At 45.9% G+C, this 286917-nt stretch overlaps 7 protein-coding genes across 11 annotated transcripts; 5 read left to right on the top strand and 2 right to left on the bottom strand.

The window, feature by feature from the left end:
- Positions 1-21917: 21917 nt before the first annotated feature.
- On the top strand, positions 21918-62228 carry LOC115080481 (gamma-aminobutyric acid type B receptor subunit 1-like). The gene is made up of 6 exons (XM_029584680.1): positions 21918-22946; positions 47985-48128; positions 51645-51735; positions 55269-55472; positions 55867-56055; positions 61946-62228. The coding sequence occupies exons 3-6, from the start codon at positions 51651-51653 to the stop codon at positions 61969-61971; spliced, it is 504 nt and encodes a 167-aa protein (XP_029440540.1). The 5' UTR covers positions 21918-22946; positions 47985-48128; positions 51645-51650; the 3' UTR covers positions 61972-62228.
- An 18943-nt stretch (positions 62229-81171) lies between these two features.
- On the top strand, positions 81172-140878 carry GABBR1 (gamma-aminobutyric acid type B receptor subunit 1). Its single transcript, XM_029584604.1, is given in 19 exon segments — positions 81172-81620; positions 90298-90432; positions 92864-93034; positions 96803-96904; positions 97309-97374; positions 98720-98911; positions 100407-100649; positions 101349-101412; positions 102467-102544; positions 117971-118121; positions 123500-123632; positions 125297-125413; positions 128633-128740; positions 129861-129954; positions 130252-130379; positions 132947-133075; positions 136234-136377; positions 139184-139252; positions 139254-140878. Coding segments are annotated over 19 exon segments (2895 nt in total). The 5' UTR covers positions 81172-81260; the 3' UTR covers positions 139665-140878.
- Positions 140879-152632: 11754 nt separating this feature from the next.
- Positions 152633-166312, bottom strand: RNF225 (ring finger protein 225). Its single transcript, XM_029584672.1, has 4 exons — positions 166067-166312; positions 158291-158543; positions 157745-157799; positions 152633-155532 (listed from the first exon to the last, which is right to left on the bottom strand). Exon 4 carries the CDS (start codon positions 155429-155431, stop codon positions 154703-154705), a length of 729 nt encoding a protein of 242 aa, XP_029440532.1. The 5' UTR covers positions 155432-155532; positions 157745-157799; positions 158291-158543; positions 166067-166312; the 3' UTR covers positions 152633-154702.
- Positions 166313-172027: 5715 nt separating this feature from the next.
- On the bottom strand, positions 172028-206988 carry CCDC105 (coiled-coil domain containing 105). Of its 2 annotated transcripts, none has more exons than XM_029584644.1 (8): positions 206885-206988; positions 204613-205215; positions 195127-195231; positions 194851-195046; positions 184559-184725; positions 182651-182746; positions 172999-173112; positions 172028-172350 (listed from the first exon to the last, which is right to left on the bottom strand). In XM_029584644.1, exons 2-8 carry the CDS (start codon positions 205165-205167, stop codon positions 172150-172152), a joined length of 1434 nt encoding a protein of 477 aa, XP_029440504.1. In that variant the 5' UTR covers positions 205168-205215; positions 206885-206988; the 3' UTR covers positions 172028-172149. The 2 variants fall into 2 exon arrangements, with proteins under 2 accessions (XP_029440504.1, XP_029440503.1); XM_029584643.1 differs by having other exon boundaries at positions 204613-205171.
- A 3100-nt stretch (positions 206989-210088) lies between these two features.
- On the top strand, positions 210089-245848 carry STXBP2 (syntaxin binding protein 2). Of its 2 annotated transcripts, XM_029584619.1 has the most exons (19): positions 210089-210206; positions 217803-217852; positions 221984-222065; positions 224478-224554; positions 225843-225921; positions 226551-226654; positions 228603-228751; positions 229200-229284; positions 230891-231021; positions 231231-231338; positions 231627-231684; positions 233304-233369; positions 234393-234473; positions 236316-236454; positions 240430-240536; positions 241364-241462; positions 242688-242773; positions 243582-243739; positions 244608-245848. In XM_029584619.1, the coding sequence occupies exons 1-19, from the start codon at positions 210170-210172 to the stop codon at positions 244688-244690; spliced, it is 1779 nt and encodes a 592-aa protein (XP_029440479.1). In that variant the 5' UTR covers positions 210089-210169; the 3' UTR covers positions 244691-245848. The 2 variants fall into 2 exon arrangements, 1 of the variants encoding a protein (XP_029440479.1); XR_003853563.1 differs by lacking the exon at positions 244608-245848 and having other exon boundaries at positions 241369-241462; positions 243582-243637.
- Positions 245849-246962: 1114 nt separating this feature from the next.
- LOC115080454 (zinc finger protein OZF-like) lies at positions 246963-260564 on the top strand. Of its 2 annotated transcripts, none has more exons than XM_029584629.1 (7): positions 246963-248917; positions 249244-249370; positions 251205-251319; positions 253011-253112; positions 254257-254385; positions 257270-257377; positions 258007-260564. In XM_029584629.1, the coding sequence occupies exons 3-7, from the start codon at positions 251316-251318 to the stop codon at positions 259296-259298; spliced, it is 1635 nt and encodes a 544-aa protein (XP_029440489.1). In that variant the 5' UTR covers positions 246963-248917; positions 249244-249370; positions 251205-251315; the 3' UTR covers positions 259299-260564. The 2 variants fall into 2 exon arrangements, with proteins under 2 accessions (XP_029440489.1, XP_029440490.1); XM_029584630.1 differs by having other exon boundaries at positions 246965-248917; positions 257270-257350.
- Positions 260565-262090: 1526 nt separating this feature from the next.
- Positions 262091-279095, top strand: LOC115080905 (zinc finger protein 141-like). Of its 2 annotated transcripts, none has more exons than XM_029585367.1 (6): positions 262091-262446; positions 264118-264244; positions 267254-267367; positions 270471-270572; positions 274280-274408; positions 275839-279095. In XM_029585367.1, the coding sequence occupies exons 1-6, from the start codon at positions 262423-262425 to the stop codon at positions 276999-277001; spliced, it is 1659 nt and encodes a 552-aa protein (XP_029441227.1). In that variant the 5' UTR covers positions 262091-262422; the 3' UTR covers positions 277002-279095. The 2 variants fall into 2 exon arrangements, with proteins under 2 accessions (XP_029441227.1, XP_029441228.1); XM_029585368.1 differs by having other exon boundaries at positions 262092-262446; positions 275842-279095.
- The last annotated feature ends 7822 nt before the right edge of the window (positions 279096-286917 follow it).

Raw genomic sequence — 286917 nt, 5'->3', positions numbered from 1 at the left:
GCTGGTGCACTCTTGCCTCTGAGCAGGCCCCGGGCCCTGGTAGACCGCACCGACGGTGCTGGCGTCTGATGCGCGTGCGCACGCTCCTCTCTAATTAAAGGGCTGCCGGCAGGAAAGCCCTAATGACAGCACGGCTCGGCTCTGACTCCATGTCTCGGGGGAACAGGTCATCCTGCAGCTTCTCTTGGGTGTGAGTTGTTTTTTTTTTTTTGATTTATAATTTTTATTGATGATCTCAGCTCATAAACCACACACAAACTGTGACTCCATATGCAAATGGACCACCAAGACAGTTATGTTACATTTATCCCCCAAGAAATCCCCCTCCCTCCCCTTCAGGCAGTGCATAAAACAAATGCAAAACGATGAATGTCAATAGCATTCCAAGAATCAGACTTATATTTGTGCATCTTGGGTGTGTGAGTGCTAGGGTGTCCCCATCCACCAGATCCCAGTGGCTATGTATCCCAGGTCCGTCTCCAACCAATATAGGAGTCCCAAATCCGGTGGTATTTCTCCATTCTGTGGTGTTTGACCGCTGTGAGGTGGTACATGGTGCAAAGGTGATCCAACCTGTACAACACGGATGCAAACGGCGGTCCCGTTTTATCCTTCCATGTCCTTGCTATCTCCAATCTTGTAGCTATGCAGGCTTGGACACAAAACTCCGATGCAAAGGAGAAATCGGCATCCAAGGGAGAGTTCAACAAGGCACCAGCCATAGAAAGACACACTGAAGTTGCCAGTACTGTTGCAAGCCATTGCTCCAGCCGCTTCCACAACGGTCGAATACAAGCACCCTCCCACCACATATGGAGGAAAGACCCTCGGACGTTACACCCCCTCCAGCAGAGCCCCTCATAATTAGGTATCATTTTTCTCAAGCGATCTGGTGTTAAATACCAGCGGTACAACATTTTATACCCATTTTCTATCACAAGTGAGGACACAGATGCTTTGCTGATATTGAGATAGATCTGTTCCCAATCACATTCTACTGCCTGCTCGCCTAAGTCGCTGTGCCAGGCCCTGATATGGAAGGGGCCAGCCGCCATTTTGATGTTTAAGATTTTATATATTTTAGAAAGCATGCCTTTATACTTATGTGGTTCAGAGCAGTATCCCTCAAAAAGCGTCTTCCCCACCCGCAAATCCGTAGACACAGCATGGGCTTGGCAAAAGTGGGAAATCTGCTTATAAGAGAGGAACTCCGTAGCAGGGAGATGAGATCTCTCCCTGAGTTGAGTAAAGGAGAGAAAATCAGCGTCCCCCCAGAGGTGCTCCAGACGTGAGAGGCCCCTCAGTTTCCAAGCCGTAAAGGCTAACTCAGGTAAACCAGACGGGAATAAGGTGTTATGATAAAGGCTAGTAAGGTAGTGGTAGGACTTGGCGCCCACAACTTTAGATTTCCATTTCTTCCATAAGGTCAACGTATGCCTGGTGGTGGGCAACATATCCAGACATGCCCTCCACGTGTTAGTAGGCTGCCATGGTAGAGCGGCAAGACTCATTCTCCCCAGCCTCTGCTGCTCAATCAAGGCCCAGTGTCTAGGATCCGTACTATCATGCCACGCCACTATTGGTCTCAGTTGCCCTGCGATGTAATAGTGAAGTATGTTGGGTACAGCTAATCCCCCCTCCAACTTAAATTGATACATCACACTTCTGCTTACTCTAGGAGGACGTCTATGCCATATAAACCCAAAGAACCGACGTTGCCAATACTTTATAGCCGCTTCAGGTATGGGTATGGGAAGGGATTGAAACAAGTATAAAAGTTTGGGTAAGGTGTGCATCTTGATGGTGGATATTCTGCCCAGCCACGAGAGCGGCAACCGGTGCCATATATCCAAGTCGAAGAAAATCTTTTTGAGGAGAGGAGGGTAATTAAAAGTGTACAAATCCTTGGGATGCGATGTTAAATGCACTCCCAGATATTTAAGTGTTTGATTAGCCCATCGGAAGGGATGTAAAGGTTGCAAAATCTGCACCGTCTCCTGAGTGCATGAAACATTCAATATTTCTGACTTATCCCAGTTTACTTTGTATCCCGAGGCCTCACTAAACAACTTAATTTCCCGTTCTATCATCAGTAATGAGGTATGGGGGTCTCGAATTGTAAATATAATATCGTCTGCAAATAGGCAGAGTTTATAGTGATGCCCATCCACCTCGAAGCCCCTAATATCAACATTGTTCCGAATCCGAATCGCCAACGGTTCTAGAAAGATGGCAAATAGCAGGGGAGATAGGGGGCAACCCTGCCTCGTCCCCCTTTCCACTTCAAAGCTATCGGAATACCCGCCATTTATCTTGAGGCACGCCCTAGGATGTTCATACAACTTTTGTATCCACCCACAGAAAGAAGGGCCAAACCCCATTTGCCGCAAGACCCCAAATAGAAAGGGCCAGTGCACCATATCGAATGCCTTTTCCGCATCCATCGAGAGAAATAGAGAATCGTCCCTTCGCGCATGGGCCAACCATAATAAATTAACCAATTTGCGGATGTTGTCTCCAGCCATCCTTCCAGGCATAAAGCCCGCTTGATCCTGATGAATAATAGTAAGAATAAATTTGTTCAATCGTCCCGCTAGGATCCTCGCTAGTAGTTTAAGATCCAAATTAATTAGAGAAATTGGGCGGTAAGAGCCGCAATTCGTAGGATCCCTCCCCGGTTTAGGTAACACCGTAATACCCGCTAGATTCCCTTGGGCCCCTATGGACTCCTCTCCCCGTAGGGAATTATAGACTTTTTGTAGATGAGCCACGAGATAAGGGCCAAATCGTTTGTAGAACTTGGCTGTCAGGCCATCCGGACCAGGAGATTTCCCGGATTTCATGGATTTAATACCTTCCAATATCTCTACTGGGGTGATCTCGGCTTCTAGCTCCCTTTGAGCCTCACCAGATAGGCAGGGCAAAGGCATACCCACTAGATATTCCTCTACGTGTGCCTGGTCTATATCTATATTGGCTCTGTAAAGATTTGCATAAAACTCCAGAAAGCGTTTACGAATAGCAGTGTTAGTGGTCAGTATGGTATCATTAGCGGTCTTAATCTTAGCAATATTGTTCTGATATTGTAGCTTCTTTAACTTATTGGCCAAGTATTTCCCCGCTTTATTACCACCCTCGAAATAGTCTTGCTTCGTTAAGAGCATATGGTGATTTATTTTATGTGACTCCAATCTCAACAGATCTTCCCGTGCCTTATTAAGTCTTGTTAAGGCGTTCCCCGCTCCCGTGTTCTGATGTTGTCGGGTCAACAGCGTTATAGTATCTCTCAGCTCTTGAGCCGCCTTAGTGTCCCTTTTCTTAACGTATGCCCCTCGGGCAATCAGTAAACCCCGGAGATAGGCCTTGAATGCTTCCCAAACCACTGGCGGTGAAACCTCCCCGGTGTCATTGAGCTCGAAAAAAGACTTAATCTGTGGAATAAGAGTCTTATTATAATCCTCATCTCCCAGCAAGGTTTCATTTAGGCGCCAGAATTTGATACCGGCATCGTACCCAATAAGCTCAACCTCCATACATACGGCAGCATGATCCGACCACACGACCGGAGAGATCTCAGCTTTTTTTATATGATTAAAAAGTCCCTTATCTGATAGGAAATAGTCAATTCTGCTGTATAATGCATGAGATGGGGAATAGAAGGTGTATGAGCGTGTTCTGGGGTTGAATGTGCGCCATACATCCAATAATGACCAATTCTCCATCAATTCGTTTAAACGTGCTCTATGGAATCCAGGAGTTGAAACATAACCCCGCGAGGCATCCAGAGACGGATGCCTGACCAAGTTAAAATCACCTCCTACCAGAATGGAGCCCTGGGCATGGGTATGGAGCAGGGTATTCAACTGTTCAAAAAAAATGCCCTGGTCTCTGTTAGGAGCATAGATATTAATTAAAGTGTATAAAACTCCATTAACAGCAAGGGTAAGAATAAGGTATCTCCCCAGTGGATCGCGCACACAGCTCCTAAACTCGAATACTAAAGAGCGTGCCAGCAAGATACCCACCCCTGTATATTTGGAGCTACGCATACAAGCAGCATAATATTGGTAGGGATAATTAGTGGACGACATTAGGGATTCATGTCTGGCCTTCAAGTGGGTCTCTTGTATAAAGGCAATATCAGCCCGTAAGTAGCCCAGTTCCTTATACAAATGTCGTCGCTTCTGTGGGGAGTTCAGTCCCTTCACATTAAGGGAAACAATGCGAATAGACGCCATGAGAGCAGCGGAATTGAGCTGCCAGCGGTCGAACATAGGGCAAATTCACTAAACTGAACCCACATCCCCACCCTACCATAGGACTCCCGTAGCAAACATTCACGCACCCTCACACATTGAGTATTGAAGCCAAACATTAAGTTTCCAATTACTGCCTTCTCCCCGAAACTTCCCCCCCCCCGCACCCCCCACCCTCCCTCCTCCCTCCCAAACCCCTGCTCAGATCTGCGTATACCTCCAGGCAGATCCATCAGCTAAGGAGGAATATAATAACTATCAACGCTCCCCCACCTTCCCCAGCAAATAGAAAAACACAGAGAACCAACCCTCTATAAATATAGAACAACGTTATAACTTAAGAACAAAGAAACCTGGCCAACCTGAATACAAACTGCAATGGCATTGCATCCCTATACCCGTATAGTGGCATAGAAATGGTTTGAGAAAACTATGACAGTCCACCAGTGACCCTCTTTAGGTTGTCTCTCTCGCCGTCTTGGCAGTGTCTGAATTCCTTTTGAGCCTGCTGTTCCTGGAGGTAGCTCTCTGCCATCGAGGTAGTTGCTCTTTGATCAGGGGCGGGCGTTTTTTCTGCTCCAGTCGTGCTACAGGACGATATCCCTTCTCCTTGAGCACGCTCGCCGCTTCCTCCACTGTGCGAAGTTGAGTGGATGTTCCTTCCCACGTGTAGATGAGGCCAAAAGGGTGCAACCAACGGTATTTTACATTCTTCTCTCGAAGAAACTGCGTGACGTCCCGAAATTCAAATCTACTTTGCAGAGTTGCTTGGGAGAGATCAGCATAGATAGATATATCTTGGGCTTCCCACGTCCACTGGTTTTGCCGTCTCGCTGCCGCTGCTATGCGCTCCTTCTGGGTATAGTTGTGGAAACAGACAATTACATCTCTAGGTAGATTTGCGCGTGCTGCCCGCAGTGCCCGGTGAGCCCGATCTATTTTAATGTCTGCCGGCAGAACGGGAGGGTCGCCGCCCCCAAGGGATAATAAATGCGCGCAAAAGCGGGCCACAAGAGTCTCACAGTCAGCGTTTTCCGCGTTCTCCATGAAGCCTCTAAAACGCAGATTCCCTCTCCTCGCACGATTCTCGAGGTCGGCCATCTTGGCCCGCATGGCAGCGTTTTCTTCCTGCAATTCACCATAAACCTCTTGCAATTGTGCGGTAAGGGCAGACTGGCCATCCATTTTGCCATCTAATTCATCCACTCTCCTCCCCACCGAGTGCAGCTCCTCTCTGAAGTCCTCCATCATCTCGTGAATCTCCTTTTTGTAAGTTTTTAAGTCTTGGCGTAAGCTACAAAACCAAGATCGAAATTCAGATCTCGAGGGCGTCCCCTCCTCAGCCACACGAAATTCATCATCCGACTCCTGCTGCACTGCCATCGATGCTGTGGCTTCTAGCTCCCGGGGTTCAGCCTCGGGGTCTCCCCCTTTTTGATAGGAAAAGCACTGAAAGTCCACAGTTCTTCGTTTCGCTGCCATGCCGTATTGTTCTCACAGGCACACGCTACTAAAAAATATTTTTAGACGTCGGTTAGCTCCACTTTAAAAGCGATCTTTACGGGTTGGTGTCGGGAGCTCGAGGGTTATGCAGCCATCTATGTGGCTGACGTCACTTCCTCCTCCGGGTGTGAGTTGTTTTGTTTGGCCTTGCCTTGCTCCTCTGTGCCTGACCCGGTGTGCCTGGACTCCACCTCGGCCTGCTATCTGCTTCGTCCTTGGCCAGGTCCCTGCCAGCCTCCAGGACCCCAAGGGCTCCACCTGCAGGGGGTCAGTACAGGTGAAGGCTCTGACTCGCCTTGTCTGAGGCGCAGTCTGGGGAATGGTCCCCGCCTGGACATGAAACCAGACGGGACAAATCACTGCCACGATTCGATGGTTATGTTATTTGGAATCCGCTTAAAGCAGGTCCTGGAAATAAATAAATTCCAGAGACTGCCTTGGGCTCCCGTCCCCTGTTTATGACAAAAGGTTAATGATTAGCCCCCAGCTGTCTCTGTACAGGCCCATTTCACCATCAACTTGACCCATTTTAAGAACCCAGCAAACACATTTAGGAAGGCAGGCCCTTATGCAATAGGAAGACCTCTCAATCATTTCATGTACCCAAGCAGGGGTTACATCTTTCTTCTCCGTATTTTTCTGTCTTTCTTTCCTAGCATTTTCAACCCTCCATGGTCGTCCCCCCCTTCATTCCCCCAATCTCTGCATTCAGCACTTTCCGCCACCGTGTCGTGCGTTTTGCTCCGGTATCCGGCTGTCCTGCAGTCCCGAGTCGCAGCAGAGGATGACCACATATAACACCGGGAAGGGGAACCCCTGAAATGACAGATTCAGGGATTATTTCCAGTTAGCACAGGGGTCTCCAGGAGTGAAATCCAGTCGGCCGAATGGAGACAGAGTTGACTAGAGGGCCAGGTTTTCTGTCTCGCTCTTGTTTTCATCAGTGTAGCTTGAACAGAAGAGCTGCAGAGAGAGAGAGAGAGAGCGAGAGCGAGAATGACTAAAGGGTAACCTGAACTCCTGCTGCGAACAGGCTGTACAGTGCATGCAGCTTACTGCAGCAGCACCTGCTGAAGACAGAGGCTGATCAAAGGACCCCTGAGGAAGAGGACATCTTTGCCCTGCACGCTTCCTGCGCACCCGCTCTCAAAGTCCTGCTGTCCATCTGAAACCCTGCGGCACATTTCCTGCGCCCAGGTGCCCACGTTCCCTTGCCCGCCCTTGCTTTGCCTGGCCTGGCCGTGACACTGCTGCATGCTTCCTGCATCAAAAGCCCAGGGGCTAGGCTTGCTCGCCGCCCTGCTGTGCATTTGTAACACTGCTGCCCACACTTCTTCCAGAAGAGCAAGATCTAAGCACTTTCGCTGTCCTGCTGTCTGTCCGTAGCAGTGCTACGCAAGGACCGATGAAGCATTTGAAATGGCATTTCACTTTGTGTCGTTTCTGCAATGAAATATATATATATATATATATATATATATAAATAAGACTTTTTTGTTTCATTTTGAGTTTTTTTCATTTTAGCACACACTAGCATCGTTTAGCATGTTGAATGGTTTTCACACTTGAGTGGAGGAGTAGCCTAGGGGTCAGAGCCAGGGAAACCAGGGTTCAAATCCAACTGCTGCTTCTTGTGACCTTGGGCAAATGACTTTACCCTCCATTGTCTCCGGTGCAAACCTCCAAGCCCTCTAGGGACATGGAAATGGCTACAGTACCTGAATGAAGTGCCAAGAAGCAGAATATAAACAAAGAAATGATGTAGGGTTTGGGCTGAATTTGAAAAGGGTGCTTGTGTTGGTGCCGTTCCTTCTCTGTCTGCAGGAAGTCTCTTGTTTGTGTTGTCTGTGGGCCCGAATATCGAAATCTGTGCCCAGGAGTTTCAGTTTGTGCTCTTAATTCTATCTATATTGAATGGAAAAGACGTTTATGGAGTCCTAAAAAGAGAGGGCACCTTCCAGGCAGGGTGCATTGTACTTAAGGCCATCACACAGAGATGTCTGCCTATCCCCAGGGGCATTGGCATGGGTGGGCCTGTAGCGCCTCGCTTTGGTCTCGTAACCCTACCACATTGAGTCAGCCTCTAAAAGGTGCAGGAGTTGGGGAGGTCTGGAGGCACTGGGCTACCTTCCAGTCGGCGATCCCCTGTGCCTCTAAGGAGGCCGACGTGAATGGGAAACACCACTGCCCTTGGAGGTAGCCCTGTAATCATTTCAGGCTATCAGAGTCGTCGTTTACTTTAGGCAGAGAAGTATTTAACACCCTCTCCTCCTGGCCCGGGCTGGGTGCAAGCCTGTTTACATAATTGCTTCTCAGCAAACTGAGAGGCCCATGCAAGAGAAGAGCGCAGGTGCCAAAAAGGGGTGTCCGTTTGCCGAACGTGTGCGCAACCACAAGCCCTGTCCGTCCGGTCGGAACGGCACACAAGAAAAGGCTGTGCTAGGGAGAAATGTGCGACTGCAGCACGCGACTTGATTGCATCTGGCGTACAGGCCTCAAAACGGTGCGCTCATTACAGCTTCAGCTTCGTTGTTGAAAATGAATTTTGAGGCTACCAATTAAAATCCTGCCCTTTTCCTCAGGCTGTTCATGCCCTTCACTTATTCAACTGCTTACAAGGAAACCAAGTGGAGAAAAGTTATATCTGCGCTGTCAAACAGATACTTCAACTTGACCGAGGAACCGGAGAAGCGGCAAGTATGCTGTTACGGAGGGCGACGCGTTTTTCGCACCTCGGAGGAACAATTTTTTTCTCTCTCTTTCTCATGCGCCCTTCACGGCGAGTAAAACTTTACTCCACCTCCGGAGCTGGATTTAATTTTCCGGCATAAAAAAAGTGCGTTGGGTGCGCACGTGTGTTGTGCGCTATCGGGTAGGCGCGTTTTTTGGGATGCACTGATCTCCTTGCGCACCTTATGGCCTTGGCCTGTGAGAGATTAACACTCGTGTAACTTTAGTTGCCTTAACCAAATGCCTTTCAGCTTTTTTTCAGTCACAGTCCGGTGACTTTGGGATCTTACCATCCTTTGTTTTTAAAGAGATGTTTCACTATAAATGAAAGGCAGGAGGCCCAGGGGGCTGTGGCCTGCAAATCCCCCTACCTGAGTCCTTCCCGGTAAAGAGGTCTGACAGCCTCCTGGGCTGGCGGCTCCTGTTCCAGAGCTGCATCGTCCTCTCTTGTGCTGGGAGGGGGGATTCAGATACGAAGTGCTGCCAGAATTTAAAAGGGTTTCATAGTCACTACTGAGGAGAAGTACATAATGCGTCCATGACCCCTTATGCAATAAGGGCATTATGGCGTCCAAACGCATGGAGCTAATAGCGCTCGTCATACATAACTGTCACGTTGATGAGGCTATTAGCTAGTACCCCCCTTATGTAAAAAAAAATAAACGTGCGCACAGTTTTACCCTCAAAAATTAACCCCAGCCCCGGAGCTGGCGTTAAGTCTTCAGGAGCCCCAAAGGTTTACAGTGAAGCAGCAAATACCGCTTTATTGCAGCGATGTTAAGTCGGAGGAACCACAGAAAGCAGCAACGTAAAAAAAATTGCAACTAAAAAAAAATGTCTTGCTGGGGGTCAGGTCGGGAAAACCGGACGCTCAGTTCTACGAGCGTCCAGTTTTCCCTCACCTGTGCCTAGCGACTTCGCAAGCTGCCGTGGACGTGCTAGGGCTGCACAAATTACACACTACGCGTCCTTTTTAGTGCCGTGGCTCATTTGCCTATTGCATCGGGTGCCCAGGAGAGGGGATTGGGTGTCCAGTTTGGATGCACATTTTTAGCATGTCAGTATTGCATTGGCCTGGTGTAACAGATGAGGGCAGGGAGGAGTGAAAGGGCCTGGCCACAGTGCCCAGCCCTGCCCCCCTCCCAAAAAAATATTCAATGCTGGTCTCTTGCCTGGTCTAACCTGCTTTGGAAACCTTCTAATAATGGAGATTCCATCGCCTCCCTGGAGAAATTGCTCGGTGCTTGAACACTCGCAAAGAAAGTTCTTCATGTTGCCTAACCTATATCTTGTAGAAACCCCTCTGGTTCCCCACTAGCTAAACTGACCTTAGCTTAAGCCCTGGTTTAGAACGTGAGGTAGGAGATAGGAGTTCGCAGACCGTCCCTTGCAGAGGCGCCTGCTGTGAGGATGCCTGCATTGGTCAGCAGCTTGCAGAAAAGCAAGCGGAGCCTAAGGAGTGGTGTATAATTTTGAAGTCGAGTTTTGAGAAGCAGGAAAGGGTGGCAGTCATCCCAACTTAGGCCCCATAGCCTGATTCAATGGAAGAGACTTAGCCCTGGCCTGTACCAGAGCCGTAGCTAGCCTATGGCTGATATACAACAGCACCCTACTCTCCCCCTGCTAATCCATGACAGTCTCAGGGCATCTAAAAATCAAACGTTCCCAGGTATGGAAAGCCGGGGATTTTTTAAATCCTTATTAGTTTTAATTATTGGGTACTATTTGATGTATCTGCTGTTTGAAATATTTTATTGGCAGTTGGAAATATTTTATGAGTTTTTAATTGTTGGATATTTTATTCGTTAGCTGTTTTGAAATATTTATTCTTTGTAGCAGTATGGTTTACGATTATGAGTGATGATTTAAAGTTCTTGATTTTATTGCTTGATATTTTATGAGGAGTGGTCCGGTTTCTGTTTTTCCATCGTTCCATTGCATACAGAGACTGGTATATTGTGGTTTTCAGTTCAGCTTTTGTCTGCATGTTTCTATTTCTATATTATGATCTCTTTATTCTGTTGCTGAGGGGTCTCTCTGTGTTCTGCTTGTATGACTAAAGTGAGATATTCTGTTAGTGTGACATTCTCCGTCAGGATCTATAGCAGCCTGGCTTTTTCTGTGTTCCTAATAGGAGGTGTACTGGTGTTCTAGGGCCTGGTGTAATATTTGCAGTGTTACCTTTTCACAGGTAGGATTGTTACTGTTTGAGTACTGGCAGTCAGTGCTGTTTTGGTTTGGGAATTTACTATATTGTAATTATAATTCAGTTTCCTTCTGGCTTATTCAGGGCGAAGCCCACACCCAGCACGCCAGAAGCCTCATACCATATGGGTTCCAAATGTCTTTTGTTTACTTTTTCGGAGGTTTTTCTGATTGGCGCCACAGCAGCGCATGTAAATATAATATACAATGTCGTAAGAGATATTTTTGGTCTCCGAAGACTGTACTGTGAATGTTCCTTTTCATAGAAAATCCTCTTATAAATTTAGAATCTTAACTTGGATGTGGGGAGGGTGCAGGAGCAAAGTCTGTAGGCGTGCAAGTACCCCTGGTGCCCCCCCCGGATTTTCACCGACAAACTTTGCAGGCAGTTTCCCAGCCTCCTCCTCCTCCATGATGTGCATTGAATAGGTCTGGGGATACTGAATCCTCTGATCTATCCATAACTTACAGATGCAAATATTGCCCACGCTCGTCGCTTCAGCATTAGAAAACAAACTCATTTAAATATTTGGTGCATGGATGTATAAACATTTTTGCTTGCGAACCTTTTTGTAGCTGTATGCACGTCATTTTGTACCCTGCCTAGAGCTATAGATAGGGCGGGTCATACGTTTTTATAAATAAATAATGCTCCTGGCGCCGGGATCCCCATATTGGTTGCGATTGAGCTGGAAGCCCAAAGGAACAGGAGGAAACTGTTGGATCAAAGTAAATATTAACCCCCTCACCCCCCCCCCCCCCCCCCCCGTGTGCCGTAGGTTGTCTTCAGGGTGAAGGATGCACTTTTTCACTTGGCCATAGGTGCCAAACGGCCTGGCTCTGGCCAGGTCTAGAAGGGAAGGCTTTTGGTGAGAGTGGAAGAGATTTCCTTTGTGGAACCTGATCCTGCCCAGGGGGACTTTCACCCCTGCCTGTGGCAGGGCAGGCATTATCTGGTACTGGAGCACTGGCAGCCCAGGCAATCGCCTAGAGGGACAAAAACTATTAGTCCTTCACCTACCACCCCATCTGTTCCCTGGCCCTTCCCTATCCATGAGGCAGATTTGTATTCTGAAATGCCAAGGCTGTCTGTTGGGGGGGGGGGGGTCCTGATTGCAGTCCAGAAGGGCAGCAAGTTGCCATCTGTCTCTGGGCATGGGGACTTTAAGCCAGTGCATGATCACAGCTGCTGTGGCAGCCTCTCCTCCTCTGCAGCATGAGTATCTTTTCCAATGAGGAAGGACGTATCGGTGGAGGAAGAGGGGCTACTTCAGGGACATTGACTCATACTCTGCTGCTGTTCCCTGATAGCCGTCGGGCATCAGCGCTACCCCATGCAGCTCTGGCATTGACTCTAAATAGCAATGATGCGAGTAGGTGGAGAGAGGTGAGAAGGGATTTGAAGCACTGTCTGGAAGACACATTGAAAGAGGTATAACCACAGGAAAAAGGAGATGATAATGCCAGCGTGAAGATCCTTGGTGTGAGGCCTGGAATATTGTATTTGGTTCTGGAGGCCTCATCTCAAAAAGGATGAGGGCAAGAATGGAAGTGGTCCAGAGAAACGCGACCAAAATGGTGTGGGGTCTCTATGGAAAGTCTTATGAGACTGAAAGAGCTTAATATGTAGATCCTGGAAGAGAGAAGAGACAGGGGAGATCTGGTTCAGACCTTCAAAAACCTGAAAGGAATTGATGATACTTAAAAATCAAATCTTTTCCAATGGAAAGGAAGTTGTAAAACCTGTATTTGGTGCTGCCTCTCCTACTCTCCAAGGGAGGAAACTCAGGAACAATGTCAGGAAATCTTTCTTCATGGAAAGGGTGATGGATGCATGAAATGCTCTCCTGGAAGAGATGGTGAAGACGAGAATGGTAACGGAATTCAAAAGAGCATGGGACAAACACAGAGGATCCCTGCTGGCTAGAGAAGGGAAATGAAGAAATAGGATAACTTTTCTATCACACCTAAAGTTTACATTTCTGCTTGGGGGTATCCTGCACAGAACGGCAGTGGCTATTACCCTTAACAGAAGGCTTGGGGGGTATCCTGCACGGAGTGGCAGTGGCTATTACCCTTAACAGAAGGCTTTGGGGTATCCTGCACGGAGCGGCAGTTGCTATTACCCTTAACAGAAGGCTTGGGGGTATCCTGCACGGAGCGGCAGTTGCTATTGCCCTTAACAGAAGGCTTGGGGGGTATCCCGCATGGAGCTGCAGTGGCTATTACGCTTAACAGAAGGCTTGGGGGTATCCTGCACGGAGCAGCAGTGGCTATTACCCTTAACAGAAGGCTTGGGGGTATCCTGCACGGAGCGGCAGTGGCTATTACCCTTAACAGAAGGCTTGGGGGTATCCTGCACGGAGCGGCAGTGGCTATTACCCTTAACAGAAGGCTTGGGGGTATCCTGCACGGAGCGGCAGTGGCTATTACCCTTAACAGAAGGCTTGGGGGTATCCTGCACGGAGCGGCAGTGGCTATTACCCTTAACAGAAGGCTTGGGGGTATCCTGCACGGAGCGGCAGTGGCTATTACCCTTAACAGAAGGCTTGGGGGTATCCTGCATGGAGCGGCAGTTGCTATTACCCTTAACAGAAGGCTTGGGGGGTATCCCGCATGGAGCGGCAGTGCTTATTACCCTTAACAGAAGGCTTGGGGGTATCCTGCACGGAGCGGCAGTGGCTATTACCCTTAACAGAAGGCTTGGGGGTATCCTGCACGGAGCGGCAGTTACTATTGCCCTTAACAGAAGGCTTGGGGGTATCCTGCATGGAGCGGCAGTGGCTATTACCCTTAACAGAAGGCTTGGAATAGCCTGCACGGAATGGCAGTGGTTACTACCCTTAAAAATTAAAAAATAAAGGTTTGCTGGACAGGCTGGCTAGACCATTTTGGTCTTTATCTGCCAACATTCACTATGTTACTATGTAAGGAATACTGGAGGGGGAGAGAGTGGGAGGGGGAGAGGCAGCACCAAATATAGGTCAGGCCATAACAGCAAAAGAAAAAGCACATGCCAGCCTTGAATTTAAGCAGATAGGGGAGCAATTATCAAAATGACTCTCATTGCTGCAAAGTCCACGGTTACTTCCTCCCCACAGATTTTGCACCCGTTCCCAAAAAGAAAGCAGGCTCCTGTTTTCCCTTTGAAGAGAGCCGAAGGAAAACGTAACCACCAGATTTGCACCTCCCTTTTCCATCCCGGGGGTCACGTTTCTAGCTGAAAATGCACAGCTCTGCTCACTGTTGCCGCCCTCGCTTTAATCGCACCTCCCGGAATATGTGAGCGGGTGAGAGGGTGCACGTTGGGGGCCAATGCAAAACCGCGCGCAGCGGCTAGCACACGGTGTGCGCCGCGCATCCCTAGCCCCCAATGCAATGAAGGGGATTAGCGTGTCCAAATCGCCGCCTCGCTGATTGCGCCGATCCCGGGGAAATTCCATGCAGATGAGGCTATTCGCTAATCCCTGCAACGCAAAAAAAACTTCCTGCAGGGCCAGTTATGCCGTACTCGATGGCGCCTTGGGGAAAAAAAAGAAAAATCCCGCTTTCTGCGATTCCTCCGAATAGAATCATAGCGAACGTAAGTAGGAGGGACCAAAGAAAGCAGTTTTGAAAAAAAACCGTTCCCTAGTTCCTCTTTCCTTGCGCGACCCCTAATTTTAAATATTGCATCGTGCGCCCAGGAGAGGAGGAGCAGCGCGCGTTAGGAAAACGGGCACTCAACACTGTACCCGTGTACACAATATGGAAAATAACAAGAATTTGACACTAGGGTCCAGCTCCTCCCTATACAGAAGAAAGGAACCCACCTCCTCAGATCATTAATTTGAATGAGTGTGGCTTTTTGTATGGGAATACGTATTTATGGGGTGTGACTGTACACGGTGAGGCATAATTTACCACACCCCTTTGGTTTTATTGAATACCCTTTGGTGCTAGGGTCCGATAATTATGCCTCACCGCGCGTGCGTGTGTGTGTGTGTATACAATGTGTGTGTTGGGTAGCAAACATGCATGTATAGGCTTGTGAGCTCATATGTTAATGTATGAGTTGGCATGTATGTTAATATGCCTAAGGATGTATGAGAGTATGTGTGTCTGTAGCTTTTTGTGTACATGTATCACTTTGTATCTACTTGTCTTTCTGTCCCATCCTCTGTTTATATGGCCATTTGCTTTTCTCATTCATAGTCTGTCCATTTCTCTCAATCTCATCCTGTGTTCTTGACAGTGTGCTAATATCTCATTTTATTCCTGCCTTCTCCTTGTCATGCCTCTCTCCTTTTCTCGTCTGTTGATCTTGTGGTCCCTATGTCTGTCTTTGATTCTCCCTGCTCTCTATGGCTGCCCATACTATTTCTCACTATTTACTGTATATTGTTTCTCTGTGGCAGTCTCTGTATGTTCTTTCTGCTTGCCTCTCTCTGTCTGTCTCTCATAGCCTTGGTATGTCTCTTTGTGTCTGTCTCTCTCTGTCTGCTTGGCTCTTTCTAGCTCCATCTTTCTGTGATACTAGCTGGTACAGCACAGTGTATGCAGATGGCAAGCTATAATTAATAACTACCATTATTAATGTATCTGTTTCTCTCTTGTTGTATCTGTCTTTAAGTTAGTCTGTCTCTCTGTGTTGCTTTTTATATCTCATTCTGTGTTTCTGTCTTTCACTACCTCCATTTATCTGCTCTATCCATCCATGGCTCGGATTAATTTCGTGTCACGCAAAGATTGATGAAGAAACAAAAATATTACAGTTCCATCTATGAGCCTTAGAAACCACTGCCTGCTGCCCCAGGAACCTTACAAATCAACTCCAAGACGGCGATTGTTCCTTACAAATCAATTCTAAGCAAGCGACTCTTCTATACAAATCACACTCAAGACAACAATCCCAAGCTCATGCACTTCCATAAAAACACACATATATACAAACTAATGTGATCAGTCAACTGCAAACCAGCAACTTCCCCCTACCCATCAGATCTAATCCAGAAGCTCTACCACTAGTCATCAGTTCCATAGAAACATAGAAATGATGGCAGAAGAAGACCAAATGGCCCATCCAGTCTGCCCAGCAAGCTTTTGCACTTTTTTTTTCTCTCACATACTTATCTGTTTCTCTTGGCTCTTAGTAACCTTTTTTATTCTATTTCCCTTCCACCCCCGCCATTAATGTAGAGAGCAGTGTTGGAACTGCATCTAAGTGAAATAGCTTAATTAATTAGGGGTATTAATCACCGCAATAAGCAAGCTACACCCATGATTATCTGTTTATCAAGACTATGTAATTCAGTCCTTGTTGGTTGTTGCCTGAATATAGATCCACCTTTCTTCATTCCCCCCCTGCCGTTGAAGCAGAGAGCCATGCTGGATATGCGTGAAGTGTCAAACTTTCTCCTCTGCCGTTGAAGCAGAGAGCTATGCTGGCAGCTCTTCTCCAGAAACAAAGTCAACAACTCCATGCTAACTTCTCAGCTCCAAACTAACTCTTCCTTTATCCATTAACTCCAAGAGTTCAGATCCCATGATGCTTCTTGGGCAAGTTGCCTCAGATACTAACTTACATTGTAAGCCCTCTGGGGAAGGGAGCTATATACTGTTGCTAATGTTAACTAGCCTTGAGCTCAGATTTGGAAAGGTCAACATCTCTACTCTTTCCATTTTACTTAAAACTAACAACTTCACCTTTAGCCATCGACTCCGTGTTATTGGAGGACCAGTAACCGAAGGTCATTCCCTCTACCAGGCAGCAGGTGGTTGGCTTTCACTGGCTGTGTCACCTGCCCCCCAAGGGTTAACTAGATAGGAAGTAACTTGTGCTAGGGAGTTTGCTGCTCTTCCTCCCTCCTACTGTGTACGATTATTCCCGTTCAAACCCTCATGAAAAGAACTAAATAACCCTGAATATAATGTTTGTTGTTGTTCTATTTCAGTTTCTCAAGAAAAGTATCCTTGCATGCTGCCACTGAAGAGTGCTGAGTTCTTTCTACTTCGTGGTAATTGTTCAGCCTGGAGGTCTTGAAGAGTCTCCACTGCACACACCTAGAAGATAAGAGCAGGTCTGTGACCAGAGGGGATACAGGAACGATATTGCTAGTTACCACGCAGAATGTTACAAAAGTGACTGCATGGCTCTGGGAGAGAGGAGCACAGGTGTCCCTTCTCCCCCAGCCTCCCAGGCAGGGACGCTCGCATTCTGGATGGGGTCGGCAAGAGCGCGTTGGCTTCCTGGACCATGGGATGATGTTTCAAAGACTGTGGAGCAGAGGTGGGATTCACCTGTCTTCCAACACTGACTGGCAAACGTACTGAAGAAGACTAGGATGACTGGGGATGGGTGAACAAAAGCCCTAAGGTAAGTAAAATGTATAGAAATGGGGGGAGAAAAGGGCAATAGCTGGAAAGCTCTGTCCACCAATGCTCAGAGTATGAGAAATGCAGTCGCAGAAGAAGCTGATTTAGATGTCGTGGCTTTCACAGAGACCTGGGTACATGGAAAACCATAACTGGGATATAGTTATACCGGGCTGCAAGCTATTCAGGAAGGAAGGGAGGAGGCCTGGCACTATATTTTAAAAAATAATATTAAAGCAACAGAACTGCAGGGCACCGTGAGTTAATCTGGAAAGAGGGAATGGAACAGCTATTTATACCTGCTGTAATGTACAGACCTCCATCTCAGACAGAAGAAATGGCTCGAGATTTAGTGGAGGATGGTCCCTAAATTCCTATGACATGGGAGGTGCTATTACTAAGGGAATTCAATCTGCCAGATGTTGATTGGGACATCCTGGCTACAGTATCATCCAGAAGCAGGGTGATTCTGGATCCTTGGCAAAGAGAATTGTTCGGTTGACTGTAACAGCACGGTAAGGGGCGATACTGGACCTGGTGCTTCCCAACTGGCACAGTATCTCTGATGATGGAGTTGGGTGATCTTTCGAGATCTAGTAATCACCATCTCTGAGAGAGTGATGGGAATTGTAAAGTTAAATTAGTTGGGTGGCTGGGCAGACTGGATAGGCCATAGGGTCTTTTTCTGCCATCATGTTTCTCTGTTTCTAATCAAAGGAACCTGTATGCCTATGCGCTGCAGTATTTCTGCAGGAGAGTAAAGATTTTTATTTCCTCCTACCCAGTGTCAGTGTCGAGGATAAAAATAAAACCGAGTTTCTTGCTCTTCAGTGTCTGTGTGTGAATAAAGGAGACTTGCATTTCCTACTTTTCAGTGTCAAGTGTGTGAGTATAGGAGATCTGCATTGCATTTGCATAAAGGAGACTATTTCCTGTGCTACAATGCCAATGCCGGAGAGTAAAGGAGATCTGCCCTGCCTGCTGTTCAGTGTCCGTGTGAATAACGGAGACCTGAGTTCCCAGCTGGGTGAACAAAGGACACCTGCATTCCCCGAGTCCATGTTATGTAGTGCATATCTGCATCTTGTTTGTGAATAAACGAGACCTGCTGCAAAAGGCAGTGTACAGTGTGCCAGCCAAGCTCAGGCCTGAACAGCTGCGCCTCCAGGAGCTCTTCCTCCAGCTGCTAAGGGAATGCTCAAACCCCCAAACCATTACAAACATTTCTCTCTCGCTCTCTTTCTCTGTACTGGGATCTACCATTATCCTCCCTGAGCCCATTAAGGCCATTATCAAGCATCCAAACCCATAACCACAGAAGGAAAGCGCTTTGACTGGCTCAACCGCGTGTCACTCATGAGGAGTAGCCAATTGACTGCGACCTAGACATCCTGAGGGTGTAACCTGGACACCCAGAGCACAGCCTTCGTTTCCATGGGAACAGAGTGCTCCCTGCCTCCTCCTTGGCCTGCTGGCTTTCAAGAAGCCTTCATGTATTCTTTTTATGTATTGATTTGATGTCAGTGGCTGAAAAGTGAGAAGTTAACGGCTTTTTAACTGCCCAGTGCTCAGATGATAATTTGTCCGGCTCTTTAGCTAATGGAGATTCAATGTCTCCTGGGCAGGAGCAGCAAGGCCAGACTCCAGGAATCTGAGGGAGCTGCCTCAGTCCTTCCTCCTCTCACTGCAGTGAAGTCTCACTCATTCCTCACATCACAGACCTGAGATGCTGCAATGGACACTCACTCAGTCTTCCCTTCACTCACTGCAGTAGGATCACTGGATGGCTTCCTGTTATCAGGGACAGGCTGAACCAGCCCTGGTTTTACCCCATTGCATCTATGCACTTGTAGTTCCTATGTTATTAAGAAGGAGCCCAAATCAAGGCTGTCTCAACCTCTTTCTTAGGATATGGAACTGTCAGGCAACTCCTGTCACTCAGCATCAGGTCTTAGTCCTAGTTTATGGTCTACTGATGGGGTGGAGAGCAAGAGGAAAATTTAGCACCAGGCAAGTGAGAAATAGAGAGCTACCTGCTCAGAGATGGGAGTCAGAGACACAGAACCAAAGAGAGGTAAACAGAGCGATAGAAAGGGAGGGAGGTATGGACGGGCATGGAAAACCAATGGCAGAAGGAGACAGTGCCAAAGAAATACACAGATATGTGCATACAGAAAGACAGAGGCCTGTAAATGTATAGACATGTATGTATGGAACGACAAAGGGGCAGATTCAATAAAGTCTGGCCAGCCTAGTGCACGGGTTTACATGCGGTTGGACGCGCTAGACTAACACCCAATGCAATAAAGATATTAGCGCGTCCAAACCAATGCAGAGCTGATAGAGTCCATGACATGTAAATTCCATGTAGATGAGGCTATTAACTATTACCCCTCCCCCCCAACGCAGAGAATCGCTGGGCGCTCAACGCGCACTCCTTGACGCAGCACAATTTAACTCCATCCCCCAGAGATGGCGTAAAGTCAAGCCACGCGTCGAGGGCTCATGAGAAATTAAAAAAAAAATACGCTCCTCCGTGGCTCCTAATTCTTATGGCTGCGCACAATTTTAAAGGCCCATAGCAAGGAGCGTTTGGTGATGGGCATCGTCGGGAATCTCAGGAAAAGAACAAAGACATTGTCCCGAAGGAGCGGGATAAAAACGGACGCTCGTGTTGAGCGCCCGATGTATTTCAGCGCTAGGGTTCGCCCACTGCGCCCCTAGCGCGGCCTTTTTTACGCATTTAAACACTGCAGCGGGCGCCCAGGGGATGTGGCTGTGTGCGTGTCAGGGCAGCGGGGGCGCCTTCTTGCATTTGTCCCAGAGAGGAGGGGGTGCATCTGCGCAGCAATCCCCCCCCCCCTCAGAGCGACCGAAAATTTAGCTTCCGCGATGACATAAGTGCTCATGGCGGATTACAGAAATCCGTTTGGAGTCAAATAACATTGTGACGGTAAAAATGCACAAAGACTGGTACATTCTCAAGTCGAGGTCCGCCCAGCTGCAGTCACAGGACACAAGGAAGCATTTACGGGGTTTTTTTTTTTTGCTGCATTTCCAGGGCGGCCTGCTGAGGGTCCCAGGACAAACATGTTGGCTCTAGAAAGGGTCCCAGGGTCCCTATGACAGAAGGGGAGCTGCCCACATGGTCACTAGCAAAGGCACTGGGAGCCTCCCTGCATGGAGTCCTGGGGCGTGTATTTGCCCTTCTCCGTTCCCTCCCTCCCTTCCTTGTCCTCACAAGCAGCCCTTTGCAGGTTTCAGAATAATCCTCTCCCTGGCACAACAGGGCATTTACAGCAAGAGCCAGAGGCACACGCGGGGAGGGAGTGGCAGGGGGGAGCAAGAAGCCGATGAACTAGACAAGCTAAGGCAGGTGAGCTGGGATGTGTCCATAGCAAACAGCTGCTCACAGTTTTTTCTTTTCTTTTTATCCTGTGCTGCTGTCCCTTGTGCTGTTCGAAGGCTAATAGGATAAATGCCGGAAAGCCCCTCTCTCCTGGTTAAATCAGACTCTCTCTCTCTTCCTCCTCGTCTGCTAGCTCTCCTCACCAGTCCCTATTTTCTCCATTGCTGGCTTGATTCTTTCTGCCTTCGAGAAGCAGGGGATGGGGAGAGGCTGCGAGCTAGCGCTGAAACAGGGGGCATGGAAGAGGCAAAGATGGAGAGAGAGAGAGAGGGGATGGACAAGCAAGGAAGGAGAGAGAGCGACCGACTGACAAGAAAGTAAGGCAAGCAAATGGCAGAGGCAGGGAGAGAGAGAGGGAACAGAAAATGGGGACAGTCAGCGAGGGAGTGAGCGAGAGAGGGATGGGTAGAGATAGACCAGAGAGAGCGAGAGAGGAGGAGCAACCAGAGAGGGGACACCAGCAAGCCCTGGGAGAGTAGGAGGGGTCTGCTACTGCTATAGCTGCTGCTGCTGAGGGCGTGTGTGTGTGTGTGTGTTGGATGCTTTTTGCTACTCTGCTGATAGGTTTTTTTTTTCTTTCTGAATTAGGACTGAGCATCTGTGCTTCCTACACCCAAACCATCCTTCTGCTGCATGCATAAAAGCAGGGCTGGGGGTGCGCAGCGGAAGAGGAAAGCAAATTGTGTCCCCGAGTCCTGTCGGCGGGGGCCTGAGCAAGCACTCTGCAGAGAAAAGCAGCAGCAGCAGCAGCCACGGCGAATTCCATCCTGATCCCGGAAGAGAAAGCAGCTTTTGTATGGGAGAAGCAGGAGTCAGGGATCTTTACTCTGCAGCCTCAGCATCTTCTCACTATCACACAGCATCATCTTATCCAAGGACTTCTGCTTGTCGTACAGCACAAGCCATCCTATGACTTCTCTCTAGGATATAACACCATCTCTGGCACACAGCAGCATCTAGTCCAGGACTTCTCTCTGGGATATAGCACAGTTCATTACTCACAGGGACCCCCTAACAAAGTGAATATCAAAATGCACGTAGGGGAATTTGTGTTCCTAATCTGCCTGCTTTTATAGGCAGCTTTGGATTGTCCATTGTGTGCTTGCTTTTAAATGGACATTACCTAACTAAGAAGATATGTTTTTCTGGCATCTTGCATGCATGCTCCTTTTTGTGTTCATTATATAACACAGTTCACCCCCCGGACGTTTGTCTGACTTACAGCACTAACCGTTCTAGGATTCCTCTTTGGGATACAGCACCATTCCTCCCAGGACTTCTTTCCGGAATAAAGCACAGTCCATTGTAGGACTTCTTTTTCATGGACAGGACTTCTGTCTGACGTGTAGCTCAGGCCATCCTAAGACTTCTCTTTGAGATATAGCACAGTCCATTCTAGGACCTTTTTTTTTTTTTTTTTTTTTAGGATAGAGCACAGTCCATCCCAGGACTATCTTCTGATGTGCAGCACAAATCAGGAGGCCTTTGCTTTGGGATGCCGCACAGTCCATCTATATCAAGACGTCTTATTCTAGACCCAAGCATTTCTCCATCTTTCTAAAATACAGCGCCCTCCCATCTATCCCGGGACCACCGTCTGCAAATCAGAAGGCACCTTCTGTCCTAGGCCCGCGCTGCAGAATAGAGAGTCTCCCTCTATCCATCCCAAGGCCTTTCTACAGAATACAGCACCTAGCATCCATCCCAGGGCCCCACTCTGGAATATAGAGCGATCTGTCCATCCCAGGACCTCTTTCTGCAGGAAACAATACCAGCTTTCTAGCTCAGGGATTCTTTCTGGGATATAGACACATCTATCCACCCCAGGACCTCTCTCCGAAATAGAGATAATTCTGTCTACTCCAGGACGTTTCTCTGTAATACAGAAACAATCTAGCCATCTAACGTCCTCTTTGCAGAATACAGAAATACCAAGGGCTCTCTCTGGAACCCAGAAATATATGTATCCATCCCAGAGTTTCTCTGTGCAGGGGCACAGCATTATCTAGCTGTTTCAGAGCCTCTCACCAGCATAAACCCCACTTGTCCATGTCAAGGTTTCTGTCAGACATTCAGCATAATCTGTTCATGCCAGGGCTTCTCTGAGCACAGCACCCTGTCTCTGTATCTTAGGAGCCCTCTCTGTGTTCCAGGAGCACTTACCTTGTGAAACAGAGTACAGCTCTCCATCACAGGATTCAGGCACCATCTGTCCAATGCAGGACCTCGCCTCTCCGTGGAGCACAGCTCTTTTTACCTAACCCAGGGTCCTCTGTCCAGGATACAGCATCGTCCATCCATCCATCCATCCATCTCAGGCTCTCCGTCGTGAACACTGTAGGACAGGATTGGGCACAGGAAGCAGTTTCACCTGCCACAGACGTGTGCTGCTGGGATAATGAGAGCTACCTTCGTTCTGGCGGTGGTTGTTCAGTAGTGTCTCTCTCCGATGGCCCTCCTTCGTGACTCTTCAGAGCACCCGTAAAAAGGTAAGAGCCATTGCAGAATTTTCCTCTCATAGGATTTTCAACATGCAATGCCTGGGGGGGAGGGTATATGGATGCCAGCTTCATTCATATTATGGAAAATGTAGAATGGCTGAGAGAGTCTGATGGTTAGAGTGAACGAGGAAGGAAAGATGAACTGTGCCCTGAGGTCAGTGTTGGATCCTGCACAGCTAAGCCTTGAGTCCGTGCTGGTATTTGAGGGTCAGAGTGGAAAGGAGGGCTCGGAGATGACTGCCAGCTGTTGAGAGACCCAGGAAATGAGAGAAGAGTATGAGAGCTGTGCTTTAGGACCATGTCTGGATTCTGAGGGGCAGGACATGAGAGCAGAAGGGATGGAATAGCTGTGCTCTGGGATCCTTGCTGGGTATTGAGGGTCAGGAAAGGCTGTAGAACTGTGCTTGGGTGGTGAAGGTCAGGGTGGGAGCAGATACGCTGGGGGGGGGGGGGGGAGCGGTCAAGGTTTGATAGAAGTGATGGGAGAGCTGCGTTTGGGGATTAGTATTGGGTGCTGAGGTAAGACTTTGAGAGGAGGTGCTGAGGGGTGGTACGGGAAATGATGGATGAGCTAGTTTTGCTGTGGGCTCAGGGTATGCACGGAGGGACAGGAAGGCCGATATCCGAGGGTAGGAGTGGGTACTAAGGATCATGGTGTTAGAGACTAAGGATGGGGAACGCTGTCGTCTGGGGCTGTGAGGGGGCGGGATGGGCGAGCTTGTGCATTGGTTGCCAGCATTGAATCTGATGGGGAGGTGTAGGAAAGCTGAGTTTGGGGGGTTTATGATGGCTGTTAAGGAAGGATGGGGCAGCTGTGCTGTTCAGTCAGTGCTATGACCTGGGGGGGGTCAAGATATGACAGAAGGGATGGGACAGGAGCTTAGAGAGGAAGATGGGAGAGCTTTCATCCTGAATGTGTGCAGGGTGTTGGGTGGTTGTAATGCGAGAAGAGAAAAGCAATTCAGCCAGCTTCCTCCCCTCCCCCCCCCAGGTGAGGGTGGGGAGGACGCTCTACCTTCTGGCCTGGCTCAATACTGATGTCCATTGTGTCAGCCACGGTCATTCCTGCTATACCCGCCTCCCTCTCGACCAGGGCCTGGAGCGCTTTTCCTTCTCCTAGGGATGGGCCCGGCTTTGTATGTCTAGGGAAGCAGAATCCCCTTGATGCAAACCCTGCCTCATTTTGCTCCCAGGGCCATCCCTAGGAGGGGCACGTTGGGGGCTGCCCACTACCGCCGGAGCCCTGGCCCTGACTTTCTCAGGAGTGCTAGTGGGCTCCTGGCTGCAGCAGTCACAGAGTGACCTTGTTCTCTAACATATGCAAGAGGAAAATGCAGCAGGAATCTGAAATAGGAATCTTGATTTAGTCTCTAGGGCTTCTCAGCTTGTTCTAGCTTGAGTCAAGGAGTGAGACTGCATCTTCCCCTGTCAAAGGATCAGTAGGAACAGTAATTGCACAGAAAGCAGCTAGCGGAGCTGCAGCGAGCCTATGGTCCGTGTGGTCATGGCCACAGGCACCATTGCCCCAAGGGGGCATAATGCTGGGCCACCCATAGGCCCAGAAACTGTCAGGATGAGGGGAAAGGAGGGGGAGGGGGAGAGGAGGCCCCGGGCATCATCAGGCTGCTGCCGTGATCCCACGGGGCTAAAACCGAAATGCTCCTGCCACCGCCGCCCTCTCCTTATCCAGCTCATGTGGGGCTGCAGAATGCAAGTCAACGGCTGGGGCTGGCCCCCTCGGCAGGGCCCAGCACACGCTTAGACGAGGGGAAGCCCCTGCCGTTCCCTCCCGCCCAGGAACACATCCAAGATGCACCTCGCGGTTCAAGATGCTGCTCTGCTGGCAGCTTGGGCCGGGCCCTGGGAGAGCAAGGAGGGGAACGGTACCCAGGACGTGTGGTGGAGCCGAGGCTGGGGGTTTGGAAGGGTTAGAGCCTCGGGGGGGACGGGGACAGGCAGCACCTTGCAGTCTTTGGGGGGGAGGTGGAAATGCATTGCTGTTTCTCTTTCTCCAGTGTTGCGGTGCCCGCAGAGTCCGACTTCTTGGGGTTTCCGGTTCCGCGTTTGTCTGCCTGTTTCTGTCTCTACCTGGTGGTCCCTTGGTCTATGTTTGGTGAGGGTTTGCCTGTGCTGTGTGTCCGACCGAGCTGCGGGGTTCTGTGGCGGTCTAGCTTGCTCGGCTTTTCCAGTTGGAGGTGTGGTGATGTCTGGGGCCCAACGCACTATTTGTAGTGCTGCCTTTTTCTGGTTTGGATGGTTGCGGTTTGAGTCCTGGGAGTCGGTGCTGCTTTGCGTGGCAAATTGGCTCTTCATAAGTTTGGAATAGGTTTCCTGCAGGGGTTTGAGTTCTTTTCCAAAGTGTGCCTGGGGTGTGTTGCTGTCACCAGAGTGACCGCAGAGTTTGTATAGTTTGTGCATTGTGCTTCTCCTGTGAAGGTATCGTTGTGTATTTCTGCTGTGCTGCATGTTTTATAGCTCAATAAAAAAAAAGTTCTAACAATTCCTAGTTGGGTGGTGCATCTGAATCCCATGGTGCTAGAAATGACTATTTCTGCTATGCAAAGTCAGTGACGTCACCAAGCTCTAGATGGGACAGAGCTATCTTTTTCATTTAGGCTGGGGAATGGCTGCCTATGCCCTTGAGTAAGGCCAGGCTGCCCCGCCCCAGTGTGAAGACGGCGGGCGCAGGACGCCTGCGGCTCCACCTCCTCTCGCGGGCCACCACCGTGCAGGCCTCTTGGTGTCTCCGCTCTATTTATTTATCCCATTATAAATGTATATGTGTTGGGTACAAGGTGAAGGGTGCACTTTCTCCCTGGTGTGAAGACGGCGCAGGACGCCTGCGGCTCCACCTCCTCTCACGGGCCACCACCGTGCAGGCCTCTTGGTGTCTCCGCTCTATTTCTTTATCCCATTATAAATGTATATGTGTTGGGTACAAGGTGAAGGGTGCACTTTCTCCCTTGGCCATAGGTACCAAATTGCCTGGCTCTGGCAACGAACACGTAGTGTTGAGGATGGGCGTGGTCCCCCTCGTACCCGAGCCCCCTTTTAACAGAACAGGGGCCACTAAGTGCTCTTCCGGTAGATTTACGGCTGTTGCAGAGGCTCCCGCGGCAGACCAGGAAGTACCGGGCTCCCTCTGCTGTTCAAGATCTTGGAGGGAGCCTCTTCGTTCTCCCACCCGATTCACCCTGCTTGAATCATCCCGGGCGGGGCACCACCCTAGGGTCGGCCTTGCATATAAGGTTACGTTTTGCAGAGGCTTCATTAGGACCTGCGCAGGTCAAACCGGGGACAGTGCAGGTAGCCTGGCTGAATTTGCTGAAGTGGATTTTCAGTCGGCCGTGCACACTTTCACAGTGGGTATACTTTTCCGGGGAGGTTTACCTTGGATGGGGAGCAAATGATATGTGCACCCTGCCGGGGGCAACTTCCAAACCGTTCACCCTGGGACAAAGGCCGCACGCGCTTTTCACTTTTCCGTGCAAAGGTTTGAAAAACGCACGCAACTTTTTTTTTTTTTTTTTCTTTCTTTCTTTCTCTTCCACCTGCCTGCACTCCTGGGCACGCCTGCTCGCCAAGGGGCTCGCGGTACACCCGGCGCAGAACACCCATGCAAACTCGAGGAGAGGGGGCAGTCTTTGGACCGCTGACTTTCAACAGCACTTGCCAGTCGTTCTGGAAATTGATTTCTGAATGTTTTAAAAACGTGCGCACATAGTCAGTCCACCTACTTTCCGCTCCCATTAATGATTTCTTAAAATATGCATGTAGCTTTCATCCTTCCGAGCGGCTGATCTTCAAACATGAAGAGTAGTCTGTGTTGAAAGTCCAGGTTGCTTCGTATGTGGATAGTGTGTTAGGGACATGGCTTATTGAAATTGTGCCTTTGTCTTTTGGGATGAGCTAGCCTGTAATAAAGATATTGTGTGTGTTTGTGTGTGACAGAAATACCCCAGGGCTCTCCTTCCACATGCTGGTAGACTTTTTTCATTGTTATTATTATGTTCTAGCCAAGCGATATGAAAGCCCAGTTAGAGGTCACTTCTTCAGTACAGGAATGAGGTGCTTGGAGCCTTGTCACAGTTCTGTGTGCATATAACATGCAGACAGGGCAGCTAAAAATGAGACGTCAGCTTGGGTGGATCGCTTCTGAAATACCTTTGAACAGAGAAGGACAATACATAGGGCTCGTACTTCAAGCCAAGCCAAGCCATCGCGCCGAAGACCCGGGAAAAGGCTAAGGAGTAGGGTGGGGAGTGACGTTTTGCCAAAGTATTCAATGGGGGGGGGGGGGTGTGTAAGCCTCTCGCTGATTATGCTTGGCTAAACTTGCCGTAGATAAAGTAGCACAAGGAAGAGAGCTTTCACAGGATCAACCCCGTCGCTCTGGGGAATGTATTACCCCTGGGTATTAGACTTTCACTCGATCTCCTCACCTTCAGGAAGAAGCTAAAAACTTGGTTGTTCATTGAAGCATTCAACTCTTAACTCCAGTGTTCACCAGTTAGAACCCACTTGAGCCTCCTGGATCCCCTCACATCCCCTCCCAGCAATGTCCTCATCATCCCAACTCTGGTCTTTCTCCATGTTACTTAAGCAAAATCCTACAGTACACCCCTTCCCTCAATTTCCTCTGCTCTGACTTGCAACCCCAGCTATGACTTGCATCCCCTTGCAGCAATGTCAACCTACCACTAGAACCGCCTCTCTGACATATAAGCCCCCACGTTTCATACAGACTCTATCTACCCCTCAGTAGTGTGTTAATTTAGTGTATTGCTCATCACGCCAAATGGAGAACTGTGTTTGTCTAAATTATGATTAGCTAGGATACTGTTTCTGATTGAATTAATTGTTGCCCAGTATACTGGTTGTAACTCATTTTGTGCAATTTTCCTATTTTTGATGTAAAATTTGCTGTCTATTGTCATGGTTTTAATGCCCTTTGAGCATTTTTCCTGCTGGAAGAGCATGTAATAAATAAACAGTGATGATGATGGCTGGCTGACAACTTTCAAGTAATTATAAAACAGAATTTTTGACAAGCATTTGATATTCTGCCTTTTCTCAAAGGTAGCCCCAAGGCTGATTATATAAAATAATAAGGTATTGAATACATAAGTAATTGAGGCATATAGATATAACACACTGGACTGCAAATAAATAGATAAGTAGGGTATATTAGGTAGGAATAAGGAAGTGGGTGAAATGGGTATAAATTGCATACATGTATTTAAGAAGTAATTTAAGCATGAGTGGTGTGATAGGTCTTAAGAACCAGTTGGAAAGAAGTAGCCTTGTGAAATTCGCAGTCGGGGAAACCTCCAGTGGCCAGGTGCTCAAGGATGAGTCTCTGCTGTTGAGGTTATGGGAAGCATGGTTAAAGAGCCAAGCTTTTTTCCAGAAGGTGAAGCCAGCATGTTTCCAGGCACAACATTAGAAGAGAGCCTGTTTCATACTTTAGGGCCAGAGCAGCTGAATGTGCAAAGTCTCATGCTGAAGCCAGTGGACAGAAGAAGATTAGGATCTCTCGAGGGGATAGAAGATCCCTTGGGGGGGGGGGGGGGGTTGTAGGAAATCAGAAATTGGGAGAGAGCATCAGGGGCCAGTAGAATCCATGTATCTGAAGACGCAGCAAAGTGCTTTAAAATTTATCCTGCTCTCAACTAGGAACCAGTGTAGCTGACTCACAACTGGTATAGTATGGTGATGGATTTGGCTCCTACCAAAAGTCTAGCCTTGGCATGTTTTGTAAAAGTTGGACTGTACCAACTACTACAATATTCCGTTATGGCTATTTATTGAGTTTTGACATTAATTAGATCTATAATCTATTTTTCTATTTTTTCTTTAAATCCATTGATTAAAAAATATTGGTAAGGAGAAGGTGGAATGTTTCATAAAATTTCTTGAAAACTACTGATTTTTTAATCATGAACTCTCCACCTCCATCCTTGTAATTTTTGTGCTATTTTTTTAGTGCGCATATGTGAATTAAAATGTTTTTCATTGCCGATTATTATAGCTATCAATGTCCATGTTCTCAATATTAAACCGGTTTATTTAAACTCAATGTCAATGTTTGAAACTTAGAATGAAACGAAAGCGACTTATCTTAGATGGGTGTCGTCTTCCACCCGTACTTGTACTCCCCGACAAGGCCTTGTTTCAGACCCGGCAGGGTCTTTCTTCAGGAGATGTATGTGCCTGCTGGATGGTCGGTAGCTATTTTAAACGCTGCAAATCCGGTCAACTTCTTAAATCATATTTATATTGGACAACGTGCTATATTTTTCCTTCAAGATGGTCTTCCAATCAATTTCTTGGAGATAATGGCAAGACGTGAGTGTTTCTCTATCTTTATGAGCCGTAGTTTTTTGTGCTTCTCAAACGCTCGCGATAGAGAAACACTCACGGCTTGCCATTGTCTCCAAGAAATTGATTGGAAGACCATCTTGAAGGAAAAATATAGCACGTTGTCCAATATAAATATGATTTAAGAAGTTGACCGGATTTGCGGCGTTTAAAATACCTACTGACCATCCAGCAGGCACATACATCTCCTGAAGAAAGACCCTGCCGGGTCTGAAACCAAGGCCTTGTCGGGGAGTACAAGTACGGGTGGAAGACGACACCCGTCTAAGATAAGTCGCTTTCGTTTCATTCTAAGTTTCAAACATTGACATTGAGTTTAAATAAACCGGTTTAATATTGAGAACATGGACATTAATAGCTATAATAATCGGCAATGAAAAACATTTTAATTCACATATGCGCACTAAAAACAAATAGCACAAAAATTACAAGGATGGAGGTGGAGAGTTCATGATTAAAAAATCAGATACATTACATTATAGTAGTTTTCAAGAAATTTTATGAAACATTCCACCTTCTCCTTAACAATATTTTTTAATCAATGGATTTAAAGAAAAAAATAGATTATAGATCTAATTAATGTCAAAACTCAATAAATAGCCATAACGGAATATTGTAGTAGTTGGTACAGTTAATTGATTGTATATTCCAAAATCTTGAGTCTGAAGGTGCAAGGTATTTAGTTTTGTAAAAGTTGGAGGCATTTGAGATTGGATTGTACAATGTCAAGGAGTTGATGCAGTTGGTGATCAGTGAGTGTATGACAGTAGCTAAGTTGCATTTCTTGAATTGGTTACACAGTCAACGAATCTGGCTTAAGTGGATAAAGGAGCTTACTTGCAGAGAATTTAGGTTGTAAGGGGATTCCTGACAAGGAGGGTAAAATTAATAGAGAATGTTTTTGTTGGCTTAAGCAGAGAAGTTAGGACTTGGCAGGATTTCGTTTGAGTTTGTGTTTCTTAAGCCATCAGACCACTGCTGAGAGAGAGTCATTGATATTAGCCATGGCTGCAGTTTGGTCGGTCCCTAGTTTGATGCAAAGCTGGATGTCAGCAGCAAATAGGTGAGATTCGATGTTGAAAGACTGGATGAGGTTGCGCTCAATTGAACTAAATTCAGGCCATAGAAAAAGGCTTGTCTGAAAAGAATTAGCTGACTTTCACAAATGAAAATATGCACATCTGGGAGTCAGTGCAAGGGTATTTGGCACCCTAATTGAGCCCTCAGCCTTGCACCACCCTCTTCACTCAAGATTTTGATAAACTCAGGAAGCATGATGACCCCCATCATTTTCCCTCCCACCAAACTCCTTCATGCACGACTTTGGGATCAATTGTTAAAACGTACCTTTCTGAGTCCCTGTCTGCCATTCAACAGTGAGTAATTCTCTGGGATACAAATCCAATAGGGGTAACTTGCTATGGAGGAAGCCACCTGTGTATTTGAATTTAATAAATATTCTTTGGACAGAAGTACCAGTTCTTGTGCTCTTGTTAATATGCAGACCTCAGAGTGTCTGTCCCTTCTTCTTGCCTCTTAACCCCCCACTAGAGACCTTCAATCCACCCAAAAGGAATTCTATCCTCCGCCACTCCCAACTTTTGTGAAACCGACCTGCACAAGACTATAGGCTTTCAACTGCCGTGCACCCAAAATCTGGAATGAGGTTCCTCTACCCCTTCCCCTTGAAACATTTTATGGAAAAAGCAAAGGCAAGGTTGTTCCACCAGGCCTTCCCCCAGTCTGTTCATTAGTAAAGAACTATCATCCGCTATGTCTGGAAATGTATGCACATGGCCCTACAGCAAATATTTCTGAGTAGTTGGTACAGTTAATTGATTGTATATTCCAAAATCTTGAGTCTGAAGGTGCAAGGTATTTAGTTTTGTAAAAGTTGGAGGCATTTGAGATTGGATTGTACAATGCCAAGGAGTTGATGCAGTTGGTGATCAGTGAGTGTATGACAGTAGCTAAGTTGCATTTCTTGAATTGGTTACCCAGTCAACGAATCTGGCTTAAGTGGATAAAGGAGCTTACTTGCAGAGAATTTAGGTTGTAAGGGGATTCCTGACAAGGAGGGTAAAATTAATAGAGAATGTTTTTGTTGGCTTAAGCAGAGAAGTTAGGACTTGGCAGGATTTAGTTTGAGTTTGTGTTTCTTAAGCCATCAGACCACTGCTGAGAGAGATCCCAGTCCGTTCATTAGTAAAGAACTATCATCCGCTATGTCTGGAAATGTATGCACATGGCCCTACAGCAAATATTTCTGATACTGTACCTGTTAATCTACTATAATTTGATTGTAATCCACTTTGAGGCCATTCTCGGAAAAAAGGCAGAATATCAAATGTCTGTAAATAAATCAATTATTCTTTAATATTAAACTTTGTTCAGAAATGTCACAGTATCTGATGAATGTGTCATCTCTGATTTTTGGGGGTAGGCTGCAAAAAAAAATAAATATCAAGAAATATGTACATTTATAAATCAAAAGAAATCCATATTACATTGGCTGAAGTAATCTCTGAAATGACTGGCTGGGCTGAATGCAGATCTTTCCTCTTACTACTCACTATCCAAAACAAATTCAGATTCTGTTGTAGGCTCGGTAACAGTAAAACAAACTCCTTTCTTTACCAGGCATTTTGTGAAATAGAACAAGATCTTGCCAAAAAACGCTCTCAGAAACTATATGGCAAACTTGCCTTATCAAAATAGCACTAACTCCAAGAACTGAAACAGCAACAATTCTAGCTTTGAAAAGGCAACACTATAGATATATCAGGCCCCGGAACTTAATACTTCTACATCTTAGGGATGTGCATTCATTTGAAATGAATGGACAACACATAATGAATGATCCATATTCATTTCATTTGTGGCTCCCTCAAACAGTGGAGGGATTCCATGAATTAAACGAATAATCTTTGTCCTATTTGTTTGTTTCCCATTCATTTCAATGGCCCATTGAAATCTATGGCTGAATGCTGACTCTGAAGTTGAGGTAGAGGGCGGACCCTGACAAAGAATGCTAGGGTCATCAGTCACACTCTGTACCTGCTGTGCCTGTTCTTCCTCACCATCATCACTAGTTTCCTCGGTCCCCTCCATTGCTAAAAGGGAGGCTGGGGTCCCTCAGTATTGGTCTTCTAAGATGTTCTCAGTTTTCAAGCAGGCATGGTGCTATCCGGTGTACAAACCGTGCAGCTGCATGGGGTGGTACATCTGGAGAGGGTGGTGGAAGAGAAGGAGAAATCTGTCAGGGTTACCAGCAGATCTCATCCCGCTGGCAGCCAAAAAAAAAAAAAGAGAGAGAGAGAGGCCTCAGTAGGGCCCATCCCACAGGGAGCTGAAAAACAAAAGAGAGGGAAAGAGCCAGAAGACTGCCAGCAAAGCCCATCCTGCCAGTGGCCAAAGAAAGGTGAGTGAGAGGTGTATGTGTGTGTGAGAGACAGGAAGTGAGATAATGAGCATGTGTGTGTGTGATAATCATGTGTGTGTGAGCGGAAGCCCGGTGCTACCAGTTGTGCAAACCATGCACTTGCATGGGGGTGGCAGTCCCAGGTGTGGCAGAAGAGAGAGAGAGAGACCTGGCAGAGCCCCAGAAGATCCCATTCCACCGGCAGCCAAAGAAAAGAAAGAGGCCATGTGAGCTGCTAGCAGAGCCCATCTTGTGGCTGAAGAAAAAAGAGAGCAGCTTCCAGCAAGCGATATGCTGGAAGAGTAGGCTTTCAGTGTAAGCTCTGGGCCATGATCTGGGCCGAGAAACTTACTGACTGAAAGTACAGGCAGGGTGGCCACCATTAGTTAAACATGTGGCATGACCCAGGAGCGGGCAGGTGGAGGGAGAGGCCAGAATCAGCCCTGTGATGAGATAGGGGGGGGGGAGGGGTTTGGTAAGGAGGCTGCAGGCTCATCCCAGCAGGGCCAAGCAGTGATAAAGCCACTCCTGCACCGCCATTTAACCAGATATACTCTTTTAAATATAGCTGGTTAAGGCTAAATTTACCCAGCCTTCTGTGGCTGGATAACTTTACTTCTGACTATCTTAGCTGGATAAATTGAATTGGGTATATTCAATGGAACATTTTATCCCACTGAATATCCCAAATAAGTTCTCCTGCTAACTTTAGCCGGATTGAAGGGGGTGCTAGGAAGCACTGAATACCGGCTGCCAGGCAGAGAAAAATCCGTAGAAGCAGAGCAGCAGCTTACCAGTCAAATATGCCACCACCCCGAAAACTTACCCACCAATGGGTTAGTTTGTTTATTGGCATGACCATTCTCTTACCTTATCTTAATTACGCTAATATGCTAATGGACTGTATTCTTGTAAGCTGAGCCTTGGAACACGAATGGCATGCAGGTCTTGACCCCAAGTCTGGTCAGCTCGGTTTTATTGTACCATTATTGTCTTCCTGCCTTTTCATTGCCATCTGCTGCGCCGTCCTCACAGACACTCCCCAAAGCACTCTGACAGGATAGGGTATCCATTCTCCAGGTTTTTGAATATTGGCCACCTATATACTATATATATATATATATATATATATATATATATATATATATATATATACATACACACACACACACACACTCACACAGATAGATAGATTCAAATGCATACTGACTGTTTCTCAGTCTGGGTATGAGATGCTTCTTATAGTAGCATGGATGAGTGTCTCTCCGTGTCAGTGTATGCAAAACATCCACCAGGTTTGAAAGACTTGGGTATCATGTTTGTATGTAGAGGAGAGATGCTCAGCCTAAAGCAGGCCGTAATGCTCTTCAGACGGAGATATTTTGAGCCTATGGCTTCTGCAGTCCATCACTGAGGTATTCTGGAAGTTTGGTTTCCTGGCAACGTAGAAAAGGGCTGTTAGCATCGGTTATCACTGGAATAAGTCCATATGCTTCACACAGATCTGGACATGAAAGGGAAAGGAAAGGGAGAGAGATGTTTTGGTCCTTTTCTGCTGTCACATTTCTATGTTAAGCTGTGAGTTGAAAAAGAGACACAAATACTTGGGAAGTGGCAAAAATCTGAGAATGAGAAAGGGATGGGCAGCAATAGAGAAGGCGATACTAAAATTCAATCCCAGAGACATAAAGAAGTAGAAAACATGTGCTTTTTAACATAAGAACATAAGAAAACACCATACTGGGTCAGAGCAAGGGTCCATCAAGCCCAGCATCCTGTTTCCAACAGTGACCAATCCAGGCCATAAGTACCTGGCAGGATCCCAAGAGGTAGAGAGATTCCAAGTTGCTTATCCCAGGGATAAGCAGGGGATTTCTGCAACTCTCCCTTAATAATTGTTAATGGACTTTTCCTCCAGGAAACTGTCCAAACTCTTTCTAAATGCAGCTACACTAACAGCTTTCACCACATCCTCTGGCAACAAACTCCAGAGCTTAATTATGCATAGAATAAAAAAATATTTTCTCTTATTAGTTTTAAATGTATTACCTAGTAACGCTATTGTGTGTCCCCTGGTCTTTGTACTTTTCAAAAGAGTAAACAACTGATTAATATTTACTCCTTCCCTTCCACTCATGATTTTATAGACCTCTGTCATATCTCCCCTCAGCCGTCTCTTCTCCAAGCTGAAGAGGCCTAACCTCTTTAGCCTTTCCTCATAGGGGAGCTGCTCCATCCCCTTTATCATTTTGGTCGCCCTTCTCTGTAACTTTCCTAATTCTGCTATGTCTTTTTTGAGATGTGGTGTGCAGATATGATATTCTCTGTTTTATTCTCCAGTCCTTTCCTGATAATCCCTAGCAGTCTATTTGCTTTCTTGGCTGCTGCTGCACATTGAGCAGAAAATTTCAATGTATTAGCAACGAGGATGCCTACATCCTTTTCCTGAATGGTGACTAGGCTTGCCAACTGGCTCCAGATTTTCAGGGCAGGTTGATCCACTCCTGGATTTTTCCCATTGCAGGCTGGGAATTATTGCTCTGACTCTTCCCTATTGCAGTCCCTTAGAATAGCAAGAGTACAAGTCCCTGCATGCAGTGGGGTAAAACCAGGACTGGATCAGCCTGTCCTGAAAATCTGGAACCAGTTGAAAATCCTAATAGTGACTCCTAATTTATTTATTTTAAACATTTTTATATACCGGTATTAGTTGTGGACATCATACCGGTTTACATAGAACGAATCAAGTTTGGAAATTACATTATAACAGGTAAAGGCAAACTGGGAGAGAGGGGTAACCAGAGGCAGCTAAGAAGAAAAGATTAACAGAAGATTAACTAAACAACTGGGTCCTCAATGTGAGGAACGCTGAAGCACCATGTGGTGATGCATAATTTGACATGTTTGTGGGCCGTCTATTCTGGGTAAGCTTGTTTAAATAAGAAAGTTTTTAATTTCTTTTTGAATTTGATCGCACATGGTTCCAAGCGTAGGATGGGCGGCAGGGTGTTCCAGAGAGAGGGACCTGCGATCGAGAGGGCATGGTCGCGTGCAGAGGAGAGATGGGCTATTTGAAGTGAGGGCACGAGGAGGGTGCCTTTGTTGGTAGTTCTAGTAGGTCGAGTGGACTGGGGAGCAGTGAAGGGAAGGTCTAACCATTTGGAGTTGTGGGTGTGAATGGTTTTATGTATTATGGTTAGGGTTTTGTAGTGTATGCGGGAGGGTATGGGGAGCCAGTGAAGGTCTCTGAGGATGGGAGTAATATGTTCATGTTTACGGGAATTTGCAATGAGTCTTGCTGTGGCATTTTGCAACATTTGTAGTGGTTTAATAGTGGAGTGTGGTAGCCCTAGGAGGAGAGCATTACAGTAGTCCAATTTGGACGAAATGGTGGCCTGGATCCTAATGTGGAACCTTGCATTTTGTAGGTATAATTTGGTTGCTCTTCCCTTAGTGCATCACTTTTCACTTCTCCACATTAAATTTCACTTCTCATTTGCATGCCCAGTCTCCCAGTTTTGCTATGTGCTCTTGCAATTTCTCACAATCCTCTTGTGATTTAACAACTTTGAATAATTTTGTCTCATTGGCAAATTTGATCACCTCACTCGTTGTTTCTATTTCAAGGTTGTTTCTAAATATATGTAACCCTTTTTCGAATTTGATGGTAGTCCAGCTGACTCTCTCACAGGCTTTTTACGTCAAATGTACCTGAAAAAGTTTTTGAGTTTTTGCTTCCACAGCAAGCTTCTTTTCAAATTCTCTCTTTGCCTTCCTTATCAGTGCTTTGCATCTCGCTTGTCAGTGCTCATGCTGTTTCCTGTTTTCTTCATTTGGATCCCGTTTCCATTTTTTGAAAGATGTTCTCTTAGATATAGCCTCTCTCATCTCACCTTTTAACTATGCTGGTAGTCACTTAGCCTTCCTTCTTTTCTAATGTATGGAATACGTCTGGTCTGGGCTTCCAAGATGGTATTTTTAAACAACGTCCATGCCTGATGTAAACTCAACATTTTGCAGCTGCTCCTTTCAGTTTTTTCCTAACTATTTTCCTCATTTTATCATAGTCACACATATTTATAAATGAACTGGAAATGGGAACAACCAGTGAGGTGATCAAATTTGCCGATGACACAATATTACTCAAAGTTGTTAAATCACAAGAGGATTGTGAGAAATTGCAAAAACTCCTGCAAGACTGGAACACTGAGCATGCACGATGCTCTTTCAAGTTGCCCTGATGTCCTGCAACCTTTAGTGCCTTTCCTTCTAGAATGTACTTGTATTGCTGTAACTCAGAATTTTTTCTCATTGAATGGGGAAATATATAAGCAAATAAAAAGCACGGTGATGGGGGGCCCGCAACATCGTCTGGCTTTACGTATCAAATTCTGATTTTTGGCCCCTCATTAAGATATGGTCGTGATACATTGATGACACCCCCCTTATGGTTTGGGAAGGTTCTGAAATCCAAATCTATATGTTTTTAGATTGGCTGAATTCTCAAAACCCTCACCTCCAGTTTTCTGCGACTGTTCACCTATCTGAAATCTCCTTTTTGGACGTCAGAGTATGGACTGCTAGCAACCATGTTTTTACCACAATTTTTAGGAAACCCAGTGATAAGAACTTGTTACTGTCCTATAGCAGTTGCCTTCCATGTCACTTGCGAGATAACATTCCAATAGGCAAATTTTTTCTAAAACTGTGAAGGATTTCAAAGGGGAATGGGATAAACACTGTGGATCCCTAAAGGCTAGAGGATGGGAATAAATAAAAAAAAAAGCTTGGGGGTAACCTGCACGGAGCAGCAGTTACTGCCCTTAACAGAAACGTGGGGGTAACCTGCATGGAGTGGCAGTTACTACCCTTAACAGAAACGTGGGGGTAACCTGCATGGAGTGGCAGTTACTACCCTTAACAGAAACGTGGGGGTAACCTGCAGGGAGCGGCAGTTACTGCCCTTAACAGAAACGTGGGGGTAACCTGCAGGGAGCGGCAGTTACTGCCCTTAACAGAAACGTGGGGGTAACCTGCATGGAGTGGCAGTTACGACCCTTAACAGAAACGTGGGGGTAACCTGCATGGAGTGGCAGTTACTACCCTTAACAGAAACATGGGGGTAACCTGCACGGAGTGGCAGTTACTACCCTTAACAGAAACATGGGGGTAACCTGCACGGAGCTGCAGTTACTACCCTTAACAGAAACGTGGGGGTAACCTGCACGGAGCGGCAGTTACTGCCCTTAACAGAAACGTGGGGGTAACCTGCACGGAGCGGCAGTTACTGCCCTTAACAGAAACGTGGGGGTAACCTGCACGGAGCGGCAGTTACTGCCCTTAACAGAAACGTGGGGGTAACCTGCAGGGAGCGGCAGTTACTGCCCTTAACAGAAACGTGGGGGTAACTTGCACGGAGTGGCAGTTACTACCCTTAACAGAAACATGGGGGTAACCTGCACGGAGCGGCAGTTACTGCCCTTAACAGAAACGTGGGGGTAACCTGCACGGAGCGGCAGTTACTACCCTTAACAGAAACATGGGGGTAACCTGCACGGAGCTGCAGTTACTACCCTTAACAGAAACGTGGGGGTAACCTGCACGGAGCTGCAGTTACTACCCTTAACAGAAACATGGGGGTAACCTGCACAGAGCGGCAGTTACTACCCTTAACAGAAACGTGGGGGTAACCTGCACGGAGCGGCAGTTACTACCCTTAACAGAAACGTGGGGGTAACCTGCACGGAGCTGCAGTTACTACCCTTAACAGAAACGTGGGGGTAACCTGCACGGAGCTGCAGTTACTACCCTTAACAGAAACGTGGGGGTAACCTGCATGGAGTGGCAGTTACTACCCTTAACAGAAACGTGGGGGTAACCTGCATGGAGTGGCAGTTACTACCCTTAACAGAAACGTAGGGGTAACCTGCAGGGAGCGGCAGTTACTGCCCTTAACAGAAACGTGGGGGTAACCTGCAGGGAGCGGCAGTTACTGCCCTTAACAGAAACGTGGGGGTAACCTGCATGGAGTGGCAGTTACGACCCTTAACAGAAACGTGGGGGTAACCTGCACGGAGTGGCAGTTACTACCCTTAACAGAAACGTGGGGGTAACCTGCACGGAGTGGCAGTTACTACCCTTAACAGAAACATGGGGGTAACCTGCACGGAGCTGCAGTTACTACCCTTAACAGAAACGTGGGGGTAACCTGCACGGAGCTGCAGTTACTACCCTTAACAGAAACGTGGGGGTAACCTGCACGGAGCTGCAGTTACTACCCTTAACAGAAACGTGGGGGTAACCTGCAGGGAGCGGCAGTTACTGCCCTTAACAGAAACGTGGGGGTAACCTGCACGGAGCGGCAGTTACTGCCCTTAACAGAAACGTGGGGGTAACCTGCAGGGAGCGGCAGTTACTGCCCTTAACAGAAACGTGGGGGTAACTTGCACGGAGTGGCAGTTACTACCCTTAACAGAAACATGGGGGTAACCTGCACGGAGCGGCAGTTACTGCCCTTAACAGAAACGTGGGGGTAACCTGCACGGAGCGGCAGTTACTACCCTTAACAGAAACATGGGGGTAACCTGCACGGAGCTGCAGTTACTACCCTTAACAGAAACGTGGGGGTAACCTGCACGGAGCTGCAGTTACTACCCTTAACAGAAACATGGGGGTAACCTGCACAGAGCGGCAGTTACTACCCTTAACAGAAACGTGGGGGTAACCTGCACGGAGCTGCAGTTACTACCCTTAACAGAAACATGGGGGTAACCTGCACAGAGCGGCAGTTACTACCCTTAACAGAAACGTGGGGGTAACCTGCACAGAGCGGCAGTTACTACCCTTAACAGAAACGTGGGGGTAACCTGCATGGAGCAGCAGTTACTACCTTGGGAAGCTTGCTGGGCAGACTAGATGGACCATTTTGGTCCTTTTCTGCCGTAATTACTGTTACAATGTTCGTTTGCACCACTTGTGTACCACCTTCATTTTTTCATTATCATTGTGTGCCAAACCCCCCCCCCCCATGGAGGTGATTTCTGTCACCTCCTGGTACAACATGAACAAAGATGGCATTTTCAGGAGTAGCAGCCTCAGTGGTGCTGTGGTGACGGGTAGTTCTCTGTGAGATAGAAAATTGAAAAGCTGTGCCCTCATCCTCCTCCTGACATGCCTTGTTGGTTTTCCTGACCACTTTCTCTGTCATGTGTGGGAAATTCTCCACCTTGTTACCAAAGCTTGGCATTTGGGGGCTTTTCTGTAGTGGTCCTGTGTACCTCCAAGGTGATATTGGAGGTGATGTCCTTGGCCATGCTGACCGTCTATGTGGTGGGTGTCCACAGTTGTTCCAGCAGTGGAGAGGGATACCCTGTTTTGTTGATAGAGTGAGTCCTAGCAGCAGTATTAGAGATGCTAGGACCTTAGACCTCAGAGGGTATTGGTGGATTTTGGGGGTGGAGGGCTTTGCAGCTGCTGGAGTGATGAGGGAGGCTCAGAAGTGGCAGACTTGGTACCTTCCTTTGCCTTGAAGCACAACCGGTGGGCATACCTACTTCCCAACACAGGAAGCACCTCACCTCCTCTGGACTATAACATACCATAGGGTGAATTTTAAAAGAGTTGATCACATTAAAAGACCCATATATGCAAGTATATGGGCCGAGCATGAGCAACTCCTATTTTAAAACCGGCAAATTATACGCGTGAGCACGCAAGAGAACATGCAATAAAAAGGGGTAGATTAGGGGCGGGGCAGGGCAGAGCCGACATTTACGTGTGTAAATCCCGATTTTAAAACTGGTGAATGCAGCGCGCGTTGGGCTGCTACCTAAGAACATAAGAAACATAAGAACATAAGAACCTGCCATGCTGGGTCAGACCAAGGGTCCATCAAGCCCAGCATCCTGTTTCCAACAGTGGCCAATCCAGGCCATAAGAACCTGGCAAGTATATTTACTTCTGCTCTTGTTCACAGGTAAGTCTGAAAAACACTCATAGCTAAAAACTGACTGGGTGGGGGGAGTGTGCAGGCCGAAGAACCGGAGATAGACTGGGCAAACTGGTGGACTAAGTGTTCAAACTGGTTATTTCTGTCATGCACGCATGTTTTAAAATTGGCTCACTCGTGCGTGTTAAAGCCAAGAAGTCCTAAGGAAAGATACGTGAAGAACATTTCCTCGCGTAACAGCTTCAAATTAGGAGCATACATCCACGCGTTAAGTGTATTTTAAATCATACGTGTACACGTGTGCTCGTAGGCCCCCTCATGGGGCCCTTCATCTCTTCCCCTGCCTGAGGCAGCTTCGAGGCCAGGGCATGGCATCTAGTCCTGTCCTGACACTTCAGGGGTATCACGGCGCTGGGGGGTTGCACATACTCCCCATCAGCACTGCCTCGGATACAGCACTGGAGAGCATCACCCTAGTTCTGGGGATCTCTATAAGCTCTGTTGGCACAATGACCCCCTCCACCTCCATGCCATGCACTATTGCCATGTGCATGGCGGCCAGCATCTGGAGGAGGAAGTCTGTTGGCCTCCACTATGGCAGCTGGACCCACCACTTGGGCCAGTGCTTTTACAAGGGCCTCATAATGTGCACCCCCCAAATATGCACCTAGCTTCATGTTTCCGGGTTAGCCTGTGGAAGGGGGTGAGGGATGTACCTCATATGGGAAAGAGCCATAATGCTTACACCTGGCTTGTTCTGCCCTTCCTTCCTCCCAGCAGAGCAACCAGTGCATAGGATCTTGGGGGCACTGGTTTGCTTGCTACAGAGGTGGATGCAATGATGGGAGGAATTGGGAACCTGATCTCTTCCTGCTCTGAGGTATAACAGCAGTAATATAACTGCGTCTCTCACTGGCTGGTGGTACAGCCACCTCTGACGTGGAAGGAGGGGGGGGTCTTGCTGGCCAGAGTGGCTGCTTCAGCTGAGACAGGATTGGTGGTCATGGTGGCCAGCAGCCACTGAAGATTCCCTCAAAAGGGAGGGGGGTGACAGTGCTGGGGTATGGGTTGCATGCCCAGCAGTGGCAGGATGGATTTTATTTTGAGTGGGGTGCGGAAGTAGGAGGTGCCAGGAGAAAAGCTTCAGCTGCTTCGTTTCTGCATCTTTTTGGGTACCAGCCAGAAGAGGACAGATGTTCCATTTTGGCATAGACTTTCAGTTGCCACTTTTTCTCTCCCCGCCTGCTTTCCTGAAGCCTGCTTGAGGCTGCTTGTTTCCCATTGCCCAGCCTGTCCTTTCTTTGGAAATAAAGACAGTGGTGAGTGGGAGGAAAGCAACCCCTTTATAAAATAAAAGGAGCCCTCATTCCCCTTTCAAGTGTTGAAAAATGGAGCAATTCTTCCTCCCAGGGCTCCAGAAGCCTGAGTATCCATGCAAAGACAATGAAAGGTCAGCGCTTACTGTTCTCTCTTGTTTTAAATTCAAATATAATCAAAACTAGTAAAGGTTTGGGGCAGGGTAGAATAAAATTACTAGATTAAACAAAACAGTAGAGAGAGAGCTCCCTCCCTTACAGCTCTTGTGAGAGGCTGCAGAGAAGTGCACTAATACAGGTAATCTATATAGTAAATAAACAAGAAACACAGAAACAGAAACTAGACTGCTATACAATTGCACATAGGCACACTCTTCTGAACAGCCAGGGCATTATCTGCCTAAAGCCTATGCTGGAATGTATCTATTTGATTTTATATTCTGCTTTTCAGGCACTTCAAAGTGGATTACATTCAGGTTACTGTAGGGATTTCCCTGTTCCCAGTGGGCTCCCAAACTGAGGTCTAGATTTACTAAGCCACAATAAGAGGTGAATTTTTAAAAGAGACGTGTGCGCCAAAATCAGTAGAGGGATGTACATCTAGCACATGTGCAACCCTATTTTATAAAGCAGGGGGATGCGGGCATATGTGCCGACGTGCGCACATCTCGCATCAGAGGGAAAAAGGGGCATGGTGTGGGGGGGCCATGGGCATTCTGGGGTACGGCCAGGAGATGTGTATGCAAGTACCTACCTGCTTGGGCATGCGTCCAGGTCCAGTGCCATGTAAGCTTACTTCTGCTATGGAGGAGGTGTGAATAAAACAAAAAATAAACAAATAAAATACAGGCATCCTTGAGGGGTTTAATGGATCTGGGGTAACTGGGGGCAGTGCAGGCTTAAAGAACCAGGGGAGGGTTGAAGAGCTAGCTGTAGACTGGGCAAACTGGTGGACAAACTGATGAAATTGGTCATGGCATGGAAGCGCACCTGTTAGAAAATGACCCCACTTGTGCAGCTCAGACTCAACTTTGCCTGGCTGTGCACATCCACTTGAAAAATCAAGCCAACACAAACGCATGCCAGGGCTATTTTATAACATACGCACGCATGTTATAAAATTGCCGCATCTCTGGGCATGCACCAACGCACACGTGCATATGTGCGCCTGTTTGAAAGTTACCATCCCTGGCGATAATGAGCGATAAACAGTGTTTAATGTGTTTTAAGTGCTGTTTATCATGCGATATTGCCATATCATGCGTTCTTTTTTTAAAAGCCGCCCCCTATGTAAATTACCTGCTTTGCATGTGTAACACCCGTGTGCTACAGAAACTGTGCATGGGTTGTATTAAGGTGATGATTTTAGGTTTGAGTTATTGGAATTGAGAAGGTTCCCGTGACTAAAGGTCATCTTTTGGTCAGAGGGTGTTACACACTCTTTGACAGGCAGCCAGTTACACAGCCTCTTTGGGCTTGGTTTAAGAGAAGGTTATGAAAACCCTGCCTTTCATTGATCTGGAGCTTCTTCTCCAGAATCACAGAGCTAGAAGGAAGATGCAGTTGTGACCCTCTCACAGGGTTGCAAGTGTAGCAAGCTACTAGAATCCTGTCCCCACGAATGTATCATGTGTTGGAGCCTTACAATGTGGGCTGAGCTTCGTCTGGATTTGAGTGATGTGTTTTGGACCTGCCCAAAAAGGGGGTTTCAACCCTGCAGAGACTGCAGCCAAGGTGAAGGAATATAAAAATATGTCAAAACCCCTGTGGGCTCTCCAGTGAATGGCAAATGTTCTTCAAGAACCAGCATCCAGCACTCAGTGTTAACAAGTTGGATAAAAGGTCTGTACCATTTAGCCTGCCCAGAGAACAGCACTTCATAGCCAGCAGAGGAGGAAGACAAAGGAATGCTGGGAGACCATTTAAGATAGAAAAGGCACACGTTGGCTGGCTCTGTCTGTGTGTGAGGGTAGGGACAGCCAGGAGTTGCAGCCAGGAAAAGAGGAGTGTATCTGGCAGCCCTGCAATCAGTTCTTCTAATGAAGAGCTAATTATCAAGAGGGAGAGACAGAAGTCTGCACTCCAAGGAAGTAGTGGGACTAACAGCTGTTCTTGCCTCATAGCCAAGCCACGTGGACAATCCCAACAAGGGTCAGAGGAGCCAGGAAGCTGGGACCCCGAGAGACTTCTTTTCCGGAGATATCCAGGCCCAGGAGCTTCATAACTGGATCATCCTTCTAAACTTTGCAAAGAGAATATTTTAACAGAGGAGGTAGAAAATGTCTTTCCTTTTCATGTTTGTCTCAGATGCAGTATCTCCCCTTGATTGCTTCAGCCTTTCAGATGAAGTTGAACATAAACCCTTGCTAGCGGATACAGCCCCACCTAGATAGGCAGATGCAGCCCCACCTAGATAGGATTTTAGACAGTGCTGGGGAGGAGCCGGCTGTCATGGTACATGTGCGCACCAACGACATAGGAAAATGTGGGAGGGAGGTTCTGGAAGCCAAATTTAGGCTCTTAGGTAGGAAGCTGAAATCCAGAACCTCCAGGGTAGCATTCTCTGAAATGCTCCCTGTTCCACGCGCAGGTCACCAGAGGCAGGCAGAGCTCCGGAGTCTCAATGCGTGGGTGAGACGATGGTGCAAGGAAGAGAGATTCAGTTTTGTTAGGAACTGGGGAACCTTTTGGGGAAGGGGGAGTCTCTTCTGAAGGGATGGGCTCCAAGTTAACCAAGGTGGAACCAGACTGCTGGCGCTAACTTTTAAAAAGGAGATAGAGCAGCTTTTAAATGAGAACAAATGGGAAATCCGACAGTCACTCGGCAGCGCATGGTTTGGAGAGAGGTATCTTTAAAGGATACTAATGATGCATTAGAATTAGGGCATCCCAATTATAAGAAAAGTAGACCAAGTGCCTGTAACTAAAAACTCAGCTGAGCTAAAAAAATTTCTAACTTATCCCTATCAATTAAAAAGCAGAATGAAAATACAAACAAAAAAAAAACAACAGTCCTTTGATGTCTCCGCCATGTTCCTACAGATAGCGGCCTGCTGCACCGTGGTAACATGGGCCTGCCTATCACAGACCAGGAGCAACACCCCTGGGGAAGCCATGGAACCAGCAGTATCATTCCTCGCAGATGCAGCTTCCGATTTGGTGCACACCGCAGCTAGAGGTGTGTCATCAGCTGTGGCAGCCAGGTGGCAACTCTGGCTCCGAAGCTGGTCGGCCGACGCATCTTCCAAAACGAGACTCACAAGGATGCCCTTCAAGGGATCCCTCCTGTTCGGCAGCGAACTAGAGAAACTGGCTGACAAATGGGGCGAGTCCCCACTGCCGCGGCTACCAGAGGACAGGAATAAGAGAAACCAGCGACCCTTCCCCCGATCCTCCAAATTGTTTTGAAAGATACCACATTGGTTGTGCAGTACTCAGGATCCGGAGCGCCACATTGGGAAACCTTCATCGACTTATTTGCAAGTTTTACATTGTAATATTTGCGCTGTGTGCTCGGTGGATTGGGTATGCTTCATAATTCACACACAATATTTCGATGAGGATATAGAATTCATATATGCAAATACCCCTGATGCAGCCCCACTGAAAGAGGGCGAAACTCGGCTGGAGTCGGGCTCATTTGCACATATTTGGTTCTACACAATAAATTTTTACAGATTGGACATCTGGCTGCTTATTGTGTATTTCTGCTCTCACGGCTTTATTAAGCAGCCTTCCTTGCTGTTTTGTCAGTTCCTATTAGGCGCAATCATTCACAAGATACAACTACACAGGGGACCAGTACTTCTTGTGGCCCTGGACTGGCCAAGAAGACCGTGGTATGCAGAGATGCGAAGACTACTGACAGGGAATCTCCTGTCACTTCCTCCGCACAGAGACCTGCTCCAAGAAGGGCCGATCCTCCACGAGGATCCAGCTCGATTCTCTATTACAGTCTGGCCATTGAGAGGGCTTGCCTGAGAAAGAGCAGATACTCGGGGGCTGTAATCGACACCCTACTCCGAGCACGCAAGTTCTCCACATCTCTAACATACATAAGGATTTGGAAAATATTCGAAGCCTGGTGCAAGGACTACGACATCATACTACGTTCAGTCAAAATTCCTATGATTTTGGAATTCCTACAGAATGGCCTACAGAAGGGATTGTCCCTCAACTCCATCAAGGTACAGGTGGCTGCATTGTCATGCTACGGAACCAAGAGCGAGAGCAACAGCATAGCCTCTCACCCGGACGTTTCACGCTTCCTGAGAGGAAGTCAAGCACATCCACCCACCCCTAAAGTGGCCGGTACCTCTTTGGAACCTCAACCTGGTCCTAGATTTCTTAGCAGGAGGCCCCTCCGCGGCCTGTCTCTCCGACTACTAACTTTGAAGACAGCATTCCTGCTGGCAGTTTGTTCAGCCCGTTATATCTTGGAGCTACAAGCACTGTCCTGCCGTGAGCCATTCCTCAGGCTCACCCCGGGAACCATCCAACTACGCACGGTCCCCTCGTTCCTCCCTAAAGTGGTGTCTCACTTCCATATCAACCAAACCATCTTGCTGCCATCGCCGGATGAGCATAAGAATGTGGAAGAGGCTCGAAGTCTACGCCACCTCAACATCGGCAGACTCCTATCCAGATACCTGGAAATGTCAGAACCCGTACGAAAAACGGACCACCTATTTGTCCTTCACAGCAGGAAGAGGCAAGGGGAAGCGGCCTCGCGGGCAACCATAGCCCGCTGGAACAAAGAAGTCATCAAGGCAGCCTACATTGAAGCAGGCAAGGTGCCGCCTCTACAAGTCAAGGCCCATTCTACTAGAGTTATACACAATATACCCGTATTTCCTCATTAAATCATCTAAATACTTTTATTACTAAATATTGTAATAAAGTATTTAGATGATTTAATAAGGAAATACGGGTATATTGTGTATAATTCTATGATATAGGATACCTGTAGTGAACCCATTGAAGGGAGATATATGTTTGACCATTCTACTAGAGCCCAGGCAGTGTCCTGGGCAGAAACCAAGATGCTGTCACCCGCCGAGATCTGCAGGGCGGCGACATGGTCCTCCATCTACACCTTCTCCAGGTTCTACCACCTGGATGTTCAGGCTCGGGAGGACACGGCTTTTGCAAGGGCAGTACTAAGTGGGTCACGGGCAGCCTCCCACCCAGTTCGGGAGTAGCTTTTATACATCCCATTGGTTCTGAGTCCATCTGCTACACCCTAGGAAATGGAGAAATTACTTACCTGATAATTTCGTTTTCCTTAGAGTAGACAGATGGACTCAGCATCCTACCCACAGCTGCCGTTACTCATGGAATTCTCGGGGGACATCCCCGGGAGCGAGTGATTCAAGGGTGAGCATGCTTTCCTTCATCTAGGACATCCATCCTGCCGGGTGTCGACGTTTCCCGGTTAAGGGCACTGGCGGTCTCCAGCTATAGCCAATTCAACCAGTTCAAGTTAATCAAGTTATAAAGTTAATCAATTTATTCAAGTTATTCAAATTAATCAGTCACACATATATCCACAATGCTTTTCGAGGAGAATACTGAAGAGCTGCACTTCCTGCAGGGGTATATGTACTAGGGCTGACGTCAGATTGAAATCTGATCCATCTCCAACTGCTATCAGGAGTACACTATACCCATTGGTCCTGAGTCTATCTGTGTACACTAAGGAAAACGAAATTATCAGGTACGTAATTTCTGCAATTTTGTGGCGCGTCTTTGGTGAGACTAATCCCTTGAGCCCTGAAGGAAAAAAAATCTTTCCTGCCCTTTGAAAGAAGGCAGCCCGAGTTGAGTTCTGGAAATGTGGACACTCGCTCAGGAATGGGCACACTGGGCCTGGAGAAAATCTAGTTGATTGGCTTTGGCGTGGGAACGCCATGTACACTCTAGGCTTTGTTAACCTGTGCTGGTGCTTTTTTCTCTTGCAGGATCACGTGAGCCCTCTGTCAGCTCCCGATTGGTTCTGCTGGGTAATGTCACCTGGGAGATACTGACTGGCCAAAGAAGTGGACATTGTTCCCGGGCTGCTCCATCAGTGGCACTTTCTTTCCTTCTTCCCACCGGTTACGAAGGTGAATATCTAAGGGAGGGTTGCGGTGTGTGCATGTAACTTGTGAGTTGCAGTGCATTTGGATTTGCCTCTGTGGGGATTCGGTGGCCTGACTGTCTGGCTGCAGTAGATGGTAAGTTCTATGGATCAGGGACTCTCTCTTTGCACTGACCTTGTAGCATTATGTAAATGCTTAGTTCTAGCTGTAGGAGTGTGTGGGTGAGAGTTGTATATGTGGCTGATGTCTGGGGATTTTTGTCTGGGTCAGCCGGGCAAGTTGGGTGGTGTTTGCTACACTGGAGGCTCGGTAGATGAAATAAGAGTATGTGGGTTTCTGGACTGCATGTATGGGGTGGGGTGGGGGGCATGTGAGTACCTCTGTACATGGGAGGGAGTTGTGCTTGTGTGGCTGGGTCTGAGCTTGTGATGAGGATTGTTGTGTGTGTGGGATCAGATTTGGAGCTCTGTATGCATCTCTCTGTGGGGGTCATTTCCTAAGTCACGGTAATTTCTCCAGAGGGGAAAATACCGCGGGGCTTCACTAAACTGCAGTCTTCGGTACCGCAGTGGAGTAAAAGACCACCAGGGAAAATGCCATAGCTTTGCTGCTCTCCCCCCCCCCCCCCCCCCCAAAACAAAATACGCACTGGCGGTCCCTTCACCTGGGGCTGCCATCATGTTAGAGGGGCCCGAGCAGCCTGCCCCAAAGGGTCTCAAAAGCTGGGGGTCTTGTGAACCGCCCCCTCCCCTAGGCTCTGGGCCAGCACCATTTTGTTCAGACAGCGTCGTCCTGGAGCCTAGGGAGGGGGCTTGTTTGTGAGGCAGGGGGAGGCTTTGGAGGCCAGTGGGGTTGGGAAGGGGGGGAGGGGCTGTTGCTATGCAGCTTGGATTTTATTTATTTATATTTTTGTATTTTGGGGTCACCTTTAGAGTCGACGGGGGGGGGGGGGGTGTTCACAAGACCCCCCCCCCTGGGGTTATGGAATACTTTGGAGGTGTGGAGCTCCTTTTGAGTTGCTCAGGCCCAATTCGTGTTTTGTGTTGGAGCTTTTATGGGTGTGATCATGTTAGTAACTATGTGTGTGTGATGTCATTTATTTACGGTGAGATTTGTGTTTCTGGCGTGTGTGCCTCTGTGTGCGTGATCATGTTAGTGATTGTGTGTGCTGTAGTTTGTGTATGTATGTACACCTCTGCATTTTCGGTGAGATTTGTGTTTGTGGCGAGTGTACCCCTGTGTGTGTGATCATGTTAGTGATTGTGTGTGATGTAGTTTGTGTATGTATGTACACCTCTGCGTTTATGGTGAGATTTGTGTTTGTGGCGAGTGTACCTCTGTGTGTGTGATCATGTTAGTGATTGTGTGTGATGTAGTTTGTGTATGTACACCTCTGCATTTTCGGTGAGATTTGTGTTTGTGGCGAGTGTACCCCTGTGTGTGTGATCATGTTAGTGATTGTGTGTGATGTAGTTTGTGTATGTACACCTCTGCGTTTATGGTGAGATTTGTGTTTGTGGCGAGTGTACCCCTGTGTGCGTGATCATGTTAGTGATTGTGTGTGCTGTAGTTTGTGTATGTATGTACACCTCTGCATTTTCGGTGAGATTTGTGTTTGTGGCGAGTGTACCTCTGTGTGTGTGATCATGTTAGTGATTGTGTGTGATGTAGTTTGTGTATGTACACCTCTGCGTTTATGGTGAGATTTGTGTTTCTGGCGTGTGTGCGATCATGTTAGTGATTGTGTGTGATGTTTGTGTATGTATGTACACCTCTGCATTTTCGGTGAGATTTGTGTTTGTGGCATGTGTACCTCTGTGTATGTGATCATGTTAGTGATTGTGTGTGATGTAGTTTGTGTATGTATGTACACCTCTGCGTTTTCGGTGATATTTGTGTTAGTGGTGAGTGTACTTCTGTGTAAGTTGTATGTGTGTGCTTTTCTAATATAGAGAAGGACAGAAGATTATCAGACTTTCACTTGGAGCCCGGTTTCCCAACCAAGCATTCAGTAGGGCTTCCTGGTTTGATATCCAACATCCAGCATGTACCATTTATAATTGTATGAAGGCCACTTGGTGGAAACAAAATGGACAAAACTGTTTAAACAGTTCAGAAGAAAGCATGCACTGGATGGATAACCAGCCCTGGCTCAGCTTTTTCCTACTGAATTGTAGCCATATGCTTATCCCTTGTGTGGATTTTGGAGGGTATCAGCCGGTCAGTGCCATGGTTCAGCAGAATTATACCCAGGACAGGCCCTCTGTACTTCAACAGGGTGCTCTTTTAGTATGTCCTACTTGTCTTTACTCCAAATCATCCCTCCCTAGTAAAGGAAGAGGATTACTCTGTGATTTTCCCTTGAGTCCCACTGACTCACAAGGTGCGGCCTGTAAGATCTCTATCCAGTGAAAGACTGAGTCTAATGCCTTGTGGAAGTATGCTGCCATCATGTGGCCATTGTATGAACTGCACTTTTCAGCTTCCTGGTCTGATTTCTGTTTATTCAACTGGATCCTCTGCAGGCTGTGATAATTTTTATTGAGTACAAACAATGATACAGCCCTGTTATTGTCCCACAACTCCTGGTGATACAGACCTAGGTCTGCAGCATCCTACAGTCTCCCACTGAGCATGTTACTGCCATATCACATTCCTAGTGATATATAGGAACATATAAATGATGGCAGAAAAGGACCAAACGGTCCATCCAGTCTGCCCAGCAAGCTTATGGTAGCATCTGCCATGCCATACAGGTCTCCCCCATACTTAGTTTCCCAAACCCTCAAAGTCAGGGCCCTTATTGCTTGCTGTCTGAGTCCAATTCCCCGTTACCTCTTGCCGTTGAAGCAGAGAGCAATGCTGGAGTTGCATCAAAGGTTTCAGGCTTATTGGTTAAGGGTAGTGACAGCTGCATCAGTGAGTTACCCCCTCTAGCCTTTAGTTATCCCCTTTTCCTCCTGCTGAGCCTGTTAGTTTCTTCGAGGTACTACAGGCTTCTACTGAGTCAAATCACTCCTGGATTAAGTAGCATGCTGCCATGTTAGTCCACTCAATGCAGGAAATAAAGGTGAATATATAAGAGCAGACAAAAGAAATGATATAAGGTGATACCTTTTTACTGAACTAACTTAATCCAGTCAAGCTATGTTTTACGTTAGTCCGATTAAAAAAAAAAAGTATCAGCTTATGTATTTTTTGTTAACTTAAATTTCTGTACGTCCCTCCTGGAAGTACTGACCTGTATCTGCAGGGCTCCACAGTCTCCGCTGAACTTCTATAACTGTTGTGGCAGGGTCCCAGAGTCTCCTGCTGAGGGCGACACTGGCACATCACTTCTAGTGCTCGAGTCCTGTAACTACAGGGTCCGACAGATTCCCATGCATTGTCTGTCACTGTCACATCACCGCTAGTCCTACAGCTGCAGAGACCCCCAGTCTGAGGCTGATCCTTTGTCACTTTAACATCACTGCTGCTGATATAGACCTGTATTGCTGAGACCAGAAACTCGTGACTGATTAATGTCTCTTTATTCCTCAGAGAGCCATGTCTTGGTGGATGAAAGCTGTACCCATCCTCTGCCTTTTCACTCAGACTCAATGTGGCACCATCAAACAGAACAGCACCACAGGTACAGGGGTGGATTGCAGGAAAATATTAGCCCGGGGAGTTTGTTTGGTTTTTTTTTTTTTTCAAAACCAGCCCATGGGGTATCTGACTCCCTTGTGTTCCCTGCGGCGCGCGTTTCAACAGTTCCCAAAAGCATGCCACACTGACCCTTCGGAGGTATATCACGTGACCTGGTGCCTGGCAGAGCTCAGCCAAACAATCTCCAACATAAGGTTCATGTTTTTCTAAATAACTAAGTAGCAGAGCCTGCCCCAGACCAGGAGTGCACAAACACAGCTGCAGGCCCCCTTCCTTCCAAGCAATCAGCTGCTACCCTTCCTCCCCCCGTTTGGTTGCATCTCTCATATTATATATACAGTGTGTATATGTATATATATATATATATATCTCCATATCTACCAAAGCAAATCCCATCGAAGGGGAGAAGAGCACTAATGGTAAATGTGTATGCAAACGTTTTTGAAAGAACCTTTATTACTTTTTGGATTAATTAAAAGCAACAGACATGAGACAGTACATACCATAATAATTTAATGTACACACACGTGTACGACAAGACTTGCGCAGCTATAAACAGAGGATCAAGAGTAACTTGTAAGTAGACACACACTTTTTTTCTAGTCACTAAAGAACCTTTAAATAAGTGAACCAGCTCAATTCATCAGATACAATGTGTTACCAGAGATTAGGAACTTAAACAATTACAAAGGGATACAATGTTACTATTTGCAAGAACAAATGTTGCTATTTGAAAGAATGACACAATTGTTACTATTTGCAAAATGAAAAGAACAAATGTTGCTATTTGAAAGAATGACACAATTGTTTCAGCACTGGCAACAATATCTACAAGTGCCTAGACCAGACAAAACACCCAACTGGTTAAACATCCAGGCCAAGGTGCTCAATCACTCAATTACCTGAAGTGCACAAAAACAAACATTTCACAAAACATATCCCCATTAACAACAAACTAAATGTTCTATATGCAAGCTTCAAAGTATTAGGTTACAGCATTCGGTAAGAGCTGCATACATTGCTCAGAAATGAGTTTTTAAAGCTTAAAACTAGCAAAGCAGCTCATGCACTGACATTGCCAAACTCATATGGCTCTGCCTGACACGGGCCAAACAAAACTTGTTTTTTTTAAAACATAATAATAATAGACTTCAAAGACAGCGCCACCAAATGTTGGAGTTTAAGATCCAGGGTCAGCTGGATCTTATGGGGCCGCTGTGAGCAACCCCAGTCATGTGACTGGCCGGCCCGGCCCACCGGGGCCATGCTCGAAGCCCCGATAGGCTAATCCACCCCATACGCATACCCATATTACAAAAGGACCTTGCAGTCACAAAACACAAAGAAGGGAAGCACTGGCATCCAGATGTACACATTGCGGTATACTCGGCACGTACTAACATCCTCCTCCATATAGACCCATGAGTGCATATACATTTGCATACCCTGGTATACATAAGCACACCCAGTACTGGCCACAACAGCAAGAGATTCCTCCATAGGTAGGCACTCCTGCTCGGACAGATGCACACATGCATCTGTATAGGGATTATGTTTGCACTTTTTTGAAGGAAGAAACTATTGGGGAAATACAGCAAAAGGATTTAAAAAAGCTGGAAGTTAATTAAGCCAGCATGTTTTGGTTCCTTTTCTAACCCCAAACTGGGGCACATAAAATATATGAGGTCTGATGCTAGGTTTTTGTGGTCCTGGCACAATTTCTCTGTGTTAAAAAAAAATGCAATGGATCAAGTAGATGCTGGACTGGACCTAGCTCAGAGACTAAGGGCAATAATCTTACTGCTTGATAGAGGAAATACAAACACAGCCCTTTCCTCTCTGTGCCCATTAAGACTGCACACAAATCTTCAGTCTTTTCTTCCTCACCTTGCATTAGCAGACCCCAGCCTCGAATCTATCACCCTGGGGGTTTCTTAATCAGGGTTTATAGTTAAAATAAATACATTCTAACATATTTATTCTTCTGTGGTACCAGCAGTCAATTCACAATAAAAATCCCACAAAGACGAGTCACAGGATTCCACAGCAGCAACAAAATAAACAGACTTTACTCTTCGTTAGTTTTGTAGCCAGAACTGATTTTTTGGTTGGGCTCAAGGTTAACATGGGTGGGCACGAGGCATAAGGCCCAATATCAGACTGCAATGTAAATATAGGCTCCTGTTCAAAAAGGTGCATGGTGTTAACGCACCAAAATGCACTGACTTAGTGCGTAGAACCCACTGAAAACCATTGGGCCTGCACTAATAGTGTTTTGGCATGTTAACTCTTAATGCGCCTTCTTGAGTACAGGAGCCACTACTGCCTTGGAATACAATACAGCCTCCTATTGGAAAGTGCAGATTGGAAAACAGAAAAATCTGGACTGCTGCAGACCCCCCTACACAGGAACCTGCTAGCAGATTACCTAACCTTGGGGGGTCACACTTGCAAAACGCAGATAAGGCTTACCAAATACAGTATAGGAGACCAAAATTAGAAAAAGAAAAAGTGCAGACAAAAGCTTAACTGGAAACCGCAAAAAGCCAGAGTCTGCCTGCAGTGCAAACCATTTCCTCCTGTGACCATGCACAATACAAAGGTATCCGAGCTGCCCATTTTCTAACAACTGACAGAGAAAGTGAAACGCTGCCCACAGATGAATGAGCAGGAAAACGGTACTGGGAGAACACAGCTTTCACTTTTCTCACCTGAAGCAGAGCTAAGGCAGGCTACAGGAATGTGAGCACAATCAAAAGCCTAATCAGTAAAACCAACTTTATTCCAAAAGGGCAGCCATCCTTTAATACAAAACCAGGAGACAGAGCAGTTACAGCAACAAATTCTGTTGCATCCTGCCCCCAGGGCCATAACTAAGGCCCGGCATCAGAACCTGGCAATTGTCCGGGCTCTTGACCTTTTTTAAGCTGTAATCGTATTCTGCTGTGATCACAGTATCACTCCTGCCCCTTTCGTCCTGCCAGACTCCCAAGAAAGTGGTGAGTGGGGGTGGGGGAGGCCCCTGGTCCCAGCTCATATTTTGGGGTCAGAGGGGCCCAACGAGGCCCTGGAGGTGCTTGGCTCACTTTTTTTTTTTTTTAGGCTTGATCTCCTGGGTGGAGGTGGAATAAAACTTAACTTACATTTTGGGAGCAGGTTTTCCTTGATGGTGCGGTGCCAGCATGGTCCCAGTCCTGGGGTTCCAGGTCTGCGATCCTGCCGGCAGAGCATCCTAGGCTCTCGTTAGTCCCCAGAAATGGGAGTTAACTTTATTCCATCTCTCACTTTGGAGTCTGAGTACACCTCCCTGCATTGGGAGCTGATGCCTTAATTAACACCAGACTTACATGGAGGTGGGCTAATTTCTACTCACACTCATGAGCACAAGTTTTGTGCACTAAAATCCTCTTTAAATCATGAGTGAAGTTATGCCTAAGAAAACGTTTGCCCAAACGCACGTGAAACTGTGCGTTCCGCCTGGCGCAGCTTATTACATCGGACCCTCTCTCTCTCTAGGATGCAGAATTATCCACCCTCCTCGGGAAGGAGGTATCCGATATCGGGGTCTCACCCCAGAGCAGGTCCGGGATGTGGAATTCCTGCCCCTCGATTATGAGATTGAGTACGTGTGCCGTGGCGACCGGGAGATCGTAGGCCCCAAAGTGAGGAAGTGTCTCGCTAATGGCACCTGGACAGAGCCTCACCTCCCCAGCCGCTGTTGTGAGTACTCGTGCTTGTACGCGTCCATGGCAGATGTGAGGTATAGAGAGAGAAAGGGCCTCACCCCGAAGATGCACACACACACAGTCAGTGAAAGAGCCAGGGCTAAATGTGAGGAACAAGGAGATAGTGTTTCACCCTGAAGTCAGATGCAGAGTCACGGACGGAGCTGGTGATTAGAACTGAAGCAGGGAGGGGAGGGGGAGAAAATAGAATGACGTCACCCAAAGCCTCACGAAAAGCTTCAGGAACAGAGCTGGCAATCAGAGCTCAAGCACAGGGGACGTAGAATGGATGCAGGTTTTATATGCGGTGACTGTTCACTTCTCGCCCAACCTCCTGGGGCGAGAGGGATCCCTTATCGCTTGCAGATTGTCTGCTCTTTCTCCCTCAGTGCGCACCTGTTCCCGCATGTACCTGAAACTGGAGAATGGCCACGCACAGCCACACGAGATGGGCCGTGGGCCGGTGGAAGGCACCTGGATCGAGTTCCGCTGTGATCCCGGCTTCCGGCTGGTAGGAAGCAGCCGCAGCTTCTGCACCAAGGTCGGCAAGTGGGATTTCCCCAAGCCCACCTGTGAAGGTGAGCGGGCATGAGAGGCTTCATTGGAAGTCAGATGGGTTGGGGAGGAATGGAATGATTTCCAGCTGAAGCTGGTAAAGATACCTTGATTGCTGCCAGAAGGCTAGAAAGCCTGCAGGATTATACTCAGCTGAAGACCACTTGGGTTGCTCATATCATCAAGACATTGCTAGAATGGAGTGTTTTCATGCCCTCACCGTCCCACCTATCAGCGCACGCCCAATCTCATAAGAACATAAGAACTTGCCATGCTGGGTCAGACCAAGGGTCCATCAAGCCCAGCATCCTGTTTCCAACAGTGGCCAATCCAGGCCATAAGAACCTGGCAAGTATCCAAACACTAAGAAGATCCCATGCTGCTGATGCTATTAATAGCAGTGGCCATTCCCTAAGTAAACTTGATTAATAGCCATTAATGGACTTCTCCTCCAAGAACTTATCCAAACCTTTTTTGAACCCAGCTACACTAACTGCACTAACCACATCCTCTGGCAACAAATTCCAGAGCTTTATTGTGCGTTGAGTGAAAAAGAATTTTCTCCAATTAGTCTTAAATGTGCTACTTGCTAACTTCATGTAATGCCCCCTAGTCCTTCTATTATTCAAAAGTGTAAATAACCAATTCACATCTACTCGTTCAAGATCTCTCATGATCTTAAAGACCTCTATCATATCCCCCCTCAGCCGTCTCTTCTCCAAGCTGAACAGCCCTAACCTCTTCAGCTTTTGCCAACATTCTGTTTGCTTTTTTGACTGCTGCAGGAATTATTAGGAAGGGAATGGTTAATAAAACAGAAAATGTCATAATGCCTCTGTATCGCTCCATGGTGAGACCACACCTTGAATACTGTGTACAATTCTGGTCGCCGCATCTCAAAAAAGATATAGTTGCACTGGAGAAGGTACAGAGAAGGGCAACCAAAATGATAAAGGGGATGGAACAGCTCCCCTATGAGGAAAGGCTAAAGAGGTTAGGGCTGTTCAGCTTGGAGAAGAGACGGCTGAGGGGGGATATGATAGAGGTCTTTAAGATCATGAGAGGTCTTGAACGAGTAGATGTGACTCGGTTATTTACACTTTTGAATAATAGAAGGACTAGGGGGCATTACATGAAGTTAGCAAGTAGCACATTTAAGACTAATCGGAGAAAATTCTTTTTCACTCAACGCACAATAAAGCTCTGGAATTTGTTGCCAGAGGATGTGGTTAGTGCAGTTAGTGTAGCTAGGTTCAAAAAAGGTTTGGATAAGTTCTTGGAGGAGAAGTCCATTAACTGCTATTAATCAAGTTTACTTAGGGAATAGCCACTGCTATTAATTGCATTGGTAGCATGGGATCTTCTTAGTGTTTGGGTACTTGCCAGGTTCTTGTGGCCTGGATTGGCCACTGTTGGAAACAGGATGCTGGGCTTGATGGACCCTTGGTCTGACCCAGCATGGCAGGTTCTTATGTTCTTAAGGGTTCTGCTAAAGGTTCCTGGACAGTAATTTTTCTGGCCAGACTTTCAGCGGTCAGCGATGAATTTCAGCGCTTACTGGCTAAACATTGCCTCTGAGCCCTCTCCATGGCACCTCCTGGGTAACAACTTTACCTGCCTAAAATTCAGCCATTGACTTGAGGGGAAACAGTCAATGCTGCATTTTGTCTGGCTAAGTCCAAAACTTAGCCGAACACTTTGAATATTAACTTATTGAAACCAATATTCAGTAGGCCATTTAGTGGGCAAGATATCCAGCTAAGATTAGCCAGGTAACTTGTTCCATATATTCAGCAGAATAGACGTCACGCAGAGTCCCCTGTGGTGGTTGTGTGACACTCACCTCCATCAGAAGGGACAGAAAAAAAGTACACCTCTCCCGGGGAAAATGACTGTGTCACCCCTGCCCCCTAGGGTCCTGGAGGAGTCGTCCTCTCCCTCCCACCCCCATCAGTAAAAGAACCAGGCCCTAGAAAAACCAATCTTTTATGGCCCCATCAGTTTTAAGTGGCCACCTGATGATGGGGTTACATATTAGCTAGTTTTTTAGCTTTGAACTAGCCACCTTTCATACTGAAGCGTCCCATCCTGGGATTACTGGATCCCAGGTGATGCTGCACTATGACATAAGCACTTTTTGTAAACTGAAGATCCCGTCATGTGTCCGTTCTGTTTCCAGCTGCTGGAACACTTCTTCCTGCCCACAATCCAGGATTTCCCTGCTTCTAGATAACACTGTAGAGCCGGCAGATTGAATTCCCTTAGTAATAGCACCTCCCATGTCATAGGAATTTAGGGACCATCCTCCACTAAATCTCGAGCCATTTCTTCTGTCTGAGATGGAGGTCTGTACATTACAGCAGGTATAAATAGCTGTTCCATTCCCTCTTTCCAGATTAACTCACGGTGCCCTGCAGTTCTGTTGCTTTAACATTATTTTGTATATATATAGCACCTATCCAATATGGACGACTCTAAAACGGTGTAGATAAGACAGGCTTCAGATGTTATAGCTCTCTTTGGCCTATTCCATCATACGGCGGATTTTCTGAGTGATCGTTATTTAAATGTTATTATTTTGAATCTTTTATCTTGTCCTATAGTGACTTGTGTGGTACACTGTGTTGTGCTGATCTTATATGCTAGTTCTCTGGTATACAAGTAATAACTGGAATAAAACTCCTCCTTCCTTTCTTCCTACCCTGTCCTTCTGTCATAGACCAGTTCCATTACTTCTTTTCGATGTTGTTAGTGCTTCAGTTTTGATTTTCAGTCTTATGGATGCCTTGCAGGATGTGCTATTGACCTGCTATTTTTATGTAATTTCTGAGGGACTTTTTAAATTGCTTTTATTACTTTCTGTTCTTCATGCCACCCAACTCCACCCAATATTTGTGGATCTCTGCTTGGACCATGTTTAGTTTTCTTCTTTTATGAAAATTAAATAAATAGAAAAAAAGTCACATAAGCTCACCACAGGATCATGAGAGCCCCAGAGGATCAGAAATAAGTACTGTAGGGTCACTGGGGATTTATATGCACAGACCTACCAAACCTCTACCAGAAACTCAAATGAATATTCCATTGTTATGGGGAGAGAATAGAGAAATAGTTAATGTGGGTTTGTAGCTCCCCCATGTGGGAGTCAAGAATGGTGTGTTCTCAGAGGATATAAACCTTCACCACCATCTTAGGCTGTGGAATCTTAAATTGACTTTTCTAGGGGCAGCTTAAGAAAACATTTTTGTGAAGAAAATGTTTTGAATTGTTTCCGAATGTTTTTTCCTGTGTTTTGAGCTGAAACCACTATGCTTTTGTGAAGTGAGACATTCATCTAAGATGGCCGCCATTCCTGACGCGGGGACATAACGAAAAAGTAAAGTGTGCAAAAGTAGCATGAGCAATGTCTTATTGCGTGTGCACAAGTGTCATCAGAGATCATCATTATTTGCTGACCAATCTAATGCAATAGTGAAAGAATCTATGTCAGCAAGTACACCACATTGATGACGTTTGCCTTGATGGGTGTGAAAAGCATTTATTTATGTATTTGTTTTTGACTTTTATATACCGACATTCCTGTAAGGACTACAAATCACATCGGTTTACAATGAACCATAACATCGCATTTGAGCATTACATGGAACAGAGTGAGAGACAGGTGAATACTGATATAACCGGGACTATGAACTTGCCCGTTGAGAAACATAACATTACTCTAAATAGAACATAAATAAATAAATAAATACTTCAAAAACGGAACATGATAAATACTTAATAAGCCCAAATAACATATTTCAAATCCAGGATATAAGAATCAATTCAAGTGGAAAGATGGTGAAGTAGAAGTTTCATAAGTTAACAAGGAGGAGTAAGGCGCGGCACAGACGGAGTGAGAGGAAGATGTGCCTGAGATATGCAAAGCCCTATTTCTTTGAAAAGGGAAATTTTCTCTTAAACCGAATTTTCATTTGTCAGAGAACTCAGAGAAGAGAGTGCTTGAGATTGGGACTGCAATGTATCGAGACTGAGATTTAAAGCAGTTAAGGCTGATCCTGGATGGGTTGGAGCCATTGGGTACTGTGCCATGAAGGCCTCATCACCACCATGTGTGTAGCTAGGTGAGAACCTGCTGCAGGTATAGGAATAACTTTGCCTGGAGTTAGTGACTGTGTCTGTGTATGAAGCTCATGTGGACTCTAGGGAGGGAATGAGTGATCTGCATGGACCATCTGAAAAGGTTAAAGCCTTGGGAAGGGCTGTGAGAGACCTGACTTTGGAAGATCAACGGGCTATAGATTGTGCCCTGAGTGCAGAATGACAATGTCAGGGTCAGCAAATATAGCACATGATTGTACCTGATCCATGTTTGTCCATTATTGATCCATGGGCAGCAGAAATAGAGAGATGTGAAGATGATGTTAATCTTTAGAGCAATAACATACAAGTATATATGCTGCAAGGCAAGAACAAGTGGTGGCTGAAGTAATCAGACCTATGAAGGAAGCATTCCCAGATGTGTTTTCTGGATGTCCGGTGGGGGAAACAATGGATTCAGGCTTTATGGTTACAGATGTGGATGACTAAGGTGGTGCCTATGATCGATCAGGACTATCCCACTTGGATGGGACAACTAAAACGTGGTTATGATCAGGGTATCCTGATAATGCAGTGGGTGTGTGATACCTGTAAAGATTATATTGACCCAATCCCAGTTGATAAAACTTGCCATGCTTATGGACAGCAGTATTTTCCAGGCTTATGTCATCCAGAGACGGCTGGACATGACATTGCTAAAATATTCTTGTATGTTCCTGGGGAAATTCCAGAAGCAGATGCTATGATGCAGTCTCATCATGCTCCTAGCTGTATCATAGACCAAATACTCTATGTCATGTCTTTGCAAACCTATCCACCTCCTTATTGGAAGTTATCTCCCACATAAGAAACCTCCTGTTGAGACCATCCTCCCTGAAGAATCTGTGTTAGAATAAAGTTGCTAATCTGTTCTACCAGATTTATTAACTTGGAAGGCAAGAAGCTGTTATGGGTTCAGACCATGCACACTGGTATCCTGCCCAAGGGCTCTGACCTGGGGGGGGGGGGGGGGGGGGCTAATCTCATAGAAACACACACAATTACTGGGATTATACCTGGGGGCTTGAACCCAGGAGCTAATTCCCACCGCAAAGAGCCACACACAATAAGAGGATAGAACAAATAAAATCAGATCATATAGAAGAAGTAATGGTAGATAATAACAATCACTACATAGATATAAAAAGCTTACATTTCCAAAGGATCAGCTGTACCATCATGTCCAGGGCTTGCTCTCTCCCCTCTCTTTCTCGCTGTCTCTCCTTATACACTACAAACGCTTGTGAAAGCAACGGCGTTCCCTCCCTCCGAGTTCTTATCAGATTTCAGACACAGCCTTGCGGCCTTCATGCTCTCTCTCAGGCTTTAGTATCAGTTAATTGCTAGTTTTCTCATCATAGACTTAGTGGAATGACTAAACAGACTTACCTGTTTGTAAACATTTCACAGTGCAAGACAGTAAACAGGAGTTCACTCAGAGCTTGGCCTGTGGCCTTCAATCTAGTCTGTGTCTGGGTGAAAACTCTGAATCCATACAGCCTAACCTCTCTCTCTCTCTCTCTCTCTCTCTCTATATATATATATCCTCAGCAAAAGTAACAAAAAATCACTCCAGCAGAAGCTGCCCATGCCAATTGGAGATCTGATAGAACTGTGTTTTTCCCCTCTGCACAATCTATTATTGAAGAGACAATTTTATTTTTCCCTTTGGACTTCTTGCTCTTTACCTACCTCTAAGGACTGGATTTCCTTGAAACCTTATCATGCTTGTCTTGTTTTTGTATAGCCTTGTTGTTTTTTTCTGTTTTCTTGTAGGTCCTTTTAGAGGAGACATGTTTTGATCAGACCAGATATCATCATTGGGTTAAGACTAGAGAGTTAGATTTGGACTGATTCATCTGAATTGAGAAGCCCTGAATAGTTAAATGGGTCAAAAAAGCTGCAGGTCACCATGATGCATTCTTCCATAATCCTAAATTTTTGATTTGTTCTTTTTACACTGTTATTTAGCTTGTTTAATTTTAGTTTTCGTCACTGATCACTAGAAACCTTACAGATCGCATGTTTAGACTGTGATTTCATTATGGGAATGTGATGATAGGAGCTCAATTATTATTGAGAAATTGTCTGTTAAGAAAACGAAACCCCTCTTTGCTATAAAAATGAATAAAATATTGGAAAAAATGATTTCAGTATAACAACTGTTCTGGATTATATTGTCTTATCATTAACATCATTTCTATTCCAGGTGTATGGAGAACCGGCTGCAACTACTGTAGTTTGATAAATGTGTTATTCTTTTCAGCTAGTGACAACTATAGAGTTTTAAAAGCATTGACTTTGAGTGTCCTGTGAAAGTACGTGGAGGTTGAAGAGAGCAGTTGGGTGTTTTCTAGTTCTAAGAAGTGGAACCATAAATAGAGGCTGGATGTCACTAATGAAGGAGAGGAAAATTTAGTGGTGCTGTTTGTAGGGGCACATCCCTGAAAAATGTTGACCTCAATATGTGTTGTTGACGAGGTACAATGATGGGTTATGGAGTGTATTAGGTGTTCATGGGAAAAGACATGTAGAGTTAGATAGGAGTATAAACTTTCTTTTGGAAGTTTGTTGTTGCTGGCCAGAGTAGGAAGTTTACTATGATTTAATGTTATTTGTTTGCAGATTCTTTTGGGTGGAATGCTTTCGGAGAGAGTCTTAAAGAATAATGCTGTGGTTTTCATCCAGTGCCGAACACTTTTTCTGTTCCCTATAGAATGGAATGGACTCAATGTCTGAATGTCTAAAGTTTGGGGTATGGTTATTGAGTTTGCAGTGTGCATGCATCCACCATCTAATTGGTTTTATTTCAGAAGCTATGCAAGAGTTCCACCTCAGAAGCTGTGCAAGGGCTTATTAATAATGGTGTACTGGTGGTTGAGAATTTTCTGGAACATTCCACCTGGGCCCGGTGGCAGGAGTGACAGAAGTGTTCCTCTGCTTCAGGCATCATTTGTTTGGTGTCCCACTTGGGGAGTGGATGACACAGAAGAGGAGATTTTGAGTTTTGCAGTTTGTACCAGGTCGATGCAAGCCAATGATGGTAATTCCTCACTGACAGGCTAATTTTAAAATGAGCGCGTATGATTTAAAGTACGCCTACCGCACGTAAGTATGCTCCTAATTTTAAGAGATTACTTGAGCAAACCTACTTCGTGTATCTCCCAGAGGACCTTGCCAGCTTTAATGCACATAGGTAAGTGGATTTTTCAAAAACTGCTCATGCGAGGGACATTCCCCATTTTTCTAATTAGTCCACCAGTTTGCCCAGTCGATCTCAAGGTCATCCAGACCCCTCTGGTTCTTCATTCTGCAGGGCCTCTCAGTTGACCCGGACCCCCTCACCCTGTCGTGTGAGCCCTCAAAATGTGAGATCTGCAGACTTGCTCCTCCATCAGGAGCAGCAGTAAAGTTACGCTGATAAGAAGCTGCCACGTGCTGCGGCCTACGGTTTTAAAATATGGAGCTAAGCGCGTAACAGTTGGCCCCGCCTTGGAGCACCCATGCCCCGCCCCCTTATCTTTTGTTGAGCACGCGCATACACACTCGTAAATCACAGCTTTTAAAATCCTCGTTCCTCACATGCAGCCCACATACACGCGTATGTGGCCATTTTATCATAAGCAACGCTTTTAAAATCGACCCCTGAGTATAAGAAAGGAGGTTTGCACAAATATTTGGCAAATCTCAATTGAAATGGAGTTTAATGTTTCAGATGTTTCCAGGCAAATGGTGGTGTGGGATTTCTTTATTTCAACTTGGTTTTTTCTCAAGGTGGCATAAAAAGCCTGTAAATCAGAGTGCCCATACCCCAGGTTAGAGCTTGGTGATTAAATAATAGAAATGGATTGTCCTTTTGCATTCCTTGTATGTCTGAACTTTGTGTATTGTGATATTTTGTGCGCATTGTATGGTAAAGTTGGGACTTTGTCCCAAAGTTAAAATCTGGGGCAGAATGTGGAGATCCTACCAGATCCCAAAAGGAATATTCCATTATTATGGGGAGAGAGCAGAGAAGTAATTAATATGCTTTGTAGCTCCCCCATGGAGGAATCTAGAATGGTTTGTTCTCAGAGGATATAAAGCCCTGCCACCATCTTAGGGTGTGGGATCTTAAGTTGACCTTTCCAGGGGCAGTAGGTCCATGGCTGTTCCCTGGGTTCTGTTTATTATTAAAGCCTATGGGGTCTGTAGGAGGGCCGCCTGGGTTCAGAGAGGAGACCTGAGAGCCTTTGCTCAGTTGGAGACCATGTTTTGGAACTCTCTTTGTCTCTTGATTTCCTTTCTTGGATCTTTTGTTTGCCACCCTAGTGGGCTCAGGGCATGTAAACTTAAAGGAATGGCGTTTCTCACCCAGAGAGCATGAGCTGACTGTGAGCAGTTCTGGTGAAGGAGAAGGCTGTAGGGCCTATCCTTAGGTTCACCACTTTCTATTGGCAGTGACAGGAAGAGAGGAGCAAACCAGGCACCTATCAGGTGTCATTCAAGTAGGATGTAGGAGAAGAAAAGAGAAGAGCTACAAGAGAGAGAGAGGAGAAATTGGGACTTTTCTGTATGGACTAGGACTATTTATTTATTTATAGCTTTTCTATAGTGACGTTCGTTTGCACATCACTTCGGTTTACAATGAAACGAGCAGCAAAACATAGAATCAGCATAAGATAAAAAGTGACTAGACTGACTATCCCCTATCAATTGGGAGGGAACTTATAAATTGCCCTAAAAATTGATTGGAAAGAAAGAGAAATTGGACTTATTAATTGGAATTTAAAAGACCTGACAATATAAACTACTTGAAAGGAAAAAGATCACACATTTATTCAAGAACTACATTTGTAACAACATGGTTTGAAAGCTGCAAAGAACTTTCATCAAGTTCACCGTTCATCAGTAAAAGTTATGTTGGAAACCACCCAATGCTTCTAGTGTGATTATTGCTGCTGTGATTGTTAGTGCTGTTTACAAATTAACATTAAATTGGGAATTGACTTGGAACAATGCACAGGGCCTAGAAGATGCATTCTTCCACCCGCTCAGGGAATCCTAGACACTCAGATGCATTGACAGCTTGGGAAGATTTAACATTTAGATCCTGTGTTTGAGGTGTGGTTCTGGAGCCTTTAGTGGGCACTATCAGCCCAGGAGTTATACATCTAAGGGGCATGATATGGTGTGAGCTACAATGGAGGTCACTCATGACTGCAGTAGGTGATGGAAGGCCTTAAAGAAGCGACAGTGGTTCACTAGAGCCTCAAAATATAGGTCACAGAAGTTTCTAAAAGCCATAGGGGATCACAGAGAGGAAAGGTGCATCCCCAAGAGGATTCACAGAGGTTGTCCAGACTTAATTACAGGGACCTGAAGTCATATGGTTCCAACGACATGGCATGGTGGAGTATGGCGAGAGGGAGGAAGCATATGTGAATGTGTGTGCATGTGCTTGTGTCTGTGAGCACGGCTCTGGGTGTATATGTGTGTGTGTGAGGTATTAGTATTTGTTGGTGTATCCAAGTGTGTGACTGTGGGGTATGGGTATGTGTGTGTGTCTATGAGTTTGGGAATGTACGACGGGGTGGGGAGGTCGGATACGGAGAGACGGGTGTGTTCTTTTTACACACCCGTGCACTCTCTCTCAGCTTGTAAAAGGGTTTGTCCCAAGAGATCAACAAAGGATGCCAGAAAGTGTGAGGCAAGGTTAAATGAACCAGATACTTGTGACTTGGCTTGGCCACTGTTGGAGACAGGATGCTGACCTTGGGCAAATCACTTTCCCCTTCGCTGCCTCAGGTACAAAACAGACTGTGAGCCTTTTGGGGGACAGGGAACTACTACAGTACCTGAATGTAATCCGCTCTGAAGTGAAGAGGCAGCCCATGTTATAATCCTAGGTTTCTGTGCTCTGTATTGTCATCCAGTGGGATCTTAATAACAGTTTAATGAAACTGCACTGTACAGAAAGGCCTTGCTCCAAGTTTTTGTAATGTTGTCTATTTCCACCCCCCCCCCCCCCCCCCCACTATCTAACAAGCGCAGGCTGCATCGGTCTGAGTTGGGCGGCTGGGTTGTTGGGAGTCTCTCTTGCCACAGAAGGAATAGGGTCCTTCTGGAAAGGTAAGTGGTGGGTGAGAGGGATCTTGGGTAGGCCCAGAGGGTTGGAGGTCAGTATCATTTTTATGGGGAAGGGGAGATCCCCCCCCTCTGCTAAATCAACCTCTACATTCTGGGATGGTTGGCGCTGGGGAGGGATTTTGGAGCAGCAGACCTGCTACAAAGTTCACATCTGATCTGAGGCACGAGTTAACGTTTTGGCTTTATTGCGCTCAGGGGCAATAGCAGGTAGAGATCAACATGCTGCGCTCTTTACCACGAGCCCACTGACCACCTCACTTGCATGTGAAGCTTCCTCGTTTACGGGCAGATGTTCATTTCAGCATGCACAGGTTAATGTATTGGAGTGCCCTCATAATGTGCCCCCGTTTCTGGTGGGTGCAAACGAGCCTTAACGTATTCTGGCCAGGTCTCTGAGTCACGTCAGTCTCTTCCTTTCTCTTTACAAGGTTCAAGTCATGTCCTTGTGCCGTGATAGTTTGTACGTATGTTACCCAAGGGAATGCATAGAGAGGCAAAAGGACAGATGAGAAATAGGAAACCCAGTTCCCAGATCCTAGGCCTGTTGAGTATATTCTCTGCTCGGTTTCTTTCTAGCCTGCTGGCAGGAGACAGCATCGCTTGCTGCTGTAACTGCACTTTCTCCCCATTTTCTCTGTCTGCTTTGGGAAATGTACATCTCTTCTATGTTTCTATGTTGTGCATATCTTTTCCAGTCTGTATCTCCTAACAGAAGGTGTAATATTTGCCCTGCTGGGAATTAGTGCTCTTTCGACATGGCAGGTTTGCTAGATAGGTGCCCAGAGCTTTGTTGGGTGTTCGACCTTAATGTGACTATTCTGTGCTGTGTAAAATCTCTTTCTCACCCCCACCCCCTTTAACACCTGCTAAGCATTGATGCACATCCCAGAATTTTGTTCCAGACTCCCCCCCCCCTCCAAAAAAAACAAACAAAAACCCTCAAATTTACTGATGAAACGTATACACAGGAAGTAGTAAAGAAATCAAAGACAGAAAAACAATTCATATAATAGCACAGGCAGCAATAATACAGGTACAGTTCCTTAAGCTGGATTCTCTTGGTATTCCAGAAAAGCTTCTGCCCTTTTCAACTTTATGGAATATTAGAAGAACCTTTGCTTATCCCCAAACTTGCTCACAGGTGTCAGGCTTGATCAGATAACTCCTCTCCCTAATGCCTAAGGTTTGGAGCTTGTGGGGTAAACCCTTCACGCAAAGCTCCACCAGCCTCTTCCCGGCTCATGGAGTCACTTGAATCCCTTTGAACCCACCCTGTAGGGGATGACCCCGTCACTCCGATGTTCACCCCCTCGCCAGAATGTTCATCATTCCCTTTAAGGGGGGAATAAGCCTAAGCACCTCAGTGCCGGAACGGTCCATTGTCTGCTCATGTTGAGGACATTTCTGTGGCCTCGTTCTGCTTGCAGAACTGGAGGAGAAGGGGTTTCGGTTGGGGTTCTCCCATGCTGTATTGTTTTGAGTTAATAATAGACCCCAGACTTTACTCCCATGAATGAGTCTACGAATACATTTTAAGAGCAGTTTTGCTGGAGGATTGAAACTGTCCAGTGGTTTCTTTATTGCATAGAACAAGCTTTTTCTTGTAGTCTGTTTATAATTGGCTTAAAGCTTCCATTTGTAATTAGTGGTAGGCCAGAGTCTGCATAGTCTCTGGTGTGCTCAACGTTTTGTTTATTTAAGCATAAATTTGAATTTCTGTTGTCGATTTTTTTTTTTTTGGCATTTTCTGAAAAACCATAAGTTTTGTCTTTTTCACGGTCTGCCTCTGTTTCTATCCTTCTCTTTCTGTCGGCTGTTGGTCTGTGTGTGTGTCTTTCTGTCTCTCTGTATATGTGTGTACGCCTCTCTCTTTCTCTATTGGAGTCAACGTCTCTTTGTGTGCTCTTTTTAATGGAACAAATCAACTAACATTTCTCTTTCTCTCTCTCTCTCTCTCTCTCCCCCAAAGTGAAGCGCTTGGATCCCTCCCGTAAGTTTATGACTCACATTCTCATTCTTGACTTGCGCTCGTAGCAATGCTGAATGAAACGGAGAAGGTTTTCCCTGTAAATGCGTGTGGGGACTGGAGATACTCGGGGTCAGGCCTGCTGCTGCAATGGGCAGAGGACCAATTGAGGCAATGTTCAATGCCAGGTGTGGTGCGGGAGCCATGGTAAGGAGACACGTATAGCAGTCAGCACCAGGTGTGAGGGAAGAGCAGGGAGTGGAGGGGACTGAGGCTGCCGTCAGTATCAGGTGCACTAAAATTCTTTATAGGCCAACACAGAAAATTCACTCTAGGCGGAGCCCCTGATTCCCTTTGGCAGATCTTTCATGATTCTGCGGCAAAAACTGGTGAATTCTGCGGCAACTATGTGGCAAATTTGTATACATTCACAATTTAAATAATGTCTGTCGTCTTTTTACTTTATAAAAAGAAAGTCGTGTTGTGACATTTCTGTATCCTTGTAACTTTTTTGGTTCTTTAGAGCTAAGGAGATGTTAGTGATTGGGGCAGGGGAAGAAGGAGAGGAAGGGATCTGGGAACAGGAAGAGAGAACATCTCCGAGAGAGAAAGGGGAACTTGGAGGAGGAAAATGAAGATGGAAGCTCAGGCATGAGGGTTAGAGGAGAGACGAGGGAGGATGGGGGATTCAGGCTGAATTAGGGAAGGGAAGATCAGGAATGGGGGTAGTGGGAAGAAAGGGACTATTGGGGATGGGGCTGGAGAAGGAAGGGAGTCACAGTCCCTGCAATCATACTCCCATCCCCCAATCCTCTCATTCCACTGGTACCCACAGGGATCTCATTCACACTCCGTCCTTCCCAATCCCCTTACTTTACCTTCTTCACTTCCCTCCCACTGTCCCCTCATTCTCCCTTGCCTGATCCCCTTTCTCGCCCTGGCTCACTCATCCTCCTTTTCTCCCTGTCCCCTCACTCACCATCCTTTGCTTCCCGCTCTCCTACGATGCTCTTATTCACCCTCCAATGCATCCTGACCCCCCATGATCTTCTCATTCACCCTCTTTATCCAGAAATAGGAGGACAATGGCCGTATCCTCCACTGCCGGCTCTGAGTCATGTTTTGAACCACATGGTGCTGCAAACAAGGCTGCCGTCCTCTTCTCTATTTCTGGATAAAGAGTGAGTGAGGGGATGGGGGAGACAGAAGGGAAGCAATGCGCCGTCCCACTTCCACCAATATGTTTCTCTTGGGGGTGGGAGGGGGCCAGAAAAGGAACAATGTGCTGCTCCACTACCACCAAAGCATTTTTCTTCGCCCTTCAGTCTCCTTGTGATGGTTGTCATCTGTGAGTTGCCCCAGGATTAAGAGGTCTAGCATCAGATTGTTGACGGTAGGAAGTCTTCCGCCTATGCTAGCCACCTTCCCTTCCGAGTTGAGATCTCCAGTGCTGGTGGCCAGCAAGGCATGAGAATCGGGGAAAGCTCCCAGTGCAGACAAAGAAACAAGAAGCCTGGAATGGAGTGAAGGGCTGGCTGGAGGAGAAGTCCATAAACTGTTATTAACCAGGTAGACACGGGGAAAGCCAGCACTTATCTCTGGGTGTTAGCAGCATGGGGTCTATCTACTGTTGACATTTTCTATTTTGTTGCAAATGAATGCACATTCCTGATTAATAATGCAGAAGAAATAAACCTTTCCGGTGGCAAGGAACTTGTAGAACTAGGGGTCATAATATGAAGCTCCAAGGAGCTAGACTTAGGAGCAACTTCAGGAAATATTTTTCATGGAAAGGGTGGTGGATGCATGGAATGCCCTCACACAAGAGGTGGTGAAGACAAGAACAGTCATGGAATTCAAGAAGTGAGTGGGATAAGCACAGAGGGTCCCTAGTGGCTGGAGGATGGAAATGAAGAGCCAAGTTAACCTGTGGCAACATTTGGTGACACATTTCTTCACGGAGATAGCCTGAACAGAGTGGGCAGTTACAAACAGCCAGAGGAACATTCAAGGGATCCATTTGGGCATACCTTACGGTTAACATGTGGTTTAGCTATCTGGCTGTTACATTCAACAAAGTTTGATGAAGTTTCACGTATGACAGCAGTAGGGCAGGAGCAGTCCATTCTTGTTTTTTCAGCTAGCGTAGGCCCTCTGTGCACTGCAACAAAAAAATTAATAAACAAAGTTGAGAGAGGGAGGTCTGGCCATCGCCTGCTTTTACAGCTAGGATGGCATCTCATTACCATTAGACTAACCTGCACAAAGCAGCAAATACAACCCTTAAAACTTTATTAGGTAGATTAGATGGACTATTTTGGTCTTTATCTGCCATCATGTATTTGGAAGTCAATATTCAAAGCCATTTATCTGGCTAACTCACACGTTATCCAGCTAAATGGTAACTTTTTTGAAAATGTGGCCACTTATCCAGCTAACTTATATTTGGATGAGTCCATTATCTGGCTACAATTTAGCTGGATAAATAAGAAGCATTCCGGGGTTACCCTAAGTTACCCGGCTAACTTAGCTGATTTTCAAGTATAACCAGCTAAGGCCTAGGGGCACTAAGCATGATGTTTTTTTGTTGGAGGGTTCCCATTATCATGGTAGAAAGGGGGTGTCACCACAATAGTGGGCCCTCCCCCGAAAAAAAATTGCATCAGTATGGCACGTTGTATTGTCTTGCAGCAAAACAACGTGGCTAGTGGCCCTGTAGGGGGTGCGATGGTGGCCCCAACCTCAAGGGACCGCCATCACCTTAAAGGCCCAACCACAGAAAACATGCCCCAAAATAGAAGTTGAGCGAGGATCATGGCTGACCCTGGCTCAACTCAGGGCTGCCACTAAAGGCAGCTCCGACTTCCAAGAGTAAAAAAAGAAAAAAAAATGCATGCATGGTGACAGTCCTCCCCACCCCCATCCTCAATAAAAATAAATAAATAAATAGTCTCCCTCACCCCCCTTTCCAAAGTCCTCATGCCTGACACTACCCCCTTTCCCAATAGTTAACCAAACTCATTGGGGTATAGTTCTCCCACCTTCCCCAAATATTTGGAAAATACATTGGTAGTTAGTGGGGGGGCCCCCCCATCCCCCCTTCTGCACCCTCAAACCTCCAAAAATTGAAGACAATCCCACGATGGAGCCCCAGGTGCCATGTTTCAAAATGGTGCCAATCTGGCCTTGCCCCTGTCACATGATAGGGGCAAGGTCTGAAGACTGGACCTAGGCCACGGGGATTTACCCTATCAGAAGCAGTGCTGGAAGCATAAGTTGCCCACTGTTTACGTTTCCAGTTGGAGTGCCGAGAGTGGGTAAGGTATGATTTAGGGATGGTTGGGGAGTAGCCTAGGACTTAAACTACGGGTGAGTGGGTGAGCATGGGGGAGTGCGATTTGATTTTTTTATTTTAAAATTGGGAAAGGGGTTTGGGGGTTTGCAACATGATAAACAACTTTTGAAGGGTTTGGAGGGAGGTTGATGCATGGCTGGACAGGGTCTTATCTCTAATTTGGAGAGGGGGAGAGAGAATCAAGCCACAGCCTCATTTACATATTTCTTTTTTAAATTTTACATACTGCTACTTAACCGGATATCTTTGAAGATATCCGGTTAAGTAGCTAGTTATCTGGTTACACAAGGCCAGGTGGATAACTTAAAAAAATCTAACCGACTATATTGAAACTTGTAACAAGATAACTTTAGACTAGTATATTCAGTGGGTCAAGTTATCCAGCTAACTTTAGCAGGATATCTTGTCTGATCACTGGCTTACTGAATATAGACCTCTATGTTGCTATGTTGCCTCCAGTCCTAGGAAAGGATTTAACTCCTCTTCCCTTGGATCTCGGTACTCCTTTTTTCTTGAGTTCATTCACACTGTGTGGAAACATCAAACTGTTCTCTGAAACTGTATCCCTTCCATTAGAACACCAACTGCAAAATGTAAAATGAAAGAGACCTAGGTGTCATAGTGGATAACACACTGAAATCATCGGTTCAATGTGCGGCAGTCAAAAAAGCAAACAGAATGCTGGGAATTATTAGGGAATGGTGAATAAAACGGAAAATGTCATAATGCCTCTGTATCGCTCCATGGTGAGACCGCACCTTGAATATTGTATATATTTCTGGTTGCCGCATCTCAAAAAAGATATATAATTACGATGGAGAAGGTACAGAGAAGGGCTACCAAAATGATAAAGGGAATGGAACAGCTCCACTATGAGGAAAGACTAAAGAAGTTAGGACTTTTCAGCTTGGAGAAGAGACGGCTGAGGGGGGATATGATAGAGGTGTTTAAGGTCATGAGAGGTCTAGAACGGGTAGATGTGAATCGGTTATTTACTCTTTCGGATAATAGAAAGACTAGGGGGCACTCCATGAAGTTAGCATGTGGCACATTTAAAACTAATCAGAGAAAGTTCTTTTTCACTCAACGCACAATTAAACTCTGGAATTTGTTGCCAGAGGATGTGGTTAGTGCAGTTAGTATAGCTGTGTTTAAAAAAGGATTGGATAAGTTCTTGGACGAGAAGTCCATTACCTGCTATTAAGTTGACATATAATAACCACCACCACTATTATTAGCAACGGTAACATGGAATAGACTTAGTTTTTGGGTACTTGCCAGGTTCTTATTGCCTGGATTGGCCACTGTTGGAAACAGGATGCTGGGCTTGATGGACCCTTGGTCTGACCCAGTATGGCATAGTCTTATGTAGAATGACATGATTTAGAGGTTATTTATTACTATTCATCTATGAACTGTTAGACGACCAATCAAATACATGGATCCCAGTATCCATATTACAAAGCACTCTTACGACTAGGGGATGGTTGAGCGCTCTCACTGCTTGCTGCTATAGAACTCTCTCACCATTCTTTGGCTGTAATACAAAGCAAATTACTTCAGTGCAATGAACAGCAATACCTAATAGAAAAAAAATCTCTTCCTTGCAAAGGGAAAGGGATGAAACTATCACATTAACACGCTAAGGTATAATACTTTTCTTCTGTAGTGAAAAGAATAAAACCTCCACATACTGTAGATAATCTTAAGTAATATTTATTTTCTGCAATAGTCAAAGAATAAAACCTTCACTTAAATCCATCAGGTTTCACAGTTCTGGCCACAAACAGGAAACAAACTCATAAGTACATTTGTCCAACTCAGCTGCTTGATAATTAGGGGGAATATAAAATTAATACTTTTAATATGACAATTTGTATTTCTCATCCACTTTGATGCTAACAAAATATCATAAACGGAAATTACTTTTAGGTGTTACTAGAGAGCTATCCAACATTGCACATTTAGTCATCGCCAAGTCCTGTTAATACTGCAATGCATTCTTTTCATTTTTCTAAGTGAGATTATTTCCAACAAGCATGCTTCTTTTTCACACTTGTGTGAGGGAAGGGGACAGAAGGAGCTTGCAAGTTTAGCCAAAGGACCATGGGATCATGCCAACCAAACCCACCCCAAACCATTCCTACGAAAATATTACCGGTACCATCATCATCATCATTTATTTATGACATGCTTTTTCACCAAAAGAGTTCAAAGTGAGTTACAATCAGTTAAGCAATAATCAGATACATTGAATCAACAAGGCTAGAATCACTACAGAACTAAACAAACCTTAAAGGGTGGAAAAAAAAAAAAGCAATATGTATTCCCTCGTTGCTCTATCAAAATCACACTGTCAAAACTCAAGCTAAACATGACCATCCTACTTAGTCTCGTTAGTGTGCAGATACTTCTTGTTACGAGCGTCTATAATAGCATAATTGTTGGTCATGTGTGAGAAAATTGTTTTATGTATGAAGTTTTTATAAATGCAGATAAAAATAATCTTATTGGGACCACTTAACTCTTGTCTCTTATGAAACTCTGCATATGTTTTTATTTATTTATTTTATTTAACAGTTTTTTATACCGACCTTCATAGTAAATTACCATATCGGATCGGTTTACAATTTAACAAAGGGAAAAACTAGAGTAACAAATTCACGTAAACGAAAGATAACAGTAAGTAGGAATAAGTCAAAGTTACAATCAACAGGGGGAGAGAACTTGGAAGCTTGCAATCAGCTGGAAAGAAGAAAGGCCGGTAAGAGGAATTTTACCATAGAGTGTACAAGTTAAAAACTTAAGGACAGTGCTTTAACCTGAATGTCTCAGAGTCCATTTATTTTTTCTTTTGAGAAGCGGAGTGCCAGACCGGGTAGGAATGAAGGCCAACTAGTGATTGTCTGGTGGTTCGGGGAAGGCTTGTTGAAAGAGCCAGGTTTTAAGTCTTTTTCTGAAAGATAAAAGGCATGGCTCCAGTCTGAGGTTTGATGGGATACTGTTCCAGATCGATGGGCCTGCTATCGAAAAGGCTCTGTCTTTGGTCATAGCGAGGCGTGTGGCTTTAGTGGGGGGAACATTAAGAGTGCCTTTGTAAATGTCTCTAGTTGGTCTGATAGAAGATGTTTATGTTGACGTGTCTTCCCATTGAAACATTAAAATCCTGGTGAAGTCCCTGGTATAATCCCGACACCGTAACAGTGTTTCGAAGGCTGCACCTGCATCAAGGGCATTAAAATGAGACAAGGAAAGAAAAAGCTTCCAGAACTAGCGTGCTGACAGTATATACTGAAATGGGTTATATAGTGATTAAATAGCTTACATATACATCATGAAGTGAACACATTAAAAAAACCAACTTCTAAATAGCTAATTCAGCCAAGTGCGGCAGCGTCCTCTCCCTTGTGGTAACTGTTAGGTGCAATGCCAAAGAGACCCCCACCATTTTCTACATGGACTCAATTGGCAGGAAAATGTTATCAGGTCAAAAAAAGATACATTTTGGAAAAGACTATTACAGGGTATGCCAATCTCTACCCTCATTTAATCCATTAGATGTTGTATTCGGTATAAGAATCCATTGTTGCTCTCAGCGATTAAGAATGGATGGTATGTCACCTCCTCACGGATGACATATTCTCGCCTATGCTTTAGAAGTAACACCCCTGACCATTTTAGTAGCCCCCTCTGCACCAACTCCATCCTGTTCCTATCCTTCTGAAGGTGCGATCTCAGGATTGTACACAGTGAGGTCTCACCAGGGACCTATACAGGGGCAATGTCACCTCCCTTTTTCTGCTGACCGTTCCTCTCCCTATGTATCCATCTTTGTTAGCATTTTTCTGGCTTTTGCTGTTGTCTTATTTACCTGTTTGGCCACTTTAAGAGCATCAGATATGATCACCTCCAGATCCTGCTTTTGTTTCATTCACAGACAATTTTTTTACCCCTGGACTGTACCACTCCCTTTGTTTGTTTGTTTTTTCAGCTCAAATACATGACTGCATTTTTTAGGATTCAGTTTTAGCTGCCAGACATTAGACAATTCCTGAAGCTTTAATAGAACCCCCTCCTGTTGTTTTTCATGCCTTCCTGATTGTCTACCCTGTTGTAGATTTTGCTGCTATCTTCAAAAAGAAACCTTTCCTGATAGTCGTCCTGAAATATCCCTTATGAAAACGTTGAAAAGAACGAGTCCAAAGGCTGTTGTCGGGGAGATCTGGGCTTGGCAATCAGGGCCGCCCTGGAGGGGAAGGCATATGTCTGGAGAAGCAAGGCCGAGGCACATTGGTAGAGCCCATTGAGCCAGGGATGATACTTGGAGCAGGAGCACTAGGAATGGACACAAAGCAGGACACTGGAAACCGGGCTGTAAGGCAGGAAATCAGAGGCCAGATGGGTAGTGCGTCCGCATGGGCAGATGCCAAGAGGGCTGTTGAACCAGCACCGTGTGCTTCTAGGTATGACTTTTATAAGGATGTCAGTTTAGGGGACACCCAATGCTGGTCCAGTCGGGATACTACAGAGGCACAGCTAACATTCCTTGGAATACAAGGTAAAAATGCTCGGGCTCCCGGGAAAGCCAACAGCCTCTGTAGCCCTGTGGCAAGTTCATAATCTGCAAGTCCCAGGGCCTTTGTTTCAAACGTGGTCAGCCCTGATACTACTCCCCTCCGATGGGTGGCTTCTGGACACTCCCCAAAGACCTCTGGGATCCCAGACCTAACAGTCTTGAGCAGACATGGGCATTGCAAGTGCAAAGAGAGGAACTCAGGTTAACGTGGCAACCGCCATGGGTGTTACCTATTCAAGAACAGGGACTAGAACGATATTGTTAGCTGGCACTGATGTCACTGGAGATGAAGAAACAGAACACAGACTTCACCAGTACAAAAGCAGGCACCGGAGCTGTGGTGACAACTGGTGCTGATTTTACCCACGCACAGACAAGGACAGGAACTGAAGAAACAGATATTAAGGAGTCCATTGGTGCAAAGGCAGGCATTGGAGCTGTACCGACAGCTGGTGCCAGCCATGGAAATTCCCCATAGGGTCCTGTTTATTGCCTCCCCTGAAACCTGCCCTTCCAGCCTCAGCTCCAGCATAGCGTACCCTCACTTCTCTGGGAGGGGCTGCCACCCCCAGGCCGATCCCCTCCCTCAAGCCTCAGCACAGCCTGCATCCCCTCCGCCCCCCCCCCCCCTCCACACACACATACCAGCCCGAGCACCAGCCACTCTAGCCTCCAGAGATCCGACTGAGGACTTAGGATCTCTTTGCACAAGAGCACATATACAATCTCTCACCAACTGGTAGATAATCAAACATGTGGCACTCAGTGCAAAAAACTGGATAGCTCTACATTCACTGCTGGACTACTGTCTGCATCTTAATTTTGTTCATTTATTAGCGATTTAACATTTTTAATCTATTGGTTTGTTTTATATTTGTCTGCCAGAGATCCTCCAGAGACTACAGTTAATCTACTTATAACTACCTAGTTACACATCTTATTAATCCTTGTTTTGAACTAATTGCCTGTTATTATATCAAATAAATAAGTTTGTCATGGACCAGAGGATGGACTCACAGTGGCTGACAGTCAGGACCAAGGCACCAGAACAGAATCAGGAGGCAGAAGTGTGGTTAGACAGGCAGGTTGAAGAAGGCCAAGATCAGGGCAGGTGAAGTTCAATCACAATCAAGAGGCAAGCAGCAGATTGGGGTAGGTAGAGTGCGTACAAAGTCAAAGGCAAACAATGGTCAGGGCAAGCAGCAACAAGGCAAAATCAGGAATCAAGCCGGATCACAGGAGACAGGCAGCAAAAGAACAGCAATGTACAGGAATGCACAGAACAAAAACCTGTTGCTCAGGCATCAGCTCCAAGGACCGAGCTTCCTTTTGTAAGAGAGTAGTGATGATGTCATCAGGGTATGCCCACAAGGAAATCCTGTGTCCTGGGCCTATAAAAGTACTGAGTTGATGAGGATCCTAGACAGATCTGCAGGATACATCAGAGGATCAGGACGCTGGGGACCTTGCTATACTCAGGACCGTGAAATATGAGATGCTGACTGCTGTCAGCATCCCACAGTCTGCAGCATGTTGTACTGTTGTTGAAAATGTATAGGAAGTGGTGATTTGGCATATGCCTTCTGATCCTCTGCTGCTGGAAAGATTGGGGGATGTGGAAGCTGGGCTGTGGGAGTTGAAGTCTAGATGGCTTGCACTGTCCTCTAGAGTCCTCTGCTGGGGCTGCTAGGAGAAGTTTGCAGATGAGACTTCTGGTCCTCTGCTGCTAGAAAGAGTATAAGCGCTGTGAAAGCTCAAATCTAGATAACTCACAGTGTCCTCTGCTGGCACTGCTGGAAGAAGTATGTAAACAAGCTTTCCAGTTCTCTGCTGCTAGAAATAGTATGGGGGCTGTGGAAACTGGAGCCTAGACAGCCCATACTGTCCTTTAGAGCCCTCTGCTGGGGCTGCTGAGTGAAGAATGCAGATAAGCCTTCTGGTCCTCTGCTGCAGACAGACACCAGTTCCTCCTAAGTGCACTCTATCTATCTATCTATACTGTATATACATATCCAAAAGGAAAGGTATGATAGGGGAGATAAGACAGAAACATTTAAATACCTCAGTGGTATTATTGCACATGAGGTGGATCTATAGTTTCCTCTAGGAGTGATCGCCCATACATTTCATAGGGTTGCTCACAGGTTTTACATGGTCACTCACATTCTTATTTTTTTGTGCTATATACAGGAATACTAAGCTAATGCTGGTGCTCAAAAGTTGTTGGTTTAAAAAAAAATTGTTGCTTGAATGAAAACAAAATGTGCACACACCTAATCACTCCTTGGAGGGAACATTGGGTGGGTCTCTTTAAATGGAAAGTAGTCTCTGGAACAAGGGGTCATGGGATGAGGGTGAAAGGGGATAGATTCAGGAGTAATCTTAGGAAATATTTCTTTACAGAGAGGGTGGTGGATGCATGGAACAGCCTCCCAGTGAAGCTGGTGGAGACCAGGGCGGTATCTGAAATCAAGAAAGCACGGGACAAGCACAGGGGATCTCTGAGGGAGTGGTGGGGATTGTAAAGCTAAGTAGTTGTGTGGATGGCCCTTCGGTCTTTTTCTGCCATCATATTTCTATGTTTCTAAAGTGGGCCTGAGAGGGAGAGAATAGTGGGTGGTAGGGTTTATAAGGGGTGAAGGAACTGCTAAGGTAGGTTGGAGTCAGGTCTTTAACAGATGTGTAGGTTAGGGTCAAGATCTTGAATTCGGTGCAGTAGAGAGGGTTGGCAGCCAGTGTAAGTTTTTCAAGACTTGGGGTTATTCAGTCAAATCTTTGTACCCTTGTTTCCATGCGAGCTGCAGTATTGTGCATAAACTGTAGCCAATGATTTAGGGTCTTGGGATTCCCATGTATAGGGAAATATAGTAGCCCAGGCAAGAGAGAATGGTTGCCTGGACAGTAGTTATGATAGCAGTGTCATCCTGTAGTAGGCAAGGTTGCAGAGGTGGAAGAAAGCTGGGGACCTGTGCATTGGTGAGCCTTTGGGAATCTCGTATGAAGCCCAGACTCTGAATTTATGAGCTAAGGATAAGAGTTCTTCCCCCAAGAGTCACTTTCAAGAGAGCGACTGGGATCGTTTTTTCCTATCTAAAGCGTCTCTTCTTTTGGGGATTTAGACCTGGCTTTGATGAATCCAGCTGGCAATTTTCTCCAAGGATCTATTGAGGTGTGATAAATCTGATCCTGATTTGTGCTGCTTGGAGTTAGGAGTTGGATGTCATCGGCATAGGATGTGGCACTCCCTGATAAAGTCACTCAGGAGGACTAGGTGGGTGAGAGGATGGAGCCTTGAAGTACTCCACAGGAAAGTGAATGAGGCTGGGGAGGGGGGGGAAGCTGCTCCCATGGAAACATTCTGAGTAAGGTCTTGGAGAACCAGGCAAATTCTGGGTCTATCAGTCGTATATCCTGCAGTCAGTGGAGGAGGAGATTGTGGTCTACCATGTTGAATACTGCAGAAAGGTCCAAGAGGATGAGGAAGGCCAAATTTCATCCACCAGGCTTAATAGTGTGCCTTCTGTGCTCTAGTATGGTCTGCAAGGGATCCTAGGGCATTTGTGGTGTGCCAATGATCGGAAAGTTGCTAGATCTTACTTGGTCCTTAGATAATGACCATAGTGGCAATTTCCAATGCTCGCTCTTCTCTGTGGAATGCTGTACTGGCCTAGAAAGACTTCCTTCCCTTCTCTGGGTGCAAAGAAAGCGTCACAGCAGGGAGAATGCTCTTTCAGTGGGAATGCAGTAGATGCCACAGTGAGTCTCCTCTTTGTTCTTCCTGAGCTCTCTTCTTTCTCTCTGCTCGTCATTCCCCTCTGTCTGTCTCTCTTTCTACTAGCATCGATCACTCACTCCTCTTGCCCTCCTTTGTGCCTCTTCCTCTCTCAGATTCCTCTTTCCTTAAGTCCTTTGATGAGCTCTCCCTCCATTTTGTCTTTTCCTTCTCTCTCTTTTTCCTCTTCCTCTTTTCTGTTTTCCTCCCCACTCTTTTCTCTCCCTCTCCCCTCATGACTGTCTTCCTTCTTTTTTTTCCTCCGCTCTCTCTCCTCCTCTCCTCTGTCCCTTCCACATTCTCTTCTTCCCTTTTCATTGCCTCTCTCGCCTTCTATTTGGTCTCATGTACTTGCTTGGCTCCTTTCGGTCTCCCTCTCGCCCTCAGTCTACCCATCGTACTGAACGTGATGCCTTCTGCATGACCCTGTCTTTATTTCAGGCTGGCCAGCCAATATGGGGGCCCCCTTCTGAGCCTCCTGCAACTTGAAATTTTCGAGGGGGGACTCCCCCCCCCCCCCCCCCTAGCCAGCCCTGATTTTGGAAGGGCCCAGCCTAGGGTCAGCTGGACAATTCAATCCTCCCCTTCTGTCATTCCATTCCCTTCTTCCTCTCCCTCTCCTGCATCCTCCTCCTGCCCTCCCCGTGATTCCATCCTTTCCAACTCCTTTACTCTCCCTCCTCATCCCTCTTTCTCTATCCTTCCTCTTCTCTCCTTCACTCCTTTTCCTCTCTCCCTTCCATTCTCTCCTATTTACCTCCCTTCCACCCCTCCAGGCCTTTCTTGTTTGCTCCTGCCTCTTCACTTTTTTTCTCCCTGCCCTCTCTTTTCTTACATTTTCTCTCTTTTTCTCTTGGTCTCATTGCCTCCATTTCTTCCTTTTCCTTCTCTCTCTTCATCGTTTACTATCTCTGCCTCCCCTATTGCTCCCTTTATCTCTTTAACAATATCTCTCCCCCTCCCTCTGTTGCTCCCTTTCTCTCTCTCTCCTTTGCTTCCTTCCCTTGATGAGATGATTGTGTTGTGAAATGTCAGCTCTCCGCAGGGTAGCGGATGCTGCCTGCCATCCCTCCTACTTCCTCCCTCCTCCCCTCCATCCATTTCCCCAATTCATTTCTGATTCTCTTTGCAAAGCCTTTATCACAGCAGCTTGCGTGACATCAGCTTCCATCCAGCCCTCTCCCCCCTCCCTCCCCCCCCCCCCCCCGTCTCCCTCTCCCTCCTCCTCTCCGCATCTCCTCTCCACTGCAGTGAAAAACCACAAAAGATGGAGCTGATGCCTGCCTCTTCTCCATGGTGTGCTACCAGCTGTCCCCCTCTCTGCCTTTCTCCCTGCCCACCATGGGTCTAGGATGCCTTCCTGCCCTGTCCCCATCTCCATCGCCACCGGGGCCCCTCAGCCACAGCAGCAGCGGTGACAGCATGCCTGCCTCGGCCCGGGCTTTCACCCTCTTTCTGCTTCTCCTCACTGTCTCCCTTTCTCCTGGCACAGGGAAGAAGGCGCTTCACATTGGGGCCCTCTTCCCCATGAGCGGGGGCTGGCCTGGGGGTCAGGCCTGCCACCCCTCCGTGAAGATGGCCCTGGAGGACGTGAATGAACGCAGAGACATCCTTCCAGAGTATGAGCTCAACCTAATCCATCACGACAGCAAGGTAAGTGGCCCTGTGTGTGCGTGTGTGTCTGTATATGCATATGTTTGTGTGTATATCACCAGTGTGTGTGTTTGGCACTGTGCATCTCTGTGTATACGTCTGTATGCATGTATTGCTGTGCACCTGTATTTGCATCTGTGTGTCTATATATGTGTGTTATCTGTAAATCCCACAGTGTGACTATCTGTATGTGTCTATGGACCAGACAAGTAAAAGGATTTTCCCCTTTTTTTTTTTTTTTTGTCTATTGGAAAAGTACTTAGTACATCTGGTCCTTTGTGTCATTGTGTATCTGTTTGTATCGCTATATCTGTGCGCGTGTCTGCCTATCTATGTGTGGGGCACTGGGGCATCTGAGTGTTTGTCTTTGGGTGTCTGTGTACACCGGAATATATTTTCTGAGCTGCACATGCATTTGGGGTCCCATAGCCAGCGCGCACACCTAGGGATAACGGCACACGCTTGCCAACACAACTGCGACATAAAAGGACATACCCTTTCACAATCACATGGTGGCACAAACATGCACCCTGGTATCAGTGTGGCTCTCCCGATAAAGGGGACACAAACACATGCACACGCACACTGCAACTCAATGCCGTGCATGCAGACCAGCATACATAGGCACACACTTTTACACAATTACAGTGGATTTCTGACATGCACATACGCACACACACACACTGACTCATGTGTGACACAGAGACACACACATAAAGGCAGTGACACAGACACTCAATTTGTTACATGCTTGCACTGTTAAACAACAAACTGGCAAAGATCAGGATAGTATCCATGCTATGAAGCATATATTGCCATGTACACATACCACTAATTGCACACAATGTGACTATGTACTTAATGTGAAAAACATATACACAAAGTGATACACACGCATAATGAAAGAAATAGCCTGGCATTTGGATGTACATAGACACTGGTGCACAATGTGAAATATCATTCATACTGTGACCTATGCACAAACTATGTAACAGATATGTAATGTGAAATACAGTGTCACACACTGGCTAACATTCTGACGCATGTACACTCTTTAAAAGACAACACAGAGTTGCACACATATGGCATACGTATTGGAAAGAAAATGTTCACTCTGATACCCATTAGGGCAGATATACACTCTGTAAAACTCCCATTATAGCACGCACATACAAAGAAACACATACACTGTAAGATCTGTAGAGGCTGTGGTATATAGTTTCGCTTACTGGCACACATTATGGCAGACGTAAATACTGTGAAAATCTCACACTGTGATAGATTGTAGCATATTGTATTCACTAGAAACACATACACTCTACTGACATGTGGCAGGCAGCATCTGTGTTACAGTGTACTTTTAAACATACTCATGCACTATCAAAGAATTTGACATGTCTGTCCTGTGACACACACATTGTCACATATTTAAACACACTTGTACATATAGTGATGCACATTGTCCCACGTTTGTGTGCACTCACCCACTCTTCTGCACATTCACAATGTAAATCACATACATTGTCGCATCCCAACACACACACACACTGAAATGCTGTGGCCTTTGTGCATGCCGTGAAACACACCATGTTACACTGTGAAAACCATAAACTCACTCACGTACATGCACTATGACAGGTACATACTAGGATACATTTGTTGTAACACACACATACAGTCGGGTACAATGTGAAGGCATACATATCACACATGCACACATACACAGCGGCCGGTGCCCAGTATGAAATGCCACCCGTCTAATGTCACTGCATCACATGTGTGCATTCTGAACAGGACCTATCACACACCATGTCGCTGTACCACATATAGTCACTGTGAAACCTGCCCATTGTCGCACACCTTCACATGTTGTGAGAACTGTGACAGGTACACCTTGGGATAAACTGTCACCCACAGCATAACTGTTTTACACGTATACGCACTGTGAGCTATATTGGTAACCGTACACATTGATGCGCACACACACAAGTATCACTTTGTCATACATGCACACATCATGAAACACAAGATTGTATATTCTAAGAGGATAAAGGGGGCTGTATATTTTATGGATAGGACAAAAGGAGCTCTGAGAGTATACAGGCTACTGCATATATTATAAATATAGTATATGTGAAGTTATGTGTAAATGTTATAGATCACACATTGGGCTGTTTGTCTTTTAAATAAGGCACTGTGTGTTTATATTTTACTTGAGATAAGGGCACTCTGGGAATATATGATCTATTGGATGCTATTATTGCACACATTGTATATAGGCACTATGTATACCTATTATATAGCGGACGCAGGACCCATTCTGGGTGTTAGGCATGCATAGCAGGGTGTGAGAAGTCTGGTGGTCAGCTCACTATTGAAGACTGAAAATTCCAAGTTGGCAAGTGACTTGCCGGTGCCAAGATGGCATGAACAAAACTAAGAGGGACGGGGCAGTGGCATTCAAGGGGCGCGTTTTTTGCTTCCCTCCCTCTGCTTGTGTACGGGCCTTCCACTTGGCTCCAAGAGAAACGGCAAGTGGAGGAAGTGCAAGACAGAACAAAGACTAAACAGATCAGAGGCAAGGAGCAGGAAGAGAGAGCGACAAATAGAAGGCTGGAGGGAGGAGAGAGAGCGAGAGCACGGTAGCTGCAAAGAGGGGAAAGAGAGGGAGAGAGCTAGAGGTAGGTGAAAGAAGGCGAGAAGGATACAGAGCAAAGGTAGAAGAGAGCCCTAGGGAAGGCCATTTACCTGGGGAAAAGAGCTCGCAGCCTGCGTGCAGATAAAAGTAGACGCCTTTTTTTTCCAATGCCCTTAGCTGTTTACCCGCGCAGAGAGAGGCTCTGGGGGAGGCAACACCAGGAAGCGTTTTGCATTTCCCCCAAATTACTCGCATTATTTGTTGCCAGAAAAAGCCGGTGCAAGTCACTGTAGGTATGTTTTCCCTCGGGCAGCTTTCGAAGGTCAAGCATGCGAGTATTTTCCCTTTGAGAGCCGGTGCAGAATCCATGGGGGAAAAAGGGACTCTCGGGGCTCCTGCCTGCACCGTTTGCAAACGTGTCCCCACAGTGTGGCCTGCAAATTACAGAAACCCAGAGAACCCCGGCAGGATCCGGGAATTGTCCTTCTTGTGCTTTCTGTACTTTGCAAAAAAAAAAAAAAAGAGAAGGTCCTTGCACCCCTTTACAGCGCCTCAATGATGCAGAGGAAGTATCCTCCTGCCGGATGCCCCTTCATCCTGGCCTCCCCCCTCTGCCACCCACTTCAGCAATTCCCCAAATTGCATTGTGATACTTTGGGCCTTTGAAGAATCGATTTTGTGTGAACACAGGTAGTCTTACCTGCACGCAAGCTTCGTGCTAGGCAGGTAGATGGCGACAAAGAACTGGAGAATCCATTCCAGTATGACCAGCCAGGCTCCTTCTATATTGGGTCATTTTATTTTAGTCTATTATGGTTTTTCAGCTTTAAGCACTTCATGATAACTTTTCACTAAGGCAGCTAACTACAGAATTATGTGCGTCTACCTAAGCCCACAGAAAATAAGGCAATTTTCCCAAAATGCAAGGTAACTGTGTGCGGCGAGTTAGAAAACTGCGTCGTTTTGTGGGTAAATGTATGTGGAAACCGAGGTGGTAAAGTTAGGCGTATTCATGGCAGGCCATCTACATGCGTTACCTTTTGAAGACGTGCATCTACGGGGCGGTTTTCCAAGCTGTGCACCCGTGATGCCCAATTTGTCCCAGAGACAGCGCAAGTAGCCACAGAAGCCTGCACCTGCTTTTTCCGAGGGGAATTTTGTTTTCCCTGCCGTGGAAAACAGTGGGCAGAGTTTTGAAAATGCAAAAGCCCGGCGCGCGGCGCTGTTTCCTCCGACCCTCTGCACAGTACGGGTAAAACTGCAGGCGCTCTCCCACAACACGCGTGCTTTTACGCTCGGGAAGGGCTAGGAAGTTAAAAAAAAAAAAAAAAGCTCTTTCACCCGGGGAACTCGGTTCTGCCAATTGCTACCCATACACGTCCACAAAGCGTCTCTTTTTTTTAAGCATACTTTCAGGCGATTGGAAAGCCACTTCTCTGCCTGTGGCTGATGCTCATGGGTTAACCTTTGCTTTTACCCATGCAAAAGGTAACTAAGAGCCTGCTCTCCTTGTGCATTTTTGCCCATTTTATGTGGATCTGATGTAAAAAAAACCAAAACAACCGGGTTTTTTTTTTTTATGTAAAAAAACCAAAACAATTTTATGTGGATCTGATGTAAAAAAACCAAAATAACCGGGTTGATGTGATGCCTATCATGAAACTCGGTATAACAAAAACAATAAATAAATAAATAAACAAAACAAAAAAACCTGTGTATAAATTATCAGGCCAATAAAGTTTCCAGATCCTGAGGGAGGGCGTGCAAAGTAGCGATGAAGAAGAGAGCGCGCAAATAGTGGAGGAGTGTTTTGGATGCAGCGCGCGCCCCTGCGAGGAGGACACCCCGGAGCTCGAGGGAGAGGAGAAGGAAGGGGGAAAGCAAGAACGCAGGGTATTACGTGGCGTTCTCTGAGAGACGTGCGTGTGCCAGAATTCACTGGCTGGAGGCCAGCCCCTGCATTGCTAACCTTACCTTTTTCATGCTCGCAGAGGGCGCAAAGGTGCCCACCTGGCCATCGGTAGCACTATCACGTGCTCCAGAAAACTGGGGTAAGTTCAGCTGCTGTAAACTTGAAATGGGTGGTGCAGCTGGACCTGACATTTCATGCCAGAATGGGCAGTGGAGGCTTGAACAGTAACAGACTTCAAGAAAGCATGGGACAGGCACAGAGGATCCTTACGTGCAAAATAGTGAAGCAACTAGCAGAGGAAATGACCCTGTGACACTGCAGGCCATGCGGCAACCTGACTTAGTATTAATAGGGCTGCAGCTCCAGAGTATAAGGATGAAATGGAAAAGGACAGTAGCCAGATTGGTCTAGCAGGCTACAAATTAAGGGGTTGGCTGAATCTAGCTTGCAGTTTGCCTGCAGCCGGGTCTGGCTGGCTGGCTGTGAGGAACTAGTAATTATGAACTGGACTTAGACTGTGTAGAATCAACAATAACAAACCCTAGCCTTTGTATTACATACTGTATATTGGGTGCTGTATGCATGTGTATTATACTTTGGGTATTGGGTGCTGTGTTGGGGTATTATGCATAGGCTACTAGATGCAATGAGCCCAATATTCAGGCTAGGCCGAATGCCTCAATTTATGTACTTAATTCAGGAAAATGTAGAATTCTAAAGTTTAGGCTCAAAAGTACAAATCAACATTTTATAGGACACTAACATTAGGCCGTTTTGCTGAAAATGGACATCTAATGCTGCCAGCGGCCTGGGATCCGCAAAGAAAAAAGTATATACAGAATGCATGAAGGAGGTACCCCTGCCCTCCCCCCCACCCATCATCTCCCTTCCCACCTGGCAGAGCCCCCATGCTGGGGAGGTTTGCCATCCCTCCCCTCCAGCACCCCACCTGCCTTCCACATGGCAAAAAGTATGTGCTGAGGGGATCTGAAGGTTCCCAGGTACCTTCCCTGCCTCTGGCACTTTCAAAATGTAAGCAGGGGGAGCTGCCAGCCTCTTTCCTCATTCCCTTTACCTTCCCAAAACTAAGCCAGGAGGAGGAGACAACCTTACCCCCTCCCAGCCAGGCTGAATACTAAATACTGGAGTTAATATTCAGTTATTTCCTGTACTTAGAGGTGAATTTTAAGAGCCCGACGCGCGCATCACTCGGGGGATGTGCGAATATGCTGGGCCAGATTTTAAAAGCCGCCCGGATATGCGAGTGAACACCACTGGGCGCACATCTTGGAACTGCTGAAAAAAGGAGTGGTGTGTGGGCGGGGTCTGGGCGGGACCTGAGCATCCCAGGATTTTAACTTGAAATTTGCTCGTCAATACTTGCGCATGCCGGGATCCCCTGCCGCGTAACGCTACTTCTGCTATGGATGATGTATAAGTGATAAAACAAAAGAAATCTAGGCAGATCAGCGGGGTTTGAAGGAAGAATCCCCAGCTCCACTGGTAGAGAGAAAGCAAAACTCACTACCATTGATGATGCTTCCAATTACGGGATAAACATCTCATCAAAGCATGCCAGGAAAGTAAAGCCCCTAGCTGCCATTACTGACAGTTTCATGAAGCAATTGATCCTAGAACTGACAAACGGGATCGCCTATGTTAGATCTAGTCGCCCAGTTCTATACTGAAAGTTTATAGGCAAGAGAGGGCCGTAAGGTCATTAGGGAAACGTCTACTTGACATTGCCTCTGTCCACCAGGTAAGACTGGTCGATTCAAGGGAGAAGATGCTATCAGTAGCAGGTGAAATTGCTGGAATGGTCTCCTTGAACCTCTTCACAAGGAAGTTTGCTTTTAGACATTCGAAAAGAAATTGATGGCACACCTATCGGAGAAGGCCTTTCCCATCTGATTCCTAATGGTGACTCAATGAATAGAGTTTGGTGAATTTCAGGCACTGTCAGAAGTCTGTGATTGTTTGGTTTTGTGCATTTTTATGAGTGTTTTATTGTAAGTCACATTGAATTTTATGATAATGTTGCATATACATGTTTTAAATAAATAATATACCTGCAGATTTTAGCCCTCCGCAGACTGACAATTAGCCTCTGCTTTGTGAATATTTTCCTTCTTTTTGTGCAGTAATATAAATAAAATATATATTAAAAAATGACCCTCCTTATTATTAGTTTTTGCCTGTATTGCAAGTTTCTTCTGGAATTCTCTCTTTGCCTGTTTAAATTGTTAATGCTTATGTTTTTTCCTATTCTCCTCATTTGTATCTGCCTTGTATTTTTATTTTTAAAAAGAAGCCATTTTTTTTTTTTTAAATAGCCTTTGTCACGTCACCATTAGCCACACTGGCTGTCATTTGTTCTTCCTTAGATCTTTTCTAATGCATGGACTATATTTCATCTGGGCTTCCAAGATGGCAATACTTAAACAAGTCTCCCTGTTTGCAAACTTTTAACCCTCATAACCACTCTATTTGTTTGTTTATTTATTTATTCATTCATTCATTTTACGATAGTTTTCCCTTTTAACGTTAAATGCTGCACACTGAGATGAGACCAAATTGTATGGAACTGCAGTAGGACTTTGCTAGTCTGGGCAACTAAATAACAGATGAAATCTAATGTGGACCAGTACAAAGCGATGCAAATAGAGAAAACCAATCCCAACTCTGGGCACACAATGCTCCTCTTACTGATACTCCTTCTGACCTTGGGTAAATTATTTCACCCTCCATTGCCTTAGGTACAATCCTCTGAACAGTAAGCCTCCTTGGGCTTGGATTTGGGGGGGGGGGGAAAGAGTAATTAAATCTAAAATTCAAATCTAAAAAAAAATTCCTATTCGCTGCGTGCAATGAATAAATGAACACTAAATCCCAGGAGCTGTCAAGGCTCCTGCATATTTGTTTTAATGTAGCGCACACCTTTTCATTGGGGCAATAGTTGGCTTTCACAGATATAATAGCAGTCTTGCAATCTAAGGGCCTCATTTGCCAAAGCTGTGTTTGGATGTTTCAAAGTGGCACCGGCTATAGTGGCTTGCCTTTGTCCCATCACGTGACAAAACGTGGCATGAATATGGAAATGGCCGCCACTGGGTCCAGAGCTGAGGGGGTGCTCCGGGCCTTCACTAGACCACCAGGGCTTGTTTGATAAGTCCCGAGGGGACAGAAGGGTGGGCTAGGGTGGGAGGTGAGGCGGCCAGTTGCCAGAAAAGGGCAACTGGCCGCCTCACCAGTTTTGTTAGAAAGAGGAGGGGGTTGAGCAGGGGGGAGGGCTTGCATTAAAATATGTATTTTGTTTGATACTTCAGTCACCTCCAGGGGCAGTGGGAGATGGGACATGGTCTCTAGAGACCCCCCCCCCAGGGTCTTTGACATACTTGGAGTGGGTTTAAAGCATGGCATCCTCACAGCCTCAGGGCAGCCCTTGCACGTTGGTTTCGTGGGCAGCAAAGCCGCAGTGTTTTTCCCAGTGGTATTTTACTGCCGGGGGCAAATACTGCAGAATATACAAAGCTGCAGTACTGCAGTTCGGTAAATCCCACTATATTTTCCCCTCTTGGAAAACGACTGCAGCTTAGTAAGCGAGGCCTCAAGTTTATAGCGGAGGTAATGGAGAACGACTTGGATTGCCCAAGGTCAGAAAGACCATCAGCAGGATTTCAACTCTGGCTGCCCTGGTTCTCAGGATGCGGCACTAACCACTTGGCAGGAGACGAGGCCATGTTCTCCTCCCCACTTAGCTTCAGGAAGGGAAGGGAGGAGGAGTGCCAGGGTTGGGGGGGGGGAGTGGTCAAGAGTGGAGATGGTGAGAGGGGCTGATGGATGCCCCGGCACCCAATCTTTTTCAGCATAGGTGGCCAGATTTAGGGCTCCATTGGCATTGCCTAGATTTGTCCATGCGGTATGAAAACTCTGTGCTAGACGTCTAACTTCCTCACTCCGATCTGTCCCCACCCTGGTTATACCACTTCTCAGTGTCTAAATGTAGGCACTGAAGCCAGATTAGGCACCTAGATGTTTTGAATATCGGGCTGATTGCTTTGTCCGGCGTGTGTTGCATCTGTGATCTTAACGTTGTTTTCCCCCTCCTCCTCCTGCTCTCGTTACAGTGTGACCCAGGGCAGGCTACAAAATACCTGTATGAACTCCTCTACAATGACCCCATCAAGATCATTCTGCTGCCGGGCTGTAGCAGCGTCTCCACCCTGGTGGCTGAAGCTGCCCGCATGTGGCACCTCATCGTGGTAAGACCTAAGGGCCTTGAGCAGAGTCCCCATCCCCATGCCAGGCTGCGATACGTTTAGTGGACATCAGATGTCCTCTGAAGAATAGTCTCGAATGCTCGCATGTAACATCGTCTTTGGTATAATTTGGGGAGGGGGGGGGGGGGTTTGGAGGTTGTTTGTTTTTTTAACTTGGCAGTTTTCTCCTGCAAAAATTTTGGGCCTCCAGCTCAGTTGGAACTAGGTAGGGGAGAGTGCACCAAAAATGTTGTTTCGTTTCCTTTTTTTTATTTCATGTGATTTTATAATTTATGTTTTGTTTCTGTTTTCCGTGTCCACTGTTCACGGACGAACTGCACGTAAATGGCATCAGTGCAAGCTAGTCACAGGGCTGGTGGAAGGGTATTAGGCACCCTAGATGATCTTACAGCCTTGCACTGTCCCCCTCACCCTTCCACACAAACACAATTGCAAATTATGCATTTATAACAGCAGAGTTTACATGAGAAAGGAACCCAGCAAAAACGACACTTAGAAACCCATATGGGAGTAGGCCTAGCTTGTAATACTAATTCCATTTACTCGTGGCCCTAAGCCAAGCCTGATGTGGCTTTCAGCCTCTGGAATCACCATTGCTTCAGTCTTTGTGAGGTTCTGTGGGATTATTCGGGAAATGGATCCACTCCTTTGGTTGTCCTACGATGCCGTTTCCTGTGACTGCGAGTTTCTGGGGCATTCTGAGTGAACTCTTCGCCTCAGTCTGCGTGTGACGACGCTTTCTGTAAGCGGAAAGCGGGGAGGAGCTGGAGTCCCTTGTCGGACTTGGCAGGGGTGCCGTTTCTTTACTCTTTGTGACATCATTTACTGTGCTCCATGGAAATGAACCCAGCAGTTTAGCTGGGTTCATTTAGGGTAAAGTTAGCTGAATAAGTCTGCTGGCTAGACAGTAACTGAAACTGGAGCCCTGGGAGTCTGGGCGATTCTAATAACAGCTCCATCACTTCTCTCCAAGTATTTTGTCATTGCTATGGTTAGGGGGATTGAGGCTACCGCGTATGCAATTTCCTCTTTCTCTCCGGTATAGTTATTTGGTTTGCTGTATTTGCTGCCGCTCTAATTCGACCCCCCACCCATCTCTTTATAGATGCGAGAATTCCTCGTTGGTTCCTCCTGCCACAGCCCCTCTGCGAAACCCAGCCGGGTTGAGGGACTGTATATTCTTCTACAGTTATCTGCTGTGCCTTTCCCGAAAGGACACAATGAGTTTGACATTAGTGAACAGTCAGAATTGACGCCACACGTTCTACCTTTATTGTCTGCAATTTTAGAAACCTCGATATATACATATATCGGGGTGCGTGGGTAAAAAGGGACAGGCCAGGTGTATTCTGGGGAGGGAGGCCAACATTTAAGCGCCTAAGTTGCTATTTTATAAGCAAGTTACACATGTAGATGTGGCACCTACTGAATATCAGGAGGCAGTGATCGTAAACATCTTATAAGGGGAAAAATGACTGGGTGGGGAGGTCAGAGTGAAATGGGGGGACTTCAGGCTGCAGATGGACTGGGCAAACTGGCAGAGTAATTAGTGAAACTGGTAATTTCAGTGCCATGCGCATGTTAGAAAATCCCCGAACCTCCACATATAAAAGCCAATGCATGGGAGGTAAATGCGTGTAAATTACTCCTGTAAAATCTACTTGGGTATCCCTTTAATATTGGAAGGAAAGGGACGCATGTATATCATTGCCGCACACTTATCCAGCTGAGTAATACCTTTGCTGCTACTTGGAGGGCAAGTTACGACTTATCTGACTAAGGAACAGCAAGGCGCTAGCTCCCCTCTCCCCTCTCCGAGTTGAAAGTGTCCCCCCTTACAGTGGTGTATAAATAGCATGTCCCATTGGGTCTATAAGAGTCTCTCTCTCCTGCAGTTATGACCTGTTAAAAACTAATAATGTGCCATGCATTGTGATATTTATCTATGCGGCAACTGTACAATTTAGCATTTTGATGAATTCAGGCCTAAGTCAGAGAGCCGGATAAGTCTCCAAGCCCTACTTTGCGCACACCCGTATACATGTGAACATGTACCCACGTGAGCAGCCTCTTAGATTATATATCCTAAGCCCATCCTTCCCAGGGGGAAGGGTAGAACAAGGAGGGAGGAACCCAAAATGCAAATAAAAACCCTTCTGGAGGCTATACCAGGCCAAGATATACTAAAATCCTGGCAGGGCCTGGGTTACAGAAGTAAGAATTCTTTCTAAAGGGTTCTGGCCCCCAGGCCCCCTCAGACTGGTCTGGCTGGGCCACTAAATAGCCTGATAGTTTAATACATTTGTGACTAGCATTTGAGAGGTCTGCTGCTTTCATTGGGTCAGGGTCGGTGCAAAACGAGCCCTTCGGTCTTTGAGTGATGCGCCGTTCTCTCTGACTTTTTCTCTTCCAGCTTTCTTATGGCTCCAGCTCTCCTGCCCTCTCCAACCGCCAGCGGTTTCCCACCTTTTTCAGGACCCACCCATCTGCTACCCTACACAACCCCACACGGGTGCAGCTTTTCAAGAAGTGGGGATGGACCAAAATTGCCACCATCCAGCAGACCACTGAGGTCTTCACCTCGGTAAGTGGAACTTCCCCGACATCCTGTCGTTAGCAGCTATCGTGCTTTTGTTTATGCCTCTTCTCATCTGCATTGGTGCTTGTGATGCCTCAGGTACAAACTTAGGACCCATTTTACTAAGCATTTCTCCCATAGATGCAAAAGGGGAGAAAATCTTTAGGAAGTAAGCACCTTAGATTGTAAGACCTCAGGGAAAGGGAACGACCCCATTTGTAAATTGCCTTGAGTTTGCATTTGGAAAGACGAGTTATTAAAAATCTAAAATCCAAATCTGATGTAATTCACTATGACATCATCTGACCAAATGCAATGGGGCACATTATTATGGATGAAAAATCAAGTCAAGGTGACAAGCTGGTGGAAAAAAATAATGTTGGAGACAACTATGGCAAAGTTTCTCAGCTGCTCTGGAGGAAAGTTCCAACCCTTTCTGAAAATAGAATTAAGCTGTATTTCAAGATCAGAGGATGACATTTACGAGGAAAACACCCTGAACAGAGGAGAAAAGGGAATGTGGAACCTGAAGGGTCTGGAGGCCAAAATTAGAGCCAATACAAAAGTAGGAATGAAGTCATAATAATATAATAGTGAGGGTACAAAACATCTCCCCATACCAAGGCCCTCTGGGTCAGTACTGAGGCCCCATTCTGTTTACGTAGATTCACAGTAACAGGATGAGGAACCTCTAGAAACTTTACAGATTTAGTATCTTCTGAAGCATGAACTGAACTGCAGCTTGAGAAAGGAGAATTCCTCTTTCTTCTAAACTACCCAGGAATTCCCCCCCCCCCGTTTTATATTTCCTCCCAACTTACTTAGCCAAAGATTGCAGCGGCAGTCCTGTGCCAGGGACCATGCCCCAGGACTCCTTCAAGAACCCTTTAGTCATGAGCCTCTAAATCTGGCCACTAGACGTTGCCATTGGGTGATCACTGGGACTCCTTTCCCCCAGGGGCTGTGAGCACGATCTCGCCTCCATTCCTAAGCCTGGGCAGTGGAAGACTGGACCTGGAAATCAAACTCAGATTGGATAGTGGAAAACTGTCTGGGTGGAGGAGATCCAGCCCTCATGATGGGTTGACGTTAACAAAAGCGTTCCATAGTTATTATGTAGTACTAGAGAATGATCACTGAATGGCATTTGAGGGGGGTGAGTCATGATGTAAACTGTTTAAGGTGCTTTTTGGGGAAAGAGCATGTGTTAACAGTTTGAGACTTTCTTATTGGTGGATTCTCTAGAGCGGGCAGTATAAAGGGGAAAGGTTTGTTGGGCTTTTGCCCCCTCTTCAGTATAGGGATTAAGAGTGTGGAATGGTGATGTCCTCCTTCCTGAGGATGTACCCTAAAAAGTGCAGAAGGGAAATCATACTGCTGTATTTGTCTCAAGAAGTCCTTACTAGTGCTTTGTCCAGGGCAAACCCGCCTGGAAGGATGGTAATGGTGAGATTAGTCTGAAGAGATCCAGGATTGTTGTGGGGTGTGTACAGTGATGGTGCAGTGTATTGTCATGGAATTTGGTGCTGATGTATTTGGATGAGAGCTTTGGTATGGGCATGCCTGAAGAACAAAAAACAGCCAGCCCTCCCCTACGGCTGAGGGAGAGAAAAGGCAGCCAAGAGAATAGCATGGTGTCCTTTCTGGTCAGCAGGAATGGTATATATTCACTGTTACGAAGCCCATGATGTTTCTGACTTGTTCAGCATTAAAATGTGTACAACGTCTCATCCATGTACAAGGTTCTTGATGCTGGCTGGTTACAGCAGACAATAAAGTTGTGGCTTGAGTTTGAAAGTTGATACTAGGTGCACCTTGCAGGTTACCCCCATGATAACCTTGTCTTCATTTCTGTCCTCTTAGCTTTTAGGAATCCTTAATGTTTATCCCATGCCTCTTTGAATTCTTTCACTGTTTTTGTCTTCACCACCTCCTCCGGAAGGACATTCCAGGCCTCCACCCCCCTCTCCATTGAGAAATATTTCCTGATGTTGGTTGAGTCCTCCCCCCTGGAGTTTCATTTCATGAGCTCCTAGTTTTACTGTTTCCTTTCCAACGGAAAAAGTTCAAAATTTGTGCATCATTAAAACCTTTCAGGTATCTAAAGGTCTTATCACTTCTCCCCTGCACCTCCTCTCCTTCAGGGTCTACATATTTAGATCCTTCACCTCTCCTCATAAGTCTTCCGATGGAGAACCCACACCATTTTTGTCACCCTTCTCTGGACCGCCTCCATCCTGTCTCTATCCTTTTTGTGATACGGGCTCCAGAACTGAACTCAGTACTCCAGGAGAGGCCTCACCAAGGACCTGTACAAGGGGTTCACCACCTCCTTTTTCTTACTGGTTCTTCCTCTCTCTTTGCAACCCAGCATTCTTCTGGCTTTAGCTATCACCTTGTCAAATTGCTTCACTGACTTCAGATCAACAGACACTATTATTCCAAGGTCCCTCTTTTGGTCCGTGCACATCAGCCCTTCACTCCCCATCACATACATCTCTTTTGGATGACCATACCCCAGATGCATGACTCTGCACTTCTTGGCATTAAATCCCAGTTGCCAAATCTTCAACCAATCTCCAGCATTCTTAAATCACTTTTCATTCTCTACTCTTTCAGGCATGTCCACACTGTTGCAGATCTTGGTATCATCCACAAATAAACTTTACACCTTCTATCCCTTCCGCAATGTTGCTCACAAAGATATTGATCAGAACTGGTCCCAACACCGATCCCTGTGGCACTCCACTTAACACCGTTCTTTCTTCAGAGTAGGTCCCATTTACCATTACTCGCTGTCTCCTGTCAGTCAATCAGTTTGCAATCCACACCACTACCTTGGCATCCACTCCCAAGCTTCTCATTTTGTTCACGAATCTCCTATGTGGGACTGTATCAGAAGCTTTACTAAAATCCAAGTAAATCACATTGAGCACTCTTCCTGATCCAATTCTCTAGTCGCCCAATCAAAAAGGTCTATCAGATTTGTCTGACAGGACCTTCCCCTGGTCAATCCATGCTGCCTCAGGTCCAGCAACCCACCAGATTTTAGATAGTTCACTATCTTTTACTTCAGCAGAGTCTCCATTACTTTTCCCACCACCGAGGTGAGGCTAACCAGCTTGTAGTTTCCAGTCTCCTCCCTGCTCCTGCTCTTGTGAAGCTCTTCTCCATTTACTGTGTTGGTACTTCCATTTACATGGAGATGGTCTACAGGCAAGGCAAGAGAGATATGATATAGATATTTAAATACCTGAAAGATATTAATGCACAAGAGCCAAGTATTTTCAGTGGAAAGAAAACTGTAGAACTAAGGGTAATAATATGAAGCTCTTAGGGGGGTAGATTCAGCAACAATGTCAGAAAATATTTTTCATGGAGAGGGGGATAGATGCCTAGAATGCCTTCTCAGAGGAGATGATGAAGATACAAGCAGTAACAGACTTCAAGAAAGCAAGCGATAAGCAAGCAGGATTCCTAGTGTCAAGAGAATGATAATGAAGCACAAGGGTAACCTGCACCGAGCAGCAGGTACCACCCTGAAAAACACACAGCAGGAATGGATGTTGGGTTCCATGTGGGAATTTGGCCTACTCTGGTTAGATGTGCATACAATCACAACTGGCAAACTGGAGGGACCATTTTGGTCTTTATCTGCCATCTTTTACTATGCTATTATGGCCGCCTCTCCCTTATTCTGTGCTCCTGCAGACCTGTGATGGCCCATAACCTCTTTTCTCTTTCTCTTACCTTGCACTTTCTGTCCTCCTACAGACGCTGGATGATTTAGAAGAACGCGTGAAAGAGGCTGGCATAGAAATCACTTTTCGACAGAGCTTCTTTTCCGACCCTGCAGTGCCAGTGAAGAATCTAAAGGTAGATGTTTCCCCCTCGTTCCCCTTCCCTCCTTCCTCTCTTCTCTGTACTTCTAGCTTTCTTTTTCTATTTATTTCAGTCTGGTCCATCTCCTTCCTCTATTCCTTTTTTCCCCTCCCTGAACTTTCTCGTCTGCCTCTCTTTCATGTTTATCCTATGTCACGACAATTGTGGAGCCTCCTTTCTCCTAAATCTGATCTCGTTCCCTTTCTTCCCTCAGTGCACCATCTACCCATACCTTTGCCCCTTATTTTTTTTTTCCTTTCCTCCTCTGGCTCAATTTCTCTTCCTCCCTTGGGATTTCTTTATCTAGGCTGGTGTCCAACTTTGTTCTCATTTGATGAAGCTTGATAGCAAAATTGTTCCTTTTCCTCTTTAAATGTCTTGTCATTTTTAACTTCCAGCGCCAGGATGCTCGCATCATCGTAGGCCTGTTCTATGAGACTGAGGCACGGAAAGTCTTCTGTGAGGTCTGAAATTTTTTCACCTGCTTAAACTTATGCTAGAGAGAACTGCAGTGAGAGTGGTCATTAAGTGTGAGTGCAGGGTACATTACGGGGGAGTCATCCGTTGGTGCAGAGTTTGCCACAGGGGGAGTTATCATTCAATGTTAACGTAGGGTGTGCTGCAGGGGAAGCCATCAGTTAGTGTTAGTGCAGGGTATAACACAGGGAGTGTCGTCATTCAATGCTAGTGCAGGCACACTACAGAGAGCACCATCAGTCAGTGTCCGTGTAGCGTACTCTGCAGGGGAAGTCATCATTCAATGTCAGTACAGGATGTACTAAAGGGGAAGTGTTTATTCAGGGGGCAATTTTCATACTACCCACATAGCTGCAAAGTAAGGATGTGTTTTCGTTTGAAATGAATGGGTATAATGCAATGAATGAGATCATTTTTGTTTCATTTGTGGCCCCCCCAAAACAAATAGAGGGTATTCACAAATGCAAACAAAAATTTTACTCTCATTTGTTTGTTTCCCACTCAAGTGTATGGCCTATTGAAAAGTGCTGCTGTGAGACTGGTAACTATAGCAACCAACTAATGCCTGTGCTAGATAGCAGCCAGGCTGGAGCCAAGGCAGGAGAAGGAGACAGAATGGAGGACCAATCATGGTGAAGCATTTTATTTTTAACTAGCCTATAGCTGGCATCTGGATCAAGCAACACTGATGTCATCCCATTGAAAGATCTGAGCATAAGCTTGGCTTTTCAGACACTCTTTTAGTCAACGAAAAGGTTCTTGAAAAGGAGAGAGGAATTTTGGCATTGGCAAAGAGCTTTTTGTTATCTTTACTGCTGCAGTCACAGTGCATTGCTCTCACTAAGAGTAAGAGACAGATGTGCTGCTGCATTTTATCTGTTCACTGGATCAGGGCAAAGGGCAGTGCCAGTGAAAAAAAAAACAGCAGAGATAGTGATTTGTGCACTCCTTGATTGGCAGAGAAAGAATAGAAGCATTGCCTTGGCATTATTTTTTCTGTCACAGTTTTTTTGTGTATGCAGAAGGAGTTAATCTTCAGTGCACACACATACATTCTGTGTGTGTGTGTGTGTGAGTGTGTGAGAGAGAGAGAGAGAGAAAGACAGAGACATTTTTGCACACACTATGAGGTATGGCCCTAGTCACTAACCAGACACTGAATTTATTCCACTAGCAAGCGTGTTAGTAGAGGGGGACTTGCTACAGAAGGAGGCACCAACCAGTGTAAGGATAGGATTCGTTTCAGGGGGGGGGCGTCATGCTGAATACAGGACAAGGTTGAGGCATCATGTGCTGTTGTGGCACTGGATAGGTCTCATCTCTTGCTTGCAGGTGTACAAGGAGAAGCTCTTTGGGAAGAAGTATGTCTGGTTTCTGATTGGCTGGTATGCCGATAACTGGTTCAAGACGAAGGACCCAGCAATCAACTGCACCATGGAGGAGATGACAGAGGCCGTGGAAGGGCACGTGACCACCGAGATAGTCATGCTAAACCCTGAGAACACCAGGGGTATCTCTAACTTGGTGAGTGGCAGGGGCTCGGGCTACATGGGGATGTCTAGCTTGCTGGAAGTCCTGGACTTCGGTTACAGAGGCGAGAGACAGGGGGGATCTCTGACGCATTTACTTGTGCGTCACATTTGTTACTCGTCTTTCCAAATTAAAAAAAGCTGCCCATGATAAGGTACAAAAAAGCATAACCATGGTTACAGATAAATACGTGGCACTTATTTGCAAATAAAAAACCTATTTGCAAATAAGTGCTGGTCATACAGACGGCCATTTATTGCAAATACAAATGCAATCAAAATACAAATCTGAAATTTGAATATGTGAAAGGCGTGGGACTCAGGCTACAGAGGGGAACTCTAATTTGGTGAGAGAGTAAGGCTTTCTGCATAGGGGGAGCTGTGACATGGTGAGAGACACATGACGTAAGGTATTTATTTATTTTTAATTTTTAGATATACTGCCTGTAAAAAAAAAAAAATAATAATGTTATAGAATCAGTTTACAAATAATAAAACATGCATCAAATTAGGATAACACCACATTAAAACAATCAGATCATTGGCACTGATATACAAAAAAAGTACAAAAATAGCTAGAGACAATGGTATTTCATCTAGCTAGCAAGAAGAAAAGGCTCCAGCCAGCCCTTATTGACAAATAACAGAGCTGACCAAACCCCCAGGATTTAGTAGCCTTTCTAAATTTTTGGTACCCTGCCTCTGCACGGACCTTGTTCCCTGCAAGATTCACTGCTGCTTTAAAATTCTCTCGGCCCTTGAGGTCTGTCAGCCAGATTGGTAAGGCTGGATGAATCTCGTGAAAGACTTTGTCATGTCCAAGGTCCTGACCTCTGGAATTTGCTGCCCCGTGGGTTAGAGGAGGAAATTCTTTCGGAAAATTTCGGAAAATGGTGAACAGTTTTCTGTTTGTTTGCAAGCTTTTTCTGACACCTAAATGAGGTGGAAGAGGATAGTGGGTTTTTAAAACATTTTTTCATTTTTATTTGAAGCAAAACATGTTTTTAACTTATTTTACCCCGAAAATACACAATTATATAGGACCAACAACCTAATCAAAAAAAGGGAATAAGTATCAGATTTATAAGTGCTCTCAAACCGTAATCCACAGCCTCGTGCCCGCAATGGGCTTCAACCAATATCATTCGTTTGAGCACATAATTCACCTCATCCACTTTTTCCCAATTGCTTGAAAACTACTCTCAACTTTATCTTAGACATGTACGTTTACCCAAATAGCTTAAAACTAGCTTTAATTATGTCTTATTTAACAAAAAGCCTAAGACTACAAATATTCCCAAACTCTCATTTATTTTCTATATCCGTTTTTTTTTTTTTGCCTTATCCCCTCTGTCTCATGCCTTCCGCTTCCTCCTCTGCCTATCTGTCCCTATTTCCCAGCATTCTCTGTCACCTTCTCTCCGTCGCGCCTTTTCTCGCTCTCGGACACAGCCCTCGCGCTCACCCCCTTTTTCTCGTCTCTTTTTCAGACCTCACAGGAGTTCATTGAAAAGCTGCAGAAGAGGCTTGGGAAGAACCCCGAGGAGACAGGTGGCTTCCAAGAGGCGCCCTTGGCATATGATGCCATCTGGGCACTGGCTTTGGCACTGAATAAGACAGCGTATGAGCTATCGAAGAAAGGACTTCGCCTCGAGGACTTCAATTACAATAACATGAACATCACCGAAGAGATCTACCGAGCCATGAACTCCTCATCTTTTGATGGCGTCTCAGTAGGTTTCTAACACCCCCCAAGGAAATTCCTTTCCCAGTGTCCACATTTATTTCTCTAAAAAGGCTTATAGTGAAATATTCGTTACCCATAAGTGCTCATTCTCCTTCCCTGGTTTCTCAGCCCTTCCACCCCCTGTACATTTAGGGTTTGTTTTGCTCACTCCTTGACAAGAATGAACCTTACTCCTAAGCCAGTGTATGCGGCGTATGCTCTCAGTTTCTGAAATATACTGTTAACGCTTGCCTCGCTACATGCGCTGGGCCAATAAAAGCTTCCTTCGGGCTGTAAGGCACATGGGATCTCACCCATTACCGCTTTCAGTTGCTCTGGTTGCTCCAAAACCTCTCTTCTGGGTCATCTTAGCTGTTCTGATTTTTTTCTTCTGGTGCTTCTGGACTGTTCCTTCCTCTTTCTTCGGGTTCTCCTTGAGGGTTCCTGCACCTCTCCAAAACTCATCTTTCTGTCTGTGTTTCTCTTTCTGTATTAGTCCTTAATTATTTTAAAAGGTTATCATTTCATCACATTTTCTTGGTCTCCAGTGCGTCCTTTCCCTTTCTCCAGAAGGGTTAGGTTTTGTACGTACGATGCCAGGAAAGAACCTCCCTCTTAAGCTAGGGGTATGTTGTTGGATATGATCTTAATCGCTCAGACGTACTGCTAATGCCCTTCTTAATGCTTGCATTGTACCTCCTATTAGGGTCATGTGGTGTTTGATGCCAGTGGGTCGCGAATGGCTTGGACACTCATTGAACAGCTGCAAGGTGAGTGAGCTGCTGATATGCCAGAAAGAAAACGTGAACAACAGGAAAGACAAATATAGGCATATGAATAACATTATATTCTCATATTTTGGTACTTAAATAAGCCACAAGAATGGGGACACTATAGATATAATTCATAGGGATAGTGATAGTAGTGATATGTAAGAATGTCACTATTTCATTATAAAAAATTCCATCATGTATGTGATTTACTTAGGCTTGGTATATCATTTAGATATTTGTTACTGTTATGATTAATGGGCACTGATTGGTATATTATCATTGTCATTATTTAGATATTTCTTGAAACCACTATTAATGTGCATAACTGGTATATTGTCATTGCTTAAGATTGACAATGTTATGGTATGAATGTGGAGGGAATGGTTTTATGGTTTGTATTTCTTAAGAAGTAATAATAATAAATAAATGTAAAGGTATATGATGAGAATTATTTGACTCTCATTTACTGTATTTTTGAGAGTCGTATGTAATTTCACCTGAATTAGTTTGCCCATTCTGGGATCCCACCATGACTGGAGATTCTGGTAGTGGCCGGTCTTACTGTGGCCACTGAGGATTCTGGGATTGCAGTCTTTTACCCTGCTGTTATGGATTTGAGATTGCAGTATCTTGCTGTGCATTCTGGGATCCCACCATGACTGGAGATTCTGGTAGTGGCCGGTCTTACTGTGGCCACTGAGGATTCTGGGATTGCAGTCTTTTACCCTGCTGTTATGGATTTGAGATTGCAGTATCTTGCTGTGCATTCTGGGATCCCACCATGACTGGAGATTCTGGTAGTGGCCGGTCTTACTGTGACCACTGAGGATTCTGGGATTGCAGTCTTTTACCCTGCTGTTATGGATTTGAGATTGCAGTATCTTGCTGTGCATTCTGGGATCCCACCATGACTGGAGATTCTGGTAGTGGCTGGTCTTTCTGTGGCCACCGAGGATTCTGGGATTGCACAGCCTTACTGCTGAGGATACTGGGGTTGTTTCCTTTATGCTTGGATTATACCCACTTACCCCTCATGCTGTTCTCTTCACAGGAGGCAGTTATAAGAAGATTGGTTATTATGACAGCACAAAGGACAATCTCTCCTGGTATAATGCTGACAAGTGGATTGGTGCGTGACGGTAACATTTTGCCTGTTTGTCTTTCATTCTGTTTTATTAAATCCTAGCCACAATACTAATTCTGTAAATGGGGCACATTTATAGGGAAGTTGTTTTGTGCTGGGTGTAAACCCCTGACGGGGTACATAAAATGATGGATAGGGTTTCCCTGTTGGATACGGGTGGTCCTTTCCAAATTTGCTTGGTGGGTTCTTTAAAATGGCCATGCGGATGGTGAAGTGGAGCAGTATAATGACAGCACTCTCTTCTAAGGGCCTGGACAGCACCCCTCCATGAACTCTGACCCCATGCCTCACCCCAGTGCTGGCTCAATAAAGATGAGTGCCACCAGGTTTCAAACATCCAAACAGTTAACTTTATTTTTCTGGATGCCTTGGCCAGCAATTATTTACATGGCTGTGAAGCAGGTTACATAGTTAATAACTGAACAAATTCAGAAGTTCTTGGGCTTCCACAGTCAGAACTATCCAATGAAATAAAATTCTGGGAACATAATGCTTGCGTTCCTTTATCTTCATCTCCTGTATCCACATAAGTACGTTTACTGTAGACCAAAATCTGGATTCTCAACTCCTCTTAAATGGCCCTCAAACCCCAGTCCTGGTTAATCCTTTGTCAGTTTACCCCTATCAAAATTCACATCCAAAAGGGACGAATTGCAGCGTAAGCTTACAAGATTTCCTGCCTCATCTGCTGGTCATAGTCCTTCACTCCGGATCCTGCACCACGTTTCTGTCCGGGCAGGTTACCAGACCCCTGCACTCTGGGCCACACCTCCTCATGGTCAACTCCTGAACCCCTGGCCTACTTTCTCTGAGGGAGGAATGACCTCTTATTCTTTTCAGCCCTTGGTTAGAGCCATGGGAGGAAGAAGAACCCCTCTCCATGCCACCTTCCGGCCACAGGCCTATCCTCCTGAGAGAAAGAGCCTCCTACAGGCCTCATGCCCACTCGGGAGGGTCCCTATTTACCTGCCCTTCTCCGGTAAGGGCAAAAATCTGCCAAAAGTTCTCATTTTTGTAACTCCTGCTACATCTTGATCACCCAATCAGAAAACAACAAATCTATAAAGGACCATACTACACACTATTTCCCCAACATCACATTAAAAGACCTTGCCTACTCTTATAAAATGCCAACTAGTGGTCTTTTAGTGGTACCAGTACAACAGATCTATAAAATATTTTTCAAACATGGTTAACATGGACACAAGTGGGTCTCCCCCCCCCAGCCAGAGCCTTTTGTACAGCTACTAACGTGTGCCCTATTTGGGGGTACACTTCAGTTGCATTTGCTGAGCAATTTAAAATCTGTTAGGTGTACATGGCAGCCATTTTAAACCAGCAACAATCCCTGGTCGTGCATCAGATGAGCAGGGTAAACCCCCCCTGTGACTCCACTGACATTAATGGAGTCAGGAGCACAGATTTCCAGCAGGTCGACCTTCCCACCGCCATCTAAACATGGCAGCACATCTGTTTTCACGTGCTTGAACAATGGCCATGTATGTAATCTGTATTTTCAGGCACGTCCCCTTCAAATAAGGGATTCTGATTAACGTGTTTTCTATCTGACTGTTTTTCCTGCCGACCTATTTATCTATCATCTTACCTATCTATCTTCAGCGAGGTTTCTATTCAGCAGGCTGGTCAGCAGACAAGTTACCAGGTTTCTCACTGAATAATTTGTTTCCTGGATAGCTTTTAAACCTTACTTGCTAGAATATAACCGTAAGGTTTAAAGTTATCTGGGCACAGATACCTGGATACCTTAACTCTTAACTGGCTATATCAGCTAAGAACCAACCCCCCCCCCCCCCCCCCCCCCCCAAATAAAAACAAAAACCCTTTTGGAGCAGCAAGCCCAATCATAATAACATATAAACACAAGAAATGTCATCCTAAGTCAGACCAAGGATCCATCAAGCCCAGCATCCTGTTTCCAACAGAGGCCAATCCAGGCTACAAGTACCTGCAGAATCCCAAATAGTAGATCCGTCTTTACATCCATGGATAATTTTGTAGAAACCCAGTTATGTTAACTGCCCTTTACCATGTCCTCTAGCGATGAATTCCAGAGTTTAATTGTGCACTGAGTGAAAACATAGTTTCTTCAGTTTGTTTTAAATGTGCTACTTAATATCTTCATGGTGTGCCCCCTAGTCTTTTTGTTTTGAAAGAATAAATAACCAATTTGCATTTACCCATTCCACGCCATTCATGATTTTATAGACCTCAATCATAATAATTATAATAATAATACATTTCTTACTCGCACACTCTTTACATGAAAACATTCATAATTAAAACAAACAACAAAACATCACAAAAACATAATCATACATTGTGTATCAGTTCAAATAAGCCTGTCGCTGCTAACTTGTTGCCTTGAATGCCTGCTAAGTTTTCACATTTCTTGAACAACTTATGGCATTCTAGGGTCCTTGGTTGTACAGGGAGTAAATTCCATAAGGTAGGGCCTGCAACTGAGAGAGCCCTTTCCGGGGGCCTCATTGAGGTGAATCTTTGAAGATACCTCTTGTGTTTTTGCACATCGATGCATGTATCAAAGTAGCACTATAGAAGTGATCACTAGTAGTAGTAGTAGTTGCAGTAGTATGGATTTTGACATATGACCATTCCCATAAGATGTCTATATACATTTTTAAAAATGATTAGCCAGAAGTTGGAAATGCAGTATCAGCCCAAATTAATTTTATTGTGCATAATGGAGGCTTGGGACTATTTTAGACATTGACCTGATAGTTAGCAGTGGAAAATGTGGTTAATTCAAGCTGCAGACATATTAGCAACAAAAGCAAAATCTATTTTTTCAGACACCCAACCACACAGCTCTTTGAAAGTCTGAGCCACAGAACGATTGGAGGAGTGAGGAAAAGGGAAAACCCAGATGGTTCCCCAGGAAGAAACCGAAGGCGCAAGCTTGCATTGAGCCCAGCATTCTGTCTTTGACAGTGGCCAGTCCGGGTAGCGAGCAAGTACCCGGCAGATCCCAAAGAATCGATCCATTCCTTGTTTCTCACTCCCAGGAATAAGCAGTGACTTTCCCAAGTCTACCTGGCTAGTTATTATTTATAGACCTACTCTAGGAACTTTCCTAATACCTTCAGCTATGCTGGATGCCTTGACCACATCAACCAGCAACTGCTGATTAGTTTCACGGAGTGTCTCAGAGTCCTTGCAAAGGTAAATAATGTTTCCCTATTTACCTGCTCCAGCTCTCTCATCTCTTCCCCAAGCTAAAGAGCCTTTCCTCATAACGGAGCTGTTCCATGCCTCTCATGCCCTAGCAAGCAATGGGCTTCTCCATCTTTTCTCCTAGAAAGCCGAGGGGGTTTTCTACCCTAGCCCCAGGAGATCTTTCATCTCATCCCCAAAACAAGAGAGGACTTTTCTAGCTTAGGTTTCAAGAAGAGTGCTTTTCATCTCGTGTCCCAGGAAAGAAGAGGTTTTTTCCATTTCATGTCTTAGGAAGGAAGGGAGCTTTCCTCTCCTATGTCCCAGGAAGGAGATACTTTTCCATCTTGCATCTAGGATTGCACGAGCTTTTCTAATTGTGATTTATTGTGTTTCTTTATTTATGTATGTAAACCCCTGCGATGCTTGAACCCCAATAACCATTCCAGAGGCCATATCTCAAATCTTTGTTTCAGAGGGATATGTAGCTATACCATAAGATTTACTTTCCAGAGTTTCCTCACGTTGCTCTGTACTTTTCCCATAGTTGGGTCTCTCGCACACAGCACTGATAAGCTCAGCATTGGAGAATATTAGTCACTATTCAATAAGACACATGAGAGTTATTTGGTGGTTTCCAACATTTCTCTTTTACTGATAAGGTGCAATGATGAGTTAAAGTCTTTACAGCCGGGGTACTTCAGTTTCAAGTTGATATGAGTACTTTTAGTAAGTTTGTGACTTCCTACGATCTTGCTTATGTTCAGATATTCTTCCAATTTAAGTAAGTCTTTTAGCTGCTTGATTCCCCCCCCCCCTCCCTTTGAAATATAGGGTAAGTGTGGTGCTTCCCTCCCAATATAGATGAAGGATCAAAGTTGTATTTTTGAAGAGTTAACGTCTTTTATCTCCTACTTCCTCTTGTAGTAGCAAAGGTGATAGCTTTTTTTCACCTCTTTCTCCCATGAATGGGCCACGGATGTGCTCCATCTCCTTCTCTCCCCTTTCTCCTTCTTCCTTTCAAAGACAGGATGGCTGAAGTCCCCACTCCTTGACCTCCGGTCCCTCTTGCAAGAAGGGAACTTCTTCCTTTAGTTAGAAGAGAAAACTCAAAACATCTTAGTTGAATCCAAAAGGATTTGGCTCTCAAATAAGTTAAAGGTGGCATGAGAGGGTGGAAAGAAACTCCCATCCAAAATAAAAGTCTCCATGCAGCTTACGGTTAAGAGTTGGAAAAATGAGAGCACAGCTTAGGACAGGTTGCCTCCCTGAAAGCAAAAAGGATCCACAAGGATAAAATGGTGATCTCTCTAGAAAACAAACTGGAGACTACAGTTACCAGCTACCACATGGGGAAGCTGCAAACCCAACAAACCACCAATCTGTATACCCCCAACCACATGGTATAATCCTTACCTAGTATCCTATAGGGGATTAACAGGATGCCTACATATAAAATTCTTAACCATAGCATACTTAAATCTGGTAGACTCGGTGTGAAGGCTAAACCAAGCTCAAATTCAGGAATTTCATATTCAGAGGCAGAAAGAGATTTGACCCAAGGTCGCCTACAGAAAGCCAGTTTTAAATTCAGGTCTCGGCACTTCTTCTGAACCCCAGATTAACATAGGATTATACATGTCTGTCCCAATCAGATCCTATGCAGTCTTTTACGCCTGGACCTGAAAGGATTAATATCGAGGTTCTTGCCTTAGGGGTATCGTTTTTCTCCAAGCTAATGACCTTTTGGTCCTGGTAGGGTGGCATCATCTCTGTTACTGCTGTCACCACCCTGTTATGCCTTCAAGACCGGAATGTCAGCATGGCATCTTTTATATGCATTAATATGCATGAGAGCTCTTCCTACCCCTTGCTGGGCGTTACTAAGCAACAGATCAGCAGGCATTGCAGGAAGCCTTCCAGTTTATTGTCACTGTGAGGGAGGTGGACGAATGCGGTGCCTGGAGAAATGGGTAATGTACTGCTGTGAGGACAGTTCTGGAAGCAAAAGTCAGCAATTTGAATCTCAAGCACATAGTGATCATACACAATGGGGGGAAAAATTGATGCTACAGCCCTCGCTGCTGCTGCTGCTGCTTTCCCCAGAAGCTGAGCAGGAAGGAGTGCTCAGGATTCCAACTTTTCATTCGGTGCACAGAGCCCCAGTCCTGCAACGTCCGTTCCTTGCAGCTTTCCTAAGTGCTGAGCTGGACAGAGTACTCCTGCTTACCATCCAACCAGTGCACAAAACCACAGTCCTAAAGACTTCATTGCAGCTTTCCCAGGAGCGTTGCTGGAGGGATGACTCATGATTGAATTCTAATCTAATGTACAAAATCACAGAACCTTATCACTCACTGCAGCTTTCCCAGGAGCTGCATCCAGTAGCCTGCAGGATTCTCTATAGTGAAAACAATAGTCAGAGGCAACTGAAACAAGCTGCAAGAAGGCTATAAACACGAGAAAAGCAGCGTTTATCATGTGATAAATGCTTTTTATCACCCAAGATTATCACCCAATATTGCAGCAATATTGCATGATATTGTGTGTTCTTAACCAAAAAATGCCCTATTGAAATTAGCTGCTTTGCATGCATAAAATTTACTAATATCAATCACATCAAATAACCCACACTTGAAAACTTTTTACTATTTTTTAATTTTTCTTCCTTTTCATAAATCCTAAAAAGGTTTTTTTGTATTATTAACTGTATTCATCACACTTGCATATCTTACTGAGATATCTAAAAAATATTTAAAAGGTGTAAAGTGATGCTTCCTAAAACTTCAGGGGCACCATCCAGTGTACCTTACTTCATTTTTTTGTTTAATCATAAGCACCACCGTCCACCTTATACTCCTTTAATTATTTTCTCAAAAAAACATTTTTTTATTCATTCTATTATTTTGTGTATATTCCAAAAAACATCTTCAGGTGTAAGAGTGACAAAACAGTCTCAAACGGAGAAACACAGGTCGCCCACCCGTCATTCAAAAACTGAGCATAATCTCAAATAACCCTTATCTTCAATTTAAAACCTCAGGCTTCAGTGTAATCCTTAGTGGCATTTGCCCCAACAAGGCCAGGTTTAGAATTGCCAACATTTATTCACTTTTACTAATGCATGCAAAGCAGCTAATGCATAGATAATCTTATGCAAATACAATAACGTGACTTGCCCCCCCCCCCCCCCCCCCAAAAAAAGGAAGCCATGTTATTGTAACACAAACTTGAGAGTTGTAGATAAAACATCCTGGGGGCATCAGGACACTCACACACATCCCTAAGTTGGATGCTCCTTAAAGGGCCACATGACCCAAAAATACCCTCCATTCCACTGTTCCAAAATCCCCTGGGGTCTGAGCAGACCCCCGTCCACCCACCACCGCTGCCTGTCGAGGCGGCCCAGCAGGCCCAAAAGTTAAAAAAATTAATAAAATAAATAAATAATTTAATGTCGTGTGGCAATGCCCCACCCCCTTTTCAAATCCTTCCCCTTTTGTTCAACCTTTGTTGACCCAACCAAAGACCCCACGCTGTATCCAACCCCCTCTTAAGTAGCAGGCCTCCCCAATATAATCCCTGGTAGTGTAGGGGGGCCCTTGAACCCCCTACACCTGGACCCCCACGTATCTAAGAAATGAATCTGTGGTGATGCAGTTGTGGCCCAGAGTGCCCTCCTAGCTCTGAGCCAGTCGACGTCATTTTCCAAAATGGCACTGTCCGGCCTTTACCCCTGATGATTTCTTAGGTAAGAGATGGGGTCTGGGGGGCCCTTTAGACCACCAGGGTCTATTTTCTATGTAAGTGTGTGTGTGGGGGGGGGGGTGTCCTAGACTACCAGGGATTGTGATTTATGTTCTGGGGGTTGGATACAGGGAGAGGTGGTTTGGGAAGGGGTGGGGCTTTGCCGCGTGATATTAAATTCATTTGTTTTAAACCTTTGGACCTGCTGGGGGAAAGGGGGGGGGGAGGGTTCTACTCAGACCCCTGATGGGGGTTTTCACTGGTTGGGAGGTGGCTTTCCAGGTTATGTGGCTCTTTAAGAAGATGGCGGCCCCTGGCAAAGTGTTAGTGAGCCTTTCCCCTCAATACGTTTTTTATCGTGGGATTTTTCCCCAATAACATTGTAGGGGGAAGCTGCCACAGTATTTTCCCAGGGAAGGACATAATACTTCTCTCCCGAAGTTTGTCCCTGAGGCAGTGAAGTGACTTACTCAAGGCCACAAGGCAGTGGGATTTGAATCCTTCCCTCCACTCCATTAATCATCTATCACCACAAAGGCCTCCAGAAGGTTCTGTCAAAAGTAATCAAATCAGGGTGCAGGTGCAATCTTCTGTATAATCATCTGTCTTGCTTCCTCCCCCTAGATTTAAGGTTCCCGTGGTAGAAGCATAATTGTTGTGGATTTTATGATCCATAATCCCATTGAGACAGGTTTCTGTTTTATTTTTTTTCATGGCTGAAACAAGGGCTGTCAGAATTTTATGTAGTGCTTGTTTTTATGAATTCATTTTGATGATTCACTGTTAATACTGCCAAAAAATACAAAAATATAAAATAGGCTTTTTGAGAGGCAGATGATTGTACCTATGATTGATAGAGAGTGGCCTGTGATACAGCTTTTTCTCTGCTGACCTTTCCCCTCCCTATGCATCTTCCTGGCTTTTGCCATCACTTTATCCACCTGTTTAGCCACCTTAAGATCATCAGATACAATCACCCCAGAAGAATTTTACCTCCAGTACTGTATCTTTCCCTTGGGTTTTTACTCTGCATTTTAGCTGCCAGATCCTAGACCATTCCTTGAGCTTCATCAGATCTTCCTCGTGTTTTCCACACCTTCCTGGCTGTCTGCCCTGTTGCAGATTTGTGTATCATCAACCAAAAGATAAACCTTTCCTGACAATTTCTAACCCAGTCACTCTAGGCCCCATTTATTTATAAGTCGCCTATGAGGAACTGTGTCAAAGGCCTTACTGAGACTCCCTTGATCCAACTCTTTGGTCACATAATCAAAGGAACTGACAAGATCTACCTCTGTAGACCAGCCTAATTCCCCAGAATCATATGGAACTCAACAGTTTCTTTTGCAGATTCAGAATCCCTAACTGAAGGCTGTGGGCATCTCTGCTTGTTCATCTGGGTGAGCCTTCTCTCCTGGTTCCCCACCTGGCTCTCTTTCTGTTTCTGTCTCTGTCTCTGGCTCTCTTTCTCCCATATGAGACATGCTGATTGCCTGCAGTAGCTCTATAATTAGCCTCAGCAGTGTCTCCCAGTTACTACCACACCTTTCTGTGGCTACTACTTTCATCGTAATTGATTCTCTGCCAGGAATTTCCAAACTACATTTCCCAGCAGCCCCATGCTTCCTGTTTCATCTAGCTTTACAATCCCCTAGCCAACATGTATTCACTTTTTATTTCTGCCTTAAGGCAATGTTCCCCCTGAAATTTCCTGTAGAGTTCACTCTGTCTTTTGGAAAATCTAACTGTGCTGTCTGTTCAGGCTACTTCTGCCCATATGAAACTCTTATTTCATCATAACATTCTATAGAATTATGTATGTTCTTGGTATTCTCTATTCTGCATATTCTGTAAGATTCAGTGCAGTCTATAGGATTCTGTATAGTTTGCAGGATTTCATATTTTTATATCTGAGGATCATCACACAGTGATGGGACAGCTCCTTTTATGTGAGTTCACTTCTGTCTACATCCTCTCTCTCTTCTTCTGTCCTTCTTTACGTTTCATGCCACATTCAACCTCCTTGCCCTGTTGAGTTCCCATGGAAACCATAGCTTCCTCCCGGATGGACACTTTTTCAGCTCTCCTGCATGCACAATTCATAGATTTTCCAGTCACCATAGCAATGACCTCTCTTACATCCTCAAGCTTGATGCAGGCTGATCTCCATAGCAACGGACCAAGACCAGTGAGAAGCATAAAGACTTGTGGAATCCACATTCAATACAAACACATGCAAAGATGCTTACATATAAAGAGACAGAATTTTACATTACAGGGACACCCATACACATGCATACAAAAACACATACATATAGCCACATTCATGCATCAATACATATAAACACACAAGAGAATAGCACACATACAAAAACACATACATATAGCCACATTCATGCATCAATACATATAAACACACAAGAGATCAGCACACATACAAAAACACATACATATAGCCACATTCATGCATCAATACATATAAACACACGAGATCAGCACACATACAAAAACACATAAAGATAGCCACATTCATGCATCAATACATATAAACACACGAGATCAGCATACATATATACCAGGATATATGCATGAACATATATATACACACACACACACACATATACACACAGAGTTCCTTATAGGGAACACATCCGAACCCAGATATCTAATAACACCGAGAGAGGATCTGAAGATAACTCATATTGAAGATCTGAAAGAAAAATATGGATTGATACTCAAGATCTCAGAGCCTGGTTGAACATTGAAGAAGAACGTGGACTGATACTGAAGACCTCTCAAAGAATTTGGGTTGGTACTGAGAATTGCCTCAAAAAGTATGGTGAGACATAGAAGAAGAATGTGGATTGGTAGAGGATGTCCTCAAAGAGTTTGGTGTAACACTGAAGAAAAGTGTAAGATCGCAAACTGTCTGGCAGAATGCTGAGCCATGATGTGAATTGATACCTTAGAATTCCTCTAATTTTGGTGGAACATTATATATGAATATGAATACCTCACACCCATATTTTGTTTTATTTTGTTTCTCAATTCATGAAAAATAGAGATGAGTGAATCACGCTTAAAAAAAAAAAAAAAAAAAAAAAAAGTCATCCTGATAAACTTCTTCCAAATTAAAAGCTATAGCACAGTCTAAAGTGGATCCAAGGAGATCTGCTGTCATGGATGTTGTTGGCTGGGCTGATCCCCTTTCAATTTTCCCCAGATCCATGGGGAAAAAATCTGCTGGGTTTTCCCAAGGGAAAATATTTGGAAATTTTGGGAAGATTTTCCCAAGGGAAATATTTGAATAGTCCACTGAACTAAAACCAGGTGCAGGTTCACCTTATTTGAGTTTGTTTGCAAATTCCTAACCGACTTGACTCTGCTTTCTCTCTTTGTAACATTGGGGGCAATCCCATTATCTCATGGTGCCTCAGTTCTAATCTCCAGCTCTGTCACTGGCTATCTGTGTGTGATTGCAGGGTAAGTCACTTTATTTTTCTCTGTGTCAATTCTAACCCTGTTGGTCTTCCCCTTTGCTGTGCATAAGCCCAGCCCTCTCAGTATCATTTGCCACCTCAACCTCCTCACTGGAGGCTAAGATGATACTGACTAGAGGCTCCAGTTTTTTTCAGCTACTAGGTGTTCAATAGCCTGTGATTCAGGGAATCCAGGACATGATTCTTCTGAATCAGTTTTTGCAAATACTGCCTCAATTACCTGAGAAGCAGTAATAATGGAGGAACACAGTTCTAGTTTTGCGTGCAGCACTTCTGCCCCTGCCTTTTTCTGTGATATAATTCATTGAAGGCTAAAGTAAACACCAGATGAGACAAATAGTAAGAACCATAAAGGAAGGGAAATTGAAGAAAATGTTCAAGAGGGAATGAAACCACTAAAGATAACTGGTTAAAGTCTGTATAACGCATCAGATTGCCAGAGCAAGACCAAGAATCAGCAAGTACTGTAAGGGAAGGGAATTTGGAAAGAACATTTTAGACCACCAAAACAGAAAAGGATCTATCTAAAGTTAGCAAGAGTGGCTTGGAGCAGCAGCAGAGGTGCTGACTATTGAAATCAGAATTTGTAGGTTCAGAGCAATGCAGCAAGAAATGTGGCAGTAAGGCCTCAAGATATACAATGAGGGCTGAGGCAGGAAGAAAGAGTGGCATCAAAAACCCAAGGCACCAAAAGAACAACTAAAAGTAGCAAGAGTGTCTTAGAACAGCAGCGGTGCTGGTGATTAAAATCAAAAACAGTAGGTACAGAGCAACACAGGAAAAAGAGTGACACTGCTAAACAAGCAGATTTAGAATGTATACTGTCTGGCTATGCCTATATAGTGTTCTACAGTTGAACAGTACACGATCCATATTCAGACATAGTCTGGCTGGCAAAATTAGCCAGATAAACTTATTCAGATAACTTTGGAGATATATTCAATAGTGAAAGAAGTAGGGGGGAAGAACAAGGCTGGGATCCAAGCATCAAACACAGAAACATCAAAACCCCCTAGGTGTAGCATCAGGGGCATGAATGGCAGCAAGGCAGAGTAGCAACAAGAACCCTAAGATGTAATATCCTGGTCAAGGCAACTAGGCCCAGTGGCACCCATGCTGTAGCATCAGGGGTAGGGGGTGTCAGCAAAGGAGTTGGGAGGGGAGGGGTAGGACCTAGGATGGTGTTGGGGGAGTGGAAGAAAGGACCTACTTTTCACATGGGATTAAATAATTACAATATAAATGGAACCAAGAAAAGCTAAATATCGTTTTGTTTTGCGCTTTTCATTTGCAAAGCAATACAATACTCAAATCTTTGCAGATTTATACCTCAAACACACCACCAGAAAAATCTCCCTCTTTGGGATAGGAAGTACAGAGGAACAGGGGAAGGTAGGTGATTATGCCAGGGAAGGGTGGAAGGAGGGAGGAAATGGAATGTGATGATGGCATGGGAGGGGTGAAGGGAAGGTAATGATGTGCATATACTGAATCCCCTACTTTGAATGTCACCACGTGCTACAGCTGCTGGGCCTCCCTGGCTGCAGAGCCTCTGATACCTATGACATATGGAAGACTGGTGGTATGTGCTGCTATCAGGACACAGATGGACCTGGCTATTTATTTATTTGGATAGTTTTATATACCGTTGTTTGGTGCTGGCCTTCACAGCGGTTTACAGGTATAACAACAATACATATAAAGGTTTACATGTGTAACGATAGAACATATAGAAGATTACAATCTGTGGTCAATACAGAGGTTTAAAGCTAAAAGACCTTGGGAGCTTACAAGCTGTGGAAGTAACAATAAAACAGACAATAAATAATAATACAAAGGTGATATAAATTATTATGCAGTGACTAGAAGATAGGACCGGTGTGAATGTGTCAGAGAAGGTAAAGTGAGAGGGAAATTAAGGGGAGACTAGAATAATCTGTTTTCCTGTTTAATAAGGGGAAAAGAGAATCAGATCTTCAAGAAACGACAGTCAGCTGACGGTGGCTCTACTGCCTAAGAAACTGACAGGCTTGCTGAAGAAGTAGAGTATAGCTATGTGTGCAGTTGAATGTTTCTGCCTCAAGACGTCTTCCTTCCCAATAAGCAAATCTCCACTGACCTTGTGATAGTGGAAGTGCTCTGTATAAAGTTTGCTCCTGCATCTGCCTCTTTGTTGGCTGTCGTCATTTATAACTACCTTCCCATATACATTTTGCTGCATACTGTAGCCATCAGCAGTTGGCTACCTGCCCCACACCTCAGGATCGTATTGGCTGCACCTTTAACTGGATGGACTTTATTGTGCTTTGTTATATTGATCTATGGACATGTTCCATGATCTGGTCATGGGGCCGGTGCTCTATTGGATAGGGTTGCCACCTCCACTTAATGTACTCTGTTCTTTGTGTTCACCTTTGTGCTTAAGGATAAGATAACATGCTTGCTATGTAACCTTTGTTCTGTTGGTCTATTGTGGTTGACTTTTTCTATGTGTAACTCCCTTTTCAAGGATCTCCCAGAATGCAGGGGCACAACACTTCCCAGGGCCACTGCCTCTCCCGATCTCCTTTTTCGGTATCTAGCACAGTCCAAACTCTGTAGTAGGCCCACTGGGGTGCTGGGGTTCTTCTGGAAAGGAGGAGGAAAAGCTTTCAGGGCCTTAGGCTCATGGGGGTATGGACCCTTGCATAGTCTCTCTAGTTCTCTTAATTGCTCTTACAAGGGTATTGCCTTCTTGATATTGTGACTGGTACTTCAGTAGACTTGAAAGAAGCAGGCTGGACACGTGGAATGGTGTTCAAATGATAAATCTTTTCTGCAACTCAGGAAAAACATGATCAAAGTCCAAATAACAAAAATATATTCAAACTCTCCTCCTTCTGTCTCATGCTACTCCAATGGCTCTCCTTTCCAGGGCCCGCCAACCTTAGCAGAGAAGGGGGCAAGCTCCTGTGGGCCAGGCTCAGCAATCAGCCTCCACTTCCTCCAGCTCACGATCGTGCTGTAACATCTCCTCCTCTGCCTTGTCCTGCTCTCTCCCGGCTGGCCTCTGCTGTCTTGTGGCAGCTAGGAGAGCTGCAGGGAAGATGGCAGACAATACCTTCTGAAAATCCAAATAACCTATGTCAACTGGCTTACTTTTATCTATATGTTTATCTACATCTTCAAAAATCTCTAAAAGATTAGTAAGATAAGACTTCCCTTTGCTAAAACCATATTGACTCTTGCCCATTAAGCCAGGTCTATCAATATGGCCAGTGATTTTATTTCTAAGACTAGCTTCTACCATTTTGTCCAGCACCAACATCAGGCTCACTGCTCTATCATTCCCTGGATCACCTTTGGAGCCCTTTTTTAAAATTGTTACAATCGCTACACTCCAGTCTTAAGCTATTGTGACTGTTTTAAATGATAGATTACAGATTACTAGCAACACATTTGCAAATTCATGTTTGAATTCTTTTAGGACCCTGAGGTGAATGCCATCCAGTCCTGGTGATTTATTGCTCTTTAGTTTGTCAATTTGATATAATTACATCTTCCATTATCACATATTTGTTTGAGTTGCTCAGAATCATCACCATTAAAGAATGTTTCAGGTATTGGTATGTTCACAACATCCTTTTCAGTAAGGACAAAGGCAGTTTTTCTGCTGTTTCCTTGTTCTCTCTGAGCGCCCCTTTTATCTCTCAGTCATCTAATGGCCCAACTGACTCCCTTACAGGCTTTTTCTTTCAAATGTACTTAAAAAAAAAGGTTTTATTATTATTTTTTCCCTCCATGGCAAACTTCTCAAATTCTCTCTTGGCCTGTCTTACCCTTGTTTTACATCTATCTTCCATTGACTTTTGTTAATGCATGGAATACATTTTATCTGGGCTTCCAAACTGGTATTTTTAAACAATGTCCATGCCTCATGCAAACTTTTAACTTTTGCAACTATTCATTTTATCTTTTTTCTAACTAATTTCCTCATTCTTTTATAGCATCCCTATTTAGAATTACATGCTGCTGCTGTAGTAATTATGTCAGTTACACTCATAGATTAACTTGCTTAAAGTTACACCTCCTCTTTGGAAAGTAACGTTTGCAGGTTAATTTATGCACATAGGGCCTGAATTACTAAGGTTTTTCTCCCATTCTGTGTCTATGGGAAAAATGCTTAGTAAATGAGGCCCATAATTTTTAAATCAAAATCATATGCACGAGTTCCAATTCTACCCCTCCAAATGCAGATTTGTGTACAAGTACAGGGGTAATAGTGTTATGCATATATATTTATGTGCATAAAGCTCAGATCTATTATGTAAGAGCCATCTACTTTTTTTAAAACCAGGTTTAATGGGCCCAATATTCAAAGTTATCCAGATATTACTTATGGCTATGTTGCTGAATATAACCGGATAAGTTTGAGATATCCGGCTAGGTTATGTCTGGATAACTTTAGACCTGCTATTGAGCAGATCTCGTTTATTTGGTTAACTTATCCGGATAAAGCTGAATTTAGGCACTTATCCAGTCAAGATAACTGGATAAGTAGTGCCCCCCCCCCCCCCCCCCCGATCCATCCATTGACTATCCAGTTATCTACTTAGCGGAGTAATTGACTTATCCGGCTAAGTGGCATCCACTGAACATAGCTGACCAAAGCCTACTTATCCAGCTAAGTAGCATTTCAATATTGGGCCCAATATGCATAAATTACATGGCAAATCATACCTAACAAGTGCAGGCACATGGGAATCTGGGCATTGCTTCAGCCATTGGCTTCCATGGCTTGTGGCCTGTAATCTCTCCTTGTACTCTTTTTTATTTTTTTTTCTGTTCACTGCAAGGGTTGCCCTTAGTAGCGAGGCGTGAGGGCTTTCTCCTATCCTGCATACTACTTTCCTCTTCAGTCTGTCTCCCTGTAGAAATGTGTTGCTGCCTCCATCAATTTCTTCATTCCTTTATTTTGTCTTCCTGCCTACAGGTGGGGCACCTCCGGCTGACCACACCAAAGTGATCATCACCTTCCGCTACCTGTCGCAGAAGCTCTTCATCTCCGTGTCTGTGCTTTCTGGACTGGGGATCCTGCTGGGGATCATCTGCCTGTCCTTCAACATCTATAACAGCCATGTGAGGTAAGAGGACCCAGTGCTCTCCCTTTCTTAACACTTCCTCACCCATCCTGTAAGCAAAAGAGGTGCACAGCCCCCAGAGAAGGGAGAGGGAGACCACTGGCTCTGACCAGTTCCATCTTCTCTTTCTGCAATAGCAATAGAAATGTTCTAAACTCCCTGCAGTGCTTCCTTACCCGCCATGCATCCAGTACACATCCCTTGCCCCTCACACTCATGCTCTCGCCAAAAGACAAGCACTCTGAGGGCCATAGTCAGTAAGACAGCCAGCAGACAAGTTATACAGCTAAAGATAGCCAAGTAACTTGTGTTTGCATATTCAGCAGGATAAACGTTCCACGGAATAGCTAAGTTATCTGGCTACCTTTTAAATCTAACCGGTTGTATTTTAATCTAGCCAGTTAAATTGAAAGTTATCCATCCACGTGTGGCCGGATATCTTGCCACTTAACTGGATATAGTCAAAGCATTTCCAGTTACGTGAAAAAAAAAAAAAAGCGTTAAGTCCTGCAGCCCGTTTCCCCCAAATGGCCCTGATGAACCAAGACCACCCACCTTCCAAACGCTCTTGAATGAGTGTGAAAAAAGATGTGGTGATCTGGCAGCTCCATTCCACCCGCATTCCTCCAGAAAAGCCCCAAAGTGCCCTTCTCTCTCCCCCTTACCCCTCCTCCCTACCCAGTACCTCTTGAAATGAAGGCCTTCTGCCTGGACTGACTTCTCTAGTGCACTCCTGGCTAGAGTGGAGCGGATTTTCATACCGGCCTACATATATAGAATCCTATTCCCAGAGTGCCCTCCTGGACGTCCCTTCCATGCATCGTGCCTGTTTAACAGAGACCAGGGCAAGAGCTTTTTCTGTCGCAGCCCCAAGCGTCTGGGATACGCTCCCAGCCCATTGTACCAAGTTGTTTCCCGAGATCTTGAGAACTGTCTTATTTTCGCAAGCTTTTATTGGTGTCAGTGTGGGCGTGAGCTCGTGGAGATATTAGCATTTGAACCAAGATCCTTCGTGTTAACTCTCCTAGGGTAAATGAGGTGGCTCTCTACTGGCCGCCTTTGTTTGTATTGTAAAGTTGAGCCATGCATTCATTGTTTCCCTCGGCTTCTCTTTGGCTTATTGCTGTGATTTTCTGAGCGTTTTTATTGTTCACCACCTCGAGCCTTGGATTTGAGCTGATTGCAGATGTTCTCAGTTTGTTTCCAGCATTGTTAGAAGCAGCTGGGATCGCGATCCCGGCAGAGGGCCTTTGTTTCTAGAGGTAATGGATGGGTGGAAGGGGAAGGGATGGGGCGGGGTTTGGGAGAGAGAGAGAGAGCACGTTGGGGCTTTTTGGGAGGAACCGGAGAGGGGTTGAGGAAGGGGGAGGGTGGCTGACCTACCAACCCACCACATCATTTTCACGCTCATTTAGAAGAGTTTGGGAGGGTGGGGAAGCTCAGCCTGACAGAGCCATTTCTTAAAAATCAGGCCACAGGCCCAAACTCAACTATTGCTTCACGGACAGTGCCACTTCCCCAAAAATGTTTTGGATAGATCTGCTTAAGTGGCACGTTATGTGGCCACACAAGGCTGGATAACCTTACACCTGCTCTGAAGCACATCTAAGGTTATCTGGCTAACTTAGCCGCATACATTTCAAAATTGAGTTAGCCGGCTGAGTTAACCACACATTTTTTTTTTTATCTGGCTAGATTTTAGCAGGATAATGTCTTGTCTGGCGAAACTCTAGTCAGATAGGTGCTCAAATATTCAAAAAGTGGCCATTTAGCCAGACAATTTGTGAGCTATCTGGCTAGGCTTTGAATATGATCCCTTTATTATCATTTCTCATCCACTGTGCAGCCAGCAGACATGTTATGCACTTGTCATTCTCTGTCCAACAAGGACCCCAACCTGTACCTAAGGCACACAGTCTTTATGTGACACCTCTACAAAATGCACACTCCCACCCGTCCTGGGCTCATCACACACACCCTGCACCTCACATCCATCCTTTACTTAATACACATGCTTAAAAATGATACGTGCACAAATGCACTTTACCCGTGCAAGTGGGCTTTCTAAAATTGCTGCACCATCTGCCATTGAATTGTCCATAGGATATCCAAATGTAAGTGCACTTTACGCAGGTAAATGGCTTTTGAAATGACTACAGTGGTCGTTACATTTATACATAGAATTCATTTTGAAAATTCCCCACATTGTGTAGCCCGCACCTGTCCTGTACCTAACACAGACACGCACCTATTCTGTACTCAGCACACAAACCCCGCCCCTCTCCTCACCCTGTTCTATCGTCAAACAAATAAGAAAACACCTTCAGAGTAAAAATAGAAAGAAAGCTTCCCTCAGGATGAGAAAATCGTAGGACCCCTGAGGCACTGCAGTTTTGCATATCTGAAAAATCTGGCAGTACCCAGATAAGATGCAACTGCTTTCCACTTGTGCAGGCCCATTTTCGGCCTACTTATTCTGTCCCCACTATACATCATGCTGTGTAACTGTACAAAGAGCTAAACTCTCATTCAGACTTATACACACAGGCAGGCCACTTCTTAAACTCCATAAATGCGCGCAATCTATGTACAATTAGACGTTTGGCACTTGCCGGAGGATGAAATGGAACAAGAGTAACTGGAACAACACCTCCTAACTATGTCGCAGACGTAATATGACCTTCTGAATCAGTGTGAAAAGGCGGTGCTGGCTGGCGTGCATAAGCCACATTTCTGGACTGGTCTGACCGGATGAAGAGGCGAGCCCTTTCTTCACTTCCGGCAGTCTCTCTCCTTATCTCCAAGCAGTCAGAACCCAGCCCTGTGTTTCCCCCTGCAGCTGCTCTGAATTCTGACGTCAAGCCATAGTTTAATAAAGTCAGTGCATAACATGAGGGGGAAGCTAGTCCCGACTGGTTCACAATTCCCTGTTGTCCATCTTGGGGACAGGAGGGGAAAGGTAAGTTTTCTGCACCAAATCTATTAATCTCGGTGGTAATACCGCTCTCTTGTGGTAGGCTGCAAGGAGCCATCCTCTTGCCCTCCTTATTCAACATTTATATGGCCCCCATGGCCAACGTTATCAGAGACGATCATATCACATACCACCCCTGTGCTATTACTACTACAACTTAACATTTCTAGAGCGCTATTCTGATGACATCTAGCTTTTGTAAGCATAGGTGGGTCAGTCTGGCAGGTTATGCATTCCTGGTATAAGCCAGGTCTGTCTGGCATGCTGTCTGCAAGTGATGGATTAGGAGTGGCTGATCAACAAGACCCAGTATATGCCATTATGTCTGTGCAAGCTGAACCTTGGAGGATTAATTAGGATGCATAAAATGTACTGTGTTTTATGCTTTGATTATAAATAAACATTTTCCACAAAGACAGCCTCCTCATTCTTTGTGGGGCAGATGGAACAAAACCCATGCTAAAATCAGAGTTAGATTTTAGCCCGGGTTTTCTATTATGTGCATGCTAAAATGAGTGCTAAACAGTGTTTTTTTACTCCATGGCCATGTTACCTGTCATCAGTATAAAACCTGCACAAAAAAATAAATAAAAACAAGTCTGCTCCTGCCCCTACCTTAAAACCCCCCAAACCAAAACAAACTTATCAAGGGCCCCAGCCAAACTCCCAACCTTTCACCATCAAGGATCCAGTTGGGGTGCCTGGGTCCAGTGGGACCCCTCCCAACCCTTTCATCTTAAAGAAATTGAATCAGCCTAAGAAAATTCCTCACCCACTCTTTGGACTCCTTTGGTACCCGTCGGAATCCTCCGAAAGCCTCCCTCCCCCCCCCCCCCCCCCGAAGGCCCTGTCTCCTCTGGCAGGCTGTTCCTGCAACTAAAAGCCGATTGGTCCCTCCACTATGAAATTTCATTGAAAGGACCAATCAGAATTCTGAAAAACAGCCTTCTGTAAAGGGGATTGGTCATGTCACAGTGGAGGGACCAATTGGCAGACAGTGAAGGCGTGAATAAATAGAAACATAGAAGTGACGGCAGAAGAAGACCAACGGCCCATCCAGTCTGCCCAGCAAGCTGCGCAGTTTATCCATTTTTTTCCCCCTTTTTTCTCCCTCCCACCCGTCTCTATTGGCTTCCAGCACCCTCCGGCCCCAATTCCCTTCCACCCTTCCACCCCTCCACCAATGCAGAGAGCAACGCCATCCTAGTGAACATCCATCTCAAGTGGGGGTCAGTGCTGCGGGAAGTTTGGCAGGCGTTAAATTTCCTGTGGCAAAAGGAGTCATGCTCTGCAGTCTCCGCCTCCTTGCGTTGCAGGGTCTTAGCTAATTAGGCGATTATTACCCTGCAGTTTGCATGCACTCATGCTAAGCTTGCTGCAGGGTTTTTTTCGGCACTGAAGCCCTTCTTTCTTACCTGGCCAAGGTTAGCACTGAAAAACCTCTGCTGAAACCCGCGGCAGGCTCCAGTGTAAGCAGTTATTGGGGGGGGGGGGGGGGGGTGAATTTGGGGCTGGGCTGGGGACCTGCTGACGGTGCCCATGTTGTTGGCATTTCCCTCTCCTCTCCTCACTGCTCAGATTCTCCTATTAGAGCTATGTCCAACCTTTCTGGTAGGAGGGTATAGCAAATTAGTACAATTCTGGGTGTACAAGCTCCAATTTCTTATCCTACCATAATTTTTGAAATCTTTTCTTTTTCATGATACTCTGTTGGTTCACAGCAGGAAACTTGGAAACATTTTGCTCTCCTATTGCTTGTCAAACCTGTTTGGGTTGCTGGCAGGATTGCTCTTTACCTTTTGGTGGAATATTGTATGTCTCGTACACACATATAATAAAGGAAATTGCTGAAGAAAACTAAATTATGCATTTGAATTGTCTAAAATGTGATGTCCTGTGCAGAGATACAGTGGGCCCAAAAGTGAAAGCTGCCCGTTGGTGCAACTTAAGCCGGATATGACTGATCTGGCTAAGTTACAAGGGATATTCGGTGGCACAGCTATGCCGCTGAATATCTGTGTTCAAGTTACTACTTAGCTGGATACGTTATGGCTGGCGAAGCTAAACCTGCTCGTTGGCAGGTCTAACTTACCCACATAACTTATCTGGCTAAGGCTAAATATTGCTACATAGCCAGATAAGTTATCCAGATCCATCCACTATCCTGCTGGCTAAGAGATAGCCAGATAAGTCATTTATCCAGCTATCAAGCGCTGAACGGGCTGTCCATATTGGGCTCATTGATAGTTTCTGAGGTTTAAAATCAAGATGGGCGGGGTTTTTTTTTTTTTCATTTACTTTTTCTTTTACACGCATGGAGTTGTCAGCCTCGCTACGATTGTATCTCAAGTATGTTGGCATTGTTGTCTTTTTTTTTTTTACACATAAACGCCTTGCCCTTTTCCAGGTACATTCAGAATTCTCAGCCTTATCTGAATAATATGACAGCGGTTGGCTGCATCTTGGCACTGGCTGCGGTTTTCCCGCTGGGCCTCGACGGGTACCACATCAGTATGTGGTATTTCCCATTCGTGTGTCAGGTAGGAGGCAAGAATGGGGGCGCAAAGGAATATTTACCGGAAAGTTATGGGGTAGGAGAAGTGAAGAGGGGCAGATAAGGGAGGGAAAGGGACAAAGACAGACCGGAGGCCTGAAGAGAGAAAGACAGACTCCGAGTTGGGGATATGAAAGAGGAGGAGAGGAAGCAGAAGGGAAGGCAAATGTGGTTTTTGTGTTACATCTATTGTGGCTGTGGACTGCGTATATTGGGGGGCTGCTCCTTCTCATCTCTGAATGTGGGTTACGAGTATGTGCGTGTGCCTAAGCGTAGAGCTGGCTGGGTTCTGGATACATCGAGCGTGACCCTCATTATTGGGCTCGAGTCTGCCTGCTGGGAGTGTGTGTGAGAGACCATAAATGCCATACGGGATCCATCGAGCTCAGCTGGAGGACAGTGGCCAATGCAGCTTGCATGAGAGTTCCCACCGACCACCAATGAGGAGTTTTAGAGGTGCAGAAGGGCTCAGGGCCGGGGGGCCGGATGCACCTCCCCCCCCCCAATCACCGGGCTTTTTTAGTTGGTTGGGGAGTGGGGGAGGGGCCGGGGGAACACGAGACCCCAGGAATATGTTTGTCTCTGGAGGGGGGGAGGAGGTGACTCGGTTTTGGGAGGGGGTGTTGGAAGGGGTTTTTTTTGTGACTCTTAGGGAAAGCATTAGGGAAGGGCAGGGTGTCCTATATTTGAACACTTTCTTTGTTTTCCACCACCTCTACAGGTAATGGGGGGGGGGGAGGGAGGGTGGGGGTCGCCAGTGACCCATAGGGCCGTTTCCTGGCTTTTCAGGAGGTGTAGATATGTTTGGCCCTTTAACTTACATTGCGGAGGTATTAGGAGGTGGGATGGGTTCTCTACATCTCCTGAGACTCGATAAAATAACGGGCCAGACTTTTTTCCTAAGTCAGCCGTGTTCTTTTATTTCCATTGAATTGCCTATGCATAAGCTGCTTTGCTTGCATTAGGCAATTTTATGCATGTAAATGCATGCAAAGCAGCTTATTTCCATAGGGGGAGGAATACTTTGAAGATATCACATGTTAAACGCTATTTACCGCGCAATATCGCCTTATAGCGGCTTAGAAAATGTAGGCCAAAAAGACAGCCAACCCAGGAAAGTCTAGGCAAGCCCTGATTTTTATGCAGGCTAGCAATGCTTAACCTCCCTTGGTTTGTAATCCTACATTTAAATTCAAGAAAGGGAACTTTCTTTCTTTTTTCCTTTCAAAAGCATAGATTAGTCAAATGATGAACTACAGTAAAAGGGAAGGTTTTTACAGCGTGCCTCCCTCTGTAGTAGCCCATCGTTCAACATCTCACACTGCTAGAGGCACTCTCCAGGGGATAAGCGCTGCCCACGTGTGTGTGCTCTGAGTCCTCTTAATAAGCTTGGATCTGCCTGCTCTGGGGGTGAGGGTATGTGTACATCTGGGTGCATGTCTGACTGTGCTCTGAATGCACTGAGGGCCGCCCTCTCCTTGCGCTGGGAGTGGCTGGGGGTGAGGGTATGTGTACGTCTGGGTGCATGTCTGACTGTGCTCTGAATGCACTGAGGGCCGCCCTCTCCTTGTGCTGCCTGCTCTGGGGGTGGCTGGGGGCGTATCTGGATCTGTGTGTGCATATCTGACTGTGCTCTTTCCATCCTTCCAGGCTCGGCTCTGGCTGCTCGGACTTGGCTTCAGTCTGGCCTATGGCAGCATGTTCACCAAGATCTGGTGGGTGCACACGGTCTTCACCAAAAAAGAAGATAAGAAGGAACGGAGAAAAGTAAGAGCCACAGACGCGCACACAGACAGATAAGATACAGACACCAAAACTATGGCCAGACGTGCCGAAGGAGGTACATACAGAACGACTGACGGAAAGGCCATACATTAAAACTGGGCACTCAAAATCAGCCCACAGTTTCTTAAAGCAGACATTAAAAGGAATTTTAACTCCAGATGAAATGAGCTAATGGTATGCTAATGCACTGGAAGTTAAAAAAAAAAATGCATTGACTTGAAAACATGCACACAAACATGAGTTAAAATGTGGACTCATCCTTGTGCATAGGCTGAACTCACACTTAAACTTGAGGGAAAGGCGCATGATTGCAGGAGCTCCAATTGCCTTCTTCCCTTTGCCTAGTTCTAGTTCAGAATTCGGCCACCCATGTCGTGACAGGTAGCAGTATCCGAGAACGTCGCCCCTGGTTTACTCTTGCTGCATTGGCTCCCGATTCAGTGATGCACTAATTACAAGCTTGCCGTGCTGATCCATTAATGACTTTTTGATCTCACTTCTCCATCTATTAATATTGCTGTCCATTTATATACACCTTCAAGGGCACTGAGGTCAGCAAATTGTGGCCTGCTGGAAGTACCTCACCAAGACTGGCCCATTCAGTAGAGACTCGTGATCAGGCCTGATCCTATTTTTTGAAATTCTCTTCCCAAGCACTTGTGGCGCATTACTGATCTTCAAGAGGTCCACATTCAGTCACTGTCCGGAGAGCAAAGGTATCCAGATAAACTTATCTGGCAGACTTTGGATGCGTGTTCAATAGTGCAGCTGCACTATCGAATATAGACGGCTATCTTAAAGTTAGCCGGCTAACTCAGCTCCTCTCAGTCACGCCCCCAGAATGGCCCTAACTTGTCCTGCTATATTCTAGCCTCCTAACTTATTATCCGGCTAGAGAAGGGCCCAAAGCTCCATTTAGCTGGATAATTTCTGAGTTAGCCAGCTAAATGCTTTTGAATATGGACCTCCAGGTTTTTAAAAAAAAAAGCCTTGAGGCCATTCCTTTCCAAGAAGATGCATATAGTTTTTCTCTAATGCCCCGAAGCTTTCCAGTGCTGAAGTTCTGTTCGTTTAATGGGCTTTTCTCCTTGGTCTTATCTGTCGTATTTGAGTGACATTATGAAAACAGTAAATATTGATGTGATGCATTTTATTTGAGTTTGTGTATGTTAATCTGTCCCCTGCCTCGAACCTTTGAAGGGTGCAGGGTAGCATTTTGTAAAATAGTCATGGATTCTCAAACACGGAGCTTGCATTAAAGGCAATGAAATGTTGGCTTCTTGGGGTTTCCATCCCTTTCTCAGTCCTAGCTTGGTCCCCTCCTAAAACAACATGGAAGGTGAATGATATTGGTTGGGGGGACAGTAGGCCCGGGTGACTTATTCTGATTTCCCAGTCAGTAGCCTGCAGTGAGAAAGATAATACTGATGATGTTGAGATCAACCCTTCGGAAGAGCAGGCAGCATGGGTAGAGAGCGTGAGCGATGCCCCTGGCATTTTTCCCTGGGGCCCACCCTCTCTCCCATGCCAGCATTGGCACCCAAAGATGTAGAGAAGGGAACACAGAAGAAATCCCTGATCTGGAGGCACGTTAAAGAGAAGGAAGACCCGCGTTTTGCTCAGAAAGGGCATCGGTTGAAGGAAGTAATCGGGGCCGCTGACAAACGCCTGCAGAAGCAGCACCCACTAGCATTGGCATTGGGGGAGGGTGACGCCACTAGCCTCAGGACCCCTTCTGACAGTCCCAAGTGAAAGCCAGAGGAAAAAGGGGGGGGGGATGCTTTGTTCTCCAAACTGATCTCATGGCCTCTTCCAGCAATCAGGTGGGAGGCCAGCAGTCCCCCCCAGCCCTGTGTCCAAAGCGGAAATCCATGACAGAGGAAACAGCGTGGTGTTCCATAGGCTCTGTCTCGGGGGAAGAGGCAGGTAGCCTCCAAAGTGGAAGCAAGGCGCATCGGAGAAAGGATTGCCCCTGCAGGAGCGGAGAATTTGGACTCCAGGACTAGATTGAGTCGGAAGGTCATCCCCCCCACCCTGTACAATCAGTGCTCTAGTCACAAGCAGGCACAGCTGGCTAAGGCAGAGGGGAGCAGCATGAATTTCACCAGCCACATCTGGACACGTTTACCTCCCCCGATGGCACCCTGCTGGGAGCTGGCTGAGGCAAGGATGGAGCAGATGGGCTTTGCTGCATAGCCCCCACATCTCGTGCAATATTCTAGCAGGCCATAAGAAGGATGTTGAAGGGTTGGAGAGGCAGGTTTCTTAGTGACAGACAGCAGTACAAATAGGGTAAAAACATTAGCAGATGGGAGCTTTTTAGGGTATCCGTTGTTTTGCACGCTTGCTGCATCTAGCAGGAAAGGATGCCTTGTGGCTGGGCCCAAGGACCACAGGAAGCAACGCCTGAAGGCCCTGATAGAGAGGAGCAGGAAACTGAAGGCGGGTCAGCTTCTCCGTGAGAAGTAGGAAAAATTCGGGATGCCTCCCAAGATTTTGGCACCTGCTGGGATTCCACCTCTGTGGTGCTGCAGAGGTCAGTGGAGCAGCAGACACCCCTTCCTGATCTGTCTCAGGAAAGAGAGATGGCTGTGGATCACCCCCCCCCCCCCCGGGGGCATCATGATTGGGGTAGTGATGAGGCAGCTGGTACAAATCCTGCAGCTCTTACAGGGTGCCCCGGAGGATCCGAGTTCCAGAAGCGCCCTCTGGAGCAAATATTAATAACAATCATTTCTATTATAAATTTGACTTTGGGGTACTGGCACAGACAGGGGTTGCTGCGACAGTGTTGGGGTACAAACACAGGCGCTGTGACAGTGTCGGGAGGCAGGTGCAGGCACAGCTGGGAGCGTCCGTGTTAAGGTATCGACGCAGGCATTGGGTCACTATGGGGGGGGGGCACAAGGCAAACCTTATTTATAGTACATTTTTACCATCTAATACATCGCAAGAGTACCTTACTGAAAGAAATATAAGGCGGTTCCCCAAACAAAATAACCCCAAATCAAATAAACCGTAAAATAGAATGAGACGATTCCTAATCGAAACTCAATAAAATAAAAAGGATGGCAAATCTACTGAACTTTTGCCACTAGTTTGGGGAGAGGGGAGAAAGGAAGATCTAGGAGACCTAAAACGTGAAGAAAAAGATCCCTCAGATATCCCTTTGAACTTTCTTCTCTCTCTCTCTCTCCTCAGACTCTGGAGCCCTGGAAGCTGTACGCCACAGTTGGTCTCCTGCTTGGGCTGGACATCATTACCCTGGCCATCTGGCAAATAGTGGATCCACTGCACAGGTCGATTGAGGTTAGATGACCGCAGAAAAAGGCCAGTCTGCCTAGTTAGTCCTGTCCACGCTGTAGAAGCTGGACTGCCTGGGGGATGTCCCGACTTAGCCAAATACACGAGTCTTAGCTCATTGGATTTCTACTGATCTGGGTAGATGCGCCTTCAAAATTCCACACTCAGTCCAGCTCTCTGCCTTCCGCCCCCTGCCCCTATTTATATCTCACTACCAAACATTTTGATAATCGAGAACAGCCACCAAAGCTAGTAAGATCGCTGCTTGCATAGCTGATCTCTTTGCTCCATGTGGACAGGGGAGAGTTTCCAACCACCAACCCCCTGTTGGCACTGACCCAGTTGTTTTCTGGGGAGTCATAGCCGGCTGGTACCTACCCAGCTAATCCAGGGGCTTGCACTAAGTTGGGTTTCGTTTAGTCCTTCTCACTTTTCCCCCTTGCCTGTGGCGTTCAGAAAGCATGGATGTTTCCAAAGCTGCAACCTATTCCTCTCATCCGACAGGCAGGGTAACGACCAATCAGCCCAGCTGGTCTGCACAATTCCCACTCCGGTGCAATGACCCAGACCCACTCGGCAGAAATGAGACGTCAAACAAGCCCCCGCCGTTCTGTATAACCTTTAGTGTGCCGAATTAGCTACGCCTTATTGACATCTGGCAGCGTAGTAGCACACACAGCAATAGAAGTGGACGCTGCCGGCAGGGCTGCACTAACAGGGGGCACTGCTGTGAGGAAGGTCCCACAGGGGCTTGCACTTCCAGCCGCTACTCTTGTATCCGTTTGAAGCCAATTTTCGAAAGGAAGCTTCCTGGAGCGGTTCCCTTTGGAAGTCTGGGGCTGGCCCACGCAGTCCTGGAATTCTGACCCTTTTGTAGGGCAGGTCCAAAGCAGGCATGAGGATTTCAAAACGAAATTCCCACGCAGGCTTTCCCTTTCCCTCCCCCTAAGTCTGCACTAGCTGGATGTAATCCGCTCTCAAGTTGGCCGAAAGGCGAAATGTAACTCCCAGATGCGGCCTCAGCTGTTTGCTGCCAGGCTTTCATGCCTTCCTTTTGGAAATGACCCAGCCCCACGATGCATCGCTGTTTGCCTGAAGTTTTCCGTTTCTTTCCTTTTCATTTCAGGAGTTCACCAAAGAGGAGCCCAAGGGAGACCTGGATGTTTTAATCCTGCCCCAGCTGGAGCACTGCAGCTCCAGCAAAATGAACACTTGGCTGGGTAAGAAGGGGAGAGGGCAGGGACCGAGCGAGATGGAATGGGGGGAGGTTGAGAGACAGAAGGATTAGAGGGCGAGGGCAGGAGGTGAAGAGAGAGGGATGGGGAGATGAAAAGAGATGACATATGGAGAGAGAGAGAGAGAGTTAGCAGCGAGTCAAACTATTTCAATTACCCACTGCCATACTCCAGCCACTTTTGTACCCTCTCCTCCCACGATTAGTGAGATGTTTCAGCGTCTGCCAGTGCCTCACAGAGATGATCCCTCACATGCACTCCTTCTTCTCCCTCTGCCGGCAGGCATTGTCTATGGATACAAGGGGCTGCTCCTGCTGCTTGGCATATTCCTTGCATATGAGACCAAGAGCGTCTCCACGGAGAAAATCAATGACCACCGCGCCGTGGGCATGGCAATCTATAACGTGGCCGTAAGTATCACGACGGGAGGCATACATGGAGAAAGAGAAAACTGGATGGATGGAGTGTACAGATGGGGGAAAAGTAGATGACTGGATATATAGAGGCCAATATTAAAAAAACAAAGTAGAACGGACAACTTAGCCAGCTCTATTTAGCTGTATAAGATATCCTGGGTATTCAGCAGGTTAAACTGAATATCCCCAATTAGTAACTCGGTTACCTTTAATGGGGCAACTTTAAATCTACCCAGCTATCTTTTGAACATCCCCGATTAGGTGTAAAGTCCTCCAGTATCATGGAGCTGAATAACTGTAGCTTAACCGGCTATATTACAAAAATAGATGTAGCCAGTGACGCGGCACTGCTCTGTTCCAAAAGAAAAAAAAATTGAAAAGAAGCTGGCAGGCCTAGCGGCCCAGTCACTGCCCCCCTCCCGATCTGTAAACCAGGCCTCCCCCACCTCCTCACACCTGTCCAAGGGGTCTGGGCCGGCCTCTCTCCTCTGCCGCACCGCCAGCATCCTGGCAGCCCTTTCCGATGGCAGGCATTCGCCGGGATCACCCTGTGCTGCTGAAGCAATGCCCGCTGCTTGGCCATGGGGACAGGGAGAATTGCTTTTAATGAATAATGTGAGGTTGTTGCTCTGTTACCTTCTGTACGTGTTACTGTCGGCATGAAATTCCGAACGTTCGCTGTAATCCGCCCGGAAGGGCGGAACAGAAATCATTTTAAAAAGAAATAAGCAGAGGAGGGTGCCGCCTTTCAAAATGACATGGAACTGGAGCCTGGGGAGAGGGAGGTTACCCCCATACCCCCTTCTAGTTTTGCAGCCAAAGTCTTGTCCGAGGGGTTTGGTGGGTGGGTGGGGGAAGCTTGGTCCAGCAGGGCCTAAGGTTTAGAGATTGGCAGGGGGGCAGTAATTGGGCCGCTAGGCCAGCCAGCTTCTCTCTTTTTTAATTATTATTATTATTATTAGCTGAGCACTGTCACCCAACCAGCTATATCCTGTCGAATATAGCCAGGCCAGAAAACTTTAGACCTGCTTCTGGGCAAGTTTAGAGTTGGCCAAATGACTCCCAGTATTGGAGGGAGCTGGATAAGTTATTTGGTGAATTCACCCCCACCTCGGAACGCCTCCAGTTCACCCCTGAATTATTCTGCTGTATTCTTCCTTCATAATTCATCCATCCACAAGTTGCTGGGTACATACCAGGCATATTCAAAACTCGCCATTTATTCAGCTAAATGTCTTTGAATGTTGGCCTCATAGGGTGGAAGAAAGGCAGAAGGCAGCAGCCCTGCATAGGTCTAGTAACGCTTTACAAATGATAACTAGTAGTGTTAGGACCACTGGGAAGATGAGCAAGCGTGAGGATGAATAGCTGAACAGGAGAGATGGATGAGTGCACGGGTGTGTAACTGTGCCACTACAACAGCTACTAATCAAATGAAACATCTTTTCATGTAACCCTCCAAATTCAATAGAAGTTCAGCTTAATTAACTCTCAGCTCTTCTACCTCAAATTCATTAGAGATTCGGTCCTAATCTATCACCATATGCAGTTTTACTATTCAAAGAAAGTTCAGTCATCATTTACAGTGCCAAATGGCATTGAATACAATATCCTGATTGATCATTCCACTTGTCTGTCTCAAATAGACACCAGGGTATTGTCTGAAATGCACTTACTTTCTTCTTTGCCTAATATTTCGGCTGTTCTTCTGTGTGTGTGTGTGTATAGATATATATCGAGTCCATATTCAGCTGCAATCCGACTGAGCAAGTTAGCCTGATAACTTAGCCAGGATATTCAGTGGCACAGTCACCCTGCTTGACTATACCTGGCCATCTAAAAATTAACCGGATATACATACAGATGGAAGGATTTTATATATATATATATATATATATATATATATATATATATATAATATTGTCACAGTCTAGCCAGCTGGAGGGCTGCAGGGCAGGACTGTAGGTGGTGGTCTGCCTAACCAGCCCCCTCTTCTGCAGGTTGAGCCCTTGGTTAAGGACTCCCTACACAAAAGTAGGTTTGGTCAATCTTTCATGAAAGGATTATTTGAGGTTTAGAACCCAACTCCATCCTCTCTAGGGCCTGTTCTATCTATTTTTCCATGTTCTCGCTCAAAATGTATTTGAAAAAGTCTAATTGGCAACTAAAATATTTTTTGCCCTTAGCACTCTTCATTTTTCATTTAAGGCAAGCTAGGGACTCTCCACTTGTGAGGGCTCTCACATCCTGTTTATCCTTGGAGAAAGTGTGTGTTACTTACCTATAGCAGGGGTTCTCAGAGGACAGCAGGATGGGTGCAAGTTTTCACAGGACCAAGCCACTTCCTCTAGCAGTTAACTTCTTATTAGCTCAATTAAGGGCCTGAAGGGCTCAACTGCTGGGCAGTGACCAGGGCTCTGTCTGATGAGCTCACCCAGCTGTGAGGACCTGCATCTTGCTGTCAATAGAGAACACCTGCGACAGGTAAGTAACTTAATGCTCTCTTGGGCTGGACCACGTGTGACGAAGAAGACAGCCTCTCCCTTTCTCTCTGTTTCCAGGTGCTCTGTCTGATCACGGCTCCCGTCACCATGATACTGAACAGCCAGCAGGATGCGGCCTTTGCCTTTGCTGCCCTTGCAGTGGTTTTCTCCGCCTACATCACTCTGGTGGTGCTCTTCGTTCCTAAGGTACATGTGAGCAGAATGTGCTTCCCAATAGTGAAACAAGAAGCAGGGACAATGACCCAAGCTTATACTGGCTCTTTGAAAGGAATCTCGCAGCTTTCAGACTGGACCATTGGGGAGTCAATATCCTGCTCTCTCCAAGCTACATCTTCACTATGGCAGGAGACAATCGTTGAAGAGATTGGAGAGGCCTGTAGGAGGGAGATTGTATTGCTAGCTTTTTGAACCACAAGGGAGGTGGGGAAAGGAAGGAGATCCAGACATGGATAAAGCTGTAGGGACAGAGGGGAAGGCACGAGAGATGCATACATGTGAAGGCGGAAAAGGAGAGAAGAGAGAGAGAGAACCTGCTCTAAGATCGAGATGCATTTTTTCCTGTACTAGTGTCTCACATATCCTATCTAGTGAGTGCCAGAGTTATTGCTTTGCTTGTGGTTGCTCATCTGTGTGATAATGCTGCTCTGTTGTGGCCACTGCATAGGTTGCAACCCCCTGGAAACTCTTGGCATGGACAATGCATTTCAATTAGTTGTTTCTGTGTTGAAATGATATCCTGCATGGTGATAGGGAGAGGGGAGGTCCTGGGGGAAGGAGGTTTGTTCGTTTGCAAAAGAAACTTTTAGGCAGTGTTTATAGTATGTGTACCATGAAATGCCCCGATCATGGCAGGCTGTGTCTTTGAGTCCAATCAGGATGCAGAGAAGGGGGTGGGAGTCTTTGAGACTCTAGAGATGAAGGGAGCCCCGAGGTCTGTGGTGAGACGGAAAGAGTCCGAGGCCATGCAGGAAGAAGGAGGCGGGATTGGGATCTGCAAGTGAAGGGAAGAAAACTGGCGGTGGCAGGAAGCTGGTGCTCCAAGAGGAGCGTGGAATCAGATCTGCCGGGAAGGATTAAGTCTGAGAGAGGGAGAGGAAAGATTTACTGAAGGGGGCTGACAAAGCCTGAGGAGTGTTGATGGGGCAGTGTGGAGAACAACTGAGATTTGATGAGAGGAGGCAGTGAGTGAAGGGAGACAGGAAAGAGGATTGATCCGGAAGGGAAGATGGGTTGAAAAGAAGACCAAGTATTGAGCATACAATATTCACGCATCTACCTACAAATGCACAAAGAATGCCTTTGTAAATTTCGTGTCCCCTATGTGGTATTCTTTTCCAATCTTGTTTATGCTGTGTCAGCCACCGAGAATGGTATAATGCTGTAAGGGATTTTCTCCATTGACAAGCAGGAAAGTCCGCCTCCCATGGGGCTGATGTTACTGACAGCACTAAGACACGGACAGTGCCCTAGCTACTGCTAGAAAGACCTAAGCTACTTTTTTTTTTTTTAAGTTAGCATCAGGGGCGGATTCCGGGTAAAGATGGGCCCGGGGATTTTCCGCCCAGGCCGGCCCAGGAGATACCCCATTGTCTGCTGAGCGCAGTTCTGTCGCGGCCGCGCTCGGCAGACCACGTGACCAGAGCGACCGACCTGCCGGGGGATGCCCGATCCCCCGATAGGCCAATCCGCCCCTGGTTAGCATTTCATTTTTTAAATCAAATATCAACATACTTGAAAAAGGAAAGCGACGTGCACGTAGCACCGTCCAGGACAATGGCATTAACGTGTAAAGCGTGCACTTGGGTAGCCACCACAAACGTGGACCTTTCTGCACATGTGCGACTGGGACCACGCGAGGTCCCGGCAGTTTCTTCTTCCCCACAGAACAAGTCCCCCAGTGTTCTTCACGTGTGTACGTTTGGTTTTCCTTTAGTCACTGAGAACCCAAGTTTATCCGCCTCGTTCTTACTCTCATGGGTCTCCTGCTTATACTTTCTTCAGTTTCGGGGATAATGTAGTGCTTTTCAAAATCTCGCTGTTTAACCTGGCAGACACTGTTTCCTCACTATTGGGTTCATTTTCAAAGGAGCTATGCGTGTAAAATTAGTGTATACACGCGCGTAAGTAACTTGTATTTGCGTACTTGCTATTTTATGTACAGATTATAAGAGATGTACACAAATACATTTAAGGAAACTTATTTGCACAATTTTACCTTGGCATGTAAATTAGGATATTACAGGAACAAGTTATAGTTTTTTCATGCGTAAAATATACACACATATATTTATAAAATAGCCAGAGAAAGTATGTGCATTTGATGCATTGCAAATATTCACGCGTATACTGGGGGGGGCGAATATATGCATATTTTATAATCTGGGTGGACCAGACATGCAGATTATTAAATACTATACACGTGTATATAGGGGCCATCTTTGAATGTTAGTCTTAGAGGCTACCAAGAAAGCTATGGGGGTTCAAACATACATAGTAACCTAATAAATCATGGCAGATAAAGACCCAAATGGTCCATCCAGTCTGTCTAGCAATTTGTTAAAGGTAATAACAATCACTCTATGCAGGTTACCCCCATGTCTTCTGTTAAGGGTAGTAACTGCCACTCCGTCTGTCACTGACCATCAAAATGAATATATTCGTTGCCTGGGAATTAACTATGGAAGATAATTTCCAGTGTAACCTTACAACGTCCTGTTGATATGTGCCTTTATGAAACCTAGAATGGACTGTATATATACAACAGTGTTTAACAGAGCTCTCTCTGTGCCATCTGGCTCCCCTTTCTCTGGACAGACCAATCCGATCCTGTTTTTATTCCACTGCATGCTCAGACTTTGGGGAACTCAATAGGAAAACCAAAGCTACAAGTCTCAGAACGCAATGGGATAAAGCCAGAATGGGATCAACCTATCTCAAAAAAATGAAGCCAGTTGGCAACCCTAGCCACAGAGCCCTCCCCAGCATTGTTTTCAACCGAGGCGGACTGAGTGAGTGGTTTGACTCCCAGTGCTTCAATGGACTTTTAGTTTTCTGCTTTTCTTTGAGCAAGCAGAGATCCAAGTCCCCGGCTCAGTCTGTTCCTTGTGTTATGGAGCTATCAATGACCTTACTCCAGATAATTAGGGATAATCTGAACCAGCCCCGGTTTTCTCCCCCCCCCTTGCACCTATGAACTTGTAGTTTCTAATTTCAGGGTAGTGATAGTTGTAAGCACTGGAAGACATGGGGTGTTCCTTCTTCCGGTCATACGTGTATGAGTTTGTATCTTAGTTGCAGGCTGTGACTGTGGGATGAAGTCATCTAATTTTGCAGCCTTGTTACAGATGCGGCGGCTGATCACCCGTGGGGAGTGGCAGTCGGAGCAGCAGGATACCATGAAGACGGGCTCTTCCACCAACAACAACGAGGAGGAGAAATCCCGTCTGCTGGAGAAGGAGAACCGGGAGCTTGAAAAAATCATATCTGAGGTGAGTTCAGAAGGAGAGAGCTGAAGAAGGAAGAAGGGGAAGCGAGTTAGCAGTGGGGAGGGGAATACCGAGAGCATGGAGTGAACATAAGGAAGAGAAGGAAAAGGTTAGGAGGCGGGAAGGGAATGTGGGAGACGAGAAGGTCTCTGGCTAAAGGAATATGCGATCATTTTTAAATTGCGGAATGGCTTATCACGGTGTGTGACGTATTAGTGCGTCACACATCCAAACCGGGAGATAAGCGCACAACTCAGACCAATATATGGAAAGCGTTTTGTTTTGTTTGTTTTTTTAAAGCCGCCAGAGTATGCAATGTGCGCGTATAAACATAAGCGCACGCCAGGGTCCCCTACCTCGTAACTTAGCTACTGCTATGGGTGGCATGTAAGTCCTAAGAGAAAATGAAATAGGCTAGTCAGCGGGCTATAACAGGTTGGGGGGTCAGATGCTTGTGCGAAATGGGAACAAACTGGAGAAACTGGTGATGGGGTCGGCGCCCCTCTCTTTTAAAATCCCCCAACTTCCATGGTGAAAGCGAGTTTAGTGCGCACATATTATGCAGCCTTCTGCGGCCGGAGAAGCGGCCATTTAACCAGCTATCTTGAAAGATACACGGTGAAATGGCAATCTTGTACCCGTCTCCCCCCCCCCCAAAAAAAAAAAATCACTGCGAGCTCCCAGCCCGATTCCCAGCTCCCTGTCTCAAATGTTACCAACTCCGTGCTGGCCCAGAACTTCTCCCACAAAGCCCATTGCAACAAATCATGGCAACGGGCCGCCAGCCTTCTGCCCTGGGAAAGAAATTGAACCAAATAGGGCAAAAATCCTCCCCCTGCCACCATTCCCCGCCTCCCCCCCACTCAGTACCCTCCGATAGGCCCAGGATTGCAGTCTGGGGCAGTGATCTATTTTTTTTTGGGGGGTACAGGATTGCCACTTAACTGGTTATCTTTTGAACATATCCAATTAAGGGGCTGGTTATCCGGCTACCTTTAGCTGCATAACCTTAGACCTAGCCAGCCATATTCAAAAGTTGGCCAGTTCGATTGAAAGTTATGCAGATTCAGTGGGACATTTATCCGGGACAAGTTAATCCGGCGACCTTTAGCTGGATAAATTGTCCACTCAGCATCTTGCTGAATATCCCAGAGTAAAGCTAGCTGGATAACTGTAGACCTAAGTGGCTCTCTTTGAATATCCACCTGCTAGGTGTAACGTTCTCCAGGCACATGTACTTGGATAACTGTAACTTGAGTGGTGACAGTCCATGCTAGCTTTAAAAAGAAATGCTAAGTGGGCCTTGCAGCTTAATTCCCACCCCTCCAAGCCCTTCAAGACTTTAATGTTGATGGCCTAAAGGCCCGAAAAGCCTCCCTCTTCCCTCTGCTCTCCCCCCCCCCCCCCCCCCCAAAAAAAAATAAATCTATAAATGGCATCACAATCCATGAATCCCACCTCACATCTTCCCAATCTTCGAATCCCCCCGCCTCTCTTCCCCTCCCCAATCCTCCCCACCTCATGAACTCTTTCCTCCCCAATCCCTGAGTGACACTTAGCCGCGGGCCCCTCCCTTTCTCCTTCTGTCTCGGTGGTGGCCCCCGTGCAGCTGCTGGAGCCGCAGGGCATACTGTTCTGTAGAAAATGTACGGTGCACCATGCAGTTCAAACTGCTGTGTGCGGACAGGAAAGGCAACCTCTGAAGTAAGGCGTGGCCTAGAGAAGTGCCAGGGCCGCCTGCTGTCCTTCCCTTTTTGGTCTTGGCTAGGAATGGTTCACGGTAGCTGGGAAGACCACCTGGAGCTGAGAGAAAGAGAGGTACTGACACTGGGGCAAGCAATTTTCAAGGGATAATTAGCTTCCCCCTGCACCTCTGTGTCAACACCTATGCCGTAAGCATATACTCCTGCTCTGCCAGCTCCCGCTGCTGTGAACGATACTTGCGCTTGGTGAGCTGGTGGCACAACGCTAAGGCAACCTCTTGAGCAGTAGTGCCTATGGCAGTTTCCATGTTGGCCATCGAGTCGCTACAGCTCTGGATTTTTAGTTGTTTGATTACTTAAAGTGGTAGAGGGTAGGATTGTTAACTAGTGTCAGCGAGGATGATTCAGCTGAATGCAAACACGTAAATCTGGAAGCTTAACTCCATATTTGACTCTCACAAAACTGCTCTCCTTCACCTCCTGAGCTGCTGCTCAGCCTTGCATGCTCAACCTGATCCCGTGGGGTGATAGAGAGATTCCCCATTACAGAGGCGACGTTGCCGCGTCTCACCCATAGGCGCCAACTCTGTGATGCTTGGGTACTCCCAATATCAGACTGCATCACCATTTCAAGCTTTTCTCTCCTTTTAGCTACTATGGATCCAGGAAATTTAAAGGGGTGATGCAGGAAACATCCGATTTATTGGGGCTGATTAGTCTCCCAAAGCACCCATGGAGCTGGTGCCTCTGGTCTTAATAGCTCCTCCCTAGCCAATGCCTTATGGTCTGCCTTATTGCTCCGGAGGTTGGTGAAGGTTTGCTGTGGCAAGGGGAGAAATTCTGATGGGAATGAAATTCTGTCTTGATCTTATTCTATCTAGTGTTTTATGGTTTTCCCTTTGCTTTCTCATTCTTCTTTCCTCATTTCATGCTTTTCTCTGATTCTTGGTTTCTCTTTCTCTTCCTTTTCTCTCTTCCTCTTCTTACCTTCCCTGTCTTTATTTTCTGCCTTTTCTCCTTCCCTGTCTTCTTTATCTCTTGTTGTTTTCTTTTTCTTCTCCTTACCTTTTCCCTTCTTCCTCTTCCCTTTCTATCCTCTCTACCAGAAAGAGGAGCGGGTCTCCGAGCTCCGCCAACAGCTCTATGGCCGGCAGCAGCTGCGCTCCAGGCGGAGGTCCTCCAACCTGGCCCGAGAGAACTGTGCAGACAACCATTTCAACAATTCCTCAGGAGCAGTGCCCACCCTCTACCAGCCCAGCCTGGTGCGCTGTCTTGTCTCTGAGCAGGGCGAGAAGCTGGGCCGTGGAAACTGTGATGGCAGCAGAGTGCACCTCCTCTACAAATAATGGGGAGCTCTGGGACCAGATGTGGAGGGGGGAGAGGGTTCTACTACAACCCGTGAGAAGAGAGGAGCGAAGCATGAGGCACCTGAGTTGCAGACATTACAAAGGCAGCAGGATCCACTCCCTGTACAAACAGCAATCCATACCAGCACCAGATGGTTTTCCTCCTGGGACACAAGACCTCTTCCTCATACACAAGCTCTTGTCTGCATTCATGAGGGTTTGGTTAAAGAGTGGAGAGTAAACGGTGGGTGGCATAGTTCAGTGGGTCTTTTCTAGTTGCTGTAGCTTTGTAAATATTGATATAGATGATTCTTTGGCCATGTATCAGTATGTCTCTGCCTCTGGATATCCAGAGGAGGAAGTCAACAGTGTTCTAAGTCCCTGCTCAATAACTAATGTATTCTCCTGTGTCACATTTCGGCATGCGATACTCTGGCCTATCACAACCTTGCTCTTAATCTTGGCTGCACCTGTACAATATCTATCACCATACCCCTTATCTTCGCCACTTAGTGCTGAGAGCCCACCTGCCCTTCCACTCCTGTCCTGAAAGACATCTTCACTACCACCCCACTTTAGCTCAGGACTGAGCTTCTCCTGGATGTGCCTCAATCCTCCCCCTCTCCTTAGTGCTGGGGGTGTCCCCTGGTCACACCCCTCTCTGCTTTCTCAGTGGAAGGCAGCTCATGCACAAGAGATCAAGATTTGAGATTCGGCGGGCATGGATAGAGGAAGAACCGTTAGGGAGTATTTCTTCACAGAAAAGGGACCAGTCTCCCAGTGGAGACCACAGAGACAAAACCAATAACAGAATTCAAGAAAACCTAGACTAAGGAAGCGCAAAGGATCCTTATTGCAAGAAAGAGAGCAGCAAACTAGAAAGACGAGATGGTTCTTATCTGCCATCACGTTCTCTATGTACACCCCTCCACTCCTTAATGCTGAGAAACTCCTCTAGGCACACCCCTCTTCTCCTTCACGTCTTTTCTCCGTGATGGGGCATTTGAAAAGAGCCTGCTGCCTTCGGGCTAGGCCTACCAGCTGCCGCCAGCTTGTCAGAGACACAGACTGGATCACACTTGTGTTCTCACTACGTTGCGTTCTGTTCTGATATTTACTGCTCTGAAACCTTTGTGTGATGCCTCTGATAACTGCTGTCCTGTACTTTATTCCTTAGCCCACAGGATGCTGCGTCATTAGCAGCTTCCCGCAATAACGTGTGACAATCTCAAGTGTTCTTCTCAAAGGAGTGAGTGGTAGGGGAAGGGAAAGCTTTTTACATTGTTGGATATGCAAGGATGGTGGAACCTATTGATCTGACATTATCTGATTTTGCTACTAAACCTGTTTGATATGATAAATTAGTGGTATGTGTGTATATATATCTATATATATAGATATATATTACTGTCATAGGAGTGAGGCTGTGTCTGCAAATGCTGATTGGCTGATGGAATAAACCAATTAGAAAAGAGTACTGCGGCATTGCCCATGATTCATTAATTGCCTGCCTGCTTATTTCAATGATGTTTCAAAGGCACCGGAGGAGATACATACATTTACTCTGATATATAACGCTCTTCCATGGTCGCTCACTACCAGCCATACCCAGCACACACATAAGATTCACAGTGAGAGATGAGCTAGAAGGAGCTGAGAATGCTGGAGAAGAGCACGCAGGGACTGACAATACCAGAGGAGACTCCAGCAGAGCTTGAAAACGCCAGAAGATCTGAATTTCCACCAAAAGTGGCCTGTCTCTCAGCAGCTTAGAAAATGCAGTCCAGTGCATTACACTTAGTGATCTGGAAGTAAGATGCCAATTTCTGTAGAAGCTGAATGGCTGCTGCTGTGAATTCAGTGAAGGACCTCCGGACAGGACCATCCTTAGGGGGTGCGCAAACTGCAACAATCACCACTTAGGCTGGCCAGAAGAAACCGTACTTCAGCCTTCAGGAAAACAAAACATTGGCTGGTGCTGAAGAGGAAGCGGCAGGAGCCGCGTGTCTGCTGCTGGCACCAAGGAAGCAAAATGCATCTTCAATGTGCATAGGGCAGTCATGCATGGCAGTCGGAAATGGTGAACCTGTGGAAGAGGGGGGGGCAGGCCAAGTGGTGTCATTGAAGGCCCAAGAAGCACCAAGTAGTCGCTGCATAACAAGTGCCTGGGGTTAGAGATGAACTGGGCTCAGGGGGAGAGTGCTGGCTTGGGGGAGGGCTAGCTGGGTCTTGCAGGGGAGGGAAGGAGGAACGAACTAGCTGGGCCCTTGGGGAGAATTCTGGCTGTGGGGGACAGAAGGGAGTGAGAGGATCATTTCAGCACTAAACAGTGCTCTTGGCAGCCACTGGGAGTCAGGAGAGGAATGGGTTTCCCTCAATCGATGTTGTCCCTCTCCCCTTGATTATATGGTTACATAGAAGTGATGGCAAAAAAGGAGCAAATGGTCCATCCAGTCTGCCCAACAAGCTTATGGTAGTATCTGCTGCACCGTGCAGGTCACCCCCATACTTAGTTTCTCAGACCGTAAAAGTCAAAGCCCTTGTTGGTTGCTTTCTGAATCCATCTCCCCATTATCTCTTGCCTTTGAAGCAGAGAGCAATGTTGGAGTTGCATCAAAAGTATCAGGCTTAGGGTAGTGACAGCTACATCAGCGAGTTACCCCCATGCTTAGTTGTTTCCCCAGACCGTAAAAGCTGGGGTCCTTGTTGGTTGCTGTCTGAATCCAATTCCCCTTTTCCTCTTTTCCCCCTGCCATTGAAACAGAGAGCAATAATGGAGTTGCATCAACAATAGGAAGGCTTATTGGTTAAGGGTAGTGACCGCCGCACCATCAAGTTACCCCCATGCACTCTTTTCTTCATTTCCATCCTCTAAGCCTTTAGGGATTCTCAGTGTTTATCCCATGCCCCTTTGAAATCTTTCACCGTTGTTGCCTTCACCACCTCCTCCGGAAGGACATTCCTGGCATCCACCACCCTCTCCGTGAAGAAATATTTCCTGACGTTGGTTCTGAGTCGCCCACCCTGGAGTTTCGTTTTGTGACCCCTGGTTCTACTGATTTCTTTCCAACGAAAAAGGTTTGTTGTTTGTGCATCATTAAGACCTTTCAAGTATCTGAAGGTCTGTATCATATCTCCCTTGCATCTCCTCTCTTCCAGGGTATACATATTTAGGTCCTTCAGGCTCTCCTCATAAGTCATTTGATGGAGCCACTCATATGGCAAAAGTAAGTTCCAATAGTGGAAATAAGCTCCTGTGACTACTGCTCTACGGATAGTAGTGGCACAGACAGCATGGTGTCTTGGGCAGGTATCCATCTTGCCTGACTGTTTAATGACCCTGGAAAGTACTGGCCAGGGCCTGGAGTCATAGTTACACAGAGGCTGATATGTGAGGGGGAAAAAACTCTGAGATATTTAAGTTAGGTACCTAAGCTGGTGTCTATTTTCAACCGAAAGAAGCCTAAGAGGTCCATAGTCAGTGTCCAGTTTGGCACTGAGCTGGACAAATTCCAGGATCTGAAAATCCTGCTACTTGGACTGCCCCTGACATAGCCAGATAATTTGCTTGTCGACTAAAATCTTATCTGGCTATGTTAGGAATGGTCCGGGGACATTCTGGGGTAGAGCGGTGTTATGCAGCTAATTTTCAATGTTATCTGGCTAACATAGGACTGCCATTGGATAACTTTAGGACTGCCGTTAAGCAGATAAACTTATCTGGCTATCTTTAAGGTAGCTGCATATATTCAGTGGTGTGCTTGTATTACTGAATTAGCTGGATAAGTTTATTCAGCTAACTTTGCCTGCTGCCCAGTGGCTGAAAATGAACCTCTAAGTTTTAGCTGAAAATTCACCAGAATTAAGGACCTCAAAGCTTTGGATCCAAAGTTGAGGGCTGCTAAATTTCTTTAAAAAAAAAATGTTCCCTGCCATAACTCTGCCCCATAGCCTTCTACTTTTTAAGTCCTGAAATTCAGGAGCCTAGCTTCCAAAATTAGGCACTTAATCCTAGGAAAATTGGCTGCCCAGGACAATAAACATTGGCATAAAAAAAGGAGCTGGTTCACCTGTAAATTACTGGAACAAAAATAAGCACACGATCAGGCATAAATAGATAAGAATGCACCCAAGTTTTATTAGCAGAGCTTTCCTGACAATAAACAGAATAGAACCATTTTCCACTTGAATTATTCCAGTCAAGCAAGTAACGCTAGTACTATCACTGAACACAGCGGAAGCTGCACTTGTTCTCTCTCCCTGAATAAAAGCTCCACAGTAGAAGAGTTATTCTGTGAGTTTAATAAATTGTTTATTCTTCCTCTTCCTTTATAGGTGTGAAAATGATCCCCTTGTTTGATGGCTTGTTAGAAGAGGCTTTATATCATTACTCTCTCCAGCTGTTGCCCATTCATTTTTCCTTCTTTCCTAGACAACATTTGAGAACAATGCCATTCTAAGCTTAAGGTGAATAAACACAGGAAACCCAAAGCAGAAGCCTAATCGCAAACGCTTGGATTCCTGTTGGCCCAAATTAATCTCCAGGCTAACTAGGTATAATTGTAATGCATGAATGGGCCCAACCCATAGTGGAAACTCTCCACCTCCCAGGCTCTGTAACCAAGTTCAAACAAATTACAGGCTGTGTGACCCCCACCCTTTCTAATAACTCCACCAGCTATCACATAAAATAGGAATTCACCCAAACTTTATTAAGAAAGCTCACCACCTAAAGTTGCTGATTAGTTATTTAACCCCCATCTAAAATTGATATCACCTGAAGTTTAGCTGCTTCAGAAATATAGTCAAATCAAAGTCTTTAACAGGGTATGCCTCTGTACTGCCAGGACCCTCTGTGGTGGCGTGTGCTCCCAGCATGCCCTGCTGTCCATTGCAATCTTCTTGGTTTAAACTTCTGGGTTGTTGGTTTTGCATGCAGGCATTATAGGCAGAGCTTAACTTGTCATCATTGGTATCTGGCTCATAAGTGGTTGATGTCTGGTGCTAGGCCTCTTTCATTGGTTAACCAATTCATAAACATCTGATTAATTGGCCTTCCATATATCTCACTGAGTGTGGCAGAGCCTTCTGATGCTCTGCAATGTTAGCAAGTTATCAACTGGCTAAAGTTAATTTCAAATCTGATTGGATGGGCAAGGCTGTCAGTGTCAGACCTTATTTTGGCAATCATGGCCTGTTTAACATAAATCCACAGTGTTATATCTGCAATTACTTGTGTGGACATCTTCCTGTGCTATGCTGAATTCTGAAGCAGGTCTCAAGTCCTTGTTCGTTTCATACATGCAAGTTGCACCTCACTATAACATTTTTTTGTGTGACATCTGGAGCAGTTAAACTCAGATCTATCTTACTGTCCAATTCCATCCCTCCCTTTCAATTTCTTGCCTTTGCTTCTAACTTCTGAGCTAGGAAATGCCTTTGTGTGTATGCTCCTATCCTACAGGATACATCTGTAAGGGCAGACGTTCATTGCCTGTCTCTATGAAATGGATTCAGTCTTTAAGCCTAGAAAGGCAAAATAGAAACAAAAAGTATATAGCTTGCAAAGGGTCCCTAATAGGTCTTCCTTTACACATCCAGTCTGCTCAGTTATCCTGTCCAGTCGCCAGCCACCTGCAATGTTTCTCTTATTCCAAGCTGGCTTTTGGCTTCCTTTATCTCAGTTAGAAGAGCATACAATATTGCCCCTAAGCAGATCATTTTCAAAAGGATGTCTGTACATAAATCTTTGTTTTATATACATAAATGGCCTTTTAAAAATTATCTGGTGTGCTGTGCATGTACAAATAGGTGCAAAAGTGATTTTGCATGTACTTTTATGTGCGCTACATAAAGCATACCTGGGAACTCTCCAGATATTGCCCAGAGATTCGGGAAATTTGCATCAATTGCCGGTCTCCAGGGAAACCCTAAAAGCTCTGGGCCTTTTTATTTACTTATTCAATAATATTCCGCATGCATGCAACAAAGTTCTGGACAAATTCCCAACTTACACAAATAAAAAATGAAAACCTTTAAAAGCCATTCAAAACAGAACACTATTTCGGAGTTTGTACCCTGGGCTGGATACCTTGCTTTTATCACTCAGAAATCTCAGCGTGGGCAAGCCACCAGGTTTCGGGCTACTCCTGGCGTCATTCAGTGATTGGTATGAGCACTGATTAAATGATTTATGCGTCACCATCCCTAGCCAGGAGGAGAAAAGCTAAGGATGGTGGAAAAAAAAAATACGGGGCAGCCAGTTTGGTAAAGGAACTGCCCTTAGAAATAATCCTAACCAGGAGCAAAAAAAAGAAACCTGAAAAGTGAGATGCTGGACAAACAAGTTTATTAAGCATGAGAGGCATTTTCTATAAAACGCTTCAGAAACTTTTCAGGGAGAATGGCAGGCACATGGCAAAATAAGAATAATTTCCTTTGAAGGGAAAAGAAATGTATGATCATGGAGTTTTCTGTTGTTTTCACTGTATGAGCGGAGTTACTCTATCACCTGTGGTCTAAGAGCTGTGTTAATATTTATGTCATTTTACCTACAACTTTTAATGAAAATAATTCTAAAAGCAATTCTAGTTTGATCTGCATCAGGTCTCTGTACTTCCTCTGTTAATATCTCCCATGCCTTACCAGAGTGCCAGTGTTAAGAAATGTCTGTCAATCAGAGAGCTGAGGTGTGTCAGGTCTCTGTTCTGTTTGCTGAAGTCCTCTGTACCGTATACAGTATGAGTTCTGACATGCTTCTCCATTTGTCGGTGAGCTGAGGGGAGAGAGGCGGGAGAAGCAAGTGGCTGTACTGTTTCTTAAGGTCCCTTTGGCCTTCTCTGGTATCAGTGTTAGGGAATGTCTCTTGGTCTCTCGGCGAGCTGAGGTGAGCCAGGTCTCCTGTGCCTCATGCACTATCAATATTAGAACATGTCTATCAGTCAGCTGAGATATTAAAGCGGCCTAGATAGGTGCCATATCTTAGCTTGTCGCATTGTTACAGGTATCAGTACCATGGGTACTGCAAATAGCAAGAGGTCTTTCACAACTTATCTCAAAACTGCCACTCCTGCACGCAGTCTTCAAGCAAGGTGAAGTGCCTCGTCTGCCTTCCCTGAATAAGCTGCTAAATTCAGTTTTCTGGGCATTTCCCTCTTTCCACTCCTAAAACATCTTCTCCCTGGAATGTTTTTAGTGGGCAGAAGATTGTAAAAAAATCTGGGGTTACATTATGGGAGCAACACAGATTACCCGAAAGCCAGGTGGTGGTGAGTCCTGGCCGCAGCAAAGGGTTAGGAGGGTCCCAAAATACTGTAGTCGATCCAAGCTGCTGCCTCATTAGATGGTACAATGATACCACCCTGAACTGCCGTTTCCTTCCAGCTCTCTGGAGCAATCACCCCCTGCCCCCTCCACTCCTTGTCTACTCTGCCCCTGTGCCCTGTACGACCTCTCCTCGGAGATCAACAGCACTTTCCCCCCGTGCCCTCCACGTTCTCTCCGCATGCCCTCCCTTACCTCACTTCCCGTTCCGCAGAGATGTGATGCACTGGTTTCCTTGTGGTGGTGGTGGCTACAAGTGGTAGAAGAGCCACAAACTCCACAGTGCATCGGGAATAAAGTTCAAAGAGCCAGGAGAAGGGACCATGCTCCCTTCCGTCCCCGATAATGCGCCAGTTGGTTGGGCTTACTAACGGACTCCTTTCTAGCAACGCTTCTGGGTAGGGGTGCTTTTCCCATTTTGTTTCACTGGGGGAGGGGGGAAGAATTACGTTTATTTTGGCTTGGTTTGAGGGCATTTCAAAATAGCACACATTGAAACCAAACCCATCCACCTGCTTTAAAAGCAATCCCCTTCCCCTTCAGGCTTCTGCCTCCATCCCCTCCCCCATGGGGTGCCTATGGACTCCTCCTTAACTTACCATCAAGCCAGAACCCCTCCTTCCATGGATCTCCTAGACATTAAAAAAAAAACCCCAGCCATTATTTTTTTAACTGGGCCTCCCCCAGGGGTTTCTCCCAACCCTTATGGACCAGCATGAACTCCCGACATGATATTGGAGTCCTCCACCCCCCCCCGGGGGCAGAGTGATCCCCCAGTCACTCCCAGGACCATCCTTGCGGGAGGTGAAGAGGGGCTACTGCCCTGGGCTCCACGTTGCCATGGTAGCCCCATCCCCAACACTATCATTTCAGTATTTCCGGACCCTGCTTTAGTTGATTCACCCTGGGCCTTGCACCCTCCTAAGGTCAGCTGTGATGGCACCGGCAGGCCGAAGCCTGCAACATTTCAAAATGGGTGCTGGCCTCTTGGTCATCTGGTGGCAAGTTTCTGGTCCACCCGCCCCCATTATATGAATGAGAGCCTGCGGAGCAGCACCGACTGGTTATTGTTCCTGCCATCAGGATGAGAGGGATCCCAACATATGGTTATTTATAAAGATAGTCGATGGGATCTAAGGGGATCCGTAGGGGATGAGAGAAAGCGGAAGGGACTGATTTCAAAATGGCATCTTTTTTTTTTTTAAACATAGAAACATGACAGAAGAAAAAGACCATAGGGCCTATCTGGACTGGCCATACACCCAATTAATGTCAACGACATCTCCCATTTCATTGCAGACAGCACATCCCTCCTTTTCCCCGTCTCTATCAAAGGCACACAACTCTGCTCCAACCCCTGTGACTCCAGTGAGATGTGGTTTGCTGAGCTTTACTAAAGAATTCTACATTGAAAGAATGTGCTAATGGCGTAGCGGTCTGTCTCCAGACACCCCATCCCCTTGCCACTTGACCCAGGTGGACTCTGACATACCGATCCAGTTCTGAGTTTGCCCGATGCAACTATGAACTTTGTAGCTCCTGCCTTTCTTGGAGAAAGTTGAACGACATCCAGAGGTGCAATGAGGCAAAACCAGAAATAGATCCCTCTAGTAGTGTTGCCCTCTCACCCCCCAGGTCAGCTAAACAGTCCTGGTTTTGCCCCATTGCATGCATGCTTTTCCGCAACTCCATGAATGCATGAGAGCACAAGCAGGACTGGATCAGGGGCTGAGGTGCAACGCTCCACCCTGGTTATAAAGTATTAACCAAGGAATTAGCTGTCAGGCTAAGGGAAAGGAGCGATCCTCTTTACTTGTTCATTAAAGCCTACTCCTTTAAGTTAGGGTTAAGAGCATAAGAAGTACAAGCTTTTTCATTTGTTGCACGCACACTCTGGAATGCCTTACCAGCTATGATACAAGCTGAGCATGATTTAAAGCTTTTTAGAAAGAATTTAAAAATAATGTTTTTCAGAGAAGCTTTTATGCAGTGGATGTAGTTTATGGATATAATTACTTTTATGCTTGACTGGATGCTCAGGTACTGTTTATCCTTTACCCAGTTACCAATCTACAACAGGACATTGCTTCTTATCCCATCACTTTTCAATTTCCTGAGGAGTCTCTCATGAGGGACTTTGCAAATGCCTTCTGAAAATTCAGATACACTATATCGACTGTTTCAACCTTGTCCACTTGCTTATTAACACCTTAAAAAAAATAAACAGATTTATAAGGCAATACTTCCCTTACATAAGAAATACCATACTGGGTCAGATGAAGGGTCCATCAAGCCCAGTATCCTGTTTCCAACAGTGGCCAGTCCATGTCACAAGTACCCGGCAAGTACCTAAACATTAGATAAATCACAAGCTACTATTGCTTATTAATTACCGTAATAGCAGTTTATGCATTTTTCCTCTAGGTACTTATCCAAACCTTTTTTAAACCCAGTAACACTAACTGCTCTAACCACATCCTCTGGCAATGAATTCCAGAGCTTAACTATGCGCTGAGTGAAAAAGAAATTTCTTCAATTTCTTTTAAATGAGCTACTTGCTAACTTCATGGAGTGCCCCCTGGTCCTTCTATTATCTGAGAGAGTAAATAACTGATTTATATTAACTTGTTCAAGTCCTTTCATGATTTTGTAGACTTCTATCATATTCCCCCTCAGCCGTCTTTTCTCCAAATTGAACAGCCCTAACCTCTTTAGCCTTTCTCATAGGGCAGCCATTCCATGTCCCTTTTCTAACTCCATACTGGCTCTTCCACATTAGTCTGTGTCTATCCAGGTGGCCAGTAATTTTGTTTGCCAGGCACCAATATCAAGCTCACCATTCTGTAGTATCCCAGATTATCCCTGAAGCCCTTTGTAAAAATGGTTGTTGAAAAAGAATAAAAATAATATATCCAAAGTTACACACACAAATACCGTTGTTAAGCTGGATGCTTAACAAGGCAGTGGTTCTTTAAATAGGAAGGGAATTCCATTGAATTTGAATGCAACCGCTATTTTGAAGATACGCGTCCATCTTAACAAAGGTATTTGTGCGTGTATGACTTCGTATATATTCTTTTTTATGATGGTGGTTTGATTATGTATTAATTTTGTGTTTATGGATGATAATATAGAACCCCTGAAGAAGGCTGTGCCGAAACATGGACCATGTTTGGTCTTTTCAATATTTGTTTGAAGATCGGACATTAAGTTAAGTATATGGTGGTTAGCTTTGTGATAACTAATCTGGTGCCTTGGGTTGTTAGGAATTAGTATTTTTTAGTGAATGTGATATAGTTTTCTGTTTTGGTTTTTTTTTTTGGTTTTTTTTAATAAAGTGGTATAAAAAATATTTTTTTGAAAATATATTTATAGATGAGGTTTGCGGTAGATGATTTAAACTAATGGTGTATAATTCTGGTACTGCTTGAGGTCCATTGTGGGCGGGAGATAGTGGATTAAATCTATCACACCTTTTTTTTTTTTTTTTAATACTGCTCTCCTCTTACATAAAAACTTTTCTTGTGGAGTTTGGACATTATTTTGGAGAATATTGTTTAATTTATAGATTTTTTTTTTATCTTATGTATTTTCCCTCTGGTTTTTTTTTTTGTGTGGTTTATGCTACTTCTGCCTTAACCATAACCTCTCTATCAGAATATTCTGACTTTCCTGTTATGCTAGTATCCTTTGATACCTCACTCTGAACTGTGCACTCCTGAGTGACTGTTGGCTTTCCCCCGTGATCTAGTTTTTAAAAGCTGTTCTAGCTCCTTTTCCACCCTGGTCAAGGTGGGGAGCCGGTCATTTCAGAATAGGCTCTTACTTACCCAAAATGTTGCCCAGTTTCTAACAAATCTAAAGCCCTCTTCGATGCACCATCACTTCATCCACTCATTGAGACTCTGGCGTTCTGTCTGCCTCTGGGATCCTGCACTGGGAACTGGGAGCATGTCTGAGAAATGCTACCTTGGAGGTTCTGGATTTCAGTTTTCTTCCTAAAAGACTACATTTGGTTTCCAGCATCGCCCTCCTGCATCTTCCTGTTATTGGTGCTCACATGTACCGTGACATCCGGCTCCTCCCCAGCACTGTCTAGGTGATGCAGTAGGTCCACCACCTTTTCTCCAGGTTAACAAGCAATCCTCATGCCTCTCAGCCACCTACATTCCTAATGATTGAATCAGCAATTACAATGGCTATCCTAATCCTTCTTTCCTAGACCTATGCCCTTGGATACACATCCTCGGTGTGAGAGAATACTGCATCACCTAGAGGGCAGGTTCTAGTTACAGGATCATTTCCTACCATACCAGATGATCTTGATCCTCCAAGGCAGCATAAGGGCTGCCAGACTAGAAGTGGGACTATTCTACTATGATCTTTATGGTCTCAGCAACTTCAGGTCTGCCACTCTAGCTTCCAACAATTAGACTCATTCTCTAATATTCAGGAGCTCTTTGTACTGGGTTCAGCTGATAGTGCCACATATATGATACTCTATCTGCTATCTGCCTGTTAATACTATTGAGTTTATTTATGGTTGCCATGCTTAATCTAATGTAAAGTCCCTTAACTTTATTTGGTGTATTTTATGTTAGTTTGCCAATGGCCAGCAGTTAATCTAATTATAAGGACAGGGTTACTGCCTTATTTTATCTAAATACATGATTGACTCTTGTAAAAAAAAAATGTCCTTCTTGTTCTTTTAATTGGGATAACAGTCTATAAATCAGAGAGTGCGCTATGGGTGGGTGGGAACTGGGAAGGGAGGATGGGAAAAAGAGCCAATAATCTATTTTTTAGATTCTAAAGGCTACACAGGTCCAGGAATAATTTACTTTTAAATTCAAAAGCAATACTCACCGATCCTCTTCACTCACCAACAGGCAGCTTCTGCTCTTAGTACACCCTCAGGATTGAGGATAACAAGCTCTTGCCTTGTAATATAGCTGTACTTATAAGGTAAATTTCATCTGTCAAACTCCTTTGATGGTTCACACTGCAATTAATTTGCCAGAGTGACCCTATCAGCTAAGCTCCCTTTCTGACAATACTTTAGTTAACCCCTAATCAATCAATACCACAATTCTCTCACACCTTCTCAAGCAAAATATCCTTTCTTTTACGGCAACTCAGACCCAGGAATAATCTCTTTTTAAACTTTAAAGACTATAACCCAAAGAAATAACCAATTTACTGCACAATCTCTTCCCTTCCAAGCTTTAGGTCACAGAAAATGTCCCAGGAAATCAATACCCACAGAGCCTGTTCACTAACCACAGCAGGACAGCTTCTGCTCTCAGTATTCCCTCAGGATTGCTACCTTTTTAGCCCCTTCTATGCTGAATGCATATCTGGGAATTCTAGAAGATGTGTCAATGTTTTCAAGCAGAATTGAATTGGAAAATCTGCTTACTACTTCTGTTACTACTAATCATTTATATAGTGCTACAAGAGACATAGAAGTGCTAGTCCCTACTCAATGAAGCTTACAATCTAGTCAAAACCCATAGCTGACATAATAGAAACTTTATAGAACATGACTAAAATTAAGAGGATCATAATTAGGAAGAACTAAGTTGTAAAAGCAGCTTCAAAACTATAAAAAGGTGGAGAGGCAGAGGCCATAAATATAGGAAAGTTTGCTGGAAACCAAGTTGGCGTCCCACATGGAATATGAGAGAGGGAGGAAGGACGGGGCTAGAGATAAGGTTGGAGAGGTTATGAGTTGCTATATTCTTGACTGAATGTTGTCTCGAAGGGCGAGCATTAGGACTGATCATCCCTGCTGACAGGAGGAGGAAGAGTTCTGACAAAGAGTGACGATGGCTGGCTTCGAGCAGTGGACAAGGCAGAAGAGAAGATGACAGTGGAAAGGGAGAATAGTTGTTGGGTTTTTTTTTTTAACTTTAATTTATATTTCAGTTTATAACAAAAACTTGTAACAAAGAAAAACATAGTACCAAAAATCTGCACCATAATTTGAAGAAATACAAGAGGAAAAAAGTAATAATCACCGATGATACTATAAACCAGACCACAGAGCCCAAGGAAGAACAAAGTAACTATCAGTAGATCAACCTTTCGGCCAAACTCCACTGGACATAAAGCACTAAGTAATCTTTATTTTCCCCAACCAAAAAAATGTTTAACTACTCTGGGTCAAGCAAAATATATTCCAAATTTTCATATTTCAGAAGATACTGACATGGATGCTGAAGGAAAACAACTGGTACCTATGGCTAAAGTATCTTGTCTTAGAGCTAAGAAGAGTTTCCGCCATTCGTGAGTGGACTCGGGGGGGGTTTTACATGTGTAAATGCACTTTACCCGTGCAAGTGGGCTTTTGAAAATTGCTGCACTATCTGCCATTGAATTGTCCATAGGATGTTTGCGTGCAAGTGCACTTTATACACGTAATTGGCTTTTTAAAAGTGCTAGGCTAGACTGTTACATTTACCCATGTAACTGCTTTTAAAATTACCCTTTTAATGTTTGTTCTGGATTGAGATCCAAGTCCTAGGAAGGTGAGAGAAAGCTTAGACAGCAGCTTTGAGGTTCACTATCAAAGGCTTCAGAAGTTAACATGGCAAATTGTTAAAGAGAGGTCATGGTGGAGAGAGAGCTGTAAAACATTTGTTGCATTTATCACTGGAAGAAAATCCAAGACAGTTCAGAGGTTTTCACAAACAGATCTGTTCCTTCATATCATTTAATTATATGCCCAGCATTCCTTGCTCCCAACAGAGAAGACCGTCTCTATCCCAAAGGTCTCTGCATCCAGAATGAAGGGACAACTCTAGTTTAGCATTGGCAACTTTGCCTGTTGGAAGGACAAATGTTATTCCCTCAATCTGCCCGTAGAATTGTCAGCTTGACCAGGATTTGCCAGGAATGAAATCAGAGGTTTCCTTGCATGGTTATTGGTTGACGAGGAATGAAATCAGAGCAGGATCAGACTTGTACGTTACGGGGCCCCAGACTCGCTGGACCAGAAGATAGGATAGTATAGGGCGACGGCAGTGGCTGCCCAACCAGCAGCGCTTCAGTGCTTTAAAGTGAGATGGGACAACTGCGGCCCGGCACAGACTATACCATGGCAGCGGAGGGGCAGCATGGATACAGTGTCAGAGAGTCTACGCTCCTGGCCGCCACAGCCACGCGTCCTGAGGCTCCGTGGCAGTGCTGTGTGTTGCCACAGAGTCGGTCCCAGGTTTGATTCCCAGATCAGATTTTCCGCATTCTGACTCTGCTGGGAAGTCAGCACTCACAGCCCCTGGGCGTGGGGAGTAGGGACAGGGTGACACTGAACATTATACTCCACACCATAGAGATACCATCGTGGTCACCAAGAAAGGAGCCACATGAGACCGGGTTTCTGGAATGTTCCTGGGAAGTGAATACTTTTGCTCTCCTTTGGCTAGGATTGCCACCTCACGCCAGGTGAATTAAACAGGCTGAGCCGGTCCTGCTTTTGCTCCATTGTATTGTTTGTAGGTCTAACTTTCTTAGGAAAATCGGAAATACAAACCATCATGCTGTGGTGCCAACTTGATGCTCTTCTGCTTACTGTGGGATTGAAACCTGAATATGGGGGAGGGGAAAAGAGGAAGATGACCCTATAAATGGGCAGGACTGGGGGTGGTAAGCGGAAGTAGGAGATGAACCTGGAAATAGGAGATGGGTGGGCAAGGGGAAAAAAAAGTCTTTCATGATGGGGCCTTGGATATCCCATCTTAAGTTTCGAAAGCTGACAGCATTTCATTCTTGTACAGTATTCCCTGGCACATATTCCCTACGTATGGCTTGCCCGTGGTGGACAGTGCAGTCCCCCAGTCCCATCATGTCATTGCCCCTGGCAGAGTCCCTTTCACCAGTTTCTGGGGGTGCTGGCATAGGTCTGTCTCTGCACTGTACCCATTGGTGCCTCTCCTGTTCATCCCAATCCTTTGCTCACATCGGCCTCAGAGTGGTGGCGTTCTTCTCTCCCTGAATCATGCTGCTATTTCCGGGGTAGAAGGTTTGCGAGCTGGCTTTCGGAAACAGGAAGAAGATATACACCCCAGACATGACCAGGCCCAGTGTAAGAATGACTGCAATGGTCACTGCGATGTAAAACAGCCAGGTGCCCCGGACACAGCCCAGGGGGGCCCGACTGCGGGGGGCAGGTCGCCCCACATCCAGGCTCAGGCTCACTGAGCTGACCTGCAGAGGCTTGGGTAGGTGGTGCCGTACCGGCGTGGCCTTGTCCTTCACGTAGAGCAGTCCCTTTTTGCGGCTAAAGCGGACGGAGCCTAGTGCCAACCCCCCGGGCAGCTGATTAAGGATGTCCATGTCGGTGTCCAGTGCCGGAAGCCCCTTTCTAGTGGGCAGGTGTGTGGCATTGCGGCAGATGGGGCATGTGACAGAGTTGATCTCCTCAGAGGAGACGTTAATGCGGGCCAAGCACTCCAGGCAGAACGTGTGCCCGCAGCGCAGCACCTTTGGCATCTTGAAGACATTGTCATACTGCGTGAAGCAAATGATGCATTCGGTGCCATCGCTGGCATCGTCGTCTGCCGTAAAACCACCGTCGCTGTTGCTCGTGGCACCTTCTTCCTTCCCGATGGCCCTTCCAGCACTGCAGCTCCCGGCCTCCTCTTCAGCTGTGGCACCATTTCCGCCATCTTCCCGCTCAGCCATGGCACCTCCACCAGCGCTGCTGCCCGAGGGGCCCCCCTCTCTGCCTCGGCTTCTTATCTGTGGCCCGAGGGAGCCAGGAAATGTGCGTCCATGCTCAGCAGCTGTGCAGGAAGAGGAAGCAAAGAGAAGGGGCAGTTAGCAGAGTTGGAGGGGAAAAGCTGTTGCAAAACCAGAGACAATACGAGAGAGAGAGGAATTATTGAACAATCGTTGCACACGTACTGAGAAAGCACTACATTATGAGGGGAAAAAAGCCATGCACGGGCACTATAAAAGGCACCAGGTTTCCCCGTTTAGATCTGGGTGGGAATCTTCGTCTTTCTACGTGAGAAATCCCATTCCTGCAGGGCATGTCTGTGCCGACATGACGCACCAGGGTGCTCGGGCAACTTACCTGCCCGTGAGCTTCAGAATGTTACAGAACGAGGCGAAGCAAGGGGTCCCGGCCCCGAGCGCTAGGGCTGCTACAGAGAAATAACTCCAGTGCCAGAATGGAAGCAGAATATCCATCGCAATAATACAAAAAGACCACAGGAAAAAGAGAATTCAGGCTCTGGACCCCCGCCCAACCCCTTGTGGGCTTAGCTATTTTCTCCATTTTAATCAGTGGCGGCCACAAGAACCTTTTGGAAATCAGGGCTGGATTTAAACTGGGGGCGCCCAGAAGCAATGGGAAGGATGGGCTGAGCCCCCCCCCAGAAGCCACTGGAGGTATAGAAGCGGGGAAACCTCCCTGAGCAGATCGTCCATGAGCTACAGCCCTGGTACCATAGCAGAAACTCTAGAAAGAAAAATTCAGTGTGGGGCCCTGTGAACCCCCGCAGCAGCCGTGCCCCCTCCTCCGACCCACAGGCCCAAAGCTGGATTTTCTTACCAGAGTTGCTGCTGCTGGGCCAGGGCCTACAACAAATGGCATGGCCGCATGGTGCTGCTCTGCCACCAGAGGGAGTTGCCTAAAGCTGGACCTGATCAGAACCTTATTTGTCAGTGATGGCGGTATCCTTTCAAGGTCAGAGGAGAGAAATTCTGGGACTTATTCTGTTGCCTGCATCCCCTAAATACCATGTCTCTCTCGTCTTCTTCCTCACTCCCCATCTTCCACCACTTTTTCACCCTCATTGCCCCATTATTCCTCCCAGCCCCTTGATCCCTCTGATTCTCGCCCTCCTCCCACCCTTCCAGCGAGGCTGCTAGCCCTCTCGTTTCCTCTTCCTTCTTTCCTCCTTTTCTTTGTAGCTCTCTGTCTTTCACCCCACCCAATCCCTATGTCTCCCCCTTTCATCTCTCTCTTACCTCCCCGTAGTTTGTCTCTCTCTTCCTAGCCCACCTCCATGGCTTGTTAGCAGTATTAAGTAGACCATGGGGACCTTGAGCAACCCCTGACCACCGCCGCCTTCTGAAAGCACAGAGGAGGAGGGGTGACTGACTGCGGGAGCAGAGAGTGCAGCTTTCTCACGCAGGGAGATTCACTCGAAAGAGGCCCCGAATATTCTGTAATAGCTCTCACTAGGGCGAAGCAATCTGAACGAAACGAGGTGCAATGTGCTCCTCAATCTACGGAGCTTTGAACAAGCCGGGATGCCCCTGCATCGGAGCGATGAGGTAGGTGCCAGATAGCCGTCGTGACGTTTAACCTCCGTTTGCGAGATGGAGCAAAGTGTTGCACATCGGCAAAGAGCATAGCAGAAATTGAGTCCTTTTTCGGCTACAGGGTAATTTCAAAGGGGTTTTGGCCCCCACAGTCGCCGGATCTGACACCACCAGACTTCTTCCTGTGGGGTGTGCTTAAAGGAAAAGTCTTATCGGAACAAGCCTTGCACTGTGGAAGATTTGAAGGAAAACATCCAACGTGAAACTGCTGCTGTTCACCCCGATATGCTCGCAGACACGTTCAGGAACATGGAGCGCCGCGTCGAAATGTGTCTGGCGGAAAACGGCGCTCACTTCCAGCATTGCATGTAATGCAAAAGATCAAACATATGTCAAGGTATGTAGCGTACTTTTTTTTAGTTCAGATTGCTTCATCCTAACAGAAGTTACAACAGAATATTTGGGGCCTCTTTCGAATGAATCTCCCTGTATCTTTCTACTTGACTGTGCTCCTGTTGCTCCAGGATTGTAGCCTGATGTCCTGTGGCGGGGAGGGCAGGCAGCCTAGGCATCTTCTGGGGAGATCTGGGAAACTTGCATTGGCTGGGAGAAGCTTTGCATCCCTATGGCAGTCCACTGAACCACCCAGTGTCCCATTATCTACAGGAGATGTACGTAGACGTCCCTATTACCATGTAGCATTGTAAATAACTGAAGACGTACCATTGATCTGTGATGACAGGGAGTGCTAGAAACAGTCAGCCGTCCGCACAGCGCCCTGCAGAAACACACAGTAGCACAGTGACCCAGTTGGGGAAACAGACTGAATCATACACACAGCTTCACAGTGACAGAAACCAATGGAAATGCACACAAACACATACCCCTGCCGTTAATGCAGAGTACTGGGAAAAAAAAAAAAAAAGCCAGTCCCACTCACACACAGCCTATGCTAGAAATGTCCAATGTCCCAAAACACACAGAGCACTGTCATGAAACAGCCACACACACCGCCCCTCGATAATCCACAATGCTGGAAAAGCCAGAGTCAGACAAATGCAGCTTCGCAGGGACGTGTACTGCGGCAGTAGCCACCATCGCATGCTCGCATATGAAGAGTGCTGTCAACTGGCTGGAGCAAAAGGTGGAACGGCAGTCCTACCCTTATAAGCTCTGGAAGCCACTGGAGCCACACACACAGGTCTCCAGTAACCCTCAGTACCAGTAACGGCGGGACGCACACGCCAACAGACACACACTCAAGCTCACCTCTTCAGTGAGAAACAGGAGCTGGAAGGAGTCCGGTTGCACCCATGCCTGAATCTTGCTTGCCACATGCTGGAGTCACACACAGAGTTCCTCCACAGTGCCCGGGCTCTGGGAGCAGGAGCCTTTGCCGTGACACTGCACGCCCTTAGCGCTGGGACCTTCCGCTGCGACTGAGGTGTTTCCAGGAACACCCTCGTCCATTTCTCATTTGAGCAGGCTAAGCTGCAACCTCTACCATCCAGCAGACCTGAACCTGTGTAAATGCAGCAAAGTAAACACAAGATAAAAGGGGAGAGAGACAAGAGAGGTGTGCCCACAACCGGACGTAACATACAAACTTTCTCCATCACTGTGTGTGTTAAGCAAACTAAGGACTGAAGGGAGGAATGACAAGCAAGAGGCAAAAAGAGAGTGGAAAATGCCATTTGGTTGCCTAAAGACAGTGGATCCTGCCTGACTCTTTCATCCCCTGAAAAACTGACTCTCATTGACCCTATGACTCCCTGAGACTGACTCTCCACTGAAAACCTTAATTCCCACTGGTTTTGTCACTCCTTGAGCAGGGCTGGATTTAATACTAGGGCAACCCATAGGCAGCATGTGGGAAGGTCCCCTCCAATAAATTATTGGAGGGGGAAGGGAAGAGGGTCCTCTCCCCGCACCCAGCTCCTCCCCTCGCCTGCTCTCTGGGTCCCACGCTACCATTTTGAAAAATCACTGAAGAACATTCAGTGCAAGGGCCCAGTGCTCCCAGGCTCTGTGGGGGCCCCACTTCTTTCTCCTGCATGGGGCTTCCTGTTGCTACGGAAACCCGTAGACGTGTGAGCCTTGATCCATCTCCTGCAGGATTTGGCTGCATGACCTGATGTAAGCCCCCGGTTCTGACGCTCGCCTAGGTCCTGAAGGGTGCGCTTCTTCTCAATGTACAAGCTCTGCAGACCTTAGTCACCAAACGTAGGCTTCTGAAGATGGAGCACTTCCCCCTCAAGCTGCTCTAGCCCAGCATCATGCCTCTAGCATACTCCTGATGGAGGATCTTGAGACGAACCTTCCCCACATGCCATCACTGACTCAGTGAGGAGAAGTCTACCTCATAGCCATGCCAGACATCCCAAAAGTCCCAAACCAATGTCACAAAGCCGAGGTCCTCCAGTAAGGAGTTTGTAAAGTGCCAATAGGCTGCTCAGGGCTCTGCTTACTCTAGCCCTACCATCACAGTCACCAGATTGTAATTCTGATGGCACTGGACTGGGCTCATGACATTAGGTGGCTAGATATATAGAGCTGGTCAATTCGAGATTAGGACATCACACCCTCTCTTACCCTGACAAAGCTGGAGGTGTAGGATGTCTCAGGATGGTGTTCCTGCCAGATGTCAACCAGGGAGAAATGGAGACCAACTCCTTCAGGGCAGCCGATGAGCCCTGGTGTGTGGCTCCTGGTTGTTTCTGTTCAGGGCCTTGAGGGTGCAGTTAAAAATCATCCCCAAGTGCCATATCCTCGTTGACCTTCAAGCTATCAAGATAACTTGACATCCGGCTGAAGAATTGCTGCCTACTGGGCCCTGCACTTGGAGTGTACGCATTAAGGAAATTGATTCATAATTGAGCTGAACCTTGATGTGCAGCGGTCTTCCTGGCATGGTGGCCTTTGCAGAGAGCACCTCAAGCTGAAAAGTCTCTGCAAACAGTGTCACCACCCCACAAGGTATAGCAGTGAGATGGCTGAAAAAGATACTGCCCCGCCACTCCAGCAGCCAGTTAAGCCTCATCTGCAGGAGTGGTGGGGGTCTCTTGGAGAAAGCTCACAGCGTACTTCTCTCCTTACGGGAAGTTGGAGCCCAACTCTACGGCTGTTGACATTGAGTGTGCCTATGCTAAAAACCATCCTCATTTGATGTTCGCGAATCCTTACTTGAGGAGTCTGAGACTGTTATAAAACTTACAGAGCTGGATGTGTTTGGCCGTTCTCAGGCCCGGCGCAACAGGGTGTGCAATACCGTACATTTTCATAGGGGGGGAAGGCACTTGACCAGCTGGCTGGTGACCTGGTGGAACGCTGCAAGTGGCCGGGAGCTGAAGCAGTCGCCAACTGTGCATGTAGGCAGCAATGTGCGCTACAAAATTGATTCAGAGCCTCGGTGGGGGTGGGGGGAACACGTGCCGTGCTGGTATAATGAGTGTCTAAAAAAACCCGTGCTTATCGGAGCAGCAGCCGGGCTGGCAGAAGATGAATCTGCGGCGGGGCTTAGCAAGAGAAGGCACTGAGAGGAATGGAGATGCCAGACCCACAGGGCCGGACGACTATTTTGTTTATTGAAACTTCAGCTCCCTCCTGCTGCTCTGGGCCGGCAGTCGGCCCACCTGACCCCACTGACCTCACAGGCAGCCAATGGCTGGAACTGGCAGGGGCTGCACCAGCAGGGGAGGGCGGAGGCCAGACAGAAACAGCTAAATGGGGGGGGGGGGGGGGGTAAGCTGGAGTAGAGGTGGGGGAGGAAGAGTGAGCTGTTTGAACCTGGGGAGAAGAAATGTTGGGCGGAGGGGGGAGGGCTGTGGGGTGTCTCGAGCAGGACTGGATTTAAAATTATGGTGCCCAGAGGTGGAGACCCAGGGCTGGTGGGAGATTTTGGCCCCAGAAATCAGAGCAGCAGCAGGGGGGCGACCCAGTTGCTGGGCGCCTTCCGAGTTTGGTGCCCAAGTCGGATGTAATTTTATAGTCCTCCTGGGGGAATTCTGCAGCTTTGAGTAGTAATTCAACTAATATAATGCAAACAAATGATTTACTACTCAGTGATTGTATTGGGCTTGTGCACTGAATGTGCTGGAGGCTGGCTGTTAGGCTGTGTAATTTGTGGGGAACTAATCTGCGCCTGGTGATGGTCTCTCTGTGCTCTGCAGTGGGATGGAGGGAGCTGATGCGTTCTGCTAGTGAGTTAGGGATCTGTGCATTGTGTGTTCCCAGCAGGAGGTGGATTTTTTTTTTGCAGAGCTCGGTGTAATCTTTCCAATCCTGCCCCTTTCATAGGTAGAGGTGTTGCTGGGTGAATCCCACAAGTTTCTATTGCTATGGTATATTTCAAAAAATCAATGTACCTGGTACTGGAGGGAGTTTGAAGACACCAGAATTTGAAATTTTTTTTTTTTTTTTTGGTGTGTGGCGAGGTGTACAGGGAAATATCCAGCACTGTCCCCCTTGCCTTTCTATTGTATATTTGGTTATTGGAGAAATGCTTAAACTTAAGAATTAGAAAACCGAATCGGGCAGGGGCAGCACAATCATTGTTTGCACAAGGCAGCAAAATGCCTAGCACCGGCCCTGGCCATTCTGGGCAGTTTGGCCTGATGGTTCAGAAAATGGCCCAGACCAACTCTGCATCTGGCCACTTCTCCAGCGCCCATCGCGCCTTCCTTCTATAATGCAGGGTGATCTCCTGCTTAGGGATGACAGAGCCTCAGAGTCTGCAGGCTCTGCACTACCTACAGACTCGCCATCTGACTTCTCGCCATCCCTTACTTCCCCACTGCTGAGGATTTCAAAGCTCTCCCCTGATCAGGGAGAGACTTCCTCCTCAGCTTCATCCTAATCGGCTCCTCACTGCCCTGAGATGGTATTTCCAGTTGTGAGGGACCTGTGGTTTCCTCGGAAACTGAAGGCACTTGGCATGGCGCCTCTGGAGCTGAGAAGGCGGCTTCCAGCAACATGACAGGCCCCCTCTCCAGGTGCTCCTCTGGAAGGGTTCTGGTCACCATTGCTGGGACCTCAGGAGGTTGACTGGTGAGGGGATCAGCAGCTTCTAAAGATATACTGCAGGTTTCCTGCATTCCAGATATCCCCATGAAGCCAGTCTCCATGGTCAAGTTAGGGGTCATTGAGAGTCTGGAAACCCCTTCCTCCTTAGCCATTTTCTCTGGTCCACTTCTCCTGAGGCCAAATCTACCCCACTGAATATTTCAACCCTGGCATCTATGACTAGGGTCAGGTTCCCTACCCTAGCCAGGTAGTAACCCTGAAGGACTCTCCCTCTCCTCTTCAGCCACCTGAGGATCTGCGGACTGACTGGTGGTATTTGGAGAGAGGGGCAAGAGGTTTCCTCAGTGGTTCTACCAGGAGGAGGATTTTTTGCTCCCCTCAGCCATGTTGATGGAGGAAGGGATCTCTCCAAAGGAGATCTGCTCGGGTACTTGGCTTGCTCTACCCATGAGAGCTGATGTTCTGGGGATCGGACCTCTGGTGGTTTAACTGCTTGGGGGTCTGATATTTCAGGCCCCTGATCCAAGCCCTTGCTGGTAATTGGGCCTAGATCTTCTGAATCTGATCCCGAGTCCCCTATTTTATAAAGGACTAGCATCCTCCGGAATTTAGGAGCAGGCTTTTCCTCCCCTGTATGTTTGCCCTACCCCTCGCTCCTTTCCCTCTTCCCATGTTTTATTTCTCCCTCCCCCTCAGTAGATGTATTATCCATTGGGAGTGAGGTAGAGAGAGGACCGGAAAGGGCAGATGTATCCATGGGTGTTGGCTGCAGTGTGGGTGGTGTCAGGGGAGTTGGGTGTTCATTAATTTCCTGCTCCCTTTTCTCCTCAGCCACAGCTGAGTTTATAGATGCTGTCCCTGCCCCTCTCTGCTGAAATTGGAGAGGCAGTTGAGGCCTCTGCTAATGATGGCTGCCACATTCTCATTAGTGGAAATCCTTTGCAAGGTGAAATTTGCAGGGGTAGTTGCCTCAGCTGTACTGGGATGAGGGATAGTTCATTTTGGGGTGGTGTGTAATGAAACTCACCCTCCCTGTCACTATGGCATGCCCTGTTAGTTTTCTTTGTGGCTTTCTTTAGCATGCCAGAGGAAGTTGCCACTTTAATGTCCGTTTTGGCAGCAGGGGTTCTTGCCATGACGGTCCTGGTCTTGGAGTTCCCCCTCTTACTGAGGGCTGATGTTCCTTGGCACTGACAGTTGTGATGGGGGGGTGGGTGTCTGCAATGGTGACGGTGGAGGGGGTTGCTCTGGTGTATTAACAGGGTGGATCCTAGCAGCAGTGGTAGAGATACTATGACCTTGGCCACCAGTTATACAGGTGGATTTGGGGGTAAAGGACTTTCCAGCTGCTGAGGTGTTGGTAGCAGCTGCAGATGAGGAGGCTGTAGAGGGAGGGGGACTCGAGGGTGGCAGAGTTGTTGGATTTCTTTGCCTTGGGGCATACCTTGTGCATATAGTCCTGTTCTTGCACCCCAGGGGTGCAAGACCTCCCCCAGGATGTGCAGGTGATACATTTGATAGCACCACCATAGTTCTGGGGATCTCCAGATGCTCAATCAACCCCCTCCACCACTATGCCATTTACAGTGGCCACGTGAGTGGTGGCCAGCATATGGAGGCAAACATACTATTTTTCCATCTATCCTGCTGGCTGCCACAATGGCTGCAGGACCCACAACATCGGCCAGTGCCATAACGTGACCCTCGATGGTTGCCCCTCCCGTCGCTGGGCACCTGACCCCATGCCTCTGGGTTAGCCCGTGAAAGGGGTAGGTGACATATCTTACTGGCTGCTGGGCTCACCCTCCATTCCCCCTGGCAGAGCCACCAGCTGCTGCACCGCCACCTAGGCTCTAATTTGTGGATGTTTTACTGCAGCAGAGGTGGATAAGGATGAAAGGGGAGAAACTGGAGCTATAATCTGCCCCCGTGGTTGACAGTGCTGGGGCAGGAGCAATGTGCCCAGCAGCAGAGGTGACTTTATTAACCCCTGCTGAGGTAGAAACTGCACTTTGAGGACGTGCAGTGGTAGGCAATGGGGAGGGAGGGGGGGGGGGGGGGATAGCTGCAGTTTTATAAATTCCAGCCAGAAAGTCACAGATATTTTGTTTTGGTGTTGACTTCCAGCTGGCACCTTTCTCGTCGTCGCCCCAGCTTCACTGGAGCCTGTTTGAGTGTGCTTCTTCCCCATTGCCCTGCCTGATGTTTATTTCTTTAAAATGCAGGCACTGGGGAGTGGGATTAAAGCAACCCCTTATAAAATAAAAAGAAGGATGCTGGATGTTTGTTTTTGGTTTTTTTTTTGACAGTGTAAACTAAAAAGTGATTTAAAAAAAATATATAGTATTTTGAGCAAGCAATACATATCTGTGAAAACCTAGCAAAAAATTAACTTGTGCTCCAACAATTAAACAAGGAGTGCACAGGGGGAGTGAATGTTAAATAAATAAATAAATAAATAAATAAATAAATAAATAAATAAAAAAAAATTGGAATTGAAACTCACTTAAAAAAATATGCTTGGTTCCTTGGCACTACCAGGAGGGCTACTGCAGCAGGTATCTGATTAGCTCAGCCGGGCTTCACAGCTTGTGGCCCAGCTGAGTTAACCCCACCCAGAGCACCAGGAGCTGAAGTATCCAAGCAAAGAACATAAATGGTAAGAGCTTGCTGCTTTTTTACATATTAAAAGCTAAAATAAAATGTAAAATCTTTAATTGGGGGGGGGGAAGAGTTAAAATTAAATAACTAAATCAAGCCAAACAGTTGAAGTAGGAAGCTGAAGGAGAGAACACAAGAGAATTTAAAACTGCAAAGCAAATAAGGAAAGGTACCCTGAACAACCCTGCCTAGAGCCAAAACCCTCAAAACTGTCCCTGCCTAAATAAAACTCACCCTGAAACTAAAACAAGTTGAGTGTGTGTGTGTGTGTGTGTGTGTAATTAGAAATAAAAATGTCTGTGAGAACGTGAATGAGGGAAGGGGAGAGAGGCTGAACTCAGTATGCAAGGGAAAGCAGAGGAGCTGACGTCCCCTCAAACAAAAGTTTAAACAAAGCAAATAAAAAATAAGTGGTTCCACAACACAAACTTGACTAAAATGTCAGCATTAGAAGGCTAAGAAAACACGGGAAAATAAAGGTTTTTGAACCTGTGCAGCAGGAGCACAGGGTGCATGCAGCCTCCCTCCAGCTGGTAAAGGCAGCACTGGATCAACCTGGCCTGAAAATCTGGAGCCAATTGGCAACCCTAGCCACCAACCCGTCCAAACACACATGCAAACAAATTGAAGCGATCCCCAATTAACACACAAAGGCTGACCTTCTCTCTCCAACACAAAGCCTCCCCCAAACACATCAAATCAAAGAGAAGGAGTCTTACACACACACAGTGCTGAATGGAGAGAGCTGCAGGTGCATGGAAGTACAGAGGGGTGGGAATCTCTCCCCCCCCCATTTCCCAGTCAGTCAAGGAGGCTTCTTAGTTTGCTAAAATTGTATCCTAAATTCTGCTCCGCTCTTTGTGTCAGTGGCCCATTTACGTCGCCTGCTTCTTTTCCCAGAGCCAGCCTCGCTCGCTCGGGCACTTTTTCATCTCTCGGATCAAGGCTGGAATCCGGCACCACGAGGCTTGGTTTTCCACGACTTCTGGGATTTTTCCCTTATAATTTGTAGCCCAGTGATTGCGAGGACAGAACCTTGCCATCATGGACCCTAAATCCAGCCACTAGATGTCACTGTTGCATAGGGACTGTGACTCCCTGTCCTCCCCCCCACTCTCACTCTCATCTCCATCCTCCTTTTCACCCTCCTCCATCCCCTCCCCAAAGGCTGTAAATGCTACCTCTGCAGCATCCACTTCCACCTGGAGAGAAGACCTAACCCACCAATGAGCCCATGTCCTTCGACTGGCAATGAATAGTACTGCCACCGAGCCACCGGGCCAGTCAGAAACTGGTTTTAAGCAAAACAGACAGCAAAAAAAAATGGGTTTTTTTTTTTTTTTTTTTTACGGCATTTCTTACCTGCTCATTCCTCTCTGTTCGGCTTTGTTTTTACATTTTCTCCTTGTACTTAATCGCCTTCCCTCTCACTTGTCTCCTGGAGTTAGTAGTTTCCTGCTTCTCTCGTCTTTCTCCCTTCTCTTTCACAGAGCTATTTTGCTTTTATTTATCTTGGCTTGGACTTCCCCATTCCCAACTTGCCTCACTACAGTGCTGACTCGTGGATCCCGGTTGCGCACGAGCTGGCTCCAGCCGGTGACTGGAATCTCAGCCGACCTGTCAAACCAGCCTCGACTCCTTGCCATGTGATGTGAAGCAGGTGCCGCAGCCTGGGGAAGCACCCACACCCCCGGGCGCCTTCCAGCCCCCAAAGAGAAGGGAAAGAAGAATCTCACTGGGCTGGAAAAGTCACTTGCCAAGCCAGGATCCTTGACTTGCTTGTGGTTCCAGGGCCCCCTGCCAGGGACAAAAGACAAGAGAGGGAAAGTGGAAGGCAGTGGAGAGATGCCCAGTAAAGTGTTGGTTCATTGATACGCTGCCTCTTTTCAGTTGAAAGAAGGATGTTGAATAACGTCAAGTGCGCCCTTCTGAAAAAAACAAACAAACCTTCTATTTGAGTGCAGATACCTGCATAGAAAAAGTGAAGCTTCCTCCAGTATTGTAGAATGTGAGAGAATATTATTTATATATATATATATATATATATATATATATATTTGTTACTCAACTTTCCAGTACAGTTTGGGGCATGGTACAAAGGAACGTACGCATGCATTTAAAAACAAAATACATAAAAGCACAAGGTAAGTAAATAACATAATTTGACTCAGATATAAAACGACAGAGCTGGATGCTGGAGGTCCACTAGGAGTTGCTAATGAGGTGGGTGAAAGCCTCATTAAACAAATGAGTCCTCACTAGCTTCTGGAAGGCTGTAGTATCTTTTAGTCAATCGTACATCATCGAATGGTAACGAGTTCCAACGTGTAGGGCCAAAAACGGAGACACAGCTTTTTCGGGTCTCGGAGAGTCTTGTGTCTGGAGAAGGGATGGCCAGTAGGAATTGAGAGGAGGAATAGGGGGGGTACGAATTGGTGTATGAATATGTAATATTGCACTAATTCACAGGGAAGAAACATTTTTAGGAAGCTGAGAATGAATACAGCTGTCTTACATTGAATCCGCCATTGTACTGGCAACCAATCGAGTGATTTAAGTAGTGACGTAATGTGTTCTCTAAGGCGAGTTCCAGTCAGAAGACGTGCAACAGAATTTTGTAATAGTTCTAATGAGCATAGGGTATTACGAGGCAAACCAGAGAATAGGGAGTTACAATATTAAAGCTTGTAATGCAGTACAAAAGTTGGATAGAAAGAGCAAAGGTTTCAGATGTCATAATAGTTATAATTTCAAAACAGTTTTAATATAAGGGACCATGGATAGTCGTGAATCAAAGATGACACCTAGATCTCTAACAGGGGATTTTCAACTCCAGTCCTAGAAGGCTGCTAACAGTCAGGCTAACCAAGTCATGCAAATTAACCTTGGGCAAGTCACTTTATCCTCCGTTGCCTCGGGTACAAATTTAAATTGTAAGCCCCTCTGGGGACAGGGAAACACCTACAGTATCTGAATGTAATCCACTTTGAAGTGCCTGAAAAAGCAGAATATAAATCAAATAAATATATAACCTAATTCTGATGTATACAATACATTGCAGATTGCCTGAAAATGAGGCTTGTTTGCAGCCCTAACCGAAAACCCATGCTTTTGGACACTTTCTGGAAGCAAGGGACTACCTTGCAAAACAAGGCCTGACTCCCAGCTAAGGATGTCAATCAGATCCTTGTCATCTAGAGAGCCTGTCAGTCCTGCTTTTATAACCAACACCAACAACCCTTATCCACACACACATTACTCCTGTCAAATTATCATGACTATAAAGTTATCCGAACCTCATCAGTGAGACTTGTAGTTTCCTGTTGTTTTTAGAGAAACTGATCCTACAATCGCAGGCCTGGCTCAGCCTACTTCCTATGTCTCTTTGTCAACATTTACCCAGGTTACCCTCCCACATTAGTGGGAACTTCCAGTCAGGGTTCTGCTCCAAGAGATGGCCATAGTGCATATGCACTACCCTCTACAGAATGACTGGGCCTTAGGGTGGCCACCGCCACATCCTTAGGATACAGGACATCCCCTTGGTAAAAGCTGTACCAAATGTTACCTTCTTTCAATGGGAAGCATACACATCGAGTCCCTCTGACTACTCCTCCTTCTCAGTCTATGCCCTCTGCACAGTAACAGATAAAGATGAAAAAGGTCCATCCAGTCTACTCAATTGTTTCTTCCTTGATGGCCTACTGCTCCTCTGTCCATAGTACAGCAACCCTAGAAACTGAGATGAACCTAAAGGGGAGGAGGGGGAGATGGAGAGGAACTTCCATTATAAGTTGCTTAGAGTATTTTTGAAAATAAGCTAATAAATTAAAATTAATTAATTAATTAACCTGGACCTAGGGTAACAGAGGGGATGAAGTGGAAGATGAAGTATAAAAGGGAAAAGAGGAGTGAAATAGAGAGAAATTCAAGGTTAGGGGGAGAGGAAGAAGAGGAGATAGAAAGTTACTTGTGAATGTGTTAAGGAGACAGAGAAGTACCTTGGGGCAGAGAAGAGACAGGAGGAGAGAGATCTGAATGTGAGGCGGAAGAGATGGAAAAGAATGAGGGATGTGAGGTCCCGATAGGTAGTCCTCTCCAAAGCACACAGGAGCTTCTGTGTGCTTTGGAGACTAGCTGGTCAGTCTTCCCAGCTACTTGGCCTGCACTTCCTGCTGGCAGCCATCTTGTTTCCTGTCTGAATTATATATAATTTCCAGGCTTCCAGTCAGTAGGTTGCCAGAGTTTGGATGTCATTTTCTGGCCTGCTGGTGGGAGTCCTGCATCCATATTTTGTCTTGCAGTGTTGACTTTGGTATATTCTCTGCTGATTTGTCTCATTTGGTCTTCCTGTTTTGGTTTGCATTCTGCTTTGTCCTGGTTCAGGGCCTTCTGGCCACCAGCATCTGAGGATTCAACCTGAAGGGAAAGTGTCCATTACAGGCAGAAGATGCTCTGCCACTGTTCTAGGTTAAGACCATTTGACTTACCTTGTCAGTGTACCGGCCACTCTGGCCCACATCCCCAGCAGACTACATAGTCTCAAGGGGTAGATAGAGAGGAGCCTGGGGAGGAAAGAGGAATCTGGACAGAGCAGAAGAGGGAGAAAGATCAGAAGGGAAGATGAGACAGAGTGGGGAAGGAGTTGGGGGTTGATAATGAACCACACCATCTGCATCTCTTCTTAAAATCTTAGATCTGCTCATGTGTGCATGTATAGAATTCAATCAATTTTTCCCCTGTATATAACCCAGGGTCGATGCAAGAGTATTAGGTTCCCTAAGTGAACCTTCAGCTTTGCACCTTCTCACTGCCCCTGGCCCGCCTCATACACCCAAGTGGCACAGTAACTTATGCACCAAGAGTACAGTAAAGCTTTTGTTCTCTGTCTCCATCTGCTGGCTAGGGAGAAAAACCCATTCATCTGGACAGATCTGGGTTAGAATGAGGAAAACGTCATAACTCTTGAAAGTTAGTCAGAGAGAGGGAAATTATCAAAGCCATTTTTCTAAATATATTTAATTGCATAGTTGTTTTTTTTCTCTATCCATATGTGTACTATTAAAACATTTTTTACTGCTGCTAATCTCAACTATTTTGCCCTCCCTCACCCACCTCAGAGATGGGTGAGGGAGGGCAAAATACATATACAGCTTTCCTAAGGGAAGAAGATCTTCAATCACATTAAGTTGTTACAAAGTGTTTGTCAATTTCCAAATTAATTGTTCTAAAATCTAAGAAATTAACATAAAATGACAATTATACAGTGTAATAAGTGTGGTGATTTAGTCCTAAGACAGACCATCTGGATGCTCAGAGCTTGCTCAAGCTGTTTGAGGCTCTCTATAATGGAAAAGGTGTTGACTCAACTTAAAGCAGAACTAGCTACAATTATGGGGGCAAAAAGAGGACCACAGAGAAGAATATCTGGTGAAATTGAAAGAGATGAGGAAAGAAAGATAGCTTGGGGATAACTGCATGGAGCGGCAGCTTTTCCACTGACTGGAGGCTGGAATAGGACAAAGGCCTTAAAGGCCTCCATTTCTTCCAGATGGCTTATCAGTCTGGATAATCTGTACTGTGGTTTCTTATCTTTGGCAGTTTCTTAAGTATTTAACCGTGCATTAAGTTTATAAACATTATGTTTAATCTATCTTTATTTTATTCGTATTAGTTTGAGCTCACTTAATTTTACCATGATTTATTAATTTAATTTTATTATATGCTTAATCTAATTATCACCAGATACACTTGATTTTATGTATTTTGTGTATTTTTGTATTTAATTTCAAAAAGGATATATATATATATATATATATATATATATATATATATGTGTGTGTGTGTGTATACATTGCTTTGATTACTTTGTATGAAACAGTGATAAATCAAAATAAATAATATAACTTGGAAGAAAGGAGGGCTAGGGGAGATATGAAACAGATTTTTAAATACTTGAAGGATGAGTTGAGAGATTGTGTGTGTGTGTGTATGAGATGAGTTGAGAGATTGTGTGTGTGTGTGTGAATGAGATGAGTTGAGAGATTGTGTGTGTGAATGAGATGAGCTGAGAGATTGTGTGTATGAGATGAGAGATATTGTGTGTGTGTATGAGATGAGAGATTGTGTGTGGGAGTGAGGACCTGAATGTTTGCAGAGACAGCATGTGAGAGCCTCTGTGTGTGGGAGAGAGACAGCATGTGACAGTGAGAGCCTGTGCTTGAGCAAGACAGCATGTGGGAGTGAGAGAGCGCCTGTGTGTGTGAGTCAGACAGCATGTGCCAGTGAGAGACTGTGTGTGTGTGTATGTGAGAATGAGAACCTGACTGTGTGTTTGAGGGAAGAAGATAGACGGCAGTTGGCACGCTTCTATATATGGCAGTGCCCAAGGTTCTTTGCTCTCTGACTCCACCTGCTGGTAGGAATACACAACCTACTTCTCTGGACTGATCTGGGTTTGTTCAGGAACTAGGGGTCATGATATGAAACTCCAAGGAGGTAGTCTCGGGAAACAATGTCAGGAAACAGTTCTTATTGCAAAGGGTGGTGGATGCATGGAGCGCCCTCCTGGAAGAGGTGGTGAAGATGAAGCCAGTCATGGAATTCAAAAGGGCGTGGGTTAAACATAGAGGACTACACGGCATGGTGGGGGGGGGAGGGGTAGCCTGTATGGCGCAGCAGTTACTACCTCAAAATGAATAATACAATTAAAATAAAAATGCTTGCTGGGCAGACTGGATGGCCCACTGAGTCTTTTTCTGCTGTCATTTACTATGTTGAAAACTGCTCATTCTCTATGCGTTTTTCAGTGCCTTTGGGTATTTTTACCTACATGCTGTGGAGGCGTTCCTGCGGATGGGATTAGGTTGGGGGGGGCGACGTGTAATTTTGGGTTTGCCTAGAAAAACTAGCTGCAGAAAACCCCCAAATCTCTGCAGGCAATATTTTTCAGGGGGGGGGGGGGGGGGATGATGATTAAACACATAGCTCTCTGTGTAACCCAGCAGGTAAAAAGTATCCCCAGAGCTTGCACGAGTGCTGGCACTTTGAATATTATCTCCAAAGGTAGCAAGTTAGTCCCTGAAAAAAAAAAAAAGTATCACCTCCAACTTGATTTTTTTTTTACCTTTGTTTCTAAAACACAAAAATAAAATGCAGGAAACTAGCAGTTCGCAGAGACAGTGGAGCAAATTCAGAACGGACTCAGCTTGTAGTTAGCAATTCCACTGTTGAATTCCCTTCTCCACTCCTTCCTTTTTCTGACCCTCTGCTCTGCTCCTCCTTTTGCAGATCCCTTCTGAAAGAAGTCTTGGACTAACAGCAGTTTGGTTGCAATACTTTATTTCTGGATAAGAATTACATTGAATGGTTTATTGATACAGACACAAAGGATGTTGGTATCAATATTATCATTACTTGTTTTCAAGAGTGCTTTGGGCTGCAGGCTAATCGCAGATGAGTTGCTTGCCTTGCTCAATGGACCAGCAGTGATTCGCCCGCCTGCGCCGCAGATAAATCACGGCGTTGTCCACATTGTAGCTCGTGCGCTTGTCCCGAATGTTGTCCTCTATCTGCAGGCGGGTGGTATGGAGGCGGTCCATGTCATTGCTCATGTTCTTCATGGCATTTTGCACCAGGTTGGTTCCCTAAACAGAAAGGGGGGTGAGAGAGGGGGGTTGGAGTATCCCTAGAACATGGAGTGACGACATCACTGAGGCTTAGTGTGCTAGGACCGCAGCAGGAGGCATCTCCAAAGGAAGAGAGGTAGATGAAGAGAGAGTTCCTAAAGCTGCCGTTGCTGTATCACGAGGCATCTCCAAAATGCACACAGCAGGTGTGACATAGGAGCATGACCGAGAAAACTACATCAATCCCTCTATGATGGGGTTTCCCAACCCGCTCATGGAGGCACACCTAGCCCAGTCAGGGTTTCAGGATGTCCATAATGAATATGCATCCAGTGGAGACCCAGGGTATGCAAATCTTTCTCATGCATATTCATTAAGGTAATCCTGAAAACCCAACTGGCTAGGTGTGCCTTCAGGAGAGGGCTGCTCTATGAGTGAGAATATCACCATCGTCTGTACGTTAAATGAAAGCACAAAGTAGCTCTTCAAGCATAGAGAGAGAAAGAGAAAAAAGGTGAAAAAGGCAGAGAGACACCCCCCCGCCCCCCAATCAATCTTCAGTAATCAGGAGTGATTGCTCAGATGCCCTCAAGTTCTGTAGTCCCTCTGTTATGATGTCAGATTCTCTGCTGATGTCCAAGTTGTGTGAAGGGGCTCCTCTCTTACCTTTACGAGATTAGTAGCCTCGGGTAAGCGGGTGCCAGCATGGCGCTGATGTATACGAATTATTGGGCGGTCCAGGTGCTCTCGAGCCTCAAGGTCTCCACTGTAAACAGGACCCTGGAACACAGAGCAGAATCAAAATCTCATTTCTCGAGTGGAGGCCAAACTGGTGTCAAAATTCAAGAAAGCCTGGGTTAACCCATATAGGATCCTTAGTTGTGGGAAAGTAAATGGACAACAGAAGACCAAGTAAAGTACGTGGTATTGCAATAGGAAGGCGAAATGGGCAGGTTGGCTGGGTCTTGCAGTTTTTAATTGCTGTCAGATTTTATGATGTAAACCCATGCATCATCTCATCTGCCATCATTCTCTGACAATCCTTTTCCTGACTTCATACACCCACAGCTCCGATTTAAGGGTTAAGGATTCCATAGGTTTGTATAACTGCGGAGAGCTCATTGCTTTATCAGTGACTGTAATGCTCATGCATCTCCTGCAGCATTGCCAAACTGATGTGCCATAATTCTTTGCACCTGCCACCCAGCCAGAACTACCAGTAGGGAGAAAAATTAGGGTTGGCTAAAGCTTCCACCGTGGCAAACTCTTCATTTCTATCCTCTTGGCCTGCAGGATCTCCTGCAGCCAGCAAGGGAAGTCAGCAAAAAACACTTATCTGCTGCTGGCAACCAAAATGATAATGGGGGGATGGAACGGCTCCCCTATGAGGAAAGGCTAAAGAGGTTAGGGCTGTTCAGCTTGGAGAAGAGACGGCTGAGAGGAGATATGATAAAGGTATGCAAAATCATGAAAAGGGCTTGAACAGACAAATGTGAATCGGTTATTTACTCTTTCAGATAATAAAAGGACTAGAAGGTATTCCATGAAGTTAGCAAGTAGCATATTTAAAACAAATCAGATAACATAATTTTTCACTCAACACACAATTAAGCTCTGGGATTCACTGCCAGAGGATGTGGTTAAGGCAGTTAGTATAGCTGGATTTAAAAAAGGTTTGGATAAGTTCCTGGAGAAGTCCATAAACTGCTATTAATCAATAACCATTGATTGTTACCAGCATTAGTACCTTGGGGTATTCGATGGGGGGTGAAATGCTGATGTGCACAGAGCAGGAGAGGGACCTTGGGGTGATAGTGTCTAACGATCTGAAGTCGGCAAAACAATGTGACAAGGCGATAGCTAAAGCTAGAAGAATGCTGGGCTGCATAGAGAGAGGAATATCAAGTAAGAAAAGGGAAGTGATTATCCCCTTGTACAGGGCCTTGGTGAGGCCTCACCTGGAGTACTGTGCTCAGTTCTGGAGACTGTATCTCCGAAGGGACAGAGAGAGGATGGAGGTGGTCCAGAGAAGGGCGACCAAAAAGGTGGATGGTCTTCATTGAATGACTTATGAGGAGAGATTGAAGAACCTAAATATGTACACCCTGGAGGAAAGGAGGAGCAGAGGTGATATGATACAAATTTTCAGATACTTGAAAGGTTTTAATGATCCACAGTCAACGACAAATCTTTTCCGTTGGGGAAAAAATCATCAGAACCAGGGGTCACGATTTAAAACCTCAGGGAGGAAGACTCAGAACCAATGTCAGGAAGTATTTCTTCATGGAGAGGGTGGTGGATGCTTGGAACGCCATTCCGGAGGAAGTGGTGAAGACCAAAACTGTGAAGGATTTCAAAGGGGCGTGGGATAAACACTATGGATCCATAAAGTCTTGAGGATGTGAATGAAGAGAAGAGGCATGGGGGGTGGCTTGCGGGAATGTCGGCTACTACCTGGAGATTAATATCCTTATTCAATAAACATACACATGGTTAATGCGACTCCAACATTGCTCTTTGCTTCAACGGCAAGAGGAAATGTGGGAAAAAGGATTTGCATTCACAAATAAGCATGGGAGTAGCTTGCTTGTTGCAGCGGTTACTGCCCCAAATCAAATAAGCCTGATACTTCACTTTCAATGCATACCCAGCGTAGCTCTCTGCTTCAATGGCAGGGGGGAATGAAGATAAGAGGATTTAGTCAGACAACAACCAACAAGGACTGAATTGCATAGTCTGGGTAAACAAATAAGCGTGGGAGTAGCTTGCTTGTTGCGGTGGTTACTACCCCTAACCAATTAAGCCTGATACTTCACTTTGAATACATATACAGCGCAGCTCACTGCTTCAACTGTGGGGGGTGAAGAAAGGAGGATTTATATTCAGACAACAACCAACAAGGACTAAATTGCACAAGCTGGGTAAACAAATAAGCGTGGGAGTAGCTTGCTTATTGTGGCGGTTACTACCCCTAACCAATTAGGCTTGATAATTCACTTTGATGCAGCTCAGGCACTGCTCTCTACATCAATGGAGGGGGTGGAAGGAAATTAGAACCAAAAAGTTATCAATAAGGGCCCTGACCTCAGCGGTCAGAGTAACAGATAAGTATGAGAAAAATAAGTGTGAAAGTTTGCTGGGCAGACTGGATGGGCCATTTGGTCGTCTTCTGCCGTCATTTCTATATTTCTATGTTTGGGTACTAGCAGGTACTTGTAACTTAGATTGGCCACTGTTGGAAACGGGATGCTGGGCTTGATGGACCCTTGGTCTGACCCAGTATGGCAGGTTCTTATGTTCTATATTCTTAGGCATTCAGAGTTGCATGGGGTCCCATAGACTTGTGAGATGCCCCGGCTCCATGTGGTTCTGTCTGCAGAGAGAAGCCAACAGAGGAGGTAATGTTTTTTGGCAGAGGGAGCCTATTCTGAAAGGATAGGCTCCACCTCAACCAAAGTGAAAGGTGGTTTTTGGCACTAAGATTTAAAAAGGAGCAAGAATCTTTTAAACTAGAACATGGGGAAAGCAGACAGTCACTCAGCATTGCATGGTTCACAGGGAGCTATCTTCAAAGCATACTAACAAAACTGGGAAATGTAGAACATCCCAACAGAGAGGCTTCAATAAAGGTAAATGTAGCCCAAGTGCTTTTAAGTGAAGAGTAAATTGAGTTAAGAGATTCCAAATTATTCCAGTCAATTGCTAGTAAGATTGTAAATACAAAGAAAAAAACATTTAAAATTCCAGAAGTCTGAAAAATACCATGGAGTTAGAATGTATCTTCGTGCTGAAAAAAATCTTTATTTGTAGTCTCACAGATGTAGCACAGTATATTTCAAAAACTTCTTATGAGTTACACAGTCCCCCTACAAATAAAGATTTTTTTTTCCAACATGAGATAAGGACATTGAGATTTTCTGCCCTCCCATATTTTGAGTTTTGAAAACACACAACTGGACATCTTTTTTTTTTTCTTTTTTTTTCTTTAAATTTTTACTGAAGGTTTTACAACTCAAATAGGCTAAATGTGCCGAGATGGAATTTCCTGCTCTTCCCAGCTCCTCATTTTTTCTGCGCATTCTAAGTAGTAATGCCGCCGGTTCCTGGAAGGAGAAGTTAAGACACAGCCGTGCCAGAGTCTCCTTAAAGGCCAAGAAACGGTTCTTAAACCTGGTATTAAAAAAAGGGCTTTTTTGAGATTTGTATTTGTGGAAAGGTCTATACAAGCATGGTATTGTGCGTTCGATATTCGCTGAGAGTGTCGCTGGTATTCAATTGATAAATAACTTTTGAAATCTAAATTGGAGCGGGTCCGGAGCTTCTTAAAAGCAGCAAGCAGGTCGGCAATTGAGCCAAGTGCCGACAAAATCCCTTGAACTCCGCTTACAGCCAACAGAGTTTGTTTAAATATTTCACCCTATATTTTGGATGGTGGCATTTCAGTCCTGCATGTGCTAGAGCCTATTCGTGAGCCTAAGGGACAACCTGCAAATCGAATCCACAAAGAAAAGGTCCCCCCTGCCTTCAATCTACTGTTTAGTGCAAGAGGTTGAAAGGAATGGTAACAGATGGCTTGGGTGAGTTAGTGCAAATCCCCCTGCTGAAGCTACCTCTGAGGTCGGTGTAAAAAGACCGACCCCCATTGTTTTTCCAGGACACCTTTCCAATCCCATTTGTCGTCTACACTGTATCAATCAGGGTTTCTGAAACTATTGTACACATAGTTTCTTTGGGATACATTCCAAAGCTGTTACTGTATACATTGTATCCATTTCGTGATGGTTGGGGTCAGCAGGGCCAGAAATGCAACAATTACATGAATGATTAGGAGGGGCTCCCTCTTTGTAAGAGACACTGTTGAGCAGGAAGTTTTATTTTGGGCTAGTATGCAGAAGGCCTGGTAGAAGGTTGGATGGTGGATCTTTTCAGTTGAGTGCATGGAAGCTTCTGGAGGTTGGGCTGGAGATTTTGAAGGCTTATGGCTATTGCTTTGCGACTGTATCGCAGAACGCTTGTTGGTACACATACATAAAAAATCTTGTGATAAACTGTAAAGAATAACATGTTAAAATGTAAAACATAACGTGAAGAGATGTAATAAAAGTATTTAGTATTGTTTAGAGAGATTAAATTCCCTTTGTTTTTTTCGTTTTGGTTGGCAACTATTTGGGAATTACCTGCGTTGTCTCTCTCCTCATCCACTGTGCATTCAAGATCCTTTCCCCATGCCTTTCATGCTGCAGTAACCCATCTGTGGAGCCACTCATAATCTTGTAAGCTCGAGAAATGAGCCCTTTACGAGGCAGGCACTTTTCAAAAACACAGAAGCCCTTTTTTACCCACTCGGCGGTGAATATAATTGCAAATCTGCAAACCAGTCCCCTTCGGGTTAATTCGTATTTAGGTTTTAATTCGGGGAATGTTACCCATCCCCGTACACCTAGCAGGTGACTAAATCAAGTAATCTTTCCTTTCCCCTGTTTTAAACCTTATGTCTTCCGTACCTCTAGCAAAGTCCTTGCTCTACCTCATTGTTGTTAATGGGGAAAATTAGAACAGGGATGGCCGGAAAATATGAAACTTAGCACTCACCCTACCAAAATCCCATTCAAATTCTGTGTCACAAACTCTCTCTGCTATCAGGCACGTTGTGAAACAGATCAAAACCCTGCAGGAATTTTGGTGATGCAGGATAGCAGGGACATTGTGTGAGGGTGAGAAGCTCCAGCGGGATCTGTACAGCTTTTTTTTTTTTTTCTTTAAATCATTTTTTGCTATGAATTTATGAGCACTACACTACTGTGTTTTTTTGCGGACTTACTACCGGGGAATGCTGACAAAACTGCCATGGGGGAGCACATGAGAAAAGCAGAGGTATTGAAGCCAAGATGGCACGTGTGGCCTAAACACGGTTACTGGACATTCAAGATCTGATAAACGAAATCTCCAAAAAATGTCTCAGCAGTGTTAGAAGACCGACTGAGCAAATTCATCTTCAACGAATGAAATCTGAGATGAATTTGAACACCACATTGCTAAACTTACTGATTTGGGATCAGACCATATTTCTCTTCCGGCTGCATCTTACAAAAGGAAAATGCTGCTTTGATGGAACGAATTGAAGACCAAGAAAACTCTGGCAGGAGAAATAATCTGCAGATCATCGGCTTAATTGGATCAGTCTCCGATCAAGAGCTTATACGATTTAGAAGTGTGACTGCCTGTGCCTGAGACGTTAGACCTACCCTTGGAAACTGAACCCATAGCAGTTGGAGCAGGCTCACTGGATGAGTGAGACAATGTAGCTATGCCGAGGCCTGTGATCATGAAACATTTGAACTATGCGAAGAGAAAAAGGGGAAGCTTGACACAACGGCACTAAAATCTTGTTATTTAATGACTAAAGCATCTGAAAGTCACAAAGCTTTCACTCTTATCTGTTTGGAGCTGCATCATAAAGGGTTACAATTTGCTCTGTTGTTATGAGTTATTTGCGATAGTAAAGATTTTTATTCTTACAATAAAAGGAGCAGATTGATACCTTTTATGGACAGAGTGCACAGCGGATTTGAACTGTGGTCTAATTCTTTTCACTGTGTTGCCTTGAATTTTGCAGCAATGGCTGCTCTATTTTACATTACTTGGGCTGTATGCTATAGTAATTTTTTGGAACTAGAGACCTTTCAGCAGTGATAATTAAGTGGGGGGTTTTTTTTAATGTTTTATTATATTTTTCTTTTGCATAACTCTCTGGGCAAAGTGCTGGTATAAAAGTGGATCCCATGTTTATTGACTGTTGAACTTAGAACTGTTGTTATAGCTGGAACATAAAAGTTTCACTACCAAACTTTTGATTTGGCACATATGGCTGTTAACCATTGTTTATATTTTCTTGAATCTCTCAAGCTCACTTAACATATTGATTTCAGGATTTCAAGGTTAAAATCAACATGAATGGGACTTTTTATTTGATTTCACTTGGTTTACTGTCTGGCTTGAGATGCCTGGATTCTTGATGGCCATGTGTCTTCAGACTTAAGAAGAAGCAGAGTTTTTGAATATGCCGTTTTATGGCGTGCTGGGTTTTTAACATTTTTTTCAGGTCTTTGCCTTGTGGTGGGGATAAGTGATGTTTGTACTGGAGCTGAAGTGTCCCATTGTGCTTTGCTGTGATTTTTGTCCTAGCCTACAATCTAGTTACCAAGGTTCAGCTATTTATGCTGGAGAACATCCAAGCTTAAGGCCATATGATTATTACCACTTGATATAGTCCATTCCAAAGTTCATTTTGATGTCCGATATAAACATAGCATGTTTGAATGTGGCTAGTGTCCACTCGCCTATTAAAAGGAAAAGATCATCCTTCACTTGAGAAGGCTCAGTTTGTGCTTTTACAGAAAACAGCTCACTGATGACGTTTACAACAGATTGGGTGGGGACCGATTGCTTGTGCTTCTTATTCAAATAGACAACAGGGAATCATTATATTAATACGTAAGAATCGCCCTTTTGTTCTTGAGAAGATGTTTTGGGCTGGTTAGTGGCACCCTCTTTCAAAAGAAACCCGATTCTTGGAACATGAATGCACCAAATCTCTACTGCATGTCGTCCTCTCTCATTTAGTAGATTTAGGGGAAGGCAATTTCCAGAATATACTGTAATTCTGGGAGGAGATTTCAATTTAGTGGCTGAATCGGGTAAGGATGCTGAACCCCCTCCGCTTAAAAAAAAAAACAACAACAAAACAATTTTAAGTGTGAGGTTGCCATTTCTTATGGAAAAAAAAAACTGCAGCTACTGAACCTATTGGGGGTTTGACATCCAAAAGATCTGGACTTATTATTCTAAACCGCACAACAGTTATTCTCATATTGATTATATTCCCAGGTTAAACAAGCAGGTATTGGCACTATGATACTGTCTGATTATTCTGCTTCTGCAGTGGAGGTATAGGTTGGCTTTCTTTATATTCTGCTGCCACCTGGTGTCAGCTTATGGGATTTTGTTAAATTAGGTTCTGCACGTTGTGGAGCTTTTTTCTGATTGAATGCTTTTGAGCTCCTTATTGGAACTTTCCTGTTTTCTCTCTCTCTCTCTCTCTGTCAGTGTTCTCTTTTCCTCTTCCTGTTGCTCTCTTTATCCAAAAGCAGCCTGGGACCGTCTCATTTCCTATGGGGTTCAGTTGTAAAAAGGCTCTTGGCAAGTTAACAGTTTTAAACTTGGTGCATTAGATGACATAACAAACAAGACCAGTGCAAACCACCCTGGAGATGGAAGATCAACTAAAAGGTATGATAACAACATGAAACACACCCCCCCCCCCCCCACCCATATCTGTACACAAGACAGAGGTGTCACCCACTATGTCTGTACCCCCTGCTTCCCTCTCCACAACAAAAGAGAGGATAGAGGCCCAGAGAGCAATGCCTTATACACAAAAAAAAACCAAAAAAACCTCACCCTCTTAAAAAAAAAAAAAAAAAAAAAAAAGATGCGGTTTTAGGGAAAGGATTCTAACAATGTAAAAACTTGCTCAAAGAGTAGGGAACCTCTTACAGGTGCTGCTCTTCAGGCAGTCATTAAGTGTGCAGACATGTCACAGCCCTCCAATCACATGCTGCAAGCCTAAACTCTCAGAATGCTGCTCCCGCCATGGTGAAGCATCGCAGGGAGAACAGTGTAGCACAGGCAGTGGTACCTAAAGTCACACCCAAATGCACTGAAGTCTGTGGAGAATGCCAGGATAGAAGGTCCTGTTCCAAGATATGCCCAGCTACAATATAGCCCAAGGGACAGCCCGAGAGATCAGTAAGGATGTACGTTATCATGGATGATCAAAGCAACCGGTCCCTGGCGAGGTCAGAGTTCTTTGAGTTTAACGTGAGAAAAACCTAGTTCCCATATATCCTCTAAATATGTGCAAGAGAAGAACAAAGGGATTTGTGATAGACGTCCACATCAGATCATGACTTTCCATGCTCTTAGAATGCAACCAGTTACCAAACAACAGGAGAGAAATTCCTATGCCAGACGCAGCATGGCATCATACTCATCTGAGATCCATAGCTAAACATCTCCTGCCTTTAGATCCTGATGCTCGAATCCTACTCCTCCTTGGCCAAGATGTCCTGGGGCTACAGTGTTCATCAGCTGCTCAGTTACCTACTCAACGCTCCCTATTCTCATCACCTCGGCCTAGGATGGGTGATAGTAAGTGACATCTGTGTTGACAAAATGTGTGAACCAATCAGTATAAATACCTTCATCACTACTGTACAGGAGGATGAATGCACTTCCTTATGCAAGCCATGTCTAAACTGTTTATTTCTCCGTCAGGGAGATACCTGTCCAGAAAGGATAACCAAGTCATCATTCTCAGATTTGCATAGAAGCCCTCTCACCTAAGGATTGGGATGATCTTCCAGGAAATGCAGTATTTCAAACTATGAGAGACAATAACAAACCTGAAAATAATCGACTCATCCTTAAAGAATTTGTTTCCCAGCAGCCGGGTGCCTCCTTGCCCATCTTGAACAGGGTAAAAGGAAGGCTCTCCTTTACCTGGGTGAACTGGGAACAAACTGGGGAAACTGGTACTTGTGTTGGCACATGAGTCTACAAAAATCTCCTCCCCCCCCCCGTTTACGTGGTAGAGGTGGCATTTGCGTGCGTCCGTATACAATTGTGCGCACAGGTTCGTGCGTACAGCCTATTTTATAACGTGCATGCATGTTATAAAATGGGAACATCCTTTGGCGCAAGCCGGTATACGCGCTTATATGTGCTCCCGAGCACCAGCATCAAAGTTACCATCTAAATACAGACCAGCAATTGAACGAGCGAAAGGAGCAACATTTTCTATCCAGACCCGCTTCTGGTCCGAATGCATTTTTTATGAGAACAAATGTGCAACTTTCTGTCCCTCCCGTTTCCTCAACGCATTCCCCAGATTTGGAAAGGTCTAATGTTCGCTCCCCCTGCAATAGACCTAGCTCCACATCAAGTTTGGTCGAGCTAGGTTCAGCCATTCAAACGTTATAAGGGTGGGACACGCAAACCAAGCCAGAAAGTGCAACAGGGCATAAACATCAGTACAATCTAAGAAGCCACTCGTTGTATTGAACCGGGGCAAAAGAAGATTCGAAGCCATGCAAAAATAAGCAAAATGGTTTCATGTTAAAATAAAGGAGGCTGTGACGTTGGCTGCAACTGAAATTGGGGGCAGTGGGCATGGAACCTAGGATGTTGGAGTACAGGAACAAAAACTCAACAAGGAGGCGCAGTGCTAATTACACCTTTCCACTCTCTCTTTACTTACTAAAGACAATCCGTTAATGGTATCCATGTTGTCATAGAGATGCTGGCAGTACTGCTTCATCTTTCGCATTTCTCCGGACGCCAGGTGAAGCTGTCCCTAAAGGAGCATGACAACAGGGAAAGAAGATTATGGCTGCACTATAAAAGCCTGGTCTCAAAACAGGAGCGCGATAGAACGGGCTGAAGAGAGAGGCTGACCTTGCAAAGCAGAGAACTGTGCAAAGCAGAGTTATTGGATGCAGTATTAGCGGCATCTGTGTGAGGGGTGGAGAAGAGGAAGAATAGAGATCAGGAGGCTGAGATTCCCCCAAAAAAAAGCTGAGACCTTGAATTTAGGCCACCTACGTTAGGCTCCTATTTTCAGCTGAAAATTCACCTAGATTTAGGGTTCTCCAACTTAAGCTGAATAATTAAAGCAAAGTTGCTTAGCTGTAGCAGGTGTTCTCTGCAGACAGCAGAGTGAGTGACATCATCCGATGGCGCCAGAGCGACCAAGCTTTTCTGAGCATGCGCAGGAAGTTCCACACATGCTCAGAATGAGCTTTGCATTTTTGAGCTCTGGGGAGAGCAGGCCTCCGGCATAGCGCCATCGGATGACGTCACCCACTTGTGTGGCTGGCTTTCTTTCTGCTTGTCCACAGAGAATGAGCCTTTATGGGGGGGCCTTCTGGGGTGGGGAACTAGTTAGCCAAGAAACATAGCCAGCTAACTTTGAGACTGCTTAAATGAACTAACTCTAAACATGTCTAATGTTATCCAGGAACATAGCTGGTTAAATGGTAAGGGCCTGTAAAATATAAAATATAGAGCATGGGGGTGGGGTCCTGAATCCCAGGCCCCGAGTCAATGTAAAACAATATAATAAAATAAAGTTCCCTGCTAGGGCAAGTCTCCCCCCCCAAACCCTTCTGAAAGCATTTTACAAATAAGAGCAGTAGGGATCCAGGGCCTGGCCTGCTCTCTCCCCTCGCCCGCTCCTCTTCTGCCTCCCTCCCGGTACCTTCCGGAAAAACGGTCTCATCTGCCCGGATCATGGCCAGCGCGTGCTGCATGGTTTATCGAGAGCAATGCTGCAAGTGCAGGTCCCATCCATAGCGGCGCAGAAAGTGCCAGCCGGGACCCGGGTAGGAGCGGGCCGCAAGCCCAGCGGTGTTCAAAAGGGACTAGGAGGGTGGACTAGGGGGGGAGGGGGCCAGCCCTGGACCACCTACCACTATGATTTGTAAAATGCTAGCAGAAGGATGGGGGGGCCAGCACGCCACTTTTGGGTTTTTTAAATAGGCCATCCCCATCTAAGCAGCTGTGTTCTTTTGAATAGATTTAAACCTAACCAACAATATTCCAAACCTAGCTGCTTATGATTAAAGGATCCTGCTGAAGGGAGCCGGAAAACTTGAACCCAGGATTTTCAGCGGGGTTTTTATCCCGGATAACTCGTCATTTCTTCATCTGCTGGAAAAAGCACCCCCCCCCCCCCCCCCCTCCCTTATTTTGGTTCTGGAATCTGATTCATCTGCAAGGAAGACGCCGGCTGAAATACACCCTGGTCTACGCTCGGTCAAGTAGGTTATCCATTCCAAGTTTTCTAAGAATATTGGCCTCTAGGTCCCTAACTTTAGACCTTTATTTGCCTTGATTTGGGACCTAAGTTTGGTGCCCAATACTGAAAATCAGTCCTTCCCCATCATAACTCACTCTATGGCCACCCACTTTTTCGGCCCCTAAAATGTAGGTATCTAGGGCCTGCAGCCCTAGCACATTTTCAAAAGGCCAATTTAGCTGCCTAACTTTCAAAATGAGCCTCCTAAACCCTTTGAAAATTGTATTTTGTGGCAGGATGAATTAGGCTTGTGCCTGTGTGTGTAGGTGTGCATAAGCTGTTGGGATGGGGAGACGAGAGCACTTGTACCTTGAGTATGAAGGTTTCCTCTGTCTTTTGTTTCAGGCTGCCATTGATGGACTTGTTTAGGGCTTCCTGCAGAGCTAGCGCTTCTTTAATGTGCTCTCGGATGTTCCTGCGCAGATTCTGGGACTGGTCACATACTGGTAAGACCATGTTAATGACCTGTTTGCATTCTGGGTGACAAGAGAAGCATGTCAGTCTTGGAGAGGGAGTGCCCATCGCCTCTTGGTAGCCGGTACAATAGTAACGTTGGGGTCAATAGTCAATGGCATTCAGCTGGATAACGGGAGTTATCTGGCGAAATACCAACTTTTGACTATTTCTGCCACTTATTTGACTAAAATTTAGCTGGATAACATAACTCGATCCTGGAATGCGCACTTAAGTTATCCGGCTGTCTTCACAACAGTTGGATTTCTTCAGCAGCACTGCCGTGCCACTGAATATCCTGGCCAAGTTAGCCAGATGAGTTTAGCTGGTTAACTTTGCAAGCCGGCCAGTGTCTGAATATTACCCCCATTGGTAACTGACAGCAGATAAGGACAAAAATGATCCATCCAGTCTGCCCGGCAAAGTGTTTAAGAGTTGTAACTGCCACCCCATGCCAGGTCTGTTCTTTGCAGATGTGGGCCCTTCAGTCCCATCCTATGGCACAGTCTCCCCATCCTAACGCTATAGTATGCCTACCCTCTACAGTTTTGTTTTATATACTGCAAGGATCATGACTGAGGGATTAATTCACTGACAAGTGTAGGGGACTCTCATCTCCCTACGGAGGTTGTTAGTCTTTCCTTCCCACATACCAAATGAAAGCCAAGCCAATTCAAAGATCAAATGTTGTAAGCAAATCCCTATATCTGTGAGGCCTCAAGGGGCATTTCTTGCCTCCCATCAGCAGAGGGCCTCAGTAGGTCCCTTGGACTCTCGGTTGATGCCTTCCAGCTCTATGGTCCTTACTTCCTGCTGGTGGCCATCTTGTTCTTGCCTGGATACATAGAGGTCTATATTCAGGCACAGTCCCGGTAGCAAAGTTAGCCAGATAAACGTATCCGGCTAACTTTGGAGATATATTCAATAGTGGCTATCTTAAAGTTAGTTGGCTAACTTTAGGACAGCTCTTTGGCCCAATCACACTTAGCCAGCTAAGGCATCTGGCTAACTCATCTCCACCCAGTTACTCCCCTAACTTATCTGCTTAAATTCTAGCCAGATATATGCCCAAATATTCGTTTAGCAGGCTAACTTCTGAGTTAGCCAGCCACATGACTCTGAATATGGTCCTCAGTGCTTCTACTGCCATTTTCAATTTATTATTGAAGAATATGAATTTAAGAATGTAGTGCAGTGTACTTCAACTTGAGATTTTGAGCATTTCTCTTTATTTTTCATGGCTTTACCCTTTTGAGGTATTCGTCTCTCAGTGACACTGCTGCCTATAATGTGTTTATATTTTCCTCTTGTTTTTTGTTTGTTTTTTTTTAATTTAGTAAAATTTTGGGCATACATAGCACACACACAGCCATTACAAATCAAGTGTATCAGTTACAGGAATCAGCATAAGTTCCTCAGCAGTAGGCATAAGAAAATACATACAAATTTCTACACAGAAAAGGCTCTTCTATATGTTTTTATAGCTTTTGATATTCCACGAGTAGCCTCAAGGCAGATCACAATCAAGTTTTAACGGTTGCAGTGCTTGAAGGTTATTTGCAATCGCAGTTGAATCAAATTTTAGGAATGTGTATTTATTTTTAACAAATACAAAAACTGCACCGGATTAAGCCATTTTTGGTTTGTTTCGAACAGAATAAACTGACACTAGCTTCTTATGAAAACACCCCAAAATGTTTAGATGTTTTTGTAGTCATTGCATTTTAAAAAGAAAAATGGGTCACTGGCAAGGACCAGGCCTCAGTGCTGGATCTGGCCCAGAGGTCTGGTCTCAGGGTCGAAGCTTGGGCTCAGGGCAGTGGGCCTGGACCCAGTCCTGAGGCCCGGCCCTGGGCTTCCGCACATCATCTTCTTGTCCTGGTCTTTGAAAAATGACACCATCTGCTTGGGAGGATAGCATCTTCCTCTGGAGCAGCTGCTGCCACTGTGATATGCAGCCCCAGAAATGTGTAGCCAAGCCATATGGCGCCGGCCACACCGATGGAAGGTGCTAAAGTGACATCACTCCAGCGCCATCCTCCAAGTGCAAGGACAAGACGATAAACACATATGGAGCCAGGCCTTGGCACCGGGTCTTGGCTGCAAGGCCGGATCTCAGGGCTGAGACCAGGCCTCAGTGCCACTAGAGGCCTTTCTCTTTATTTGTTTATTTTTATAGCAGTTTCAGTTATTTTTCTTTCAGAGATTATTTTCTAGTTTACCTTTTTTTTTCCGTTTTGCAAACAAACTGAACCAAACCTCCCCTCCTCCCCCGCCCCCCCCCAAAAACAAATCAAATTAAACAAAAAAACCCTAAAATGAAGGGGGAAAAAAATGTAGGGTTGAACATCCCTAGCAAATTTACACTAGAGAGCATTGTGAGGCCAGGGGTATACAAGTCAGAGTCCGTACTTGGCAGTTTAGGTAGAGAGGTCGAAAAACCCAGTGTCTCTGCCAAGGGGGACTCTAAGGGAAGGTGTGGCAAAAGAGCCATGCCTTAATTGTATCCTGAAAGTGAGGTAACACAGCTCAAGACGGAGGGGTAGTGGTACATTGCTCCAGGTGTTTGGAATATAACAACAGAAGGCACGAAGCCTCATGTCGGACAGTCTGGCCGAATCTAGAGGAGGAGAGAAGAGCCATTTGGTAGGATAAGAGTTCTCTAGTGGGAGTATAAAGGAGAAGTGGTTATTTTTCTCCTTTGCCTGACCTTGTGTTCTTATTGGTAGGAGTTTCTCAGTACTAATTTTCGCTGCACGCCACTGTAGATTTCTGCAATATCAATAGATGGGAGCAATATAAACGTGCATACTTCATAAAAGAATAAGATAAGGACGTTATACTTCCAAGCATATCAAGTAAGCAAGCAAACAGGGACTACAAGCAGGGCTTCAAGGGTGGAAGTGGAAGTTAGGATCTACAGCCTAGCTAATCTTACTTGCAGGACAACTGAGGAAGAGGCAGGGATGTTGGAAGGTCTTTCTCATTGCTTTCAACGGGTAGCAGAAGCTCCCAACTATTGAAGGAAGGCCAGGGAATCCCTGTATCGACAAAGCTGTTGCCATTGTTACCACTTCTATTGCTGTCCGGACAGATGTCCTGATCCACGATGAGAGCGGGTTCAGTGTGAAAGATGGCTGCAGATTGACTCCCTCAGGAAACAGATGGTGAAACTCAAAGAGGTGGTGACAAGAGTGAAAAGCATTTGGGAGAATGAGCACGCCATCGATGACATGCTTAATGAATTGGCAAAGATGGATAACTCAAGTAGAGGGGACAGTGAAACTGGACCAGATGATAGCTAGACCTAGATTACTACAGCTACCAGACTCTACACCACCACTCAGATTTCCCTCAAACTGACCAACCAATATGCTCTGAAAGCAGAGGAGGAACCATCCCAGGATGAGGACCTGCAGGCTCAACAACCACTGCACCTAGGAGGCAGAGGGTAGGGGTGGTTGGTTATTGCTTCTGAGGGGCATGGAGGTATCCAGCTGCCAAACAGACATGTTGTCCCAGGTTGGGTGCCAAAATCCAAAGACATTACCAACAGAGTTATCTGGCTAAATGCTTCTAAATATGGACCTCAGAGTTTACACATATTGAGGGCAATTTTCAGTAAACAGTCTAGCAGCAAAATACACAGGTACTTTTGTACCCACAGACCTTTAGCTTTTTTAAAGAGAAACTATACAAATAGTTTGCTTAGACACATTTAAGGTGTATCAGTACAGATATGTGGAACCGGTCCCGTAAGGTGTTCTGTGACTTATCCTTATCCACTCTGTTACATCCTATTTCCCTCAGCTCAAACTTCCTAGGGTGAGCGCCTACCTGTACCATGGCTACCTCCCTGGAATGGGAACCCTCGTCCCCCTTTTAGAACAGGGAAAAGGTTGGCTTGTCATCGCCTATGCTATCGCTGTAACTACCTACGTGACCCTCCTTGCCCCCTTCTGCTGGGGTGCTATCAACAGCAGTCCCTAAATCTTGGAACTGATTGTGTTTCTTCCCTTGTTGTTGCCTTCGTGACTTAGCCACCTTAGGTTCCTCACAGTATAAATTCAAATCTTCGTACAGGGAACTCTTCTGCGAGGACGATTCATTGCAATCTGAGATATTTGGGCTAGACGTGAGTTGTGTCACATCCTAGTACCATGGGGTATGGGAGTCGAGGAAGTATTCCAACCTCTATACTGGCCTGACCAGCCAGTATAGAGCCAGTATAGATTGTCAGTACAATCTAGTCTGTTGGGTATTGTTGTTGGTTCCCTTGTACACGGGTTAGAGTTACTGTCTTCTTGTGATTGATTGGTATTGCTTTGGCTAGATCCCTCCAGACAAGACTCTTTAGACTCTATGAGTCCACCAGAGCTTGTGTGGGGGACTACTCCAACTCCATTGGGACCACAAATTTACTACATCCAGGGAATGAGCCGTCAACCAGGTTACAATGATTAGGTTGACAGCCAAAACATTTTCAGCACTCCAAGGGCAGCCTTTAGGGTTGTGCCCTTTCTCTCCATACTGGAAGCATGCCTGTGGGTCCAGACTCTGTAGTTGCCCTCTCTCTGGACGTTTTGTGTCCGGACTGCTAGCTTTTGGATCCAGCACAGACTGTTTCTCTTGTATGATGGAGTGTTCAATTGTGCTTGATAGAAGGCATCCAAAATTTCTATGGTGAACTCCAGGATCAGTGGTGAATGTTGGTGAACAAACCATCATGTGGGCGGGAAACAATTGATAGATATGCCCCCCCAACCACGTGGGAGAAGATATTGGCTACTTCTGAGCCTGTCTTCCCTTCAGGCTGTACCACTCTACTTTAGTCAGTAGAAGAGATTTCCGGGACTGTCCCCAGGAGAGATTCCCTCGCTGGAACCCAGGCAGATATGTTTCTGGGGTACAACATCTGCATAGTTAGCCCTTACATCAGGATATGCAGCCTGAAAAGGAACCTGGCTGCTGCCTGTCAGCAAATTTCTCAGCTGGTTGGGCAGTCCATTTCCAGTTTTACCAGAATAGATTCTGGGTCTTCCCCCAGACCTATCTTTAGTATCACGGGAATAGCCAGAGTATGCTGGGCTGTGATCGCTTGTAAAGCTTCTGTAAAGGTAATGTTTTGCTTGGTTGCATTTTCCTGCAGGACAATCAGGGAAGCCTGTAGGGTATTCAAACTCCCTAGGAAGTACTGTTGTTGAGCCCCCTATAACTGCTGCTGTCCCTCTGCAAGGGCCTGTAGCACCTGTTCCAAACTGGTCATTTTGGGTGAAAAAAATTTTTTTTTTCTTTCTTCCAGAAAACCAAACCAAACCTCAGTCTGTTTGGCCCTTACTAACTTAATTAAGTCCCACTTTTCTGTTGCTCCAGTGGGTCTCCGGCCTGTGCTCCTACTTAGGGTGGGCAGCTTGGGATTTATCAGAGTCTATCTGGTAACTTGGGAACAGCCACAACTTGGGAGATATGCCAGAAGACAAAAGGAGGCTGGACTCCAGTCAGTTCCTTACACGGCTTTATTGTTTACACAGAACCACATAAGACAAGGCTGCTTACCTCGGCAGTCTTTGTGGCAGTCATAGACAGGTTTAGCATACATTGCCTTCTGCATCCACCCTGGGGCCTCCCTGCTCTCTCTGGGCCTGGTTTCTCAACCCCCCAGGTTAAGAGCACCGCCCTGGGACCACAATTCCTTATCAGTGCTGTACCTTAAGTTAGACTGGTCCAGATATGTAGAATCAGTCCCTTAAGATGTTATGGGATTTCTCCTTATCCACTCTGTTACATCCTTTCAATGGATCAGAACAAAAATGGGTAGGAAGAAAGCCTGCATTGCAGACAGAGATGAGAAAGAAGAGGAGGAGCTGAGGTATTTATACTTTAGCAACACCCACTAGTGGTTCTGCTCTATTATTTTCCTTGAAAAGAGGTAACCATAGTAATAGTCTGTTGGAAGAATTTTATAGAAAGAATTTGTAAATCAGATATCTTCAAAAAGCAAGATTGCTTACTGCAAAATGGTGTATTCTGTAGAGAGCAGGATTAATTCCCCATGACATGTGGGTGATGTCATCTGGTGGCACCAAATGGACTAAACCCTCCTATGTAGTAGTGCAGGAGTTCCCATGTGGGTGTTGCCTCATTAACCTCCTCAGTCAATATCAAAGCTAATCCTAGCTAGATAGTCGACTCTCCAGGGAGGCAGGCGAGTCTTTCACGTGGCTAATTCATCCTGCTATATATGGAAAATGCTATTTATGGTAAGCAAACTTTCTTTTTCTGTCAATAAGCAGGCTGAATTAGCCATGACTTGGGGAATCCCAAGCTGAGAGTTTCAGCAGAGCATTTAGACTGAGTAAACAACCCATATTCCACCATGGAGAACAGACTGCTGCAAGAGCAGGTTATGCAAAACTGTTTGTCTGAATTTACCGTCAGACCCTGAGAGGTTGTCCAGACAGTAATGGGACGTAAAGGTGTGAACTGATGACCAGGTAGCAGCTTTGTCGATGTCTTCGAGAGGCATGTCTAATAGATGGCCTCTTCTGTTTCTCATCGCTCACACTTGATGAGCTTTGACAAAATATCTGTGATCGCTACCCCTTGGCAGGTTTACCAGTATTGAATGCATTCTGCTATCCAGTTAGACAATAATGTAGATTTGACAACTATTACAGCAAGTCTGTTAGGGTTATAAGACACAAAGAGTTGGGAAGATTGGCTCTGTGACAGAGTTATTTCCTTATAGTAGGCTAAAGCTATCTGCAATCTAAGGTATGAAAGGTTTTCTGTCCTTCATGCACATGTGGTCTTGGAAAGAAGGAAGGTAGTATGATGGACTGATTGATAAGAAAAGCTGAGATTACCGTTGGAAGAAACTTAAGGTGAGTACAGAGGACCAACCTATTGCAAAAGAATTGCATGTATGGTGGATAGGTGTGCAAGGAAGACCACATCGCTGCTCGGCCGATGTCGTTGGAAGAAAGTAGCTTAGCTTCCGCCCAGGATACTGCCTGAGCCCTAGTGGAATAAGCTTTAACCTGAAAAGGTAAAGGCTTCCCTGCCTCTACATAAGCTCCTGTGATCACTTCCTTGATCCAGTGAACTATGGTAGCTCACGAAGCTGCTTTGCCTTGTTCCCTTCCACCGTGAAGAACAAACAAGTGGTCCGTCTTGCGCACCGGTTATGTATGTTCTAGATACTGTACTAACAGCCTACTGACGTTTAAGTGGCGTAGGAGGTGGTAGTTTTCTGAGTCTTTGCATCTACCTAGGGACGGTAAGGAAATGTACTGGTTCAGGTGAAACTCTGAGACTACCTTTGGCAAGAAGGAAGGGACGGTGCGAAGCTGCAACATTCCTGGAGTCAACAGGAAGAACGGCTCCCGATATGACAGTGCCTGTAGTTCAGAGATGCGATGAGCCGAGCATATCACCACCAAGAATACAGTCTTCAGCATTAACAGGCATAGAGTCAGAGCAGACAGCGGCTGAAAGGAAGGCCCTGCTAAGAAGTCCAATACTAGATGGAGGTTCCACAGGGGGACCGGCCACTTCAAGGGTGGTCAGAGGTATTTAACTCCTTTTAGGAAACAGGCCATGTCCGGATGTGTCGACAGGTGGGCTCTGTTCACTTCGCCTCTGAAACAGGAGAGAGCCACCACCTGGACCTTCAAGGAGTTGAGGGACAGTCCTTTGTTTAGGTCGTCCTGTAAGAACTCCAGAATCATGGGGATCTTGGTCGTCTGAAGGGGCACCCTGCATTCCTCGCACCAGGCCTCAAATATTCTCCAGATCCGCACATTGCCCTTGCCCAGCAGAGGCCATGGAGGGAAGGCATACACTAAGTCCTCCTCTGGCCAGGTCTGGACAAGGGCATCCATCCCTTGAGAGCGCTGATCTCTTCTGCGACTGAAGAGTCGGGGGGACCTTTGCATTGTGGGATGTGGCCAGTGGGTCAACTAGGAGCAATCTATTGGGAGCTGGAAGGCTCTGATTGACAACGCCCATTTCCCTGGATCCAGTCTCTCCCTGCTGAGAAAGTCTGCTCTGAATTTGTCTTTTCCAGCAATTAGGAGGCCGAGATCCCTTGTAGATTTAACTCCGCCCATTCCATAAGGGGGTCTATCTCCAGAGACACTTTGTGGCTTTTGGTTCCTCCATGGCGGTTGATGTAGGCTAGCATTATTGCGTTGTCCGACATCACGCGGACTGCTTGTCCCTGGAGCCTGTGTCTGAATTGCAGACACGCTAATCTGACAGCTCGGGCTTCCATGCGGTTTATGTTCCAGTGCGCATCTTCCTTGGTCCATCGCCCCTGGGTTGTCAATTCCTGAAGGTGGGTTCCCCAACCTCAGAGGCTCACATCTGTCGTGAGGACTAGCCAGTTTGGTGGGCACAGGCTTACACCCTTGCTTAGATGCCCTTCCTGTAGCCACCACTGGAGTCAAGAACATACTTCCATCAGTAGGTGGAGGCAAATCATCTTGAGACAGTGGGTTCTAAAGTGACAGCATGGAGCGTTGGAGTGGCCGCATGTGTGCCCTCACCCACTGTACTACCTCCAGGGTTGGCGCCATCAGGCCAAGGACCTGAAGATAGCTCCACACACTGGGGCACATTGTGTTTGTCAGCTGACGCACTTGGCACATCAGTTTCCTTATCCTTGAGGGAGGGAGGAAGACTTTGTCCTGCTTGGTGTTGAACCGGACTCCCAGGTACTCTAAGGACTGGGAGAGCTCGAGACTGCTCTTGTCCATGTTCTTGATCTGACAGAGTTCCTGAAGCAGGGACCTGACCCTGCTGGTCACCTGGAGGCTCTCCTCCAACGACTTCGCCCGGATCAGCCAGTCATCTAAGTAAGGGTGCACCAGGATCCCTTCTTTCCTCAGTGCCGCTGCTATGACCACCATAATTTTGGAGAATGTTCTGGGGGCAGTTGCCAGGCCAAAGGGCACCGCCCAGAACTGATAATGGTGGCCCAGTACCGCAAAGCGTAGGAAACACTGGTGGTCTTGATGGATCGGGATATGAAGGTAGGCCTCTGAGAGGTCCAGGGATGTTAAGAACTCTCTTGGTTGTACGGCCGCACCAAACCGCGCACAAAATGGCGTCTCCCCGGCCTGCCACATGGAGTGCCCATTTAGTCTGAAGTGGGGCCTAGCCCATCGGGAGGCTGCTCAACCCGCTTGTAAACCCCCTTCCCTTACCGAAGCCCTTCCACGTCTCTGAATCGGAGTTCTTCTTTATTTACCTGTGCTCAGTAAAGGGACGGTCTCCGGCTACGGGGGGAGAGGGCATAGGCAGTCACTGCCGCGCTTGGCTTCCTGCACCTGCTGCCTTTTAGCTGCTTCAGCAGCAAAGTTCATGCCGGGAACCGGCTATTGGACCATGGCACAGCTCTGAGGGATCTTGGAAATCGCCTCAGGAATTCTCAACTTGGGGAGGGACCATTAGGTATCACCGTAGGAGAGAGAGGGGGCTTGATCTTTCTCTAATTTAAAGGTAAAATTTCCTCGTCTAAAGAGCACTGTGCTGCCAATAGGGAAGGCAAAATCCACATCTGCTAGGAGAAGGAGAGATACTGAATGGCTAAGGTCACTGCAGGTTTATATCTAGGGTGATGTCAGCTTTGAAATCTGACTCAGTCTCCCATCTGCTAGCAAGGGAGCACATAACCCATTGGTCCTGAGTCCATCTGGCTGCACGCTAGGAAAATGGAATTTCCATGTGATGAGCGTGATCGGCCATGCATTTGTTTGGGCGCACATTTTGGATGCGCTAATCTCCTTATTGATCCGGTGTTAGTCTAGCACATCCAAAATGTGCGTAAACCTGTGCGCTAGGCTGGGCGCACTATATTACATCGGCCCGACAAGGTTTACCTGCATGAAAAGAGGCGCGTCTGGAGGCACACCCGGGGAGCAGTAAAACGTAGCTGGTATGTGGGCAAGCCTGGTCAGGGAAGAAAGGCTCTCCTAATCTTATCCAGCTATATTTAGCAGAAGACTTATCTGGATACGTCCTCCTGGATAACTTTATCTGAACAGCTTTCCTGCTTGCCAGCTCTTGGAATATGGCCCTCCAGGTCTTCTCGCTATAGGCAAACTAGATTTTTGGTATGCAGGGCCCCTTCTTTGGGGCTTTACCTGTGTTAAAGGGCTCAAAAGGATTAACTTTCTGTGGCTTAGGCTTCGGTGTCAAGGAGCAAGGGGGACTCCTTCGCCAATAGAATTCTTGTTCATGATCTTGAAGGACCCCCGTCAGCGAATGGTTAATAAGATCCAGTACCCGGTTCCTCTCCTGCTTGCACTCTCTCAGCTCCTTACGAATTAAGTCTAGGGCCTGTAAAACAGAACAGCAATGTCAGTAAGCAATGGCTCCTCACATTCAGCCCCTTGTTTCTGTTCCTGACATTGTCTCACCTGTAGCTGTTGGTGGACATTTCCAAGATCTTCATCCAGCTTCCTCTTGATGTTTGACAGCTGCAATTGCTCAGAAGCCAAAAGGGCATCAACCCTGTCTGAGACCTGAGGGGGGGGAGATACAAAGTGACAGGAGAGCATGACCAAACCTGAAGTGTTGTTTTTGGGGCAGCATTTGGAGACATGGGGTGGTGGGAATGTGGGTCTTACCTGAAAGTGTCCCTGGTGTATTAAACCAAAATTCTTTAGCAGGACAGAGTGAAAAAATAACCCCAATCTATTTTATAAGCACAATGAGGGCCTCTCCCTCCAAATGTAGGACAAGGGACATATTAAATGACTGTAAAAATTACTACCACCCATCTAACCTACCCCACTCTTCAGCCATGCCACACACATTACCATCCTTACCTCTATATATACCACTTGGCCCTAAATCCTGCCATCCCTTTGGAGGGTACACTACATACAACATCTTACCCCTTGACTGGAGTGCAGCCTACATACAGCTCCCTCTCGAGTAACTTAATAAAGGAGAGCAGATAAAGATCAAAACGCTTCAGCTAGTCTTCCCAGCATTTTTTTTTTAGGGTAGTAACTGCCTCTCCGTGCAGGTTACCCCCATGTCTTCTGTTAAGGGCAGTAACTGCCTCTCCGTGCAGGTTACCCCCATGTCTTCTGTTAAGGGTAGTGACTGCCGCTCCGTGCACGTTATCCCCTATGTCTTCTGTTAAGGGTAGTAACTGCCTCTCCATGCACGTTACCCCCATGTCTTCTGTTAAGGGTAGTAACTGCCTCTCCATGCAGGTTACCCCCATGTTTCTCTTAAGGGTAGTAACTGCCGCTCCGTGCAGGTTACCCCCATGTCTTCTGTTAAGGGCAGTAACTGCCTCTCCGTGCAGGTTACCCCCATGTCTTCTGTTAAGGGCAGTAACTGCCTCTCCGTGCAGGTTACCCCCATGTCTTCTGTTAAGGGCAGTAACTGCCTCTCCGTGCAGGTTACCCCCATGTCTTCTGTTAAGGGCAGTAACTGCCTCTCCGTGCAGGTTACCCCCATGTCTTCTGTTAAGGGCAGTAACTGCCTCTCCGTGCAGGTTACCCCCATGTCTTCTGTTAAGGGCAGTAACTGCCTCTCCGTGCAGGTTACCCCCATGTCTTCTGTTAAGGGCAGTAACTGGCCTCTCCGTGCAGGTTACCCCCACGTCTTCTGTTAAGGGCAGTAACTGCCTCTCCGTGCAGGTTACCCCCACATCTTCTGTTAAGGGCAGTAACTGCCGCTCCGTGCAGGTTACCCCCATGTCTTCTGTTAAGGGCAGTAACTGCCTCTCCGTGCAGGTTACCCCCATGTCTTCTGTTAAGGGCAGTAACTGCCTCTCCGTGCAGGTTACCCCCACATCTTCTGTTAAGGGCAGTAACTGCCGCTCCGTGCAGGTTACCCCCATGTCTTCTGTTAAGGGCAGTAACTGCCTCTCCGTGCAGGTTACCCCCATGTCTTCTGTTAAGGGTAGTAATTGCTGCTCCATTCAGGTTCCCTCCAAGCAGAAATGTAAGCTTTAGGTGTAACACGAGTTACCTCATTTCTATTCTCTAGCCATTAGGGGTCCTCTGTGTTTACCCCCCGTCCTTTTGAATTCCATTACTGCTCTTGTCTTCAGCACTTCGGTGAGGGCGCTCCTTTTCCCTGAAGAAATATTTCCTGACATTGTTCCCGAGTTTCATAGCTTGACTCCTCATTTTTCAGCTTCCTTTCCATCTGAACAGATTTGATTTTTGTGCATCATTCATTCTTTTCAAGTATTTGAGGGGGCTGTATCGTATCTCCCCTGCCCTTCCTCTCCTCCAGGATCTACATATTTAGGTCCTTCAGTCTCATCTCATAAGCCTTTCTATGCAGACCCCACACCATGTTGGTCGCCTTCCTCCGGACCCTGTCCATTCTGTCGTTCTCCTTTTTGAGATCAGGTCTCCAGAACTGAACACAGTACTCCAGGTGCGACCTCATCAATGCACTGTACAGGGGCATTATCACTTCCTTATTCCTTCTGGTTGAGCAGCCCTCTGGTTTTAGCCACTGCCTTGACACAATGCTTCGCCATCTTCGGAGCATCAAACTCTTATCGCCCCGAGGTTTCTCTCTCAGTCCATGCACATCAGTCGAAAGTTTCGTCCACCATCAAGTAAGACTCCTTTGCATGGCCGTACCCAAATGCACTGCTCTGCCCTTCTTGGCATTGAATCGCAGCTGCCAAACCTTCGACCACTCTTCCAGCTTTCTTAGATCGCTTCTCATTCTCTTTACTCCTTCCGGGGTGTCCACTGTGTTGCAGATTAGCGTCATCCGCAAAACAGACAAACGCTTTACCTTCTAATCTCTCTGCAATTTTGCACAGAAAGACGTTGAAGAGAACCGGGCCCAGAACTGAGCCTTGAGGCTCAGACCTCCACTAAATCACTCTTTTCTCTTCTGATTATACAGCACCCTGCCACCCTTCCTGGGGGGGTACTGCCACGTTACCCAAGTGTACTCTGCCACCTTTCCTGTGTGCTCACAGCAGAGAACCCCCTTCAGCAAAATGCTCTCCTCTATCGGGTCCCCTGAACACTGTTGTAGCAGGGCCTCACTCCCGTTTGGTTGCAGAGGAGAGCTTGGAGGAATGAAATTGAAAGGCGTCCCAGTAGCAGCACCTGCCCCGAGGATGAGACACCAGAGAGGGCAATTTTCAAAAACCAATTTGGACAGATATCTCACGTCCAGGGACCTTGTATACATTTCATGTACGCTTTCCAGTTGAAAACTGCCCCTACAGCGTTTGCTCTCCTGCCTTTTTTTTTTTTTTGGTGGGCTAAATGTGGCTAGAAAATAGCATGCATCCATTCAAAAAGGCAATAAATGTTTGCAATGTCCTAATCCTGCCCCCCTCCCTCCCTCCCCCCCCCAAAGAAACATCTCAGGGATGCCTCCCCTTAACTCGGCTAAAAGGAAAACTGACAGTGCTTTTAGCCGAGTTAAGCATGGGTCAATTTCAGACCAGCCCCTTTGTCCTCTCAAGAGTGTCCCAGTGTCGTCTTGCTTGCCTGGGCTTGGCCCACAGCCTACAAAGGGGCTGCACACATTTTCCTGTCAGCACTTAAGATCGTGCTGCCTTGATCTCTCCAATGGGGAATCAGCAGAATACAAACAGCTGCAAATGATCCGGGCCCACAGAAAACACTGCCTAGTCCCTGGGGTTGGCTTTATTTTATTTTAAGAAGCAGGTAAGTATATCCAGTCCCAGTACAGATACAACCCACAGCTGTCAACACAGGCACAGGGGGGGTAAGCCGCACAAAGTGGCAGTTACAACTCTAACAACCTTGCTGGGCAAACCGGGTGGACCATTTTGGGGTCTCTCTTTTTTTTTTTTTTCTGCCATCGTTTGTTACTCTATACACGTCCAGCACATGGAGGAAACCAAGATGTGTTTCCCCAATCCAGGCTGTTGGCACTAGAACTTGATCACAACTGTACCGCCCTCTCACGAGATTCTAGGATTTACCCCTTTTATCCAAAATTATGATGGTTCAAGGTGGAGCCTTAGTCCCATCCCAAAGAAAAAAAAAAAATCTAGATCCTACCTGTTGATATTCTTTCCTTGAATCCTACCGGGCCACTCCGATGCATGGGTTTTGCTCTCTTACCACTAGATGGAAACAGAGAGCTGTTTTGCTGACATCACCCTATTATAGGGTTTTGTGTCACCTGCAGCTCTTCAGTATTTCTGCAGAAAGACAAAACAAAATCTTGACATCTTACCTCCTCCCCATGAGTACGGGAGAATTTCTTAACTGGGCCTGATCTCCTCAAGCCTGAGGGGGAAAAAACAGCTCCAAATTCTCCTGGAATCGATATATATACTGCAGAGCAAGCTACAGGCTAAAACACAAGTGGGATCCTGGCCTGGCCTGGTAGGAATCAAGCAAAGAAAATTGGCAGCTAAGAACCACAATTTTCCCTTCCTCATCATCCCAGTCGATCAGTCCAGATTTAGGGGACATATCCAAGCCCTCCCTATTCTGGGAATTTGATAAGGCTGCTCTCAAGGTGCCTATGCCGAAAGTACCTCTTCTCCAGCCTGAAGATCCAGTCTGTAATGCTCGGAGAATATATATGCAAAGAATGCCATGCGGCTGACCTGCACGCTCTCGCAGCAAAATCAAAGAGAGCTCTGCTCACAAAGCCACTTGTGCTCCAGTGGAATGCAATCTAAAACCCCTAACTTAAGCCTGCGCCACAGAAATCTCTCCCAATTAGCTTGCCCAGCTGCCAAGTTCCCCCAAATGAGAAACTGCTGGATTTAGAGAGCACATACTGAAGCACTCCTCCTCCATCAGCCCCCATGCTTAGCAGGAGCCAAGGAAAAGGGCACCTCTCACTTACTGACTTTGACCAGCCTCCTCCATCTAAAAGACCCTCTCAAGCGCTATCCTCAGGCTACTGTTGAAAAGTTCCAGTCTTTTTTTTTTTTTTTAAATACAGAAACACGATGGCAGAAAAAGACCTTATGGCCCATCCAGTCTGCCCATCCGTCCAATTCGTCTAGCCCTTACAATTCCCATCACGCCCTCAGAGATCCCCGTATTTATCCCAAGCTTTCTTGAACTCAGATCCTGTTTTTGCCTTACGAGCCATTTCCCTCTCCGTAAAAAAAATATTTTCTAAAGATTACTCCTGTATCTATCCCCTTTCCCATGACCCCTCATTCTAAAGTCTCCTTTCCATTGAAAGAGATTTGTCTCCTGTGCATGGAAACCTTTGAGATATTTAAATGTCTCTATTATATCTCCCCTATCTTGCCTTTCCTCTAGGGCAGCAGTTCTCAGCCTATATAAGTGAGAGAGAAAAAGCATGTGTATATGTGTGTGATTGAGAGCCTATGTGTATATGTGTGTGATTGAGAGCCTATGTAAGTGAGAGAGAGAGAGAGCGAGCATGTGTATATGTGTGATTGAGAGCCTATGTAAGTGAGAGAGAGAGAGAGAGCATGTGTATATGTGTGATTGAGAGCCTATGTAAGTGAGAGAGAGAGAGAGAGCATGTGTATATGTGTGTGATTGAGAGCCTATGTAAGTGAGAGAGAGAGAGAGCATGTGTATATGTGTGTGATTGAGAGCCTATGTAAGTGAGAGAGAGAGAGAGCATGTGTATATGTGTGTGATTGAGAGCCTATGTAAGTGAGAGAGAGAGCATGTGTATGTGTGTGATTAAGAGCCTATGTGTATATGTGTGTGACTGAGAGCCTATGTAAGTGAGTGAGAAAGCAAGCACGTGTATATGTGTGTGATTGAGAGCCAGTGCGAGAGAAAGGAGGAAGTTGCAAACAAACCATCCCACCTCCTGCGAATTCAAAACAATCTCAGGGCACCTGGATATCAAATGTTCCCAGGTATGCAGAGCAAAGCATTTTTTTATCCTTATTATTTTTCATTATTGGGTCTTTGTGTCTGCTATTTGAAATATTTTATTGGTATCTAGAAATTGTTGATATGATTTTTAGTTATTGGAAATTCCATCAGTTACTTTGAAATCTGTTCTTTTTGTTAGTATGGTTTTACTGCTATTGATTTTATATTTCTTGATTTGTTTTATGAAGACTGGTGATGATTCTCTTTTTCCTTTGTTGCACTGCATACAGAGTCCCTGGCTTGTTGTGGTTTCCAGTTCAGATTTTGCCTGCATGTTTCTAGTTATGCGTTTTGGTCTCTTTATTCTCTGTTAGGTGAGGGTCTGCACATGTGACTGAGGTGAGGTATTCTGCTGGTGTGTAGTTTCTGTATAGGGCTCTATAGCAGCCTGGCTTGATCTGTTTTCCTTGGTCCATATTGGTGTCTTAAGGCCTGGTGTAATATTTTCAGTATTTGTTTTTTTTTTAAAGGCCTTATGCTCTAAAATAAATAAATAAAATACAAGCTCCAGGGAAAGCTTCCACAGGAGCCATTTCTCCTAAGACTTGTCCAACAAAGGCTCCCCTGCATTAGCACGGTGAATGCTGGCTCCACCAGCTACCAGGGACCAACCCAGAGGATCTACATGGGCCTCTCCTGCAGCTCCCCAAACCGCAGGAGAAAGCAAAATGGCCACCGTTCCCACACTGCTGGGCTCCCCGACCAGGCCGGACTCCGAGAACAGCCACTGTTGTACCAAAGCAGCTTTTCCTCCTTCCATGGCAAGGGGAGAAACTCCCCAGCAGCTTTCCCCCCGGCCGCACAAGCCCGAGGCCACCATCTCTGCCCTCTACAGGAGCCACCATGTCGGAATCCAGCACAAATCGGCTCCATTTTTCTTTCTCCCTCTCCCTGGCCAGCACACATCATCGTCCGGAACCTGTACTATGGGCAAGACTTCCACTAAGGTTCCCTTTCAGTAGCCTCACTCCCTTGATGACCTCCTTGGTTGGTTTTTTTGTTTCTTTTTGACAATCTCCATTTAAGGGGATAAACCTCAAAACACAATTCTTAAAGAAATGTGATATTTCCCTTTTTGAAGTCTTCTTTGGGAGGCAGGAAGGAACCATTTTCAGGGCGAGAGAAGAGGCCAGGGAACGAGAGAGCCAGCACCACTGCTTTATCATACTGTCCTCACAGCACAAGAACGAGGCAATCATGGGCCACTGACCCCTTGCCCATCCTGCTCTACCAGGGAAATGCTCCCAAACTAGGAACTAGCAGCCCTGGAAGTAATCTTCATCTCCAAAGTCTGACTGCAGGATTATGCACCGCTACCATCTGCTGAAGACAGAGAATACTGAGCGACTGCAGCTGGCACACCATCTTATGTACCAGCATAAGAACCTGCCATACTGGGTCAGAACAAGGGTCCATCAAGCCCAGCATCCTGTTTCCACCAGTGGCCAAAACCAAGCTACAAGAACCTCGCAAGTATATAGAAACATAGAAATGACGGCAGAAGAAGACCAAACGACCCATCCAGTCTGCCCAGCAAGCTATGTACTTTTTTTTTTTCTCTCTCTCTCTCATACTTGTTACGCTTGGCTTCTAGTACTCTCTAGTTCTATTTCCCCTCCACCCCACTTTCAATGTAGAGAGCAGCGCTGGAACTGCATTCAAGTGAATATCCAGCTCAATTAGGGGTAGTAACCGCCGCAATAAGCAGGCCACACCCCTGCCCCTGTCCACCCAGACCATGCAATCCACATACAGATCCTCCCTTCCTCATTCCCCCTGCCGTAGAAGCAGAGAGCCACGCTGGACATGCATTGAAAGTAAAGTATCTGCCCAGCTACACCTCGCTTCCCTGTGAATACAAATATATATATATTTTTTATTTTTCTTCCACATTACCTCTTGCCGTTGAAGCCCAGAGCAATGACGGAGTCTCATCAACCATGTGTATGTACACTGAACAAGGGTATTATCTCCAGGTAGTAGCCCCCATTTCCGCAAGCCACATTAACAAACAACAAATATTGAACAAGCCTAATAATTGGCAATACCTATAGCCTATGACCTCACCGGTAATTTTACATACTCTTACCCACCCCTGTTTTTTTTTTGGAGATGGCAGCTCTCCATCCTTCCGCTCCGAGAAGGTGGAACACCGACCACTGGCATCCCGCTCCGTGAATGCCACTCCATCCTTCCGCTCCGAGAAGGTGGAACACCGACCACTGGCATCCCGCTCCGTGAATGCCACTCCATCCTTCCGCTCCGAGAAGGTGGAACACAGACCACTGGCATCCCGCTCCGTGAATGCCTCTGTGGCTACTGCCGCTCCGTGCAGTGTTCTGCCGTCTCCTTCCACCTTTGGGCTTGCGGGCCCCGGTTATTGATCCCTGCGTCTGCTACTTTTCATGGCTGTGACAACTCCCCCCCCCCCACACACACACACACACACACACACAACAAGACCTTTAATTAGGGCTTCAAGGGCTGCTGCTTCTCCCTTTTACTGCAACAGGTCTGAGGCGATCTCTAGCTCAGCCTTTCTGCGCACTTCGGCGGTGGCTGTGGCAGCAGCGGCTTCCTGTTGTTCTTCTATTCTGAGCCCTTCTATCTTGAGGGCTGCTGCTTGTTCGGCATTCTGTATTCTCTTTATTCACGCCCTCTAGACTTGATGGATCCACAGTGTTTATCCCACGCCCCTTTGAAGTCCTTCACAGTTTTGGTCTTCACCACTTCCTCCAGAAGGGCATTCCAGGCATCCACCTCTCTCTCTGTGAAGAAATACTTCCTGACATTGGTTCTGAGTCTTCCTCCCTGGAGCCTCAGCTCGTGACCTCTGGTTCTGCTGATTTTTTTCTGATGGAAAAGGTTTGTCGTTGTCTTAGGATCATTAAAGCCTTTCAAGTATCTGAAAGTCTGAATCATATCACCCCTGCTCCTCCTTTCCTCCAGGGTGATAGTACCCAAACACTTAGAAGATCCCATGCAACTGATGCCAGTAGTAGCAGAGGCCATTCCCTAAGTCAACTTGATTAACAGCAGTTAATGGACTTCTCCTCCAAAAACTTATGAAATCTCTATCTTATCCCCCCTCAGCCATCTCTTCTCCAAGCTGAACAGTCCTAACCTCTTTAACCTTTCCTCATAGGGGAGCTGTTCCGTCCCCTTTTATCATTTTGGTACAGCAAAGTGTCATGGGCTTGGGAATGGACCCTGGTACTGCTGACTGAAAGGACCATTCATGAAGCAGAGACGTGTTCAGGCAGGCAAGGTCGAGGGAAGTGGGGTCCATTCAGAAGCAGGAGACAAACTAAGGGTCAGGGCAGGCAGCAAACAGAAGAAGAGTCCGGAACCAAGCTAGGTCTCAATTGGTAGACAGAATCAGGAACAGCTAGCCATCAGAGAGTAGGAATCAGGTCCTGTTGTGAAATCCTGGGTGATGGCCTTTTAAAGCTGGGGAGCTACTCTGGGCCCTTATTCAGAGCAGCAAGATGCAGCAGAGGAACACGATGCCAAAAGCCATGCTGGAAGGCCTCAAACGATCAGGGGACATAGCGTTGGGGCCAGGATCATGAGGTACAGGATGCCGACCGCGGTGCAGCACCCCGTGATTGGTGGCATGGTACACAAAACTTTGTTTCTCTGTCTCCATCTGCTGGTTGGGGAGAAATAAAAACATTTGTCTGGACTGATCTGGGGGACGATAAAGAAAGGAACATTTGAAACCACATTACACTAGTAACAAACGGGAAAAGAAGAAGCTTGAAAAAGATACTGTAACTGCTGAGGAGAGAGATAAGCAGGGAGCAATAAGCAGAGATACAGGAACTGCTGAGGAGAGAGATAAGCAGGGAGCAATAAGCAGAGGAGAGAGTCAGGAGCAGGCAGGTGAAAAACAAGGCAATGCAGATGCTGCCAGAAAATGTCTCCAGTTCCTCTATTACAGTGCTTGTTATTTTGATCATTTATAACCATATAACTGTGGCAATGTGACTTGTATTGCTACTGCTACTTCTGCTACCTTTATTACACCCTGCCTTTCCTTACCTTCTCAGAGATGGGCCTGAAGGACCTGAGAATGACACTCTGCTTGCTGGTCAGGATGTCCTTCCGGATGTTGGCCAAGGTATGCTCCAATGTCTCTCTCTCCTTCAGCAGTTTACTTATCTCATCGTTGATGAAGGAAATGGCCCTTATTAGGCGGGCAACTACCAGTCGGGTCTGGCGGCTGTAATCGTGAGCCAAATTGTTGTCTTGCATGGCCAGAAATTCCCGGAAGAATGGGAGAGGGAGGTTGGTAATCCAATTTGTGTCTTTGCTGACTGCATCCCTTGCCGGTGCTGTCTTGGCTCTATCCACACTGTACTGGCCACTTCTGGTTGACAGCCTTTTCTCTGCCACTCCATCTTCACGGCCTGTCTCCTCAGGATAGTACTTCCTGGAGCGGCTTTGGTGAGCTGGGGCAGAGGTAATCACCCTGCCTGACTTCTTGGCCAGATCTTTGGCCATTCTAACTATACCATAAGTGGCCTCTCTCCAGGCATCTGAGCCTACAGGTTCTGTGACTGGTGGATCCTCCTCAAGCAGGCTTGGGTGTCCCATGTTCCTGTGCTCAGAAAGAGGAGATTAAAAGAGGGAGATAGTCAAAGACTGATTGGGGAAGGTAAAAAATGGAAAGAGAAAAAAGGATGAGGAAAGGGATTTGAAAAATGGAAGAGAAAAATGAAGAAAAAAAAAAAAAGAGGGAACGTTAAGTGAGAGGTTGAGCAACAGATACCGAATGGCAAGGAAAAACAATGTTAAGGCATGTCAGCAACAGCATCTATGAAACAGGTCTTTCTCAGCAAGTATTCCCAGTTTGGGGAATACTCTGCCTTTAGATTTGAAAGAGAAAACGGATATTGAGGTTTCACAAGAAACTAAAAACCTGGCTCATGACTAAAGGTCGTGACCTGAACTGACTTTCTTATGTTTTTATTATTTTATGATCACTGTATTTTGGTGTTATTTTATGTAGCTGATTTTGTTGTTTGAATCTCCCAAAGTGATTTACAACAATCAGGAAAGCAATTAATAAGACATTTAAATAAATATAAAATAAATTAAAGAAAGAGGAGAAATGCACCATGACAGAGAGAACAGGAAAGAAAATGGGAAGTGGAGAAATATGAAAAAGAGGTGAGCCAGAGCAGAAAAAGGAATATTCATATTATCCTTAACATTATTAATGCCATGTATTATCAGATATGTTAACCTTCTCCTCCAGATCTGGATACTAAAAAAAGAGATCCTCTTATAAGTCACATTGGTCTTGGAGAAAACTGTATTCTTTGCAGATTCTGATATCTTTAATTCTGGAATATAAGCATTAGCCAAAGATGCTTTTTGCATAGGCTTGAGACTGCTCCCGCGTGATGGGAACTGGTGGTTTAGAAAGCCCATCTACTGTATCTATCTTTGGATAATCTTTCAAGTTTTCAAAGAATCCAAGTTTCTCATAGAATAAACATCGTGTTTAATTTTGAGTGACATTGAGTGACTTGGGGTGGAGACAGAGGGTGCTGGCACTATCGATAGAGACAAAAAGATTGGGGCAATGCTGATAGGCTAAGCATGGAATAGAAGGGAAAGAAGAGAATCTGTGCGGCATGGAGAAGAAGAGATGCTAGGCAGGAAGAGAGAGAGAGAGCGGATGCTGATTTCGGGAGGTGGCAAAGAGAGGGGGATGCTAGACAGAGGATGAAGGAAAAGATTGAGGAAGGTGCTGTCCCGAAGCCAGTGCTGTCAAAGAAGGGAATATTGCACTGGAGCTGCAGCTGGTAGGTAAGTCTGGGCATGGTGAAATACTAAAGGATCGCCTAATATCCCTGCGCACCTTGCTCCCTCTACCCCCGCATTCCCTATTTATGTATGTATTTATAACCCACCTCTGCCAGTAGCTTACGAGACGCCATACACGAATAGCTACAATTAAATACCGTTCAACACATCTTATAAATGGCATATGGTTAAAGCAGCAGGCTAGGAAGCAGGGAAGCCAAGCTTCAAATCCTACAGCTGCTCCTTGAGACCTTGGGCAAGTCACTTAACCCTCCAGTGCAGAGCCTGGATTGTGAGCTCTCCGCGCACAGGAAAAGACCCAGAGTATCTGAAGTTAATCTGCTTTGAAATGCTTACAAAAGTGCACCCCCCTCTCTTCCCTGCTCCCACTGTCCATACATTTTCAAAACCCCCTATCTCTCTCGCCCCACAAATCCTGCGACCCTGCTGTTGTTCTTGGTCCCTCTCCTTAAGACTCAAGGTCTAAGGTCTCAAATACCTGTTTGGCTAGAATCAAGGGCACAGGACAAGGGGCAGCAGCTCCAGAGCTGGTAAAACTGGCTGCCACTTCCGGCTTCCCCGACTCTCCTTCACCATGGCAACAGTTTCGAAAGCGGAAACATACTACCACTTCACGCTCCGCCCACCTCTTCTCGTTGGTCGCGCGGGTGCGGTCTTTAGATGTCACGTGGATGCCCAGGCGTCGCAGAGGCTGTTGCTATGGCATAGGAACGCTATCGCGTGGGGCTCCTCCCTCCGCTCTTCTCATTGGGTTTTGATAGCTCAGAAGGGAGGAGCTGGAGCTGAGTCATGTGACTGGAAATTTGCGGGCCCTGCTTTGCCTTCTTCCTACTCCGCTCGTTTTCTCTGGAATTGGAGGACTGCTAGTTCTCCCCCTTTCTTTCTTTTTTTATAATTTTTGTTTGCATATAAAAATAAAGGTCAATTCTTCTAAGATATTATGTTATAGTCCATATATATAAAAAAATACATTTAATATAATGTCTTCTCCTTCTGTTCCTGTACTTTTAAATGTCAGCAACCACCTCTTCAGTATGTGAGATATCATCTATTGCCCTCGTCTTGCTTGACAGGAGTACTACATATTTTGAACTCTGTCCTTTCTCAGGATGCATTCAACTAGAAATATCTTGAACTATTGTTTCACATCACTTTCTGTACAAAGCAGCGTGAAAACCTACATACTTTTGCAGGCCAATACAATAAAGTGCGCTCAGCCTAGTGCACAGGTTAACCCATGGTTGGACACATGTTTTGGACGCACTAGACTAATACCCAATGCAATAAGGGGATTTGTGCATCCAAAACGCATGTCCTAACAAATGTGTAGCTAATAGCGCACTTTTTAAAACGGCAAATTTAACAGCAGCCCTAGAGCTGGCGTATACTCTTACTGCGCCTCCCCCAACCCCCTTCTCTTCTGGCCCATGGCCTTAATCAAGGCGCGCACTTAATAATCGCGCCCATACTAATCAACAACCTTTTTAAAAGGCGCCTTTTTTCGCGGCTCCCTTTTCTTCTTGCCTTGTTTGCCGTTGCCCTTTAGTGCTCTCCCTTATTGAAGTAACCCATGTGTATGTGTGAGAGTGCCTGCCTGCCAGCCTGTGTGTGTGAAAGCATGTGGGGAATGTTTTAGAGAATGAATGTGTAAGTGTGAGAAAGCAAGAGAAACGATAAAGTTTGTGTTGCCATCCTTCTCCCATTCCAGATTCCCAGGGTGACTGGCCATCAAAAGATCCCAGGTATGAAAAGCGAGAGATTCTTTAATCTTTACTAACTTTAATTTTTGGGTGTTATTTGATGTGTCTGCTGTTTTGGAATATTGATTTCTGGGGAAATAATAAAACAGTTATATTAATTTCTAATTATTGGATGTTTTGTTTGTTGGCTTTGTGAAATATGTATTCCTTTTATTGTTTCAATATTATGAATGGGCAGAGCTTGGTTGTCCTCCTCCCCAATGATGAAGTTAGGATTTTGGCAACCCTACGCACTGTTGGTACTGTCACTCTCCGCCGCCCCCCCCCCCCCCCCCTTCTTCCACTCCCTGAGGTTGGACAACAGGGAGCAGGAGATCTAAGGCACAGTCCCCCACTTTCCTGTGGCAGCTCAGGGGTAGATCCTGTGGCAAAAATTTAAAGCAAATTGGCAACCATTTCCATCTTTTATATTTCATTATAACCATTGTTTTACACTAATTAATGCTATGTATAATTGTATTTTTTATTGGGTGAACATACGTGATCTGAAGTATCCGTACAGGAAAGAGACCTTAGGGATGGGCAGAGGAGGATCAGGAATGGGGTGAGGAGAAAGGGGGAAGCAAGGAAGAAGGAAAGAAATCTAGGGATGGAGAAGACAGGAGATCGGGAAGATTAGCAATCTGAGATGGGGAAGAGAGAAAGAGAGACAAGCTCTTGGGCTGAGGAAGGAGAGGAGGGGTAGGAAAGGTTGGGAAGTGGGTTGCAGGAACTGGGAGGAAGGGAGGTTCCAGGATAAGGCTAGAATCCAAGCTTAAAGGAGGGAGGATTTGAATTGCAGTGGAGGAGAGGAGAGGTGTCCCTACTGAGCTCTGGTCTTGCCTCTCCTTGCATTCCCTTTCTAACCTTACACCCAATATGACACACACAGGCACAGGATTTGAACCCTGGCTTCCCTGATTCTCAGCCTGTTGGTGTAATCATCGACCACTCCGCCACCACAGTTCCCTTTTTTTTTTTTTTGCCACCCTAGCCACAGGCCTAGTGTGCCCATTAACAAATTCAGGCCTGCCATCTCTCTCTCTCTCCCCCCCCCCCCCAAATCAACTGCTTCAAAGCGGATTACATTCAGGTACTATAAATATTTCCCTATCCCCAGAGGATTTACAGTCTTTGTACCTGAAGCAATGGAAGGTAAAATGACTTGCCCAACCTCAAAATTAATACTTGTGCGTTTTTTGTGGCAATTATCCCTCCCTAAATGCTCACGGCTAGTTATAATAAAAAATATACAATAAAATGTAATTAAATAACACAAATATAACACCAAACATCAACAATAACAGACACCATTACAACTACTTTTAAAATGAATTTAAACCCCTTCCTCCTGATTTTGAAACACTCTGGGACACTTCAGTTTTTTGCTGACCGAGGGAAGCTTGGGCCGTCACTGGGAGCTGTTTCCACTTTCACCAGTTTGTGGATTCTCCTTCACGGGGGCTACTGACCACAAGCCCTTGGAGCCCATGCTCAACAAATGTAATTCTGAATAGCTGTTTCAGTTGCATAAAAAAGCTGATCCCAGCATTGTGATCAAGCTGAAGGGGATTCAAAACCAAAGGCAAGTGACTAGCCAGGGCTTCAGGAACGATGCTAAGAGACAGGATGAATTAATTTTGCCTTCGTTTTCAGCCAGGATTTTAAATCAGATCAATCTATAGCTAACAGTAAAGCACGATTTATTTTTCACTATCAACTGTATAATCACAGACATAAAATAAACGTTTAGGGCCCGTATGGGGAAGTCAACGGAATCCTTCCTGACAGCGCCACTTCAGCTGCTACACGGCTGTTTCCCTTTCCTCCAGCGATCGAGCAGCCCGACTTATCGTGAAACTCGGAAGCCACACCCCCCTCCCCTCCCCTCTGGCTTCGTCTTCCCCTCTGCCGCTTGACGACCCGCCCCTCTCAGGCTGTGATGTCATGGGGGAGGCGACGTGGCGGCTTCCTCCTCCTCTCCCGCTAAACCCGGAAGTGTGGGGAGCGTTTGGAGCTGGAAGATGGCGCCAGGCGGATTGAAGGCGCTGGTGGGAGAGAGTGAGTGACGTTGCTGGGTTAGCGCGCTCGGGGTTTGGCTCAGCTGGGGCCGTTTTCCGCTTTCTCAGTCGCCTTTGGGGGGATCGCGGCTTTGGCACTAGGAGGAAGCCTGAAAGTGGGTCTGGGCTGCTTTTCTCCTCGCCCGCTGCTTGAGGTGTTAACGTTGCTGGGTCTTCCTGTAGCGGTTTTTGCCTCTGCCTCTTTTCTACTGCCCCGATGGTGCCTTCCTGCCCTGCAGTTCAAATATTTTGACTTGTTAGGTTGGGTCGATATCTCATCCCCAGGTTAACCGAACAAGCTGATCCAGTTCTGTTTTTGTGTTTTTTTTTTCACCCTTGTATGCATGGAGTTGTAGTGCTGATTTTCTTATAAGATATCAGAGGGGAAGTTAGAATTACAAATATAATTTAATTTTAGTATTTTTTTCCTGCATGCAATGGGACCAAAAAACCTGAACTGGATCAGCCTGTTTTGTTGACTTCAGGTGGCATCCCTATGTGGCTGTTATGTAAGTCTGACATTCCCCGGATCAGATCCTGATATTTCATCCTATTTTGAGGCAGTTTAAACAGGAGCCTATTGTAACTGGGTGATCAATTATTGGTTAATTAGTCAGTAAAGCGCTTTAGGTTTAAAAACGTTAACTGTTGCTATTGTGCTTCCTCTCTTTGCCTTGGAACTGTACCAACATATTTTTTTTAATCCTGGGGCTGTGGTAGTAGAGGAGGTGATGTGCCCAGGCTCTGGGGTATAGGAAGATGACTTGCTAAAAGTTATCCTGCTATCTTGTGGGAGAGAATTCATTCTAGTTATCCAGAACAGACCTGTTTCACTCACTAGAAGCCTGGAATTGAGATTGTTGTGTAGAAGAATCAAATCTTGTAAGGTTTTCACTTGGTAAACTGATTGGGGGGTGGGGGCTCATTGTATTTGCCATGTCACTAATAGCAAGAGGTTGGGTTTTTTTTTTTTTTGATAAGTTTATAATGTGGATGAGTTTCTGATGTTTTACTATTGAAATCTTTGGAGGTGAATAAGAAACATAGAGCCTTAGAAAATGCAGCCAATTAGGGCTACAAAGTCCATCTAGTCTGTGTTACTGATCCAAATACCACAGAGCCTACCAGATCTTGGGCTTTATCCTCCAAACTAAGGATAGTTCATGCTTATCACAGGCTTTCTTGAATTCTGTTAACAGGCTTGGCCTCTACAACCTCCAATGGAAGGTTGTTAACTGTTTCCACCACTCTTTGTGAAAACATTTTCTTATTAGTACCAATGAATTTATCTTCTTTAAGTGTTGTATTATAGAAAAGGGGTATCCAGCTCTGGTCCTTAAACTAAGGTTTTCAGGATATCCTTAACCCCTTTCCGGTCCACCCTGAATATATTTGTCAGTGAGCCTAATGTATTGTGTTTTCACGTCCTGAAAAGGGGTTAAGGAATGTGCATGCGAGATCTGCAACACAGCCTCGGCTGTATGCAGATCTCTCTCATTAGGGATGTCCTTAAAACCTGACCTTCAAGGAGTGGAGTTGGATACCCAAAATGCTGGATACAAGGAAGGGATGTTTAAGAGGGTGATGCTTTTGTCACTGACATCTGTATTTATTTATTTAGACATTTTATATACTGTCTGTAGAGGTGAATGATGCTTAGATGAGAAAGTGATGCCATTGACGTTTGAAGTTGACACATAGGGAGAGAGATTTGACAGATACAGTAACAGCTCTTCCTTCTCAGTGGCAGTTAGTTGCCTGGGCATAGCTCCTCCTCTCAATTCTCGTGCTTCACCTCCACCGGTGCTGCTCTGCATTGGGCTCATAAGCATCCTGGGCATGCAAACACCTTTGCTGCAGGGCGTGCACATCTTTTCTGTGCCTGGCTTCTTTCTTCTCAGCACTGCTGGACCATGTTTCTTCTTGGTGGTGGTCTTCCTCAGCATTGTGTCACTTCAGTCTTCCTCCCTGCTGGTAATTGGAGGTAGGGTGCTCCATGTACTTCATGGAACACACTTGCACACAAGTCTGTAAATTTTTTGGGATTTTATTTTTCTTTTTTATACAGAGGAATAAAGTTTATGTGGGCAAAAAGGAGAAGCATGATGAGCTATATCAGAGAGAAGTACAGGGTAGTGAACCCGAGGAACAAGAACAGAAACCTCCTTTTCCTCCTGCTAGGATTTCAATGCTCCTCAGCTGCTGGAGACAGGACATGCCTCTTTTATGATCTCATCATTGGCTATATACAACCCTAGGCCCTTGCCGATAGTCTTCGTCTCCTGTAGCTGTGGAAAAGTGTAGCCTGATCTTGCTGAAGCTCCCAGAGTTAGGGTGAGGCCTTGTCCTGGTTGAGCTCACTTGCTACTTGTGTGCATCCTCAAGATAAATCCCAGTATCTTTAAGGGATTGGTAATCCATTCGTAATAGGGGTTTCCCTCTTTTTAGGATTAGAGGAGCTAGGCACTCGTGACTAACAGTACACAAATGCAACCGCCCCTCACCAGGAAAATGCTTTGGGGATACGGAGGTGCAGCCATGCGGTGCGAAGCGAATCCCCCAGCATTGCTGGGTCGTTTTGCCTGGTGTGTGATGTGGTTCCTGACTCATCATCCCTGGTCAGGCTAAACTAGGAGGCCACACCCCGAGGAGGAGGACAATGTTCAGAGGGGGCTAGGTTAGAGTGGGACCTGGCCCAACCCGCACCACCAGCCCCCCCCCCCCCCCCCCGGGACAGCTACACCCAGTGGGCCCCTCCTCGGAGGCTCCCTCTAGGAGAGGGGTGGTGGGCAAGTTTCCATACTCTGCAGGTGGGTTGGGCAGGAGCCTCTAGGAGAGTTACTAGGGGGCCCCTTTTTTTAGGGGTGGGGGGATTTTTGTCCATGTAGAAGCCAGATCTGGGTTACCTTTCGAGATATAAGGGCCCTGGCCCTTAAATGATTCATAGGGACCATAAGAACCTTAACCTCTCCATCCATGACAGCCTCCATGGAGGGGTTATGGTCCGGTAATTAATCAAATCATATTGTCTGTGAACTCCCAAGAGGAAGGGCAGTGCTCCGAGGAGTAATAGGATGAGCCTACAGTAGTGAGGCTGTCTCAGGGAGATGCTCTCAGCCCTCATTACCAATGTTCTGTCTGCCCTTAAAATACCAGGCACCAAGCTGGAAGACCAATAGGAGGGAGACCCTATCCTGCAGGGCCTTCCTCTTACATGAAGCAAATGTTGCTGACAGAATAGGATGCCCCCAAGGGGGCTGTAAAGGGGGTAGAGTTATGGGGAAATTATATCCTCTCCCCTTGGAGGATAAGAACAATTTCCTAAGAATACTGAGGTATCATCAGTAACTGTAAGATCACCCTCCCAGTGGAGGGAGGGACAGCCTTGAAGGATCCACGAGTAGAAAGATCGAGGCCGTCCTAAAGCAGACCTTATCAACAAGTGCTATGGCAATTCAAGCCTCTGTGTGTGGAGGCATTATAGCCTGAGCAGTTTTATGCTGGATTCAGTGGTTACCTGAGAGCACCAAAATGAAGCACTTAGGTGTTGCGTTTTTAGCTGATGCAGTATACAACCTGTTCAGGATGTCATTCTGGTTAGTAGCCTGGGGTGGCGGCCAGGAGATTCATTTGGCTGTGGCACTGAATGGCAGATTTGATATCCAAGATATGCCCTCTGCAAGCTTCGCTTTAGAGTGGGTGAAAAATCTAGGGGAAACCAAGCCCCAAAGGCTCTCGAAGGATAGACCCCACTGGGTGTTGCTGGGCCTTAGGTGCCAGGATCAGCACATGTGTATGTCTGCCAGGTGATCCCCATCACATACCACTTGAACTAAGGCCCATTCCTTTCAAGGGGCAGAAACTCCAAGGGTGATGATCTGGCAGCAGCAGAAGATAGTCACCCTCCCCAGTGATATTCGGTGGGTCCCTCCAGTGGCTGTATTGCACAGAGTGGACACAGTTTACTACAGACCAGTGGGTCCTGGATATAATACAAAGGGATATGCACTAGAATGCCTTATGCTAGTCCCAAGTGCCTTTATATGTCTTCCCCTGTACTTCTCAAGTTGAGAAGCCATAAGGACCATCCTGCAAAAAATTACAAGATCTACATGCTATAATTCCTGCTTCACCTCAAACTTATTTTGTAGTTCCAAAGAAGGATGGCACCTTTCCTCTCATCCCAGATTTAAGAGATCACCGTGTGCTTACAAGTACCCCACTTCGGAATGGAGGCTCTTCACTCTGTCATGGTGGCAGGAAGGAAAGGAGATTTTCTTTTTTTACTAGACTTGGCAGAAGCCTGCCTCTATATACCTATTTGGAGCTCCCAACATAGTCTCTTACATTTCTGTGTTCTAGTTCCAAGTGCTACCCTTCAGGCTTATGACTGTCCTGAGGACCTTTACCATGGTCTTGATGGTTGTAGCAGCAGCTTTGTGTAAACGGGGATAATGGTTCACCCTTGTTAAGACGATTGGCTCATCAGGACCAAATCCACCCAAGATAACTGGAGAGCATCAGCCAGAGTAGTTCATCTTCTTTAAAAGATAGGTTGTGTGGTAAATTATGCAAAGAGTAACTTAGTTGTCCCAGTTCCTGGAGTTCTTGGGCAATCTCTTTGATAGGGTGAAAGGGTGGCTGATCCTACCCTCAAAGAGGCTCACCCAACTGATAGACCAAGTGTAATCCTTCCTTTCCCAAAGGGCACCCAAGGTTTGGGACTTCAGATATTGAGTTTGATGGCAGCCTTATGGGCCAGTGCACATCTGCATTCAATTCAGCAGTCCCCCACTTCCCAGTACTGCAGTCTTCAGCTCTGAATTTCCCAGGTGCCGAAAAGGAGTCTGGGATGGTGAATGGACTTCACCAACCTACCAATGCCTCCCCTCAAGGCTAGGGAGCCCATGTGAATGACCTCCACATGCAAGGTCACTGGACTGCTCAGGAAGCTCTCTGCCAGGTAAACGTCTTAGAGCTTCGGGCGATTCGCTACGCTGTGGGCTTTCCGAGACCGTTTGTCCAACAAGACAGTCCTACTTCGGACGGACAGCCCAGTCATGATGTGGTATATCAACAAGCAAGGAGGCACGGGGTCGTTCCTCCTCTGTCAGGAGGCTGTACAGATATGGTCCTGGGCCCTGTCGCAGGGGTTGTTGTCGCGAGTGGCGTACCTGCCCGGGACTCTGGTGGACCACCTAAGCCATGCTTTTCAGCCGCGTGAGTGGTCCCTGAATCTGGAGATGGTGGTCCAGATTTTCCACTAGTGGGGAACTCCTGATGTGGACTTTTTCGCCTCCCTGTACAACTGCAAGGTGAGCACATTTTGCTCCCTGTTCGCGGGCGAAGGCCGTCCAGCCTCCGCCTTCACCCTTCATTGGGGGGAAGGGTCCTCCTGTATGCGTACCCTCCTCTTCCACGCCTCTTGAAGACTCTCCTGAAGCTTCAGCAGAACTGAGGGAACATGATCCTAGTAGCGCCCTACTGGTCCAGGCAAGTCTGGTTACCTCTCCTTTTGGGATCTATATGGAATGCCATTCCCACTGATCTTAAACAGGAACCATGTTTACTCACTTTTAGAAAAAGGCTTAAGACACGGCTGTCTAAACAAGCCTTTCCCGAACCTAACAATCACCGCTACAACTATTGAAAGACTTGACAACACTTTGTAAATAATTGCTCTTCCTACTGATAAGTTACTCTAGCTTTGTCTTCCTCTTATCCCCGTTCTAACTCCCTTGTTTTATTGTAACTTCTTTACTTCTGCCACTTGTTAATTGTTCAAGGTTACTACACTCCCTGTTACTTGTAAACCAGCATGATGTGATTGTATCACGAATGCCGCTATAGAAAAGCTCTAAATAAATAAAAATAAATAAATAAATCCCATCAGGCTGGGGACCGGACCTGAGCTGATAACTCAGAACCAGGGTGCCCAGTGCCATCTGAACCTCCGGGCATTAGCCTTGATGCTTGGATGTTGAGCGCCTAGTCCTTCAGCCCCTTGACCTCTCGGAAAGTGTCTCCCAGGTGCTGGTGGCTGCTAGAAATCCTTCCACCAGGAAGTCTTACAGGCTGAAATGGAAGAGGTTCTCCGCCTGGTGTGCGGGGCATGGCCCACTTCCCAGGTTCCTGGACTATTTGTGGCACCTTTCTGAATCTGGCCTTAAAACGACCTTGGTCAGGGTTCATTTAAGTGTGGTTAGTGCGTACCACTGGGGTGTCGCCGGCACACCCACATCAGTGCAGCCCATCGTAGGTCACTTTGAGTGGTTTGCTTCAACAAAAGCCCTGTCTTCGGCCTCCTGTTGTGTCCTGGCGCAGCTCATGCATCCTCCCTTGAGTCCTTGCGCTCCTGCGACCCGAAGTTCCTCACCTGGAAGGTTACATTACTAGTGATGATCACTTCGGCTCATAGAGTTAGTGAGCTTCAGGCCTTGGTTACCCACCCTACACAAAAGTTTTTTTTCATGATTGTGTGGTTCTGCGTACACACCCCAAGTTCCTGCCTAAGGTTGTGACTGATTTGCACATCAATCAGTCCATTGTTTTGCCCACCTTCTTTCCGAGGCCTCGTTCCCATCCAGGGGAATGTGCTCTTCATACGTTGGATTGCAAGAGGGCTTTGGCCTTCTATTTTGGAACGCACAGCAGCTTACAGGCAATCCACTCAGCTCTTTGTGTCTTTCGCTAACAACAGGCTGGGAATTACGGTGGGTAAACAGACTCTATCTAATTGGCTGGCGGACTGCATTGCCTTCTGCTCTGCACAAGTGGACCTTCAGCTTGGAGGCCGAATCAAAGCTTCATTCTGAGGGCCATGGCGGTGTCGGTAGCCCACCTGCGGTCCCCGTTGCCGACTTGCCGAGCAGTGACGTGGAGTTCCCTGCACACGTTCGCTACCCACTAGTGTTTGGACAGGGGATGGTTGACAAGACCTCTGTCCTCTGCAATCTCGTCCAGGTTTAAACCCAACTCTTCCTACCTAGGGCCCCTGATTGGAACCAGGCTGTGTCCCCCTGCTGACCAACAGCACTGCAGTTGTGTCTGTCGGCACCTTGTTTGGTAACTGTTGGTCTTAGTTGTAGCTGGGAGCAGCCTGGAGCTTTTGTATTCATCCATCTGTGAGGACTACCATCCTGCTTGTCCTAGGAGAAAGCAGAGTTGCTTACCTGTAACAGATGTTCTCCTATGACAGCAGGGTGTTAGTCCTCAGGAAACCTACCTGCCACCCTGCGAGTTGGGTCATCGTGCGTTTTGTTGTTTTATTTTCTTGGTCGTATTTTTGCTATGTTCCGAGACTGAAGGGGTGGGGGCCTCGCATGGCCACGCGGATAGCTGCAGGCTGGGCATGCTCAGTGTGCCAGTCGAAGTTTCTAGAAACTTTGACACAAGTTTTCTGTGCCGGCCTCCATCTGATGATGTCACCCATTTGTGAGGACTAGCATCCTGCTGTCCTAGGAGAACACCTGTTACAGGTAAGCAACTGCGCTTTATTTAGATATTAAAAAAAAAAAAAAAAAAAAAAGCCCTAGTCATGAGCTCTGTGGTTAAGAGAACATGTGATTAAAACTATTTATTTTTCTTTCTCATCCAGAAATTCTGAATGGCGTCATTAAGAGCGTGAAGAAGGATGGAGAGTGGAAGGTAGGCAAAGGGCATAGCACTTTGGATGAGAGCCACATGGTAAAGGCAGCGTATGCATGATGGCTCCCCAGTGACATAAGCAGTGGGGTCATGTATAGTGGCTTCTTGTTGCGAGCCATTTGAGTTAAGGAAGGAGGTCTGCATGATGAGAGCCAGATGGGAAGGAGCACGGAAGAGGGGATAGTGTGTGATGGGTGTTGGATGAGTAATAAGGCATGTGAATTTTTCAGATCTCATCGTACGAGTATAATAAAAGATTGAGCTGTTTGCGTCTGGCGCTCGGGTTTATCTCCGAGTGAATCGGAGATCGTTCTGACACTGTGCTATGTGCCAAAACCTGCAGCTTGTCATTCCACACTTATTCATAATTCTTTTGTTGAAGGTGGATTACGCACGGGAGTTGGGAATGCACTGGCTGTGGATCTAGCCAGTGCCGAGCCCACAGTCTCCTTCTGCTTGAGGGAGGATCTAGCAAGGTATCACAAGTGGAAAAATCGTAGCTTGGTCCCTCAAGCTAGGGAAGAGGTGTTGAGGGCAGAATTGTGGCTTGATCCAGAATAGATATTGGAGGATCAGAACAAGGGAATCCTCTTTCTTCCCTTTATAGGCAGGCTCGGAGCCAGCCCCAGTATGAGATCTGGGGAAGGCCCAAGAAGGCTAGAAGGATCCCTGACAGTTTATTAAGTCAATGCACAAAACTTGTCTGTGTAGGGACCTACGCATTCTAGTGTCTCTGGTTCCTTAAGTGATAATACTTTCGTGCTAGGGACAGCAGCCAAAGGGCCAATGGAAAATCCAGGATCCCATTTAAGGCCACTAGGAAGGAAGAGGGGGAGTTGGCATAAGATGTTGATGGCTCTACCATAATATGTATTTCCTGGAAAGAGGAGCCAACAGTTCTCATTCCTAGGGTAGTGGCTGATCTAGGAATGTCACTTACTTCTACTAACCTACTCCCCCAGCAGAAGGGGACCCTTTCTTCCAGGGTACTAGAAAGCCTCTAAGGACATTGCCCTGTATAGTGGGAATAGCCTCATCGGAGGTCCCAAATGGATGCTTGGTCTTGGCAATTATACTCAAGAATGGGGGTCAGCACTGAAAGACCCCCAAGACAGGGTATTAGAGCAACCCTCAAACAGATGTCTTCCAGGACTCTGGCTTCAGGGGTTCCCTACAAGAGAGGGGTCTTGACACCTACTCAATACATTGTGTGGTTAAAAAAAAAAAAAAGGGGGGGAGGAGAGAGAGAGCAGCTCTGAGTACCTTTAGTTTCGTGGGATGTATCTCATCGGATCCCTTTGCCTCGTCCACTTTCAGTTTTGCTCGTTCCACCTCAATACTCTTCTGTAAGTGGGGTTGTATCTATCGTACTCTTGTCGGCCAACAGTAGCCCTCCTGGGTCATGTTTAATATTTCAGCTTTTTCCTTATCAGTGACCCGTGACTCCTTTCAGTCTTACAATACCACTTCTAGTCTTCCTCCTTTCTCTGTCTGCAAAATGTCTCGGCCCCTCTCTTTACCTCTGACTGTCCTTTCCTCCACCCGAGCTTTCGCCATCCTGCTTTCTTTCCTCGTCTCTTTCAGCTTCACCAGATGGTCTTCCCTGGCTTCCTCTTTTTGAGTTCCTTTCTACTTTTTAAAATGCTTGTTCCTTTTAGCCACCTCTCTGGAGAATCAGATTCTGCCATCTTACCAGCACTCTCTGTTTTGCGATTGGTCATGAATGCTGTGTCCTCGTTACTCATTAATACTATGGTTTAACCTTTCAGTAACGATGCCTTAACCTTAAAGACAAATTGGTTACTTGTAATACAGCTAGTAAGAGATCAAAACATAATAGGATCTTCCACTCTGACGGACAGACATGCATCCCTTAGTGTGAAATAGCACTCGGCTCATACTGATGTCACCTGCATGGGTAGGGAACTCTTATTGGAGTTTCCCCTAACACTTTGGTGGAAAACCAGAAGGCTTCCACATTGGCATTCTCATTTCCAGCAAGCTATATCGTTTCATTTCAATATTCATGTTGATTGTGACCCAGAAATGCTTCAATGCCTCCCAATTTTTTCCCCCCCTTCTGTGTTGGCAGAATTTGCTCGGTGAGGCACCAACGAAGATCCTGAAAACCATGTCCACAATTTAAACCGTGCTCTCAACCACTGGTGCCTGCATTTTTCCAAATGTTAAGGCTACTTTGATGTTCCATGAGATACATTTTTAACCGTGCTTATTCCGATCATGGGGCATGGACGGACACATTCAGATAAGCAATAAGTACAAACCCATACTTTATTTTTTTTCCAGTTTTTGGATAAATCTACTTATCCCCTATGATGATCTGCCTGCACCACGTGCCCAATAACTGTTAGCAGCAGCAGCAGACACTGATGATTGCACAGATAATGCTAAGCAGAGCACATAATCTTTGCTGTTACGGCCCCTGGTACATGCTATGCATGGCCTGTTGAAAACACTTTAAGTAATGCAAGGATATGCCAGTGCTTGTGAATAGCGGCCGCTATCGCTGGTGAATTGTACTAGACCTGTTTGGTCCTCCTCACTTTCGTGCAGCTTGTGTTCCAAACGTAGCTCTCTATTGGACAATAGTTCTCTTTGATAAGCTGTCCTCCCCCAATCCTCTGGAACTACTCCCAGCCTTGCGTCACACTTTCTTTATTTTGGATTCATATAAAATGATGGTTGGGGGTAGAAGCCACGTGTCGTTTGAAAGATGGTGTGTTTTTCATGCGATGCTAATATGGAGGGTGAGGCGCTTTTGTCTGTTTCATTGGATAGGTTTCATTTACGTATTAGTGTGCTGTTTTGGTCTTTTATTTTAGCATGTTGAGATTGTGGCGTGGACAGCCTTTTTTGCACGTGGAACGGCCTATCGGCGTCCGGTTACACTGTTAGGAATACTTGGTGCGATCGTGGCGGACATCTTTTTCGGCAAAGGAAAAACTTGTGAGGCGGTAGCCAGTAAGTCCTCTTACAGGACCAGGACCAATGTCCGAAGGTATTTGTTATAGTTCAATAACAGCGTAGACCCTGAGACAGCTGCATCGGGAGGGGCTGCTAGCCCCTGATGGAAAGAAGCCTGTAATCATTTGCCTTTGTATTCAGTTTTCTTTTCTTTTTTTTTTCTTTTCTCCCCTAGCTAAAACGGAGCCGATTCTGGGATTTTGTCACAGTGAGCTTTCCTTTTCAGCCAGCATGGAACGTTCCCCTGGTTTTCCTAGACCCTTCCTCTCACTCTTATAGTCCAATCATTCATTGCAGCAACTATCCTAAGGCTGGAAGCTACACCCAGACCCCCTCCTGGAACTCTGTATCGTGGGCTCTAAATCTGACCCATCAGGTTTTGCCTTTCCTGATGACCACCCGTCCCCCCCATAGTCTCCCAGGGGCTGTGAATGCTGCCTTAGTATCGCCAGCCGACACCTGATCTGGTAACTGAGCCAGGGATCCTCCTCTTGGCAGCGCGCTGTGCTGCCACTGGGCCCGCCCATCTCCGACAGCCAACCAGAGCAAGGCTTTCCTTAGGAGGAGAAGCTGCCTTGACTGTGGAAACGGGCTTTAGATACGAGTCCTTCCCTCTGATACCGGGAGCTACCTGTAGACAAGGTAAGTTTCCCTTCCCAGACCCTATGCCGACTCTGATCTGTGGATTCTGGATCTCAGGAGCTGCAAATGACTTCCTCAAGCTTTCAACTAGTAAAGCCGGTATCCCGTCTGCATACTCAATGAGCAGTGTTCGCTTTCTTTGCTGCAGAAGTGCATACCTCCACTTGGGGGAAAAAAAAATGTGACTTTCTGTCCGTACCTTCATGAGAGACCACAGAATAGACAAATAGACTTAAGCAGGGAGTGGAGGAGTAGCCTAGAGGTTAGTACAGCAGGGTTCAAATCCTGCTGATGCAGCTTAGGATCTTGGACAAATCGGGTCCAGGCGTAAGATTGCGAGTCCTCTGGGGAGAAGGAGATTACTGTACTTGAAATGAAACTCACCTTGAGCTACCAGCACAAAGGTGCAAACTACGTAAGATTAGACGAAAATGCTTCGCTGGGGGCACATCAGTCCATCCTTCCTCTTGGTGCTTGCTTTGATTGGTTGCTCTCTCTCCTTAGGTGCTGATCATGGACCATTTCAGCATGAGGATCCTCTCATCCTGCTGTAAGATGTCTGATATACTCGCTGAAGGCATCACGAGTGAGTATTCCCGGGATGCTCGACTTTCCAGCTTGTCCAAACCTTGCTAGCTACCAGAGGACGTAAAATGGCTCCTTGTTTGTTTTTGGGGGGGGTGGTTTGTGATGATACAAGCCAGTTTTTGGGGTCTGGAAGTTGGAGCACACAAATAGCACCATCGGTTAAACCAAATGATTGCAGAATATATCCAATCCATTTTAACTGTGGATGGTCTGAAAACCAGACCTGGCTGGGGTGATGAGGACAAGCGTTGGGAAGCAGCATACTAAGATGTTTCTTTCCTTAAGCGTCCAGTGCTTTGGTGGCTATTTAAAAACCTATGGATCCAATTGCGTTCCTTTTTAAAATCGGTGGCTAGGTCTCGATTTCAGGATAGCCAAGACGTGCAGAGTACTGCACTCTCTCTGAGCCAAGGTGTGCGGCTATATCTGGGGAAAGAGAGAGCCCCATTCCTTGAGGATATCCTGAAAAGCTGAACCTTTGGCGGATTTTGAGGGCTGGCATTGAAGACGGGGAGCTCCTCCCTCCAGCCCTGATCCATTCAAGTGGTTGGATTGGTCAGGTAGTACCTGGCATACTGTTAGTTTATACATCATATCTGTATGTATCCACTACTTATGTACTCCATGGCGTCCTCTTGTATGCCTATAAATGAGCAAGTTCACGAGAAATGTGACCGCACAATCAAGTTAGAAATCCTGCAATCTCTTTACTGTTTGGGATTGTTCCTTTTCTCTGCTTTTGAATTTGACCCTTTTGTAATGCTCCTATTAGGGGGAAGTACTATGCAGTGTGTATTGGATCAAACCCTCTTGGATAGTGGCGAACCTCCTTCACTCCCCTAGCTTGAATGTGAGAAGATCGAGGCATCCGTTCCAGCCTAGAAGCAAACAAATTCCAGAGAAATTGTGTGTGTGTGTGTGTGTGTGTGTGTGAGTGATCCTAGCAGGGTTCCCCTCCCAAGAAAAGGGATTTCTCTGAAGACCAGCAATTCATCAGTATGGCACAAATGGATAACGAGATCACACTCTGTGCAAATGGACATCTTTCAGAGCTTTCGGGAGAGGCCTAAACCCTTCACCACAGGTCCTACTGCTCCCCCGTGCCAGAGGCATCAAATGTTTGAGCTTCAGTAGCCCTACTTTTCAGTTTCTTCATACTTTTTTCTTTATTTAAAAAAATAAAAATTGCTTTCTTGGGCAAGATTTTTGGTACTTGCTAAGTTTTCTTTGTCACGCTGCCATTTGGCAGAAAGGATATGTTTATTTTTCCCTGTTGCAGGCCCTTACCAGGCTGTTTTCAGTCACTTTTCAAGCTTTCTATGAATATCTAGTTTCTTTTACATATTTTCTTTTCGATTTCACTGTCCTTCTCACTGATTCAGAGAATCGGACCAGTGACATGACGTTCTACCCCAAGTGCAAACAGAAGATGTCCATCATTGACTATTAAGGATGTGCATTCGTTGGCCATTCGTTTCACGGTACCCGCATACACTTTCCATTGTACAAGCATGGACACTTAATGTGCTTACTGTGAAACGAATGGCCAACGAATGCACATCCCTATTGACTTTCAAGGCCATGTTATCTCGGGCCTTAGTATGTGTGCAAGGATGTCATCCAGAGTGGTTCAGGCCTGGAAGGTCAGGATCCTTGGCTACCTTCCCCAGAGGAAAAGTCTAGCTTCATGAAGCTGGCACCAAAGGCTTCTTTCAACCAATAATTTAGTTTTTCGTTTCCAGGGTTTTTGTAGAAAATTAAAAATCCGCAGTAAATAATTGTGCAAGCTACAAAAGCCATGCAAGAGGTGCCTCGGGACATTTGCTCTTGAGAGTAAAGAGCATGACAGTCCTATGGCACTTCTTGACCAAGTGTTTATGGCTTGCATCATCTTTTTTTTTCCCCCCCCCCCCCCCTGTGTAAATTTTTCACTTTCAGAAGTTGCAGCAATGTCAGTGCTTGGGCGTGGGCGGGAAATGTGGTGGTTGAAAATTGTGAAAGCAAGCTGTCTTCTAGGCTTTAGCACTGCTATCTTCAATATAGCCTCTGCTTCTGTAGTTTGTTCCACTTTAAAGGGAAAGCCAGTATATGTAATGAGATTTTCCTGGGTTTCACGAGTCCTTTACCACTCTCGAACCTCTTGGCCCTTTTTCATTCCCCCCAGTCTCTGCTTGACTGGTCCATCCAGTTACTGGATCAATAGGAGGCTTCATTTTTCAGGATTGCTAACGCTGCTCTTTTTTTTAGATCTAATGGGTTTCTGGTTCTAGCAGCACAATTCTCCCTTACCAAGTGGCTCATAAATTGCTGCTACTTCCTCGCCCCCAGGTCCCTCCCACTTCTGGGACTGGTTGTGCGATGCCTTGCTCTGGCAGCTGTAAGCTGACTTCTTCCTTCTCTCTGGTCCTAGTTGTTGAAGATGTCAACAAGCGGCGAGAGCCAATCCCCAGCATGGAGGCTATATACTTCATCACTCCCACTGAGAAGGTAGGAGCTCGGTTATATGGTCAATTGATTGCTCCCTCTGAGAAGGTAGGCTCGGTGTCCTACGCGTGTGTGTTGAATAATGTTTTTAAATTACTTTTGTGGCTACGCTGCACGTGTGTATGCCAGTGGCTTCCCAGCTCCGACTCTGCCCTCCAGAATGCCTTTTACACTGCATGGGAAAAGTACATGGACATGTACAGCCCGGCCCCCACCCCCTGGCCAGTTTTCCAGGTCCTGTGCGATGCATGTAAAAGGCTCTGACGAACCTCCCCACCAAGTCTCGTCTATTATTTTGCACACTGAGGCACCCAGCTAAGTGAAGACGAGCAGGAGCCATGGTAGCGAGTCTACGTCTTCAGTGGAGAGGGCATAGCTAAGACTACATGGCGGGCCTTCCCCATCCACACCAGATTATATATATTTACAGCTCACACACGCGTGAAAATGGACCGAATTACTGAGTGGCACGCTGCTCTCTGGTCAGTCTAGGTTTGGAAAATATTTTAAATGAATTCCACCTATACCACACAATTTGAAAGGTTTCAAAAACGGATTTTTTTTGGAATACTTTTCCTCCTCACACCATTCTTAGTCTCTCTTCCCAGCTTTCATCTTGCTTGCCTTTGGACTCTGTCTCCTGAGTCATCGTCCCTTCTATCTTGGACATTGATCTTTCTCTGTCCTCTCTCCCCAATGCCTGTCTCTTCTCTACTTCTCCATGTTTCGCTACCTCATTCATTTCCATCTCTCCACCTTCTTCTCACTGCCCATTTCTCCATCTTGTCTGCTTTTTTTTTTCCTTCTCGATTTTCAGCACCTCCTTTTTTATTTGGTTTATATTCTGCCTTTCAGCCACTTCAGAGCAGCTTGCATTCAGGTCCTGTAGGTATCTTCCCCCTTCTCCATGCCTTAAGCTATTTGTCCACCTCTCTAGCTCTCTCTCCTGAACTGTTCTCTTTGGTTCTCTTTCAATTCCACTTCTCCCTTTCCCTTGGTTCTCATTTCTGGATTCCCCCCTAATCATTGGGTGGTCTTTATGGTTCTTCCTCCCCTTCGTTTGCTCTCGTTGCCAGCCCGGCAGCTGCCGGCAGAGCAGGGTGTTGCTGTCTGTCTTTCCTCGCTGGCTGCCAGGGTGGGCCACTTAAACATGGGGTGGGTACAGTTGCACCCCAGCATCTGCAGTGGTACTGGCATTGGCTCAGCATAGGAGGGACAACACGTGCAGATGTTTCCACGCTCTCTACGGATTTGTAACGTTTGCTCTTTGTGTTCCTCTCTGTTTGTCTAGTCCGTACAGGCTCTTATCAGTGATTTCAAGGACACTCCAACCTTCACGTACAAAGCTGCGCATGTCTTTTTCACGGACAGTGAGTATCCGGTACCTGACAGTGCACAGGAATGTGTACTCTTATTACAAGGGCTCCCTGGAATAATATGCTCGGGCACTGGAAAGACTATTTGAGCTCTTCCCATGTCTTCCTGCTTGTCCATTTCTCTGTCACCGTTCACCTTCCGGTCTTTCTCTTTATCCGCTGAAATGTAAAAACGATGGTCAGCAAACAAAATGCAGGCAGTACCTTTTTTTTTTTTAATTGGACTAACGTAGCAAACTGGCCCAGCACTGCCCCTTTTTGTAGAAAGGGTCAGAACGGATTGTCCAAAAATGCCCGAGGCTAATTGAGTTCCATGCGTTGGGCAGATAGTAAATCGCACTGGCCCATCGCCAAATGAGCTACTGCCTGGGCAGCGAGAGCACGTGATATGCACACACGTGGCAGCTTCACCACGGACCGGCTTAGCGAGGACACTACCACCCGAAAGATGGGAGGATTTGCAGGTTCATCTCCAGGTGTCCTGTGCTGAAGTTGCCAGCTGCTGTAATGCTAGTTTTTGGGGAAACAGTTTGATCTTTGGGTCGCAATCTATTTTAGCTGACAAGTGACCATTTTGCTGCTGTTGGTTGTGTCACCTCCTGCTTGTTGTAATTCTGCTGCAGCGTGCCCGGATTCACTCTTCAGAGAGCTCGGAAAAGCCCGCGTGACGAAGGCCATCAAGACCTTGAAGGAGATCAACGTGGCATTCCTTCCCTGTGAGTCCCAGGTAAGGGGGTCCTGCCGCAGCAGCAGCGTGGCAGGCCAGCCCTGCCAATCTCTGCTCTGGCGTCAAATAGCGCCAGCTTGGCAGTCCTACTTTTCAAGGCTCAGGTGAGCAGGACCCAAATGGTCTTGGCTTGATATCACAGAGGCAGAGTCACTGGAGGTGCTTGGAGCGACAGTGTCTCGCTCACCTCCTACAGAGCCGACATTAGTACTGTGACAAGAGGGCAGTTTTCAAGTGTCATTTATCATGTGAATGACCACCTGGCTAAAAAAGCTATTTGACAGTTGCCTAGCCTCCATTTTTGTGGAGGCATTCCCTGGATGGCGTTAAGCAAGCTGGGCATGAATTAGCCAGGATGCATGGATGATGGCATCCAGCACGGGTCCTTTTGCTCTGAGCTACTACATGGATGTCTCTCTCTCTCCATATTACCTCATGTTTTGTCTTTTTTTATCTTGTTGCTAATATTTTTTACTGCTACCTGCAGCCCCTCTCATAAGAACTTTTTAAGTTCTGCAAAAAAAACTCCCAAAAAAACAATGTCAAGGCCAAGAGCTTGAAAAGGTGCCGAGAAGGGCAACCAGAACAAATAAAGGGAATGGAAGGAGTCTCCTATGAGTAAGGACAGAGTAGGGGATGGAGGCCTTGAAATCACGAGTGAGTTACCCTCTCCAGTAGTGCTAGGCCGAGAGGACACGTCATGAAGCTAACGGGTAGCAGTTCTAAAACAAACTGGAGACGGTATAGTTTTCACTGTGCGTGCATAGAGCTGGGTTTGGATCCCTAGAGGATGGGAATGAAGAAACAGGATAACTTAGGGTGCAACACTTTGGACTGGGAGCGGCAGTTACTATCGCAAGTAACTGGCTGGGCAGACTGGATAGCCCTTGTGGTCTTTGCCTGCTGTCGTTCCTATTCCAGATTTCATGGTAGTCCAAGGGCGCGCACAAGAATTTCTCTTAGGGCTACCTCCTTTTTTCAGGGAGTGGGTTCTTTCCATAGGCCCAGGCGGTGAGCCAGAATCCTCCTCCCTGAGGTGGTGATGAGAGCTGTAGAAACAGGCAACACGATGTGGGCGTTCAAAGGAAAGTTGACTTTGATTAAGCAGAATTAAAAGAAATGTATGGCCCATCGGCGTTACTGGATTCTCCACATCTGTACGCCCTGTGTGCTTGCAAGCTGGGCCAATCTCCTTTTCACTAGTCCCAGGTAGCCATTCACCCCCTTAATAGTCCGAGGGGGAAGGGAAACTTATTGAGGGCATCCCCTTTCCTCCTGCAAACGTGGCGTAGCTGCAGCCCACCACAGTGTCCCAGCTTGTGTCCTGCTTTCCGCCGGGATGGAGATCCGCTTGGGCAGGGAGTCTCCATTTCAATCCTGAAACTCTTCTGTTCGGGACTCCTTCTGTGCTTTGACCTCTTGGGGGGGGGGGAAGGTCCTTTCTCTGGATTCTAGCAGGGCTTTCACAGTCCAGCCACCCAGTGAGGAGGGGGTGGTACAGAAACCTCTCCAAAATCCACATTGCACCACTGGATGGAAAGGACAGAGCGGGTCTTGTTACCTCGCCAGCAGGAACAGCCTTCCTGCTGAGGGATAGTGCCCACCGAGCAAGGGGTAGACTGGAGCTGAGCAGCCCTGAACTCGATACCGCCAGCCTCAGGGGGGAGGTGCTGTAGAAATCGGTCGGGAGTCCCCACACTGTCTCTGGGCTCTGTTTGGAAGGTAGATGAGACCATTCTGCCGTTAGAACGCGGTAAAGCTCTGCCCTGTTATACGCTTTGGAAATTGTCAAGAAATTCAGATGGTTTTAGGGCAGCAGCAGCGATGCACGGGTTTCCCTTGCCCTTTCCATAGCTGATCCTCATTTCCTGATCCTGCTGGAACCCAACCCCCTCCCCAAAGCTGCACCTTTTATTCTGATAGCTTTTTCCCCCCCCCCCCCCCCCAGGTTTATTCCCTGGACGCTCCAGAAACTTTCCACAACATCTACAGCCCTTATCGAGCTGTGGAGAAGAACAAGCTGATGGAAAGCCTGGCCGAGCAGATCGCCACTCTGTGCGATACCCTGAAAGAGTATCCAGCCGTCCGCTACAGAAAGTGAGTTGTCTTCCCTGCATCGGGCCTCTCGCCTGCCACCCGTTTCTCGAAGACGAATGTATTCCGCCGTTCGGCACGTCAAAGCGGGTTACGCTCGGGTGCTTGGAGGGAGTTCCCTATCCGCGGAGGGAGGGAGGGAGTGGGTCACCCCCCCCCCCCCCCCTACAAATAAGGAGTTTCTCCCATCATCCGCTCTTCTTCTGAATGTACGGCACCATCCACTCCAGGCAGAGCTTTTCCTTTTACCAGAAGTATTGTATTGCTGCCGTTGCCGAAAGGGCCCATGCCTCTCTGGGAATAGGCCTCCCTCGCTCCGTAAGAACCGCCTAACTTCTCTCCAGATCCCGTCTTCTACCAAACCTTTACAGAAAGTTAGCCTGGGATATTCTTCCGCATTCAGTGTGGTGGTGGTGTGTGTTTTGTGTTTTTTTTTTTCTCTCCCTTTTAGAGGCCACGATGATAATTCTAACCTGGCCCACATGGTATTGGCAAGACTCAATGCCTTCAAAGCCGACAACCCCAGTATGGGAGAGGTAATCGCTAAGCGCCGGCTTCCGGATGGTGGCGATCTCGACAAACATTGTAAAACGCAGTAACTCGGAGCCGGGGAAGACGTGTTACGCAGCTTTCTGATGCCTTGCTCTAAAGGATGAGTAGATTTTTCTCGAGCTGATTGATGACTGCAGTGCGCACTGCTTTTCCGTCTCCAGAGGGGGGCGCTTAATGTGTATCCCTTGACTAGTTTAGAAAACATGTGGGAGGGGGGCTCTTTCATGGCCTCCAGCAGCGTTTCTGAAATATTTGGGCATGTGGCCTCCTGTCTTATCCTGCCCCCTGAGCCAGCCTCAGGAAGGTCCGAGGATGTTTGGTCACCGTCCCCAAGCTCCACGTGAAGGAAACAGGGCATAGTACAGGTAAAGAACGTGAAGTTAGTATAAAGCTCAGTTAGGAGCGCACCGGGTGGGGATAATGGCTTCCGCTTCAGGTTTTGGGACCTGAATTTGGTCTCTTATCGGATTTGAAGGGGGATGGAGAGGAGTTGGATGGTTTCTCTTCACCTTTCAGGGGTTCAGTTGGATGGATGCATCGAGTCCTCTGTCAAAAAATGGGGTTAGATTGGCCATAATTGGTGGTGCTGAGACCGCCTCGGCGCTTGCAGATCAAAAGGCTGAGCCTGCACGGGATTCCTGTGAACCCTTCAGTCTGTCTCTGTCCAAGCTTCTGCACGGATGGATGCCCCCTCTCTCTGCTATTTTGGGTTTGGTTTGCTATCCCTGCCTGGGCCCAGACCATAGTGCCCTGCATTGCCCTAAGGTGTGGCAGGGATGTGTCCGTGGGTGCCGTGGACCTTGTCTGTCCCAGGTTAAGGCCTCGAAGCCTTGGCACAAGCATGGGCTGCACAATGGCTGTACCCTCCCAGAGGGAGTCCTTTTTGGCCTTCTGGCATTGTAAGCAGTATTGGTTGCACCGAGACAGTAACTCTGGACAAGTGGCTTTGCGTAGCCTGTTTACCCGCTAGGCCACTCTCCCCTGGTGGGATCTTGGTTATTTGTTAGTTGCTTTGCAAGGCAACGCTCAGCTTGAGACCCCAAATGGTTTTGGTTGATATGATCCTCCATGTCAATGGAGAAAGCAAGTTTGCTTACCTGTAAACAGGGTTCTCTGTAGACGACAAGATAAATCAGCGATACATTTTTTATATTTGCCTGTTTCTACGTCGTTCAAGCTTAAGCTTTGGAAAAGACTGAGGGGCTCATGAGACAGCGTCCATACGTGGGAACGTCTGTGCATGCTTAGAAATACTGATGTCTCTGTTGGTGCCATTGGATGATTGGTTATGGCTAATGTATCCTTCTGTCTATAGAGAGCCCTGTTTGTACCTGGTCCTCCTCCCCCCTAAATCTGAGCTAAGACGAGCCGTTCATTCTACCCAGCCCACCAAAGTGCAAGTTTGCTTACCTGTAAATAGGGTTCTCTCTAGACAGAACGACGACTTCTCTTGATTTGGAGTTTCGGTGACTTGGTAGATTTTCTTACCCCAGATTTAATGGGGGGAGGGGGGGTGGGGAGTTCGGCTTTTCTTGCTCCCGCGCGCTCGGATTTCCCTGTTCATGTCTCCCTTTTTCCTGGATTCCTCAGGGTCCTGATAAAGCACGCTCACAGCTCCTGATCCTGGACCGCAGTTATGACCCGGTATCGCCGCTCCTTCACGAACTGACTTTCCAGGCCATGGCCTATGACCTCCTGGATATTCAGCAAGACATTTACAGGTGAAGAGGGGAGCTACAAACGAGGCTAAAGGTGCCTGCTGTCTCTGCACAAGTACAGATGATGTGTCCTAGTCCTGGTTTTAAGGGATAACTAGCATCTCTGATGTTTCATCTATTTTATTGTCTTTGTGTGGTCTTCTCGCTGAAGGGGCACTGTCATGCACACTATTTCTTTGCTTGGTCCCTAATGTTCTCTCTGTGCTCTGCAGCTATGAGACCACGGGCATTGGCGATTCCCGGGAGAAACAAGTGCTGTTGGACGAGGACGATGATCTGTGGCTGGAGCTAAGACACATGCATATCGCAGATGTTTCCAAGTGAGTATTGAACTGTAGTGGGCGCCAGCGTTCCCCCTAGTTCAGGGAGTGTAAGAATGGGATGGTTCCCGTAAAGTGTTCTTGGTGGCGGAGAGGACCGAATGATGTTACCCACCTTACAGGGCTTATCCACGGGGCCGAGGTTATTGTAAAAGGCTTGATATGCACAAACTGAGCATGGGGGCCACCATTTTGAATGACTTGTGAACATGATGTGCTTCCAGCGCTCATCGTGGCAGGATTTTAAGGTTCTATAACTTCTGACATCTCTCCTGTCTCCTCTGGCAGGAAGGTCACAGAGCTACTGAAGAACTTTTGTGAGAGTAAGAGAATGACTACGGACAAGGTGAGAGCGGCGATCACAGGCCAGGAGTCGGCTGTGTGTAGCGGGTGCAGGGAGCCGGAGGTGTGAAGGCTGTAGGGGGGGTAGTAGCTGAACGTTGTACCTCTCCAGTCGGGTTTTCAGAACGCTGATGTATTTCCCAAGTAACTTGGGGGTGACATTTCAAAGGCATCTGGTTGGCTACGTAAGCCTGACAGGGTTCCCCTCGCACATCTGCAAAGAAAATCCACCCACCCCATTTATTAAAGAAGGAAATAAGATTCCCCTCCTCAGTCCTACCCCCCGGCCCTTCCCCCTTCCAGTACAAACGTGTGAGGATCTTTCCGGAAGACATTAACTCGTGTACAAATCCAGATGTTACGTTTTGTTGGGCGCTGTCTTTCTTAAATGATGGGTCTAGGGCCAGGAGTAGAGAGAGCGGGAGCTCTTCCGACACAGGTCTTCCCTTTAATGTTACTTTTTAGCAGCAGGCTCCACCGTGTTAAAGATGCCCGTCTTCCACTCGCGCCTTTCAGTTACAGCGTCGCTGCCTGGACAAAGCGACTCGTCGCGCATGCTTAACCAGCAGGCCAATGGCCGATTTTTCAGCACTAGATGGCTTTACATAGGAAGGCACTTGGCTGAGTTTTCAGCCTGTTAGATTGGGCCTAATTTTCACCCCAAAACGGAGCTAACTAAAGTACATCTTAGCTGGCTAAATTCTGGCCTGTTAAGTTACGGGCTCAGGCATTGTCTTTGGTTATTAACGCGCTATCTGCTTCCTCAAATCTCACGTTGCCTGTGTGCTATTTAGCCACCTCCGTAGATTTCTGGTTGGTGTCCATTGAAATTGTAGCGGAATGGAGAGGCGTGCCTTTATATAGGGGCAATGTTAGACGCTGGCTTATCAGTGAGGTGCTTGTTTAAAAATTCATTATTTAACCCCCACAGGTTAAAGTCGTTCAGTCTGGCCTTGACTAGTGTAATTCTTTACTGATCAGGTTGCCTGCATCGACCTTAAGGCCTGTCCAAATTGACTGCACGATCATACAATTCCTTAACGACGGACCCCTGAATTGGTTACTGGTGGAACGGTGCACACAGTATGAAATCACCATGCGACGTTTTACAAATGTATTTAGCCAACTAGAAGGCAGCCCCCATGGATCAGCCCCCATACTCCCCAGATTGCTCTTTGAGATGCCATGGCGCCGTCTCGATTGTGGGCCCCTTTTCCAGAACCTCTGGGTACTGTACCAGACATGGCTCAGTTCAAGAATGCTTTAAAGGCGTTCTTCTTTAACCTGGCGTTTGGGGAAGCAGTAGCTTAGTAGCTAATGGCTTTTATTGTGAAGAGCAGGCTGTCCTCTTAGTTTGTGTGTTTATATTTTATCTCTTCTCTCTTTTTTTTTTTTATTTGGTATGTTTTTATGGTTTTTGTAGCTATGTTTTGAAATTGTGTATGTTGTGTTGAAATGTCTGTTTTATGGAATTGTAGTCTAGCCCTGCAGGTACTATGTACTGTGTCTTTAATGGAATCTGCATTTTTTTAAATTTAATTAGTGTTCTGGCGTTTGTAACCAGTGACCCTTCATATTATTATTCATGCATTCTTTCCTTCTCTCTGATTTCTTTTTTTTCAGGCTAACATTAAGGACCTGTCTCAGATTCTGAAGAAGATGCCTCAGTACCAGAAGGAGCTGAATAAGGTAATGAGAAACCAAGAATATTGGTTTGACTGGCCTTTCATTTCTGGCAATGTGGTTTAAATCTGTCTGGTGATTTCTCAGCTAGTTGCCCATTGTTTTCCTCACATTGTAAAAGCAGCTCAGTGTGTAATGGTGGATAACCTCAGCCCAGACATCTCGCAGATCAAGACTGAGGTGCGTTGGAAGAGGCCTAAGTATGTCTCTGCTCTGGAATAGCAGTTGCAGGACCACAGGGCCTGGGAATACCACAGGGCTAGAGATGTAGTGGTAGAGCTGATGAGAAAAAAGTCTTTTAAAAACTCCAGAGGGGAGAGATTTCTATGTCTAAACATGCGTCACCGTATAGACCAAGAATCTTAAACTAAAAACACTGGACCAGGAAGCACAAAGTGCTACTTCCTGCCACACAGTCTCGGACAAAAGCACTAATGCGCCATCATTTGCCCATCCACGTAATCTTTACTCCTGTTAAATACTCTGTTATCACAAATGTGAACAAACAAAGAACATTACTCCAAAAAATACACACATGTCCTTGGGTTGTTTTTTTATTTCTCTCCAAGGTAATTTTAACTGGCTGTGGTATTTAAGTAGCTTATACACCCCCGACGTAGGCCAATGTTTCAGCAAACCACCATCGCCTGTTTGAAGGGTTACCCACTCTCCACAAATCTGTGCTCGAGTCTCCTTAGGGCACGAACGCTCAGACAAGGACGGGCCTTAATGAATCTTGATCACAGATCTCCAATTTAACACACAAAACGTCAGACGGAGAGAGGTGTTGGTTATGGGCCTTTCTCATCGGCCCATGGTCCACCAAAAAGGGTCTGTACTATGCTGCAAGGAATGGCGCAGAAAGCAGTGACAGGACTCTGCGTGTGTATGGGTAGGTGACGCCCCCCCCACCCGAGCAGGCAGGTAGCGCTCCTGGGGACGCCGTGGCAGCCGTCTTTCATCGGGGAAGCCCTTTGCTGCCTCCTGCTGCTCTTCTCTCTCAGTGTGCCGCTTTGAATCTCTCGGCAGTATTCCACACACCTACACCTGGCTGAGGACTGCATGAAGCACTTCAAGGGGACCGTGGAGAAGCTGTGCGGGGTGGAGCAGGTGAGTGCCCAGCCCGTGCTAGTGGGCCTCCTCTTCTCTTTCCATTCTCTTGCTTGGTTTGGCTCCTCCCCTTTTTCTTCACTTGGGTTGGTTTCTCCCCCTGCCTTGCCCATGTCCTAGTGTTTTGTTTTTTTTTGTTTTGTTTTTTTCCTCTATCACCGAGGCTGTTATAACAGCAGGCGTGAATTAGCCAGTGCCCTTGGGTGACCTCATCCAGTGGTGCCGGTGAGGACAGAGCTCTCTGAGCTCAATAAAGACTTTACTGAGCATGCACGGGAGGTCTGCATGGGCAGACTGTTTCGTGAGCCCCTCAGACTTATTCAAATGTGTCCCAGTCTCACTTACAAATTTTTTTTCCAACTTTTTAGCCTTCTGCCTTGCTGGCTCCTCGAACAGAACATGTAAGTTCTAACACAAAAAAGAGAGAAACTAGAGAGGAGTATGGAAAGCCTGCAGCCAGCACTTGTGCACGCTGGACGGCCATTGTGGATATGCATGCCACCTGCTATCACTGCCCGGGCCCGGACCATGACTCCTCCAACTGCTACTGGGGGATCGGGCATCCCCCCGGTGGGCCGATCGCTTCAGTCACGTGGTCTGCCGTGCGCGGCCGTGACAGAGCCGCGCTCGGCCGACCACGTGATGTGTCCTGGGCCGGCCTGGGCGGCGAATACCCGAGCCGGTCCGACAACGTGAGTCCGCTGGTTGTATGTCCACTAGGAGGCAATAGTACTGTGCCTGGGAGATGAGGCCTTAAAGAACCAGTGGGTAAGAGTCCAAAATCTCGGAGTGAGACTCTTGATGCAGGAAATCGACACGGGATCTTCCCCCCCCCCCCCCCATCTTAGTCCCACAAACACAGGAAAACCTCATCCTCAGCTTCCTTATGCTGTGTGCGTTCTCCTTTGATTTATTTATTAGCTGCTGGTGACGGACTCTAGGCATAACATAAGCAAAATCGCACATTTAATGTACCAAACGCATAAACTTAATTCAATTTTAAAACTAAAAACTCAATAAAATACGAGCATCAGACATTCACAGAAAAAAAAAAAAGCAAAAGGGCATGAACCTAAAATCGGGCAAAAGCCAGTCGGAACAGATGTGTTTTCAGATGAGACTTAAATGTCTTAGCGCAGGTGGTAAGACGCAGGGCAGCAGGTGATTGAGAGAGCTCTTTTTCACGCCTCTACGAGACATGCACAGCGTACAGAGGGGGACACCTAATAACCCTCGCTGGGAAGATTGTAACACAGGAGTCGGGTTATACGGGCGCAGCACGGCATCCGCCCAAGACACCAATCTTATATTTAACCCAGCATGCATCAGGCCCCAAGGCAGGAGTGACGTATTCCCGAAGGTTACTTTCAATAATGAATCGAGCCGTGCATTCTGTAGCTTGCAAATAAATGAGCCAGGGTACATGGAGTATGATCCTAATCTCTCCGTCATTACTGCTAATGCTTGCCTTAATCCTTTGCATTGCGCCAAAGAGCTTTTGCTCTGGAGTCCATAGGCATGGGCTGAGAGCAGGTTAATGGAGAAAGGCAGCTTGTGTGTGTGTGGGGGCTGGCACTTTTGTTTGGTCAGCTGGCATGACTGGAGTTGCTGATCTGTATGGCACCGCCCGGTGCAATGGGTGGTACAACCATCACGGGCCCCCCCCCCCCCCTTGATTGTTATGGATGTGCAAGATGGCTCACGTGTTCAGAGTAGGTTGCATCAGCCCCAAATCTCCGTGCTTGGGTAGCATCCGTACGACACTGTAGATGGCAGAACCGAGATGGGCTGCGTGGGGGGGGCACATTCAGAGGGCTCTTGCTGTGCTTGCTTCCTGTGCAGGATCTGGCCATGGGGATGGACGCGGATGGCGAGAAGATCAAAGATCCCATGAAGATCATTGTCCCCATCCTCCTGGATGTCAATGTGAAGCCATATGACAAGATCCGCATCATCCTGCTGTATATCTTCCTGAAGAATGGTACGACTTTTTTTTTTTTCTTCTCCTTGCTCTTCTGGACCACTGTTTTTCTCCCCCCCCCCCCCCCTACATTAGTTCCTCTGTTCAACTTTCCTTCTGCCACTCTACTTCTGTGCCAAAGCCACCCCTTCTTCCCAGCACTCTTGCTGCTGCTCTGCATCTTTGCGTAGGTGAGCCTGGTGTGTGTGAGAGAAGCTTATACCTGCTTTATGGAGGGGACAGCGTGTGGGAGGGAAGCTTGATCTGCAGCTGCTGCTCATGTTATACTTGGCCTTGAGATAAGGAACGGGATTATTTTCCGGCACTTAAGTGGAAATGAAAACCTTGTTCCTCGTCTTTCTGCTGCAATTGGTTTAACCCCTCTTCCGGCTGATGGAGGCCGAGTGCTTTGTTTCCTTTGACATCACAACTGGTAAAGCCTGTATTCTCTGCCTCCAGCCGATGGCAAATATACACAAAGGGTAAATAACTACAACTCTCTATCCACTTGTCATAGAATTACACACAATATAGAGAGCCCAACAATAATATATGAAATATACAAAATTTATTTAAAGATATCACACAGATATACCTATATAGACAATAAAACTAAGCTAGCACACACACACATTCATACCCACAAGTTAAAAAATATGTTGTATTGAGATACAGTATATAACTCTGTTTATGTTACCAATTGAGTTTACAAATACTTATAAAATTTCAATTGAGAATTAATAAATTACTACAAACTTTAAATTGGAATTATGTGCTATTTGTGTCGGACACAAATAGCACATAATTCCAATTTAAAGTTTGTAGTAATTTGTGTCGGACACAAATAGCACATAATTCCAATTTAAAGTTTGTAGTAATTTATTAATTCTCAATTGAAATTTTATAAGTATTTGTAAACTCAATTGGTAACATAAACAGAGTTATATACTGTATCTCAATACAACATATTTTTTAACTTGTGGGTATGAATGTGTGTGTGTGCTAGCTTAGTTTTATTGTCTATATAGGTATATCTGTGTGATATCTTTAAATAAATTTTGTATATTTCATATATTATTGTTGGGCTCTCTATATTGTGTGTAATTCCAGCCGATGGCAGGCATGGTGGTGCAGCAGCTTTATAGTCCTTACGGCATATAAGCCTGCTTAATTAAAAAAAAACGGCTTTAGCATTTTGAGCCATGCACAGATATATATATTTTTTTTTTTACATGGTATAGTAAGCCCACATTTTCATATGCTCTCATTCTCAAGTGAGAGGCATTTGGTAGAGCCTTAGAGGTAGATTTGTAAAAGCGTTGCTCGCGCAGGAACGGCCACATACGTGCTATTTAATTTGGCTCGTGAACCATTGGCACACGTGGTGAGAGTCACCCAGCATCTCGGGCTTTGAATTTGGAAGATCATCCCGTAGATTGAGCGCTGTGCTGCTGATGGTCTTCGGTTTCTTACAAACATTTCTAAGTCTGCACCAGATCTCCTCCACCTCTTGGATGCATGCAGTGCTCTGGGTACAAAGTCACATGTTTTACAGACCGGCCCTAAATACCAGAAGGTCTGTCTGACTTTGAAGTAGAAACTAGTTTTAGGTATTTGGGCATTCAGATATCAAATAATTTAAAGGCTCTATATCACTTGAATTTATCCTCCTGTGTTCAAAAGATCAAAGTTGATCTGGATTGATGGAATGGCCTCCCTCTTTTTTTTTTCTTTTTTTTTTTTGTTTTTTTGGATAAGTTAATGTAGTCAAAATAGTAATTTTGCCGAGGTTGGGGTACCTGTTTTAGCAGATGTCTTGCAATGTCCCAAGGAATGTATTTGGTACATTAAGAGGCCAGATATTGTCTTTTTTTTCCTCTGGAACAAAAAGGTACCATGGCTTGGTATGGCCACGTTGCAGCTTCCTAGAGATTGTGGCAGGCTGGACTTGCCAAACGGGTGGGTATCATCTTGCAGCCAGGCTGGGTGCAGATGTGGAACAGAGTTGGGATGAACCAGAAGGTGCCCAAACGCATGGCCATAGCTTGGCTGCTCTGTTTACTTACCCAGATGGTTCAAACAGTATACCCAGAATTTGCAGCTCTAGCCCTAAAATGTCATATGTATACTGTGACTGCAGGGTGTGGTCACTACATTTTGGGGTACTAATGGGGAGAATTACTCTGTCTAATGGCAAATTTGTATTTCTTGCCTGCTACTTTCTCACTGGTTTAATGTTTCTTGGACAAACAAGGAAAAGTTCTTCTTCTTTTTTTTTTTTTTTTTGAGCTAAGGAATCAATGCAATATACCAATTTATACACAATATGTTTATTTTCAAATTAGAAAAGTAGTTAAGTGGAGGCAATAATTCAATTGATTCTTTGAGGCAAATGAATCTAAAAAAAAAACACTAACAGTGAGCCAGCAAAGAGTTATTTCTCATGTTCTATTACTTAGCAACGGGGGGTAGGTCGATAGAGTGCTGGACTCATGATCTTCTGCTTGACCTGGATACAGAGGATTGGCAATGAATGTGGTGTTTGACTTCCCAAATCGTCCATCTGCAGCACACGTCAAGAGCTGTTGTACAAGCTGTTACGGAGAGCCAGTAGATTGCCAGTGCCTTTCTCCACATTGAGCTCCTCTAGTCCTCTACATTGGCGTGGCTGTGGCGCACTGGGAAATTCTAGGCCTAGGTGTGCAATTTAGGCAGACTGTCCAAGGGAGAATAGCCGTGATGATAAATGTGGGGATGCGAGAAGAGCAAGGGGTCTTTCACAGATGTAAAGCATTTCTGAATCATGTCTACGTGCAGCTAGGCTGAGCATTGCATAGTTTGGGGAGGCGTATCCACAGTTGGAATAATGTGCCGAGGTGAAATTGTGTTGGAAAGGGATTACCTTATTGGAATTGGAGAAAAATCGACTTGTGAAAGATTTTATGCCTGGCTAAGTAAGGTTTGTGCCATATTATAGCGATCGCTCTTATGTTAATATGGCTGTGTGCTACCTTGTAGTATCTGGTCTCTCTTGTACTTGTGCGAATATGAGCTGGGATTCTGAGTTTATATTCTGCCTATAGTGAAACGAATGACGGCGAGCACCAAGTAGTGGTATGAAAGAGCGCAGATTCGTGTTCTCTGAACTCCACACTTCCCAGTGTTGCTGCTTTTTCATTGTCCTCCTTTTAAAAACAGCTGCTGGGCCTGGTGGGAGCCACGCGCTGCTTCGAGCTGATTAATCTTTCCCTTTCGAGCTCTCTTTTAGGCATGGCTCGTTGAGTGAGTTCCCCCCGACTTGGTCAGGAAAACAGAGCCACTAAAAGCAAGGGTTTTGTGCAAGAGAGCAGTAGGGAGGAGCCGTTGGCGTATTTTCTGTGTGAGCTCACACTTTATTTTACATTTATTGGGTGCCCAGAGTGTCTTCAAAGTGCACAAATTAAAACCCGATACACTGGATGACACAGCAAATAAATAAATGAAAAGCTGTGCGTTAGGAATGCTGTAGCTTGGACACTGCTTTTCTTAATTTTTTTTAGGTTTTCCAGTATTTGAGTTATGGGGCTCAATTGTGGCCTGTTGATGACATCCGTGGACTTTTTTTTCAGGGTCTTCAAGTATTTTCTTCTGTGTGTTTATTGTGACTACTGATGTTGCTGTCATTACCAAGATGTATTTTCTTGGTTTGTATTTCAAAATTCAGAATTTTTTTTTTTTTAATAGGGGGTATTAGTATCAGACCAACTAATGCCACTCCACAGAGACCCATAATTTATTAATAAAAGTGCACTCATGCCACAAAACCAGTGCCATCTCACAGATTTACTAGAGGCCAACACCCCAAATTCTGGAAACCTTCCATTATATCCCTAAGCAGAAGTAAAACGGAAATCCGGTGAGCTCTGGGGCAGGGAGAGAGGTAACAGGAAGATAATTAATGGCAAGCCCTTGCTTTCCACCTTCCCACTTTTGAGGATCTCTGCATTTTCTCTGCAGGAATCAGTGAAGAGAACCTGGCAAAGCTCATCCAGCATGCAAACATTCAGAAGGACAGCAACATCATTCGCAACATGCAACTCCTGGGAACAACCATCAGCCCTACGGTAAGAGTCTTCCTCTCCTGCAGCCACCCAGGCCTGCCCTCGCCATGTCGAGCCACCCTCTGATCCCTGAGGGATGGCGTCGCCAGCAAGAATACCCCTTCAGTTGATTGGTAGGGTGACTTGATTTGCAGGGTAATTGATCAAACGTTTTCTAGGGTAATTAGGATACAGTAAGCTAGGCCCAAAGGTTCGTCCAGCTTGTTGGTTTGCTGCATTGCATGTCAAGCCCTTCTTTGCTTAATTTTCAATTGGTGTCCATATTGTTTCCATGCATGGTCTGTTCTTTCATGACCTTCGCCCAAGAGCTTTGGACCGTTCCGTGTATGCAGTGTGGCACTTATAACTTTGGACAAGCTTGTTTTAGATGGGACTTTGTAATCACATCATCCGTGCAGGTGCTGGATATGATCTGTCAGTGGCGAGCATCACCCTGACAGCCCCCTTCCTCCTCGGAGGCTCTTGGGCGGCCTATGTTCCATTAGTCAATGTGATCCGAGTGTGTGAGGCCTGAGGCTTGTATGTGCCTCACGGATACCCCTGCCACCCTGCCGCAGACCCCCATTGTCACCAGCAAACCTCCGTCCGACAGCCAGAGCCCGTCGTAGTCGCTGGAATCCAGTTCTCATGTTCTGCTGAATGAAAACCTTCCAATCCGTTTACCTTGAACTTTAATTTTTTTTTCTCTTAACTCTTCTTTTCCTCTCCTCGCCTGTAAGAATTGATTTGGGGGAAGGTAGGTGCTGCTCCTTTCCTCTGCTCTTGTTTCTGTCTCTCCCCATCTGCTTCCGTACGTTTCCGTTCCTCAGCGTGTCTTCTGTTCCCACCAGTCCAGCACCGGCAGTTCCAGCAGACCGGAGAGGAGACCGAGGCTGGAGTCCACGTACCAGCTCTCCCGATGGACCCCGCTCCTTAAGGATACGATTGAGGTAATGATACCGTCTGCTAGTTTGGGGGAGGGGGTGCCACGCGCCTCTAATAACTGAACGGAGTATGACAGCCGTCCGTTTTATTGGATGCGCCTGTCATGTACATTCCCTCCAGCCGTCCGTCGTCATGTTCAACTGTTTTCCTAATCCCTTCCCTTTTGCCTTTATAATAGGGACCCTAGCATTCTCCTTTAACTTTGGATTGAGGACGTGACTGTTCCCTAGCAGAATGTTTGCTTTTCTTTTTTTTAAAGGGCAAGGTTCCACAGCGACCCAAAAAAGATGCCTCCGTGGCATCATTTAGTTACTAAAAAATGTGTTCCACTTCTTTTGAAAATCTAAATTGTCAAGTGCATTACAAAAGAAAATACCCAAAACAGGATAACCTAAGAATAATCCTGTAAAGGACCAGAAATTCTGCTCCATGTCATACAGGCCCCAAAAAAAAATCATCAAAGGCTTGAACAAAATAAATAGCCTTCGAAAAAAATGTTCTAGCCTGATTCCTCTCTCACTGCCCAAAGGAAGCGAGTGCCGCAGCATTGGAACCTGCCCTGGGCTTTCGTGCAAGCCAACCTGGTTAAAAGTAGGAAGCACGAACCAAAATTGCTCTGCGGCACGTGGGGGATCGTGAAGGGGGGGGTGCGGTGCTCTTAATAGATTGGGCCAGCTCCTCCGAGGGCCTTAGACACCAGCTTAAAACGTGTCCCCCGCGCATCACCATTTGACGGGCTTTTCCCTCCAGGGAGTTGTAAGCAATTAAGGTCTGTGATGCAGTGCAGTGGATATCGGTATTTATGCTCCGTGAGCCGTAGATGTGCAATAGTCCGGTATATGCTATGCTTTCGGCTAGTTGTGGTGGTGTGAGTAGGACCCAGGTAGACGTTACCCTTGGCAGTTGGAAACCAGGTCCTCTGAACCACAGCCCCCTTCTACCCCACCCGGCAGCAGGGGCAACTTTGTGCATAAACTGCCATTTGGGTTTTTTTTTTTCCATGGATGTTCATGGTGAAGATTGTAATTCAGATCTGCCATCCTCATCCACAGAGGGAAATCTGGGGCTTCTCTGGGCTATCAGAAACACGGCATTTATTCCTGTCCTATAAGTCCGCCCTGATGGGACCATTAGGAGCCCCTGGCTTTTCCAGGCCTGCCACAGAAAGTCTTCCTGGTGCTTTGGGGAAGGTTCTGAGTAGTTATGACGTCCTCTCTTTCCCCTTTCCAGGATGCCATAGAGGACAAGCTGGACAAAAAGCTTTGGCCTTTCGTGTCGGAGCCTGCTTCTGCCAGCAGCACTCAGACGGTGGTGAGGTAAGCACCAGGGGACACGGGGGGGTCAGTGCCTGTTACAGCGGTGAGATGAAGGCCTTGCTACCCATCTCAGGACTTGCTCCTTTGGTCCGCTATCTGTGGTGGGGGAAGGGATCAGTGGCATAGTATGTATGTATGTATTTATTTATTTAGACATTTTATATACGGTCGTCCCAGGTAATAATCACAACGGTTTCCAAAAGTACCATTCATAGCTAAAGATCAACGAATAATGACGGGTACAGAGGTAGTAGTCATTAACAGACCTTAACATCTAGGAAATGAAATGTTTCCAGTATGCTTGACTAAAGATCTGGGACATAGGCGAGAAGTACAGAAAACATTTCACATTTTAGTCAGTGCCTTGTTCTGATTCGTACATTCTCTTGCTAAACTTATTCCTCATGTTTCAGTTTCTCTCTTGTCCTTGTAGCTCTCTCCATTCGGATGCTTTTCAGTTAGGTTATAAGCATTTTTGGAATCGCCATGTTTTTAATCTCGTTCTGTCTGCCATCAAACGTAACATCTCAGGTGGAGAATTCCAGACCCGCTCTGGAACCCGCACGATCTCTTCCTTGGGTCGGATGTGTGCTCCGTATGGTAGGAAGAGTCAGTAGTCCTGTAGTTTGAGATCTTAGTGGTCACTGAGGTGCGGTAGTGGGGGGGGGGAAGGAGTCAGCAGCAATGGGACAGACACGTTTCTCTTTCATATCGGGCACAGGCACTGTAAACCACTCTGTAGGTGAGGACAGATTGACCCAGGGTTGCTATGTTCATGGTCCCTATTGCCTCCACTCTTATCTTTCAGTGCCCGCTTTGGCCACTGGCACAAGAATAAAACAGCCGCTGAGTACCGCTCTGGCCCCCGGCTCCTCATTTACATCTTGGGTGGGATGTCCATGTCGGAAATGCGATGTGCTTACGATATAACTAAGGCAACCGATGGGAAATGGGAAGTTCTGATTGGTAAGTGTGTGGTGGCGCATGCGGAAAGATTTGAATCAAGCCCCGTGTTCTCACGCTGGCTGTCTCCAACCTCTCTGAGAGCTGTGCTTCCCCCCTTCTTTTTGCTCTGTCATTGCCCTTCCACTATTCTGTTTCCTTCGTGTGTTTCTTGCTGCTGCCTATCTTAAGGCCGTAGGATCTGAGGGTTTCTAAACGTCACACACTACTCCTCTGGCCACCAAACTGGAAAGGGAGAGGTCTCAAGCACCCATTGCACCTCTAGAGCTGGTACCTTGCAGAAGAACTTACAGGAAAAAATATGCTGGTATTTGGATGAAGCAGAAACCTGCAACAGGAAGGGGGACTTGCATCAGGGCTCCAAGAAAGCATTGCAGATTGGGTTTTGCTATAGATAAATGTAAAGTAGTGCAAATGTGGAGGAACCAACCCAATTTTTGCATACCTCGTATGGCCATTGTCAAATCCATGGTGCAACTCATGTTTTGAATATTGGGTGTGGTTCTGGTCATCCCCATGTTATTGAACAGTTTTCATACAATTAGGGCGTAAATGAACTAGGATTCTTCAGCTCAGGCTTATAAAATCCTGCAAGGTCTCATTGTACAAGAAGTAAATGGCATCGGATGCCACGATCAGGCAGCAGGCTTAAAACCGGACCGAGTTAAATTCTGGAGCTCACTACTGCCCAGGGCTCCGATGGGATTCCTGGAGGGAGATGCATTGCTAAACCATGACTGTTAGAAACCCTAGTCCCTCTACCACATCCTCTGAGCAGCTTCCGCTTGGCGCTGTCAAAGACAGGATGTTGGACTGGAGGGGGCTCCCTGCTCAAACCCAGTTTTGTTCACTCTGGTTTCTCTTCTGCCAGGTTCCACCCACATCCTAACCCCCAGCAAATTCCTGGATGACTTGAAGAGCCTGGACCAGCCGCCCTTGGAGTCCTCGAGCTGAAGGCGTCGTCTTGCTTTTACTGTCTGCTCTCAGAACCACCTATCCATCCCTGTCCTCTGGTGTTTTTTTCCAAAGGAGAACATTTTGGGAGCCTTGTGTGCACCTCAGGACCTTGGGTGCTCCTTGAAGCTCTTTCCAGCAAGTTCTTGGTGGCCCCTTCAGGGAGGGAGGAAGGAAACCAGCATTTTTAGGGAGTCCAAGCAGGAACTGATATTGATAGGGCCCTAGAAAATGATATTGTCCTTACAATTGCTACAGTTTGTGTAGACCTTATTTCCAGCTTTAGGAATGGCATGGTTTCCTGATTTCCCCGCCCCCCCCCCCCCCCCCCCCCCCCCACTGTCTCCAATCCTGCATTCACCTATAGGAAGGGCCATATTTTTATTAATGTGAATCCAGTTTTACAACATCCCTGCTGCATGCAGTCTATAGTATTTGATTTAGTATGGGCCTGATGGGGAAGGAAGTTGGAAGGCTAGGGTAGGAGTTACATCTAAGGAGCTAGAATGTAGGGTTACCAACCGGTTCTTTATCACGAGGGACAGACTGAGCTAGTCCTGACTTCATCCTGTTGCATCTATGGACCTGTGGCTCCCATTTTTTGTTAGAAAATGTGATATACAAGTCTATAGATGCAGTGGGGTAAAATCAAGATAGAGGGGTTGACCTGTCCAGCTGCCATTTGTGCCAGTTGTTAACCCTAGTTGGCCATACTCGTTCCATGATTCATGCTAGAATACACATTTGGCCTTGGGCCTGTGTCTTGCATAAAATAACTTTTGCATAGACTCTTACCAACCCGCAGACCCTTACTGTTCTCCTTCATTAGAAACCTGCTAATTAAAGCTTCTTACTTTAACTCCAAAGTGGACAATGAATTTCTTTCAGAGCGTCTGAGCCTGGACGAAGTTTGGTTCTCTCACCACAAATAAAACATCTTCCCTCCCCCAGCATGTTTTCTGAAGGGTCATGCACTGGTGTATATTTCCCACTTGGAAAGCCCAGAGGCTATAGTTCATGGCCCCTCCTTTAGAGAGATCAGAGCATTGTCTGTGGAAAATGCTTTGCCCCTAGAATATGTAATAAAAAAAAAAAAAGTATATTTTGTTTGTTTTCTGTTCTAAGTACTCATTTCATATCCATCTGCCTCTTCCCTCAGCCTCAATTTTTAGCTTGAGAGAAGTAAAGAGGGTCTCAATATTAGCTTGCAGCTCTTTCTCCTATTCCCCAGGCTGCCACTGCTCTTTGCCCCGGTGTACCGGCTGTTGAGATGCCTAGAGCAGTACAGTGAGCTAGGGGGGGGGGAAAAACCCTTCAGCCACCGCATCCGCTCACGATGACTCTGCCTCTGAGTGAAGGTAGTCAGCAGCCCCTCCAGCTGCTGAGTGCCTCCCAGTGTCTTCTCTTCCACCGGCCCCCTTCATGCTTGGCCTTTCAGCCTGCCCCCTTCTCTAACTTAGGGACACCTCCTCCTGGAGCCTCAGCAGCCCACTCAGACCTTGTTGTCATAGGGGCCCTGCCTAGATCCCACCTCTGTCACAGATATAAATAAAACCATTTTTTTTTTTTACTTATTCACAAATAGCTGCTGCTTTTGCATTTCAGAAGGAGAAAAGAGTGAGTGAGTGTGTGTGCCCGCACAAGTGAATCCGTGAAAGTGCCGGGGGTGGGGAATAACCCCGGCAGCGTGTGTGTGTGTGTGTGTGAGAGAATGAGTGAGTGTTTTGTTTGAAAGAAGGAAAGTTTGTATTCCACTCCCACTAATCCACAACAATCTCAGGGTGACTGTGGAAATTAAAAGTTCCCAAGTATGAAAAGGGGCATTTTAAAAAATGATTTTTAGGTAAGGGTTATATCTGCTGTTTTGAAAAAATGTATCTGTTTGGGAAATTTTTTTTAAATGTTGAGTGTTTAATTAGTGGATGTTCTATTCCTCAACTATTTTGAATTTTTTTTTTTTTTTTATTAGTATGGTTTACTGTTATGATTTATATTTCCTGATTTTTTTTTTGTTTGTTTTATGAGGAATGGTTTGTTTTTCCAATATTGCTTTGCATACAGATGTTGGCTTGTTGCAGTTTTCCAGTTCAAATTTTGTCTGATTGTTTCATGCATTTGGGGTGCAGAAATCCAAAGGTCGTCTATGTGCATGGACCAGGAACGAGACCTCTGGCTGCTGTGGTCTGATGAGCTGAAGGAGGTGAAGCAATGTGATAAAGCAGAGATGCTGGGCTACATAAGTAGGACTAAAGGAGGAGGAGGTGGTGATGTCCCTGGTGTGATCTCACCTGGAATACTGGGCTCAGTTGTGGAGACCTCATCTCAAAAAGGATAGAGGCAGAATTAAAGCAGGCCAGAGCCAGGCGACTGAAGGCCCGGACTATGTATACCTGGGTGGAGAGAAGGGACTGAGAAAGATGTTACAGACTTAGTGATGCATGGGAATTAAGCTGTTTTCTTTATCTGAAACTCTGTTTTAGGGAAATCAATCAATGATAGGTTCTTGGACTAAAATTGGTAGTTTAGAGAATATTATCTTTAATCAAAACAGATACATGAGTTTGAACCTGAACCACTGTTTATTCCAAAGACTCCAATTTGTTGTTAGTGTTGGAAGCTGCTTGTGCAATTCCTGAAATTTAGATGAGATTCAAGAAATTTGGACAGACAACTTCCTCCCCAGGCCCTTATTGGGGAAAGTTTGGGGTTTAGCTATGGTAAAAAGTACATGTGCTATCTGAGCATTGAGTTCTCTCAGGAGTTGTTGGGATGGGTCCTCCTTGAGCTTCCTTAGCGGCTCCTCTGTCGCTATGTAATCATCTGCTGGAGACCGGCATCAGCCAGGCCCTCCACGATCTCCATGCACGGAAACAGACGCCATTGTCTACTCTTCCAGGCTTCATGAAGTAGCCAGGGTGACAAGGACAACAGTGTACCTTTGCCTGTTGCTCATACAGGTGATCCAGCTCCAGAGGTTTTTGGCTGCAGCTGACAAAAATATCACTTTTTGGCTGGAAAGGGATGAATCTGCCCTTTTTCTCTTGACTATAGAGAGCAAAACAATAAATGTCAGGAGAAGACCAGGTCCCCATACACTAACTCTTATCAGCCATCTTACTCCATCCCACTATCTCCTGGTTTGTCCCTAGAGCCCTCTTTAAAAACGTGTTACACTGGCTACCCTCCAATCTTCAAGTACAGAGGCAGAGTCCTAATGAGCAATCATCTCCCCTTTTCGTCCTCCCTTGATACAGTGGGGTCTCTTCACAAAACCATTTGAAGGGGCAAGCCACATGCCCACTTCCTAGGTCTAGCAGAGGCAGCTGGAGCAGTGTTTATTGAGGACATATCACAGGTACTGCTCGTGCAGCAGAGTTTAAGGTTGACTATGGCTAAGAAGCACGGGCAGTAATTAGTCAAATTTCATAGATTGGGAAATGTGGGGTTTCTTAACTGCCAGCAAAGGCAGAACAGAGCGCAGCAGCTCATGAGGCTTTCACTGCACCGAGGAGCAAAGAATCGTAGGGAGGATGCGGTTTGATTTTAGTTTTCCCACATGTGTTTAACAGTTGACAGTACTAAGCAGTGGAATAGGCGCTATGCCAGAAAAGCTGTTGCACTGCAGAGCGCTGTCAGCTGCTAGGCAGCTGCCATGGAAACGGGGCTAAACAACATGGAGGACTAGTCACGTGATGGGATCAGGTGGTCTGAAAACGTCAGCGATTCGACTTGTGTCCCAGTTAAACCAGGCAGCCAAAGAACGAAATGGAAGAGAAGAAGCAGAGTCCGTTTGTCCTCAAAAGGAGCAAAGTTTCCGTTCCATAGATTTGGACAAGGGCTAGAGCAGGTCCCTGCCGTTCCGCCCGTCTCCGCTGGCCTGCGGTCATCCGGTATCTCTACCGCTCCACCTTAAGGAGGAGGGCCGGAAGCCGGGCTGCCGCCGAAGAGCCTTGCGCATGCGCGGTGCAAGGGCTTCTTGGCTCGCGTTTTCTCCCTGCAAAGAGCAGCAAAACTTCAGAATCAAAGCAGACGCAGAGCCCGAACTCCCTGCAAGCCCGAGGCCCAGAGCTGCCCCTTCCACCCTGCAGAGGGGGAGCAGTGGGACATTATCTGAGATCCTCAGCCATCGGTCCCTCCTCTTGCCCTTCTCGGCACAGCAGCTGCCCTGGCAAAGTGACCCCTCCAGCCTGAATCGCGAGGGAAATGTCTGCGCTGGTTTCGGATCTGGTAAGACATTCTGTTCACAGCAGAAGGGGCGCTTCTCGCAGGGCAAAGAGATTAAAGAGAACAGGGTTCTGTTCGAGCGATTATCTACTGAAGGGTTGATCTCACTGACAGAGACTATAGAATCCAGTTTATTTGCACGCACATTATAATGAAGTTGGTGAGAGGGGCTGAGGGTTTCCTGTTTGCCTTTCCAGGCATCAGTCACACTTGTCCTTGCCCTTGCAGTGCTATGGTAGTTAGGAGAGACCATAGAACAGTTTTAATCCTCACACATTGCAATGAAGCTGGAGGGAGAGGGGCTGAGGGTGTCCTGTTTGCTGTTCCAGGCATCGGTCACATTCAGGGACGTCGCTGCTTATTTCTTGGAAGTGGAGTGGGACATTCTGGGAGAATGGCAGAAGGAGCTGTACAAGATGGTCATCAAGGAGATTCACGGCATTCTGATATCACGAGGTAAATATGATTCTGGGATCAGCTAGAGTGGAGAAGTAGCCTGGTGGTTAGAGCAGTGGGCTGTAAGCCTGGCTTCAAATCCCACTGCTGCACCTTGTGACATCAACATCCATTGCCTCATCTACAAACTTAGAGAAATACCTATATTACCTGAATGTAATCCACTTTGAAGTAAAATCAAATAACTAAACCTGGTGCACAATGGTGTTACCATTTTATCAAGCTGGAACATTCTCAGATGCCAAGTCCTGCAGATGCCTAAAATTTGGGGCCTGGCCCCTTATACCATTCCAGGTAAAAGAGAGTGACAAAAAAATGGGCAAACTGTGCAAAGAAATTCAATGCAAGAGCAAATTTAAACAAGATTTTGGCAAAACAAAGTAAAAAGGAAAATAAAGAACGATTGGGGAAATAAATGTATCCTTTTGTTGTTGCCCAAAATTACAGAGACCTTTTCCCTCCTCTGTATTTTATATTTTCTCATAGCTAAGGTTGCCAACTGGCTCCATGTCCAGAGGAACAAGCTAATGCTGTTCTGATTTTGCTGTACTGCATGCATCTAGTTCACATTGATGTCCCCAAGAAAATTAGTGTTAGATCCATCCGGTCATCAGTGTAAATCAAGGCTCAGTAACTCTGGTTCTCGAGGACCACCAGCCAGTCAGGTTTTCAGGATATCGCGAACGAATGTGCACAAGATAGATTTGCGAAAGTTGCCTCCAATCTATACACATCTATCCTGTGTATATTTGTTAGGGTTTTCCTGAAGACCTGATTGGCTGATTGCCCACTCCTGGTGTAAAGCTGGGACTGGATTACCTTATTCTGTACGAAGTGGTGCCAGTTAGCAGTCTCCTTCCTGCGACCGTAGTAGAGCTGATAGGGTGGGGGTAGAGGGGAGGGTACAGAACTCGGACCTGAATACGCTGGTTTCATTCCTCTCACTCTTAAGACCTTCAGTGAGCCATTTAACCTTCCAGTACTGGGGAAGGGAGCCCTGAGCCTAGCTGGTGGGTGTCTCCTGAAAGATAAAACTTCTGTATGTGAAATGAGTTGCTTCATGTAACAGCTGCGAACTGAGTCCCATTTCTTCATAACAAATGCTGAGACGGGTGAAGGAAGTAGGATTTACCTCTCTGCTGCCTACCAGAAAATCAAAACGTATTTGTAAGGGCAAGGTATGTTAGCCCGATTTTTTTTTAATAATTTACTTTTTTGGTTTGTGACCCCCTGTTCCAAATGATACGCGAGGCAGCTTACAGCATTATTTGAATTCGGCGCCCTTTCCCGAAAAGCTTGCAGTCTTAAGCGAGCACCTCGGGATAGGGAGGTGACTTGGCCCAAGGTCACAAGGAGTGCCGGTTAACCCTTTGATTCTCAGCCCATTGCTCTAACCATTAGGCCGCTCCCATTCCACCGTGTAACCCCCTCCTCCCCAGTTGCAACAGGTCACTTTTCCTCTTTCTCCCTCCCCCTGGCCTCTAATTGTATTTACATCCCAGGACCTGGCTTCTCTTTTTCTCCCTATGCTCCTAATAAGCAACTGAAATGCCTTCTCCCTGGAAGGCTGCACCGCTGGATGGGCACCTGCGATGCCTCAGCCGAGAAGGGTCAGGAGTAGAAAGCCGCCTAGATTTCATCTTAATTAAAGGTCAGGCTGCCGCCACCTCTTCTCACTAAACGTTTTTGAGCAATTGCCCGGAGAGAGCCGCATCGTCTTGCGCGCCTCCTTCAGAACAGGAAACAGGTGCAGCCCCCACCACTGCCCCAGGGGTTTCTGCAAGAACAAAGTTAAATGCAGATTTTCTGTGTCGTTTTTTTTTTTTACTGGCAGGTTATTCCATTGTTAATCCCGACGTTATATTTAAGATTAAAAAGGAGGATGAGAAAGATCTCACTCGGCGCCGTGAGTGGGAGGGAAAAGAAGACCTGAAGGACCCCCCCCATGAGTAAGTAAATGTTCCTACGTTAAAGGGCTCTGCATCTTCACATCCCAGGAGGTGGGGCATTAACAGCAAACTCTTGGGGGGGCGGGGGCTGATATTCCAAAGATTTACCTTCCTGACTTAAGGAGCTAGACCAATCCCTTGCATACCCTGAATCCACGCTGGCTTCAGCAGGAGCTAAAACAAACACGAAAGCCTAAAAAAAACCTGAACCTAGCTGGTTAAGAAACTCCCCGATCATTAAACCACCAGCTCTTGCCCTCGGTAATTTTAAAATTACGCCCTCTGACCAAGCATGGGATCTAGGCCTACACCTGGACGAGGAAACACGTCAATAAGCTAATCGCAAGTGGCTACAACAAGTTAAGGTTTCTCCAGCGTCGGACGCCTTTAACTAGCCTTCCAGACTGTATTACAAACCTTCATTTCCTCCAACCTAGACCATTGCAAACCATTACAAATATTGCAAAATGCCTCTGCAAGACTTTTTTACTAGGAGCCAAAAACGTTGGTCACATTTCTCCAGCCCTAATCTCCTTACACTGGTGACCGGTTCACGTCCGAATCCAATTTAAAGTGCTACTGTTGATAGTTAACATCATTCACGCAAACAACACTGATATGAGTGGCATCACTACAAGCTTACAATCCCCAGCGATCATTTAGGATCACAAAATAAGGATTTATTGTCTGTCCCAACATACGAGAGACACATGAGGCAGGTAAGAGACCGTGCGGGACCAGATCTGTGGAATTCCCTACCTGGAAGGCTCCGACTGATCCCAGGCAAAAAGAAATTTTAAAAAGGAGCGTAAAACAAATCCGCATACAACCTAACCTAACTCTTTTAGAAGAAAGGAGTCTCTAAATTAACACTTTATTTATTTGTTTGTTTGAGTTTTATATACCGTCATTTGGAAAAGCCATCATAACTGTTTACAAAATTTAAATTGTAACTCTCTTAACAATTGTGGAAAAAAAAAAAATTGTGAAACAAAAATTGTGGGGGGAAAAAAATGTATTTTAGTTAATTACTTTCTCAAATAATTCCCACTCAGATCCCCTCACCCTAAGGTGAAGAGCGATTCTTTATGCATTCTCTCCATCATGAACTACGCCTTTCCTCACCAGCTCACGTGCTAGTCCTCTTTCTAGTATTGACCTGAGTTATGAATGCATTGAACTGACCCCATGAATGTCTCTTCAAACTATCGACTGGCCATGAGCTGTGACTGCGTCTTATAAACCGTTGGGATCTTTATTAGGAACGGCGGTATATAAAATGCTTAAATAAAAAAATAAAGGAAAATCTTCCCCGCCACTAAGGATTTGGGTGGAGTTAAGTTAGGTGCCTGGCGCTGATTTTCACCACTAGGCACCTAACTTAGGGGCCTGCTTACGTTGTGTGTCTATGGGGAAAATGCTTAGGAAATAGCACCCTTGGGTGCCTAAATACAGGCTGAAAAGAGGAGTTCTAAATGTAGGTGCCTCGGTTATAGGTAACCTAAAGTTAGGAGAACTTTCACCTGAAGACCTCGTAGCCTAACTTTAGGTTACCTACAACTGAACCGCCTGGTCCTGGTGCTGAGTTTTCTGTGAATATTGGCCTGTTGAGGATGTAAAATCCCTTTCCTAACGTAACATTAGCAGGTCCTGGGTGACTCCTTCTAGCCAGATTTCTTTTCTCATCCCAGGCCTTCCGGTCGTAACGTCTGTGTTCTCACTGAGCGTTAAACAAGAGGAAGATCTGCCCTCCCTGGAGCCTCCTGAATCAGAGATTCCCCCTTCTGTAACAGGCGAGTATCCGACTCCTCCTGCAGCTCTTTATTTCCTGTTAGAATTTAAGCCCTCTGGGGCAGGGACCTACCTTGCCAGCAAAGTTGATTGAAACAAGGAGAATGAGACTGTAAATTCTAAAGAAGAGGCGATGCAGTTATTTTTTTGTAAGAAGCTAAGAGAAGGTGCAGAGATAAAAGGAAGAGTGAAATAGAGAGAATCCCAGGAGTCCAGTCAAGAAGCCATAAGAGCATGGACAGCCTCTTTACGGGAAGGTGCACTAAGATGAGAATTAACAGAAGGATTAGCAAAATGAATGCAGGGACCTGCCAGCAAAGAAGGCACCACCAGGACATTGTAGAATAGATGAGGATGGGAGAGGAGCGGCTCGGCCCCTGCCTCAGGAATAGTGGCATCAAAAGAGCAAAACGTCCCGGCATGAGGTTTTTGTAACAGAAGGAAGGCCCTTTTCTAACAGCCGGCAGAGATGTGTGAACTGCCAGGCGTGTAACTTGGAGCAGGGTTTCCCCAAACCTGTTGAGTTTTCCAGCTCTTCCCAATGAAGCTGGTGCCAGCCTCTTATCGTGTGATGGGGAGACGTGGGGATCGTTTTTGGTACAAAGGGGTTGGAACTGGAGTGGGGCAGAGCCAGTAGCAAACAACACGAAATTTTGCTCTAATCTTAGGTAAACACTTAGGGTGAGATCGCAACCTTACCTGATCACGCAGAATCTGAGTCTTTATGGAGAGTAATGGGTCGATTTTAAAAAGCGTTGCCCGTGCAAGAACGGCCAGATATGCACGTACGTGGGCCGCGTGCGAGCAACGCAAGTTTTAAGCAGCCGGGAAGGCCTAAATGAAGATGTGGGTATTTATCCGACTAGAATCTAGCCGGGTAAGTTAGGGAACTCCAGGGGCGTAACGGAGAGGGGTTGAGTTCAGCGGCTGACTCTGATAGTGGACTCGAAAGCTCATGCCTCAATAAATTGGCTAGTCTATAAGGTGCCTCCCTGACTCCCGTCAGGAGTAGATCAGGGTCCGACTGGAATTGGCTTGTGATGATGAGCAGCACGGCAGCACCCCCTCTTAGCTCTACTTGCAGTGATGCTAGAGGCTGTCGGGTAACTTTCCTAAACATCTTGCAAACCTCTTTTCCCATAACAGGCTCTCCCGACGTCAGACCTGACATATTAATCCGTTTCCAAGAAGAGGAGTTCAGGAGCGAACCCCAGAGATCTGAGGCAAGCGGAAACCTGTCCAGCAGTGGCCCGTCTGAGGATTTGCTAAGAGCAGGTGATGTTGCTTGGGTTAAAGCTAAGGCCGGCTCCATCCATCCAAGACGAATGCCTCATTAGGATCAAGGTCCCCGCCTTTCCAAGCTTGGCTCGGTGGCTGATTTGTTACTTTGAGTTCCATGCTCTCCTATTTTTCCCTTTCATTATTTCGGGGGGGGGGGGTTCTTCTCCATGTCCCCCTCTCATCCTCTTCCCCCCCCCCCCCCCCCCTCTTTTTCACCAGGAAGGAAGGTTGAAAGGCCCACACCGGCAGCAGGGTCGGGTCTATGCCACGGGTACTGTAACTGCACCCCTTCAACAATTACCGCTCGTTCATCAGAGGCTAATAACTCTACCAACTGATAAAGCACTGTCCTTTTCATCACAGCATCCGAAATTCATTGTCTCCGTAATAATGCGTAACACAAAATGGCACTGGCCTGTAATACACGGAACGGGCGGAGTGAATAGCGCACACAATAATAAATGCAACGAGAACGAATGCGGGGCAAACATAGAGACCTGATCGATATATCTCCAAAGGACATGCAGTCGCACCAGTGCTGGACATTGCTCAACAAATTACGGTTCACAGTTTTGAACCGTGTTTCGCATCGGGCTGCGGCAGGGGGACCAAGCACGTAAATAATCTTCTGGCGGGAGTTTCAAGTGAAAAAGAACCTAAACAGGATGGTAAATTAACATAAGGGATCCTTGATTCACTAAATTTTAGTGAGAGCCAGGGCTGCATGGGGAAAATGCGTCCGAGCCGCTTGTGAGTGAGACGAATAAATTCCGATGGGCACGAGTCGGTTCTAGCAGCTGCTACTTCTCCTTTGTATGGTTGGCTGTCTGAACCCCTTTTTGAAGATTACTAAGCTTCTAAAAGCCCAGGGTCGGCAGGTTCTTCTTTTCAATTTACAAGGTTTTTCTGTTTCCCCATTGAGTCCCATGATTTAAAGCTTTCATACCCTCTTCTAACCCTGGTGGTTCTTCATTTCAGCTTTCTACCTAAGAGCCTAAATTTGGCTTCCAGAACCTCCCTCCCACATTTTCCTGTCACTGGTGCCCACATGTACCACGACAGCCAGCTCCTCCCCAACACTGTCTATAATCCTATCTAGGTGATGCATGAGGTCCGCCACCTTCGCACCAGGCAGGCAAGTTGTCAGGTGGCCCTCACGTCCACCAGCCACCCAGCTATCTCCATTCCTAGAAATCAAATCACCAACTATAATGGCCGACCTAACCCTTCCCTCCTGGGCAGTAACCCTGGGAGATGCATCATCTGGAGACCATGTCCTTGCTATAGGATCACTTCCTGCTGCACTAGGGTTATACTCTCTGACCAGGAGACCTTCCTCCTCTAAGGCAGCACCAGAGCTGTCAGACTGGAGTTGGGTCTTGGCTACTCTGTCCCTGAAGGTCTCATTTATATTGTGCTGTTTGCCTCAGTGCCTTCAGGTCTGCCTCTCTATCCTTCAGAGAGAGGACTGGTTCTCCGAGAACCAGGAGCTCTTTTCACTGGGTGCGCACACAGTTTTTTATTTTTATTTTAATTTTTGCTTGTTATGATTGTTTTACTCTTTCTTGTCTTTATTTTATTACTTTTATGATTTTATATTCTTGTATTTTATTGTGAAACATTTTACTGTGAATGTTTTAGAATAAATCACCTAGAGCATTGACATTAGCTGATACCGAAATTCGTAATAAAAATGATTTCTAATGTGTAATAGTTGCTTTGAGGAATGGTCACAAGTTGCTGGTTGATACTACATAATATATTTATATATTTATTTTAAAAGTTTTATATCCCTTTTTTTATACGAGAATGTAATCAAAACGGTTTACAGAGTAATCCAGTACATTATGTAAATCTGCAAAAACTTCTTATTCCAGCAAGCAAGCCAAATCATTAACATAAGACTAAGAATCTGATCAACTAACTCTGCCGTGGTGGCGCGGAGCAGTGTATTTAACACACTCTTTCCAGTGTGACTTCCCAGAGAAAATACCCCACCATGAATGTTTTGCTATATTCTCTATTTCAGACACCAGCTGGTGTGATATGTGTTCCCCCTATTCAAAAAGCATCAAAATGCACTTTATTAATAAGTAGACCCCACTGAAAATAATTGGGCCTACACTAAATAATGCGAGGTCCATATTTGGTCATTGTCTGGATAGCGGTTAGCTGGATAAACATATCCAGCCAATTTTTTGTGGTATGGGCAATAGTGCAGCCGCACTATGGAATATAGCCAGCTATCTTAAAGTAAAGTTAACTGGCTAAGCTAGACCGTTTCAATATCCGGTTTAAAGTTAGCCGGATAAGACTTATCTGGTTAACTAGTGACTTTTACAGGAATATTCAGCAGCATTAACCAGCTGTGTTTGAATATCCCATTTGTGTCAAACTATTCCTGTCTGCATTCCTCACCAGTTTTAACCACACCCCCATCACTAATAAGTTTACCACAAGTTCATTAGCAGTTTGGTTGAGGTGCCTTTTCCCTTGCAGAATCAGCGGCAGGACTTTGTCACTATGTGCAATTTTACTACATGCAACTGGAATGGAAAAATGATATGGCATGCAGTGCCCAGATCTGTTCACGTGGACACCAGTGCAGGGGCCTGGAACGTAATTAAAGTCTTCGTGTGCCTTCTCAAAAGGGCAGCAGCAGCTTGTGTGTGTGTGAATTATTCTGCCACTGTGCATGCATGAAATAGATTTGCTAAGAACTGAGCCAGTGCGCATGCAAATGTCTCTCATGCGCATTCCTTAGGGGTATCCTGAAAACGCGACTGGTTTGCGGCCCTCGAGGACCGGAGTTGGCCACCCCTGGGTTGATTTCCATGAGCCTTTAAAAGCTGAAGATATTTTCCTCTCTTTCAAATAGGCAGTCAAGGCTACAGTCCTGATTCCAACGCTGTGATCCTGAAAATGGGAGAGCCTCATGTCAGTGACCTGCTGGAGGGAGGTGAGCAGCTTACTGATACTAACACACGTGAGCAAAGTTCCTTTATAACAGAGCTGTGTGCTGTACTCTCTATTTCAGACTACGTGCATTCCATTAAACCTGTATTACTAAGTCATTAGCTCTCAGTCCCTTTAAGCTGGGAGTTCGGTAATTCAGGGAGCCAGGACCAGATTGAATCCCGGGTCAATAGGGATTTCTGGAAGTTTGGGTTATTGTCTATAGTCAGAGGGAAGGGAAACACTGTAGGTAAGGAAGAGATGCACAGAGCCTGAAGGATCTGATGAGAGGTTCTTTTTCCATCTTTTCATGAGCTATTGTCCACCTATACCTGTCTGCCAACTATACCACTTCCTGTTTTATGGAGCCTGAGTTTAGTGTAAAGGCCTTTAAAGGCTTCCTCAAGTCCTGCTGCTGCTCCTTGTGACCTTGGGCAAGTCACTTTACCCTCCATTGCCTCAGGTACAAAACTTAGATTGTAAGCTCTCTGGGGACAGAGAAATACCTACAGTACCTGAATGTAAACCGATGTGATATCTCAGATGAATGTCGGTGTATAAAAATAATAAATAAATAAAATAAATAACCCAATATTTATTTTCCTATATGACCTCCTCCATAGCTGTAAAATTGAGTATATTCTCATTCTTATCCAACAGATAATGGATTAAGGAATAATAATGAGATGCAGAGCATGTACAATGGGCCGCAGAGATCGGAATGGAAACCTAAAATACCCTTCAGATGTAGTCCAAATTTTTATGCTGACTGTGAAGAAAGTATTAGTAAAGTAACATCACCCAGGGTGGAAGAGAGAATCCAAAATGGAGAGAAACACAACTCATGCACAGAACAAGAAAGATATTCCAAATCCTGCTCAAAGTTTGTACAATTTCAGAGTCTTAATAAAAGAAACAGTTCCTTTCAAAATGCTGATGCTGGGGAAGGTTTCACCTCAAGCTTACATATAATTGAAAACCAAGAAATGATTAAATGTGGAAACAGATGTATCCAACAATATAAAAAAAGTGAGAAAAACATTACATGGACTGGAGGTGAGAGAAGGTTTTCTAGGAAGTCAGACCTCACAGCGCTTAAAAAAAATTGCAGACCTTTTAAATGTAATGCATGTGGAAAATGTTTTATAGGCCGATCACGGCTTAGAATTCATCAGATATTACATAGAGGAGAGAAACATTTAAAATATGTTGAGTGTGAGAAAAGCTTATCTCTGAATGCAAGCTATAGGACAAATAAAATACTTCACAGAGGAGAGAAACAATTTAAAAGTTTGGATTGTTGTAAAACCTTCAGTCACAAATCTGTAATGAGAGGACATGAAAAGATCCACATGGGAGAGAAACAATTTAAATGCACAGTATGTGATAAATGTTTCAGTAGGCTGTCCACCTTGAGAAGACATGAAAGGATCCACCAAGTAGAGAAACCGTATAAATGTTCTGAGTGTGGCAAATCTTTCAGTCAGAAATCAGCAATGACACGACATGAAATGATCCATACAGGAGAGAAACCATTTCAGTGTACAGTATGTAATACAAATTTCAGCAGGATGTCCACTCTGCGACAGCATGAAAGGATCCACAATTTAGAGAAACCGTTTAAATGTTCTGAGTGTGATAAAGCCTTTAGCCACAAATTTGCAATGAGACGACACAACAAGATCCACACAGGAGAGAAGCCATTTAAATGTTTAGTATGTGATAAATGTTTTAGTCAGAGAGGCAACCTGAGACTACATGAAATGACCCACTTGGGGGAGAAACCATTTAAATGCCCTGAATGTGATAAAAGCTTCAGTCATAAATCTTACCTGAAAAATCATGAAAGGATCCACACAGGAGTGAAACCATTTCAGTGTTTTGAATGTAATAAAATGTTCAGTCAAAGAAGCAACCTGACAAAACATGGAAGGATCCACACACGACCCTGATAGAATTGAAGGGAATATGAAATTGTGATCACCTGGAACATTCCCATTCCAACAAATTTAAACAAAACTTCAGTACTAGAAATCTGTACATTGTGGTAAAGGAGCAAAACACAAGAACTGGATTGCTAATATTCATGTCTGTGCCAAGCAACCATTCTGTACTACTTTATGGAGAAAGAGAGCATCATCAAGAGATGCAAATCTAAAACAAGAAAATGTGGCAGTAAGATCCAGAAATAGTCCGAAACTGGCTTATTTTAAAAAAGAACTTTCAAGCCTGTGCCCATTACATCCTATGAATTCCAGAAGGAAGCTCTCGTTCACACAATACAAGAATTGAGAAGTGCAGTAAATGTGAAAGATTGAGAGCATACCCTGGGTTAACCGTCTGGTTCATTCCTGTCATGGTGGGCACAAAACTAATTTGAAGATATTGTATAAGGGGCGTTCATGTCTGATAATAGACCCATCAGCTAGCCACAGCTGCAGTTCAAGGTGTGTGCAAGTGAGACTTGAAGACCCTTGATGTTGGCATTAACACTGGGGAAACATCTGCCCAAGATTTGTTGTTACTGGAAATATGAAATCCACAAAAGCGTGTTAAAATATGTGGAAAGATGTCATGGAGCCAGGAAGCACTCGAAGTAAAACCTAAGTTTGGACATAGCTGCATCCATTTTCTGCTACGGTCATTACAACAGAGACTGCCCTTCACATGTTGGTCTTTCTGGTCACAGAAGCCATTGCCAAGCAAAAGGCTGAAAGAACCATACAGGACTCCTATCCAGGGTCTCTCCAGACCAAAGAGCTTAAGAAGATGTATGATTATAATTCTTTCATTTTATGTTTCTCCTACATATTTTTGAAAGGAAGCAGACAGTTTTATACTGTAATATTATGCTTGTTTGTTCGGTAATTCAGAATTATCATTGGTCTCGCTTTAGGGATTTTACTGATTCTTACCCTGAGAAGCTGTATCTGAACTGATTATGGGTTTTGTAGCTTTTATTGAGGTTGATACAGATAAATTTAAAAACAAAATCCTCCCTGAATAATTTAATAAAATTCCCAGGGCTATAACTCTTTCGTGGCAAAGACAATTTGTCTGGTGCAATGAATGTAAGGTTATAGCCACAGAAATGGCTCCGCCTATAGCCCAGCTAATGTACCCTGATAATGTTTTTTTCTTTTCTACCTTTTTTTATATAATAGAATTTTACTATTTTTTTCTTTTTAAATGCTAATAAAATGTTCCGACTTAAAGTATGCGAGTTTTACTTCTCAAATACTTATCCATTTGTTATGTAGAGAAGTGAGGCAGAATATTCAAGGTCATTTGTCATGTAGGAGAAAATATCCTAGAAATGTCTGTTAGATGTGAAAAAAACTGTGTAAGGGTAGAACAGTTATAAAGCAGGCACCAAAATCGATGTTAAATAAAGATATTAGAATAAGAAAAGCTACCTGAAATCCTCTCTATCAGCAGGAAAATCCCTCTCTGTCATGGGGACTGTGGATGGTCTGGGTGAATATCCATGCTATGATTTGCTTCCTGAAGGCAGTGTATTTCTCTCTGAGGTGAAGGGGATGTGGTAACCTCTTCCATTGTTTTGGGGCATGGCAGCAGAATGCACACAGTTCTTGTACAAGTGAATTTAGCATCTGTCGAAGGAGAGGAGCGCCATTTGGGAAGATCAAAGTTCTCTTGTGGGAATGTAAGGAAGCAGAAGCTGGGAGAGATACTTCAGGGGCCACTTTCCTCACACATTTGAAGACTGGTGGTTATAGAGGGTTTTTGTTTACAGTATCCTGTATTCAACCAGGAGCTAGATCGGCTTCTTCAGGATTGGCCTAATGTGGTCTGTTGCTACGGCATCACTCAAGATTCTGGCGGCCATCGCTGTAGACATTTGAGATTGTGTTGTGAAATCCCAACAAAAAGAGAATTGCTGTATTCCTCACTATTGGTGAATAATGCATGTATAATGGTAGCGTGGTTGTGTAATTGATAAATCTGGTGCAGGTAGATGGAGGTTATTACCCCCTTGGAGCTGTGGGCTTCCTTTATATGTGTGTGGTCTAGTTGAATCCCTCAACTCTGTACTGAGTCTTTGGTTTGTAAGGGGGTTCCTGATAGGATAATGAGTGGTGGCCTTGTCCGCTTAGCCAGTGGAGTTCAGATTTAGTGGGATTTACTTTAAGTTTATGGTGGGTGAGCCCTTGTGCTACTGCTGTTAGTTAAGATTTGCAACAGCAGAGGTTTGATTTGAACCTATTGTCATGCAGAGTTGGATGCTCTCTGTAAAAAAGGTGACACTCAATATTGAAGAACTGGATGAAATCACAGATTGAATGAATGTAGATGTGGGAGAGGATTGGGGACAGCACTGAACCCTGCGTTGCTCCTCAGATGAGGTCCTCTGGTGAGCAGTGGCAGAGGCAGAACTGATTTTTTTTGGGTGGGTCTAAGCTTAACATGGCTGGCCCATAGGCATACAGGTCTGAGCCCTACTAGGTGTAGTCTTATCGATTAAATAATTAGGTACAGGTAGATTTTTAAAGCGTTGCTCACGCAAAGCCAGCCCCCGTACACGCGTATGTGGGCCGCGTGCGGGCAGCGCAAAGTTTAAGAAGCCGGGGAAGCGCGCGCGTACATCAAGCACGCGCATGCATCAAGAATAAGGAGGCAGAAAAGGGGTGGGCCATGGACTAAGACTTATACATGTAATGTGACTTTTGCAAAGGCAACACCCACCGAGAGAGAGAGAGAGAGAGAATCTGACCCTCTCTCTCTAGCTCTCCCTTTCAACAATGCATTCCGCTGGCCTGCGGTCATCCGGTATCTCTACCGCTCCACCTTAAGGAGGAGGGCCGGAAGCCGGGCTGCCGCCGAAGAGCCTTGCGCATGCGCGGTGCAAGGGCTTCTTGGCTCGCGTTTTCTCCCTGCAAAGAGCAGCAAAACTTCAGAATCAAAGCAGACGCAGAGCCCGAGGCCCGGAGCTGCCCCTTCCACCCTGCAGAGGGGGAGCAGTGGGACATTATCTGGGATCTTCAGCCATCGGTCCCTCCTCGGCACGGCAGCTGCCCTGGGACAGTGACCCCTCCAGCCTGAGTCCCTCGGGAAATGCCTGCGCTGGTTTCGGATCTGGTAAGACATCCTGTGCCCAGCAGGAGGGGCGCTGCTCGCAGCGCGAAGAGCTGACAGCGAGCGCGGCTTTCTGCATGCGGCGATCCCCTGGAGCGCTGATCCTAGCGCCAGATCCGTCACCCCCCCCCCCCCACTGCCCAGCGAAGGGACAAAGGCAGAGCCTCCACTGTTTCCTGAAACGGGTCGGGGGCAGATTCTACAACCAGAATTAGCAATTTCCGAAGCCCACTGGCAAACGTTGCCATCTTTTTTAAAAATTATATTATAAGACGCAAGCAAAGTTGGGAAAACAACTTTATTTTTATTTATGTAGCAATTCAGTACTCCGCCCGAATCAAGAAGCAGTGGGTAAATTTTTGTTGTTGTAAATAACGTTGTTCATGTTATACAACACAAAACCACAACCAACATCCACAATGAATGAAAAATGCAACGGTGACGAATAATCCCCCTCACCCATCCCTACCCTAGTTCCTTCATTACTAAACAAATATAAATGTCAGAGGCAAGTATAGGCTACAAAAGCAGCTCAGGTCAGCTGGTAATAGCAATACGTTACTGGGAGGTGGGCCTTGAGATAAACGCCTTTATGCAGATCCCCATATTCGATGGAAAGCAGATCCTTTTCGGAGTGGCTTCATAGACTGTCTTGAATTCCAAATTCAAAAGGTCTAGCATTTCTGAAGGCCAAAAATGAACTGTAGGAACATCAGGAAAAACCCATTTGTCCATGATACATTTCCTAGCGATACAAATGCTCTTTATGAAAAGCACATTTTCTGATCTGTTGCAATCAATGTCATCAGAAGTCCTACCTAAAACCCATAACGATGCCTGCGTCGATACCTGGTAATAAATGTGTTAAATAAATAAATATATTGGTTTTATTGAATGAGGCAATCTTGGGGATGAGGAGCGGAGAATGAGGACCAGCAATGGGGTGAGAAGGTAAAAGGACTGGGGATGGAGGGGGGAAAGAGTGCTGGGGTTGGAAAAGATCGAAGTAGATAAGAGGGGGAGAATAATGAATTTCATTGGATGGGGGGAGGGAGACAGGAATAGGAGGGGATCAGAGGTTGAGGATGGGTTCCAGCATCCTGGGAGAAGTAGGAAGATCTGGCGGGAAGAATCCCAGAGGGAGAGAGGCATTCCTATCTTGCTCTGGTGCTACTCTGTCTGACTGACTGACTGACTGACACACACACACACACTCTCTCTCTCTCTCTCTCTCTCTCTCTCTCTCTCTCCATTCCCCTCTCTCTCTCACACACACGGGCATGAGCTCTTCAGCCAATTCCCAAGGACTCCCTTTCTCAGCCCCTCTTAAGCTCACCAAAGTGATCCCCCTCTTCATCCACTCGGTGATCTCTCTCTCAGGCCTTCTAATTTCCCTCTTAATTCCCTCCTGTCCACCCCTCACTCCCCCCCTCAGGCAGAGTTCATAGCTCCCTCACTGCACCTGATCCCAGCCAGCAGGAAGGGGAAAGAAATGGCAGGAATAGAAAAGCTGAGCCCCCCTAATCCAGCCGCTTCCCTCCCAGGCAGCATAGAGAGAACAGGAGGGGAAAGTTGAGACTTCAAGGGAAAGAGCACAGCAAGGAAAAACTGCTCTGTTCCCTAATCCAGCCCCTCCGCTTCTGTTTGTTTATTTATTTATTTTATCTGTTTCAGGCATCGGTCACATTCTGTGATGTTGCTGCTTATTTCTGGGATGTGGAGTGGTATATTTTGGAAGAATGGCAGAAGGAGCTGTACAAAAAAGTCATCAAGGAGATTCACAGCGTCCTGATGTCCCGAGGTAAATCTGCCTTTTTGTCCTCTACCACCTCTAGACCCAGTGTGGGATGCGTGTTACATGCTGGGAAAATTCCTAAGTGTGTAAGGCCTGACTCCAATCTGGCCGAAAAGTGAAAACCTTGCAAAAAAAAAATGCAGAGCATAAAATGGCAACACAAAATTATTGACCCAGGCCAAGTCCAAGTCCAAGCGAAAGACAACACTGCTGCCACTACCAGCAGCACAGGTCCAAATAGTGGGAAGGGGTAAAGAGGGAGACAGGCTGGAGAAAGAATAAAGGCATAAAGTGAACAATAGTGCACAACCAGAAAATAGCAAAATGACTACAAAATTAAAAAGAACAAATTTAAAAAAAAAAAAGATCTAGAGAAAAAAGCAAACTAAAAAAAAGTTAATAGGGAGAAAATATTGTGTTGGTACAGATGGATTTAATATTGTCTCATATCTGAGACTGCAGATTAACTCCAAATCATGAGGAACAGGCTAATCCAGTCCTGGCTTTATTTTTTTTTGTATGCAGGAACATCAAGTTCCGATTTTCACAGTGATTTCCCCCAGAAAATAAGAGCTGTAAAGCCAGGACTGGATTATTCTGTTCCATAGGATGTACAGCCAACCAGAAGCCCTCCTCGTGTTTCCTTGTTGGGGCTGTTAGGGTGGGGGGGTAGAGGGTAGATTTACAGAGCTCAGACCTAAAGGCACTGGTTTCATTCCACTCACTTTGAAACCTTCAGCGAGTCATTTAAACTTCCAGTACTTGTGAAGTGAGCCTGGCTCCCAGTTGTCCTGTAAGATAAAGATTTTATATGTTAAAATAGATGCTTCATACATTAACCTCATCTCATGGTCCCAAAGTTTTTTCCATTGACCTACCGAATTCCCTGCCTTTTGCTCAACTGTCCTGCAAGTAAAATAGAGCAGTGGGTATTGCAGGCTCTGTGCTGTGGAATATGGTTCCAAATGAATTACTTGTGCGAAAGAGATTAGATAAGATTTTGAAACAACCTTAAGGCTTTATTTTCTAAACAAGCTTTTGAATGAAGAGTGAATTGTTTTTAAATGTTTGTATTGTGTTGTCATAGATATATGAATGTTCTTATCGTAATCCGCACTGAAGAACACTCAGTTGGACGTTGCGGAATATATATATTGTTGTTGAACTAAATCTGGATTCTGCATCTCATTTCTTTACAACAAAAGCTGGCAGTGTCTCTGTTCTGCTCTGATAGGTAGCTCTAAGTGAATGGGACTTGTATAAGGAGTGCCTTTATAGGTTACCCTTTCTACTTAGAACCCCATGTCACATATCAGCGTGTCTCAGAGATGATGCATTATTTTGAGCACAGTTAATTATTTTATGAGATCAGAGTCCTCTCATTAACTCAGTCAGAGATATTCTTAAAAAAGAATATAATTTTTATTTTACATGAATTTAATTGATCATGTCATAGATACAGAAAGATAAATAAAAAATGGTTTCTTACCATATAGGAGTTAATATTGCCAGGGCTCCGGGCATACCATACTTTGGATAGTATAGCAGCCCCGAGCTCTTACATCTCATTGTGTGTATATATATACTCTTTCACTTGTTGACAATTCATGGATTATGGCATCATGGTCCAAAGATTTAGGCACTCATTTTATTTCAATATAGGTCAAGTCATATTATCTCAGAGACACATGGCCTCATGTATTTTTCTTACTAAAAATCGCATAATTTCCAATATTCAGTATATATGTCAGGTTATTACAGGGCCAGGAGAAGTTTGCTTTAAAGATCCATTGACCTCAGATATATGAATATAATTTCATAATAGTCTAGCTAACTGAATGCTTTGTTTTGCTTTACTATTATTTAACTAATTAAATATATAATTAGAATTAGAAGCATTTTATTAGCAGAAAAGCACCTGATTACTTATTTTTAGCTTCGATGCATAAGTAAAGAAACTTCATAATATCATAAGCATTTAGCATTTAAACTCCTAATGACTAGATATGGAAATACTGTATGCAGTAGGTATTTGTCTGTAACAGATTTTAAAAGTAAAAAGCGCCCTCTTTTTTTTTTTATCTGGAGTCTAGTGGCCTAAGCTTTGGGAGCTCCACTAAGCTAGACTACCCTAACGCTGAAGGTCTTAGCCAATGCTTTAATAAGATAATATATCTTCCTAGTCTGACAGCTGTGCTGGTTGTCAATGGAAGAGAGAAAAAAAATTATACGCCGCACAAATCATCTTAAACTTTTTTTATTTTATTTTTTTTAGTAGGAGCCCAAGGTTTTAGGGGTTATTGCCTTTTGTCTGTTAGAAGTAAGGGACCTCTAGATGCTGTCATGGGGGGCACATCCCATGTCAGCAGAAGATCACAGAAAGTGGCTTTCCCCCTCTGATTATTGCCTGAGAACCCAAACGTCTGTGTAAGAGCATGATATGTTAGCTGTGCACTAGTTCACTATACTGTGCAACACGTAACCTGTCCAAGTGATAACCAAATGTTAGAAATCAAGTATCCCATTACGCCCTCTCACTGGCCTCAAGATAAAGTTATGTTTACATCCCTGGGCTTGCGTTGTCCTTCTTGCATGCTTCTAATAAGAAATTTAAAATTTCTTCTCCATGGACGATCTCAGACAAGATTGGCTCCGGTAACTCCTCAACCTAGGAAGGCTGTGAATAGAAATAGCTCTGAACCAGAAAGCTGCCTGGGTTTAATCTTAAATTTAATGTCAGGTTACAACTATTTTGTATTATGAGTATGTGAATGTTTTTTTTGATTGCATATAAATGGTATTGATGTGTTTATGGCCGTGCGGTATATCGAGAAGAAAATTAAACCATCTCTTCTCATCAAACGTTCTCAGGTCAGGACACACACACACACAAACACTTTCATGCACACACTTACCCAGCTCTGTCAAAACAGGACCCAGATGAACTTGCTGCACCCTCACCACGGTTTTTACAAGTACAAATTGAAAATGTAAGTTTGCTATTTTTCCTGGCAGGTTATTCCATTGTGAATCCTGACGTTATATTCAAGATTAAAAAGGAAGATGAGAAATATCTCACTCAGCCCTGTGAGTGGGAGGGAAAGGAAGACCTGAACGACCCCCCGATTAGTAAGTAAATGTTCTGGATTTAAAGGACTAGGACTCAGTCAGGTTAGGAAAGCAAGTTAGTTGCCAATTTTCACTAATAGGCACCTAACTGTAGGCAAAAAAAACCAGCAGGCCTGAATTTAGGAGTCGCGGTTTCAGGAAGCTAAAATTTGGAGATATAAATATAAAACTCAACAAATAAATAAGGCGAAATTACAAAGTGTACATAAACAGAGGCATTGAGTAGCTTACAATCAAGCAGAATGTGCAGTTAGAGTAACGAAGAGATCTGGCACGGGAAACCCTCTTGTGAATAGTTCAAGACCCAGTTGAGTCCCTGTTGTGTATAAAACAATGATGTACCTTTTGAAGGATACCAACAAAACAGGGAAGGTAAGACATCCCGATAGAGAGGTTGCAGGAAATTTTAAAGTAGCCCACGTGCCTTTAAGTAAAGAGCAGGCAGATTCCAAAGTATCCCTTTGACTGATAAACAGAGTGGTTTTGGTTTTTTTTCTAGAAAGTGTTTGACAAAGTCCCTCATGAGAGACTCTTGAGGAAATTAAAAAGTCATGGGATAGGAGGCGATGTCCTTTCGTGGATTACAAGCTGGTTAAAAGGCAGGAAACAGAGAGTAGGGCTAAATGGTCAATTTTCTCAGTGGCAAAATGTGAATAGTAGAGTGCCCCAGGGATCTGTCCTCGGACCACTGCTTTTTAGCGATTAATAAATGATCTAGAGATGGGAACAAAGAGTGAGGTGATTAAATTTGCTGATAATACAAAATTATTCAAAGTTGTTAAATCATAAGATCAGAAGGGCATGGCCTTTTGCACATCCCTAATCATAAAACAATCAGACTAGCAGAATCCCAAGATAACTTATTATCTGTTGCTGGAGCTGAGATGTGGAATAAACTTCCACTTTTACTGCTCAAGCAGGTATGTTCTGAAACTTAAAAAAAAACAACCCACATTAGTTTGAACTGGCCTGTTTATAGAATTCTTCAAAGTATTTTCTGGTAATGACCTTGATTTTATAAGCCTCTAGTATTATGAGTAGATGCTGGCTTTTGGTTTTACGAGTTTTGTCTTGTTCATGGTGTTTTATTAATTTTTAATGATTTTATGTATTTTATTGTATTTATGATGGTGTATGTTACTTTTGTAAGCTGCAGCATATACATATTTTAAATAAATACATAAATAAAGATAGATGTAAAAATACGCAAGAATAGCAGTTGCACACTGCTTATCCAGATAGATTCCAATTTATCTGGCTAAGGTAGTGGCTTTGCTGCTTCTTAGCTGGATAAATTGGACCTTCTCTGGATAAGTGCAATATGTATTTGGTTTTTTTTTTTTTCTTTTACATGCGTGTGCATGTTACAGGGTACGTTTGTGCATATTTTATAATCTGTGTATATCATATATACACAGGTTATAAAATACAGGAGTCGTCTTTTGCACGCTTATATGGTGACAAGCGTAGCTGTTTGAAAGTTATCCTCCCTATTTGTAAACAGACCTGTTGTCTCAAAAGAAAATAAAATAATTCTTTTCTAATGCAGTTCATGCCAAAAACCATTAAAATTCCCTGGATATACGTTGATGTGCCCTAAGGTCTGGTGTCTTTCTGATTACTTTGTAACGCCCAAGACTTTTTAATGTTGGTGTATAATAATAATAAAGCGATATCCACAGTGACTTATAAGAGGCAGCCAAGTGGTCAAATCCTGCAAATCTCTTGCTAAACATGCTGAATCAGGAACATGAGAAGGAGACAAGGGCACAAAAGGAATAAAAAGTGTATCGTCAGAGAGAGAGACTCAAGTAATGATCCTTTTGAAGAAATAAAGGACACCCTGGAAGATTATACAAATAGCAGGAAGTATAGGAGAAGACCCCAAAAGGAACGCTCTCTCTCTTAATGTATTAATTTGGGTCATATATGCCAGTTCCACTAATTGTCTGAATCTCAAGTTGGATATCTACGGTAGGGTCATCCAACAATTGCATCAATAACTCAATGGTATATTTTGTTCTATCCATAATGACCAAGGCCCCCGTCCTTAACGGCAGATTTGATCACAAAACTAGGCTTGTGTTGTAACAACTTAACCACCTCCCAGTCTGATCTTGAAAAGTTGGAAAATCTCGACTGTAATGGTAAAGCGGATGTCAACCCGTCTTTGAAAAGCCAAAATGGACGCATCCAAGAGAGACTCGCTGTGAAGGATTTCGTACATCTGAACGATGATGAGAGGACAAAAAAACCTTAGGATAATGTGCGATAAAAATGCTGCAAAGCTACTTGTACGGTCTATAAAAAAAAAAAAAAAAGTTACATTTCATTGTAGATACAAAGGAGAGTCCTCTTGCCAATACCTGATATTGAACTGCTGAAAATGTGAAACCAGAGAGATTAATAAAGGATCCCTGGTAGTTGGGGCTCTCCCGACTCAACTCGGGTTTGTTCTCTGAATTGAGAGACCATCCTTTCCTTTGGGGATGAGTGTGGCGCCATCCTCGAAAACCCAGAATTAGCAGGATTATCATCGCTGGGTAAGTTATCAGAGCTGGTAGCAAGAGTAACAGGTTGCTTACAAGGTTTGTCAGTCTTGGCTACCATCCAGGGGTAAACAGCCCCCTTGCTGTGACCCAACTCATCCCGTTTCAACTTCTGAACCTTGAACCGTTTCAAAGCAGCACAAAAAGTTTGCTTGCGTTCTTGAAATTGTTTATATTCTGAATCAGTCGTGAACCAACAGACTGGGCTTTCAAAACATTCAAAGATTTATCCAGCTCGCCACAAATATCCATGGTGCTTTGGGCTTGATTAATAATCAGAAATCATTAAATTCAAAGAACACTTGTTCAAAACATTATTTAATTGGCTTATAAAGACTGGATCTTCACCGAAAAGTGCTGGTTCCTTATAAATCTATAAACAGCACAAAGTGCTTGCACCCAACAACGCTCAATCAATGTGCCAATGTGAAAGGGTGTGGACTCTCTCTTTTTTTTGTTAACATATGTAGGTTAAAATGATTCATTTCCTAATATTTTGTTAGCTGGTTTTTGGTGAATCCTTCTAGACATGTTTGTTTGTTTTCTTATCCCAGGCCTTCCGGTCGTAACGTCTGTGTTCTCACTGAGCGTTAAACAAGAGGAAGATCTGCCCTCCATGGACCCTCCTGAATCGGAGATTCCCCCTCCTGTGACAGGCGAGTATCAGATTCCTCCTGGGCATTTTTTCTTCCTGCTAAATTATAAGCTCTCTGGGACCATCCTTGATGATGAAATTCGTAGAACAAAGACAGAAGAAGAAGAAGAAAAATGTAAATTAAAAATAAGTTGAAACAGTGAGCGTTATGAAAATCCATGTAAAAAATAATAAGAGCATGAGCAAACTGTGTAGGGGGTGATGCAGTAAGATAAGAGCGTGTTTGCCTAATAGTATGCAGTGACACCAGTAAGCCTTGCGTAAGGCAGTAATCTGAGGATAGAGGGGGAGTTGGGTATCCAGAAACACGCCAAGGTTCTTGACAAACAGAGCAGGTTGCCCCCATGCCTTCTGTTAAGGGCAGTAACTGCTGCTTGGTGCCGTTATCCTAAGCTTTATGATATAACCCATAAAAATTACAGCTAGCAACATTTTTTGCTGAGTGGCTTTCTTGAACATTCAGACGGTGCTGCTTGACCTGCTTTGCTTATGGACTTGGCCGTAGACGCAGTCCTGTGCTTTTTCGCTTATGCCTGAGTATCAGTATCCCAGACCATGGAAGTCGGGGCCCTCAGTTGTCTGAATCCAATTCCCCTTTTCCCTTGCCGTAGAAGCAGAGAGCAATGGTGCAGTTGCATTAAAAGCATCAAGGCTTATTGGTTAAGGGGAGTCATCTCCATGCCTTCTGCTAAGGATAGAAACCGCTGCACTAGCAAGTTACCCCCCCATGCAATCTTTTCTTCATTCCCATCCTCTAAGCCTTTTATAGGGATCCACAGGGTTTATCCCATGCCCCTTTGAATTCTTTGACTGTTTTCTTCTTCACCACCTCCTCTGGATGTGCCTTCCAGGCATCCACCCCCTCTCCGTGAAGAAATATTTCCTGACATTGGCTCTTGAGTCGTCCTCCCTGGAGTTTCATTTCATGACCCCTAGTTCTAGTGATTTCTTTCCAATGGAAAAGGTTTGACAATTATGCATCATTAAAATCAGGTATCTGAAGGCCTGCATCATATCTCCCCCGCACCTCCTCTCTTCCAGGGAGTACACATTCAGGATCCTTCAGCCTCATGAGGAGCTCTTCCAATGCTGACCCTTCACCATGTTGGTCGCCCTTCTCTGGACCGCCTCCCATCCTGACTCTATCCCTTTTGAGATACGGGCTCCAGTACTGAACGCAGTACTCCAGGTGAGGCCTCACCCAGGACCTGTACAAGGGGATCGCCACCTCCTTTTTCTTACTGGTTATTCCTCTCCCTCTGCAGCCCAGCATTCTTCTGGCTTTAGCTATCGCCTTGTCACATTGCTTCACCGCCTTCAGATCATCAGACACTATCACACCAAAGTCCCTCTCCCGCTCCGTGCGTATTAGTCTTCCCCCCCCCATCACATACAGCTCTTTTGGATTGCTGCATCCCAGATGCACGACTCTGCACTTCTTGGCATTGAATCTCAGCTGCCATATCTTCGACCACTCTTCCAATTTCCTTAAATCCCGTCTCATTCTCTCCACTCCTTCCGGCGTGTCCACTCTGTTGCAGATCTTAGTGTCATCCGCAAACAGACAAACCTTGCCTTCTATCCCTTCCGCAATGTCGCTCACAAAGATATTGAACAGGACCGGTCCCAAACGCCGATCCTTGTGGCCCTCCACTTAACGTGATTAAACTAAGCAGCATGGGGGGTGTCCCAAGGTGATGGAGTGGATTAGAAACTGGTGGAGTGATAAGACAGAGAGTAGGGATAACTGGGATTCACTCTGCCAAGAGAAAGGGATGGATCCTGGGTTTGGTTCTTTTCGATATCTCTGTGAGCAATGTTATGGTAGGGGGTGGGGGGTTTGCAAATAATCCTAAGATCTTTTCTTTAGATATTGAAGTGCTCATCTTGTTGTTCTGCAGACCCCACCATTATTTTGCACACTCTCTCCTGGGCGTGCACGCCTGTTCCCTTTTCTTTATAATGACACGTATTCGTTGTGGATATCCTGATAACCAGACCGGTTTGTGGCTGGAGCTGCCAACGCCGGCGTTAAAATGATCAGAATAGGGCTAGATTCCCTGGACGTCCCAGGATCAGGCCAGACTGTGGGTTGTCTCCCCCTTCCAGCAGAGGGAGTCGGAGCAAAAAGTGAGAAGGCGGTCCCTTATTAGCAGGTGCGCCCTCCATGTCTCCTCTGACTCCAGATTCGGGTCTCACCTACGGCTCCCCACTAAGTTCAGAAAGGGAGAGTTCTGTAGCTTTCAGTTCTCTGAGGGTTGAAGTGGCAACTCTCGGGGCCCTTTTGCGTCATCTGCCAGATACTCCGCTTTCCTCGCATCCAGATATTGTTTGGTTCCTTCGAGGAGCGAAGCACGTCAAGCCGCCGATTCGCATTTTATGTCCATCTTGGTGCTTCGGATTCTGGGAGGTCCGCCTTTTGAGCCTCTCTCAAGGATCTCACTTTGAAGGCAGTGTTCCTGGTCTCCATTTGCTCTGCCCGCCGGATCTCGGAGCATCAAGCTTCGTCGTGCAGAGAGCCTTGTCTACGCTTCACGGCTTCGGGAGTCACCTTAACCACTGTTCCATCGGTTTTTTTTGCCTAAGGTGGTTTGGGCCTTCCATTTGAATCAGTCAGTGGAGCTCCCATCTTTTTCTGGCGAGGATTCAAGAGAGCTCAGACGTCTCGATGTCAAGCGCGTGCTCATGCGCTCTTTGGAGGTTACTAATGAATTTCGCCTTTCGGCCCACCTATTTGTCCTCTGGCGTGGTCCCAAAAAGGGACGCAAAGCTTCGAAGACCTCCACCGCTCGCTGGCTGAAGGAAACCATCTCGGTCGCTTACGTAGGTGCTGGTGGGAATGAAAGCTCACTCTCTCCGGGCTCAAGCAGCCTCCGGGGCGGAAAGCCAGGCAGTCTCTCTGCAGGAAATTTGCAGAGCTGCTACCTGGAAGTCGTTGCACACTTTTGCTCGTCACTATCGCTTGAATCTTCAATCCCCTGCTTTTGGTGTCTTTTGGGGCTCAGGTCACTCGAGCTGGGCTGTCAGGGGCCCACCCTACTTCGGGAAGCTTTGGCACATCCCACGGTCTGGACTGATCCGAGTCCGTGCAGGGAAAGGAAAATGATTCCTTACCTTGCTAATTTTCGTTCCTGTAGTACCACGGATCCGTCCAGACGTCCACCCTTGGGCTATTAAAGGTTCTGGGAGCACTTTTTCAGCTCGACTGTCTCTTTTTCCTGTTTTTTTCAGGACTGGTTTGTAACTAAGAGTTCATTTTGCAAGTTCCCGCTTTTTTGCTTGTTCTTGATTTCCGTTAGTTGGTTTGGCTCGTTTCCAGCCACTGTTCAGGTTTACTGACAGATCCGTCCAAGGTGTTTTTCTTTCTTGCTTGGATATTGCACCTGCTAATAAGGGACCACCTTCTCAGTTTTTGCTCTGACTCCCTCTGCTGGAAGGGGGAGACAACCCCCACGGTCTGGACTGATCCATGGTACTACAGGAACGAAAATTAGGAAGGTAAGGAATAATTTTCTCTTAGATTTCTGATGATGATCAGCACAGCAGCACCTCTGGGTGTTTTTTTTTTTTTTTTTTTTTTTTAGCTCTGCACTGGTGGCAGAGGCTATGAAAACAGCAAAAAAAATTCTTGAACTTGCGTGCATGAATAATATCGGCGCTGAGGTAACTTTTCCCAAACAATATTGTAACTCTTTTCCCCCAAAACAGGCTCCCCTGACGTCAAACCTGACATTTTAATCCGATTTCAGCAAGAGGGATTCCGGATTGAGCGCCAGGGATCTGAGGAAAAAGGAAACCTGCCCGTCGCTGGAGCACTTGAGGAATCGCATAAAGCAGGTGATGTAGGCAGGCAGGATGTGCCCCACTGGCAGTGTAGATTGCACAACTCGTTCATCGGATGCTCCTAACTTTACTACAAGTTCGTTAACCATGCGATTTAGGGATCTTTCTCCTTTTGCCAAATGAAACTCCACGGTCCTTTGTGTCGCAGCATAAATTTTGTATTCTACAAAACGGGCAGGGAAAAGACAGCTCCCTGTTTCAGGTTGTAACAAACCGCTGGCTCGTGCTCTCTGTGCAGTGAATACGCCCGCACGCTCGAGGAGATGAATTGTAAAAGCCCTGTGCGCAGGGCGGGCTCGCGTGCGCCCACCGAACTTAAAAAGCCGCCCAGCTGCAGCGCGCACTTATCTCACTTCGGATGCAAAAAAGGGGCGTTTGGGTGGGGCATTTTGGGGGGTATGGCCAAGAGATGCGCATGTAAATACGTCCGCGCCTGGCACGGTGCCCAGGGTTCACTGCTGCGTAACTTCACTTCTGCTGTGGGGGAGGTGTAACTTAAAGAATAAAAGGACCTGGCCTTTTCTGCCAGGCGTGAAGGGTCTGGGGTAACGGGGGCCATCAAACCGAGGGGGATTGGAGGACCTAATTCTTAACTGGGCAAACTGGTGGCCGAACTGGCGAAATTGGCAATGGTATGGCCGTGCGCCAGTTTTAAAATACCCTGACTTGCGCGGTAGACTTGGGATTTGCGAGCCTAGGTGCGCGGCCACTTGACTGTGCACACGTGTGCGCGCCCAGGCTAGTTTATAACGTGCGTACGCATGGCCATGCAAGTTTTATAAAATGGCCGCATTTCTGGGCATGCGCCAACGCACATGCCCCTGAGGCAGCTCTGTTTTGAGCGAAACTTGGCCAGAGTCGGGCTAACGTCAATAAAGAATCCCTTTTCCGCCGATCTCCATTGTTTGTTCGGCTTATCACTTAAATGCACAGACATAAAGGTTAACCAATAAAACAAAAAAAAAAAATGCATTGTTAGTCCAGCAAATAGGTATCACCTTATATCCGTATTTTTAAATTTTATTGGGTATCCTTTATGTCTATGCATTTAAATGTTTATTACTAAGCCATTAGGATTCATGTCCTTTAAGCTGGGAGGGCTGGGGTTCAGGGACCGAGAACCAGAGTGAATCCCAGGTCTCCAGCAGGGCTCTCCGGAAGTTTTGGTTATCAATTGCAATCGGCGTGAAGGGAAACATTGCAGAGACTATAAGGAGGAGATGCGCAGAACTTGCTGGACAAGGTGGCACGCAGTCTGCTTACCACTGTTCATGTGGTATTGACCTCTCATACCTGTCTGCCAGTCACTTCCTGTTGTATGTTTTATGGAGCCCTAATCAAGAAAGGCCTTTAAAGAACCATATTAGGTTATTTCCTTATGTGTGTCCTGTAAAATGAATAATCATACTGTCATTTTTATTCAGCAGATAAAGGATTAAGGAGGAGTAATGAGATGCAGCGAATGTATGATGGACAGCAGAGGCAGGAATGGAAACCCAAAGGCCCCTCCAGAGACAGCTCAGCTGTTGTTGCTCACTGTGAAGAAGATATTAGTAGAGTAACAGCACCTAGGATGGATGAGAGAATCCAAAAAGCAGAGAGACCAAACACATGCACTGAACGAGAAAGATATTCCAAACTCTGCTCAAAGTTTGTACAATTTCAGAGTCTCCATGGAAGAAAGAGTTCATCTCAAAGTGATGATGCTTGGGAAAGCTTCACCCCAAGCTTTTGTATTCTTGAAAACCAAGAAAAGATTGACTATGGGAACAAGTTCTCTAAGAAGCCGAGTGTCAGATCTAGCCAACAAAATCAAGTGGCACCAACTAAAGGTGAGAAAAGGTTTACTAGAAAGTCAAACCTCACCGTACAGAAAATACTAAATCTAGAAAACGAGCCTTTTATATGTAATGAATGTGGAGAATGTTTTACATGCACATCACAGCTTCAGATTCATCAGATATTTCACACAGGAGCAAAACCTTTAAAATATACCGAATGGGAAAAAAGCTTTACTCTGAATTCAAATCATAGGACACACAAAAGGCTTCACATAAGAGAGAAACCATTGAACTGTTTTGAATGTGGTAAAGCCTTCCGTCACAAATCTGAATTAATGCGACATGAAATAATCCATTCTGGAGAGAAACCATTTAAATGTTCTGACTGTGGTAAAGGCTTCAGTCACAAATCCGCAATGAAGCGGCATGGAAGGATCCACACTGGAGAGAGACCATTTAAATGTTCTCAATGTGGCAAGGCCTTTGGGCACATATCTGCAATGAGACGACATGAAAAGATCCATATAACAGAGAAACGATTTAGATGTATAGAATGTGATAAATATTGCCATAGTTTATCTACTCTGAGAGAACATGAAAATATCCATAAACTTGAGAAACCATTTACATGTTCTCAGTGTGATAAAGCCTTCAATTACAAGTCTGCAATGAGACGACATGAAAAGATCCATACGGTAGAGAAACCATTTAAGTGTTTGGCCTGTAATAAAAATTTCAGTCAGAAATCCTACCTGAGAAAACATGAAACGATCCACACAAAACCCTGGCAGAATTGCAGAGAATGAAGAAATTGTGATCACCTGGGACATTCCAATAGTAAGCTGTACAACGCCTGATGCTAGAAAAACAGACATAATGGTAGAGGAGAGAAAAACAAACAAACAATGGCATTGCAACTAAAAGTGACAATACCAAGTGACTCTTCTGTACTACTCATGAAGAGAGAAATTATTATGAAGTCCCAAGAGTTGCTATCAGTGATCAAGAAATTGTTGCACAAAAATACATTGTCTTGGACAGTACAGGCCTGATTAAAAAGAACTTACAAATGCCCCTCAGTATGTTGCCTGTATGTATTACACCCTCTGAGCTCCGGAATGAAGCTCTCGTTAGCTATAAATTGGAGAGATTTTGATGAAACCCAGCATACCATTGCTTAAGAGAGGGACTCTTTCCTGTCATTGGATGTGCAAGGCAAACCAGTTTGGAGACCCTACTTCCTGTGCATCAACAAATTCAGATGAGGGAAGAGTCTCGGCACGTGCAGGGTCCAAATGAAGAGCAAAGTTAGCTGATTTGCTAATGCAAACAGAGAGATAATGGTATATAAGAAAGCAGTGTGAAAGCCACCTGGAAGGAGACTGTAAAATTCTGCTCTTTGCATTAGTGACTCCCAGGTCATTTCTGTATTTTCAGATGAGAGTTTTATATTTTTATATTCTCACAACAAGTAGTAGAATGGCCATAAGTATCTTTAGAAACATTCTCCATCGCTGCAGTCATTGCTCAGTTGCTGATGTGTTTTATTCATGTATGAAGGAATCTGAGAGGGGCCTCAGTTCCTAATGCCAGTCAGCACAGCAAACATCCTTGATCTGCATTACTTGGAGCGTCTGTGTTGATGTAGTTTCTAGAAATCTCCAACCTTAAAAAAAAAAAAGAAAAAAAATCAAAAAAGGATTTTCTCGGTGCCCCATCCAGCGTATCAAACAAGCACGGGGGGTCTGGCTGGGGGCTGAGGGGCACACTGCCATGCGGAAGGTCCCCATTTCAATCCCTGGATTACCTAGGCCCGGAGATGCTCAGGACCGGTGCAAGGGTCATTGGTGCCATAGGCAACCTTTGATCTTCAACACACACTGCCCCATCTACTGATGGCAGCTTGGTGCTTTTTGAACGGGATGAGCTCTCCCAGTTAAGGGGCCTGGTTCTTTTCGGCTGCCTGCAGAATGGGCTGGGCCTCTTCCTTCTCTTCCGTGGCCGGTGGGATGGGCTTAGCCAGTGGCCAGCAGCCTGGCACTGGAGGGATTTTGCTGCCCTCTGATATCTTGTGCGCTAGGTCAGCGCTTCCCAACTCTTTGAAGCCCAAGGCACAGCTGCATTAATGAAAATGTTGTGTGGCACGCCAGTCTTCACAGACGCAAAGGACTCCTGACCATAAAAAGAGCTAGGGGAGCACTGAAAGCTCCAGCCTCTCGTCCGGATTTTAAAACGAGGCATGGACCTGTCCCAGTGAAAGTGCCTTCCAGTGGCTTTGAAATTAGCCGTTAGGCCACAGCACATCGGTTAAAGCCGTGGCCTATCCATGCCCTGCATGCTGCCCATTAATTCCCGCCGGTGGGGCACCTTAGCATGTTTAATAGCCACCCCTGGTGCCTGTCGTTTAAGGCGAGGCGCTGAGAGCAGAACCCAGATGCTGGCCTGGATCTGAGCAGCAGGCAGCGGTGACGTTTTCGTGGCGCGCCGGCTGGGGAAATACGGCGCCAGGCAACCGCCTGGTTTGCTTAGTGGGAGGCGGGTGGGGAGGGTCCCGGTATTTGCTCCAGTGCGATGCCTGGCGGCGAGATTCAGGGCCTGGGATGGCAGGGGTTCTGGAAGGAGCCCCCGGCATGGCACCTGGGCCCAGGCCAGATCCTGTAATGATCAGATTAGGATGCCAACGTATTGACCAATGAGGGACTTTGCAAACAAGTGCATGCGCTATTTGTAGCTTTGCAAATGAGCCCCAGGGCTGCCATCGCAATGCATTCACCACTCGGCACAAACACTTTTATTTGCAATGCTGGTCAGGTTTTTCTGTCCTTGTACCACAATGTCCAGTTGTCTAGCATCAAATCTTTACCCTGCGTTCTGAAGGAAATAAAGGCTGTTGAACTTGCTCTGTGTCTGCGTGTGTGTCCCTCACAACGTTTTGGTTGTCTGTGTACATCCCTAACAACTGTAACCCTGACTTTGGGGGAATGCTTTTAAAATGCAAAGGGGGGTCAGTGCCGAAAAGTATTTGGCGCAAGACACAATCGCAGGCCCTCGCGATTGTGCCGCTTGGCCTGTTGCAGTGCCTTGGTTCTGGGCTTTCTCCAATCTACCCTGGGGGCTGCTTCCGCCTTTCCAAACCTGATTTGATTTCTGAGCTCCACCGGCACCCGGTCTCCCGCAGGGGTCAAGGCTTATATTTGCGACGCCTTCCGTTGGGTGCAGCCGAGATGATCTTACGAAGGAGACTTCGCTGGTTCGCTTCAGGAAGCAGCGTGAAGCTTGCGTGCTCGTTTAACGCTTCGTTTTTGGCAGCTGTTTTGAATTGCGCATTTCATGCTATGGATCGGGCTGGTGCCCCCCTCCTACCTTAAGGCACGATCTGTCTGTGCCGGCGCTATGGATTAAGCTGGATTAGTATGGCTTAGTCAAAAACGTTATTATGGCAGCTGGGCTGAGTTGTGGGCTACTGATTCTGTGCCTGGATCGGTTTGTCTAACTGTTAATACTATTTGGCAAACAGAATTGTTCTTTTAAGCTTGTATTTTATTACCTGCCTAGAGCTGGGGGGGGGGGGGGGAATCATTTTTAAGTAACTAATTGTATTCAAGCTCTGTTCATTGGATTCTTTATGGGGGGGATTTCCTCCTGCCCCCCACCTAGTGACCCTTGAAGCCCTGCTGTCCTCTTCAGTCCTTGACATTTTATTTATTACAATTTTGTAAGCCACCTATCAAAGTTTCTAGGTGGTTTCCAGTAGTTACACTCATAAGCATTAAAACACACAATACCAACATAAACATAAAACAGAGTAACAAAATCAAAACACAATAAATATCACCAATAAAACCTGTTGTATGCAGGGCACTATCTCACTTGCAGACATCATGTCGTCTTGGATAAACTGCACCATCCTGTTCAATTAGCAATTAAAGGCTTGACCTAACAAAAAAGCCTTCCGTATTTTTCTAAAGGTTATGGTTAGGACATCCACACTGTATGTCCTAACCACCACCTAACCACACTGTATGTCCTAACCACCACCTAAGTATGTGGACTAAGCCTGTGCTCCCAGTCCCCACCCCCTCATAGAAGTCCAGTGGGGGTCAATGGCTGGAGCCCAGGTTAGTCCCCATGCTTACTGCAGCAGAGCATGGATTGCTGGAACGGAGGGAGGGTGGTAGCACTGGGCAGCTTTTGAAGGGCCGCGGCAGAGTTGGTGGGTTGTGGAGTGGTGGGGGCTGAAAATTGTGCAACTCCCCCCCCAAAAACGTGGCTGCCTTAAGCACAGGCCTGGTAAGCCTTTGTAAAAATCCGGGTCTGCCCAGAAACTAACACTTGTTCCGGAAACTTTGCTCCACCTCAGACCAGAAGTTACATTTCCAGCATTAAGAAAGACCTGAGTTAAGCTTCTGCACATCTCTGCCTTGGGGAGTAAGAGCTAATGCCTTGAGATTTGCTTGGAGGACCACTGATCTCTGGGCAAGTTTTTACAGAGCTGGTAGATGGCAGGATAAAATACTGGGCAATCAGCTGTTTTAACAGCAATCCCGTTGTCATTTGGATGGTCAATCTACATAGCCGATATAAGGTGAGCTGGGCTGTGCGCACATGTCAGCAAGCACTGGTACACACAGTTTTGTGTGTAGAGCTGTACTCCCGGTGTAGCAAGGATTTATCCACACACAAAATGTATGCACAACTCCGAGTACACCTGCTAGACATAACTAGCTAAGCCCAGAATTAAATTAAATTCCAGAGAGACACCATGGCTCAGGGGAAGACCCTACCTAGTTCAATAAGTTATGCTAGAGACTGAAAAACAGCAGAGGCAGCTGGGAGAGCTCTGCTATAGCAAACATCACCCAACTTCTCTCCTCCTGTGCACCCTCAAGAGATCCCCAGTCCTCCCAAATGGCGCTTCCCTTCTTTCCCCCTCTGGTTTCTGCTAGACTGTCCAAGGCACCACTATCCCTGCGTCTTGAGCTTTGCGACCTTACTTTCAGGAAAAAAAAACCGTTGAGGCATGGCTTTTCAACCGGGTCTTCCTCACCGAGACTGCTCTCGGTTCCAACGATTAGGACTTGACGTTCCATATCCTAGATTCCCAATGCCATTCCTCTCTAAATTATTGCACCTACCATCCATCTGTTTTTAAATTGATTATAATCTGCCTTGAGGCCATTCTTGGTAAAGGGTGGACTATCAAATGTCTATAAATAAATACACAGAACCCTTTTCTGCTTTCCCAATATCAGCTATGGGGTTTAAAAGGAAACTGGACTTCCCAAGTGATTCACATTTTTCATCAAAAACTCAAACCACTAAGTTCCAAGGTCGATCAGAATTTGAGACCTTGGGCTGGTCCATGGCTAAGGTCCGATTTGGGTCAGCTGTGGATGCTGCAGAGGCGGCACTGAAAAACCCACAAAGGGGAGAAGGAGGTGTGTTCATCGCTTTAGGGCAGCGCTTCTCAACCGGTGGCTCCCAGTGTCCCACTGCCCCATTGCACTTTCCTTCTCCCTTTTTCCAGCCCTCACAGCCTCCTTGCTTCCTACCCCCACTGCCCAATGGGAAGCCTCCTTCATTCTGCCTGCCCCTGCACAGGCCAATTGGAAGCCTCCTCCCTTCTACCTGCCAGTGGGAGTAGGAAGAAGGGAGGAAGCCTTTGATTGGCCGGTGAGGCAGGCATCGCCTAGCCCAGGGGTGGGGAGGAATGGCAGTGTCGAACCCCGACAAAGCAAGGCCGCCACGGGAGCCCATCCCCGTGGCGGTCGTGAGCTAGGGCTCACTAATGTTGCTATTACAGATGGTAATATAATATAGAAATAGAATTGTATTTCCTTATTCTCTTATATTCTAATTTCTGGTAAAGAAATCTCTAGCTGTAGAAAGCCGAGCTGCAAAACCCAGTCAGCCCCCCCCCCCCCCCCCCTTTCTTGCTGAGAAGCACTAACTACACAACATAATACATTATGCTTAGGCTGGCGCACATAGTTACAGAAAAGGAATATGTAAGGATGTATCTCCTCCCACATCCCTCCCTGCACCTGATTCTAACAAAGACTTTTTCATAGCAGTGCAAACTAACAAGAAAAATTGCCATTTAGGTACAGCACGTAGGCAGACAGAATGAAGGACACAGCCAAAGTACATCTGATTTCTAGGTTAAAATTGAAAGTTGAAACTTGGCATTAGAATATGTTGGTTAAGCAAAATTAAGAAGAAATTGAAGCAGACTCCATATTTGGAAGTCTGAAACGCATGAGAAATGCCTGAAGCAGAGATAACACTGAAATGAAGGCATCAGGTTGAGTATCCTGAGATGGGGAGGCATAAAATGGTAAGAGAATGTACAATAGTAAGTTGTGTTAGCTTTGTGGGTGTGCCTACTTCTTCTGTATGGACCCCCGTACTTGCAAGTTCGTTAAAGAAATAAATTGTCTCACCAACTCTTTGTGTTCACTATATAATTTTCTGAGAAGGTGCAATACCATTGCTTACACTGTGAAGAGGAAAACCCGACCCGGACCAAGCAAGGCCGCCACAGGATCCCATCCCCCATGGCCGCAAAGAGGAAACCCGACCCCGGGAGGTCACCACGGGAGCCCATCCCCATGGCAGCGAAAAAAAGAAGGCCCACCGGAGTAAAGCCGCGGCGGAACTGGAGCCCATCCCTACAGTGAAGGAAGAAGAGGTTTTTGGTGAGAGCTTGTGTGTCTGTGTGTGAATGGGTGCCTGGGTGAGTGGGTGTGGGTGTGAATAGGTGCCTGGGTGAGTGCTGGTGTGAATAGGTGCGAGAGCATTTGTGTGTGATTGAGAGCTTGTATATAAGAGACCATGAGTGTGATTGAGAGAGAGATTGGTCAGGAAGATGACTAGTGTGCGTACGTGAGAGAGAGACTGGTCAGGAAGATGACTAGTGTGAGAGAGACCGATACTGGTTGTGGGGGTCTAATTGGGTGGGTGGGTGAGTGACTGGTTGTGGGCGCTAAGGAAGAGGACTGTGAGGACAGAGCTTCAGCAGCCCTTGCTGCTTCTGGTGAGGGCTATTGGCCTGGAAGGGAAAGGAGTAGGAGAGTTGCTGGAGAGGGTAAGTAAAGGGGGCTTTTTAAATTTATTTTTCTTGATTGATTGCCATTTTAATTATTGGGTATTATGCGATGTCTGCTGTTTTGAAATATTTTATTGATATTTGGACATGTTTTAATAATTTTTATGAGTTTTTAATTGTTGGATATTATTCTGTTCAGCAGCTGTTTTGTAACATTTTTAGTATAGCTTTACAATTATTTCTGTGTGGGGCTCTGTAGCAGCTTGGCTTATTCTGTTTTCCCAATAGGAAATGTATTAGTGTTTAGGGCCTGGTTTAATAGTTGTATTTCTTAGATAGGGTTCTTACTGTTTTAGTGTGTTCCATAATGCAGGTGTAACTTTGTGCGGGTTAGTTTGTGTGCATTACTGCAGATCCTGGGAGTCTGTTAGGTGCTATATTTCTCTTTCCATTTCTCCATGTTCGCACTGCATGCAGAGCGGCTTTTCTGGTTTTCCATTCCAGTTTCTGTCTCCATATTTATAATTTGTGGTCTTTCTGTACTTGGTGAAGGTCAGTTCTGGGTGTGTGACCGAGGTGAGGTATTTTACTAGCATGTAGGCATTTGTATCAATCTTTATTTGTTGTGTTTTCTCACAGGATAGTGTTTTCTCTCTCAATAGGATATGCATTGGTGGTAAATTACTGCCTTTTCATAAGGAGGGGTATTGTGCCTGGTAGTAAAAGGAATTGGTTTGCTTTTACTGAGACATCATCAGAACCAGAATATCTTTTTTGTATGGCGAGTTGTACAGGATAATGCCCTAGATCTGCTCTGCACTCATTGCTGGGGGTTGAGGGGGTTCCTGAGGATGCAGAGTGCATGTTTACATTTAGCCCTGTGACGGTCACATGTTCAGTGTGTCCCGCATGTGAGAACCATCTGTCAGGTGTGTCCCGGCCAAACAAAGGTTGAGAACCACTGCTTTAGGGTGCTGTCTAGTGGCTGTGATTACAGGTTTTTGGAAGGTGCATGGCCCCCGGCCCAAGACCAACATTGCAATGATCAGACTGGGTATAGAATGGGGAAAGATTCCCAGAGAGTTGCAAATTGAAGGTTCATGGTGCCAGGTCTAAGCTCTGGAAGGACAAAGGAGCACTAAGAAACTGCCAGGAAAAAAAATCAATATGAGCCCTTAAATTATCATTTGCCACACTCTTCTGTCTTTGCAGTGTATTTAAATATATGTATGTATGTTTCCTTTTTATGCTGCCAATCTGTGTCATGTATTTATTTATTTATTTAAAGACTTTTATATACCGAAGATCATGTACTCGTACATATCGCTTCGGTTTACAGATAACCAGCATTAGAATTACCATATACATGGTGTACATAGAACAATAAACAATCAACAGTGCACAATTAATAAATAAGGAATACATTAAACATGGAGTTTAATTACATTAAACATCTCATTGATGTTTAATTACATTAAACAACATCTCATTGATGTTGCACAGTTTGGGTTTTCTTCTTGTAGAACTCAGTCGCTTGATTGCTTATCTTTTGAATGATTCTGAGCTCCTTATTGGATCTTTCCTGTTTTGCTTTGTAAGTCTGCCTGCTTTCTCTTACTTGCTCTCATTGGTCCCTTGCCACTAGGAATGCCTGGGATAGTTTGCTTCCTGTAATTTCCTCCCGTTGGAACTGTGCTCTCTGCAGACTTAGCAGCTCCTCCTAAATCTGCCTCAAGCTCCACGGAAGCATTGCTTTTCACCATTCACATTCTATCGGACTACTGAGCTTCCAAACAAAACTTATCCCAGCTGTGACAGCCTCTCCTTTCTGTGCGGCTACTCTTGATGCCGCCTTATTCCGTGAGTGTTGAAGTCTTCATTTCAATAAATATGCTTTGGCATTCAAAGACTGACTGTTATCTGGTGAAGCTGGGAGTAAGGTTTAACTGACTGCAGAGGCACTCGCGCCGAGGGCAGTGTACACACACAGGGGTCAATTTTAAAAGGTCCACGCGTGCATCCATGTGCGCGCGGTTCCCAGCATGTGCAGATGGACGTGGCTGTTTTATAACATGCCCTAGGCAAACCTTTGGTCCCCCAGTTTACCTACTGACAGCAGCTCCATCACAGCGCTCCCTTCTACCAGTGGTACTGGCTCTGGCACAGCCTTGTACTGGAAGGATTTTGCCACCTGAAAAATGGCGATACTCTAGGCAACTACCTAGTTTGCCTAATGGAAGCAGCGACCCTGCTTGAGAAGCAAAATAATGGAAAATGTTATCAATCATGGTGCAGTCAGAGCACATTAAAGGCTTTTCCTGTTCCCTAGTGCAGTGAAGAGGCTGATTGCTTTTTGTTTGCTTTTTAGAATGCTTTGATTGGGAATTGCTCTAACTACAGTTTTGCTTATGCTGCAGCCTCAAAAGTTTTAAATAAAGTCACCCACCTCCAAGGAGGAGCCGCTTAGCCACGAGTGACTTGGAAATGGCATCCTGCTGCGCTATATGAGGGGTAGTCCTCCCTCGTCTCGCTGTGTAACGAGCACTACGCCTGCCAGCGTGCAGGGAAACAAGAGAGCAAGCTCTGGGAAAGCACTCTTGATAGAAAACTCCATCGTGGGGCAATACAGCAACCTGGCAGATGTTGGGCACCCTTGAAACCAGAGGTGCTGGCAGAAAAGAGTCACTTGGGTCTCCCCAATCTGTCCCTGGGAGCCTGCCAGACTGGGCTGTCCCAGCTGTTACGTGCGCCGTGCTCTTCTCCCTCCGCCACGCAGATCCCGTGCATGCAAATGCTACCGCTGTTTGGCACCTATAACCTCCACTGGAAGTGGTTTTCCAGGTATCCCCCCCACCCTTACTGTGAAAACGTTTATCTCTCATTCCTTTTCAGGTTCCCCCATCTGTTGATTCTTTGACCTTGAATTGTTTTATTCCATGGACTACAGATTTATAGAACACAAACTTGTTCTAGTACCTACAAAAGGGAGAACATTTCATATAAAATATATCTATATTAAAGACTAAATGTTGTAAAAAAAAAAAAAAAGGAAACGATCGTGGGTCACCAATATAAAGCTCTGTTAAGAAATGTTTTATTCTTTATTCAAATTATCAAATTCTAAAATAAATCTCAATTTTTCAGTTTACTATTTTTAATTAATTTTGTTTTGTATGGTTTTTTTTTTTATAATGAAGAGACAGAGCCTCAGAACTGGTATCTTAGGTTATGACCTAAGATTGTTAAACCAGTAAGTTCAATCACCGGCTCAGTTTTGTAAGGCTCTTTTTCTGCTTTAAAATAAAATGCCGCGGTGGCGGTGGAGCACGGCACTGACTTGTGAAGCTAAGAGAACCAGAATGACGCTACAAGTTTCAGATAAGTGCCTTTTGCTGCATGAAATCAGCAGATACAACAGCATTTCAAGAGAGGCTTGCATTGCTTTGGCTAGACATCAGCAACAAGATTTGATACTTTGTAACATGCCTCCTTGATACTTTGTAGCCGTTTTTTTGCTGTTTTCAATTCAAATGTGTAGCAAGCTGATCGCTAAAAAAAAAAAAAAGAAACCACATCAAAGCAAGATTACAAACGTCTCTCCTGCAACATCGGGCAAGTTTCAGTCAGTCAGATTCTGAAACCACTACACAGTTGTGCAAGCTGTAAGATTTTGG

Source organism: Rhinatrema bivittatum, chromosome 19 (genome assembly GCF_901001135.1).
Source record: "Rhinatrema bivittatum chromosome 19, aRhiBiv1.1, whole genome shotgun sequence".
Classification (NCBI taxonomy): domain Eukaryota; kingdom Metazoa; phylum Chordata; class Amphibia; order Gymnophiona; family Rhinatrematidae; genus Rhinatrema; species Rhinatrema bivittatum.
Note: the sequence above shows the minus strand (reverse complement) of the source record. Positions and strands in the feature narration are given on the sequence as shown.

Coding starts and splice junctions, on each gene's coding strand:
- LOC115080481 (XM_029584680.1), top strand. CDS start 51,651: ATGTCTTGGTGGATGAAAGCTGTACCCATCCTCTGCCTTTTCACTCAG. Junction 51,736..55,268: donor CAAACAGAACAGCACCACAG/GTACAGGGGTGG, acceptor CTCTCTCTCTAG/GATGCAGAATTATCCACCCT. Junction 55,473..55,866: donor TCACCTCCCCAGCCGCTGTT/GTGAGTACTCGT, acceptor TTTCTCCCTCAG/TGCGCACCTGTTCCCGCATG.
- RNF225 (XM_029584672.1), bottom strand. CDS start 155,431: ATGGCTGAGCGGGAAGATGGCGGAAATGGTGCCACAGCTGAAGAGGAG.
- CCDC105 (XM_029584644.1), bottom strand. CDS start 205,167: ATGGGACACCCAAGCCTGCTTGAGGAGGATCCACCAGTCACAGAACCT. Junction 173,113..182,650: donor CCATTAACGGATTGTCTTTA/GTAAGTAAAGAG, acceptor TCTGTGTTCCAG/GGTCCTGTTTACAGTGGAGA. Junction 172,351..172,998: donor AGGCTACTAATCTCGTAAAG/GTAAGAGAGGAG, acceptor CTTTCTGTTTAG/GGAACCAACCTGGTGCAAAA.
- STXBP2 (XM_029584619.1), top strand. CDS start 210,170: ATGGCGCCAGGCGGATTGAAGGCGCTGGTGGGAGAGA. Junction 226,655..228,602: donor TCCTTCCCTGTGAGTCCCAG/GTAAGGGGGTCC, acceptor CCCCCCCCCCAG/GTTTATTCCCTGGACGCTCC. Junction 241,463..242,687: donor TCCTTAAGGATACGATTGAG/GTAATGATACCG, acceptor TCCCCTTTCCAG/GATGCCATAGAGGACAAGCT.
- LOC115080454 (XM_029584629.1), top strand. Junction 253,113..254,256: donor GATTCCCCCTTCTGTAACAG/GCGAGTATCCGA, acceptor TTCCCATAACAG/GCTCTCCCGACGTCAGACCT. Junction 254,386..257,269: donor TGAGGATTTGCTAAGAGCAG/GTGATGTTGCTT, acceptor TCTTTCAAATAG/GCAGTCAAGGCTACAGTCCT.
- LOC115080905 (XM_029585367.1), top strand. CDS start 262,423: ATGCCTGCGCTGGTTTCGGATCTG. Junction 264,245..267,253: donor CAGCGTCCTGATGTCCCGAG/GTAAATCTGCCT, acceptor TTTTCCTGGCAG/GTTATTCCATTGTGAATCCT. Junction 274,409..275,838: donor TGAGGAATCGCATAAAGCAG/GTGATGTAGGCA, acceptor ATTTTTATTCAG/CAGATAAAGGATTAAGGAGG.